Genomic DNA, 268009 nt, shown 5'->3' on the forward strand with positions numbered 1-268009 from the left:
ACCTCCGTCTTGTTTTTCATTATCAATTTCTCAGCTACTTTCAGCGTCAAATCAAGAAACGGCCAAATCAATTTCGGAGATCTCTTTTTTGGCGAAAAGATTTATAGAAGGCCCGGAACGCCCTCAAACATATGCGCACGAACATTTCTATGCGTTGAATTGATAAAAGTTCCATCACGAAAAACTGTTTCGCCAATTTTGTTCATTTCCGTATTTTCGTAATTGTGTTGCTGTGTGAAAATGTGTGCTTTTCATGATGTTTTGGGTGAGGTTTTTCGAAATTGATGGTATGAAAATGGGAGCAATCAAGTGATTGAACACGTCATACTTTTTTTCCTCTGAAGATTCCGTGCGTAACTGCTTTTACAAGCACTCGTACAAGTATTCATTTAAAATCCCATTACAAATTATGCGCAAACACCGTCGGTTGGATCCATTAAACACCAAAGGTATTCTGTTTCACGCAAAAATTGAATGTTATGTTTGAACATGAGAATGATTACGAACATCGTTTGTTGGTCAGAATGGGTGAAATTTAGCAAAATGACCAGAAAAGTTGGATAACCGACATCTAAGGATTCGATTGCGAGCCTTTTGGGTGCACTTTGTGCGCATTTTCACATGAAATTGGTGTCAGAAGTGGGATTCTTCTGTTCTTCTCAATGTGTTTGCGTTGCGCAAGTGATAAACAAATTCAAGCATCGCCAAATGATCAATGGAAAACAGATCCACAACAACGTGAACTCTTGTAAAATCATAAAACCATGCTAATTTCCTCAGCTTGGACAAAAAGGGGGGAAGAAATAAGTTTGCTGCGAGAAAAAGAAGTGCAAAAATTGAAACCAGAGGAAATGTGTTTTTATGATGCACAGGAATTCTCCACATCTCCAGGTAAGTCTTCTTGGCTAATTTCGCTTATTGGAGCCAATAAAACATATGTAGCGATCTCCAGCACCACTCACTGTGTCTCTCGCGATATGAAAATATATTGTGTGTATAGTTTTAAATATCCACACAGAGCGAAATTAATTTTTCTTCACAACTTGATGTCTTAATAAGTTGAACTGACATCTAAATTATATTAAATTGCGCTTAACATCGAAATATGCCCACGGCGGAAAGCTGAGCAGGTTTTGTGAATTCATAAAAAATTGCCTTTGCGTCTCCCGCTCTTCGTCTTCCTCCGCGCCAAAGACCGCGCCGCCGCATCTTGTAATATCTTCGCTGCTTAACATTTTCTCTGCCTTCTCTTTTTCGGAACTACCAAAATATTAATTCTTCGGGGCCTCACCTTCTAGCGAGTGATTAATTTTAAATCACTTTAATTACATTTTCGATTTGGAGCCTCTGTGGAAATAATTTTTCAAAATTGGTAATTGAAGTTGCGGATGATCATCAGTGCTTGACTTGAGCATTCTCAACCAGCTGCAATTACAGCATGTTTAGGGACAATTAGTATGCAGGCTACTTAAGTCGACGACAGTGAAGGGGAGCGAAATAGTACAAAATCACACCGTGTCATAACACTTGACATTGTGAATATTTCTGGCTTTCTAATGCTATATTTTTGACTATTTCCTCTTATCAAGTCAATTTCTAGCATTTCCAGGATGGAAACAAAGATTTTATCGCCATAACTTAATAAGCAAATTTTAAAAAGTAAAACTCTGCACATTTCCTTTCTCTAATCCTGTTCTGCAAAGGGTTAAAGTTTCCCAACTTCTCACTTCAAGAGGTCCAATGACCGAAATTGTCTAAATCTTTTGTGTGTCTTTCAGTCTCTACATCCTAATATCAGAGCGTAAACCACAGACTTTCATTATTAGGCACTAAAAGAGGAGAATACCGCAATTAATAAGGAATAACTTGATAGGATAATTAAATCCTAATGATTTATTTTCTTCATTGAAAAAAAAAGATACGATTTCACTCAATTGGTTTCTTTTAATATCTCTTAACGCCATTAAATTGAGCATCGAGACTCTCACTTTGCTATAAATAGATATGGTTTAATCAACTCTTAGAGATATATTGTTGTGTTACTTTTCCAGCCATTCCAAAGATTACTCATTTTTCTCGGAGTGACTGTCAGTGAAATCATTAATTTCCCAGGTCAGAGATCAAGAAGTCACCAGGAAATTGGTTTCGATCCTTGTGTTGTATTTCAATTTTAGATTAAAACTCCGTCACCCTCCCATCTGCAATGCCCATTCGCTCGTATCTTCAATTCTAATCGACTTTAATTAGTTTTCTTCACCCCAACCAGTAATTGTTGCTAATGCAAAAATTGAATAATGAAATTCTTGTTTTCATTATCTCCTCTCATTCATTATTTTGTTATTCATTTAAGTAATGGCGTTTTTGTGAAATAATCTGTTTCATTATTGTGTATATTGATTGTTGTGCGGCTGGTGAGGAGAGAAAACAAGACAATAGAGCCGCAGATGGATTGGCTGTGCGGCACTATTTATATTGTGCGGAAAAAAGGGAGAGGAAGATGTATCGAAAAGGATGGATCACGATCACGAGTGGCGGAGAAAAAACAGTCATGATTGGAGGAATAATGTGAATATAATAATATTTGTGGAAAACATTTTGAGATTTTCTCAACACAACTTTTTTTTTTATCTATTGCTTTTTCATTATTGCCACTATCAATGATATTTAACAATAATGGTGCGTTATTGTTATTTTCCCGCGTCACGAATATAAACAGTGAGAAGGCAATGGCGCGAGAGTGAGAGATTATAAAGCGAGAGAGATTTAAAAGGCATCAACAAACAGCCTGAATATTTGTACACACAAAAGTCCAAATTATGGCAGCCAAGTGTTATTCGATGCAAAGAATAATCTCTTAACTGTTCTGCCTATAGAAGTGGAAGAGATGAAAGAGGCCCGAAAGCCACAAAGGAGTTATATATGTACAAGAAGACGATTATATTCTCAACTTCATATCTTCACAAGATAAATGAATGTCGAAACAATTTGTTGGACATAAAGTCATAAATCATTTGAAAATCGAACGAAATTGAACAACTTAATTTACTCGAGGCGCGCTCGTATTGAAGTGAATTTGTCGACAGGATGACTCAAAAGTTGGGCCCCACTTTTTCGATTTCTTGTCCTTCCAGGAGGCACAACAACATATTGATTTAATAATTCTGCGTCTGTGACAAATGGCCCTTAATGATTTTGTTGTCTGTGAAATGTCTGTCATCTTGTCTAGTCGCGAGTTTGTTTTGGAATATTATCGCCGCTAATTGACTCGCTCATCTCTAATAGTTTTAATTCAAATTGACGCATTTCATTTCCGTCACGAGATGATAAATAAGAAAACTTTTATACGAATTTAGCGACCTGCAAAGTAAATGTAATATAACTTTATTTATTGCATAAATTTCTTCCGAGAAATTTTCTTATAAACAAATAATCTAGAGACAGACCATGGACATGTCCCATGTCTCACCGACTGACTCTTGAAAAAAATGTTATGACATGTTCGAGGCAAATGTGCGCCAAACAAGTAATTAATTCACACCGATTAGCAGCTTCTAATGGTTGACTTAATCGTGTGTTTCTCAGAAAGTCTTAATGAATGTCAAAGGACAGTCGTTGGATCAACAACTGTCTGTCAGTGGACAACTTAAAGAATGTCTCTTAACAGTTAGCATGACATTTGCTTGATAGAAATCATTTCATTCCCCACTTAGGATTTACCTCCATTATATTCACACATGTTTCTCACGAAGAGTGTCATTGGATTTTCCTAGGACATTTCCTATCCAATCATGAAAGTATATTTTATTTGTGGGAAAATCACAGAAATTAAGCTCACTTTCCGCCCGGCAATTCACGGTGAACGTGTATGGTGAAGGGGTAGTAATTAGTTTTTGAAAAATCAATTACAGCACCTGCGTTGTGCGCCCCAAATTAGGCAGTTCACATGACAAATATGGGCTGTAATTACAGGGACACCCTATATTCGGCGGGATTTGTAAATTCAATCTCTCTCTCACCTCACACCCTTGCCGGTGTTGCATTATAAATTTATTTTTCACATAAAAGCCAAGCCAGAGATATTGGCGGTCGCGTGAGAGAGCGAGTGCAACTGAGTGGCTGTGGAGAGATGTTTGAAAAGGTGTTAGTAAATTGGATATTAAATTGGATTATGCATTGAAATTAACACTATGTAGAAATTAATTATTCATCGTTTATTTATTTGCTTCTCTCCGCTTCTTTCATTTACACATTTTCCATTTTTTAACACACACACACACACCATCGCACCTCCTTTTTGCCACCTCTCCTCCTTACCTGGGTGTGCATGCACGGGGATACTTTGCTCTTTTCTCTGCGCGATGGTAATTATATTTGAATGTGTCTGCCAGGGAGGAAAAATCGAAACTGCCGTGTAGGCTTCTAAAGAGGCGGAATTGGTGGCATGAGAGAATGAATGCCGCGGAGCTCTGGGCTTTTGATGGCGCGTGAAAGAGCAAGATTGAAAAGTGAGGACTCAATTTAGAAAATGTGGATTTCAATTATTTCGTATTAATAAATTTACAACGTGCATTAACGATGCCGTGGCGTGGCTGTGCTGCACATTTTCAATTTATGCGTGCAGCTCCAGTTTAGAATTAATCACAGCGATTTAGTTCTGCTTGAACTTACCAGCACTTTTTCTCCTCCACCTCAATATATATACCTTCTCTTGTACCATTTAACACTGCGGTGCCTTTTGTGGGCACTCCACGGTGTTTTCGTCTCTCAATCTGATCTCCTTTACATCTCAACATGCTATCGAAATAATGTGTGAAGAAATATATCAATGATGGGGCGCGAACAGTGTTGAGGTGGTAAAGAAAAAAAAAGAAAGAGAAAACGAGGGACAAAAAGCCGGGGTGATGAGGCATTTATGAGAATTTAACACCTCTTCGAGAAACTGCTGGAGAGAAATTTTTCTATTATCCATCGCTGGCCAGGGGCTCAGCCATCGCCTTTAATCAAGATGTTTGGCACAGAGAGAATTTCTCCTTGTGGCCCAACACGCTCCTTAATCATTCCCGAAGCACCGCGGCCAAAGGAATCCAAATCAATGACTCAACGACAACGCCGATGGGTTAGTAGCCCCATAAAGATTCTCATAATCGTGTGGAATTCCTTCGATTTTGACTCAATAAAGTGAATTTAGTGTGGCAATTAATTTCTGAATAAATATGTATATTATTTATAATATTCTCTTCTTCTCTCTCACTTTTTCACCTCTCATTCTGTTCCTTTTTTTTGGCAATTTACATATAAATATGTGTTCCTTCCATTGTGTCACAAATGATGTTCTTAACACAATCTTCATCATATTTATCTGCTTATATCGTCTTCTGTGGTGTGTCTCAGCTTCTTACAACTCTCTTATCCTCTGTTCTTCCTCACAAAATTATCTTATTGACTTTATGATATGACATTTTTCACATTTTTCTTCATCTGACCTCTTCGTGTAGGCTTTTTTCATTCTCTTCCCTTTTCATCTATATCGAAAATATATGTGGAGAATGTAAATTATTTATTAATGAAGTCAAAAAATTTATTCAAGGCTCTAAATTTATTAGGATGAAATCAATTGGTGGTTTTCTTCGCCTCTGGACAGGCATTTTATCATGTTATTACGTTGTTAGGAATGGAAATGAATAGGAATTCCAATAACATGGTTCAGATCAGTGAAATAGGCACAGATATTGAATGAAAATATGTAATTTTACCCATGATTCTAACCAAAAATGATGAATTTGAAGTTCCGTTTGAATTGTTGACAAAAAATGGCATTATTCCGCTGATCTGTAATGAATAAATTTGTCCGAAATTGGAAAAATTGAGAGAAACTCTCATTTTCCTCTAGAGTTTTTTCTCATCAAGAGAGGATAATAAATATTGGAAATAGAACAATATTTTATTCCCACTGCAATTACACTGGGTGGCACTGCACATGTTAAAACAGAAAAAAAGGATTCAATATCGTGCTTCGGTGATTGAGCAAAAATATAGAACCAGGAAAGTAATTTGCAGAGCCGCGAAGCTTTTTCATAGACCGCAGTCACATTTTTCTCTCAATTTTCTCTCTCTCTTCCGTATTTCAGACACAAACTGCCTCTTTTTTCTCGGTAATTTTGGAAAAAATATTCTATGTACAGTTCACTCTTTGATATACTTTTTCCATTCGCTATTTACATATAAATGTCTTTTCAAATTTATCTACTTTGCCAATGCGGTCTTAATACTTTTACCACCTACATGTGTTCTTCTAATTCTATGTTTTTATCCCTTTTATACACACACTGGTTGCATAATTTCGTTCTGTTGCAAGTACAAAGTAACAATTTGTAGAATGTCTTTTTCCAAAAAACAAATAAAAATACAATATATATAAATTAGGAAATTGAATTTATCAGCAGCGCACAATTTTCACGAAGAATGTCTCTAATATTGCACATTTCCGCCTTATTCATATCGCCAAAAATACAATTTTTCACCTTCTGTATGTCCAAATAAACATGACGAAACTGTTTTTTTTCTTTGCACTCTCCTGAAAAAGAATGCCGGCGGATAAGAGTTCTTAAATAAATGCAGTGCAAGTCACTGGAAATATATTGCGTTTGAAATTGAAAATAAAATTCAAAATCATCTCTTCTTAAAACCCTATGTATTGCTATACAGTTAATTTATACATTAACCCTCTAAGAATATTCCATTTTATCTCACTAACATGATGCCTTACTAGTCATGCTGTATGATAGTGATAATTGATATTTTCACTAAAATAGTCTATTATGCATTATTTAATAACACATACAATTTCAGCGTTGATGTGATTGGAAGAATCATTCGTTCGGTATTCATATATTTTCTCATTATGCGTTTCTTCTTCTATTTACCAAGTCGTTGTCTTCAGTTCTCATGGTACTATTTGACTAATAAATGGTTTTGCCGCGAATTGAGCAAACAGTTCACTGGGCTTCTACTGTGATCACCTTTTTCTTTCTGACGATGGCAAGAATTGTACGTCATCCTAAAGTCAAGCTGTACATCTGAGAGATGTTCTATGGCACGGAATTCTGCGACTGAGTGTCACCTTAATTATGATACACCTTGTTATCATTTTAGGATGAATAAATAATAGAACATTATCAGAATGCATACGTATTTTTAGGACTTTACACAATTACGAGGAATATCTCAAAATAAATTGAGGTATACGCTGTAAAATGCTCAATGATAAGTGTGTTTGTCATGCGCCTGGGCGGAGCGTCTAAGTGGGCGGAGCCAACATTGTCACGTCGTTGGAGAACATCACCTAATCGCGCCCCTCTTCTGTCAGCGAAACACCGATCATTAAGCATTACAGTGCAATTTTGATTTCCTCTCGACGTTCATGGCAATCATTCCCCGTACTATTATATTTCATTATCATTCAATTTATGGTCATATATTAATTATAAAATATATATATAAACGTTCATCACTATGTAGCGCACGAAATGAGGAATTGTCTATGCGATCTCTTGCAGTCAAAGGGGAGATAGTTAAGTGGAAAACGACTGGTGGAATGTTGGGTGTCCGCAGACTTACGGGTCTCATGTGTTGTTGTAGAGTAGGGACTCTATACTAAAGGGATTGGGCCGGATGGTCAGCTTAGGCGTGGACTCGTCACCATCGTCGCCAAGGCATTCCTCACTACTCGGGCGTCGCGTGATGGAACAATCTTCGGGCTCATCGCTGGAATCGCCGCCGCCAACAACGTCAATCGGTGTGTCATCGTCATCGATCTCCGAGTCCGAGTTCACTCGGTGCTGTGACAAGTACTCAGCCTTCAGGGTCTCCAGGTCCACCGTGATGCCCTTGGAGCGCAGCTTCCGCGCCTGGCGCTCCAGCGCTTTGGCCAACTTCTTTCGCCGTCGCGCTCTGTTTGCGGGGGCAGATTTGAGGGATCTGGTCAGTTGGCCAGGGTGAAAATCTCTCATCTATCAACTGTCAAAGCTACGTACCTCTCTTTGGCGCGCAGCTCACTCGGTGGGATGGGCTCGCCGGAGCAGGATTGCGGGTGGGCGTTGTGCGCAGGCCTCCCAGGACCCTTCTTCGTGTGCTCCTTTTTCCGCCACTTGGCCCGTCTGTTCTGGAACCACACCTGCAGACAGACATTGCGATCAGGCAGTATTCTAAGCGCCTTCCAACAGTTATTCTAACTCTTTCAAAACGCTCAAAAGAAGTGTTTTTACTAGTTTCATAGCAATTTCGAGCTACAAAATGGCTCAGAATTTTACTAAATCCGCATAACTAAGCAGAAGAATTTGAAGCTTGTCGTCGTGAAAGGGTTAAGCTTTGAATTATGCGAAATCTTGTTCCTCCTCGAGCCAAAAAGCGTACGGTTCATATTAATTCAGTAGAAATTATTGAAATTTTATATTCCTGTGCCCACAACTCTTGTTAACATTACTGCACTTCCGCAAATTAATTCACGCCAGAGGTCAATAAAGGGGCGATAAAGGGCATTATTTATTGTCATGTACTGCCCGCAGTGTCGCATGGAGAATTTATCATTGGCGGCACAGTGGCGAGTGATTGATTCGCGATACTCACAGCCACGCGGCTCTCCTTGAGGTCCAGCCTCATCGCCAGGGCCTCGCGCATGAAGACGTCGGGATAGTGACTGGCCGAGAAGGCGCGCTCCAGCTCTTCCAGCTGCCAAGAGTTGAAGTTGGTTCTCGAGCGTCGCCTCTTGGACGCACTGCTCTCATCGTCACCGTCCACGGCGGAGCCTGCAAAGATTAGGAAATGTCGTGGTTATTTATTGGTGGCGGAATTTGGAGATAATGTAATTAATCGCGCTCTAATGGCGCGCTGTCAGCACAACATAATCATCTCAGCATATGGAGGAGAGATAATTGAAGTGTTTTGCGATAAGTTTTTCCTCATTTTCTCTGTCATTGTAATGCTATTGAATGGTTTGGCGTGCACATAAAAAGTGCACCCATGTATAATGTAGTAATGATTTGTGACTGAGTGTTTATTGAGGCACTCACCAATTATCTGCTTACATACAAATTGTTTTAAAAGCACGCGTACATTATGTATGCTTGCGCGTCTCGTTTCAATGAATATTTGATAAATTTCTGTTAATTAACGATAAAATTGATTGGGTTGACAATTTGTGATAATGTGCCAATCGATTATTGGGATGAAATATACTGGGCTTTTTTTCCAACCATTTCAAAAGGGCCTCAAACACTTTTGTCCACGCCATATCAAGGAGAGTGTCAGTTATTTAATTTATGGCTCCATTAGGAGAACTCGATGTTTCAATTTTTCCCAATTTGTTTGTCAGTGATTATTGTCGGGAAAATAACGCTGCGGGATGTCAAGTGCTGTTGTGCCGATCAAAAGGCAAATTGGCCCCTTTCCTCTCTCTCTCTCGCCCCTGCCAATGGGGCAGATTTCACCCTCAAGCCGTGTAATCTCCATTGTAATGTTTGCTTACTTAACGAACATTTGAACCACTCAGACATGCGGAGTGTCTCAGGAGGGTCGCGCTGATGTGACACCAAATCCCTCTCGCAGGCTCTCACTTAAGTTTGCCCATCCATCGCGCGGTGGTGAGTTAATCCGCCAGAAATGCGCAAATATCGTATTAAGAGCCAAACACTAGACACGTGCCCTTAATCGAACTGGTAAATAACCCAATTGTCACGTGGCTGGCAAGTGGCATCTTCACCCTGTCTTCCCCGCATCGCACATGGGCAAGGACGAGGCGAAGTGAGGCAGAGATTAGTTTTGCATTAACTGGAAAATAAAAAGGTCTAATTTGCAGATAATAAAATCTGATAAAAGGAGGCGTAACGTTTGCATTGGGAAACTCATTCTTCCATTTGCACACCGCCAGTCAGTGGCGAGCGAGGGGGAATTAGTGTAAAATTAGCATAATCCCTGAGATATGGTGGCTTCGTAGTTGTGTGAAAATACTGTTTTGTCATTCCAAAACCCGTGAAATTGTATTCAGAATCATTGGTTGCGATAAGAAATTTACTGGCTTTTTCAATTTGACATGATTTGTGTGCCATCCTTGACTGTGACGAATTACTTCAATACGTTTTTTTTTTTGCATTGTTTGCACATGAAGAAGACACAAATGAACGATAACTTTATATATTAATTGTATATAGAACACTTTTGTGACACTTTAAATATCATATCCTGAAGATTTTGACCATTGTGACGATTTAAATGCAAATTTCAGATCAATTTGGTGTCAGAATTATTGTCCTCTTATACTGCGAAGCAGCTAATCAACTCATTAGAAACGTGATAACATTATAAATTGGAACAGATTTGCCATCAAGATGGTAGAAGATCTTTTTTTAATTTATCTACGAATATTATTCGACTATTGAATTCGCATTTTTATTTAAATTGTCTTCTAAACCCTATTAAGAACTTTCTCATAAAGATATTTCAATCCACACTAAGAAACACTTCTTTGTTAACATAGTATCACAAAGATATGTCAGCTAAATATTTCCCAGGATTTTCCTCTGATATTATTTAATTAGCGAATAATTATTCTTGAAGTAGTGTCACTGCGAAATTTCTTCAAGGTTTGCAAATTACGCTTTTTATCTTAAGTGAAATTAAGTGACATTTCTTGAAGAATAAAAATTGCCCTCTAGTTTGAACATTGCAGACATGCAAAAAATATGCTGATGGTGTGAATGTAATCATCGTTTCGCATTGAAATAGCATAGCTTCGAGCCGTCGGTAACATCTGACTTTAAGATAAATGAAACACTTAAAATATATTCATACAATGCATGGCTTTTGTACTTCTTGAAAATATTCCCAGTGAAATTAAGCATAGTTAATGCTTTCTTCACGTGTGCTGGTATTCTCTTCTCAGAGCGATTGAGGCACTTTAGTGGCAAATACATTCGTGTCCTCCACCCGCAAAAAAAGGCCATGGGATCCATTTCAGGAGGGCGAATGTGTGGCAAATGAAGACGAAAAAGTAATAATGGCGCAGGGCAGGTGTTGCTGAATTTTGCGCTATAAAGAAATTAAATAGTCATTAAATACCAAATAAAGTTGCAGAGGCCAGAAAAAGGCTAAAGTGTGTGCACAGTGTGGTAATTGGCTGTGTGAGAAGGAATTCCTTTTCATTCTAATCACAAATAATTAAGTGTTCGTTTTCCTCTTTCGCACTTTCCCGCGCAGTTAATGTGCATGCAAAAGTGAGTGGATGACAGCCAGTGAATTGATTATTAATCTCTTAATAATATTCCATCCTGAGCCTCTCATTCCGCACTGTGTGAACTTTCTGGTGCGGCCTCCGAGCATCACCATATTTGCTCTTTGGGTGGTGATTTTGGGTAAACTTTCTCCTGTTAACAAGCCTTGTAAATAAATGTTTGGGCCTGTGTTCTCCCCGAAGACAACAGTATGGACACCCATTAAATTGAGTAAATTAATTGTGATATATTTTGGCAAATGTTGCGTGGCATTGTCTCTGAATCATCGTGGGAGATGGCAAACAGTCACCCTTTCGCCCGTGTCTGTGCAGAATCTTAATTTACCCGAATTTAAATAATTAATTTCCACCAAGAGATGGAATCAGGACCGGGCGCTTCAACATTGTGTGACATGTGATTATAACTCCTCTCCTCTATATTGCGGCCCGCACTCGAGGTGTGGGTTTACGCATGGGAGAAGAGGGCGAGATTCCACGCACTTGAGCGATAGGGTAGGAAATCAAAGTTGAAATGCCTCCCCCAGCCGGCGGTGGTTTTGTACCAAACAGCGCGGTTACAGCCAGCAATTCCCGTCATCCTCGACGGCGGCAGCTCTCACCGTCTCCGGGGACCCATAAATCTCCACAAAGAAGCAAACTGGGGTTTGATTCGCTCGCATTCAACTGACTCCCGAATAAATGGCCATCCACTCTGTCACAATATGAATTTATGCCCACCCATATGTTTATTTGTGATACAAGTGCGCTCTGAGGATTCATCATTCTTCACTCGCACTTGCCAAATTGTGCTGCATTGCCAATTGTCGCTGGTGGAAAAGTGACCAGCATAATAGAATTACACATGTTACTGTCAATATTCCAGGGCGATTGCAGCACGCAATGCTGAGATTGAGATGTCCATCACTTCTTCAAGAGCCTTTTTTGGCACAACATTGCAAAATTCACGAATAACAGCTCCAGAGAAATATTGCGATTTAATTAGAAATTCTGCAATAATTCACCCCAGAATTGATTGACTTGAATTATAGCTAGTTTCAAGCCTTATAAGATATTTATCCTAGTGAGAAATATGCTATTATTCCCAATTTTTGCACACTTGCAGAAGAAGGAAGTGTTTATCTACATTATCTTATCAATTCACGGTAGTTTTTAATTGCTTAATTGAATAAAATTCCCACCTTTCATTGCGCTTTGTAGCTAAATTATGACAATTTCAACCACTCAATCTACTATCTTTCTCACATCTATTTTTATCAATGATAAAAAGGACAAATTTAAACTTGTGTGCACTACAATTGAGTAGTCTTTGGAGACACATTTCCTTCGTTGTTCTATTTTTATTAGCATAAGTGTAATTTTTCAACAAATCGACGTTGACAAATCAATTATGTAAATTTATTTGCAATGTAAATTTAATCATTTTGAATTGAATGACAAATTGGGCTCATTTAGCTACTTAGAAAATGTCTTCTAATGTCAATTTGCTGCTATAAGAAATGTGACAAATCAATTTCAAAATGTCTGTAAATTCTGACAAAAGACTTTTATGCAAAATTGCTTAATATGTGGAACATCATGTAATGTGACACACGAAACATTTCGTGCTACTGTGACAATTTTCTTTACCTCCAGCTGGGCATTTTCAGGGCAAAATGATTGCCGAGAGCAATAAGAGCTCTCAACAATCACTTTAATTCTGTAATAAATCAAATGAATTTGGCCCCACTTTTGGCCGAATTGTGTGTGATAAGTAAATAAAATATTTGTCCACTCAGTTGAGAATTGTTAAGTTAATTTGGCTCAGGCGCAGAGAGACACTATTGATTTTTCAATTGTCCCCTTCTGGGCTATCTCGCCATTTGGTCCCCTGAAAGGAGGGCCAAATTGCATGTTTTGAGCATATGATTTTTGTGTTAACCTGTATTCATCGAAGCCCTTCACTTTAGCCCTACTTGTCCACAAATCCCAAAAGCCACATGAAAAATGTATTGAGGGAAAGTCCTTCTGTACTACCATGAAATTCCTCTTCAGTGTGACTATAATTTACTTGCAAACAGAACTTTCCAGCACATTGTCTATCATCACTACTGGGTTGGAAGTTTGTGCATACATATATTGATCAATGTAATAGTGTCAAAGCATATCTTGTCGGGATTGAAATTCACTCCAAGAGCAAAAATGTGAGAAGAAAGACGAGGAAAGGCGCAAGATAAAAACGATATGTTTACACAAAATTCTCTCCGGAGACTAACAGACACACAAGAGTGTAAGTTTTCTGTGTGTTTTCTGTGTTCTTTTCATCCGTGAAAAAGGCACAGTGCTTAACACATGGTAATTTTATTCCCAAGTTACACCATGAATCGGAGAAAAGATTGAGATGCAGACGACTTTCAATGTGCCATTCGGCACATTTATGACTGTCGAAGTTAAGGAAAATCTGCAGCCAAGGGGAGGTTAATAGATCTCAATCTGTACACCACTCTTTATCATTTCAATCTCAATTTCTATGCAGAAACCTAATCTAATAATTAATCAAGCTGTGTCTATTGAGAAATTGAGTCTATAAAAATTTACGTTTCTTGGTGATCAAATAGTATTTTTGAGGTTATGTTTAATTTCAGCACAAATTAATGTGTATTTTTTCTTCAGTTTCCAAAATCGCGATTTTTACAGAGTGAAAATAAACAATTTTGATCGATAGGTGAAAATAATGTCGACTTTAGAGCAGAAATTAATGTTTCTTGTGACTAAATATGTGTAAATTTATTTACATAACCTAGAAAACAAACTAAAAAAGCATTGTAATTACGCTAGCTATCAATAAAAATAGATATTGATTTTCTTTCTGAAGTCCAGAGATTATTTACACTCTTCCATGAAGCGTTGTACACCATTTCTAACCATAATTCCTTCCCCTTGTCTCGAGCACACATATTCAATAAGACCAACACTTGTAAATTATGTTCTAAGTGGTTGAGTGAATGTTTATCAAAGCGTCTCTGCAGAGAGAACACAGATTCCTCTTCCTCGAGCAGTTCGACTCGGCAATTCAGTGAGCCAAACACATCACAGTGTATTGTTGGGAATCTCTGGGTAATTTTTGACCGCGGGAAGAGCATAATAATAGTGCTGATCTCCCCTGGCATTAGCATTGCAAATAGAAATATCAATTCACAAATTGGTCTTGCCATACATTAAGTACAATTTGCAGACGGAGGACGATATTGGCGCGGTGTGCAGAGCCAAGGAGGCACCAAAATGATTCACTTCACACGATGTAACAAGCGCAAATTGATACTGTACGGAATTGTTTTCCTCGTCGTTTACGCGATCTTTTCATCAAGCTACAACGAGCATCGCTCCGAGACGACCATCGCCAATGCGAAGCCCGAGAAAGTTTGGGAATTTGTGGCCGATTTCAGCAAAATGAAGTTGCTCAATCCAACCATGTGAGTATAAACATGACTTTTCCGCCCCGCGCATTGTTCAATTTTGTACAACTACTAGGCGCTCGCCATACACATTATTATCTAAAACAATATAAGGAGATCTTATGCGAAAGGAAACTGGCAAATCACTATGATTAACTATATGGCCCGATAGGAGACTCTCACATATGCGTAATTCTCAGAAAATTGTTTATGAATGAGTGCGGAGAAAAAAGAACACAGGCAAAGGCAACACAAGCAAAGTGTTAGACAGTTACAGAATGTACTCAAGCGATTTACCAGACGACCAATCTCAATTAAAGCGTTTAAGGTGGTACGTGAAGTGAATTTAATTAATTTTTATGCTAATACACTGATTGCACGGGTATCCTAATGAGAACAAGTCTCTAAACATCACATTTGAGAATTAGCAATATGCAATTTCTATTGAGAGACATGAATTAGGAAGTTTTTTTTCTTATGGAACAGTTTAAAATTGAAAAAAAATTGAAGCGTGAGATCAACTGATGTAAGTGGCAGTTACATTTTGAATCAGAACATGTAAACAAGCTTTTTGCAATGCATGAAAATCCGCAAAAATTATGTGAAAATTGAAAATTGCGAACAAACATGTTGCACAAATTGAGGAGGGAAACTTTTATTGCTCCAAAAACGACTACATTCATGTAAATTCTGCTTTCCACTGTTCTTCTTGTTCAAATTTATGTAACTGCGGCTTATTGAAGGCGATCGCTAATGTGTTTTTAACACTTGTCTTGTTCTATTTGCTGAGAAATTCCCTTAGACTGATATAACAACATGCAGAAATTCATTTATATTCTAGGTTTAGAGATTAGAAAATGCTTGTTCAGCCCAAATTTATGAAAGTAAATGAAATTTCACGATCTCTTCATGTCTCACAGATGCATAAATCTTTAAAATATATCACAACATTTTGTTCTGTTCATAAAATTTGCCCTTAAATTCTTCGTGAACTGTGCTGAAACTTGTCTCTTGTTCCCTCTTTGCAGTCTCTAAGTGAAAATCTATGAATAAATGTAAATTTATGGCCTTCCTGGGCGACTCTTTCCGCACAGATTGGACTTCTACATCACCTCTGACACTGGCAATGCGGATCACTGGCGATATTCCGTGACGTACACGGAGAAATTGGCTCACTGGCCGCACTGGCTGAACAGCGCCGAGGCCGAAGTCAGCGTCCGGCGGCTGAGTGTGGACTCCAGCCACAGGACGTGCTTCTTCTACGGACTCTACTGCCGTAAGTGAAGTCGCAAGTGACTTGCGTTGCCAGCAATTAATTGTAATCTAATTTGTGTGCGCCGCTTCCGTGCCGACTTCGCCGGGCCACGCCAATTATCCCAGTGAGGGCGGAGGGTGGCTTCGCGTTTGCGGCCAGCCCCGGCGGCGGAACTCACGTGGTGGAGACCGTGCGGTATCAGTGCCCACCGTTCCTGGGCAGATTCTGCCGTGCCGAGGTGCAATTTCAGCGCAACGCCATTATGAACAACTTATCTTATCAATTCAATCGTCATTTATTGTAAAAGTAAAATGTGGAAATAGCTGAATTTCAATTACATTTAATTTCAAACTGGCGGAGCCATGCTCACACACACACGAGCATTTTGTGTGTGGAATCAAAACAAATTGTTTTAAATGAGGCTCAGCAGTCGAAAAAGGCGAAAGAACGCGAGAGGGAATGAGTTAATTAAAATAATTCGTGATTACAGCATTTTCTTTATTGTGGACTATGACAGCAATTGTGTTATGCTATAATATTGCTAATTTAATTTGTTAATGAGATAAAATTTTCCATTAAAACACTTTGCCGACAAGAGAAATTCTAGTTGGAGACTCGAAGCCGCCTCTCTCATGAGGTCATTTGTTATGCTAATTAAGAGGCATACAAGCTGAAGAGATGGAAAAAGGAACGACAGACAAATATGATAAATGCGTTTTATTGAACTCTTTCCACCCCGCAAATGCGTATTAGAAGCGGGAATCAATCAACAATTCTGACTACTTTATCATATTAATATTGGTCGGTGCCTTTTTGATTTATGCGAATGAGACTTCTTTTTTTCCGTTCACTAGACGTCGAGAGAGAGAGGAATGAACAAAATCCTATTGAAAAAATGCCAATTAATTTTCTCTGCGAGCAATTTTACAATATATTTCTCGTGAGCTTTTATTTGTGGCACACAACGTCCCTATTTGGCATGCATATAATCTACTGGGTTTAAGTGAGGGGCGTTCTAAGAAACAATATGCTCTTTTTATGCTAATTTTTATGCATGACGTTTTATTCGCTGAATATTGGGTCAGCATACATGACTTTTTGATGCCTCACTGCAAGCCAATTGGAAAGCACTACAGGCGATGATTCAAATTATTCCATATTTTTTCTCCCCCAAACATGTTTAAATGGAACCATTTTGTAGGATGGAAAAGCAATTTATGGTTTGTAATGCATTGTAAAAGTGAAACAATAAAATTGAAAGATTCATGAAATAATTTGTGTTTTGGTTATTTACAGACTCAATTTTAAAGTGCAAGCAGAAAAATAGCAATAATAGAAAAAAATATGCCAAGTTTAACACTAATCTGTCTAATTTTAAAACAATTTAGTTCGATTTTCATATATCTTATACTAAATTTATATATAACATTGATGGAAAATGAAACCAAAATACACCACAAAATTCCTAAAGTTTTGCCTCTTTTATGTAGGAATCGTTTGCATAAAAAAGTCTAGAGAAGTTTTTGCAAAATTGTCTTAATACATTTCACTATTATTAGTGAGTGACTAATTATATTTTACGACAAATCATAGAAGGTTATATACTTTAAATAGCTGTTGACAACAATTGTATCAGTCCAATCATTATGAAATCCAGTAAAGTTTAACGTGTTTAATATTGTAATTTTGTCATTTCACAGCAAATCCCGGACACAGTTTTCCCCACTTTCCTTTCATGGCATTTCTCTCTAGCAATTATACTATGTTCTCGTAAGCATTTACATTAGACAAATTACGTGAAATTCCACTTTAAGAGTTTGTCTTCTCAATCGATTGTTCCTCCTCAATTGTTGCGTAGAGAGATTGAGGATTTTTCCGCACAAAGTGACTAATATGAGAGGCTCGTTATTCTTCAATCAAGGCAGCAAACGAACACCGCGCCGAATGGCATAAGCACAAGGAATGGAGCTAAGCATATTTACACTGAGGCGGAGCAATGCTATCACGCGATTTTCCCTTTCCATCCACCAACACACACAGATTTCCTGCAGCCTTTGCTCGGCCTTTTCGCCGTGCAGAGAATGGGAAGCGGGAGATCATTTACCTGTAGGTGTTGGAGTCGTCAGCTCGGGCATTTTATTAAATACAATTAGATCACAACATGAAAACAGGGAGGTGCTTAATTATTTTCTTTTTCGGAGTCTAATCGACAATGACGCCTTTCGGACTCCAAGCTGTGCATTATGTGGGCTCTCGTCAGTGTTTTATTTCACGGCGCAGTGTGCAGAATTGGCGTCCAAATTGCTAATATATGCATAAGAATATCGGCACGGCGGAATGTATTAAAGAATTCATGCGCCTCGGCTACCCCCAAAGTGTCGAGTAAACACAAAACTTTGTTAAAAGATACACTCATCGAAAGTTATTACACCCACGGGAATGCAGCACAAGATGCCATCACTTCCCGATTCATCGTCGCGTGAGCCGGGAAGCAGGGCGAAAAGAAGACGAGTGAATCCCTCCAGCATCCCTCATCCGGAGTCACACCCAGAAGCCACTTAAGCGTCGGGAGGTGATGAAAAAATTCGGCAACATTTGAGGAAAACACATTCCCCTCGTGCATCCCTCAATGGGCACAGGGAACAAAAGGAATTGGAATAAACGAGGGGAAAATCCGTATAACATAGTTATTTACCACAAATGTTACAAATCTGATTTAAAATGAAATAATAATGTGTGTAATAAAATGAAAATGATGAGGTTCAATACCCTCCTCATTGACTGCCAGTGTTGCGAGATGAGGGAATTACTCGAGGGGTGGCTAGTAATCAATTCTTTCCCGCTGCTCACTTCTCTGGCCTTTCCCCAATACCGAGCAGCACCTTAAGCAATTTTCCGCCCCAAATACTGTGCAGGAACATAAGGAATAATTTTGCCACAAGTCCCAACGAACCAGGAGACCCTCGGGAAATTCCGTGATAACTCCAATGAGGATGAACCATTTGCGCCACCACAAAGTGAATCTTTTCCATTACGTATTTTTGCAGTTTCACCACAAATTGTTTTTTGCAATATTTCTCAAATTATGCATAACCAATATACGTATATGACATACTCTTGCTCTCAATTGAAAAAAGGCAGGATTAGAACATTCTAGAATATAATTCATAACCCTTTAACAATATCCGAAAGAATTGAAACAAATAATTTCTAAATTTAAATATTTCCCCTTCAAAAATACAATAGTTTAGCTAAATACTAAGGGACAAACGTGTCCAATTCGGCCATAAAGGGTTAAAAAGTGTTATATTTTGGAAAATTATCCAAAGTTTTTTCTTTATTTATTACAAATATGGTAGAATAAGACTCAATTTTTGCTGTTTGTTTGTTCCTTTTTGGGTGCTTTGCTTTTAAATATTTCAATTCTTCGTTCAAACAAACATCAAGAACTGTAGGAAAAAACAGATTTCGTATCAAACTTTTCACAGAAAACACACAGAAATCAAATCTTATCCAGATATACAAAGATAAACTTGTGAATGAGACTTTTTTCAAATTTTTATGAAAGAAACATTTCTTAGATTATCCTGTTGATGGTATTTCTTCTGAAATATTGGAACACCAACCAAACTACTTATTGACTGTGACTTTAGGCAGGAAGGAAGCGTGGAACTTACCCTTGTCTTCATTGGAATCCTCGCTGGGCGGCCCGGGCATTGTGCGCGTCAGCGTCAGGCCGCTGGGATGGTTGATGCCATTCATGGTGGCCAGGCCGCCGCCGCCGCCTCCGCTGCCCAGGGTGGCGGCCAGGCCTGCGGCCGATGGTCCGCTGCTGCCCGAGCCGCCGCCGCCCGAGGTGGGTCCGAAGCGCGGCCGGTTGAGGAAGGGGCCGCCGAACATGCTGGGCACGCCGAATTGCAGGAACGGCGCCCACGGCGGAACCCTGGCACGCGGCGCCAGCTGGGCCGCCGCGGCCGCGTACAACTGCAGCGCCGACGGCTGCAGCCCTCCTGCGCCCCCTTGCAGGCTCGGCAGCAAGTTCTGATGCTCCAACACCATCTTCGCTTGGGAGAGTCTCACCCAGTCCAGTTGTGCATGCAACGATTGCGACTATCACTAAAGCATGGGTGCGAGTCTGTCACCTCACATTATCCCCTATGTCGCACTGGCAATGTCCTGAAATTATCACTGGCTCTGTAGGCAATCTCGCAACTCAACAGGAAGAATCATAATTTTCTGGAGAACATGGAGAATGCCCCTCTTATCCCAAACGCAAAATGTGTAAATCCTTCAAATTGTCGCCTAATGGGAAAATATAAAACAGAAATATGTGAAAGCCCGGGCCAAGGAAAATGGGGGAAAATCCATTGAGACGCACATACATAGCAAGCATACATGTTGGCATTATATTTCCTCTTTTTTATAAGACTTTTATATGAAACAAAATGTCTTTCTTTGCTGTCGACACAAGTCGATAATCCTACGGAGTAATCTAGGCTTTAGGTCAAAAAGTGGCCCGTAATCGCTGTCCAGGGAATACACATTCTCTGGCCATTTCTTATCGTCGATTGTTGGGAAATTATTTGTTGTCTCGGGGAAAAAGCGACAGGCCAAGTTGAGCATCAAGGAGATGACTGAAGCGTGTGTTTTTGCCGCAGTTCAGAAATGGGATCATCGGGCACTGTCAGTGATTATGTATGTTTATGAAATTTAATTTAATATTCCGTTCTATTAATTAATTTATACTTTGCTAGTTTTAGTAAACACCACCAACGGAAGATTAGATTCGTGTGTGATTACTGGCGAAACTGGATTTAGTGCTTGCGCATTAATTAAATCAACACTGGCTTTATCCCACTAAAAAAGAGTGTAAAGTCGAGTTTCTCAAAAGGTTACTCGCAGATAATTTATGACCAAAATCTTGTCAGTGATTTCGTGTTTGAGCAGGAAATGCCTGCGCTGTGAACACAATGAGGCCTTAATCAGTCCAAACTGAAGCAAGGCATGTAAAATTGATAATTGGAGAGACACAATTCCATTAATCCTCCAATTAAATGTCATACATTCAATAAAAGGAAAAATTCTCTGCACGAGAATAAAAAGATTCTCGAGCCAATGGCAATGATATTACACTAAATACTTTGTTTTTCAATTTGCATTTCCAATTAGCAAGTATGTTTATCTAATTAAAACATCTCAAGTTTATAGATTATTCCGATATTTCAGTGATTTTCTGTCTAGAAAATTTTATAAAAACGCTTTTCGCAACGACTTTGAGTCAAATTCTTTAACTCTTCGTGAAAAATTCCATCAAAGTATTCATTGTTATTTTCTTTTAAATACAGGAAATGAAAAATTATAATTTTTCTCGTCGCTATGGGGTTAATTTTATATCTCTTACGCACTTTTATTTTTAAAAATAGGTTTTTTTCCTATTTTTAATCATTCTTCCATTATTTCTGTGATTTAACATATATTTACCAATATTTTCGATAGAGAAAAATTCATTTTTCTTGTCTTAACCATCAAATCTTGATAGAATTTTCAGTTAAAATATTTTTGGGTAATTTTTATAGAAAAAAAACATTAAATTTCATCCGAATTGATTTCAAATATAACTAAATTACCCAAATTTGTTTAATTGAGAATCGAATATTTTTCTTTCTGCAAATGAATTTTTATCAACGCAAAAATTTGTGAATATTTTCCGATGAAATTTTGTGAGAATTTTCTCCTGATCATTTTTAAATGTGCGGCCAAAATCAGCATGATTCCTGCCTGAATGCCGTGAGATTCCAATGTCCGTCGGACTGTTTTATGTTTCACGGCCAGCAAATATAGAATATTAATCATACCAAATGGAATCTGAATATTTTCCGTTGTATTCCACATATTTCTTCATTAATTTTGATAGCGACAAACACTTTTCAAAATTTATCTCTCTCTTAATTAGCGATATTTGAATTAATATCAATAGAATTGACTGCGAGAAAATTAAATTCGTGGTGAATAAGCGAATGTCGAGATGAATAATTCAAATGGATCGCACAAAATTCTACATAGAATTTCCGTGGGTGGAAAAGTCGAGCCGGCGGAAAGGCATTTCTTCGCCCCCTTCTTTTGACTTTACACATCACATCTCAGCCATTCTCAACATCCTCCAGAAAATTTATAATTCAGCACGCCATGTTTTATTAATTAATCATTTTTCGGTGAAATGATTAATTATGTCTTATCGCACTTCTTTCCATCCACTTACATTTTTCTCTCCCCTACAAATTTTCTTTTTTTTTTTAATCTAATATCCTCTCTTCTCACGCCTTCTTTCGCAGGTATATTTTTATATCCATTGTTGGCGAACGATGATATTTCACTGTGTCACTGAATGAGCGCGAGAAGAAGTCAATTTGTACGCACTTTTCTGAGGATGCGAACTTTCTCGCCAATGTTCATAAATCGCCACTAATTGCAGTGAATCATCGGCAAATTGCACATGAGAAAATCGCGACACACGACATTTAAATGCATTTTATCGCGCGCAAAAGTCCGAGTGTGAATAAATAATTGTGCATTGCTGGCGTGTCAATTGATTCTTCTTCCATTTAATTAATATTAATTTGCCACTAATCTATGATTGTTGATTGAAATCGCGCTATGGGAAAATTACAGAGTGTGTGCAAATGCTGGAAATATGCGCGACTGCGGCACTATGTATGTATATAGCACGCTCAGTTGGTGAAAAGATCGCGGCGGCGGTTACGAGAATCACATTGAATATTCACAGAGAACTGAAACGAACTGTTATATTCAATCTGCCTGAAAATATCGCTTGCCGGCTGTTAATCGTTCGGTGTGGCGAAAGGGGCCGGGGCGGCGCGCGGGGCGCAATTATCAATAAAATAGAGGCGTGCCCTCCGCAGAGTCCGGAGACCACTGACTGCCAGTACGAAATGGCTGCGTTGTGTGAGTTCGGCATCGGCGCAGATTGGGCCTGGTGCCGCCTCTCGCGGGCTGCGATTGGTGGCGACTCGCTTCTCACTTGCCGGCAACACGACCATTGATTAAATTTGATTAAAAATCAATCTCCCCAGACCTGCGATTGAATTAAAGCTGTTTGCAATAGTTATAATATTACATGGTTAAGAAGAAACCTCTAATGCGTTGTTCGCTTCTCTCCCTCTCGCTCGCGCGCCGCCACGTATGATAAGGATAACCGCAGGCCGCGGAAGAGTGCGCTCTCGGGCCGCGTCTCGCACGCAGCCCAAATCGACATTATCCAATTTCTGATGATGATTCCGAATTAATTCCACCTCATATTGTGATTCTCTCATTATTGATTTATCCGCGATTGGCGCGCGAGAGGAGGCGAAGTGGGAAATAAAAGAAAAGTGACCATAAAGCATTGCCATATTCGCTTTCTGTGCGCTAACGATGTGAAATTTTATCAAATACCATCACACACACACTCTTCCTCCATCTCTTCCCAATCTATTTTTTACGCCCCGCGTGATACGCCTTGCGGATCAAAAGGCCACTCAAATTAGTTTCATATTTTAATGCCAATAAAAACCGATGCCCAATTTTAATTCGCACAAAAAAAAACTTTGATGTCCAATTTTATTAACTCACGCCTAAGTAGCACTGCGACAGGTGTCTTGTAAACCAAGAAAATATGATAGTTTATTGGGCAAGCCAACAGGGTGACTGCTGTGTGCATACAAGCTGAACTGTTTTTATGAAAATTGGTTCTTTTGGAAACAAAAATCCCAACAAGAGAGAAAATTCTTGTAATTTATGTCTAGAAATTCCATAGCTGAATCTGCCCGTTGCCGATGGTGTAAAATTTTCTCCAATAAACAGTGGTGCCAATAAAAATAACACTTCCCAACGCATTATACCTATTAACATTAAATTGGAAGTACTCTTATTTCGAATTATATTCTTACTTATGCTTTAAAATATATAATTATTTTGAAGTTCTTTTTTGAAATATTTATATAAGAAGTGTTTTATGTTTGGAGATAGGGCAGCATTGTGCAACGGGGCAGCATTGTTTAGACGATTAATCTCATATATTAAATAATTTTAAGCGGCTGTTTGTGGCTAGTGATGATAGAACACCCTAAAATCTAACTTTTAGTAAAAAAAACAATACTTGAAACTAGCGTTCTTACTAGATAAACATTAAATACAATGGTGCCCCGGTGCGCAATGCTGCCCCACCGCCTTCTATGATAGTGACTAGTTAGAGCGTCTAAAAACTTATAAGACTTAGATTTGGCGTTAAACCACGAGTTAAATCGGAGATCAGCGACATAATGGAATCTGTAGCTCAATATAGATCAGATTCAGCTTCACTATTCTAGTTTTTGCACATTTTTTAGTTGTTTCAATTACGAATAATGCAAGTATTATACAAAAATGGGTTTTCCTCTTTTATCATTGTCTCTAATATGCAAAAGACCTCAGATTTACCGTTAAGCGCAATGTCACGAGATCTTGAACGCAGTGAAGATGAAAAGCACTTAATTAAAACCTCCTGCCATAATTTATTTTTTCTGTAATAAAGCACCCAAGCATAAGAATTTCGTTTTCTTCTTTATGGACTTGTTTCCCTCTCGACATCCCCAATTTGTGTGGGTGTTTGCGGCGCACAAAATGACTCGCAGGGCAAAATTAAAAGAGAAGTGCGCGTGAGGCGGCAGAACCCCGTTAATAGTCTCCGCCAACCCACCCAAAAACAGCCCGAGCAGTAAAGCTGGTGGTGCGACCCCACCGAAAATTCACCCTGCAATACAATTTCGGGTGATTTCTGGAAAATATCTTTCTATTATGGGGCGAAATCATGGCCCCTTCATGTCCCATATTGATTTTTGAAGATGATGGAAAAGTTGTTCAATTTGCGCGCCCACAACACTGGGAAATTTTTTCCTCACACACAGATTTCTCTCTCTCTCTCCACCCGCCCGCCAAAAGCCGCCCCCGTGATTGCCTCTCGCGCCCTCCCTTTCGCACATTTCATTACACTCGGTGGGCAATATCGTCCCTCTTTGTTGTGACTGTGCGAGTGGAGGGAAAAGTGGAAAATCCCTCGCGCAAGTTTTATTGTGAGATACTTAAAGAAATATTTTGCTGAATCGTCTGTGACACCTCCCTCATGGAAAATGTTGTGGTATCAGCCCGGATGGAAAATACAGGGACAGTTCGTATCATGAATACAAATGAATTGTAAATGTATTTATTTATGGAAAGCCATGTAAGTGCGATTTGCAAGCTCAGCACAAAGTATTCCGGCAGCATCAGTGCGGTGTGTGGAAAAAGGGAAACGAGAGGGACCTCAATTGGGGCTTTTTCTGCAGCCAAGGATCGCATTTTTGATGTGGCGGTGAAAAGTTGCCAATTACATTTGAGTGAAACTTCGGGACGCGCCATAGAAGAGCAAAAAAAAAGGGAATGGAAATCTTACTTAATATCTCTTCATTTCGCACGTACTTGGCAAATTTTATACTAGAGCCTTGCGCTGCAATTTCAAACTTTATATATTTGATAGGAAGTCGAGCATTTTGCGGTGAAAGTTTGGGGCTTTTTTACTGCGTCGCATTGTCAAGACTTTGCCATCTTCTCTGAGATACTATGGCAAACGTTGTTAATATGCAATCGCAGTACATGAAAAATAGGAGAGAGTGGGGCAGATTTCACCAGCAAAATTCTCTTCTCGTCAGGCAGGGAAAATAAACTACACAATCATAAACGTTTCTGAGACAAAATTAAATCATATCTAAAGCTTTACGGCCTTAATTCCTTTTCACACCCCGCCCTCCCCTGACTTGACTTGTCTTTCCGCACATTCTTTCGAAACCCACCCAAATATGCCACTTAATCCCATTCACAGCATTATTCTTGATCTCAGACGCCGAAAACCATCAACTCGATATCCCACATTTGATTGAGTTGATTCAAAAAGTTAATGATAATCTTCATAAATTCTATTCACCCCCCAGAAAACCCCTTAATGTTGCGCTATTTTTTCCTGCCTCTTGTATTTATCAATGCCCGCAACCCTCTTAATATTAATAAATCTCCCGGCTGGCAATACGCAATCTTCGCACCGAAATCAGCGAAACAAATTAGGGCAAAACACAATTGTCACGGCACATTGAGATTTAATAGAAAAATCTGTCACAATTTATACAATCTATTCACGAGGCGCACCAACGAAATTTCAACCCCCTTCGAAAATTGCTCTAGTGGACGAAATAATATTCACAATCGAGATACTGTGCGCTATAGTCAAGTCATATGTCTCCATATATTTGTGTGCTAAGCTCATAAAGCAATACATTGGAGAGATTTATCTATTATTATTAATGGATTATCTGATTTTGAAGAAATTGGAATATGCTGCCAATGCGAGGGTGTCTCGAATTTATGAAGGGGGTTTCGCTCATCAGGCCAAAGAGGGGTCGATCCTGAGGAATGACACTGTGACATGTCGATGGAAGATTTGCTTCAGCCGCGCAAATTTGGCCAAAATTCAAAAATAAGCGATTTTTCAATTTTTTCTTAGCAAAAATATGAACAGATTGTTTCAATAATTGCAGAACATTTCACTGCGGTCATGCATAATTGAATTGCCACAGCGAAAGATGCGGAAAAATGGGGTGAAATTCTATACAGATTCAAGTGGAAAATTGTAATAAATCCAATATAATTTATTGCCTTTTGTCTCCTAAACATGTGGAAATATCACAACCCTTCATTTCCATAATCAATAATCAAGTGTTTTCGGTGATTTTCTGATCTTCCATGGAATACTTTGAATTACTTTTCAGTATATTAGAAGAATTTTAACACGGAAAAACTACTGAACTTCAAATTTTAGATTAAAGTTCAATGTTTTTAAAGTTTACAAGGGCCGAAAATTAGATGCGCAATCGGATTTGCCATATGAAATCCCAGAAAAATACGGCACAAAAGAATAATATGAGTCTCTTTAATGTGATTTGGGAGTTTTCTAAGCTAATTATTATGATGCACTTGAGTTTAATTAATTTACAAAGTTTCACTCTCTAGAATTATGCCATTATAGAGTTCATAAATAAAGTAATAATGAGCATATTTAAGGGGTTGTTGCAGACATCTTCGTGCATTTACGACGTGTTAAATGAAAATGAGCTGAAGAATGCCTTTTGACATGACATACAAGCAAGTGAGACGCAAAAAAGCGAGAAGCAGCGAATATTTTGCATGGCGCAAAGTGCGATTGTGTGGACTACATAAGCAGAAGATCCACCTGGAATTGAAAGTGTTCCGAGTGGTATTTAATAACGCCAAGGAATGGTGAAACACGTTAAGCAGCCGTAATCCCATCTCATTTGCCGGGGTGTGTGATGAAATTTCTCTGAAGACTCCTACATTTGCCCAATCGATGGCGCAAGACATAAATGAGGCCCCGGCGGAGGCACACATCTCAGGGTCCTGGCAATTTCTTCCCCCATTCTGTCAGCAATGTATCTTGCTTAGACTTGCGGGGTTGAAATACAAAATATGGCGAAAGGTCTCCCTCTCTCCCCGCCTACCACTGTGCCATCGCACAGAAGGAGCCAATTTATCTTCCTCCTCTTCCTTAAATATCAGTGCGGATTCCCGCAAACATCCCCGTAATTACATTGACTCTTTCATTCGTTTAAAAATGTCAGTATAACACACTGTGACTCGCTCCGCATGCACATTCACGGCATGGCGAGCACTGCGATGGGGATTACTGGAATGACGAGGAAGGGAGCGATGCTGTATCTCTCCACCAGTCTCACGGACGCAGAAAATGGGCTGCGCGCAGTGGCGTAGCAGAAGACTTTCCCGAAATTACCTCCCAATTTCTCAATTCGCAATTCGTTTGTCTGTCAAGAGGAAAATTCATTTCGATAATCATAAAAAATATCAAAATTTTAGGCAAATAATTATTCTACGTCTGTCTGTGGATATTCGTATGACAATCCTTTATGTTCCATCAAACTTTCGTACATTTGTCCGCATAACAAAGCGGTCACAGAGCAGCCAAATTGACTGTCATTTGTTTGTCTTACGACAAAAGACGACTAAATTTCCCTTGAATAAAACATATGTACACAGTAGTGCCAAGTACAATGGAATGTCTGCTAAATTTCCATTAGTATGTCATAAGTTTTGTCCACTAAATTTCACATGACTCGTATTGTGTAAAAGTACTGCACAATAAACTACTTTCCGTCTATCTCATTCTTCTGTATTTCGTAATTCTATGACAGTATTATAGACAGTTCGAAGAATTATCCTATAAAATTCAGACAGATATTTAAAAACCACTAGTTTAGCGATGGAAATAATTACTAAAGCTTACAGAAAAGTGTCTGAAAAGATCGTGAAATAATTTTTGACACAAAAATGATAAAATTGAGTGATACAAAAATAAAAAATCTAAGATAAAAAGTTTTGATTTGCAGCCTTCACTGCGCTACTGAGTGTAAGCTTTCGTGGTTTGAAGAGTGCAACTCTACATATCAGTCTGCTGAGGCGAGGACCCTGCCTAGGCCATGAGCCAAACGCATTGGACAGAGACAAGCATAGACTCGTCAAACATTCTTATATGATTCTTTTTTTTTGGCTCTCAAATTCCATCATCATTGCCAGAAATCGGACTGTTGGCGCGACAGAGACGTCGTCTGTGCGCCACTTCGCTCTGTCCTGCGCTGCGTCTTGTGGCTGTCTCGCTCGCGCCGCCACTTGGAGCGCCGCCAGTGTGCTCAGGGGCTCCTGAGGAACTCCATCCACTTGAGGGTGCGACGAGGGGCGCGCGTATGAGCCATTTAGGGTGCCATGGCAACCACCAGAGATAAGGCATTTTATTGGAGAATATTCAATTTTGGGGTGACAATGTATAGTGTGGGGGTGCCTCGATGCTGAACGATGCTTCCATTAGATTTATTTCCAGCATTTCTCCCCGAGAACAGGCTGCCAGGGGGTGGCGGCGGGCGCCCCGTTTTTAAAAGAACCAGCAGCCGTGCAGCGCAGATAGCAGGACGGGTGTTTCGTTGCCATTGATTATGGCGCAATCATATAACAATAACAAATTGCCCAAAATTGGAAATTATACTGTATTTTCCCCCCACTCTGGCGATGGAGAGTGTAGAAAATGCCCTCAAATGGCATCGCATTAATTCCACCCTCAGCGAAAATACTGCACTTTGCCAGCAGAAAATATTCCATTTTCGCCGAATTTCACACCCCAAAACATTTAAACCCCACCGCAAGAGTCGTGATTCTTCCGCTTCAGCGGGAGAGAGAGAAAATTATATGCTAAAAATGGTACAAATCTGCTTGATGGATGGGAAAGTACGAGCGATGGGAATTGATTGCATATTTTTGATCTTTGATGCTCTCTCTTCCATCACTCCGTGCCTCTCCTTTCCACTCAACTGAGAAATTACCCCAAGTTCGCACGACTCCCCGAGGACTCGCCCCAAATCTCGCAGGCTTCACTCCCAAGGCAAAAGGATTGAAATGTGACGCAAAAGCTAAGACACGTGGTGTGAATAGGTCAATTGCTGAGATATGCCAGCATGTCAAATGTCTTCGGAACTTCTTTTCCAAAATGCGTGATAGAAATCATAAATGATTGTAAATTTGCAGTCAACAAGGATAAAGACACGCTCTTAGCGTTTTCGACTTGGTTTTCTGCAATATTTATTGGATTTATGTACAGTAGAGTCAGGAAAAATAGATCTCATGCAGAAATTCTTATTTAAATTCCATTTGTTCGGATTAAATTGAAGATTTTAAGATTGAGAAAAAACAGAAATAAGACGTGTACAACGGAGAAAAATAAACTCAATGAATGCGATTTTTAATCTTCCGCCAAAATTAATTATCTCTTCTGAGATTAAACGCTTTAATATACAAAAAAAAAATTAAAACTACAAATCTTTTAACCGATTTTAGACACTTTAATTATTATTTCTTCTAGAAATTATCATTCCTTTAAGAATAGGTGGATCTATTTTCCTGACAGCGACAGTATCATTACATGTATTTATAAAGTCAGTGTTAAATTGTGTTTGATTTAAGGGAAATATTTAGGTCTTTTCCACGCATTTAACACCCACTTTCACCACCCACGGAATACAGCGAGTGCCAGAGTGAAGAGCGCCGAGGAAATGTAATAGTTTTCCGCACCCTCGAGAAAAGCGATTAAGATGATTGATTGATTGGTCTCTCTTTTGTCTGAGAGGCCTTTTTTCCTAGCAGTGCAGTTTGTCTTGTCATCATCAATTCCTCGCGCGTAGAATGGGGCGAAACCATCGAGAATTGATACAATTCGGGGATGCATTGGTGTAAATTTATTCAAAGTGAAGCTAATAATCCCGGAAATTACTTAATTTCCGACCAACAAATCGATCAATTGAATTCACACACGCGCGCCAAATACTCTAGTCACTCTTCTTGTCCCGCCGCTCCTCCTCGTACTCGTCCATGTGCTCAGACGTGTCCACGCGGTTCTTGTCCACCGGATAGAGCCAGCGCTGGTACAGGTAGATGACGAAGATGACGTCGTCGCGGAAGCACGCCAGCCGATGGGCCGTTGGCATCGTGATGATGAAGGCGAAGATGTCGTTGATGAACGTGTTGAAGGCCTTGTACATGAACGAGCGCCACGGTAGCGTGGCCACGGACTTGAGCTTGTAGTTGATGAAGAGCTGCGGCAACATGAAGAGGAAGCCGAACGCGTACACGCCGTTCACCATGGAATTGATGGCCCACGAGTACCAGCTCTTGTGCGACTGATAGAGCAGCGAGTACAGCGCCCCGGCCGCGCACAGCGGATAGAGGAGGTAGCTCAGGTAGCGCATCGCCTGCTTGTCGAAGTCCTTCGTCAGCCTCTCCACGCGCTTCTCCGTCTCCTGGCGCACCGTGAAGCCGCGCCGCAGGCTGAACTCCACGCGCAGGATCTTCTTGCACTTCCACAGCTCGATCAGCGTGCCCACGGCCACGGGGATCAGCACGATCATGGACGTCTTCTCGTCCAGCAGGTGCAGCAGGATGATCACCTGGCTGAAGCCGCGCCACAGCACCGTGCGCACCGATAAGCCGGCGTAGTTGCGCTTGCGCCGCCAGAAGTTCACGTCATTCTTGAAGGCCAGGAAGTCGAAGAGCAAGTGAATGCTGCCCACGAACACCGTGCCGCACAGGATGTACACGTTTGTGTCCGAGAAGATGCCCTTCACCTCGTCAATGTCCTTCTTGCTGAAGCCCAGCGCCTCCAGCGAGCGCATGGCGTGATTCACGTGCGCAATCAGCCGGAACTTGCCGATTCCCAGCGGCGCATACATGATCTCCAGCTCGAACGCCTCCATTCCGCGCTTGATCTGCAGCAAATCGTCAAATCTGTCCCTCAGCGTATCGCTCTGGAACACAGGCAGGTACTCGTTGTGCCTGGTGACGCGCACCAGGCCAGACATCTCGGCTGGAATGTCGTGCTGCGACAGACTGATGTTGTCCGCCAGAATGCCAAAGTGCACACGCGTCCGCAGATGGCTCACCGGTCGCTGCTGCGGCGGCTTCTTCTCCGCCTCCTGGCCGTCGTCCGTGATGAGGTTGAACGTCGAGTGCTTCGGCACCACGTGCTCCGTGAGCGCGATTCTGTGGATCACAGCCAGATCGTCGCGGCGCCGATTCCACACGATCGGATCGCCGTCGTCCACGGCCAACACCACATGCATGAACAGTGTCCCGTTCCTGCGCGTCTTCGCCGGGATAGCAATGTTCAGATTCCTGGAAAGAAGTGGTGAAAAGTGGGCTTTTAAACTATCACAGCGGCGATAATTTTTATGCCGCTTTTAAGTACAGAAGAAGAATAACATCACTGGACGTGAAATTCATGAAACTGTATTAATATTTGTAATTCTAAAGAGAATGAGAAGCAATTTTCGACACAGCGAAGAACCTAAACTGTAAAGCAATATCAAGAGAGTGAGATGGAAATCCAAGCTGAACACATCTCAGCTTGCGCCATCATTTTCGCCACGAAACCGTGAAGAACTCACCGTGAGAAAGACTCCTTGAAGTCGAAGGGCTTCACTGTGGCCACTTCTGTGATCTCAGTGGTGATGGGGTTCTTAGTCGTGGAGGTGAACAGGGCCATCTGCAGCTTGGGCAGCTCCTCCTTGGCCAGGATGGACGTGAAGCAGGGCGGGCGTGTGCAAACAGGTGCCGAGAAGATCTGCGCCAGCACCCAAATGGAGTGCGCGATGTAGCACATGAACACGACGCCCAGGATTGTCGTCAGCGACGGGAATTTCGGCATGATTGCTCTCTTTCACAGTTTAACAGCCTCTGGCACACGCACTATGGCATTTTCTGGACGGACGGCGTGAATTATCGCAGCTTTGCCTCTGCCACACTCGAGAGATGCCTGGAAACAGCCGGAAAAACAATGTGTGATGACGTTTCGTGGCGTTGGAACTTCCAGCCAGTCGCCTTCCAAGCGGTTCTCAAGCCCTGGAAGTTCATGGCGCTCAAATTTAACCACCGCCTCAGCATGAGAAATCCTCACTTGGTGCCCGAAAGTGAGTGAAAATGGATCTCTTCTCGCAGAAGAACATCATTGTTGAGTATTGGCAGTACTTCTTGCCGCTCTTCACGCTCGGATTGAGTCTCTTCCTGCTGAATTTCACGCGGAAGCCCAAGCAGCCACACCAGGAGCCCGTGGAGCGAGATCTCGACCCATCCGAGACGGAGTCCAGGAAGAAGGTCACCGAGGATGATGTTAATTGTGAGGAGTGACTGGATTAATTGGGGATTTCAATTGGTTTCAATTAACACAACTTTGCCGGCAGATGAGGCAGACGTTCTTACGCCGGCGCTCGAGGGCGTGGGTCATCGGCCCTACAAGGGCATTAGCGTGACCTTTCCCGGAGGAATTGACAAGTTCTACGAGATGGTCAACGACCGCCGCAGCATCAGGAAGTACAGCAAGCGTCCAGTCGATTGGCGCCTCGTGGAGAGATGCATTCACGCCGCAGGTGAGTTTCTAGGGCCGATATTCTTCCCTCGTCTCGCTAGATGTCTAGTAAACTTCGCGATAAGCACGTGGAAAGCCCCACTCGATGCCGCCCCCACAATTACCAAATCTGCTGGTGGTCTGCGTAATCCTTATCGCGCGCCATTGTCTCGCGCCGCCGCGATAACATCGCCGTTCTTGACTCTGCCGCCTCTATTTTTAGGCACTGGGCCAAGTGGCGCTCACACGGAGCCGTGGACGTTCTGCGTGGTGTCGGACGCCGACACGAAGGAGCAAATCCGGGAGATCATTGAGCAGGAGGAGTACACGAACTACGCGCAACGCATGTCGCGCCAGTGGACGACGGATCTGCAGCCGCTGAGGACGAATCACATCAAGGAGTACCTCACGGACGCGCCGCACCTCGTGCTGGTGTTCAAGCAGGGCTACAGCTTCCGCGAGGACGGCAGGAAGAAGCAGCACTACTACAACGAGATCTCCGTCGCCATCTCCGTGGGCATTCTCCTGTGCGCCTTCCAGAGCGCCGGACTCAACTCCCTCGTCACGACGCCACTCAACTGCGGCCCGGCGCTCAGATCCCTGCTCAACCGACCTGCACAGGAGAAGCTGCTCGTCCTGCTGCCCGTGGGCTACGCAGCGGACGACTGCGAGGTGCCGGACATCCACAGGAAGCCAGTGGACGAGATTCTGGTCAAGTACTGACATACACTTTATCGCTCAAGCGCTTCGGCCAAGGAGAAGAGGTCACAATAAACACTTTCCCAGTGAAATCTCTATTTCTTTCTTCTGCGCTCATCTCACATATCGATAAGAGTTCCGCGGGCTTTTTTGCTCTGACTCGGGCCAGCTTCGCTCTCCGCCTTCTGTGTGCTCTCCACCAACTTGCCCGACTTCCTATGCAGCTGCTTCTCAATGATCCTCGCATTGTTCGCGTAACTGTCCGCGATTTCGCGCTGAAAAGACACAAATCAGTTGCATCAGCAAATGCCGTATTATCTTGCCTCATAGATCCAAACACTGGATTAATTTACTCCATGATAATTGATGTTTTCAGCGCGACAACACATTTATGATCGTGTTTTTTTCTTAGAAATCTCTCGACTTTAGCTATCAAAATTAGATAATTCTACAAGATGCTTTGACTGCTAGCAAATTAGCGAGATAAGCACGACGGCAACGACCAAACTAGAACAACCAATTTTAACCGTCATAATTATGCTTCTAAGATTTCAAATTCACATTGAAACAGGACTTTAAAACGCCCCCTTAGGCGCTAAATTCCATTGTAATTTGTCCGGAAATTTCCCAAAGCAACTTGATCTCAATTAGCTGACAACTCACCGCCTCGATTTCGTCCTCCTCCTCGTCAATTGTGGACACCGTGACCGAGCTGAACTTGCCCATGTTCTTCGTGTGCTTCGTGACCATGATCTTCCGCGGCGCCGACTGCGCCACTTGCTGGAACACGTCGATGGTCGGCACGTTATCTGTGGCCACTCGCGAGGACACCAGAGCGCCCCTGAAGATGAACGTGACGTTGCTGCCGTTGCTGTGCCGATAGTAGAGCGGCAGGGAGCAGCGCTTGCACTTCATCCTGTACTGTCGCTCAATCCCTTTCGGCCGCCGAATGTAGGTCGTCTCGTCCGGAACGCTGGTGATCTTGTGCGCGTGATGCGAGCCATCGATGACTCTGGCGCCGTCCGCCTGGCGCAAGGGCAGCTTCTCGATCTGGCAATCTGGGAATTAGACAGATTTCATCAAGAGATCGTCGCCTATGCGAAGGGAAAACTCACCCAATATCAAGGACATCATTCCACACAAGCAGTAATAGATGTTCAGTGGCTTCGTCTCATTGTACTCCTCCTGATCCTTCGAATCCGAGCACACAATACTCCGCGAGACGACTTTGGGCATTTTTAATCCCGTTTTCAATCGTATAAACAACACTCCTCGCAAAATCTCGTTTTGTTTACATTTTGGCACGTCAAAAGCAACTGAACCGATTGGAAAGCACTGGAAGGCGCCGCTGGAAGGGACATTTAAAAATGCCGGTCTCATTCAACGGCTTTCAATTGCTGAATTTAATTTATTATGTAGAAAAAACTACGCTACTTATAATTTCAGTTATGCGCTACGCTCTAAAAATTGTAAATATATTATGTTTGAGCGCCTCAGCAGAGACGCCAATTCCAGAGAAGTTTCCAGGCTAAACTGTTTCGCATTGAAACACACTAAAAGTACGCGCGATCTCAGATTTTCCCCTCGTATTCAAGTATCTTCTTGTGGTAGAACAGCAAATATCTGCAAGAGGGAGAGAGAGAGAGAGGGCGTTTTAGGGGCGCAACATTGAGCTGGCGGCCTGAGTCTCACCCTTCACTGTCCAGGACCTGCTTCAGCGTGGCCGTGGTGATGATGTGGTCGTCACACTTGACCCACACGTCCTTCTGGTGGCGCACATAGGCGATGTAGTGGCCGGTTTCCATCGTGCCGGTGTGGTTGATCACAGCATAGAGTGAGTACCGGAAGTCCGTGAGGCCGTCAGTCTTGTGGGACATGAAGGGCGTCATGTCCAGCTCGGCCGGGAATGAGATGAACGTGGAGATCTTCTTGTCAATGAGGTCCGAGTGCTCGAAGCGCTTGAGGTGGAAGCTCGCCACGATTGGCAGCGTGCGCATGGAGAACTGCTTCGTGGACTCTTGGTGGCTCTTGCACGACGAGCACTCGATCTTGGCGCTGGGCCCCAGGTGCTCCGCCCGCGTGAAGCGCTCCAGGCAGTCGAGGAGGGACTTGGGCGGGCCGCAGCCCTGGTGCGTCTCGCCCAGGTCCAGCGAGATGTCCCAGAAAGGATCGATGGTGGTGCTCACGCCCTTGCACAGCTGGCACACCACGTCACTCTGCAGGCGGCCCGTGAAGATCTGGTCGATGATGCAGTTGCAGCGCATCGAGCCGTCGCCATCGGAGGCGCCCTTGCGCGGCGCCGCCAGCACGACGCCTTTATCACAGTCCACGGAGTTCTTGCAGTGGCGATGCATGATGTTGAGCGTGGCCATGAGGAACTCGTGGGCGTCCTGCTGCTCGTAGCCGGCCAGGTGGTGGGCGTGCGTCCAGATGAGATGCAGCAGCCGGTGGAGCGACAGTGGCGCGCGCGCACCCGAGTAGAACTCCTGGAACAGACGCGATACCTCGCACACCAGACACTTCATGCTCGACTCGATGCTGCACTCGTGCTTCTCCGACAGGAAGTAGTCTCTGCAAGGAAATTGCAATTAAATTTCCCCGCTCGAACTTCCTTATTCAATTTCCCGCACAAGTCAATGCAGTCTTGGAATCTAATTAGCCATGGAAGAATGTCCTTCTTGACTGCACACTTCAGCAGACGATTGTTTAGGGGAAAGTGGAGTAATTCATGCTACAAATTGAGGATTTTCCAAAATGATGACAAAACTTTTTTTTGATGAAACTTTACAAATTATCAAATATCTCTTTCAGTGTTTCCAGTGTGCAAAAAAAGCGATTGTTTCCATATTTCATTCATAAGAACGTGGAAAACATGACACTGTCTTACGAAATTGCATAGGAACACCATAAGACGCTCTGAATTTTGCGTCTTTGTCGCAAAAAAAAGTTTCGCAGCGAAGGAAAAATCCTTACATCCCCGCCCACTAAAATGCTCCGCCCACTCGCTGTCAAAGCGTCAACAGACCTTAGCAGAGGCGTGTGGATGAGCGCCTGCACGATGCAGTTCATGAAGCACGTCTTGCCGAGGTTCAGCAGGCCTCGAAGCCCAATGCTGCTCAGCGGTGTCACCATTCGCCTCTTTGGGTGGCTCCTCAGCAGCTCCACCTCGACTCTGGAGGGCATCCAGGGGCGCCAGGAGATGCTCTTGTTCAGGCTGCGCGCCTCGCGCATCAGGTGCTGCCTGGCGATATCCTGGCACTCGCGATCGTAGATGAAGTCCCTGCACATGTGGCAGTAGATCATACTGTGGCTGAGCTCCAGGCCGATGCAGTGCTTGGACGTCGTCATGTGGTCCAGAAAGTGTGGCCCGCGGCAGGCGAAGAAGATGCAGTGCAGGCACGCGTACAGCTGCGGACCCGATCCACCGCACACGTAACAAAGGCACGACAGAGCCTGCAAGGGATGCTGTGTGAGTGCGTGCGCTCTCGCGGCCACGAGGGAGTTTATTTACCTTTCTGCGGCGAGCCTCCTTGGACACACACGCGCTGAAGTAGGCATTGACAAAGCGAAAGGAGTCGCGGTTGAATTCCTTGAAATACGCCGCCAAGTGCTGACATCCTCCTTCGCTCATCCTTGTCACGTGTCTCTCACCGCGTGACCCAGTCCTGGGCTGCCTCTGTGCCAAATAAACGAACGAAAAAGGGTGATTTTCCCTGGTCAGCACCGCAGAAGAAATCACTTTCTTTACATATACAAACACATGTTCTTGGCCGACTGACTGACAGCCGCGTGACATCCGGGAAAGATGACAGGGGGAAATTCCCAAAACTCCCCTCACTCTGGAATGCGCATTCCAGTGGTTTAAAATCCAACGGAAACTTGTCCATTAACGCTTTCATCCGTTTTGGCGGGGAATTGCATGTTTCACGCCTGCACATTTCCCCTTCGATTCACCTTATATTAGCTCGGAATGAGAAAAGAAAAATACTAAAACACTTTCTGAAACTGTATTTGTCCTTGAATCATATTTGGCCAGAAGAAAAAGAGTTTCCCGGATATTCCGGGCATTTCCCAAGTGTATCCTGATGTTTCATGCTTGTTTGGAAACATAAAATTTGAATTTAATGGTTTTTAGGAGCCGAGACAAACGGCATTTAAGCTTCGTTATTTCCGTCGTTTTTATGCAAATTGAATGGTTAAGAAAACACATCTTAAACAGTTGTAAAAGCAATTTTTTGGTTTCCTATCTTCACAAATCATACTTTTTTTTTTACTAATTTTCCTCTATTTTCTTGCACTCTTGCCGCGAATGAGTCGTTTTGCCCAGTCCCAGTCTCTCCTTGACTGTCTGAATCGTTGCCTCTGCCAGCTCAGTGGCCACTTGAGCTCCTTCGTCCAGCACTTGACACAGATAGTCGGGATGGCGCCGGAAGTCCTCAATCCTCAGCCGGATGGGCGTCAAGTGTTCCACCACAGCTTCCGCCACTCTGGCCTTGTACTTTCCCGTGTCCACATCCGTGTTCATCTCGCAGATTTCTTCGGGCGACCACTGACTCATCAGCGAGTGAATTGTGATCAGATTCGAGACGCCCGGACGGTTTTCCGGATCGAACGTCACGGCGGACGTGAAGTCTGTCACGGCCTTCTTCACCTTCTCCACCACAGCGTCCGGCGAGTCGGTGAGGAGGATTGTCGCCTTGGGATCCGCATCTGATTTCGACATCTTCCTCGTCGGCTCACGCAGACTCTTGATCCTGTTGCTCAAGTCGTCCGCCACCAGAGCGTGACAGTGCGGAAATGTGGCGCCAAACTTGGTGTTGAACGTCTTAGCGAGGTGCTGAGCCAGCTGTAGGTGCTGCACTTGATCCTCCCCGACAGGAACATGAGTCGCCCTGCACGAGAAGAAGGAATGGAGTGATGAGCAAGCTTACAAACGACGCATGTTGATTTTCTAAATTTGGACCCTTAAATTTAAGGTTCGGCAGAACCCTTAGTCCTTAAGTTGCGGTTCGTTGCAAAGGTCTTAGTGCCAGTTATGGTATAGTAAAATTTGGAGCCGATTCATGCTATAAGAGCTGAGAAAAGGAGGAAAATTTCGTTCTAGGAATGTTCAAAATGGCGGACAAGGATTTCTTGTATTTCGACGACTTTTAGCTTTTACCGTTTAGACGCTACGAATCTATTTACGATGGAGAAACAGTCAATCACGAATAAATGCTAAATTTCGTCATATTTGTCCTCCCCGATTCCTTCTCCTTGATTTTCTGCACTTCAGAGCAGATCATCGAGCATGTGTCGCACGCTGGCCAAGACTGCATATGCTTGAGATGCAGAGGCCGTATTGGAGACAAATTCCACGGTTATTGGAACGATTGGAACAATTGAAGGGGAAGAAGGGATTTCTTCGTGTGTCTTACTTATAGAGTAGAATATCTGCTGCCTGAAGCACCGGATAGACAAACAATCCCAGCGGGATTTCCTTGACCTTCGCCGATTTCTCCTTGAACTGCGGCAAATGCCCAAGGCGAGCCATTGTCGTGTGACAGCCCAAAATCCATCCCAATTCCGCGTGCTGCTTCACGTCCGACTGGAGGAATAGCGTGGATTTCTTCGGGTCAATGCCGCAAGCCAATAGAGATGCCGTCACGCCCAGGATGTTCTCCCTCAAGCCGGCAGGATCCTGAGGCAGCGTGATTGAGTGCAGATCCACAATGCAGTACGTGACGTCTTCGCCGGCATTTTGCAGATTCACCCACTGAGAAATCGCCCCCAGGTAGTTCCCAATGTGAAGTCCACCCGTCGGTTGGATACCGGAGAAGATTTTCCTGGGCCAGGTGGGCTGAAAATACCAAATAACCGGATGAATTCCTCGGGAAAAACATTAGCGCGCGCTTCTCTGCAAACCTTCTTGGCGCTGCAGAAAAGACGAGAATTCAGTGATTTAACACATTTCACAGGCTGAAGTACTCTAATGGCTATCATGCTTCCTAAATACACGGAAAAACTAGAATTTCCCGTCGCAATTCTGCACAAATAAGGCAGCAAATTGCATATGAGCTTCAAAACAATGCTCCCTAACCCAACTTTTACTCTGACACACACAAAACACGCGGCGAATTGCGGCGAAAAGCGCGTGCTTCGGCATTCCTTCTGCAAAATCACAGCTATTGTATTCAAAATCAACTCAATAATTTCTTATTTAGGACTACAAAAGGGTTCAATAAATATTCAAATAGTTCATTTAGAAGCTTTTACTAGAAAAAAAAATTAGTTGTCAAGATTGGCTATAAACTCAAATTACTGATTCAATAGCAAAATCACCTAGAAAATTTTCGGAAAAATAATTTCAAGGCCTAAATTATCATTCTTGAGATTGAGATTATGAGAAAATGATAATATCTAATATCGATACTCCAGATCGAGACGTTTCCAAAATGGTGTTAAACTTATCTGTCGAAGCCATAGAATCAGAGTTATAACAATTTGAATTTCAAAAGTTGAATTTTATATTGCATTTGAAAATTTTCATGCTTTCTTTCCATCTTACTAAATCCAGTTGGCCATGGAAGTGAAAAATTGTTAATCCCAACTGGATACCATAAGTAAGAACGCGCGAAACGTGTGCTTATCCACATTTTTTCTTATCAAAATTGTATGTTTTACCAATTCTACATTCAAATTAACTTGAATTATCATCAGTTTCGAAATATTTTATTTAGAAAATTAGAATAAATGGTCAACGTACATTTAATTCAAGAGATTTTGCTTTATACGAATTCATAGAGATTACAAATTTTCGAATAATGATTACAGATTATGGATTAATGAGTAGATTTCGTGGAAAATGGGGAAAATGCCGTTCTTAAGTTGTTTGATAAAGACGAAAACGGGACTTTGTGGACACTTTGGATGAATTTGCCATTCTCTGGATTATAAGTGGCTCCAAAATGGATTTTCTTCAGTTGTTGCTGTACACTTCGACTGTTTGGACGGCGATTCAACTGCTCAACATGAAAGTTCTTCCACTGCTTCTGTGTCTGACTACAGTGATCTGTGTTTCCGTGGCGTTTTCCAGCGGCCGATCTCGGACGCCTCAGTGCGGCTATGATGTAGGTTCAGTTGGAGAATTTAGAGTCTTGGTTGATCTTGACTGAATTGTGCGTGCTTTGCAGAGCTGTCCCAAGCTCGATCCCTCGAGAATCAACGTTCACATCGTGCCGCACACGCACGACGACGTGGGATGGCTCAAGACTGTGGATCAGTACTACTATGGGAGTCGCAGCAACATCCAGAAGGCCGGCGTGCAGTACATCCTGGACACTGTTGTGCAAGCTCTGCTCGCTGATCCCGAACGTCGCTTCATTTACGTGGAGTCGGCGTTCTTTTTCAAGTGGTGGCGCGAGCAGACGTCGGATCTGCGAGATAAGGTGAAGCAACTGGTGGAAGAGGGTCGCCTGGAGTTCATTGGGGGCGCTTGGAGTATGAATGATGAGGCTATTGTCCACTACCAATCCGTCATAGATCAGTTCACATATGGATTGAAGTAAGAACCTGCACTTTTACACTTTGCTGTTGAGATTTCAGCAGTTTGTAGATGATTTCTATCTTCGCAGACGATTGAATGACACCTTTGGACAATGTGCACGTCCACGCGTCGGCTGGCAAATTGATCCTTTTGGCCATACTCGAGAAATGGCATCGCTTTTCGCTCAAATGGGCTTTGATGGGATGTTCTTCGGGCGTCTGGATTATCAAGGTAAATTGCAAATTACCATTAATAAGACTCATGTAATTTTTACAATACAGCCAATGTCTGACTATGTGTCTCCTCCGTGTGCAGACAAGACACAGAGACTGCAGAAGAAGGAGGCGGAGATGATTTGGAGAGGAAGTGCAAATTTAGGAGCGGCTTCTGATCTCTTCACTGGCGTTTTGTACAATAATTATGGCCCACCGCCTGGCTTTTGCTTTGACATTCTGTGCTCAGATGAACCAATGATAGATGATCCTGACAGTCAGGACTACAATATCGATAGAAGAGTAAGTTTATCGTGCACAGCAAGTGAGTTTCTAGATCACTAATCATCGTTACATTCAGCTGGATTCATTCTTCAAATACGTTTCACAACAATCCCGGAGTTATCGTACAAGAAACATCATTATCACGAGCGGAGGGGATTTCACTTACATGGACGCCAATGTGTACTTTAAGAATCTAGACAAACTCATCAGGTAACTAAGTTTCATGCCAAACTCACAGATTCACGACAGTCTTGATCCTGCGATCATGTGGCTTGCAAATATGGCGAAATCTGACCGTCCGTCCGTCCGTCTGTCGCTTGTAAATGGACTTGTAGCGCGGTTTTCTTTTAAAACCGGAGTTATGGTGGTTTGAAATTATTCTATTAAAACAGGGTTTGCCGGGTTGATCAGATTTTTAGTTGTCACCAATAAGCGTTTGCTTATCACGTCCTTTTCATTTCAAACTACGTTCCAAACCGTCTATTCTTGGTATATTCTAGATACGCTAATGAAGCGCAGAAGAATGGATCGGATTTCAATTTGGTTTACTCAACTCCAAGTTGCTATCTTAAATCCCTTCACGATGCTCAGATAACTTGGCCTACGAAGACTGATGACTTCATTCCTTATGCTTCTGATCTTCACTCCTTCTGGACTGGATATTACACATCCAAGCCAGCCTTGAAGCGTCTAGAGAGAATTGGAAATAACTTTCTTCAGATTTGCAAGCAATTGACGACATTTGCAGCGGAGAAATCTGAGAAATCCTTAAAATCACACTTGGACTACTTCAGTGAAGTCATGGGCATCTTGCAGCATCACGATGCTGTCACAGGAACATCCAAGGAGCACGTTACTAAGGACTATACAGTCAAGATTTCCTCAGCTTTGAACAAATGTTCTGATTCAGCGAAAATCGTCCTGAATCAGCTATCGAAAGGAGATACGTTTGACTTTGATAGCTGTCTTCTGCTCAATGTTTCGCACTGTGAAATCTCCGAAACCAAGCAGAAGTTCATGGTGACAGTTTACAACGCTTTGGCGCAATCAACGAGTCACTACGTCAGAATTCCTGTTAATGAAAACTATTCTTACGAAGTAATTGATCACAGATCAGTTACAATTTCACATCAAATTGTTTCTGTGCCGCCGCAAGTCACGGCTTTGCATCCTGAGCAAGGAAGTGGCTGTGAATTGGTGTTCTTGGCAACAGAAATCCCGCCAGTGGGCTACAAATCCTTCTTTATCGTTCGCACTCCTTCGCATGAAGAATCTAGTGATTCTCCGAAGATTGCATTTGATCAGATAAGTTCAGATGGACTTCAGGAGTCGCCTAAAGACAGTGATGTGGTTACAATTGGGAATAAGTACTTAAGTGTTGTGTTTGACGCAGAAGGACTCGTAAGCAGCATTTCCTTGGCAGACGGATCTAAGCACAAACTGAGTCAGAACTTCTTCTACTACGAAGGAGCCGACAGAGGCAATGGGATGGCGGGTAATCGTAACTCAGGAGCCTATGTCTTCAAACCGAAGAGTTCTGAGCGTCTCGTAGCGAAGCAGGTGAGCGTTAAGGTGATCAAAGGTCCGCTAGTTGAGGAGGTGCATCAGATCTTTAACGACTGGGTTAGTCAGATTGTTAGGGTCTATCGAGACTACAACCACGTAGAATTTGAATGGTTGATCAACACAATTCCGGTTAAAGATAGAATTGGGAAGGAGATTGTCTCGCGTTTTGTGTCTGACATTGCGAGCTCTAGGACATTCTATACGGACTCCAATGGCCGCGAAATGATACGTCGCGTGAGAAATCAAAGGGAAACGTGGAATTTGCTGCTTCAAGAGAAGATATCTGGAAACTACTATCCTGTAACAACGAATATTGCAATTGAGGATCTAGAGAAGAGACTTTCCGTCCTCACGGATCGCGCTCAGGGTGGCAGTAGTCTTCAAGATGGCGCAGTTGAGTTAATGGTGCATCGTCGGTTGCTTCATGATGACGCTTTTGGCGTAGGTGAACCTCTCAATGATCCTAATCCCATCAGAGGAAAGCACTTCCTGCTCTTCGGGAAACTGGACAGTGTTCCGACTATGGCGGCACGAGAGCGCTTTCTGCAGGCTGAGAAGCTCCTCTCGCCCTGGCTCTTCTTCAGTGACGCATCCTCCTATGAGTACGAAGACTGGCGTAAGATCTCCAGCCATCTCTGGTCCGGCATGACTCTGTCTCTGCCTCAAAATGTGAAGCTCCTGACTCTTGAGCCCTGGGATGAGCAAAGCTTCCTCGTGCGCTTCGAACACATCCTTGAGCACACAGACGATCCGGAATATTCCAAGAGTGTCACCTTCAACTTCAAGGACGTCTTTGGATTGAACTTCGATATCAACAATATTGAGGAAATGACACTGGCTGGTAATCAACGTCTTCAGGAGAATATCGAAAGTCGATTCACGTTCAAGCCTGATCAAGAGTCTGACAATGCTTCTGTCTTTGGGAAGAAGAAGCGTCAAACAGCGGCCGAGGAGCTCCAATTTAATCCGGCTCAAAGGCTTCCAGATGACATCACAAAGTGGAACATCACTTTAGAACCCATGCAGATCCGCACTTTTATCCTACATGTAAATCCCTCTATTAGGAACTCGGTTAATAATAAGTAAATTTGCGTTGATGAAGCGTATCTTCTATTACATATATCTCATATAAAAATGGTCAATAAAGAATTTGGCAGTCGCTAATAAATTACGTGTCTTTTATATGACCTATGTTTGACTTAAACGGAATTTAATTTATTGTTTTATCACTGAGAATCAACGGGAAACTAACTAAGAACTTTTTTAATAGAACTTTTCGACATAGAAGAATCGATCATATTATATCCCCCTTGGATGTAGAGGTATTCAACGGTTTTTCTTAGCACATATCTCAGTTTTCTTTATTTTCTCGATTGTCTTATTTTGCGTTCTTGATCTTCCTGATCATCTCATGATTTTGCATAATCCATAAAAATAAGATTCTATTGAAGAAAAAATCACTCTTAAGTTAATGATTGCATAAATTTGTACATATTGATTTTATTGCTGAACATTCATAAATATTTCGCTTGTAAAGTTTGCAAAATATATGCAATTTCTGCGGAAAATTCACCATGAAACATGATGATGAAGAAGAACAAATTTCACGCACAGGTCAAGAGAGAATATTCTTGCGCACACGATGTTCGTCTTTTTCTGCCTGCAAGCTGCATTCCAATGGGATCTTTCTCTGACATTTGCTCGCCTGACTCACTACCTGTTCGCGCTGTGGCTGAATTACCTCAATGGCCATCACACAAACACACGCGCAGGCAAGAAAACCACGAAGAGTGGCGATGAAAAAGCGCACAGGAACGGAGTTGGGAACGTCTTAAGTCGTGCAATTGTTGATTCTTGGCCTCTTCGCGATGATTAGATGTAGGAAAACCAGTTCTTGCAGTGTTGAGTTGATTCTTTTTGAGGAAAAAGACTGAATTTTCGACCAAACAGCTTTTTATTAAATTCCCAAAACAATACTCTCAATTACAGGTCCTTTTTTCATTGGGTTTCATGGACTTTTTTGGTGATCTTTGAGTGATTTCTTGTGGTTTTTCATGTGGGCAGAACTGCCTAAAATGCACTGATGGAGTCACAGTCGAGAGACCTCGACCAGAATCCCATTCGCTTCTCTCTCTCTCTCTCTCGGCGACTTGCACGACAGAGAGTTCCGTTTCCATGAGTTTGAGAATGTGTTGTTTTCGTATGCCTTTCAATTGAACACACCTTTTCTTGTGTATTTGCAACGGAAAGAAATTTCAGCTGAAATATGTACACCGCAATTTCCATGTTGAATTCATAAGATTTTCAGTACTTTCTGTATATATTCAGGAGTTTTTGAAATAATTCAAATTCAGGCGCAAGATTTGTGTCCTCTTAGTTATTATTTAGTGATTATAGTCACTTAATTTTATTTATTACACGGGATTTTCGTTTATTACACCGTCAAATTGTGACTGGGTCTTAAGACAAGACACGTGACGTTGCGAAATATCAGTCTTTTCGATTCTTGATGTAAATATCTATGAGAAGAAAGGAGGAAGAGGGACAATATAAGGACTTAAGAGAGTAATTAGTTGAGCATAACCTAAAAAATATCCTTATGTGCGCCATCTTGACGCCATGAAATATTTAAAAATAATAAAAACTAAGAAATATTGTAATTTAAAATCAGGTTGATTGGCCGAAATTCATGAAATTCTTTGTAAATTCTGAATGAAAACCCATTTAAGAAGTGAATATTGCAACTATTTCATTGCTTCCAACTCTTAAATCTTCTGTACACCATCGCCAACTGCATTGTCTCCCCCTTGAGTGTTTGCTGCCTCAACATTTTCCCACACAGTCACTCACAGTCGCGGTGTGTCTGAGCTGAGAGTGAGACAGAAATCCCCAAGTCAGTTCATTGAGTGTCTGCTGCGGTGGGTCACGTTGCTTCGCCGTCGCTCTCTCGACATTTGCCTGCGCTGCTCTTCTAAATATTCCCCAACACAGTATTTCTGTACTTCCTCGACAACGCTGCAGCTCTTCAGCAGGTGGTGTGACGGTCTCAGGAGGACTTTTCGTCTGTTCTCAATCGTGAGATGTTGGATTCTGGATTCAGTGTTGGATGTTTGTGATTTTCTTTTTTTTTTGTGGTGAAATAATCCAGCGAAAATAGCGAATTGTGTTACGTGTTGAAGTTGGTTTTCTGCTTGGCGGAGAGAGAGTGCACAAAAAGAAGTTTTAGTGCCGCAAGTGAGAGAGAGAGAGAGAGAAGAAAACAGAGACATAACGAGTTAGAGTTGAACTTTTATATAGAGTCGAGAGTGTTTTTCTCCGGTGGCCAACAAATCAGTGGATTGAGGATTGGAAATAGCGAGCAAAGAGAGTTCCGAAGGTGAATTTCAGGTGATTTCCATGCACTTTCTATGCCACAAACTCTAAGATTTTTATCACACAATTGTGTGTGAGTGCATTTTATTGTGTAAATAATAGGTGGAAAAATGGGATAAAGAGAGAAAATGTGAATTTGTATTCTTTTTTCACTATAACAAAACGTGTGGGTAAAGAAAGTTTCGCTTCTATGATTGACTAAAGTGACCCACATTCTATAATATTTCCAAGAATTTCCTTCCAAACACCAAAACTGACAATTTTCATTGGCACTTTTCAATAATTTCCCCAGCGACTCATAAAACTCCTTCACGATTGTCCTCATGTGTCGAACTACTATTAACAGCTATTTTTAGTCCTCTTGAATATCTCTAACATAGAGAGAAATTAATTTTATTTCTCAAGCACGTGACAAAATCGTCACAGTTTCACAACACAAGAGACTCAAAAGAGCGTAATTTTGTCTCAGCTCTCTTCTTCCAAGTGTGCAAAGCCAAGGGGGAAATAGTATTCGTGAAGTCTCGTTAAAATTGTGATGATTTGACGCCTTTTTTTCAACAGTTTCCAGTTAATATTTTTAAATTGTTATTCCGATGTTATTCCGAAGACAAATTTGATCTTAAATAACATAACATAACCTAGAAAAATAACAATAAGAAAATATCGACCATAATATTTCCCCCTCGTAGAAAGATATAATGAAAAAATATATATCGACATGGAAAAAGTAACAAATTAATTAGAGAAAAACTCTTCAATGAACCGCAAATTATTTCTTTCCTTCTTCCTCATGTGCAACACTTAAATGTTTTCCCAATATGCTTCAACAACTACTCTTCCTCACATTAATTGTACAACACAATGAGTTATTTTTTTGGCATTATATTATGCCAAAAAAACATCATAAAATAAAAATGATTCAAGGGAAGCACATTGAAGGTGATTTATTTGACTCCTTCGTGCGAAATTTGAGTGTTTGACTTCCAAGAAAAATATCCTCAAGTGACAAAACAGACGGTGAGAAAGGAATTTACAAGTTGCTCGAGTGTAAACAGGAAAATCCGGCAGATGTTTGACGTTGTGTGGGACAAAAGAGAAATTCTATCAACACATATTATGTGTCAAAGTGTACAAAACAATATCATATGTCTCTTGACCCAAAGGGAAGATAGAATGCCTTAAATTTGTACACCACTTGAAAATTATTAGATCAAGTTTTAGACTGTTTTCATCACTTTAATACTCTTTTTTTTTTGGGTATTTTTTCCGGTTTGTAAGTAAAAGAAAGACCCAGAAAAGGAATACTGTAAGTTTTCCAACACTTCCGCTTCTTATAATACTTTCGTTGAGCTGTACACCACTTCTGACTGTATTATCGTCCCCTCGTCTTGACCTGAACTGTGTTTGAGAGCTTAAATATCAAATACGTGATGGAAGTTATGTTTGGAAAATGAGACGATAAACTAAACTTCCGCTGGAAATTCCATAACAAATTGATGGTTTTTCTACTGACATTCAAGAACGCACCATCTTCATTTCCTTTTTCTATTGGATGAACTTGTGAAGGATTTTCCGACTGTCCAACAGATTCTCAACTTGTTATTACACTTTATTCCATCATTTTTACCAACAAAAACACATAATTTTATAGACATATTTGTGAACGCGTGTTTGTGGATAAGAATCTCTACAATCGTCTGCATGGGAAAAACGTCATTATCCTAGGTTAGGGAAGTTTGAGGACAAATGTGGGGAGCTTTTGAGGGTGGCAACCCAGTTGTGAAGCGAATCGGCGCCTCATGAATAAACTCATCCACCGCTATCGATTGTCCACATCTCGCCATACTAATTTATATTCACTCTCAATTGGTCTTCGCAGTTGGACATATTCCAGGGGATGAAAGCTTTATCTGAACTTTCCTTGTGAGACTTGCGAGACAGTTATTTATGGGAGCGATTTTCCTGATTTATTCACTGCGAAGGCAAAATTTTTGTGGAGGGGAGAGAAAAAATGGCAAGAAATCGCATATTTTTCACTTTCACTCGAATGAAAGCAATCAGAGAGAAAAAAATCAATTGATTGTCACATCTAAAAGTTCATTGAATTCACTTTAACCCTTTCGTGATGAGAAATTTGTGAACACAAAATGTCGTAAAACGATTTTTCAGCAGAAAATTTGTTATGGTCATTTTTGAACTTAGAAAATGCAATTTTTTACTTTTTTGCACTTTTACAGTGACAAATGATATTAGATGCTGAAATTTTGGAAATGTATGTAAAATTTTACATTATTGGCTATATTTTTGGATGAAAAATTACCTTTTAAATTGAGAAATTTATTTCCTTTCATCTGCGATTGACAGTTATTATCAAAATTTTGAAAATTCATGTGAAATTTAACTGACGAGAGGGTTAAAGTTCTTGTGCAGAGACAGAGAAATAGGCGCACGGAGAGCCGCCAAGTGCTCCAATTCTCTTCATGGCTGCTTTTTCTACATCGCCGACACAATAATCAATAATCAGAGAATAGTTCTGAATGGAACACACAGCAAATGCGACATGTTTGATGGGAAAATATTGATCTATTTGCAATGAAAAGGAGGGTGATTGTAAACAGTCGTGAGGAAGTTATTGTTTAACCAGCCTGAAAGAGTCTCTATTTTCTCAATTATTACTCATGTAGCGTAAATTACTTCCATGTGAGAAATATTTTAAGAATTTCCACATCTTATTGAACCTCAAAAGATGGACTTTTTGCTGAGTAATTGGAAATGCGGGATTTCCCAGGCTTTTTGTGAAGAAAATACTGTTAACATTTGAAAATTGATTTCTTTTTCCTTAAAAGGTCGAAAATCGCATCACAAGGGAGAAATAATGTACTCAGAAGTGGTGTATGATTTAGCAGAAGTATTAGGAAATGTTTAGTGGTTCATTTCTTTAATTTTCTATTGTTTATTATTACCGATAGAAATGTATTTTTGTCCATAAATGAATTTTAATATATTTTTCTGAAGCTGAGTAACGAAAAATGGTGTAAAAGTGCAACATAATCTAATTTTTTCTTACCTGTGTTTACAAGTGTCTTCATACAAATGGCTGAAGTGTCAAGAAGTGGTGAAGAGATTCAACGTATATTATCTCCCCCTTGTCGCATCACTGAGATAAATTGAACAATGAAAGATGCGAAATTGTCCACAGAATTGTGAGTTGTGTGATATTTTCTCTCTTGCCGTGGAAATTGATATTATTATTATGATGAAGATTCGTTTTTTCCCTCTTCTTTTTCAATTTTCTGCTTCTTCAATTGCATGAAAAATTGGGTTATACTTTTGCAAAAGAGATTGTGTTTGTGTGCGACAAAGGAAAAGATGGGAAAAAGAAGTGGAGAGAAGTGAAAGAAGTGAATGTGTGGCAAAATCACCTTGACGAGTGTTTTAGTTTTTCATCACCACAACAACAATGATAAATTTTACAAAACTCACAATATGATTTTCGATTATTTGTGTGTTGGATTCTTGAGAAGAGAGAGAATAAGATGTCACGAAAGTGAAGATACACGGTATTAAGCACACAAGATGACTCATTTTCTGCTTGTCTTTCTCAATTTCCTCCACCTCAGACACAAGAAGGCTGTCTCAATCACACTGATGCTTGAGAAATATGTACAAATCGTAATTTCTGCAACGTCTGGGGAAAAGATGATGAAGAGTTTGATGGAAAATACAAAGTGAAAGACAAACACCAAAAGGAGGGAATTGCGCTTCAATGAACTTGATTATTTTATATGTGTATTATTGGCAGGAAAAATCACTTTCAGATTCAGCCAAGGGGGAGATAATATGGCTTAGATCGGACCAACATTTTACATTTTCTTACCATGATTTCTGAATAATACTGAGTGTTTTTGAGGGGTCCCAATTTAGAACGATCAAAATAAGAAAAAAAATTGAGGTTATGTTTGACTTTAACGCTATTTTTCCACACTCAGATTTCAAAATTACTATTTTCATTGCGAAAAAATGCACAATATTATTAATAAATGGAAATATTTCATTTTCAGTGCAAAAATTCCTATTTCAGGATGATATTTAGTGTCAAAAGAGTCACATAACCTCGAAAATCATATCAAAATGCAGACCAGAAGATAAATTGATGAGAAATTTGACTTGTTTCACTGCAATAAACACTTATTAAATAGCAAATTCTCAAACTACAAATTGGAAGTGCTTCTGGCCACAATATCTCCCTCTTGGAGTCAGCAAAAGAAATCTCTCTTAACTCCTCAAGCCACGCGGAAACCAATACAAGTCGTTATCGCGACAGAGGCGTGAAATTTTCATGGTGATTGACAATCATCGCTTCAATAACACCCACTTTTTATTATCACCAAAGCAAGAAGTTTTATCGCAAAACGCCCTCGATCACTCAGCACTTCTTGGTGCGTTTATGTAATTGGTTTGTTGTACGGTTTCGCTGTTAAAATCACTCGGGAAAGGCTAATGAGTAGCCAGTGAATTGCAGAAATCCGTGTTTAATTGTGAAAACCGATGTTGCATCAATTAAATGTAGCATGAATGGATGGAAATATTACAATACTTTCTGATACTTCTGCACAGTTTCTGTGCAGAATTTTTAACACTTGTGTTTTGAATTAATCACATAACCTAGAAAAGCAATAAAATTAATTTTTCTATGCAAAATAATTTAGAAAATGCCTAAATTTGTTAAAACAGAAGCTTTTGCTATGCAAATATTCGAAATATTTCGTCACTTCCAATTCCTAATCACTTCCGTGAAGTTGTACATCACTTCTGAGCGCAATATCTGCCCCTTGATAATTTTAATAACGTCTTGTTTAAAAGAAGAAAAAAAAACTCTGTGCGCAAAAACATCTCAGAATGCGAGCAAAAGATAAGCTAAATATCGTGCTTTCTCAAGAACTTGTCAACCGTAAATGTTTATTATAGATATTCTGTCAAGGGTAAAAATGTTGCGACGAAAGGCAATAAAATTTAATATTTTACTCTTTTTTTTCATTCTACATAGACTCGCTGTTCAGCCACTGTCTTCTCAGTTCTTGTGTCCTCAACTCAACAAAACCCCGCGCGCGCGATGTTTTGGAATTCCTCCACGTGCAGAGCTTTCCAGGGGAATGGGGTCGAAAAGGGTGGCGTGACTTTGTCAACAGACTGAACTCACTTAACCTTGTTCTCCCTTCGAAAGCATAATTGTGAAAGAGGCGACATTATTGAATTTCCCACGAAGCGTAAATATGGAAAATATCGGCTGCTCTTTTCCTCTCCCTCTAAGCAATGGCACAATTGAGAATGTCAGGTTATTATTTATGGGAAATTATGCAATTACCTTTTGTATCAATGACCTTAGAGAGACGCACAATTCTTGCATTTGCTGAGAAAACTTTGCTAATTTGCATACAAACGCGTTGCACGAAACTTTCGTCTCGTGGGAACATTTCTCACTTTATCTCTTGTTCACCTTCACATTCTCAGTCCTGCCATGGTTCTGAATCTCTCTCTCTCTCTCCCTCTCTCCATCAACTTCTTCCCAAGGGACAGATGTTCTGGTCAGAGACGGTGTACAACATTTCCGGAAGAGTTATGAAGTTGAAAGTGATACAATATCTTGAATGTTTTCATTGCAAAGGCTTATTTTTCAACAAATTTACGCATTTTGAAATTTTCTTTTGCTTAGAAATCTAAATTTTACTGCTTTTCTAGGTTATGTTATTAATTGAATAACCTTCAAAATCACAAAATTTATATTTAAACTGGAGATATTATCCTTAATCGTGACAGTGTTGAGCGATTTGTATTAAAAAATCTTTAAATTGATGAAATTTCAGTTGGAAAAAAGGTACAAAAGTCAATAATAACCTCAAAAATATTATTTCCAGCCAAAATTTTCCCGTTTTGTGCTTCAAAGTCTCCATTTTTGCGGCTATATTTATACATTTGAACTGAGAAAGGATTGAAATGTGCCAAATGTAATGAAATAATTTCCCCCTTTTCTCTCTCTTCCATTGCGCAATTGTGGAGCTTTTGGCTCTTCTGCGAAGACGCTGCAATTCCTCAAAGCTCTCTCTCTCTTTTCTTACAGTCAATTGTGTGTTTGTGTGTTTGTGCCACTTTAATAGCACTTAATAGTCATTATAAAATACGTGCTTTTCCCCCTTTTTGGTCATGAGGAATTTTTCTTTCTTTCGCATTGACTCCAATGGGCAAAATTGCGATATATCGAGTAATATTTCTTCAGCTGCAAATCACTTCACCCACTAATATATGGACTTTGTGTGTGTGTTTGAGGAGAAAGAAAAGGTTTTATTTCTTTAACGTGGAAGAATGCAGTTGATTTTTATGAGTGCCTCGGACAAGTTGCTGATCGAAGTGCTTCGGGATTCACAAGTGTTTTTTCCATATGGAGGAAAGTCTGCAGGATGTGACGGAGGGTTTTCGGCATGTGTGGTTTCGCGTGAAAGACTACCTGTTGCACCTGATAAGCGCCCCGAATTTCACTGTGTTGCGGTGGGTGGAGGAGGTGGAGCACAATGTGAAGATACTCGTGGAGATTGTGATAAATAAGCTCATTCTCGTGGGGGTTTTGTACATATTCTTGCATTTTAACTGTAAGATTGATACAATGAAGAGAGACAAGGGGGAGATAATACAGTGAGAAGTGGTGTACAGATGCAGAAGTACTTCAGAAGTGACAGTATTGGAAAAACCTACAATATTCCTTTCCTCACTACTTTTTTTACCGGACAAATTGTCCCATTTCTTTGGATTTCCTTCCATTTTCATGAAGAAACAATCATAACAATCTTTTTTCTAGGTTATGGTTGGAAAAGATGTCCAAAAATGGCGTTTTTAAGTTGATTCTTACAGAAATATCGGATGAAAACTTAAAAGATTCAATATAATTTGTGAAAAAGCGTGGAAACAGTCTAAAAATTTCAAAATCTAGAAGTTTTAAGGAAATTCGGAAGTGTTTGGAAGTGATGTACAGACTTAAGGTCTATTATCTCCCCCTTGTGAAGAGATTCTTTCCTAAGAACAAGAAGAAAAGCCACTTATTCACCTCTCTCTCTCTGTCGCTATGTGTATTTTCAGATAAGATCTCTGTGATGATGTCTCCATCGCCAAGTGTTGTGAAATCAACGAAGCATCAGAGACCAACGTTTCTAATCTCAGTCACTGGTGATGAGGTTGACTCCAGTCCCGTGTCATCGAGCTCCCCGAGCACAGGTACTAAGAATTCTCCTCTGTCTTTGGGTGGAATTTGGGCCAACAGTTAGAGATTCTGTGCGATCAAAGTGTTTTCAGTTTGCAAATTTCCTTCAACGCTCAAATACACTAGAGAAATAATTATATTACGTGCCTTTCGGGACGTAATAATTGTGCGTAACTCCTAATGATGATCCGCAGTAGATAAAAAGACTCAAATTATTATAGTTTCACCCTAATTATGTTGCTAATAACTTGGCTAAATTGACAGTAAGTCTACCTGAATTGTGGATATGAGTGAATTGTGAGTCTGTTACGTGAATTTGTTGAGTTTAAGGATGAAAATATCCAGAATAACTAAAAAAATAACCCCATAAATTCTTTTAAACATTGCATTCCAAAGAGTTGAACAATTTCTACAATGAGGTCGTTATGAGAAATGTTATGAGCAATCTTAAGAGATCTGGAAGATGTTTGTGAGCATAAAATCGCGGGTGGTTTTTAGAGGGGAAAATCAATAAATTTGGAACTGATCCTCTTTCTTGATCCCCTTCAGATGCCCCAAAGTCCCAATGCTCTTCACTGTCGGAGGGAGACGGCGAATCCTTTGAGTGCTATGGCGAGAATGAGATGATCGATGGCGGTGGAGTTGATCTTGAGCTAACACCTCACGTGTCTTCCAATCACGCTGGGTGAGTCTCGAGTCCTTCCGGCTTAACGATAGTCTTAAGCCATTTATCAATCATTAATTGCACTTGGCACGATTGGCGCGCGCACTAATCAATGATTTCTTCTGCTCTCCAGAGGCGAGGATCACGCCATCTCTCGACATTCTTGGGCTCGTTCGAGTCTCCGCAGAGCGCCTAAAAGGTATGCAAAATGCTCAGCAATGCGCGCGCTTTTTATCACTTTCCCAAGTGCGAAGAGAGAATGAAAGAAACTAATGTTGTTCATCCATTGATTGCAGCAATCAAGAAGCCAGCAACTCCTTTCGTCGCTGGGGATCAATGAGACAGTAAGACAATGTTAATGCCTTATGAACTTGCCTAACTGCACTTTCTTATCACAGCACAAAATCACCCCCTAAAACAACTTCTTTTGAACAAAATTTCCATCTGCTTTGCCATGAGAATTTATTTAGTGAGACAGAATAATCTGAATTATCAATTCATCATGCTTTTCCAGAGATTCCAACGAAATTATTTTAATCACTTCTCACCGTTTCTTTTCTTCTTCACTCTTTTTTTCGATCCAAGGGGCAAATATTTGCCTTAAAATCTTCGTGCAAGAAGAAATTCGGAAAATTTTCCTCAACTGTATTATAATTTTTGCATCTTAAAAATTTTTTCATCTAAAAAAGCTATTTTAATTAATTTCTAAGCTTTAAACTTTTGAATTTCTTAAGATTTCTTCACTCCATTGCCAAAATATCTCCCCCTTTGTGTGTTCATCATAAAATTTATGCAGATTTTAAACATTCCATGAGAAATTAGGCAGTGAGAAAGACTTTTCACACAGTCAGTCAAATTGCACTCTTATTGGGTTTCCATTTCACAGCCAGAGAGTCAAAATCAAGGTTTCGACCACGAAAGAAAACAATGGAATGACTTGAATTTTCACTCAACTTCTGCCATCTCATGGTTTTATTGACTGGGATATTCACTAATTAATAGTCTTTCACTCGCCATAATATGCCTATTACTACACAAAGTGCCACTTTGAGTCTCTTTTTGGTCGGTGGGAATTTTTCTCTGGGTGAAAAATTAAGTTTGGCAGAGTTTTCCGTGTCGATTTCTTGTCCGTCAGACGCGATTTGTGTAAGGAAATTATCTTCAACTGTTGTGTTTCGAAAAGGTTCGTTTCACTCTACACTACAAGTCTATATATTTCCACATTTTCACACTGTATTAAACATCGCGCCGCGTTGGCTTTTCTCGGACATTCTGCGAAGGAAAGGGAAAATGTGTGCAGTTTTCACTTCACTCTCACATTTTTGCCAGCGTTTTTTTGTGGAGAAAGATTCTTTGAGTGGAATTCTGTCTGACAAGACATTGATTAATGTTCATTCTTAGGCAGAATTCTTGCAATGCTTCTTGTGTTCTTGTGTTTAACACTTTATAAACTCTGCTTGGCTCTCTGATGAGCGCCAAGCGAAAGTGATTGAAATGAGTTGCAATTGCCCTAATTAATTCACCCAGTGAAATTAATGAGAAGAGACAAACAAGGTGATTTTCTTGAGCTCGTATGGAATTGACCAACTGAAGAAGGTGAACGTTGATCATCGCCTTTTAACCCATTCACGACACAAAGAAAGATTTAATATTGAGCATAAGAAATTGTTCACTTTCCGATTGAAATTACATTTTGAGGTTATAATGACCTTCCAAAACTGTTTCCTGCGTAAAATTCTATCAATCTGAAGTTTCTCAAACACAAATGCTCAATTCGGCCAAGACAAAAAGAAAAATTCTCAACTTAAACACAAATTTCATGATTTCGAGGGTTATTTGAACATCAGAATCTATTTTAAATCAATCACATAACCTAGGATATTAATAAAATTTGATTTTTTTTAGTAAAATAATTTTGAAAATGCTTCAACTTGTTGAAATCATAATATCTGTCTGGTCGCGAATGAGTTAACTTCGTTTCTCTCTCTCTCTCTCTCTCTCTTTTTCCCTCTCTTTTTCGCTCTCTGTTTCGCTCTCAGTTCTCCAAAAACAGGTATTCTCAGTCTGGCTTCGTGTCGGCCGACAGAGAGTGAGAGAGAGAAAGAGAGAGAACCTCGTGAGAGAGTGAGAAATGCCGCCGGAGATTCGCATAAAACACTCTCGAAGTCAGTCAGTTGTCGGGCAGCGTTGCGTTTCGTCGGATACGAAGCGAATATTGCATTTAACTGTGGGAAAAAGAGGCAAAAAAGGCTGCTGGATGTGTTAACTGTGTATAAACTAAAGGACAAACTGTCTGGAATTCCAAACAAAAAGTATTAATCTTGTGGGAGTTTCTCCGAAGGAAAAAAAATACCGAACAACAACAATTTAGTGAAAATCCTCCTGAAGGCAATTATTGAAGTAATTCATGTGAAAATTGTGAATTTCGCTTCTCTGATGTTTTTTTTCCAAACAACACTGAAGAGTTAACGAAAAAAAAAATTATTTTAAAAATTGTGGTTTTGGCGTTTGTGTGCAACGAAGAAGAGTGTTAAATGTGAAAGAAAAAAAAAACCGTGTTTGTATGTTTTTTGGACTAATTGAAGGCGTCCGGAAATCGTGTATTTTTGTGAAAACGCGTGCATTAGAGTACAAAATTCCCGAGGATTGTTATATTGTGTGTCTCTTTTTATCCAACTGGGCGACATAAATTGCAAAATTGTGCATTTGGTAATAATTAAGACAGAGAGAAAAACAAGCATGGCAAATAACTAAATACAATCTGGTTGAGATTCTGTGACTCTTTTGCCATGTTCCGATTCTCCAAATAATTCTCTGATGTAATTCGCAGTGCGTTTCCAGACAGTCATTCTCTCATATGTATATGTATATATATATATATATGAAATTGTGTGTGACAGAGAGTAGAGAAAAAAAGAGAAGAATTTGTGTGGTTGAAATCGCGATGAGACTAATTGTTGCATGACTGTGCTAATATCTCTTTTCCTCTGGCTGCATTTCCAACATTTAACCACTGGCATTTCCACGCAGAAAAGCTCTGCGTGCTCACGAGAAAAGGATTCACATTATTTCTTTTTGCGTGAATAGAATCGCAGGCCTAACATGGACAACTATAGCTTCATTAAGTATTACAATCAGAAGAATAAAACGTTTGTATTGCATTTTTTATTTCTTACCACAAACTTACTATTTTGCTCATTTTCATGCATGTTTGCTTTTTGTGTTTGTGGGTGATTTTTTTTTATTAAATGGGATTTTGCGATTGTGATTTTGAAAAGAGCAACAAACACCCTTTTTATCTCTCCAAATTGATTGGCTTGACAATCCATGAAGATCGTGGGATTTCTCTGCTTCACAGAATAAAATAAATTCTCTTTGACATTGACAGCAATTAGACTTCCTAAATAAGAGATCTCTTAAAAGATTCATTAGTCACTTCCTATAAATACAACTTCCCACAATTATTTCAGTAAAGACACTTGTCATTTTTCCCTCGTCAAATTTGCATGCGAGAGATGTCGATTGACTTTTTCTCTCATCGACCATGAAGAAAAAACTCACGTTGCTTCGCTTTAAAATGTCTGCCAGAGCATTTAGTTGACGGTGAGAGTTAATTAAATTAGAAATGTGCTATTTATGGCATTAGGAAGTGGCGAAAAACACGATGACATTGTGCAAAAAGCATCTTAATCTTCGAAGACGTCACAGAGATAGTGAAAAACTCGATTTAAGGCAAAACACAGAAGACTTCTAGATAAATCACTAGTAGTAGGGTATTGTTGGGAGGGTCTTGGTGCCAGCTATGCCATACTAAAATTTTGAGCAAATCCGCCTTATAGGGGTTGAGAAAATGAGTAAAATGTGTTCTTGTCATGTTCAAAATGGTGGGCGAAGCGGTGGGGATCTTTGTGCAAACCGCATGTTGATACGTCGATTTTCAAAAAAAAAAATCACCACATTTCGTAATATTTCGCCTCCCTCAACCCTTTTTCAGTCGATTTTGGGGCATTTTGTATTTTGGGCGTACAGTGGAAGTGCTCGGTTTTCTTTGACCGTTCTCTTGTGTGTGGAAAAAGTGGTAGAAATATTTCCATATGTTTCTTGTCATGTTTTCCCTCATCTGCACAACGTGTTAATTTATCATCCGCAGTGATTGTCGGATTGTTTGCATGATTGTAAAGTATGCAAAGGTTCGTTGCTGAAGTTGTAGTTGTTGTTGGGAATTGTGCAATTCAGTGGATGTTGCATTGTGGATGATGTGAGAGAATTGGACATTAATGGTGACTCTTTTGTGCAATAAAAGAGTGTAATTCCATCGCGTAAAAGCCGCCAAGTCGGCAAAATGAGTCATGCATCATGCAAAAATTCCTCAAATATTTAACAGTTCAAGATTGTGATACTGAATTATTCTGCAATTTTTCTCACATCATCACCGAATGGAAAGTTTTCTTGTATATTTTTTCAGCTAAGATATTTTTCTGCTTCTTTTCACTTTCTTGCAATGTATCAATTATATGCGATGATATGATTTTACCGTCAGACACAGAGATAATAAATCTATAGCGGAATTTTATTGGGAGAGTCACAAGGTTAAGAATGGTTCAATTAATTTAATTGTGGCACATTGAATCAGCATGAATTGTACATTGTTGTGTGATTGTTTAAACTCGCGCCATTCGGACAAAATCATCAACACTTCTTTTCCGTCGAGACAATGCTGAACAGCCTGATGACTTTTCCGCTGCCATGATCCGCGTGTGTGCTTCTGTGTACTTGAAAAATGCCATCTCAAGACTCAAGAGGCGTCTTTTATCAATGGCCGTGCTTGTGTCTTTGCTGGAATTTCAATTTGCAACTCCCATTGAAATTCCACCGTGCTTTTCGACACACCATCGGCCACACGGTGACCGTTAAGCCGTAAACCGGTGGTATTTCTTCGCTCTGGAATTTCTTCTTTACCTCCATGATCTTCGCGCCCACGACGTCTGTGCCAAGGGGGAGAAAATACAGTTAAAAAGTGTACAGAAAATTCAGCGCTATGCTTTACAATACATATTTCACACAATATTCATATTGAATTTAAAAAATATTTGTAAGTAAATGCTTGAAATCTTCAATGATTTGATAGTTAAAATCACTTTCTGGCACTTTTGCGCTCCTCCACTGACTTGTACACCACTTCCAATCAATTATCTCCCCCTTGGTGTGTTCTCAATTCTCGTGAGTCTCATTTTTTGAAGAGAACGCGCTTGTGACTCACTGCACAGCTCGCGAATGGGAAGATCCATTGTGTAATTTTGCTATTTGCTATCAGTCTTATCAGTGGGACAAAAATACTGAACAGGAGACGCGAGTGCTGAGAAGTAAATACTGGTTTTAGATTAATGTCGCCTGATTAGATTATTTTCATGCTCACCTGGAAAATGGACCTCAAATTTGGCATTCTTTTGGCACAAGTTGAAAGCTTGCAAATGAGTCTCGAGAGAGAGACTTAAAGTGTAAATAGGATTAAAATTCATGGGGTTTTTTTCCCTTCAATTGCTTCAGTGGTGAAAACAAACAAGATGACTTTGACTTACCATTTCAACTATATTATACTGGATAAACTGATTTCTTGTGTAGGAGTACAAAATTACAGTATATCTTTCCTTTAGCTGAATTGCCAAACTTTTCTTGTAATAACAGCAATTTTCTCTCCACGATCTTTGCTGAAGATTATCGACACGCACTCTCTCTTTTTCTCTGACATCATAGCGGCAGTGAAAAAAGTGTAAACCACAAATTAACGCGTGCTGGACAATTACAAGAACAAACACTTTGGCTCAAGAGCTTAAGAGCACTTCAAGTCATACATTGAAAATATATTCCATCCAGTTGTGAGAGGCTCTTTGCTTCGCCAATTCACTGATTTCGTCATCACACTTCCACACTGACAGTCTTTGGGCAAGTCTTTAGTCTTTCATTTGTTGAGATTTCCATGTTGAATGTCTTCAGTAGACGCCAAAATCAAATTTTCATTTATTTGTCGTCCGTCCGACCGTTTGTCGTCGTGTCTGAAGCGCCTAAACGGTAACAGATATGTAATCAGCACAAGATGACGCTATAAAATACAGCCTCGTGCTTATCCACAGTTTTTTTCTTCTTCTCTGGAAAAGGCATGAAAAATGAGTTCAATTTAAGTGTGAACTTGAAACCGCGATGATTTCTTCAGCTCTCTTGAGCGGAGCAAAATGATATTCACGCGAAATCCAATTTAGCTAATTCACATCAGATGAATGCTTTTCTTTTTGGGCGGTTATGAAAAATTGAAATTCACTTTCATTCAATGGTAAATTACACGCTGACGATTTGTAAACATCTCTTCACCGGTGGTGGAATTGCTCAATTGCTGAGTGATGCTTTCTAAAAAGTCAACCCTAAGAGCCAGTGAAATTGAGTTAATGCTTTTCTCTCTCACTTTTGCAGTTCTGGACGCCGGCAATTGGGGTCAAATGCCTTAGCCAGGTGAGTTTGTGAACTACTTTAGCCAGTCAGGAAAGGGCGAGTAAATGAGAACTGCTGACAAATACGCACATGTTGACCTCAAATAGGCAAGTGAGTGAGAGAAGAGACGCGAAGCCCACGCAAGGCTTCTCTCTCGCTCGCGTTCTTTTTTCCCCACTACGAGAACTCATGAAAATAGTGGCTGAAAAATGATTGTGTTTCCGTTTGTGCAATGAAACAACAGGTTGAAGAGCTGGAGGAATTTCTGTCGCGTCATTAGCATATTTTGCTTCTAGCGGATGTTAGACACCTTTTTATTATTACCTTATATGCCATGTCTATTGTGCAATTTTGCTAGAATTTCCCTTTCTCTGCTCAGCGCACCTCAGAGGTCAAAATGTGTGTGCGTGTTGCGTGTGTTTGTGTGCTCAGAATTGGCGCCAAAAAGTGTGTGTCTTTGCTGAGCAACTGATGAAACACGAGTGAAACCTAAAAGCTTTTGCTTCTTTGCAGCCACTTGTATCGCTCAGCGAGTTTCAACTCGTCCGGAAGAAGCTCCAACTGTGATACCGCAGAAGACATGTACAGTGATGTCAGTTTGGACGATGTTCAAGATTTAAATCACAAGGTGAGTTTTGGGGTTGTGTTTATGCGATAAGATAATACTGAATTAAATCTTATTATCATTTTCACGTTCAACAACTTTTTTTTGACTATGAAAAAGCATAAAATGCATAACTTTGAATTGGATAAAATATAATGTGAAAGATTAGTGAAAGGGCCTTTTTTCCGTGAGAAAAAGACCATAAACACCCACGTTTATTGTCTATTTTGCACATAATTTATGACTTTTCATTTCGTATGGAAGGAAAAGCTCAAGGGGGAGATAATATGCCTCAATTCTATCTATTTTATCTACTTTTCAGACTCTAATGTAACACCTTTGTTTCTGTGAATCGAATTGTGAGGTTAGGAATCTGCTTTATTAATCATTTTTGTGATTTTTCATGTTAAATTTCTAATACGACTTTGCAAATCTATGCTCAGTTCAACGCGGAAAATCATTTGAAACGCAGTAGGATTACTTCCTGACCTGTAGTTTTAACTTTCTGACTAAGATATCTTCCCCATTGAGAAAAGCTCCTCAACATATGCATTCGTCATCTTGCAGGAATGCCATCTGGCTTTTATCACACAGTTTCTTAATATCGTACAATGCCAAATTGAAGGCAGGAAGTGACTTATGAAAGACTCTCACTACATTTCTGCCATCAAATCTCTCTCTCTCTCTCTCTCTCTCTGTCCCTGAGATGTGTGTGGGTTGGCATAGGATGTGTGACATATTCTTACAATCGCGCTTGCATCACAAGAAATTGGAGCAAAGAATGGCGCTGGAAGTGCGTCGAAAATCTCTGTTGAACATGTCACTTGGCGTGGCCGGATGGCATCCAGGGCGCGCGCACATTGCCGATGCCCACACAATTGTGTGTCTTTGTGGGTGATTCGCGATGAAGAGAGTGTTTGTTGTTGGTTTGTTGCAATAAATGTCTGTGTGCAATGAGAAGATGAAGGGGAAAATTCATCGGCGAGTAAGAGCGTGATTATATATTTTCTCTCAAGTCAGACTGAATCGCTTATTGATGATGATGGAATTTTTAGAGTCATCAGACCATAACGCCATGTCTGTTCTTTTTTCTTTCATTTCCTCCCCGGGGGTGATTTTCACAGAAACTCTCTTTGCTCTCTTGCGATTTCACTGCCCGCTGATTCTTCTGGCGATCAGTCTCATGATCCACAGACGTCTTCTATTCTATTTCACTGATTTCTACTGCATTGCGCGCTCATTTCTTCAATGCAAAGACAGAGAGAGAGGGAATAAATTAGGCGTTGAGAAACGCCGAAGCTCAGACACAGTTAAGAATTTTCTCATTATTGCATTTGTGGAAGAATTACTTCTTGCCTTACAATTCACTCCAAGGGTGAGATAATATTGTGAGAAGTGGTGTACAGCTCAGCTGAAGTACTTGAGAAGTGAAAGTGTTCTTTAGTGCTTTTATTCACTGCCAAATTAACCTGATTCTTTAGATTCCTTTTCATTTTTACTTAGAATCAATAAAAATAATCCATTTTCTAGGTTATGTAACGAATTAAGGAGTGATTTACGGAATAATTCGCATTCTAGCAAATCAATTCTTATGCTCAAGTCCCTAGATCCGATAGATAGATCGTCAATCATGCAATAAACATTGCTTTTCTAAATATTTGATGTCCAAGAAACACTGCAAATTGTGCTTAGATCATAACCTCAAAAAGAATAATATAGAATTGAAAAAGATTATTTAACCAATTTTCTAAACGGTTTTGAGTCTGAATAGGCAATTTTAAGTTTATTAGCAAATCGTAACAGATGACTTTAAAGATCTATTAGAGCTATTTTTAGGTTATGTTTGGATTCAGGCAAAAATATCGGATGAAAACTTAAGAGCGTTACTATAATTTGTGTGGAAACATTCTCAGAATGTAAAGTGGTGTACAGATTCAGGGCATATTGTTCTCCCCTTGATTCGCTGTGCAAAATGCAGTTGAATTTGAGCAGAAGATTCATTTGTGTGATGGCTGAAGTTGCCGCCCTCCTTCATTGAGCATAAACACATGGAATTAATTGTATAAATTAATGCTAGACCGTCGAGAGATTATCTTCTCTCTCTGTAAATGATAAAAGAAGAAAGAAAAAGAAGTGTGAAGAGGATGAAAGAAGTGTCTGTATTAAAATATTTATATACACACCACTTTTGTATTGAAAGCTATTAACCAGATGACATCATTTTCTCACCAGAAGAGATTCTTCTGTGGCTCATGACAAAAATAGATTTTGACTTTTCACATTGTCATCTCCCGGAAAATGATTCTATTTAGCCAGAAAACTCGTGCGTGACCCAGAAATCTCAAAACCACGTCGAATGTCACTGTTTGATGCAGCACAACTTATCGTCACAGGTGCAGGGACACTTTGGTTGGCAATTGCACTTCTGACAGCAATTCTTCGTGCAACATTTGCACTCTTTCGCCACTCCTTTTGTGTCAGACTGCGATTCTGGTGCAAATGTGCAGCATTTGCACGCTGAAAAGGAGTGAAAATGGGCTTGAAAATCACATCGGAAAATCACTTTTTCTCACTCACTTGATTTGCAACCTTTGCAGGGCATTTTTGCGTCAACACTTCAACGATTGGCTTATTCGGCGCCCAATTTATACTCCAGCGAATCAATTGATATTGTGTCGTGTGCAAAATGAATTGAAAGCAATTCTACTCGGCTAGTGCCGTGTGTTTCGACTTCCGATCACATTATCTCCTCCTTGGTGTGGGTAAATTGAGAATGAAAGAACAATTTAACTGACAAATATTATATTTTCAAACACTTCCAATTCCAAATCACTTCATCCATCCCCTGGATTACTCTTTGGTGCAGCATCCCTTTTGGTCACAGGTGCAAGGACACTTTGTCTCGCAGTTGCATCCTTGGCAGCAGTTCTTCGTGCAGCACTTGCACTCTGAAATGGGAAAAGATGTGTTCACTACTGAAAGATCACTTTTTTCATCCAACTCACTTGGATCGCAACCTTTGCACGGCATTTTCACTTCTTTTCGACACTTCTTGGAACTGTAAACTTGCAGTGAACACTTTGTTCTGATGACTGATGCACTATTTCCCGCCCAATTTATACTTGTATTATCATTTAGATTGATATTGTGTCGTGTGCACAAATGGCTGTAGTGGAAAGCGATTCTTTTAGGCCAGAGTGTCGTGTGTTTCTCCACTCATCGAGCGGCAAACAGAGTAACTCTTTATCAATGTATAAAGCTGATAATGTCTAACGAATCATAATCATAATGTATACAAAACAATGATTAACCCTTCTTTTACGTTCTCTAGCAGGTTGAATAGCAATCAAGAATAGTAAGTTTGTTGGCAGAATATGATTCGTATTTAGATAATTTACCTTCGAATTCATGTTATTTCTTTACTTTTTTATTCCTAACCTGACATTGCACTGAAATTTTGAGATTCTCTTATACAAAACGCTCCCAATTGAATTCATTTCTCTTTCTGGTTCCCCTCGTCTATGTCTCGAACTCTGTATTTTTGTTAATGCATTAGTAATCTTGTCAGGAGTTGTTTTTATGCTGTTCGGTGAAAGATGCGGGACTTTCTGTCGTTTATCCCGCTGAGGCTGCTACGAAGTCGGCGGCAGCCGCCACTCCAGGCCGAATGTAGGTAGTTTCTCTGCACATTTATCGGCAACAAGCAAGCAATGAAAAACCTGCCTTGCCTCGATTAATCCACAAAAAGACGCCCACGAGGCACTCTGCAGTTGCTGGTGCAGCAGAGGAACACCATCGGCTGTTGCAAAACAAATCTCTCATTTGCACAGTTCAATTTTGTTTAATTAAAATCATGTTGCATCAATGAAATCTCAATATTTCCCCTCCATCATTTGCATCTCTAATTAGAGATCGGGCGATTGGCGATGAGGATTAATTGGGTGAAATGTGAAAATTTCCCAAGTGAAAGACTCTGAGACACAAATTCTCTCTCAACTTCTTTTCCATACTGAGTCAATTTTCATACAACATATTAAGATATTGCGATAATTAAGAGTTGCAGTTATATTGAAATATTTTGATGATGAAGACATTATTTTTAGTACAAAATTTCATTGTGTGTTTAATGAACTCATTTCTCTGAACTGAAAAACTTTGCACATTTTCCACCCACGAGGTGGATTTTCCTCCTCTTCTGCTGATGAATTTTGAGCTTGATTTTGAGTCAGAAAGTGGTGCTTTTTCTTCAAGAAAAGTCACACAAATAAACGTTCCGCACGGTTTTCACGCGATCGCCGCGCTTCGTGTGCCGAGAAATGTTAATTTTAGTATTAGTCTGCGAGTGTTTGTGTGTGAATGTTTGTGCTTTTTCACAACACAGTTTCACTGCGAACATCTCAAGCCAAGTTGGATTGGCGTTTGACGGGGGAAAGGCAGTTTTTTCACGACCGTCGCGCCGTTTGGATTGAATTTTATCACACAACAAAGTCGTTGAGAATTGCTCTGACAGAAAAACGGACACACAATTCTAAATAGATTATTATCAAATTGTCTTGAGTGGTAATTGAAGGTGAATTGTTCGAATCTTTTGAACACTGTGAAGAAAAAATCCATGTGAAATGTTTGTGTGTTTTTTGAAGAAGTGAAGAAGACTTAATTTTTATTTTCTGCTTAATGTAAATTCTATTCAAATTATTCCCCGTGACCTCTTGAAAAGAAGATCTCTTCCAATGCAATCAAATTGAGAAACATTTAGAGGAGAAGCTCAATGAATATTTGATCGGTGTTTTTATCCGTGGCATCAATTTTTCACACACACAAAATTGTTTAATCATTAAATATTTGCCTCAGAGCTGCGTTTGCCAACTTTAGGCGCACAAAAGCGCGCCTCGGGGACAGAAAATAGTTTGGGAGTGGTCGGTTTTTCATGCCAATTTACCATCTCATTGAAGTCAATTTGTCCAATCAAGTGCCATCCTCGCAAGCATTCAGTGGATTTCTCATCAATGTCGTGTTCCAGTCGATGATTAATTGAATTTTCTCGCAGTGCTTCTGAGTTCATTCTCTTGTCTATGCTGATTTTTTCCCTCTAAACGCCTCAGTTGAGCTGATAAGTTCTAATCATACGACATTGTGTGCCTCTTTAACACCACAACATTGCGCCGCTGAAGCGCCCAAGGGGGAGACACTGTGCTCAGAAGTGGTGTACAGTTTGGTGGAAGTGCTGAGAAATGGAAGTGATTCAATATTTCACTCATGAAATGTGTTTTTAGTAGTTTTGCCAGAGAAAATCGATCTTATAGTGTTTTTTTCACATTTTTTTTATAGGTTATGTGGCAAATTTAAGTGAAACAAAGTCAATAATTAACACCAGAAAGCAATAAGAGTGATTTTTTCACACGAATTAAGGTCTTCTACCTTGAAAATCATACACAATTGTATAAAATTGAGTAAAAAGTCAAACATAACCTCATAAAATATTCTTTTATACTTGAAAAACGTCATTTTCATGGGTATTTTCTCCCATTTCACGACTAAATACAAATGTTAAAAATCTAAATCTCTCATTGAGACTTAAATCCTTATAGATTAGATTACGATAAATTGGAAAGAAATGCGTAGAGAATTCAAGAAGTGTCACAAAGAGAGGAAAATGCATTTTTAACACACTTTTGCAGTGTTTGAAGTTATTAAAGATGACAAGAAGTGTTGTACAGATTTTTAGCATGTTTTCCACCCCTTGATTGTGTCTTTATCTGGACAGAATCGTGCAAGAATTGTTGGTGCACTTGAGATTTTGTGTGGTTTTTTTTTTCTTTTGGCCAAAAATACAATCCATTTGCGAGTGAAAAACTGTGAAAATACTTCTTGGAAAGTGTTCAAATTTTTTTTTATATAACACTTCATGCGTGCGATATTTCAATAAAACAGTCTCACATTTAGGCGTCTGCGCTGAAATATTTTCAGCGGCGCTTTTGTGATATATTTAACACTTTCTTCTTGGCATTTTCTTTTCTAAAAGTCAATCTTTTACTATCAAATTCCGCATTTCTTCAGCAACAGTAAAGCGTGCGATTTTTGTGTTGTGATTTATTTTTTATGATTATTGCAATGTTTCATAAGTTTTTCTTATGAAATGCAGTTAAAACAAATGTAGAATTGATAGTGTGCGTTGGTCTCTTATCATGTGTTTTATCACTTCTTCACACCATCAAAGGTGTGATTAAGTTTCGCGATAAATTCTCGGTCATGCTCGTGATTTGTTTCTACACCGCTTTTGATGCTCTTTGGCTTTGGTATTGAGTTATAAATTTTTGTGAGACAGAAAGAGACAAATTAAGCAAGTTTTATAGTTTTCGTTCTGCTTCCTCAAATTCTTGCACGTTCTAATAATTCTCAATTAAATTTTCCTCTCAAAAATTGATTCTTTCTCTCTTTCTCTCTCATCTTGATCAACACGAAAGGTTCTTAACGTGATCTTGAAACACTTTTTAGAGCACAATAAATGATCTTTGTCCTAAACAAGGGGCAGATATCGCAGTCGGAAGTGGTGTACAGCTTTTGTGGAAGTGTTTGGGAATTGGAAGTGGTAAAATATTTGGAATATTTGCATTGAACGAGCTTCAGTTACAACTAACAGAAGCCTTTTCTAATTTATTTTGCTTAGAAAAATCGGTGTTGAAGATTCTGCAGAGGAATTGTGGAAGTGTTGAGGAAGTGCTGTACAGATTTCCAGACATACTGTCTCCCCCTTGATCCTGAAATGTGATGAAATTCATCACGTCGAGGAGGAAATTGTGACTTTTCTCTCTTGACCCGCATTTGTTCATGGAGAGAAGAAAAACTGACCGTTTTCTCCTGTTTGGGATTTTCACTGCGGAAGTCACATAAATATGTTGACATATTATGTTGGGGGAAAAAAGCTGTCCAATAGAATTCTGATGCAGGTGCATTGTATTGTGGATTTATTATTGAGAAAATCTGTGTACAAGAGAGATGAAATTGACTATCTCGTGATCTTAAACACGATTGCAAACATTTCCTCAATGAGACTTTCTTTTCACCTCCGTGAAAACAAACACTGCAAAATATTCTCAATGGATTTTCCTCTCGTTTCTTCGCTTCTCTCTTCAGTCCAAGGGTGGAAAATTGTGCTTAAAAGTGGTGTAAAAAATCAATGAAGAGTATATTTAGTATATTTTTTTAGGTTATGATTGAAAAAGATACGGAAAACAATTATTTTTAACAAATTTCTCACTGAGAATTTACAAGTATGAAAAAAGTTGAAAAACGTCGACTCCTGTCGAAGTGTCTTTCATTTGTCCGTTAGTCAAATGAAGGAATTGTCAGGAAGTGGAAAATTTCATCGTTTTCCACACATTTTTGACTAATTTTGGACTTCCGAGAACACGATCAAAAGCAGTGTCGCAATCTTGAGGCGAGACGGAGAGGAAAACAGCATTTTCAAGTGAGCAACAAGTCTTTCAGGTTGTTGGCAGAAGCGCGACGACGGTGATGAATAAGAAGAAGAGAAGAAAAAAGTGAGAAGAGATTTGTGTGACTTGTGGGAAAAGTGTAAATTTTTCTCCTTCATCACTTTGTTGTGGGAAAAAAATGAGTGCTTTTTCAATGTGGATGTTATGAATTGGTCTCAAAGTAGTGAAAAATCACATAATTTATCCACTATTCTTTCTCTTTTCTGCCAATTGATGCACTTTTCTTCCCTTCTTTTTTGGGACGACAACCTGAAAGAAGATGAGATCTTTGCGGTGAAATTGTGCGCTGGAAAGATGGAAAATATGGGGAAAGAGATAAATGACTAATTGAAAGTCTATACTTTTGTCCCGATCTTTCTATATTAACTCTCTCTCTCCCTCTCTCTGTTTGTCTTGTTGTGGATAAATTGTGGCCAAAGTGAGAGAGAGAGAAAAACAATTAATTGCCACACATTTTGCCCACAAATGAAGCACTAAAGTGTGTCTTTTCTCTCAACGGTACAACTTCAACAATTCCTCATAACTCGTGATGTAAGTTAGAGAGACTATGATGGATGTTTGGCTTAGAGTGTAATAAAATAAACTGTTAGCAGAAGTTTTGTATCAGAAAATTCACTCAGTTTCTTTCCGCGCCACATTGAAGAAGTATTTATTGAAAAAGTTCATTGAATTTATAACTTGTTTTTCGGATGAAATGGAAATTGTTTCTGGTTGGAACTTTCTTGGCTGCACTTTTCGGGGGAGAAAGTCTTTCTTTCTCTCTTCTGTTGAGTCACGACTTCTTGATCTTGAAAATTGCCCAGCAATTTTCACCTTCTGCGGGTGTGAGAATTTAATGTTAAAACACCATCAGGGAAAATGTGTTTGCGTTTTATAAGTTACTTTTCATGACAATGCTTTTGTAAGAAATGGAAAGAAATCACTCAAATCCACTCTCACTTTGTCTTCATAAAGGTGACCAAAATGTCTTTTGTGAATGAATCTTTTCGCATAAATAATGCACAACACTAAATATGGTGAAATACTAAAACCTGTGACGTTTCTTCGCCTCACATCGACAAATACTTGACGAAAGATTGTAGTTTAAGTGGGAAAATGAGAGTAAAAATTGTAAAATTATGCTGTTAACACTTTCTCGATTGTGTGAAAAATCCACATTTGCTCTGCCCTTGTGAAAATTGTACTCTCAATTTCAATTCCACATTGATTTTGGCTCTGCACGATAGATTGTAATTGAGTTCCACCGTGAAAATTCACTGCCGCAAATGTAGAGAGACGCATCAAGGGGGAGATAATATGGGTTGCAAACAGTAAAACATTTTTAGTCTGCCAAAATAAGAAAAAATGTGGGCTTATCAGTCAAGAAGTGAGGTTAAAACACTTATTTTTGACAGTTTAAAAATATTGCTTGAAATAACTTTACTGGATATTTTCTTTGATCATAACCTCAAAAATGACATTAGAACCTTTCATATTCAACTGTTTCACCTTAGAAAACTTTTTAAATCCGTACTTTAACCTATAATTTAGTCATAAATAAGTCACATAACCTAGAAAATATACGTCAAGACGCAGTTCTGGTTAAGAAATGACTTCTAAGATTGAAATAATCAAAGAAATGAAATCAATATTGTAAATTCTTAAACACTTCCACTTCTTCTGTACTTCTCTTGAGTTGTACACCACTTCTCAGCATATTATCTCCCCCTTGGCATGGTGAGAAGAGAAAGAGAATGATTGGAAGGGGTTTTTTCTTGTACTCTTGGGAGAGAAAATAGCTAAATAAACAATCGGATCACATGAATGATCTCCGCGATTGATTGATCACGTTGAAAATTTGGCAATGAGAGTTGCAGATGATAAATACTTCTTCTTCTCCTCTTTATACCTCTCAAGTGATTGTGAATTGCTTTTCTTTTCGGGCGGGAAGACAGAAAGGCATCTGAGAAGTGAGAAGGAGCACGTGAAAGATTTCTAGCGAAAAGATAGTGCGATAAGATGAGGAGATTGACTGACTTGGAGGAGCCAACTTAAGTGCTGCGCGTGTGTTTTGGGTGGGGAAAGAGTTGAAAGATGACGACACCCGAATCCCGAAGTCAGCCAGACAGTTTGGATTTGGATTACGATCTGTGGCAGGGACAGTTTGAGTTTATCGGCCCCATAAATGGTGTAAATGGCAGGCGTGACAGTGTTGAGGATCTCGATTTGAGTTGTCATCAGCATCAGTACGACAAGAGTCGACCTGTGCTCGTCGATGAGGAGACCTTCCTCAGTCTGCACGGGACGGAATCGTCCGCGGACAGCGACGAGGAGGAGAGCAGGGTGAGATCTGGACCGCATTCGGGCTTCTTCATCGACGAGTGCGGTCGCGGCACGCCGGACACGCTGAAGGACGAGAGTTTCGAGGGTACAAAGGATATACCTAGTCAGATCAGTGATCTCGTGGAGATCAACAATGCCAAAAACAATCTCAAGAGCAGCAATTTGCGCCTCATTGCGGAGAATCAGAACTTCCTGCGCAATGGCACAGCCAAGATGAACGGCATCAAGGCCGAAGTGTGTGACAACCTCAACGAGCAAGTAGGTTTTATGATCCTTGACCAATTTGGCTCTTCCTCAGTGCGTGAGAAAAGTGGTTGACTCTTTATGGTCAACAGGAAATATTTTATTTCATTTGGCCCGAGAAAAGCATGCAAAAAAGCGGCATTTTTGGGCAAAAAACTGATCTGTCATTCTGTGTGACATTTTCGATCGAATTAAAGAATGATTATATAAAGTACATTCTGTGGGACATAAGGTGACGGTCATCAGAAAGTCCGCGTAATTGTCACACGACGTTCGCCACTGGGGTCTTTAGATACCATAAAAATACTTTAAAAAGACGGAAAAGGGTTGTTTTAAGTAAAGAAGAGTATAAATATTCTATTAAATATGCTCTCGATGAAAAATTTAATGATTTTAGTGCTATTTTCAGCATTTTTTCAAAATTATAATAGATTAAATCTTGATTAAATCATTTTAATGGCACACTAAGACTCACATTTTCGCAATTGTTGAACGTGATTTTGATAGGGATCTAATTGAAATTCATTTTGATTGAATTCTAAACAATAAAAATTCACGCTGTTTTTCTTCACATTCGCAGCTGGAATTGTTGCAGCGACAAGTGACGAATTTGGCGGACACGCAGAACAACGTGGAGGACATCACGACGCGCACGAAGACGGAGTATGCGGTCCTCCAGGCGCGCTATCACATGCTGGAGGAGCAGCTGCGCGAGTGTGAGATGCGCGCCGAGGAGAGGATCGCCGAGGAGCAGCGGCGCAATCGCGAGCTGCTGGCCAGAATGGAGCGCGAGGCGCAGCTGCAGTCGGAGAACTGTCAGATGAAGGTGCGCACGGTAGAGAAGGAGGCGTCGATGGTGCGCGAGGAGGCGCAGCGCCTGCGCCTGCAGTGCGACAAGCAGGCGGCCGACTTGCATGCCAACGAGGAGAGTTTGGAGATTGCGCGCGACAATTGCGCCGCCATGCAGCAGGACCTGATGGAGGTGCAGGCGCGCGAGAAGCGACTGCTGGCGGACAAAGTGGCCACGGAGGAGCTGATGCTGGAGATGAGCAAGGAGGTGGACAGGCTGCGCAGCGAACGTGGTCCAGCCATGCCGACCACGTCGCCGGAATCCATAAGACTAGAGGAGTTGCATCAGGAGCTTGATGAGTTGCGTCAGACCAACAAAAGTGAGTCACAACTGCGCTTGATGAAGGTTTTGATCCATTTTACGGTTAAAATATGGTCGTTTTGTGGAATTTACTCTTTTCTGACCATTCACAACTCAATTATGACCAAGATACAGAAATTCTAGCCTTCTGCCTCACCTAAATCAGGAATCTCTGCAATTTAGAATAAATCACACAGTAATTTTGCCCCAAAAGAGGGACAATTGCCCTTCTTTCCCCTACTCCGCGACGCCCTCTGTCCCTTATCGCATTCTTTCGTAAAGCCGAGATTTGGAGAATGGGATTTTCCCGGAGATTAGAGCCGGCAGAAGCGGCAGAGATTGTTGATAGCTTTGTGACTCGTGCAGATTGGCTTATCGCGCTAAATAACATTTCCAGCGGAGAGAGAGAAAAAAATCACGCCGGTTGCCAGGAATGTACTTTCTCGTGTTTACAACTGACTCCTAATCTCAATGCCTTGATTAATCAGGAAATGTCTTTCTGTCTCTCTGCAGATCTCTCGGAGGCCAATGAAGAGTTGCAGGCTTTGGTTCTCACGCGGGGCGTGGAAGAGGGCAGAAATCTCCTGAACGGCACATCGAACAGCCTCGCGCAGGAGCTTCACGACATGAGTCAGAGTCAGGTAAAGAGAGCACCAGATCAGACCAAGGCGGACTAGGCTATAAATGGTGTGCAGAAGTCTTAGGAAGCGAAAGTATTCAGAAATCTGTCATTTTTCCCCGTCTTGAAAGGTTATTTCTAACCAATAGACGCCATATTTTGCTTTTATGTACAATTCTTGGTTAGAAAACAGTCAACATAATGCTTTTTTTTTTAGAGGTTATGTGACTTGTTAAAATTTAAAAAAAGTGCTTAAATAATTGCCTAAAAAGCCAATTTAAGCAGTGAAGGGGAAAAAATTAGACTTTTTTTTACTTAGCAGTTAAAAAATATTGTAAATTGTTTAAAAATCGAACATAACCTCGAAAATATTGTTGAAATTTTAGAAAATCGTTTATTTTGGATGGTTTCTGAGAGAATTTCACCACCAAAAAGCAATTTTCAGCTAATTACATTGGAATTCTTCTAGTTTTCCTTAAAACATCTTGTATCCTTAAGAGTTGTCTGTCAATATTTTGAGGTTATGTGCAACAAATATCTGAACATTTGAATTCCTTTGTGAATTTCTCCTAAGATTCTCTCAAAAACATTCTAGAAGAACCTTTCTTTAACCCCCGGAAGAAGCGGTGAAGAAATGTTACGGATTTAATTGACTAGTGGTTGTCTTTGCAGGACGCAACAGATGCGGCTATGCTGACATCACTCACGCAGGTAAACCTCAAGTCTTTGCCTGCATGTCGCGAATTCTCTCCTGATTTTTTCTTTGCGCTTTCTCATCTTGTGAAATCCATTTTCTCTGATCAATTGTCTTTTGGCATTTTCGAGTGGTTTTTTCTTTGCTATTTGATTAATATTTAATTAAATTGCGTGAATAGGAATTTTTGTGTTTCTATCGAAAGAACTGATTTTGCTGATCAAATAAAGAAGATTTTATTTTTCGTGTGGCAGCAGTAGAAAAAGCATTAACGTGAGCATGCATCGATGCGATTGGCCTTTGAGAATGTTGAGCAATAACTCTTTTTCCTGGGGGTCTGAGGTGTGGTGACACGCAACAGCAAAGCCGCATCTGATTCACTTCACTGACTTCCTCTCTTCACTCACACTTCATTCACAAATCCTCTAACACACATTTTCCAACCAACTTTCCTACGCAAATCACACTCTAAAAGCTCTCTTTTTCTGGACGTTTCTCTGCAGCTTCAGACGGCGTATCAGGACAAGGAGGAGGAGAATGTGAGGCTGAAGCACTACATCGACACAATTCTGCTCAACATCGTCGAGAACTATCCCCAATTGCTGGAGGTGAAGAGCAATGCGATGTCGACTGTGCAGAAGCAGTGAGAAAAGTCACGAAAAATCCCATCTTATGTTTGTAATATCGATTTTGTGTACATTTTATTGAGGAGCGTCCAGGAAGACAATTATTGTCACAAAACCTATTTTTTTAACAAATCAATATTAAAACCTCTTTTATTAAAACAACAAACAATTGTATATAGGCTAAGATTCGTGATCGTATAGTTGATCAAGAATGGAGAAGAAAATAAAACTGTTGAGCAATAGTGAGTTATTGTGTAAAATTGTGATTAATGTGGCTAAATTAGGACGATAAATAGATAAACACTTGGTTAAACAAATAATAAAATAATATATTTACTAAAAAAAACATGCGTAGAACTTTTTGTAAATTATTATTCATGAAGGAGCAAAAGAAGAAAAATTGAGATAATAAAGTAATTTTTCTTGAGAAGCGTGATGTTATTTGCTGAATATTTCCTGCAATTTGTCCATCACAATCAAAAATGTCTTCATTCCTTCTGTGTGGCGCATTGTCGAGTGCAGAGTTGGTAAATCGAATTAATTCACACAATATCACATGGTGAGTGGTTGAAAAGATCAGAATTGCCTCTGAATAGCATGTGAATAAGATAGCTTATTAGTAATTTAGTGTTCATGGTGGCGACAAGGGGAAGATATTCTGGTTTTACTAACTAAATAACCTCAAAGATCAACAATTCTTGCCTCTAAACTACGTTAATTCACATGTACTGACAAACTTAGGCAATTAAAGTTCGTCATTTCAAGAATTCACCCAGAAAAAGCAACTAAATTTCATTCTAACCTCAAAAATACTAGTTTAGAGTCAAATAAAGTCCATGTTTTTGCTCTTTTGAGGTGCTAAGCTTAATATTTGACACCAGAAACACTTGTTTATTGGTGCTAAACTCATTTTCAAGCTCTTTAACTATATCTTCCTCATACATAACCTCACAATCTAACTTCAGTATCAAAAAACCATTACAGAAGAAGTTTCTAATCAAATATTTTGACCTCTGTTAGTAAAAGATTGAGAAAAAAATTTACGTAAATTCAGAGTCTTTCAACGCTTCTGTAAAAGGTCCCCTCAAAATAGGACGACTTTAATGCAATGTCGTTGCAGTGTCGTGGCAATTATATTTTCCCCTTTTGGATGACGGAAGCGCAAGATTTTTGTGAATGAATAGTGAATATATTGACGAAATTCCTGGCAATACAATGTTGTAATCGTGGCTGAACGCTTAATTAATGCTCTGGGACGGTCTGTTGACCTGAAAATCGTTGTCGTTTTCTTATAGAAAAATGACCTGATAACTTATCACAACAATTTACATACAATTTTTACATATGTAATTTCGCGATCACTCTCTCTCTTCACTTTTTCCCCCTTTTTTATCAGCATCGCGGTGATTTTTCCTGCACAAAATGCCTTCGCAGAGTGATATTCTTTATGAAGCACATTTTTATCCGTGATCTTTCAACTCTCTTCGCACACGATGAGCCGGCGAGCGCAATGGCGACGAGCCAAGGGAGAGTTTTGTGTGACGATCGAGTGGAAATGATCAGTTTTCGTCAGGCCGTCCAGCTGAGCTCGCCCGGCAGTTGCTTGTGTGATTCAACTCCCGCCCAAATTGACCTCCAACTTGGGTGTTATCAGTTGCAACCACATTCATGGACCTTGACCGTTTATCGCATTTCACTCGTCGTCGAAGATATTTTGCCCTTTGCGTGTTTTTCTCTTTGAATTTCGGGAATCATGAGGAACTCCTTGCGCGCCTTCGATATGCGGCAGAGGATTTTCCTGGTGAAGTGCTTCTATCAGGGCTTTGGTGACTATGACAGTGTCAAGAGGAGTTTCTCCAGTGTCTTCGACACGCCAAATCTCACTGATGACATCGTCAGCGAAATCATCCGTCTCTTTGAGCACACCGGCAGCGTCTTCCGCCTCTCTGACATTTCCGATGACTTCCTGGACCTGGAGAAGTGCGATGATCTCTCACTGGACACCGATCAAATCGATCTCATTTACTTCAAGTCCCTCCAGGACAACCAGACGCCACCCGAAGTGGAGGAAATTGAATTTGATGAGAATCTCTTCGACATCCCGAGCTCTGTTGTCTCCACTTGTGGCTCCGTTCTCAACTCGCCGGCGTACGATCATCAGTCATTTGTTAAGCTCTTCGAGCACCATCAGACTCCTGACTTCACGGATGTGATCAGGGAGGCGGTGGAGAAGAGCCTGGAGGATCTCGAGGATCCCACAAAGAGTCTCGAGGCTTCGCTCTCGCCTCTCGCCTCCCTGGACACACCCATGGCGTCACTTGAGGACACAATCAGGGAGCTGGAGGAGTCGCTGCGCAGCATCCAAACGGGCAACTCCTCGCCAGACATCCATCAACACTCTCCTGCCAAAGGACCACCGAAGAGGGGCCCACCGAAGAGAATCATCTGCGAGACGTGCGGAAAGGCATTTGCCAACAAGTCGCGCCTCGAGCAACACCAGAAGAGTCACTCGCAGGGAAAGCCTCACGTGTGTCCGCACTGCGGCAAGACATTCAAGTGGATCTTCGCCTACTCGCGCCACCTGAAGATCCACTTTGATGATGGCAAGAAATTGTTCAAGTGCGGCTCCTGCGGCAAATCCTACCGTTTCGAGAGATATCTCAAGGTGAGCATCAGTCGCACAGTGAACATGATTTGAAGAGAAGATTCTAGTTTAGGTTTTAAGTAAAACTCAAATGCTGAGAGTTCAGAGGCTTTGGTAGAAAAGTTTAATACTTTTTTGGGAATGTCTTCAACTGGACTATCAAAATTTTATCCAAATAATTTGATTTTCAAACAAAATTCTTGATTTTCAATTTTGTAAACATTATAATTTATCGTCTTAAGCAGTAATCGAACAAACTTCTCTTTTTTAAGTAGTATTAGAGTTTTGCTTAACCTTTCTAATAAGTTGAAGATTATTAAAATCGGTCGAAAAGAACAAAAAGAATAGGAAAAATGTGTTTTAGGAGTTTTGGGAGTCTTCAAAATGGAAGAATCTTCATCTGAGTTACAACCATACTTTATGCTTTTATTTATTGTAAATTTGCAGTTCCATGAGAAGAATGTGCACAAGAAGCAGGAGCGATTCCTGTGCAAGTGGTGTAATCGGGAGTTTGTCTCGCAGGCTGAATTGCTGGCGCATTGGAAGACTCACAGCGAGGGCGTCTTCTTCTCCGACACCAACACGAACATCTCGAAGATTGTCAGCGATCTGCAATGCTCTGAGTGTGGTAAGATCTTCTCCTCGCGGGACAGCCTGAAGAAGCACATGGTGCTGCACACGGGTAAGATGCCCTTCACCTGTGACATCTGCGGCAAGGGATTCACGTGGAAGGAGGGCGTGCGCCGCCACCTGTTCAAGCACCTCGGCATCACCGACGATCTCAGTCCGGTGTGCAATGTGTGCGGCAAGCGAATGTCCCGCGACACCGCGCTCAGAGCCCACATGAAGACGCACGAGAAGACTGAGAATGCGTTCAAGTGTCGCATCCTGGGTTGCTCCAAGACCTTCACCACGGCGCGACTCCTGAATCGCCATGTGAATGATCGCCACAGCAGTCGCAGATTCATCTGTGACTACTGTGACGTTGTGTATAAGGACAAATCTCAGCTGCAGGTGAGCGAAACAGCCCAGAAAGGAGGGAAAATAAGATGTAAATTCAATGTAAAATCCTTGCAGATTCATATCAGGAGGAATCATCTGAACGAAGAGGCGCCGTTCAAGTGTGCAATCTGTCAGCGGGATTTCTGGCTGAAGAGGGACTTCCGGATTCACATGGCGAAGCACCACAATGTAGAAGTACAGTGATATTGTATGGAATCGATGATTAAAAACCGCATATTTAGGAATAAGGCAAAAAACCATGATTTTATCCAAGTTTATCTGGCGCGCATTCGCTGTGCTAAAAATCTCCACTGCGTCTTGCAGCGCCTCTAGTGGCATTTTCGTCTCTCCAGATGCGTATTGTTTTTGTGTTAGTTTGTTGACATTCGCTTTGCCGTGCGCGTGAAAATTGTGGAAAAACTGTGATGAACAAGCCAAAAATCACATTTGGCAAGATCAGCTTCACCAAGGCGTCGAGTGAGGGTGGAAATTCCGGGGAAAATCCCCAGAATGAAGGTAGAAAAAGACAACAATAATTTCATGGCTTGAATTGGTTTGTTTACATTATTTTGGGGCGCTTTTCTCCCTCAGGTTTTGGTACATTTGGCAAGAATGCACCTGTAAATAAGCTGAATCAGGCCATCGAGGAGATTGCAGACGATCTAGAGAGTCAGCATGTGAAGGAAGTGATGGGAATATCGGGATTTGGCCGCAAGGCGAAGAACTTCGACATTGCTGAGCAGATTGCCAAGGCGAGACAGGTGCCCAAGAGGAATCCTGTGCAATCCCAGGAAGTGGCTGCGAAGGAGGAGGAGGGTGAGGATGAGGATGATGTGATTGGACCACTGCCGCCGCCGGATTTAGCCGCGGGAACCGCAAAGACGGCGCAAAAGGGCAGCGACAGTGAAGAGAGTGACGAGGAGGAGGAAGAGGAGGAGGATGAGGGTCTCCTGGGGCGTATTCCGGCTACACACGAAGTGGCCATGCAGCATGGCTCCAAGGCGGTGATCGCACTGTCCGCGGATCCGTCAGGCGCCCGCCTGGCGAGCGGTTCTGTCAACTACGACTTGTTCTTCTGGGACTTCGCCGGCATGGACACGAGCATGAGGGCCTTCCGGACGCTGCAGCCGTGTGAGAACTACCCCATCCGCAGCATTCAATACTCCGTGACGGGCGACAGGATCCTGGTGGTGTCGGGCAACTCGCAGGCGAAGATCCTGGACAGGGATGGCTTCGAGAAAATGGAGTGCGTGAAGGGCGATCAGTACATCACGGACATGGCCAGGACGAAGGGGCACACGGCGCAGCTCACGGCCGGCTGCTGGCATCCGGGCAGGCGCGAGGAGTTCCTCACCAGCGCCCTGGACGCCACGCTGCGTATCTGGGAGGCGTCCGGCGCCAAGCAGCAGAAGCAGCTGATCAAGACGCGCGCCCAGGGCGGCCTCAAGACGCTGCCGCACAGCTGCACGTACAACAGGGACGCCACGCTGATCGCGGCGGGATGCGCCGACGGCTCCATCCAGATGTGGGACACGCGCCGGATGTTCGTCAACACCACGCACTGCATCCGCGAGGCGCACGCCCGCGGCAGCGAGATCTCCTGCGTCACCTTTTCACACCTCGGCACGCAGCTGGCGTCCAGATCCTGCGACGGCACCATGAGACTCTGGGACATGCGCCAGCTCCGGAAGCCGCTCTTCACCTTCGACGCGCTCTACGCGCGCTACGACACCACGGACTGCGTCTTCAGCCCGGACGACGCCGTCCTGGTCACGGGAGAGTCGCTGGACAAGGGCAAGGACGCTGCCACGCTGCACTTCTTCGACACGCGCACCAGCGAACGCGTGCACGAGATTCCCGTGACGGATTCGCACGTGATCAAGGTGTTGTGGCACCCGAAGCTGAACCAGATCTTCGTGGGATGCGGCAATGGGACGATCAAGTGCTTCTACGACGAGAAGCGGAGCCTGCGCGGCGCCAAGCTGTGCGTGGTGAAGACGTACAGGAAGAAGAAGCACGTGGAGGTCGTGGGCACGACGCAGGTCATCACGCCGCACGCGCTGCCCATGTTCCGGCAGGAGAAGAGCCGCTCCAGCCGGAAGAAGATGGAGAAGGATCGCGCGGATCCCGTGAAGTCGCGCAAGCCCGATCTGCCGATCACGTCCGGCCAGGGCGGCAGAGTGGCGTCGTCTGGCGGCACGCTGAGCTCCTACGTGATCCGCAATCTGGGCCTGAGCAAGCGCGTGGACGACGATCAGGATCCGCGCGAGGCCATTCTCAAGTATGCCAAGGAGGCGGCTGAGAATCCGTACTGGATCGCGCCGGCGTACGCCAAGACGCAGCCGCGGCCCATCTTCGACGCCGAAGACGGTCCGGACGCGAAGAAGCCGAAGACAGAATAAAAAGAATGTGGCAAAAGAGAGATGCGAGATTTATTCATTTCCTGTCCTTGAACATGGCGTCCTGCAGGCGATAGCAGTCGCTCACGATCTTCCACTTGTCCGCCTGGGCGGTGATGATGAAGGTCTGCTGGAAGGGACGCGCCAGGCCGTCGTTGCTGAACTTCACGGAGCCGCTGACTTGGATGAGGAATGTGAGCTGCGTGGACACGGCGGCGTCGAGCACCGGCTGGGCGTCCAGTGTGTTCGTCTGGTGGTCAGACACGGGTAGTTCCTGGAAGAACTTCTGAATGTCATCCTTCCCCGTCACGCCATTGCCATTCCACACGAGAATCCCATTGTCCAGGTACAAGCGGAACATTTGCTGCAAACACAGGACAAATTAAATCAATCCCTGACAGTCCAGAATCCCCAGAATCTCTCCGGAGAGAGAGACTTACGTGACGTCTCTTGTCCATGCTTTCGTAGTAGAGTTTGGTGAACTCCTCGGCTGTCCTGCACGCCTGATCCATCTTATCCAGCAATGCCTGTAATGGAATATGTTAGTGGAGTCTCCGGGGCACACGATGCGCTAACTCACGTCATCCATTTTTGGGCGCTTCCAAGTGAAAATAGAGACTCAAATCGGCGATCAGAAAATGGTAAACAAAACAAGTTTTTGGAGGTTATGAGACGAAAATGGCCACAAGAGGTCTCTGGCGTCGCTCAAGGGGCGTTTATTGTGTCAGTTTTTTAGTGCGCGTGCACGCAGTGAATATTTTCTGCAGCTTTTCAGCGTCTTCTTTTGCTGCAATACTCAGAGGTAAATGCGTAAATCTTTGATAATTTGCATGCCAAGTGGTTATAGAATAGTTACAAGGTGAAATATAATTGATTTCGATGGATTTTCGAGCAAAAATCACTCAAGTTTCTCCAATCGTCCAACAACAACAATAACACAATGAGAATTTCTTTATGTTCCACCCCAAAAATTGCCTCAATCGGCACACAAATTGTGCTGATTTCCACGCAAGAGCCGGATTATCTCGCTGAAAAGCATGGGAATTCGGCGAGGTGGCTCGCAATGATAGGCGGAGACGAATGCAAATCTCACCTCAATAGTTCAAGGTTACGCCGAGACACAATGAAGAGGCGATAGACAATTTGCGCTTTGCGTAATTCATCAACTTCCTCCTTCAGCTGCTCAGCAATTTGCTCGCCCAGCGACTGATAACGCACCGGACAGAGCTGAAGAGAATCAAGAGAGCAATATTACTTGCGATAGCGAGACATGTTTTGCTTCGTGAGTCACAAACGATTCAGGAAGCTGGACAGGAGTTGTGAGTCTCCGAGGATACAATTCTTAGACGCCGCCCGCCGCACGATTCACACAATGCACAATCAGAGCCAAGAAGTCGAGACGGTTGTGGCTCAAGTGTGCAGGAGCAGCAGAAAGAAGAAGAGAAGGAAAAACAGTGAAAATGCTGATTTATTGCAAGAAAAACTGTCAATTTTTGAGCAACTGCAGTGAATTTTTATACTTTTTTAAACCTATTCTAGTTCTTGGGTGTTATAATGACGAAGTATATTATTGAAATGGCACAGTTTTACATGATGCGACATCTTTGCATTTAAGTGCTCATCAGTACTTTGACTCGTCACCGCAACGATCGCTACTGAATCAACCGAATTGCCGAGTTCTTAGCGAAATATAGCCAAACAATTAGTTTTTTAAATCTTAACGTTGAGATCGTAGCATTTCGTGTTTAACTAATTCGTAACTTTAATGAATCCTATAGAAGAAATACGAAATCTTTGAATACACACAATGAGTGATTCTTTTCGCTTTGCCTCGTGACGTTCGTCTAATCACAGTTGTTTGTTTGGACTTTTGCAGAGAGAGAGTGATAAGGAGTCATCCCGGCGACGAAGTTAGCCTTCAATCCACGTTCAGTCAACGTCGACATGTCAGAGAGCTTGTTGCACTTCTTGGGCGTCGCACTTGAGCTGTAGCAATTTGGATAAGTTTGTGTGATTGGGAGAGAGACTTTGAGGACAAGAGAGACAATTATGCTCCTGCTGCGCAAGCGGAAGTTTATCAAGAGGTGAAGACAAAAACAAAAATACGGCGCTTTTGGCCTTTCAAATCCAATGGTGAGGTGGTGTTTTTCTTGAGAGAAAACAGAGAGCCAATAGAGATAGTGTGAATCCTGTAGAGATCCTCACGCGCACACACAAAAAGACACACAGCAGAATTGTCCCCAATTACAGAGGACAATCAAAAGCCTTCCATTGAAGAGTTTCGAAAGAAAGAAAGACCAAAATGAGCAGTCTGACAATTCATCGAATCATTAATAATCTCTTTTCGTCGACGGTGCTTCCCGGATTGTTTGTCTTTGCTTGGCTGGCCGGTTTGTAAGTAGAAGATTTCCAATCAAAATTTACTCTCTTTTCTTTTTCCTCATGAAGCAGAAAATATCAACACACTAATCCTGTTGTTTTTTTACGGTGTGTGAGAGAAAGAGGGAATTTTTGTGCGCGCGTGCAAAGGTGCTGAAAAATGCCATCAGGCTTCCTTACTAATTTCTTTGTCGTCCTGTCCATTTCATGTGCATTCACCAGGTGAATATTCCAAACGCCAATATTAATTGTGTAATAAATTGTAATTTGTTGTCGAACGTGTAAGATTTTTCTTTTATTTCTTTGTCATCTGCACTTTTCGAGAAACAAGGGGAAGATAATATGCCTTAAAATCTGTACATCACTTTCTGACACTTCCACAAATTTGCGTATGAAACATTCTTAACACTTCCCAGAACATCAGCATTGCTTAAAACATGAGTTTTTCTTCTTTTCGGAACTTTATAGAATTTTCCAACGTGCATAAAGTATCATAACCTCAAATTTAGGAATCTTTGTCCCAAAAAACACCTTTTTTTTATACTTTTATGACCTTACAAATTCAGAGAGAAACAGTATTTTAGAAATATTTGAAGTTTCCAGTGGATATTTTGATGTAATCTAATTTTTAAATGCAAATTAAACTCAGTTTAGGCGCAAGAATGAACGATTTTTGAGGTTATATTATGGAAAAGTTTGTCTTAAATTCATAACATAACCTAGAAAATTGTGAAAAACACATTTTTTCTCCTATTATTGAGTAAATTCCTTTTTGAACGTGGATTAATATTTTCAATATTGAAATACTTCAACAGTGTTGTACACCACTTCTGACCATAATATCTCCCCCTTTATGAGAAACACTTTTTTGTGTTGTTTTGAATGTGTGTCGATTTGTTGTTGGCGTAAAAAGTTATTTGCGCAATAAGCACATATTATTACAATTATTTCGATACTTGTTTGTCACATTTTTATTCTCCTCCACCGCCAAACAAGCGATAAGGAAGTTGTTGCAAATGAGATTTTTGTGCATTTGTGAAGAGATTGTTTTTTGTTCAAAGAACATCAACTCAAATAATCACTCTAATCGCTCACTTTCTGAGGTCATTCGAATGATTATCAGTGGCGGTTTGGGGAAATTTTCACATATGATGTTCAAATAGAGGAGAATAGAGCTACTTTTGGTATGTAAAGATTCAATGTAGGGGAAAGTGGGGCAGCATCGCATGGAAAATCTACATATTTTCATTCTAACTTTGGAGAAAAAGTCATGAGTTTTAATGTCCCAATGGCATTTTCTGAAGCTTAATAGATGAGAGCATTTTTCAAGACAAAATCCTAAAGTTAGAACATAATTCTCAAAACAACACTGCCCAACTTAATGCTGTAACAATTGCTGTACAATAAAAAAAGTGGAAAAATGAGTTAAGATGAATTGTGTGAAATGCCAATTTTTCTTCAATCACTTTCAAACAACAAACATTTCAAATATTCATAATCAAACGGAGAATTCCGAAATGAGTCGTAATTGTTTGTAATTGAATTAATCAAGCTGACATTTTTCCTCATTCTTTCGAGGGCAATTTTTGAGGGGGAGAAGAAGAAAGAAATGGAAGTTGATCAAGTGAATGAATCACAGCATTTCTTTCAAGCAAAAAAAAAAACTTCTGACACACAACATAGATTATGCTCTTTCCCCCTCTTTCTCTCTCTGTTCCCTGATCGTGTGTGACAAAGAGACTCGTGAACATTTGAATTTGTCATCCATGAAATAGTGACCGCGCTCGCCCTCAAGTTTTTTTCGCACACTTGCCGTGCATTTATGGTTGTTATTTCGCAAAGAAAAGGGGTGAAAAGCAAGCAAAAACCGTCGCGATATTTTTGTGCAAAATTCAGTGAGGCCAAATATGAACTGTGAATAGCGAAAGGGGGAGATAATGTGGTGCGAAAGTGGTGTACATATTACATTTGCAATATTCACTACTTCTATTGGTTGTTTTATTATTATTTTTCTATGTTATGTGACTTATTTATGACTAAATTACAGCTTAAAGTGCGAATTAATTCACCACCAATAGAATTATAGGTTATCTAATTGAATAATCTACGATAATAACACACGGTCGAATGCAGAATAACAGGAAAAAAAAATCATGAATTGTTGTCCAAAGTCACAGTTGTGAGTTGGATTTTTGTCAGATTTCGGTTAGTTTTCAGTCAGATTTTGGTTAGTTTTCAGTCATATTTCAGTTATTTGATAAAATCTTCGCTGAAATATCGCTGATTTTGCTCTCGAATTGTGGAAGTGATGTACAAATTTCAGCCACATTGTCTCCGCCTTGGTAGAAATAGTTCTTGTGTCACTGTCCAAGGATGTCCGACTGAATCGATCAATTGTGTTGTGGACATTTTCCACTAGTTGCTCTCCTTTCGGGCTGATTTTTCATTCTGACCACAAAATCATCACTTATTCATTGTGCTCTGGGACATTTTCAACTCGTCGTCGCGCGCGTGTGTGTGTGTGTGTGTGTTGGTGTTTATCTTCGCGTCGCGAGTAGTTTTTCCTTGAGTGACTGAAACATAGCACGAAAAATACCTGAAGAGCGCGCGTGAAGAAGGACGAGAAGAAGTAAATCTATCATGCTTCTGGACACTTCAATTGTCTTTTGGTGTGTCATTCATAGTTGGAATTTCGTCTTGTTTGCTTGTATAGAGAAAATATATTAGTTTCGTTTTATAATATAAATTGATGCTTTTGAGAGGATTTCGTGAGAGGAAACGAGAGAAGATGTTTTATTCTCTGTAATTTCCATTGTTTCATATAATTTTCAATTAATGCCCATTTTTTTCTCTGTGTCTCTTGCAGCATTTCATTCATCACACTTAAAGTCTGTCTCGTGGGATTCGTGATTTTCTTTATCATTTTGCCGCTCATCTTTAGATTTTGCGTGCCTCTTCAGCGTGGAATTCTCTTCCTGACATTCAGTAAGTAAATATTCAGCAAATTGTTGCTGGTTTGTGTGATCAAGAAGCTCAGACTGCTTTCTTTGGTCACGCAGGAGAAATACAAAAAAAAATCAATGGAGGAAAATTAAATAAATGCAGGGAAAATTTCTGTCATTCATGAGCAATGCTTAAACCAAGAATTTCGAAGATTCAGTAAACGCCAAACTTCGCCTTGCAACGCCTTCTCGATCGTTTTTCATTCGTACTTCACACTAGCGCCGCCGTGTGGCCGCTAATATAAGCTATGAAGAGCGTAAAGTTGCAGAGCGAATTCGTAACTTTTACGGACTAAAATATGAAATCTGTAAAGTTGCAACGACTTTTCACTTCTGTTAATTCTTCTTTCAATTGCCTCTTGAAAATTTTCATGATTTTCCATTTCTATCGCTTCTTATAGTGGAAATTGAAAGCGTTTTCGCAAAGTATTCTTAATTCTTTATTTTTGATGAAATTACAGGGTTTTCTTTTAAAAAAAATGTTTAGTCCACAAAAGCTCAAATCCTTTCTAAACCTCTGAATATCTGCTCTACAAATGTCATTGAATGTCTCAATTGAGGGGGTTCAATTAATTTTTCACCGCTTCGTCAGGCAATCAACATGTGAATAATGTATCCTTTTTCTCGTCCCTTCCACAGTAACTTACCCACCAAATATTGACTTCAGTCGGCCGGAGAAGTCAGGCTTGTGCGCCGTGCGCAACTACTACGTGACCCACCGCGATGATGAGGAGAATGCGGACATTGAGCTGGGCGTGTGGCATCTGTTGCCGGGCTTCGTGGCGCGACGCTTCGCACGTCAGTTGAATGTTCCCGCCAAGGCGCTGCTCAATATCACGGACAGTGAGTCGGAGACTCTTTCGGCGCCCGTCGAGGAGGCGCTCAGTGCGCTGGCGGCGCGCTACGACGATCACATTGGCGACGAGGAGAAGCAGGCGTTCTTCGAGGAGGTGCTGGCCAAGGTTCCGTGCTCAGTTGTCCTGTATCTGCACGGCAACACGGCATCGCGCGCCGCGCCGCATCGCGTGGAACTCTTCCAGGTGAGGACAGATAATGTGTCATGCCTTAATGTGCTCAAGAATCGTTGCTTTTGAGCCTAATCTCTTGCTGTTTCTCTTCCAGGTGCTGCAGCGCATGGGATATCACGTGGTGGCGTTGGACTATCGCGGCTACGGCGATTCGGGGCGCGTGCAGCCGACGGAGGCGGGCGTAGTGCGTGACGCACTGGCGATCTTCGCGCACATCCGCGAGCGCACGGACAATCCGGTGTTCCTGTGGGGCCACTCGCTGGGCACGGGCGTGTCCACGCACATGCTGGCGCTCATGCACCGGACGCGTCTGCCCGCGCCGCCGGCCGTCGTGCTCGAGAGTCCGTTCAATAACATTCGCGAGGAGATTCGCGAGCATCCGTTCTCCAAGTTCTATCGCCACCTGCCCTGGTTCGACTTCACCATCTCGCAGCCGATGTACGTGAACAGCCTGCGCTTCGAGTCGGATGTGCACATTGGCGAGTTCCCGCAGCCCGTGCTCATTCTCCATGCCGAGGACGATCTCGTGGTGCCCTTCAAGCTCGGCTACAAGCTCTACCGGCGCGCCCTGGACGTGCGACGGAAGGCCTGGGGCCCCGTGGAGTTCCATCGCTTCGAGGGCTCCAGTCACTATGGCCACAAGTTCATCTGTCGCGCCCCAAATCTGCCCGACATTGTGCGCAAGTTCTTCGACACGTATCGCAATGAGAAGTTCTAGGCCACATCGTAGGTACTCCTCCTCAGTGTATAAAGTCAGTCTAATCGTTATTAAAGTGTGTATAATTCTAAATCAGCGTTTTTCTGTGGTGAGATTTACCCGAGGATTGCGTGGTTTGTGATTTGTTGGAGAATTGAACCTGTGACATCACGATCTGAAAACCGACGCTAATCCTCGGATTTACAAAAGAAATACAATTTATCTGAGACACTTCGTTTTTAGTACAGCCAAGACACCCACCGCGATCGCGGCGAATAAAAACTTCAGTGTGTCTATTGACAGGTGTCAAGCGAAAAGGCCGCGCAGTGTTTTGGTTTTTGCATACTCATGTTTAAATCCAGAAAAATGCAGTTTTCCCGCAACTGCATCACCATAAATCCACACAGCATGCAATCATAAAGTGTTCTGTGATCTTATTCAACGATGACATTGTGAATTTTCAGCAGAATTGCAGCGTTTTCCAACCTGTTCGTTCTCCATTCATTGGCTGCAACACCCACAATATTTCTTGCCCATGTGGCAGTGCTGCAATGTGAGACTCTCCCGGACGCCCAGCGCACATTAGCAGACTTCAGAGGCACAGGTACAGAGACCTTTGCCTCCACGGCGCTATCAGAATGAGCGTAATGCACGTCGTTATTGGGGATTTTCTTATCAGTCGTCAAATCGCGACGGTCGAGGCGGTCAGAAGCCGTCTTCAGTCGCCTCTCGGCCGGGAATCTGGGCAGTTGACAGTGATTGCGTGTGAGCAAGAGACCCCAAAGTTCCCCCGTCGAGACAGCCAAAGTCCTCAGGCTTTCTGGGATTTCCGATTGCGTAACCACTCTTTGAGTCTCTCTCTCTCTAATTACCTCTGCCAAGGTGGGTGTGTGTCTCTTATCGCCAATAGTGCTTGAAATACAGGCGAGATAAGATTTGTGAATAGTTAATTGAACTTTGACTCCTTCCACTGTTGAGAATTGCAGATTAACATTCTGGTCTTTCGCACTAATGCACGGATCTTACGTGATAACACTTGATTAGGACAATTTCCCAGTGAGCGACAAAGTGAAGCTTATCAATGAACACACGAATAACATTTGTTCGGGATTCGCTTCGAGAAATCGCGGCCAATTCTCTGTGTCAAGATCAATAACTGACCTCAGCATGACCTCGCGGTGTATCGAAAACAATGCCACAGAGGCCCAGAAAGCTCAGAGAGTCCAGAAATGTGTGATTGATGAGGAAGAGTGTTGTTTTGAAAGGAATTCTCAAGCCCTAATTTATGTCTTGCTTTTTTCTTGAAGACTTTACAACACTATCTGAACTACACTGAGAGAAAAGTCCAAGATTAATCAAAGATAAAATCAATTGTTGCTTCTTCAAGTACTTGAAAATAGTTTTTTTGGGGTATAAAAGCGATAAAGACAGTTAATTTCTTGATTTTAGTCTCAATTCGTCGTTCAAAGAGAAATTCTAGCATCAATTTTTCTGTACAAAAGCTTGTATTTTTGTGCCTAAAAGCTATGATTGGAAAATTCTTTGTTTGTTTTCAAGCTAAGCTTCTAATCAAGCTCACTTTGTTTGATGGCGATGACGAAAAACGCTTAAGGTCGAAAATCAGGCAAAATATTTGCTTTATTTATTTTTGGTATCTTTTCGGCAGAAAAAGGGCGGGGCTTGTGAGTGGGCGTGGCATAAGAAAATGCTACTAAACAGTGTGAAAAAGCAAAGTTTTACAGGATTCATTTGTCATTCTTAGTCATTTGAAAGGGCGAAACTTCTGCTTCTCTTCTCAGGTCAATCTAAATAGTTGTCAACACTGATTCAGCCTTAAAATGCACGTCGATCGCAGCAAATTGATTGGCGTAATCGATGAGGGGACGAATACTGCGCGTTTTATCGTAAGTTCATTCCTTCACCAAGTCAGTTGAGCGCAAGCGCTGATGTCGAATGTGCGCGCAATTGCAGATCTTCAAGGCGCCGCATCTGGAGGAGTTGTGCTCGCACTCCGTGGAGATAAACCAGATATCGCCGTGCGAAGGATGGGCGGAGCAGAATCCGGACGAGATTCTGCAGGCTGTGCTGCTGTGCGCCTCGGAGGCGTGCCTGAAGCTGGAGGCGATGCAGTACAGCGTCCGGGACATCGTGGCCGTGGGCGTCACGAACCAGCGCGAGACGACAGTGGTGTGGGACAGGCTGACGGGCAGGCCGTTGTACAACGCCATCGTGTGGAATGACATCAGGACGAATGTGACGGTGGATCGTGTGCTGGCGCGCTTCCCGGAGCAGAACAAGGATCACTTCCGGGAGCTCTCCGGACTGCCCATTTCCCCCTACTTCTCAGCGCTGAAGATCCGCTGGCTGAAGGACAACATCCGCGAGGTGTATCGCGCGTGTCGGCAGAAGCGCTGCCTGGCCGGCACAATTGACTCGTGGCTGATTTGGAATCTGACGGGCGGCGTGAATGGTGGCCTTCACGTCACGGACGTGACGAATGCGTCGCGCACGCTGCTGATGAACATCGAGACGCTGGAGTGGGACAAGCAGCTGCTGCGCACGTTCTCCATCCACCCGGACATGCTGCCGGACATTCGCAGCTCGTCGGAAGTGCTGGGCGTGATCAGTGACGGCGGCGTGCTGAACGGCATCAGCATCAGCGGCGTGCTGGGCAATCAGCAGGCGTCGCTCGTGGGCCAGATGTGCTTCAAGCAGGGCCAGGCGAAGAACACCTACCGCAGCGGCTGCTTTCTGCTCTGCAACACCGGCGAGAAAGTGAGTTTTCCGCACGAATTTCCTTCATGATAGATAAAGAATGACTAACACTTGAAATGGCGCCAAAATTGAAGTTAATTATTGAATTTCTTCACAGTTTGTCTCATTGAACTGTGAAAGTAGAAGAAAATTTTATCAAAATAGTCTCTAAGAGTTCAAATTTGACCATATTTGCTCCTTAAACAATTTTAGGACCTCAAAACTGCGATGATTTGCACAAAATATCTCTAAAATGCTATTTAACTTGTAAATTGACGTATTTTTCTAATCTTTGGCAGAAAACATTGATTTTTGCAAAGTTTCCTGATAAAATTCACCGCGAAAACCTGTTAAAAACAGTATTTTGATATCTAATTTAGCTGTAATTTCAAGCTTCAGTGACTGAAATTGGCCATCTTGAAAAATGGCGACTTTGCGAGGCACTCTTGGATTTATCATCAGCGATTCTCCACTTTCAGTTCGTCCACTCAACGAGCGGCCTCGTGACGACTGTGGCGTACAAATTCGGCCGCGATTCCGCGCCTGTGTACGCTCTGGAGGGATCCGTGGCGGTGGCGGGAACAGCGCTCAAGTGGCTGAAGAACAATCTGGGCATTCTGCGCGACACGCTGACGGAGTCCGAGCAGTTGGCGTCGAAGGTCTCCTCGACGGGCGACGTGTACTTCGTGCCCGCTTTCACCGGCCTGTACGCGCCTTACTGGCGCAAAGACGCCCGCGGGTGAGTCACGGCAATTCTCCCTGATTAACCCTTCCACGACCACAAGCTTCTGTGGGCGGAAGAATGTCGCGAAAGAGTCCAGCAATCGTAGATCTGTGGATTCTTCTGAAAGTTTGTGTTTCTAAGAGGGTTTCAGAGGGTAATTTTCTGGTCTTTTTGACGTTTAAGGCGCAAAAATGATCTCTCTTTGGGTTGTCGTGGAAGAGTTAAGCTATAACTTCAGTCGCTTTAGTGCAGTGAAACCAGTTTTGAAACTATCCGGCAATGAATCTCCCACCCAAATTAGACAGTCGAGACAGAGCGCTTCAATTAGACACTCAACGAGATAAGTGTGATCGTAAAAGTCTTTGCAGAGGTATTTCTCAGTGGCTATCAAGTCTCTTTATGGCCATATTGTGTCACTCAGCATTTAAACATCTTCACAATCGAGAGATTATTTATTGTCTAAGCTATTTTTTTCTTTCTTTGAAGTGTGTTGAAGAAGTGTTGCGAATGCCAAATAGTGTATTTTGACGAGTGAAACGTGTCTTCCAGTCACAAATTTTCCCCTTTGAAGGTGCAAAACACTGAAAATGCTGCAAAGCGTGGCATAATTTTCGAATTTTTACGTTCTGAAAACAATTCTCTGTGACGCAACGGTAATTGACGCGCGACAAAAGAACGCGCGCGAGATCATTTTACCCGAGGGAAATACAAAATGGCTGACATGTGTACACCTCAATTGCTTCTACACTCTTTAGTAAAGATTCTTCGGTAAAATGTGAGGTTATGAGTGAATCCAAAAATCCGGAAATATATCTCAAATAATTTTTTAAATAATTTGCTATACCTAAATAGGTATTATTCTGTATATTTTCTGCGATGAAATCAATCATAACCTTAAAGAATGTTAAGAGTGTTATTTTTAAATCGTCATTTTGATTTTAAAAAGTATTTTTAGTGTTTCAGGCACGGAAATTGATGTTCTTTTTAGGTTAATTCGGTTAATTGGTCACTGGAATCTATCATAAATTGTCGTATAACCTAGAAAAAGCACTAAAAAGGCTAAAAATCCTTTTTCTTATACAAATTGGTTCAAAAACACACATAAATTTGTTTAATTGAGAAGCTTTTGTGAACCAATAAACTTTGAAAAATTTACTGAAATTGGGAATATTTCACACTTTCACTTCCAAGTACTTTCACAGAAGTGTACATGACTTGCCACCCACTCGCTTCCCCTTGATTTCCACCTTGCGCAATCGAATTATTATTATTATCATTTGGCGAATAAGTGAAGAGTTGGTTTTGGGAGGTGAAAAGCATCCCGATAAGGATAGTCATTGCGAGATTTTAGTGTGTAAATATCGATCTCATTATCAAGGAAATTGGCGCTTTTTGCATGTCAAAGGAAAACATCATTTTGCCTTATCAACGGAAAACATCGCAATAACCAATTCAATGTGTTAAACATCCGCTTATCAGCACTTCTTCTCGTTAACTTTCTTTCCTGATCAATAAATAAATGCCTAATATCTCCGAAAAAGTGAAGAGCTGTAAATTTATTTGTTGATAAATTCCTTCTTATCACTCCGCATGTGCAGGAAAAGCCGAAACGACAATTAGAGAAGAACATCCAAAAGTCCCAAATGAGAGTGTCATTGAAGTGATATTATTTCCCTCCCCACAAATTGCTGTCTCGTGAGAAGCTCTGAAATTGAAACGATGTCGAAAAGCATCGCGCGCGACCTTTGCCCACATTTTCTCTCGTCTCTATCGTGACAATATGGAAATTTTTCACCACATTTTCCTTCACACATAAATGCAGAATAATCTGTGGCTTGACGGGATTCACGACAAAGAATCACATCATTCGGGCGGCTCTCGAGGCGATTTGCTATCAGACGCGCGACATTCTCGAGGCAATGAACAAGGATTGCGGCTTTGCGCCCAACAAACTTCACGTGGACGGACAGCTGACGAAGAACGACCTTCTGATGCAACTGCAAGCCGATCTCAGCGGCATTCCTGTCTGTGAGTATCTTGGCTTGATCTTGGCAGTGATTCACTTGACAAATAATACATAAGCTTTCGGCTGATTTCTCAAAACTAACGTCGACGTTTTTGTGCCCAAATATGCCCAAAAAGGTCAGAGGAGAGAAAAATTCTGGAAAAAGCTTGAAATTCTCCTTCATTTGAGGGAGAAAAATGTGTGTGACTCAGAACTGCTTCAATATTCTGTGAAATACTTAAAGAGAAAAAAAAACTGTGTTTAAATACAGAAATTAGAAGATTTTCTGAGAAAAATGCATTTAGTGGGTATTAAAGGTTCACTTTATGTTTTTTTTTCTCAAATCTCACCAGCATATTTTGAGCGTCTTTCGATGGTCGTTAAGTGTGAAAATCAATTTGCTCACGTTTTCTTTTTGTGCTTCTGCAGTGCGCTCGAAGGCGGCGGACACGACGGCTCTGGGCGTCGCCATGGCGGCTGGGCTGGCGGACGGCGTGAACGCGTGCGACTTCCGCGATGAATTCCGCGACAAGGTGCTGGTGCACGATACATTCCTGCCCACGACGATGCTGGAGGAGCGCAACGCGCGCTACGCCAAGTGGAAGATGGCGGTGGAGCGCAGCCTGGGCTGGGCGGTGACCAAGAAGAGCGGCGTCATGACGGACGAGCGCTATCGCCTGCTGTCGTCCATTCCGGCCAGTCTCTTCCTGCTCGGCTCCTTCGTGATGCTCGTGGCCTCCGTGGTGCGGCGCTGACGACACACACACACCCAAAAGACTTCTTTTTCCAGTACTTTCTGCGACTTTTATTTTACTATTATCCATTAATTATTGTTAATTACACTCAAACATACAAAATCACGTGGGTGAGAAAAGGTGAAAGAAAACACTACGTAGCGAAAGAGTTTCGATATGAATCAGAGATGAGCGACTAAAACATGATTTATGGCAAGATTGTGAGCAATAATTAAATGTCTTTCACGATAAAACTTGAAGGTAGATTGTAAGATTGTTTAAAGCTTAAGAAGGTAAAATAATGTACTTAAAAATTACATCAGGATAAATCATGGCATTGAAAGATGGATAAAAAAAGACTGAGATCTTAAGAGTTGTGTTTAATTAAAGTCTAATTAATTTCTTTGTTAATTTATAATTCAATTTATGAAAAGAGGAAATTCAATTCTTAATTTATAATTGTTGTTCTGAAGAACATTTCATTGTGATTTCAAATTGAGACTCAGCTTTGGATTAATTTTGGCAACAATTTTTGTATAATAAAATCTAACTTACAACTTAATGACTTTGAAGGCACATCTCTGTCAAAATATACATCGCACGTAGTGTGTGTGTCAAATGGAAAATGACAAAAAGAAGAAAAAACATCAAACTCATTCTGAAATCCTCTTTTCTGTGCATAAAATCACGACTAAAATATATTGCCAATTATACTGAGTATTTGTTTTAAAATTTTCCCTCCTTCAAATAAAAAAAACCCCAAAAATGTACAAATTTGGTGATAGAAATAAAAAAAAAGGAAAATGCGAGACAAAATTGTGTCAACAGAGAATGATTTCTTTCCGTGCGCGCGCGCGTCGATCAGTTGCGCCTGTTCGTGGCGATGATGGCGAAGCCGAGAGCCAGGAAGGAGAACACGAAGAAGCTGCCCTCGAGCAGCATCGCCTGGCGGCGCACGAACATCAGGGCGTTCTTGAGTGGCGCATTCGTCACGGGCGGAATCTTATACTGCAGCGGAATCTTCAGCGCCTTCAGCTGCTCCTGCAGCGGCGCATGATCGAGCGCCAGCGGCGGCAGGAACTCACGCACGCGCCGCCGCGTCCAATACGCCAGATTGTTGCGCTCCGCCCACGATGTGTAGTGATATTCATACAGCACGCCGCGCACGAACTTCGGCGACTGCCGCAAGTGGCTGCGGCCGCTCAGCAGATTCATCACGCTCGCCTCGTTGCTCAGCAGGCGCAGCGCCAGCGCTGGCAGCCACGGCACCTTCGCGGTGGAGAAAACAGATCGTGAGTCGCTTTCGCGTGTCTCATTTTTAAAGCCAGAGAAATCATAACAATTCCATACATTGGCACAAAAGTTCAATGGTTTTAGAGTCCTTAACGAGAAATCGGATTTAACTTAATTAGGTTTTAAAGTCAATTTGAATTCATGTTTTGGCTCATTTTCTAGGACAAATTTTGCGAATTTTTGCAACTTTCTGTTTTTCTTTCGTCCTTACCTTGTCGTACGTCTTGGCGGCGACGTCGTACATCTGAAAGTCAAGGCGCGGCAGATATGGACCCGCCATGGGCAGCGAGAAGTTGACGTTGCCGGGCTTGTATTGGAACTCATACTCCTGCCACGGACCCTCGATGTGGTCCGCGTGCTCCAGCACGACCTCGAGGCGCGCGGCGCGCATCTCGCGCAAGTGGCGGCCGTACTCGCTGACGAGGCCGAGATGGCGGAACTTGCCGTACATGTGGCCGATCTCCGTGTGGCTGATGTTGGCGTCGCGGTGCGCGCCGCGGTGCGGCACGGTGGACATGCCGATCAGTCCAATGCAGCAGACGAGGAAGAAGGACGTGGTGAGGATGGTGACGAACTTGCCGAGCAGCGAACTGGCGCGCCTGATCGACGGATGACTCATCATCTCATTCATGAACGTCACAATTACGCCGATCAGCGGCAACAGCGGCGAGATCTTCAGTGCGCTGGCGAAGAAGTGCTCGTAATCCGCCTTCTTGAACTCTGTGCAGGAAATCACAGCGAAAGGGAGGAAAAGTCAGTAGTCTTCAATTCCCTCACAGCGCCCAATACTCACTGAGCTTGAACGTGAACTGGCCGTTCCTGAAGCCAATGCCGTAGAGATGGCAGCCGGCGTAGGCGATGGCGCCGACGATGGCGATCTTCAGGAGCAGCGTGAGTCTCTCTTTGGCGCCAGAGTCGCGCCGCTTGAGGAAGTGCGTGTCGTCAAGCAGGGCGAAGAGCAGGATGACGATGAGGAAGTTGAGGAAGCCGTAGTTGCCGGTGACGATGATGTGGAACTGCAGGAACATGTGCCAGTAGAACGCCACGGTGCGCATGGTGAGCATGGGCGAGAGGAAGAGCCACGGCACCAGCAGTTCGCTGAGATTCGTGAACACCATGCCGAGCTGGTTGTAGTGCGGCGGCAGGTGGAAGGCGTACCAGGACAGCGGCGTGGGCAGCGGCAGCGTCTCGAAGTGGCGCTCCAGCCCCGTCAGGCTCCACCAGAACGGACACGCCGTGGCCAACTTCACGCCGCCGGACACGAACATGAAGCGGAACAGCAGCCAGCGCATCATCAGCAGCCCAATGCGATCCGTGGGCGTCTCGCGACGCGTGTCATTGATGGGCGCCAGCAGGAGGCACAGCGCACCGGCCTCCAGCAGCAGCGCGTCCGCCTGATTGCCGAACGCCTGTGTCACCTTCAGATCAGCAATTGAACGTATTAATTTCGGACTAAATTGACCACAACTCCGCTTCTAATTAATCGATTTCAATCGTTTTAGGCTCATTCGAAAGGTCTCGTGAAATGCAATCTTTCACCTGAACATCATAACTTGGTACAAATACCACTACTGGCGCTTCAGTCAAAAATAATTCCTCATCTACGAACGCCGCCATATTGCATTAATTTTAAACGCCTATTTCTCAGCTAATATGCTATGCATTTGAATATAATTTCAGTATGTTGTAGTCCCCGTCAGGACGTCTCTAAACATAGGTCATAACTTTTCATCACTGCAAAAGGACCTGAGTTATGGTTATTCAAAGTTTTGATTTTGAAATCACTCTAACTTTAGTTCCATTTGTCCGATTTTAATAATTTTAAAATGAACCTTTTTTGCTTGGACTGTTCTAGGAAATATTTAGCCAAGCAATGTCAAGTGATTCTACGCATAAAATCTAATTGGCTTGTCTTGCACCTGCGTGAGGGAGTAGTAGAGCGCCCAGAGGGCCGCGAAGGTGGACGTGAGACAGAAGCCCTGCGACACGAAGCCGCCGAAGCTGATCAGCACGCCGGCGATGGCCAGGAAGTCCACCATTGACGCCGTGTCGATGCCGAGATAGTAGGCGAAGTGCAGCATGGACGGGCGCTTCTGCAGCGCCGTCAGCTTGGCCGTGTGGCTCACGTGGATGCGCGCCGGCAGGATGCCATTGTCGCCAAAGAGGCCTGGAAATAGAAGAAGAGACGACGTAATTACTGGCGTCCTCGAATTGCTGAAATTCCATCTCGAGCGCGGCGAATCAAGTTGCACACGCATTGTTCTTGTCCACTATTTGCGCGCTATTTTTAGACACATTTTCTTCATTTTTCACACACTCTTTAAAGGGACAATTTCATAACGGTTTGGTGAGTGTTTGAAAAAGGGCCCATCCAGAATCCTCACAACAGCATGTTACACTTTGAACGGCTTCCAGGGCGGAAAGAGGCGGAGATAGAGAAAATGCGAATTTTCGGCATTTTCCCGCAGATGTGCCGGCAATTTTCATGAATTTTATGTGTGTTTAGACTGCTGTGCGACCAATGAGGCATGAAATATGCCATTTTTCTTGCGTTATCGACTATTTTTAGCGACAAAAATATATTGATTCTGTCATTCGCATGACAAAACACCCGGTCAATGATGATGTTAGAAGGTATTTTCCCCAATTTTCCAGCCATTTTACCTTCACTCTGATGGTAGAAGGAGAGGAAGGCAATCAGATAGATGGCACACATTCCGCGTAGGATGAAATTCCGCGTATTAAGGACGCTATTTCGCTTCTCCAGAAAGGACATCTTCTTTGCCGTTTGTCAAACGGGGCGCGTCTGCAGAAGAAAAACACTGTTTTTATCACACTTTCCCGAGTGATTTCAGTCACACTTCGGTGTTTGCGTAATACTGAGTGCACAGCGAGATGGATTATGAATTTATAATGGAAAAATCACGCATTTTCACACCGAAATCTTGAATAAACACCCGCACAGAGAAGAAACTCTCCTAAGTAAACATTTCAATTGTCTCTCTCTCCCTCTCTCGCCTTCTGCATGTCAATGGCGGTACGGCAGAGCGGAGCAGCGACGCCGCGAAGTAGGCAGAATGCAAAGAAGCGTTAACACTTCACGCGATACTTCTTGTGTGAATCTCGCGGGGAAATCAGAGCGAATATCACGAAAAATCTGACCATTTTGCATGCACAGTCCTTTATAACATATTACAAATCAATATAAAAATACTTTGAAAAAGGTGAAAAATCAGATGCAATTTGACCGATAATTTGACTACTGATTCAGCCCAAGATAGTTGGTTGTCTTTCCCGTTTTCCGAATCACCTCGAGCAGCTGCTCAGACGTCATATTAGACTTGACTAGGACAATCTTGCTCTCCAGATCAATATTCACATCCTCTATTTGTTGTTCTGCGGGGCGATAAGAAAAGAGAGCAGCGGCAAGTCAATTGAATAATTGCTGGGAAGTGAAAGGATTCCCGCGAGTCACTCACCGAGTTTCCCAAGAACGCGCTTCACCGCTCCAGAACAGCCCTCACAGGTCATCTCCACCTGGAATTTGTGCACCTGCACAATAAGTGAGAACAAACAGCGAAATTAGACAGATTTGAGGCTGTAAAGAGTGAATAAATTGACAAAATTACAGGAGTTGAAGACATTTGATGAGTTACAGTGAAAGCCACGAACACAAAACTACCTTCTAAGCGACAACAGCGCCATCGCATCTATGGTTTTGGTGACTTTTGCAGAGCGGTTCTTTTGAACACTTTTTCGCCACAATCTTTGGAGTTTTCATCGTGTTTTCATATAATTTATTAAAATTTACTCTGTTTTCACTTAAAGCTACTTCACTTTCTCTTCACTAACACAATTTCTTTTTTTAGCAATACGTCTAGAGATAGTTTCCTGTCTGTGTGATCTCAAAGCGTCTGTCTTAAATTCTTCGTCATTAGAAAATTACAAATAATACTATAATTGTTGAATTTGGGGACTCTTCGAGAGCCCCTCGAACACGCCTTGCGCAGTGCTAAAGGCTTCTCACAGATCCACGAGGGACTCATCGCTGGCGGTCGTGCACGTGATCCAAATGCCCGACCGATGCAAATCTCAGGGATTCTCCGCCTTGGCCACGCTCTGCGTCACCAAATGCTCCAGCATTTGCTCCACATCCGCCGCGGCGCTCGCCTGCTGCGTCGAGCTGATCGACCGCGCGATCACCTGCTTCTTCCTCTCCAGGCGCTCCTTCTCGCGCGCCGCGCGCAGCTTCTCGAACTCATCGTCAGCCTCCACTTGCCGTCCCGACGCCTCGCTCACGGCGCTCTCCTTGCTCTCGCTGCGCTGCTTGTCGCCCTCATCCAGACCCGGCGGCGACGGCGGCCGGTAAGTGTCCGTGGGCGCCGATGTGCTGAACAGCGCATCCAAGCCAGTCACTTCGTATCTGTGCGCGAGAAAAACACATTTTTGTAAACAGAAGTTTAATCCTTTGGGCGGGAAAGCGCTCAAGTCTTACCCGTGCGCCACTGCGGACTGTGTCCGCGTGTACGGCTGAATGCCCGTGCGCGGCACGTCCACGGGCGCACTGGGCGCCGGCGGACCCGTGGCGAAGAGGCTGGCCGCCGTGGGCCGCACCTCCGGCTGTCCCTTCATGGACGTGATCGTCTGCTGCTCGTCCACCTCCTCGATCACCTGATCGGCGATGCGCACGCTGCCGCCCGCCGGCGGCGCCACGATTCGCTGGCTGCCGGACAGGCTGGCGGCGCTGGGCGAGCTGGGAATGCGCCCCGACTCGACGCCAGGCCGCGCGCTGCCGTCCTCCTTGCTGAAGAAGCGCTTCAGCGCCGAGGCAACGGTGTTGACGCGCTTCATGCTTCCGCCCACCGAACTGTGCACGCTCGTCATGGAGCCGTGGCCCTGCTCCTGGCGCTTGCCGGCCGTGAAGTGGATGCCGCTGGCGTTGTCGTCGAAGATCTGCAGCGCCCAGAGAGAGAGAATGTGAGAAAGACACGCGAAAGAGCGAAATCACAGTGAGATCGCGAAGCGAGTTGGTTAATTTGAAAATGATTATTAAAAAAGGAGAGAAAAGGAATCTGATTGCCAGTCGAGAGAAAGGACAAAATTAATAATGATCAAGGGGGAGATATTCAACTAAAATCTGTCCACAATTTCTCCAATATTCTTTTGCACATTTATTCCCTATTTCAAAATGTATCTTTGACGCTTCCGATCGAAATTTCTGCAAGAATCAACTTAAAACCACTTTTTGGACATCTTTTGCAAACATAACCTAAAAAAAATCTTTAAGAAATCTTCAAAGAACTTGTTAAGAAGCTTAATAAGACAAAAATAGAAGATTTCATTATGTTTTAATTGACTGAAAAAGTCAAAATTGTTACTTTATAGTCTCAAAACAGCCAAAATATTTGTGAAAAGTCATTTTTAAGGTTATGTCAGCACAATTCGCATCAAATTTCAAATGAAGCGTCAAATCAAATTCGAAAATCAAAAGAAATTCTGAATAATTTGGTAATTTCTCAAGAATTGTAAAATTGTGAATATTTCTGCACTTTTTAGAGTCAGCCAGAAAATGCTTGGTTTTCAGTTTAAATTTAATGATAATTTCGTATGTTTCAATTGCATTTGACCTTAAAAATCAGAGATCTAAATCTATGGAATTCCAGAATCTGCATCAGACCTTCAATGGTAATTATTTTGTGGAAGTTGCAGAGTTTCTTATCAGTGATCTGAACTAATTCGAGACTCTCTCGCGACTGGCTTTCAGACAGGAGAGCGCTTATGGTTAGACGTTAGACACAATGAGACGATCGTGTCGACCTTCGGCCTAATGAAGGCGACACACAATGAGGACAGTCACCAGCGATGGAAGCATCGAACGAGACAGAGAGAGAGAGATTCAGATCTGGTGCTCCAGAAAAGCGCTCTGTGTTGAGTTTGGGCAAAAGCAATGGTTGAAAAGATGCGTCTAACCTCGCTGTCAACGTGATCAGGGAATCTGTAACTGACCGCCTGGGCGGCTGCTTTACCGACCATTTCGTCCACTTTCACCTTCGACGGCACCACGGGAATCACCTCGGCCGCCGCCTTGGGGATGGCCATGTTGGCCGTGGACGGCTGCGGATGCTCCTCGCGGAACTGCTCCGCACCCACGGTGTACGGTAGCTCGGCCGGGAACACCTCGTCCCAGTACTGGTCGCGGATCAGCTCCGGATGATCGTGGTGCATCTCGTCCACGATCATGTACGATACCTGCAGATTCCTGTCCACCAGCCAGTTCACCTCGAAGTCGTCATCGTCCTCGCCGAACGGATTGATCAGCGACTCCGCTACCTGAGCCACAAAAGCATTATCGCGCGATTATTCCGAAAATGTTTGTGTGTTAACCAATTAATAACACACTTCTGGCACGTTTTCTTCAGCAACATGTTTTAACTATAAGATTTGTTATATTAAAAATTAATTAACTGAATTTTTTAGTTAATTTTCTTGTCATTTTCAGCTTTAAATCACTTTTCTATGTATTTTTTTCGAAAAGAAACGAAAATAATCCTCGTCAAGGCACAGAAGATGCCTTTAAATCCTGCAGTCTTGGCTTACCTTGAGCCATCCCATGTAGAAGAAGAACTGCAGCGTGGAGAAGACGGGGAAGTAGAGGTCGATCTTGTTGAGATTGCCGTCCTCCACCTTCTTGTCCTCGTACCACTGGCTGGCCATGATGGACGCGATGAAGTAGGAGTACACGGCCAGCGTGACGACCTGCGTGTACACGAGTGGCACGCTGATGGTGTCGTAGGAGATCAGCATGCCGCACTGGCCGCGGAACTTGTTCAGCTCGTCAATCACCGTCTTCACGGCGAAATCATCGCGGATTCGGCCCTCCTTGCGCGCACGCGTGACAATGCTGGCCGCCCACACGATCGGCATCCAGTGCTTTGAGTGGCGCGGAAAGCGCGAGTTCAGATCCGCCATAATCACGCGCTCACTCTCCACCAGCAAGCCCGCCTCCACCAGGTGATCCAGCGTGGGGAAGCGCCGCTTCACGCGCGGCGAGATCATCGTCAGCACCATCGTGAGGCACAGACACACATAGCGCATCACAGTTCGTCGCATCACGCGTCCGCGCTCGTCCTGTGCCGCCGGAAATAAGGAATTGCCGAAGAATCAGTCAAATGTGGTTCTCAAGCTGTTTCATTTCGAATATTAAAGAATATCCAGGAATTGATGGAAATATAAGTGAAAATTCCATGGAATGAATTGTTAACTTGGGATGTGTGAAGCCAAAATTGAAGCATTTGCATTTAAAATATTTAGATTTTAAATTCATTTCCTTCATAAAAACCATATTGTGAGGTTTACATTTCAAGTGACCCTCATTCAATTGATCCTACAAAAAGTGGGACAATAAAACTCCTGACACGTGCAAAAAGCAGTCCAACCCACTTTTTCACATGGCATTTTTATGAGTTTTATCACGAAAAAATTATGCCTCAAATCATCCTTCAAATATTCTGCTCGGCAAAATCACTTCGCGATGTTGTGTTAATTCAAGTGACAATAATGCTCGCCATTCGCCCCAAAAACTATCGATTGCGTCTCTGTGGCGACGCGGCTTCGGCGGCGTGCGGCCAAACTCACCTGGCCGTGAATGTTGGCACTGACGAAGACGGCGATGGGATCTGGCCAGGGAATGCTGGTGTACTGACTCCACCAGCGCGTCATCACGATGGACACGTAGAAGCCCAGCACGAAGGACAGCGGAATGAGATTTGTGTAGGCCGAACAGTAGTTCACCAGAGACTCAAACACGCTGCACAACAAAGACAAAGACAGGCAGTAAAAGGGAAGTTAATTATGCAGTCAAAAGCTTTTCGGGGCGTGTATTTGGTTTCATTGCCCTTTTTGCCGCGTTCATTTTGCAAATTAACCCACAAATAGAGTGAATTTCCTGCGTAGAAAATATTAATTGACTTCAAGACACTTCAGGCACTTCAGCCGTGCTTCAGATTATACGTATTTCCTACATTTTCAACAGTTTTCAGCACTATTTTCCCAAAAAAAAACAATTTCATTAAATTACTAAACAAAAACACTTCAAATTGTAAGAGATTTCTAAAAAATTTGAGGTTATGAACATTAAAATAATAGACAGGAAGAATTTTTCCAAAAAGAAAAACAGTGTTATTGGGCAAATTATCTTCTCATTATTCCTTTTAATACCCTGAAAATCATAAACAACACTTTTATCACCAATTTCAAGCAGTTTTCAGCAATTTTTCAACCATAACCTCAAATCTCTTCCAAACAAAATTACCTAGAAAAGTGTCTAGGAATCTTTTTCAGAACTTAATATCTACAAAACTAGTAATACTGATTTGTTGTGACATCATAAAGAGCCGATAAAGTTGATTAATCAACATTGAAATAATATTTTTGAGGTTGTGTTTAACTTTAGTTCAGTTTTCTCTTATTACAGTTCCAGAATTTAGATTCAAAAAGTGCCAGTAGATTAAATTTACTCACATTTTCTGCGGTGCAGTGAGGATCAATCGGTAAATTATGCTAAGAGTGTAGTAAATTGAGAGAAATGCCACCAAATCCAGCCACACAAGTTTGTAGATGCTTCCGCGCCATCTGCAAAAGAAAGAGCAGAAAAAATGTCCGGCATTAAGTATGAAAATCTTATGCACGACGCTTGGCGCCTTAATTGATTCCTCTGCACAACGTCTCGAGGCGCACGAGAGGTGAATTATTTATTTGTAGGTCAGTCACCCGCAAAAGCGCGCACGTCACGAGACGCTTCTGGTGGGCGAAAAAGCGACACATATGATGGCAAAAGGGAGAGAAAAAACGAGGGAAATTGACGACAATTGGCGAAGCAATGCAAAATTTCTCAGTGATTCTTCACACATTCGCAATTTTAGCAATCAAATTTGCACACATGCATTGGACATGGCGTCACTCTCGCTTAGTACAGCTGAGAATAAACATGCTTCGCGTCACTGAGACTTGTTGGAGCCAGTAAACACTTCAAGTTGCACACCCTTGAAGAGTCTCTCAATATAGGAAATACATTTAAGAACCAATAAATTGATTATTGAATGGAAGAGAATAATTTCCAGTTGCAACTTTACTTTCATAACCATTTAAAATAAGCTGTCAAAATTATTTATTCGTAAAAAAGGCGTTGCAAGATTACGATTCATAACTTCTATGAGACCTGAAACGATTCAAATGTTGACGGCTGAAGCCAATTCATATATTTCGTCGCGTAAAGACAAGAAAACCGGGAAAATTCACATGAAAACAGAGGAATATGACAGATTATGATGTCTTTAGGTTGAGTAGAAAGGATTTATAGGATTTCTTTAGACATTTGTGCACATTTCAATACACCTGATTGAGGTTATGTATTTCCAGACATTCTATGACATTTTCCAGAGACACTCATTGATTACACAAAACATTTCAAGGTACATCAGAAACCGACTGAATTCGTGACAGCTGAAATTCGTATTAAAAAAACCCCGAACTTTGGTTTGCAACGCCATCTCGTTTGTATTTCATTCGTACTTTACCCTAGCGCCGCCAGGCGGCCGCTAATATAAGCTATGAAAGGCGTAAAGTTGCAACATTAAATTGATAGTTTTTACGAACTAAAATCCGTAATGTTGCAACGACGAATAAGTCAGTCTGATTGTATTAAAGGGTTAAAAGGGCGTGCAATTGCAAATGCAATTATTACGTGAAGAAGATTCAATGATCTGGAAAATTGTCTCGGGCGCAGAAGTGTAATTAAATGCGGCAATTTAATTCCTCCACAATATTGTGTCATTTTTTTTATCTTCACAGCTTTATCAACTCTTGGCGATTTTTTTATGAATCATTCTCGCCTCTCGCTCTACATGATATCGTCTTCAAATTGTGTGTATTCAATCATTGAATGAGAGGCGGCATCACTTTGACCTATTTTGCACTATAATTTCGATTAATCATTTCGCTATTCTTAGACACTTGAACAATATTGTATTGAATAGATAAACAATTTTTCTTTTTCCGACCACAATTTGCAAACTAGATGACTTTGCAAGGACATTCCGAAGCAAATTATCCCACTTTTTAAATTATCGCGGTCAAGCTTTAATATCCACAGAAGAGGAAACGCTCAAAGTGGATCGTAAAGAATGTCTTTAAATGAATTTATGACGTGTGCAAAAGGCATTTTCGTCACATTTCTCAAAAACTTTCCTTGACTCATTGACTGTTAAGTCAATGATTGTCTTGAAAACACCAAAATTCGCGGTAAATAGTAACATTCACCGTGCTAAATTGCGTGAGCAGAAGAGCAAATAGCATTTTGTCGCTGGGCTGAACGAACACATGCCAAAATATCTTCAACTGTTGCATAAAAGTCTTTGATTTCTTCACTCAACATCCGAGACATTCGTGACGATGACAATATTCTATTTAAATCATTTCAAATGAAAACATGTGGAAACAATTCATCATCGATTTTATGACGCATTGCAAGTGTAATTAAATTGCCAGTCAATTAACAAAATGCCTCAATCACAACTTTCCTCTCGTAACTCTGAGAAGAAAGAAGTGTTTTGTTCCTCGCAATAAATGCAGTCGATATTTGTGCATTTGTATTGTGACAAACAATTGTACAAAGTTGTGATGGAACAAAGGTTAAGCGGAAGCACAATTGAAGAAAGTCCATTGAATTCTATTCTATGCTGAGAAATGCGTTTGTCGCATTTCACTCTCGATGAGGAAAACTGTGTGTTTGTGTGTGTTTTACCAACAGTGGCACAATTTTATCATTAACGGCATTGAGCGACACAATAATGATAGGCCGGCTTTTGACACACTCTTCAATTCACAATCTCCATACGCATTCCATTCGCATTGCTGAATTGAGCGCCTAATTTGGATTGAGCGAGTTATTTTTATACATCTTCATGATTGATCTGATGCTAAATTATAGTTCCCTTTTTGCATCTCTCTCTCTCTCTCTGAAGCTCAAGGTGATAAAAATTACACGAGATTCAAGGCGAAATACATTGCAGTGTGTGCGTTTTGGAAGGAGTGGCGATTATCTTTCGCACGCGTGATTTTCTATTCAATGAAATTGCTGTACAAATGTTATTAGAATGCAGATGGCAAAATTGAGCGCTTTTGTATTGTAACAAAATTATCACTTTGCAATTTTCCAATTAAATTCTCAAATCCTTTGCAATTTACAGGATTATAAATAAAGGAGGGATTACAAGGAGGAGGATTAGTCAAATCTAGGTCAAGTCTAGTCAAATCTCGAATTCTCGACTTTACTGCCATCTAGCGGACGTAGTGCAAACTTTTGATGTTCATGAATGATGATTTCTGACGAACATTGAATTCCGAAATCAATTCCTTGACCTTCCCCAATGATTTCCCCATTGCACGAGGGCGACTGATTGCAGCATCTTGCCAGCGAATCTGCGCGAGATCCGGAGTGTGACAAGGTCATGTGACAATGGGGAAGTCTGTGGTGGATTGCTTGGGAAGCGGAGCAGAGTAGGCGACGAACTCACCTGAGCAGAAGCTTGAGAAAGCAGCCGAATCCTCGGCACGTCGCGACTTCGCCCGTGTACGTGATCGTCATTCTTTGGGCGCTTCTTCGGACGCTCTTTGTCTCACTGCACGCGACACAGAATGAAGATCTTGTTCGGGATGATCCTCTTAGGCGCTCGCGGACTCATGCTGAGCACATTTCAATGCCCCAGACAAGGGAAAATCCGGCGGAAAATCACAGTTTTCGCACAACATGAGCAGAAGACATGAAAATGTCTCCGAAAATTGTTTGTTGACTCTCAACAAATATCGAACGATATCACGGACTGGCAGTGGGTTTCCTTATCGCGCGCGCCCCACAGACCAATTACAACACAACAGAACTTCTCATGCGATTTAAGGCGCTGAAGAGTTAAACAATTCCTCCGATAAAAAGGCCACACAAAAGAACAATTTCACACTCTTGTTGAGTGATGAAATTTTTTTTTCACATCACAGAATGACTCACTCTTTCAGCACTCACTCACGCAAAACACTACTCACGCTGCTGTCACGAGGCTTTAGCACGACTCTGTCGCATCCCCTGAGCGGTGCGAAGGGGTGAACAGGCGCCGGATAGTGTTAGAACGCGGAGGAGATGCCGAAAACCACCCTTTCAGGTGGGAATTCTCGCGAAACTGACGCAGAGCCGCGGAATTGCTCTCGGCGAAGCCGTCCAGAGCCGCACTCAGAGCCGGCGCTTCGCACGCATTCGCGGCGCGCCGCAATGTAGGCAAATGGGTCACATTATCCATTCATAGCGAACTTTTACATGCATTTTACGCCGTTTATCAATAAAACTGTCAATAGATTTACTTGGAAACATCAGTGCGAAAATGTGTGTCGCATCATTTATGAATGATAAATTGCCGATTGAAAAGCAAAGATACTTCAATTAATGCTCAATACATGACCTATTTCTACAGACATCCTGACCTGCACTAACAATTATGTTAAAATATAATAAGAATTAATATTAAATTTACATTCGGTGACATCAATTGATATTTGGAACAATATTAATTGCAATGTGAATGAAGAATTCTTTTGGAATTATCTATTGAGAAAATGGACATCTGAAGTCGTAATAGTGATTCAAAAGTTAGATATATTTGCGGTTAGATTTGATCTTAATGCAATTTACAGTATTTCCCAGCCGGAACATCCATAATAGCTAATTTTTTTTCCATGTAAATGCTGATTTCTGTGAATGACTAGCAACCTTTCTGTCTTAGGCATAAGAATTTATGTGATAAACTGCGAATTAGCCTCGAAATCCACATAAAATTAGTAACACAACATAAAAATTAACTGATATAAATTTTCCCTAAGTTGAAATCAAAAGAACGAACAAAATTTATGATAATTTGTTAGTAATTAAGCACTAAAGAAATGAATATTGCAACTTTCGAATCCCAATTAACATGAATTACAATATTGCTCCTTTTTCACCTCAAAAAATGCTCGTAAATCGAGTCTCAGCTTCAGTCTTGCAAGAAACCTTTTAGTAAATATGCCAACTAAAATGTCTCTGCTCACTTCATTTTTTTACACGCAAGCTGTACTCGACAGATGGCGTGGCAGTGCAAAATGTCATGCATTTTGTGATTTCCAATGAGATTCCTCACAATTCTGCGTGAATTTGCTGAAAACCTCTCGTTTCACGTCAAAATTTGTATTTCACAAGATCAATTGAACGTCTTTGAGTACGTTTATAGTGATAAAATTGTGTAAAAGGTGAGTGGATAATGAGGAAATCATAGCTATTCACTCTGTCCCTTCAGCCATCCCTTGATTGTCGATTCCCGCAAAGCTCTCAAACCTGCGTCGGGGTGCTTTTTTGTACAGTTACATCTCCCCTTATCAGTTGCACACCTGAAGAGGGAGACGCAGCATTTGCCGGCATTGATTCCTTGGGATTCTCAAACCTTCAATGACGAATTGACCTTCGTCACTAAGATGCAGGTTTTTGTACTAAAAACAAAGGGTTTAGGCTTGGTTTTGGCACAAAACAGCGCTGAAAAGCAATCTTCATGATCCTCTTGAGAACCGTTAATATTTTTCTGGAGTAAAATTGAAAAAAAAATCTGGTTTTCTAGCTAAACCTGCGGCTAATCTCATTGTGGTTTAGAAAAATACTTATTTTATTATTTATTATGCATTTCTCCTAGCTGATCGAGAAGAAAAAAACAAATTTCAACTTCTAAAATGCGTTTACTGATAGTTAACTGTCGTGAGAGCTTCTCTTACTGATCGCAGTAACTCCAAGTCCTCGGTAGTATAGTGGTCAGTATCCCCGCCTGTCACGCGGGAGACCGGGGTTCGATTCCCCGCCGGGGAGGATTCTTTTTTTTTACAATCCCAAATCCAATCTACTAGCTAGAAATGTCCTATTTCCGGGTTAATTCCCTGTGCTCACACCTAAATAGCTAAAAAATCTAGGTTTTAGGTCAGAAAATATCATTTTATACACGAAAATGAATAATTTTTCTCCCAACTTGATTGTATTCATCATGGCTAGGCGATATTATCACGCATATCAAGGCAAAAAGTGCGCATACACCATTGCTAGTGCCTAGAATGTGATGGAAAAAAGTCTATTCCATGTCAATCAAGGTGGTCTTTGACAGTACTAAAAAAAAAGGTTATGAGCGCATGAGGAGTTTGTGAGGTAATCGCAAAATGGCCGCTTGGCGCTGCTCACACAAATGGCGCTCGTCCGTGCATCTTCGGCTCTCCTCGGCACCCGAAGTGCGTCACATCGTCACGAGAGTGACGCGAAGTACAGCCGACAGTTGACGTATTTGCCGATGCTCGCCTTCGTTTCGTCGCTATAACACTTTTTCACTGGCACCAATCGTGTGATTCGACTCTTTGCTCAAATGAGTTTGTAGTGTAAGTTGTGTGTAGTTGGGAAAAAGGCTGAATATTTGGAAAATATCAATTTTTTCCGGGTAAGAAACGGGGAAATACTGTCTATTGAGTGATCTTGAGTGCATGTGTTGACAGTTTTAGGCGGCTTTTGGGGGATTTGTGGGGTTTTTTTCGGGTATGAAAAGTTAGCAAACGCCAACTTGCCAGGGCAGAACTTCGGGAGTGGCGCGACTTGTGTTGGTAAATGTGGTTAGATGATGAGGAAAGTGCTGCAAACTCCTGAGTTCCTCCCATGATTATTGCAAGAGGGGTGAAAGACGATTTATTGTGTATTTTTATGCACATTTTAGAATTTAATTTACTCATTTAGGAGCCAAAATGTGAACTTTTTCCCACTTATCGGCCAAAGATTTTGTCATCTTTTTAGAAAATTCGCTGTATTTCCCTCGAAGCAAAATTCAATTACTGAATAACCTAATTATTTCTGTCTTCTTTGCAGAAATATGTTCTCCGCTGAGGATTTGATGATTCCCTTGGCCACGATGTTCGATTACGAAGGTATTTTGTTAACTTTTTCTTTCTGACTTGCGATGATCTTTCACACGCCGGTGTTTCCTTTTCTCAAGGCGCATCTTCTGACCTGAGGACGTCGTCGTCCCGGCGATCGTCGTCGGCACAGAAGGACTACAAATGGGTCCTTATGGAGGACTGCGAAGTTACGGGTAAGAATTGACGAAATCCCGCCAAAAATCACAAAAAAATGCATCGTAAGTGTTTTCGGGCATTTCAACACAGTGAATGTGTAATTAATAGGGACAAGCGTCGATGTGCAAAACAATAATTTGGAGAGAATCGCAAATTCAAATTCATTCAAATTTTTTCGATCATAATCTCAAAAATAACATTAAGACACTTCGAAAAATTGGCATTTTTGTTAAACCTGAAACTTTTTTGTTTATGATTAGGTATTTTTGACTTTCGCCCAATTTTTAGTGTTTCTGTGCCTGAAAATCCCGATTTCAATCTTTTTGTATCACAATTAACTTGATTTTGACGTGAAAATTACGTAAGAATGAGTTATTTTTCTAGATTATTTTCTTATGGTTTACAAAATTGAGGTAATGTTTTATTTTAGCGTTCTTTTCACAACTCAGCTTCGTAAATAACGATTTTTAGCTGTTTTAAAGCTGTTATTAAGTTTAAAAAAAAAGTCTTTAGTTCCTAGTTCTTGAATGAATGTTATTAATCCACCTTCACCTTCAGTGGATTTTAATGTTGACATAAGCATAATTATAAATACAGTTGTAGACATATATATTGAAACAGTCTACAAGTCACAAAACCTAGAAAATACACGTCAAAAGGCGTGCAGTTCTGGATAAGAAATGATATTTAACAGTGAAAGAATCAAGAACACTTTCACTTCTTTGCATTTCTGCTGAACTGTACACCACACTTCTGACCATATTGTCTCCCCCTTGGCAATGCTGATGCTTCTCTCTCTCCTGCTGCGCTTCGCAGACTTCGCCATCCAGTTCGACAAGGGCGTGAGCCGGAAGGAGAAGGACTTCTATCGCTCCAAGTATCCGCAGGTGGACAAGGTGATGGACAACCGCATCCACTGCACGTCCTGCGACACTCACTTGGGCACGGCGCCGATGGACGAGGTGACGATCCGGGAGCATCCGGTGCTGAAGGTGACGCAGTGCTCCAAGTGCTACGCCTTCTACACCAGCGGTGAGTTCGACAAGGGTGAGGACGGGAGTGAGCTGTACTGCCGCTGGTGCGGCCAGGGCGGCGAGGTGTTCTGCTGCGCCAAGTGTCCGTTCGTGTTCTGCAAGAAGTGCATCGTGCGCAATCTGTCCAAGAACACCATCAGGGACATCGTGAAGAATGAGAACTGGATGTGCTTCAGCTGCGAGCCGGAGATCACGTGGCCGCTCAGGGCGAAGCACTGGGCACTCAAGCACTTCATGGAGAAACAGAGGAAGGTAAATAGCCGTCTTTTTTTTCAAATTCCAAATTTTCAGCGTTGAAACTTAAAGGATTTTAATTGATTTTGGAATGAAAATACGATTTTGCTGCATTTTCATGTAATAAGGAACACGAGGAACACTTAAGAATGCAAAAGAAGAGGAATCTAGAAGAGTTCTCACGTAACCTTTTCAAACAAAACTTTTTCAAAACTACGAACGTACTTAATTCAAAGAATAAGACGTTACGGATGTAAATTTACGTGCGTAGTTTTTTATTTCGCGTTAAATATTACGTTTTAAACGTAGTTTAAATAAACGTAGGTGATTTTCAAAGTGTCACGGAAATCTACGTCGTAGATATTCGGCTTTTTCCATCTAAAATATGACGAAGAATACTAAAAAAAAATCTCGTTTTTTGTCTTTCAGTTGTTTTCTGCGCAACAATATATTAATTCTTTGCCATTTTTTCAGGTGATTCTCGCCAAGTATCAATCCGATGCTGACGTGAACTTCCTGCTGAGCCGGGATTTGACCACGTGCTGCCAGAAGGAGGTTCCGCTGACGCGCGAGGCGCGTAAGAGCAGCGGCGCGCTGGGAAAGTCATCGCCGGCGACAACGTCCAAAACCACCGTTCTGAAGGCGTCACAAGTGGTGCCGCCGCAGCCGCAGAGAGGTACGGTGAAGACGCGGAAGCGCGCCGAGACGCCTGAGCAGCCCAAAGATCCGCCCGCGAAGCGTCCGCGGATGTCTATGCGCGGCGAAGTGAAGCCGGACAAGCGAGACAACGAAGTTGTCTGCACGCCAGACATTCTCAGTATGTTCGAGGGCGGCCAGGCCGAGGCCAATCCGCCGCCGCTGACGCAGATCCGTCAGTATGGCGCCGCGGCGAATGGCACGTGTCCGCCGACGGCAAATAAGACAGCCGCTGCGGCACAGAAGAAGACTCAAACCATCACCATTGCCAATCAATCGCCGGCCACGCCGATCTATCACACGATAAACGGCTACAGGATTGATCTGAACTCCGCCGCGCGCCAAGAGACCATCCGGCTGCCAAATGGGAAGCTGATCCAGGTGAAGAAGCAATCCACGCCGCAAATGCAGCAATTCCAGCCGATGGCGCCGACGGCGGCGCCGGCGATGCGCGGACTGAGGCCACAGGCGCCGGGCCGAAACAACCTGACGTCGCGTCTGCCCACACGAGCGCCCAACCGAAAGCAGCCCGCCACGCTGCGGCCACAGTCGAGCGCCGCGCCGCCGACAGCCGCGAATCAAGTGCGTCCACTCGTGCTGAACGGCATGATGCAGCCGCAGTGCAACGTGCCGCCGCTCATCATATCGCAGCAGGTGGCCAATTCGCCCTACGGCAAGGCCAAGATGGAGCTGGACAGCAGGGTAAGCCAATCTCTTCACTATTCATTTATAGCAATTGCTAAAGGAGCAAAACATTTGCAATTGCAGATACGCAACGGACAGGAGATCTGCATGCACATCATTGGGAAGATGAACACGCTGGTGGCGTCGAATGCGTACAAATCGATGAAATCCATCAAGGATGTGAAGGAGATTCACATCCACTTGTCGTATCTGCTGACGTACGCCATCAATCGCTTCAAGACACTGCAGGAGAAGTCGATGGAGAACATGAAGACGCTGGGCTTTGGCGGTGACGTGGCCAGCATCATGTCCGGCAAGATCACAGCGTCGACGCCCGAAGAGGGTGATGACAATGATGATGACATTGAGATTGTGGAGCCACAGACGACACTGATTGACTTGGCGTCTGACGAGGAGGACACCACGACGCAGGATGCGGAGACGCCAAAGGTCAAGGAGTCACAGATGTTCCTCGACAAGCTGAAGATGCAGCCAAAGATCTTGCTGAAGAAATTGCCGGGCAGCACAATTACCGAGTCTGTGCGCGACAAGGAAGGTGAGGAGATTGTCACGGACATTCTCAAGGGCATTCTGGAGGAGGTGCTGGATATTGTGGCACCCAGAGATGTGGCGAAGAGTGAGGAGAAGCCAACAGAAGGGATGGAAGTTGATGCGGCAGACTCAATTGCTCTGGATGACGATGATTCGGGGGATGTTGAGATTGTGGATAAAGTACAAAGTGAGGAGAAGGAGAAGACGCAAGAGGACGAGGAAGAGGAGGAAGTTGCGAAGGAGGAACAAGAGGAAATCGTGAAGGAAGACAAGGAAGAACCTCCAAAGGAGGACGAAGACGTCGAAATGCAGAGCAAAGAGTGTGATGAGACGTCAGTGGAGGAGAAAAATCAGACTGTTGAGGCGCCGGATGCAGAAATGAGTGATGTTAAGGACGATTCTAAGCACGAAGACGCCGTGGAATCGGATTACAAGACAGACGAAGCTGAGGACAATGAAGCGGAGAGTGATGACAAGGAGATGAAAGATGTGGAGGAAGAGCGAAAAGACTCGAATAAGGACGAAAAACCAGCAGCAGATGATCAATGCGAAGAAGCCATTGAGCCCAGGAATGGTGATGTCAAGAGTCCGGAAGCGTCTGTGCAGGAAGACAGTGAAACTGTCGAGGAGTCGAAGAGTGCTCAAGAGTCTCCGGCGTCGCCAGATGCAGCGACGCCGACGGCGGAAGAGCTGAAGAAGGGCGAATCTGAGTTCCGCGCTTTCGAGGATATCGACAGTCCGGATGAGTTTGATGACGCTCTCGACACACCGGCGGACGAAGATGATCTGCTGGATGATCTGGTGAAGCCCAATGATGTGCCCTTCTCCGATGATCTGGACTCGCTAGGCAAGTTCTTGGAGAATCAGGGCTGAAAGATCTTGTTGAATCGTTTCGTAGGACATTTCGTATGCACTTTCAATGAATTTTGACAAACATTAAGACGTTTTTCTTTGGAAATTCCTTTATTTTTTCAACATTGACTATCCTGAATTTTATTTTCTTTTTTTTTTTCATTCTCAAACTGAATTGGGGTTTCTGAAAAAAAATTTCAAATTGGTAAAATTTCTGATTTTTTCTCTCTCTCTCATAAATGCTTCATTTAAATATTAGAAAAATAGTTCTTTTTTGCCATAAATATATTAAACTTCTGAAATTTCGATTTATTTTTGTACAGGATATATAAGGTATTTTTTTCTTTACATTTATATAAGGCGTAAATCTAGTTTTCTTGAACACTGAATAAAATTTTTTCAATGTTTTCGTGTAGAAATTATACAAAAAAAACAATGTAATAAATTTTCTTTTAATGATTTAGAATTTAGAGCACATAAATAATTTTCAAAACTCTACTCGAGATAGATTTTTGCAGGATAAAAAAGCTACTGTGTATTATAATTCACGTCTTAAAAACAAAAACATATGAAATTAAAATAAACACTTAAAAAAATATAAAGAACAAAAAGGGTGTTTTTTGTCTTACAATAATTCCTCTTCTTTTTACCATTTCGATTGCTGGATAGTTTTCTATGATTTATTACATTTATTTTTGCATTTTCATGAGTTTTTCTCTCGTGACATATATTTTTCTTTTTTTTTACACATTTAAGGCAATGATTTCAGTTTTATTCCACACAATTCTGGTGATTTCGCAGCAGCAAGGAAAGTGTAATGTCCAAATTGTCAGCACCCATTTTAAGGCTAAAAGCTCATCGTACAATTGTTTTGTTTTAGCAAATCTGCAGTTCAGCGGCTAAAAGATCATGCTGAGATTGCAGAGTTCACTTGAGTAATAAATACTAACGTAAAAATATAAATATTGTGCCTTGACGCGACATTGTGACTGACGGCGCTTTAGTAGCGGAAGTGTCCTTTTCTGCCGCGTCCCTGATGATAGACTCTGAGTGGTGTGTAGTTGCCATTGGTGTTGGGCGATGTGTTTCCAGCTCCATTGGCGTCTGCAAGGAAGCGATTGAGAATGTCAGTGAGCACAGAAGACGAATACATTGCGAGTAATTAATTTGAGTCTGAAAGCCACGCCCCCACAAATGCCCCGCCCATTATGGTAATTAACAGGCAGTGGTGAGCAAACAATGACAAAAGCAGCAGCAGGAGAGCATCTGCGTGGCCTTACCTGTTGAAGGGGCGGTGTCTGGCGGAGGCTGCGACTTGGCGGCGCACCTGGGCGCCAGGAGGCAGTGATAGAGGCAGAAGTAGATGACGGCGATCACGGCGGCCGCGATGGCCATGGCGCGGTAGACGCACTGCAGGGAGGCCAGCGTGTTGCCGGACTTGACTAGACCCAGGAGGGCGCCCAGACTCTTGCCTAGACAGAAGTGCGCCATCACGGGCAGCGCCTGGGCCGTGGCGGTGAGACGACGCGGCATCAGGTGGCGCATGTACATGACAATGGTGGCCCAGGACAGGCCCAGCGTCACGGGCTCCATCGCCTCCATAAGCAGCGTCCACCAGGGCGTGTCCAGGATTGCCAGTCCCGTGTAGCGGAGAATGTAGACGCTGAAGGCGCCAATGAGGATGTTCGAGTGTCCGCAGAAGTCCACGATCTTCTCGGCATTCCACAGAATGGGAATGGCCGGCAGTGCGCCGACAGTGAGAGTGAGTCCCACCAGCAAATCAGAGCCAGTGACACCTTCGCCGGCGAGCTCGATGATGTGCCACGCTTGGTAGGAGTCAATGGCGCTCCAGAAGATGCCGAGAACGGTGACGACGAAGAGCAGAGCGCCAGTTTCTGGCGCATACTTCCGGATGGCGGACATGGGAATGGCCAGCATGCCGCTCTTGGTGTGCCACCACCACTCGGGCGGACTGAGAGGCATGGCGCTGGCCAGGAGCACCACCAACGCGCCCAGCACCATCAGCACGACGAACACGACGAACGGAACGAAGTAGACAGGAGTGCCTTCGGGATGGCCAATGGCGCCCATGATGGGAGCGAATATGGCCCAGCCCAGTGATCCCCACGCCATCTGTCGCCCAAAGTCACCGCGTCCCGATGAAGTCTCTCGCGTGGCGATCACAATGGCGGCGTTTAGCAGAGCAATGGCGGCCGTTGGGAAGATGTCAGCCACGCTGCGAATGATCAGGTACATCCAGAACGTCTCCTCAGGATTTCCAACCACCTGGAAAGGAGAGAAAGTCAGTTTAAATTAATCTTAATGCTTCAAATTTGCTTTGTTCTAAAGTTATAGAGAATCAAAGTTGTGGGACATAAAAAATCAAAACCTTAAACTGCCATAACTCTGGTTCTATTAATTCCATATCGAGCTATAATCTGATTTCAGAGACATCCTGACTTGGACTACAACACACTGAAATCTTATCAAAATGCTCCGTCTGGTTGCCGAGATACAGGCGTTCAAAGTTAATTCAATATGGCGGACTTTGGAATCGCAGCTCCAATACAAACAAATAACTTGCCTTTTTGCATTGGCTCTCCGCCAGGACGCTTCCGGGACTGTCATAGGGATCGTGAACCTCGCACTCCACCATTGGCTTGCACTTGGTTGTGTTCTTGTACAGCTTCATGTACGTCGCCTGGGCAGGTGGAATGTGGCAGCTGAAGCCGTCCAAGGGATACTTGCACCACTCTGCACTGTGCGTCTCGTTCTCCTGATTCGTGGCGCCTCTGAGTGTCGCCTGGATGCTAATGGACTTGGTATCTTCCGTGTACACATGGCAGATGGTGTCCTCCGTGGTCTCGCCGTCGGCAGTCTTGTGCAGACAGAGATGCGGAGGCTCCACAAACACCTGCTCCACGTGAACATTGCGCCTCAATCTCTCCGCCAGACTTCCCTCATAGTTTGCCCCGTCGTCGTAATTGTCGTAGTCCGCCTCGGAGGACAGGCTCTCGGTGAGTGCCTGAGGAGCTCCGTGGGTCCATGGATTGTAGAGCTTCTCGAACTGACTGGGCTTCTGGCACGTGTAGGAGCAGTTGGTCAGCACCAGTTTTCCCATCTTCGCCCTCTCCCAGTGATAGCAGGTTTTCTCCTCGGTGCAGCGCTCTTGGAAGATTTCCGCCCCATTTGAGTCGCATGCGAAGCTCACCAGAGGTCGTCGTGTTTCCCAGCGCTGACATGGCGGCACAGCGAGGAGAATGGCATAGAAAATGGCGGCGAAGATCATCGCTAAGGCTATCATGACTCTGAGATATCGCCCTGACAGTGATCCTTTGCGGCCTGCCATTCTGTCCGCCAGGATTCCGGCCACCAGAGGTCCCAGGAGAGACACCAGAGGCGCCACTATCGACACTATCCGAGACTCCTCATAGTTCAGTCCCGTGGCGATCATGTGGAGTGGCAAGAAGGGATATAGGCAGCCTAGGCCTGCAAAAGATGACATATTTAGTGCACAAATCGTTCTTGCTTGACTTGATTTTCACTCACCGCCGAAGAATATGAAGAGAACACATTTGAGAGACACTAAATTCCTATTGATTAAAGGCTTCTTATCTAACGACTCGGCAGTTTTGACGACCATCTTAGATGCGTTGTCCTTTGAGAACTCTTCTCAAATATAAGAAAACGAATAGTGCGTTGTGTCAACCAATGAAGTGTGCCACTTTTTCGCCTATTTCCATACTATCTCACCTGAAAGGAAAAGCCAAGGAAAAACATGTTAACTTTACTCACAGTTCAGCCCGCAGAAAAAACCTACATTAACAATGCCAACGTGGGTGCGTTTGTTTAGTGTCAATTTTCAGAAGAGAAAAAGCTAATGGAATTACAACTGTCTCGACGCATATCAATTCTCGGTCGTCAATAGGAAATGGGAAAGGGGGAGGAGGAGGTCGGGGAAAAGCACACGAGTGACCTCATCGCGGACTTTCCCACATCAAGCGACACTACATTGTAGCCTTGAGCATATCTGTAAAGGGGTGCAGCCTGAGCCAATAATAAAATGTAGGTCAACAGTGAGAAATGTGCGCAAAAGTTGCAAATTTTGTCCTTTTATCACATCAAATAAATTAGTGCCGGAGATTTTCAGGTAAATATCGAGCGTAATCGAGAAACTATGGGTAGTAAATCGCAAATCATTCGACAATTATCGATTTCAGGAAGCGTTTCAATACTTGTAATTTTAATTTCACACCATTTTTGCTCGCTTTCACATTTAGTTTCTAGGTTATGTGTACTAATTTAAAGCTAAATAATGCCTAACAATTGAGATTCATGCACTGAAACTGATTTTTCCGTTAATTATTGGTGTAAAATGTGTTTTTTTCTATTCTAATTCGAAGAGCTAAATAGTAAAAAGCAATAAAAAGTCAAACATAACCCCAATTTTACACTTTACATCAGCATTGATTTTGAGTATCATTATCTCCCCCTTGAACTACGCCACTGTCAGTCTTGACTATATTCAGGCGAATGTGGAGCATATTTAAAGTTATTGACGGTTTATAATCAATTTTCAGTCAATAAAAAGTATAATGAGAATTTCTTTATTGACTTTCTGGGGAATTTCTTATGGAATTGCTAATGAAAACTGAGATGTGATGACGAAATACTCTATCTTTATTGACAGTTGAGGACCATCTTTAATCTCCACTTCCTCCCACAAAGCCAGCCAAGCAATATAATATGCTGTATTGTATTTGATGATAAGGAAATTCCCAATTTCTCCCATTCAAACACACACATTCTGGTCTTTAAAGATGATTTTCCGTGGTTTGCTTCGAAGACACTTTCAATGCACTCAAAGTGAGCGCAAATCGCATTTTGTAATTGAGAAGTGATTGATCGACCAACGCACTTTACGCCTTTTCACTTAGGCGAAGAAGTCTCATTTATTCAGGGACTTTCACAGTCTCAACATGTGCGCGCGATCTATTCAAAGCTAATCCATATTCAAGCATCTCTTCTCGCTGGTGGAATTCAATTGACCGCGCGCGCGATTTGGCTGACGAATGAAATGAAAAAGAGTTGACGAAGAGCAAAAACCAATGCTGACATCATCCATTTCCAAACCACCCAAAAGCCATATTTCATACGCACTCTGAGTGTGTGTTAGATGATATTCTTTAAATTGATTCGCGCGTGTGGAAAAAATTCCCATCCTGTATATATTATGAGTTTGCAGATGGGCGATTTTATCACGCTAATTATAGAGGAGAAGACTTCCCAATTGTGAAGGCGTCTTCTTTTCCACCCGAAAGTCACCGATGACAGCATATTTTCTCTGTCTCATCGGCAAAAATTGGTATTTACAACGGCAAAGGCGAGATGCTGAGTGTGAAATTATTCTTCAAAAGACGATATTTGTGGCCCTTTTCATTACATCGCAATCTTTCGTCACTTGTGCTCAAAACCGCGTGTGCGTCAATGTCGGGGATAATTTCTGGGCGTCGAAAGAATCCATGATTTACCCCAAGGGGCAGATATTATGGTCGAAAGTTGCAAAATACTTCTATTATTAAACTTTTGGGACGAAAAAACCTGGTTTAGATTGTTGTAAGTCAGAATGGAGTGTGAGAAACAGTTGAAGGAGTCTAAAAAATAACTTTCAAGACGTTCAGAAGTGTCTAAAGTGGTAAAAATTCAACAAATTGACTAAATAAGAAGTGTCAAAAAGTAGTGTATAGATTTAGGACATTTATCTCCCCCTTGGATTGTCCATATAGTTCAATTCAAGGAGACATTCTTGAGATCCGTCAGCGAAATGTGCCGGAAAATTTTTTTGGATATTTGAACTGATGCCAAGGCGAAGTTATTGAGTTCGTCGACATAGAATAAGTTAAAAAGTCAAAAGACTCTCAAATTGAGCAAGAAATTGTGCATAGTTTTTTTTCTATTAAAGTTAATCGAGCCAAGGAGGAGATAATATGATAAGAAGTTGTTTATAAGTTCAGCAGAAGTAGAAAGAAGTGTTGAAAGATTGGCAATATTTGACTTTTTAACGCAGTTCTTTAGACTCTTTTTCGATAGTTTCCTGGAGAAAATTAAATCTAATATTTATGTTAGGTTATGTTGACTATTTGATGTGAAACTATTCTGACTGAAAAGACTTTTTATATCGAAATCAGCATAATTTTCCCTGCAAATAGGCAGAATTATGCATTTACACTGCGATTGTGACAAATTTGCAGTGAAAAGCAGCTTAGAAGTCAAACATAACCTCAAAAACTATGTTTTCATGTTAAAATATTGTTGTGTTCATGAATTTTTCATCGCTTTCCGTTTTAAAGGATCACTTTTGGAGTCTTTTACCGGAGAAATGCTTCATATTGTCACCAAATATCATGTCCATCCTGATAATCTCTTTAGCGAATGATGGAAATGGCAAATGACGCTAAACTCTTATTGATGTGACACATTTTCGCTCCTCTCGATCACCAATTATACTTCTTTTTATACTTTATATCTGTTTATAGACATATTTCCCGCTCAATCTGCCGTCAAGTCCTAAAATACACCTAATTTCCTCGCTGTGTCTCTTCGTGGACAGAATATTTGCATAAGATGTGAATAAATTAGTTGTGATATCACCAAACAATTAACGAAACTATGGAAAATATGAGAGAATGAGCAATTTCATTTGCATCTCACATTGCTTTTTGCCTGCTGAAAAAAAGACCGACACTTGCCAAGGTCGCGCTTTGAGAATTTTTCCGCCAAATTTCTGGCCTTTTTGTGCTTCTTCAGCCTGACATTGAACTTCTCTCGCGCAACTTGGAGAGAATTTCTGAAGTTGGTGAAGCTGGAAATTTAATTTTATCACAAGAGTAGCATTTGCAATCAAGATTAGATTGAATATAATTGAATTTGCCAATAATTCAGGATTTATCCTTCATGCTGCAATTCAGTTGCGTGCAATTGATTGCATCGTCCAGGGGAAAAAGCATCCTAAAATATAATCTAATAGCGAAGCGCCGTGTTGAATGTTAAATGCCTAACGACAGACATAAATGTCAGTTTTAAATCGAGACTCATGAAAATTAATTCCACGGAGAATTTACAGTTTTTTCTTTGGGTGAAAAGCGAAAGCCTCCGAATGGATTAATTCCTCTTAAGCTTGTGCGTCTGCAACAATGGACAAATTCTATTTTTACACGTAAATCACCGTCAATTAATAAACGCACACACACACACTTCATTAGACGCTGATCACTTTCCGCTTCCGTGGATAACAACGTGAGAATTTTTATTCAATCTCCTCTCCTCGTCTTCCATGGTGAGAAAGACTGTCGCTGGTCAAGGGGTTTCTCACACTGATTAGTGAGTGACAAGGGGAAGATAATATTGCTAAAATCTGGACTTTCTGACACTTTCCAGCACTTCAGACTTCGAGGATAGTTTGTAACAAGACAAAAATCAACTAAAAACTGGAATTTAACCAAAAACTAACTAAAATCTAACTACAAATTAAAAACCCACTCAGATTTTCTGTTTTCAGTTTAGGTTAAAAAATTTCTACTTGAAAATGCTATTTAGTCTCATATCAGTCACATAACCCAGAAAAATATGTCAAAATTAGGATACGGATAGAAATTAACTTCTGTGAGTAAAATAATCAAATCTGTAAACCAAATATTACAAATGAAACGACATGCTCAATTCTTCTGCGTCCGTCGCCATCTTACGGTTGACTCTAGCTTCCAGGTCAAAATGAATTTCATGATAAATGAACGAAAATACAACTTAAAGTATCAAAATCTTAACAAAGAAGATTGCTCAGAACTAAAGTGAAGAAATTGTCGATTTATCTCAGCAATTTTTCTCAAGTAAACTGTGAGTGGTGAAAGTCATTTACCCCTTTTCTTGTTTACTAACACCCAACGACTTCCCATTGTTGGCTTCCATTTGGACAAAGAATGGTGTCTTCGCCACGGCAAATTGTCCATGATGACACTTTTCCTTTTTAACATCGATCCATGATTGCACGAGTGTAATTTCCAACCCACGCCTATCAATTCAAAGCGCCTCCTTCAGTTATCTTCAACAATTGAGTGCAAAATAAGGCCTTGATTGAGAGTCTCTCGTCGTCTTCTTCACTTATTTCTCTTCACTTGTGCGACGCGCAACAAGTAAAGAAAAATTTTAACAGTTAACTCTGCAACAATGCACAAGATCGAAAAAGTTGAACAAAATATTGATCAGCTCAATCAGAACTCGTTTCATTCTTGTTGCCTTTTGTGAGATGGGAGAGAAAAAAACATCTTTCTTCTCCGTGAAAAGTTGCACACGTTGATTTCATGAAACTGTAATTAATAATGCTCCTTCACAATATCGCATTCAGGTGCGTGCTTCATCGACGATGAATGCTTCAAGTCAGAGCATTTGCGCCACAGAATCCGTGCTTTAATAGTAACAGTTGGATAGAAAAATAAACAAACATCTCATGGAGGCAAAGAACCTCGTTGTTTGTTGTTGGAACACAGTGGCAAAAAAGACACGCTCTTCCCGGTGGAATTGTGCTAAAACAGCAACTTTTTGCACATTTAATTAACTTGAAAGAAAATGATGCACCCAAGGGGCAGATATTGCGGTCGGAAGTGGTGTACAGCTTTTGTGGAAGTGTTTGGGAATTGCCATCAGATAATAACCTCACAAATTTGTTATGAATTGTTAAATTGTTCCCAAATCAAAATTCTGAGATAGAAAAATTATTTCTCTGAATCTGAAAATCCACAAAAAAATTTAGATTCGATGATAAGAGAGTACTGTTTGAATATATAAAGAATTTAGACACAATATCTCCCCCTTGGTCACTTTGTGGGTGCTCGAAAGGCCTTTTTGTAAGCAAAGTCAAAACACATTATCTGCTACAAAAAAACATTGAAATTTCATTTACTCTCGCGTTAGTGACTTCATCTAAAAATATTGCAGCATCAGTTATAAATAGCATCATGTCGGCGAGTGTCATATTTTATTAATAAAAATAAACTTCATTGTATTCATTAATGCGATGATTTCATACAGCCTCAATGCAAATTTAACCTTTGCTTCTGCAATATGCAATCAGCCTGATAAATGTAATTCCTCTCGTGATTAACAGAGACATTTTCCCAGTAGGCGAAATGCAGGGAAGATTATTAATGTGAATTATTAGGATAAATTCAATTCACGTGCGCCCAGATTTACTGACGGCTCTTCCACATGATGAATGCTCATGCCGAGGGGAAGTTTAAAGTCAATTTTGAGATAATTAAAATATGCTAAATCCCTGGAACACCCACTATTTTGCCCCAGAGGACAGAGTTTCTCCCCAAAATAATCACTTTTAAGGGGATATTTCCCGTTTGGAAATTGCGATAGGAGGCAATTTACCACATATAAACGCAATATAATCGATTTTCACCCACCCACTAGGAAAATAATACAACCAAACGCACAAAGCAAGGGCTGTCCACTACGAATATCAGAGAATATGCTAGAGAACACCTGTGAAATAGAGAGAGATTGAAAGTTTAATCGTGAAATGGAGAATACCAACAGCACTGAACTTTGCATTCATATCTTATTAGATAAGATAGTACACAACGGGATGAAGAGATAGCAGAAACTGGCAAAAAAGTAGATTTCATCTCATGTGAAAACTCGGAGAGCAGCTGAATCTGTCACTTGGCAACCCCTTTTGGCTTGAGGGTTGATGGCTAAAGAGCCCTCGTGTGGGTTGATGCCACCCGAGAGCAATTTCACAAATATAAACTCGCATCTGATGGAGTCTTAAGGCGGTTTCTTGAGTTTTATTTACACACACCACGCACTGTGTGTGCACGACATAAATTTCCATAGTGACTAAATGCGTGACTTTGGCGTATTTCTCATCAGCACCGATAGAGAGACCACTGAGGAGTAGCCCATGGTTTTTTTGGGGCTCCAGAGTACGTGGTTTTTATTTCCCGTAATTAATTTACTTAACACGCACCTCTTGGCACAATCTCTTTCGCCCCGAAAATAGAGACTCGCATGGCGAATCAACACTGCCATTGACACCCGGGAAAATTGCCCTGGACATCAACACACAGTCAGCTCTTGACCCCTCGGTTCAGGGGCGACGGAAGAGTGCTTGAAAAATTAATTTACACCATACACAAGATATGATATAGAAATTCCTGTCCTATGAATATTAATATGCTTTAATTGACTGGCTTCGCCGCTCTGCGACGGACCCGAAATCAGTTAACCCTTCTTTGGGATGGACATTAAGTGAGTGTGAGAAAGATCCATCAGTTGACATTGAAATATGAGTCAAGCTGTGTAATTTCATCACTCAGCCACTATGATTAACATTAGATAAAGTTTTTTGTCTATTCTTACATTCAATTGCGAATGAATACAAGTTGACGGATTTAGTTATACAGCTGAATTTCTATACGATGATTTGTTTTCTATCAATAATGAGCAATAATTACAATAACTTCCTCTGTACGGAATGTATATGAATTACCATAAATCAGAAGTGGGATTTCGATTTCTAATTTTTTCGACATTTTCCGTTGTACGATTGACCTGAACTTTAGCACACTCTAATATTTCACAGTATATGTGTTTATCCTGTTGAAACTTTTATGAAATTTTTATTAAATTTCATAGAAATTTTTAAAAATTGCATGTTCGGAAACCTGAAGTATCAAATATTTGTAAAATATCTTACGGAAAATGGCTCTTTAATTGCACAAATTAATTTCAATTTCAAAAAGATGTTGAAATTTTGGAAATGTTTGTGAAATATTACAATTTTTTTCCATATTGTTCGTGAAAAAAAAATGCATTTCTAGTCCATGTATCTGTTAATATTAATATTTTAATTTGCCGTCATTTATTCACTGTCTTTTTTTCAGTACTTAATCCTCAACAATCTCTTAACTTGATTACCCAGATTACGAGATTATTGCGGTATTTAATGACTTCTGATATGAGATGCATTTTATGAGCATAATCTTAATTTTTATGATTCTTTCTTCATTATGAATAAGTCTTGTAATTTTGATTTGTACAATTAATTCTCATTTAAATACAAGACATGAAGGGGGATTATATTCCCAAGCAACTACATTTATTTGAATGTAGATTTAGTGGAGAAAAAGCCGCGCCATCGTGAAAGAACAGCCAGAATTACAGAATCACCCGCACAATTCTTCATTAATTCCTCTCTTTCTGTCTTCCAATGTTGTGGTGTGATCTCAATGGAAGTCATCGAGGAATTCTCTTATGATCATCACACAATCATCGGCGGGAATCATCTTGTCTTGGGGTAAAGCGGAAAGAAATGTTGGCCTCTCTTTGATGCGGCATATAAACATTTTATTGTGCGGAGAGATGCGGAGATGCTAAGAAAATGTCTAAAGCATAAATAAAATTGACAGAACTGGGGCAAAGTGAATTTTATTTTATGCTACACACATTTTCCCATTCTATTCTCTCTCACTGGCTGTTTTTCAACTGATAATTTTTCAATATTCTGCCTTCTCGGCACGCACAAACACACACTGGATGGATTGCAATAAATTCATTGAAACTCTGGCGTGTTTACGCTGTGGAAATTGTTGTTTGATTGTGAAATTTGAAACATAATATATGCACAGAATAATAAAATCTTATCGTCAACACATTCGCCTTCAAATCAATTCCTTCTCAAAACTCTAAACGCCTCTCTTGATCGAGAGAAAGAGAAGCTGTGGTAATAAAGTTTCAGTGGGAAATATCAAATCTTCGACGGTTTTATTATATTTGAGAATTTACTAGTGGTTTTCGCGAATAATTCCGCGAATCTCGAGGTCTTTTCATCTCTTCGTCTTGAATGGTGATTTTTTTGGGGGAGAAAACATGAAATATCGCTGTAATAAAAAGTTAATAGAGTCAAAGAACTGGTTGTAATAAAAAAATTTTTCTCTCCTCGTGATAAATTTTAGTTCTAAGTGCAGACATTGAAGAGAACTTCCGAAAGTCAAGAAAATATTCCTCCCAAATTTATGATTGGGAGAAACACTCATTAAAATCAAGCATGACTTTTATGCTTACGATGCATGAGAATGTAAATTGGCATCGAATGATTTTCGATGCAGTCAATTTCCAGTTAAACTTCACTTAAATTCTTACTCTAAACACATCAATCAATTCAATCTTCACGTGATCGCAATAATTCAACACATAATTGGGGCATTAAGATTTTCCTGGCTTTCTCAGAATCACTCTCGCTACACTCAGAGAAATAATACATTCTTGAAACAGCAATTTTCAAGTCTTTTTCGGCTTATTAAATTATTTTTTACTGAAATTGACTGAATTCTCGCCCGATTTTTCTGTCAGTATAAAGATATATTCCCTCCAAAGGGAGGAAAAGAGTGTTGAATTCGTCGCAACCATAATGAAGTCATTCTCGTCTTCCTGACGGACTTCTTTTTTGCACATTCAATCTCGCGGAGAATCTTAGTCTCTTCCCACTCGTGCGTATGAAAATAGAAGCATTGAGAAGCTTAATATATTCTCCTCCATATGGTTAAGTAATAAAAGCTGAAATACTTTATGTGATGATATTAACTTTGCCGCTATATCGATGGCAAGAGAGCGCATTATGTTTTCGGACGCGGCATTTGAGAAGGAAGCACGTTCGCTTTGCAGTCGCTATTTAGTATTCATATTTCGATCATATTTTCAATAACTCACTCGCATGTTTCACATAAACTGATGCCGAGATATGGCAATGAAGAAGAGAATCAACAATAGGGCAATTGAGGAGTTTTTTTTCCTATCTAGAGAACAGGAAAGTCTGTCGCCACATTTCCATCAATTCAATGTGCTTTATTTTCTTCTTATTCTTTCTGGTCAGAAAAGTAATTAAAAATCACTATTTTAAGACGACATAATCATCGTGAAATTCGCCATTTCACACTCTTCAACGTGTTGAACAAACAACGTCGAAAGTGTGTTGATAAATTGCGGACTTTGTTGATCTGAAAAGTCAAAAGACACGCTTGACGTCACCGAAATCTCAACAGGTGGAACGAAACGTCAAATTCTCTCTCTTTCTTTTCACCTTTTAGCGAAAATTCCGTGAATACTATTGCATGAAATTTGCAAATAACACAATTATAATAGAAAGAAAAAAAATCCTAGACGAACCAACACATCTTCTCCAGAGGTTTTCGTGAAAGAAAACTGTATGAGAGACGTGCAAATTGGAGGTAAAAATGCTCAATGAAACTGAAAGAATGAAAAAAAATGTGAAGAAGAGCGGAACACACGTTGAATAATTTGTATAATTATGTTCTCTCGCTGGCATTATGAAGTCATACAAGAGCCGTGAAAAGGCTAGAGAAGTTCGTGAGTTAATTAAATTCTTCTAGCTTGATGCTCTGCGTCTTTTCCTTAGAAAACTCACGCAGAGTCACATTGTCAATCGGTTTATCTGCATTGGCGGAACAGGCGAATCGCGGCGGAGGAGGAATGCTCAACAAGTGTTAATAAATTATGCATGAGAAGTTTGCTTCTCTTCAATTACAACTTACTTTTCTTCAAAGTTCAGCCCAAGGAGAAGATAATTTGACTAAAATCTGTACACCACTTCTTGACACTTTCACAATTTGTATGAGAAATCCTTAAAAGTCAATAGAAATCTAATTGTCAATTTCGTAACTCTGATTTTTCAAACTGTTTTAAGGAATTCTTATTCAATATTTGCTAATTTTCTGCTTTTACATACATTTTTCTTGATCACAATCTTGATTTAAGATCCAATATTTATTAGAGATATCGAATAGAATTTTTCTGACTAAAAATTGTTACTGTTTAGTGAGAAAGTGAGGTTATGTTTGATTTTAGGATCGTTTCTTAATACGCTAGCTTTCAAAACCACGAATTTTTGAGTAAAACTACGCAATTCTACTAAAAAAGTGAAAATACTTTCAGTTTCGACGCCAGAATTTCTACTTTAAGATGTTTTTAGTTTTAAATTAGTCACATAACCTAGAAAAAATATGTCAAAATAAAGATTTGGATAGGAATTAATTCCTGAGAGAAGAGAATCGAAGTTGCGAACTAAATATTCCGCAAAATTTTATCATTTCCATTGCTTCAAATCTTTACTGATCTGTACACCACTTCTGTCCACATTATCTCCTCCTTGGTTCAGCCGTGATGGGGGAATTTTTTTTCGACTATTGCGGGTGTTTTGCAATGAGTCAATGATGGTGTTAAATATAGAAATGGAGATTTTTTCTAATATCAAATATCAGTAGATTAATATTTGCTCTCCACGAAGGCGATTTCAAGGCCCAACAACCTTGAGCAATTGGACTGTAAAGTGCTCTTCGAGCGGAAACTCCGCAGCTTCGCTTTCGACAATGCGTAACAGTCAAATTGTCTGCCGTTGCTTCGCCATATTAATCTTCCATGGAGAGATTAACGATGATTCTGTCTCATTGTGACATTTCATCGAATATATTTTCTTTTCTCTAGCCAGTCAAAGAAATATCCTCAAATCAAGGTTGAATCATCGTGTCACAAAGCACAAAAAGAATACAGAAAACATGATGAAATATAAAACAGATGCGTGAAAATCCCTAAAGAAATTATTTAGGGTGACTTATCAACTTTTGTATAACAAATCAATAACAGTTGCCAAAATGTAAATTCAACATTATATTATCTTTTGGGCGAACTGAGAAAATCGAACACATGAGAAATAGTAAAATAATAACAGAAAATTTATTTTGGCAACATTTCAAAATTTTACTCTAATAAACGCTCCCTCGTCGTGTGTCGATCTGTTTGGGAGCTATTTTCGCTGCCGCTCAATTGGGTGGCAGCGAAGAAGAGAAAAAGAAGGAGAAATAGTTCTCAAATAGTGGATATTTTTGGAGTGGCAAAACCCGATAAATTTTATAATGTATTTATAAAAATGCGTGGAAAGATGTTCGCACGCACACAGCAAAAAAACAACGAGATAAAAAGTGAGTAAGAAAAAGAAAGGAAAGTTCCGTGTCCTCAGCAAAATCAACTTAATCACCGCCAGAGTGGAATTGCTTATCGGCAATTTCATGAATTCAATTTTTTATGAAGTTTTTTCTTCTCCTCCTTGTTTGGCTTTTCTCGGTCACTTTCTGAAAATGCACTCAAAACATTTTTTGTCACACAGAAAAGAGCGCGAATGTGAGTGAAATCAAAGACGTAGCCAATACATTTACACCATATAAGTAATGCAAGTGAAAGAAGTTCAGAAAGAATCATGCTGATTTATGCTCAGTTTTTTCTGGAATTCTGGTGCTGATGATGAAGAGATTCTGCTCATCAGCAACGGTCTTGTTCTGGGCCTCAAACACATGCATATTTATTTACAGCTTGTCAGCGTCACTGTAATTACTCACTTTTAATATCCAATTTTTCATATAAATGTTACAACGCACTGAGAGTCACTGATTAATTATCAGTTGAGAAGCATTAATTCTTATGCAGCAGCTTTTGCACTCGTTGAGAATCGATTCTGTTCATTCACGATCATACAAATTCAATTAGTAACACTAAATATGTGAATTTTAAAAGCTTTTTGACCGAATAACAACTTTAAAGGGAAATTTTTGACTCCCTTCATAAGTTGTGAAAGCAAAAACATCAACCATAATTGAAAAATAATAAAAAAAAATCCATATCTTTAATTTGGCATATTTTTCATTTGAGAAATATTTCCAGAAAACCGTGGAGCTGAATTAATTTCCATCAGGATTCCTACTCTCGCGGGGATGCATTTTGCCCTTTTCCCGCGCACACAAGACGAGGAAATGTTCTTCGTACACTGTTTCTGAAGTAGCGATAAATCTTCGATTGAACTTCTGTGACCGGCCACAGATTGGCTAATTTGAATAAATGAAACTGTGTCATGACGCGAGAGAAGTCAACAACTGTATGCAAAAGATCTGCAAATACAATTGAATCCACTTCAAGAAGTTTATTGAATTATTCAATCGTATGCTTTTCCCATTTTGTTTTTCTCCCTCCTCGGATTCATTTGAATTGTTCTTGCAGATGGCACAAAAATGGGTGGGATTTCTCGGTGCGTCGCGAAGAATCTGCATTAATATTACGCTCAGACCGGATTCTTCAAGGCTTCTTTAAATGTTTATATATGTGGAAAAATTGGTGACTTTTCCCATTTAGCAGAAGAGATTGTGCAAGAGTTCAAGACTTCCAAGCCATATAATGTTAATTTGTTTATTCTAATGAGAGATTTCGACATTAAACGCCCAATTCTTATTCAAAAATCCATTCACTCACTAAATCGCGTAATCGCACACAAACACACACGCACACAAATATTGCCCGAAGAAGTGAAACTTACGGCAAAAAATGTGATCCGAAAATAGTCTTTTTGGTGACTAAAGAGACTGTTGATACTTAATATATATCCAATGACTTGTTAAACTGCCTCAATAAATTCCACTGGAGATGCACAAAAATCACTTTTGGAGCACCTGTTGATGTCCCTCACTTTTCAGCTATTTACACGTGAAATCTCTAGGCACACTTGTCACCTGAACAACTGTCCTCGCGACCGCACAGAACGGCGATTAATGCCACCGATTAATTGATCGGACAAGAGTCTGAGGCTACCGTGAGACCGACAGCTGACCGCGATAACGCCAACCACTCACCGCGAACTCTGAAGACTGACTGAGCGCAGAAACACTCAAGGAGTCTCTCGAAGCGCTCTGGCGCACAGTGACGAACTGGGCTTGCGGTTGTCCGAGAAGTTCGCCTGGTTTTTTTGATACTCCTACAAGAATTGACTTAAAATCGCTCTTTCTCGGCGTCTTTTCCGACCATAATTTCAAAATATCACAAAGAGATCTCCAAAGACTCCGTTTGGAAGGTTTCTAGAGCATAAAATCCACCTTTATAATTACGATTCAGAGTCAAAATAGTTCAAAAGGCTTCCGAAATAAACATTTTCCGGGTTCACATTTTTCTTTTTGAGGTTATGTTGGACCAAAACGCAATTTGCAGTGTTTCTCGATATAAAAGAGTCAAAATACTGGAATTTATTGCATGAAAATGCTTCATTCTGCCAATGACTGACGATCACTCAATGCAAATGATTCATTAAATCTGTCTTTGATCCTTTACATAACCTAGATAAGCATTATTTTAATTGTTTTAACGATTTTTGCGTAAAAAATCAACAGTGATCCAAAGAAAAGGGATAATTTGGCAGTAAGAGAAGCACTAAGGAAAGGAATATTGTTCTTACTTTCGGTCTATCGTTTTGCTTTGGAGGCTGATAACATTCGCTAAGACGGCGATGGACGTTGAATGTCAGTGAATATAAATATAAACAAATGTAAATGGAATTCTATATATAATATATCCCTTTGGAATACATTTCTTTCAAGAATGACGCCGTTATTGGCAGGAAAATGTCGTCTCCATATTTAACGGTTGCGTAAGCCATAATAAGTGAATATAAATATTTCATGCGAAACCTTCACGCACACACACTTCTTGGCGAACTCATAATCTTTCGCACATGTCTTTTGATGCCCATCGCGGCGTCAGCTGAAAGAGTAAACACTTCCACGTTCGACTGCACTGAGAACATTTCAGTGAGGAGCAATTGTTGGCCGCAAACGGGTTCCTCACTGTCTTTCAATACCATAAAAGGGTGAATCCGCTCTTTTGATTTATTGCTGTGCCCAATGAGAATTGCATTGGAAGCCATGCAGAAATTCTGACTCGTTTGATCTGGCCTTTCTTTCACGTTGTCGCACTTTAACGAATTATCTCGCCCAAGAAGGGTGGGATTGTCTTAAGCTGAAGTCATTTGTCACATTAACGAGGGATCATATACGAATATAAGGGGCTCTTTATGTCCCCAAAATTACTTTCGCCATATAGATTTCATGATATTTGGATGTTTATAACCTCAAACTTCTAGAGCTTTATCTGGATTATTTGTTGCCTCATTCCTCTAAAACTCTGGGATGGGAAATGCCTAGAATTTCGGGACATGAGAATTCCGAAATAAAATACAAGGTTAATTGTTTCGTGCGCTGAAACACACGCGAGAGGCATTTTGCGCGACTCTGTGCCAAATGAAATTAGACTATGTCTTCTCTTCCCCATTGACACAATTATTTTGCATCACTCAAGGTGGAGATAATAAGCCTTAAATCTGTACACCACTTCTTGACACTTTTTCAGCCAATATGCCGAATTTTAAACACTTCTGAACGTCTTTAAATGTATTTTTAGACCCCTTCAATTGTTTTGTCTTTAGAAAATGCTTAGAAAACTTCTGATCAAGTCAAGGATCATGTTGTGAGGGTTTGAATCCGGCTCCAAAATTCTTCTTAAACTACTTTTAATTATTTCAAATCTGGAAATGAGTAAATATGTCGAATATTACAATATTACAAGTGGAGGTTGAATTTGCCCCTTCTGAAAAATCCTTCTATTTGTTGAAACTGAAGCTCGTTCAATGCAAATATTCGAAATATTTCAACTCATTCAATTTTTAACACTTCCTTTGAAGCTGTACACCACTTCTGACCATAATTTCTGCCCCTTGGCATCACTGTGACTCACTCGAGCTCCTTTGCGGCGATTCTCGAATTGCACACAGTGATTGACAATCCGGAAATACAGAGAAAAAAGTCCGCTGTGAATCGGAAAAGAATCAAAATAGAGAGAGAAAGAGTGATGAAAGGCGTTGGGCTCACATATGGTTTGATCTCAGTGGAATTCAGCTAAGCCAAGCCATAAGTTGATGTGTAACTTTATTTTGGGACATCATAAATAGCGTGGCACAGAGCAAGTGATTAAGCGCTATGACTTATGACACAGAGTTTCACTCCGCGACCACCACAGATAAATTAATAACCCGCCCAAATACTGATTGAGGTTATGTGTTGACTCTGCTAAGTCTGGCGCGAGCACGCTGAGGAGCCCCATAATATGATTTAGATGTTGGTGATTAGGATGTTTCTCCCATATTCATATTTATGGGCAGTGCATGGGTGCGGTTGTGAGTGAAATATGAGGAAATTGTTTCAGTTTCTCTCTGGTTGGGGGCGAAGAAGAAATGCACTTTTGCTGCTTCACCATGAAATTTGAGCATTAAAATAACATACATAACTTTTTATTGCTCTCACCCTCAAAGAAACTGAACGATTTTCCGGGTTTTCCTCAGCACGTGACCCATTTGGATTGTGTTTCCCCAGGTCCTTAACCTCAAAAAATACATATCTTGATGCGTAAAACGCCCTCTCGTGGACACACTGTGTATTATGAAAAGGCATTCGTTCGCCATGTTGGCTTTCAGGCGTCAAAGCACACGTGAAAAGTGAGTTTATTTCGCTGAAATGCCAAAAGCATTGGGGAAAAACGTGTCATTTATCATCATAAAGACACCACGCGGTGACCTCATGAGGTCACAGCAGCTGCAAAAATTATCATGATGTAATTTGTCGAGCCTTTTTATAATCACTCCATGTTTGTTTCAAATAGGAAAATGCATGACATAAATTCAATTAGGGTGACATTCCTGCTGTTCGTGACGCGAAGACTCTGGGCGACAATGAAATAAATTCTCGCCGTCTATTTGTGTTGATTGTAATTTTCTTCAGAGTCACACAAATAAAAGGGACACTATTTTTTTTCCATCGCGTCACAAACTCTTTCACTTTACATGGCATTTGCATTTTGATAGCAATCTAAATTGCAGGTAGGAGGACTTCTGAAAGAGTGTTCGAGAGTTGAAATTTTTCTTTTTTACTATTGTGTAGTTGAGGTTAAGGGGGAGATAATTGGTTGAAATCTGTACATCACTTCGCAATTCATCTACAAAATTCCAGACACTTCCATTTCTTATGTTATAATGACTTTTTTTACGCTTCCATTCAATATTTCTGTGAAAATTCACACTTCAAGTTACTCTGCTTGGGATCTATTTCGACATAACTTGAAAATATTATGTAATAATTAAATGAAAGTTTTCAAATTTAAGCATATGACAAAAACAACTTTATAGATTTAATAATAAACTCGCAATTGTTGATTTCCGGATATCTAAATGGACATTTTCCCAGTTCAAAATGTTATTTTTGAGGTTATGTTGAATTTAATAACAAATTCTGGTGTTTCTTAACCTCCAAAGTCTTGAATAGTGATTTTTATTGCATACAAATGCCAATAAAGTCCGGAAAACAAGGAGAAAAGTCATATTCTGAAGGAGTGGTGTACACACTTCAGCTGTATAATCTCCCCCTTGGAGAAAAGGAGACGAATTATAATGTGTTTCTGCATTTTCTTGATGACGAACGTTGTGAGGTGTTTTATTGTTAATGCGTTTCAACCCCATTTCGAGCGACCTCGCGTCATTTATAAGTTATGCAGCTGACCGTAAAACTGATGGTGGAAAATATAATTGATGGGGAAAAGAAATGATAATTCTGTAAAAATTTATTTGCTGAGCGACAAAAAGTAACTCTGAATTTGCCATGTTTTTCACCCGTTTTGTCTCAAACTCAAAGCAGAAACAGTTAAAGATTGTTTGTTTATACACCAACAATTCTTCAATTTCCGATGCACAGCAAGTCTTGTTATTCCCATTCAACAAATTGCTTCCTTAACGATGCCAGAACAGCTGGTCAGAAGGTTGTTGCAGTGTGTAAAGTTTACATTACGGAAAAACCCTTGAGATTGCACTGAGAATCCAATATTACAACTTCTCCGACCCAATTTCGTCTTTCCAAATGCTACAAATGTCCAAGGGGAAAATAATGTTGCTAAAATCTGTACATGACCGGACAGCCCCCGCCTTGTATAAAATTATATAATTTTCTTTATTGTGATCTGTATAGCAAGATAAATTCTCTTGTGTGATCTATCGATCCTCCACTTTTTCTGGTTTCCTGAGGGCTTCGAGCTCATGATCTAGGGATTCCCTGGAGGCGAGCTTCACCATTGACATTTCATGGAGTTCAACTGCAGCTGGCGCAGGATGATCCAGCTCTGGAGGCACGAGGCGATTGCTGAAGAGGCACAACCATATCATGGCCACAGCCATCATGACTGTCGTCACGCCGAAAGTCCAAAATGTTCCCAATCGCGTGTAGATGTAACCCACGAAGACCGGTCCCAGGACTCTGGACAGACACCCAGAGCCCGTCATCAGGCCCATCCAGGTGCCTTGTGGGCGTGGCCCGAGGATCTTCGAGAAGATCGTCTGAATGAGCGTCACACCGATTGGATAGCCGATGGACGTGGTGATGTAGCCGAGAAGGAACTGCATGATGGTCATCGCGGGTGTGGTGCGACACCACTCCTGGGTCGATGGACAGCCCAGAATCTCCGTGTCGGACACAGTGCCGTTCCCCATCTCGGCAATGATCGGCGGCGCACTGCCCCAGGGAATGTAGAGTGCCCTGCCGAGGACCATGAAGAAGAATCCGCCCCACAGCAGAACTTTGCGCTCATCGAAGCGCTTACACAGTGGATTGATGGCAACGAACGTCACGCACGCAATCACGGCGCCCACGGACATAAGGATGCCCATGTAGGAGAGGGCCTCCATCTTGGACCACGCGAACTGATCCATGGTCAGTGAAGTCCCGAGTCTGGAAGATATGTGAAAACCACACGATAAGTTTTTTCCGCGCACATCAGGGAATTCTTAAGTTAAGAGATTACGTTTCTAGCAGGACAAAATTGAAGACCAGAATGAAGAAGGCAACAATGAGTGTCCAGGCTGAGAAGTAGTCAGGCTTGATGGACTTCCAGGTCTCTCTCTCGTCACCCTTGCCCTGCAATATCATCACTTCTTTGGCAGCAATGCGTCTCTCCTGGATGGACAAAAAAAAGACGGATCATTCAACACTAGAGGGATGACAGCATTGTTTGCTTCTCTTTTTAATAACCTTGAAGAAGGTCGGCAGGAACATGCAGAAGTTCCCGATGCCGAGCAGGACATTAATCCAGCCGGCGGCTGTGTACATGTTGAGATGGAAGACACCTGGGATGATTAGGCCGTGCTCGCCGAGCTGCGTGACTGCCGCCTGGATGGCAGGACCCACCACGAAGCCCAGCACCTGTGCCAGAGACACCATGGCCACGGCTCCGGTGCGCTCCTTGAGTCGTGTCGCGGCGGAGAGGTAAGATCGGCACACGGCGATGTTGGAGGAGCTGACGCCGACGAAGAAGCGCGAGAAGAGCATCCAGTACTTGTGATGTGAGGGAAGAATTTCAATGGAAGAGTACACGGCGCTGGCAGTAGTGAAGATGGCCAGGGAAATGAGCAATGGTACGCGAATGGAGGAGAGTTTGTTGCTCCACCACCCAAAGAGTGGACTGAAGAGCATCTGGCCGAAGGGATTGGCGCCCACAATGTAGCCCATGAAGTCTTTGCCAGCCTGAGGATCCAGCTGCAGAAGAGAATCAAACTTTAGTTGCACTTTCATGGGGCAATTTGATTAGAAAATGCACCTTATTGAGATATGGCCAGATGCCCGTGAGGATGATACTGAAGCCCAGGGACATGAGGAACATGGTGAAGTAGATGACTCTGACTGAATACCAGCGCTGTCGATACTCCTCCGCAGACTCTAGTGTCTCGTCATGCTCAGGGGCGGATGAGGAGGTGTCTGACCTTTTGAACACTCTCCGAAGCCACTCCATTTTGCCCATCTGTGAGCGTCTCTAATCAACAGGTAGACCACACTTCCGCTCAACGACCTCCAAAGTGAGGCAGGTCAGTCTTCGGCGGAGTGTTCCCGCCAAAACATCCACATTCACTTCTTCACTTTCTCCCCAGAAATACATAAGACAGAGAGAGGGAAGAGATAGAGTCTATAGACGACACATCCTCGCGGAAGTCAGGCAATAATATGCGTCAAACAGATGGAAAACTATAAAAAAGTCTCTGTGAGGAAAATCCTTAGCTATTCTGGCGAGCACTATCAATTATTATTATCAGCTGTACTATGTGAGAATGACTCGAATTAGATAAGAAATCCCACTGAGAATTCCTCTTGATAGACATTTCTCTCTCTGTGCTGATGTGATTGTGAACAGTGTATAAATATACTCTCGTGGTGACGAGAGTGCTTGCGTTAATCCAAGGGGTCACCAAATCCCTATTACTCAATGAACACACACGAAAAAAAAAGGCATTTTAATAGTTGTGAGCGCAAAAATACGTCACTGAAATTTAATGTTTCAACATGGGAAGTGTTAAAGAATTGAAAGTCACTGAGAGTTCCGCAGTTTTCAGGTCAATTTTTATATAGTCGGGAAAAGGTGGGATAAAAGTATACCAAGGAATATTAATTACTCTATATCAGTTATATTGAAAATTCTACTTTTGGCAAAAATTGTAGGCAATTCAGTTGAGAAAAATCAATATTTTCTTTTTGTGAAATTATGCAAACAATAGGGAAATAGGTAGAATTGTCCGGGACAAACACTTTTATTTTCTTCACGCAATGGCAATTAAACTATGGCCCGAGGGGCACCTTGAAAAAGCGACAATCACTCGGCGCGCACTGTTGCACAGACTGGCAGAAGTGTGCCGCCTCTCGGCAAATGAGAGCCCCTCAGTTTCTCTCATACCTTTGTTCCCATGCCATTTTCGCGCGATTTTTCCTCAGCGTGTGTCACGGGCAACCATGACACCACCATAATCATTCAATGATAAAGACGAGATAATTTATGGCTTCTCATTATGTATTAAGTTGTGTGGTTGAGACATTTTCCCAACCATTCCCAAGGTGGCCACATGAGCAGCGCGCGCGAGAGCGAAGAAACAGACACAATGCTGCACAGAGACTGCTTCACAAGGTTGTTCACCTCTGGACTAATGTACACTTTATTTTTGAAATAAAAGAGTCACAGTCACCGTTTTATACCCGACTGCAACTCTCCTGTCCTCGCAATCACAATTGTGCCGTGATGATAAACTATCCGCCGCGCGCGCGGTGGGCGGCGTAAGATCACAGAGACCGGCGAGGCCCGAAAATCATCTGATTCGCGGGTGTGACGATGTCACTTTCTCTCCGGAAGAGAGATGCAGAAAGTGCGCAAGGCCCCATTCAATCGACACGAACTCGCGGGGCACAGCATTGAAATCAACTGATCGCCCTCAGTCGACTCTCAGTCGCTGACACCGAAGTGCGCCTCGCGCCGCCCCACCGTCAGCGTGATCATTTCCATTCACTCGTGCCGCGGCGCTCTTTCTTCACACCGAATACGGCACTGTGCGATGATAAATGACACGCTTTTCCAGTCATTTATACTGGGAAAGACAAGAAAGAAAAAGAGAAACGAAGTGTAGCATCAAATGCCAAGACGAAAAGTGGTTTCCATTCTTTGAATATTCTTATATATACCATATTCCATTCCTGGAATATTCTTTCGAAAGAATTACAAAATATCCCCAAATCGAACTTGAATTTATCAAAATCGTCTTAGACAGAAAGACTTTTGCACAAATTCCAGCGCAAATCTTCCACATAAGAGAATTTAGCACAAGATCTTGAAGTGTCGCGGGTTCGATTCTCCTTCAGTTGTGATTTTTTCACTGCTCTTTTTCACTTTTATATCCTTTTTCGTGTATTTTTCTTCACTAAATATAATGTTTTCTTCAGGAATTATCTCTAATATCTCAATCTGACGCGCAGAATTGCTTTTCCTCTCAGAATGAGAGAAAGTTTTTTTTCCATTTTTCCATTCTTAAGCTTCTAACTTCTCCACATATTCATCACATATTCTGCGTATTGCAAATGATTTTCACTTATTTTTAAATCAATTCTTAGATATTCTATAATATTCCGGCAGGAATGATTTGTCCATTACTCACTTGAGCAATCCTCGTAAAAAAGTGAAAATACTTTCAGTTTAGGCGTCAGAATTTCTACTTTAAGATGTTTTTAGTCTTAAATCAGTCACATAACCTAGAAAAAATATGTCAAAATTAAGATTTGGATAGGAATAAATTCCTGAGAGAAGAAAATCGAAGCTGCGAACTAAATATTCCGCAAAATTTAATCATTTCCACTGCTTTAAACCTCTTCTGATCTTCACACCACATTTGTCCGCATTATCTCCCCCTTGCAAATGTCTGTTTAGCGTTTTGTGCGGTTTGATTTGGTGTGGAAATTCCAAAATATCTGTGCGTGGCGAATGGAAATGGGGAAAATTGGTCATTTGGGATGCGTGTTTGGAAGGCATTTTCCTCTTTCTAAATTTATTTATCAGATTGTCTGTTCCATATCAACATATTATATAGCTTATGGCTTTTGATGACACACACACGAGCCATCATCATTAATTACGCTGCCACGCACATAAGAATCGCTGTTGTGGAGAAATTAATTGTGTCATGTTTGCGATTCACCCTTAAGAAGGATGGTTTGAGTAATTGAATTGTTGATTAAACAAGCGCATAGAATTGACTTTTCACTCAAACAGAAAAGGAGTTCATTGAATACGAAGAGAGATCTATTTTGGTCCTCTGCAACTTGTTAACACCGTCAGTTGTGCTTTTGGAGGGTGTGTGAAGAAAGAGTGCTTGAGAAGTTGAAATCTCTCTCATTATTCTTCCCATTTCCGCATATAAATTTAATAAAGCGTCGCGTCAGAAAGTTAAAAAAAAATACACTCGCGGAATTTGAGCCTCAAGAATGTTGTTCCTCAATTTACATAGGATTTTACAAAATTACACGGTTCATCGCTGATTGTGACATTATTAAGTTCGCGCGGGGTAGAAAAATTGAGGGCGCAGAAATGGAGCAAAAGAAGTGTCACAAATCAAGAGGTTCAATCAATAAATTGGCGCCACTTAGTCCGAATGGAAATATAGTGTGGAATCCTTTCGCAGCGGAGAGACAAAAGGGATGAATTTAGCACAGCAGGGAAGGTTAGACAGTGCGTTGTTGTGAAGGACATGAAAGACACTCGTTACTGTTTGCACATATGAAACAAACGAGTGTCATAAACTGCGACAATTTTAAGCTCTTCTGTTAAACATTAAAGTCTGAAGGACTTTGCTTGAATTTAATTTCAAGTGTGCTAATTCAAAATTGACCATGATTTTTCAGAATAATCAGCAGAAAATTTCACATAAAACAGTTAAAACAAATTGAAATTTGAGAATCTGATTTGTGGCGGTTTGAAATTTCGGTATTAAAATAGAGTTGGTCAAATTTCTAGTTGTTTGCCTCGCCCATAAGCTTGCTTTGGCGTATGCTTATCATGTCCTTTTGACCAAAAACTCAAATGATAATGCGTCTGTATCCTTTGTGACGGAATGAAGCAGCAGACAAATATCTGGACCATTCATTCCTGCCATGCTATTGATATGATTCGTCTCTGTTTACGCCGGCGAGAGAGTGTGGAAAGGCCTATAATTAGAAAGTCGGCAAACAAAGTGATAGAATTGGGAGAGGAATAATTGGCTTGCGCTGATGGATTCTGAGGCTGTTTGCTGCCGCGAGAGCCTCTGGAAGTTGCGTGAGGGCAAAATACTTGCCTCAAATAAAAATTCTCTTTTTGCCAGATTTTGTTATATTTAACTTTCCTGGGAACATTTTAGTTTGTTTTCAGTATTCATTAACACTCTTTTCGTCACTTTAAGGATTTTAAGATAGATTCCGTTCGAGTTTTCATACATTTTCCATGATGTTTCATCTCGCATTCATCCGTGTTTCGGCCATTTCCGAGACACAAACCGCCGTTCGGAGTGAAATTTCGGCGCACGGCAAAACGTCAACAGAGTGTGACATTTGGAAAAAGTGGAAAATTCTCGCCTTCTGCGTGATTTTCCCCAGACAGAACCGCACAAGCATGTTAACCAGTGATCTCGCGCTCTATTCCATCCTTGGGGTGATTCTCCTCGAGAATTCTGTTGAGATTTACCTCAATTGGCGCCAGGTTTGTTTATCTCTTCGCCTGCTTCGCCGCCCGGAAAACGGCTGACGCAATTTGTCTGTCTGCAGATTCGCGTGTACAAGACTGCCAGGAAGATTCCGCGGGAGCTGGACGATGTCATCACGGAGGAGACATTCCACAAGGCGCGCGTGTATGGCCTGGACAAGGAGGAGTTCAATGTGATCCAGTCAATTGTCATGCAACTCTTCATCGTTCCACTTGAGCTCTATCTCGGCTTCTTCGCCTACGTCTGGGCGCTCTCGGAGGACTTCACGAGCCGCCTGCTGGACAGCACCAGTGAGATCTACGTGAGCTGCATGTTCGTGCTGGTGCTGACCGTCATCAGCACCGTGAAGGCGCTGCCCTTCAAGGTGTATCGCACGTTTGTGCTGGAGGAGCGCCACGGCTTCAACAAGCAGACGCCGGGCTTCTTCGTCAAGGACCAGGTGAAGAGCTTCGTGGTGGCCAGCGTGATCTCGCTGCCCATCGTGGCGGCCGTCGTGGCCATCGTGCAGAGCGGGGGCGACTACTTCTTCGTCTGGCTCTGGCTCTTCACCAGCGCCGTCACGCTGCTCCTCATGACACTCTATCCCAGCCTCATAGCGCCCCTCTTCGACAAGTACCGCCCACTGGACGAAGGCCCGCTGCGCAAGAGCATCGAGGAGCTGGCGGCGTCGCTCAAGTTCCCACTCAAGCAGCTCTACGTCGTCGAAGGCTCGAAGCGCAGCGCACACAGCAACGCCTACTTCTACGGCCTGTGGGGCTCCAAGCGCATCGTGCTGTTCGACACGCTGCTGCTCAACAAGGGCGCCGCCACGGACGAGGGCCTCGCGGAGGAGGAGAAGGGCCGCGGCTGTGAGGACAGCGAAGTCCTGGCCGTGCTGGGACACGAGCTCGGCCACTGGAAGCTTGGCCACATCACCAAGAACCTCGTCATCATGCAGGTGGGATAATTGTCCGTCAGTCACAAGTTGACTAGAGATTTTCATGCAAAAGTGAGAAGTTGCCGTGTCGCTAGTGTTTGGCGACGCCACTTCTAACCCTCCACCATTTTTTCCGCCATTTTGAAAACCAAAAATACACCTTTTCCTCCTTTACTCAAGCTCTATCGCCTGGATTAGCCCCAAATTTCAATATGTTCTAACTGACATCAAGATCTTTCCGCCGAAACGATGTTGCCACTCTTTAACCGTGTTGAATCGTTGCAGGTTCACCTGTTCTTGCTGTTCAGCGCCTTCGCCTGGCTCTTCCGCACGCCCGTGCTGTACCAGGCGCTGGGATTTCCCGTGGGCGTGCAGCCCGTGCTGATCGGGCTGCTGGTGGTGTTCACGTACGTCCTGGCGCCCTACAACGCCGTCATCAACTTCGCCATGACCACGCTGTCGCGCCGCTTTGAGTATCAAGCGGACGCTTTTGCGCAGAAGCTCGGCTTCGCCACGGAACTCGGCAAGGCGCTGGTGAAGCTTAACGTGGACAACCTTGGCTTTCCCGTCTACGACTGGCTCTACTCCGCATGGAATCACTCGCACCCAACGCTGCTGCAGCGCCTGGATGCGCTCAAGAAGAAGACCAAGTGAGATTGAACGTAAAAGCATTTAATAAAGCGCCTGTCAGTCGTCCGTGTTGAATTTGCGCAGCACGTTGAGCAGGAAGTGGAATCTCGTGGTGATTTGCTCGCGCGTCCGCTCAGTCATCAGCTCCACGAGGCGCTCAATCACCTCCTCCTCCGAGTCCAGCTCACCGTTGATCACCTCCAGGATCACCTTGTCCTGGTCGCGTGTCCACGTCACGTCCTCTTCACTCGTCTCCACCTGCAAAAGCCAAGGTGACACTCAGCATTTCTCCCTTCTTCTTCTTATCTATGGGCAAAGATTTCCGCACGTGCCCAAGAATCTCACGACCTTTCAGCGCACGATTCCTCAAATTCACGCGAATTGCAAGAGCATTTGTGGTTTCTGGGTAAGTTTTCTGATGGAAAAGATGATTAACAACGACAACGGCTAAAATTGTTCTTATCAAAACACGTTGAAAACTCAAAAGTCATGCTGAAAAAGCACTGAAAGTCGCCAGAAAACTGTTGAAAATCATGGAAAAAGTCCAAAACCTACTCTTGAATTGCATTAAATCAAGTTCTGTGAACTGACCTTCTCCGGAATGACTTCCTCTTTCTCCTCCTCCTCCTCTTCCTCCTCATCTTCCGGCGGCTTCTTCTGTCGTACTCTTCGCGGCTTCGGCGGCTTCTCCTCGGCCGTGAGGAACATCTTCAGTCGCCTGGCCATTTCCACCGCCGAATCCGTCTCCACTTTGGCGCCGCCCTTCGTCGCACTCCTCTTTGGTGACGTGGGATTCTTCTTGCTGCCGCCCGCCTTCTTCGGCGACGCCTTGCCCTCCTCGGCCGACTCCTGGCACGCCAGCACCATCTCGCTGGTGATGGCGTGCGGATTCAGGCGATACGCGTGCATCTTCAGCGTCGGATAGTCGCACAGCTTCGCCGGCTGCTCGGCGACGTGATCGTCCGCGGCGGCAGCATCTGCTGGGCCGGCGTCCGGCGGCTCCGATTGCAGCAGTCGCAGGCCCTCCTGGATCTTCTGGTCCCACGCCTGTGATTGAAAATTCAAAGAATTACGCTAATTTGGTAGCGAGAAAGCCAGAAACTCACCTGCTTGATCTCGTGGACGCACTTGGCGTCGCTCCTCGCGCGACTGGCCTTGTCCTGGCGACTCTCCGCCGCCTCCTGACTGGCAGCGAGGAAGGACAGCTCGGCCGGCAGCAGGACGCGATTGCCGTAGTAAATGCGGCCCTGCATGTACTTGATGGAGCACGGCGCGTTGTCGAAGGGATCCGCCAGTCGATCTGTCTGGATCTCCTCCGTGAGACTCCTCTTGGCCACCTCCTCCTCCGGCACGTGCTTGCGCAGCGAGACCACCTCGAACTCATCGCCATCGCTGGCCGGCGGACGCTCGTTGGGGAAGAGTTGCAGGAACCAGTCGGTGAGCAGTTGATTGCCCTTGAGGAGCGGCAGGAAGCGCGCCTTGATCTTGTCCATGGTCAGACCTTCCTCGCGCGACAACTCATTGAGACACGCGTAGATCTTCTTGAGCTGATGCGGCTGCTTGGCGAAGTACGTGTTGATGCGCATGAGGAGCGTCTGCATGTTGGTGAGCATGAAGTGCTCGAAGAACTTCCCCAGCTGCGCCGCATGGCCGGGCAGCAGGAGTGTGAGAAACAACTCCGCCAGCTCCGGATGATCGGGCAGAAAGAGATCCTCCAGGCGATAGTACAGATCCGCCACTTCATCTCTGCCCGGCTTGAAGGTGTTGAGAATGACCAGGAAGCGCTCGAATTTGTCAAACTGCTTGGCCGCCTTGAATGTGCACTCCACCTTCTCGAAGAAGTTCCACGAGTACACGGAATCCTTCTGCATCACATCCTCACTGCGCTCTGGCAGCAGCAGCAGCCGATTGCTGTCGTGCAGCCGATGCTTGTGCCTCTTCGGCTTCTCCTGCTCCTCGTCCACCACCTTCTTGGCCTCCTCCTCGCGCGCCCTCTTGTCCGCCTGCATGGCCTTGCGCAGCACGCGCACAAACAAATCGAACTCCCAGAAGAAATTAAAGATCTTCGACAGAATGGCGCAACTTCGGAAGTCCCGCAATCTCTCTTCCGGACTACAATTGTACTCCCTGAGGATTCTCTCCAGCTTCTTCTTCAGTCTCACCACGCCACTGCCCAGGAGATCCCCCAGAATCTCCTTCTCCTCCTGCACCTCCTCCTCTTCTGCCCCCGACGAATCCCACGAGATGCGACTCAAGCTTCCCGGATTGCTCTTCAACTCCCGCACTTTCTGCTTCACCTTCGCCCTCTTTCGCTTCTGGGTCAGCACTTCACGCTCCTTCTGTGCCTTCTGCTTCCTCTGCAAAAACAGATTTTCACACCGATAAACTTCTCTGAATGTTTTGCCCGAAAATGTAAACAAAAAGTCGAGTTGTCAACTTTCCCGATATAATCACAACTTTGCGATATATCGTTGGAAAATCGAAATCCCGCCACGAAATGTTGGGTTATGTGGGAAAAATAAAAACCTCACCTTCTTCTCCGCCAGGAAAAAGGCTTCCCAGTTCTTGGGCAGACTACTGGTGGGCAGATCAGCCGGAACCTGGTTGGGATTGATGCTCTCTATCACATGACACACAGGCAGAAGGCGATTATTCTCGAAGTAGAACTGCAAAGAGTTTGAAATCTCATCTTCCTCTTCAGTATTCAGAAATTGAGGTGCTTCTCACCCTGATCGGATTCATGGTTTTTGAGCGCTTCTCCCTATCCAGATACTTGTAGATCTGCCTCGGATTTCGCCAGTCGCAAATGTAGCGGCAGATCTTCTCGCACACGCGCATCCGGCTCGGCTCGATGTACTTCCGCTGCTGGCGCGCCTGTTCGCGCAGATCCTGCAGCACCGTGTCGTAGAAGTGGATGATGACGCTGCCCTCGTTGCGGTGGAAGTTGTAGGGGAACGGCATGATGCGGAAGGGAATGTTGGGCAGGAGTTTTGGATAGAGAAACACCGTGGAATTGATCATGAGATTCACAATGCGACTGTTGAACATCTTCATGCTCCACTGCTTCACATTCTTCCGCTCCTCCTCCAGTCGCACAGTCTCCTGCAACTCCCTCATCAGCTGCGCATTCTCCTCACTCACCACATCCATTTCCCGCTGCCACGAGTCGCACAGCTCAATGGCGCCATGCAGATTGATGGCATTGAAGGCGGAGTTGCGATTGCTCCGGGCGCTCTCGAGGAGCTCTGCCAGCATCCGGCGAGGCTTCTCAGCGTCACGCCACAGCTTGGGATGCGAGTATGTCTGCACAAAGTGCTGCACATTGAGCTGCACATGCATGCGCAGCTGCTGCGCGAGAATCTGCCGCTGGAAGTCCGTGAAGCCCACCTGACCAGGCTCGAACGCCTCCACGGGCTGCATGCGTGACATCTGGCGGAACTTCAGCTCCATCACCTTGTAGAAGATCTCCTTGGGCGTGTCCGCGGCGGTGAAGTTCATCACCTCCGTCGAGCTGTCGGACAGCAGCTCCATGTCCAGCGAATTCTCCAGCACGGCGGACATGTCGAGCGCCTCCTGGAACGGCGGCGCCGGCGGCTGATAGTGATAGACGAGCGGCGTGGAGTGCGTCGGCATTTCGTACACCAGCGGCTCCGGCGTGTCGTCCAGCCGAGGGTTCTTCTGGTACTTCGTGGGCGTGGGCTTTGTGCGAGCGCCGCACGCCTCCTCCTCGCCAGTCGGCGGCTGCTGCACTTCTGCGCCGATGATCTCGGCGTCATCATTGATGCCGTCAAAGAGCTCCGCCATTAGATCACTCAGCTCCTTGCGACTCACCTTCACCTCGCGCAGCTCCTCCTTGTCCAGCGGAATCTGATCTGCCGCCACGTACTCCGGATCCGCCTCCTCGTCCTCCTCGTGCGTCTCCGGCGTGGGCAGCGGCCGTCGGAAGGCGTTCAGGAACTCCTGCCACACGTTGTCCATGTCGCAATCGATGTCGTACATGTCCGTGGTGATGTCTGGCGGCACGAAGGTCTCCTCGATGTCCTCGATGGCGGTCTTCGTGAGTGACACCTTCGATCTTGTGCCCAACGCCGGCGGCCGGAAGCCGTCCGGCGGCTTCTTACTGGGCGACGGCGTGGCGCACGTCTGCGGCACTTTGAACAGCCCATCGTGCGTGTATTGCACGCTGTTCTCCTCCTCCTGCAGTGCCACAGGATCCGCCGGAGTGGCCGGCTGCGAGTCCACGTCGGAGATTGACGTGTTTGTCTCGTCGTCCGACAGGAAATCCTCCACGGACGGCTTGTACTCCTCATCGTCGGCATCCTCCTCGTCCAGCTCCTTCGTCAGCAGCATCGCCGTCTCTGACTCATCGTCCGGAGGCTTCAGCGTCAGCGGAATGATGGACGGCAGCTGCTTGTTCAGCTCCTTCGCCTTCAATCGCGTCAACTTTGGCATGAGATCCACAGCCTCTCGCTCAATTTCCACCTCCTCCTCGTCCGCCTCCTCCTCCTTCAGACGCACTATCGCCAGGACGTGATCATTGGACACAACAGTCTGCAAAGGAGGAACATGAGAAAAAGGCCACCAAAGTGAGGTTATTTCGCACCTTTATAATCTTCCTGATCTCGTCTGGAGAGAGATTTTTCACCTCTGACACTTCTGGGTCATCACTTGTAGTCTGCTGGACCGGTTGCTTGCGCTCTGGAGTGAGTTTCCTGGCCAGAAACACACACATAAACACAGGTGAGATTCAAGATGGGGAAGAGAAAGTGAATCTTCAGTGTCTCACCTTTTCAATCGTCGCTTCTTTACCGGAAGACTCGTGCAAATGGTGAGTTTGCTCTCAGAATCACTGGACAAGGCGTTCTGCTCCTCATTGGCACCACTTTCACTCTGATTTGAGACATTTTTCTCCACTTTCTCAGCCACAATTTCTTCCCGCACAAAATCACTCGCCATTGTTGACGACAAAATACTGAACAGCTGATCCACTGACGCACAGAGTTATTCGAAAAAATAGTACGATTCGTTCGGCTCAGGCAGGATTTCACTGGCATTTTCACGAAATTTGATTTTCCTCATTTGTTCAGAAGGTTCAGAACCATAAGGGAATTATCTTTATCAATTCCTAATTTCTTATTCTGTTCGGGAAATTGAGTTTTCTGGTATTTTCAGTCGATTTGTGTTTCGATGAGCAGCAAATTTGAATGCAACAGCTTTTCGACTAGTCAAGACACAAACCGCAATCCGCGGCTTGTTTTTCGACTAACTTCAGTTTAGTGTTTAGTGTTTACATTTCACTCTGGACAGGATGAAATTCCGGGATTTTATCCTGGAAAGAGCCAGGAAATTGGGTAAATTATCATTGCAGTCTGTAAAGAAGACTACAAAGTGTCTTTTAAATCAGTTATTTGCTCAACACTAACGATTTCTCCACGGATTGTTTGCAGATGAAACACAAAACATAACCTTAAATGGTGACAAAAAGTCCCCGGAAAATACTTCCTGCCATGAGAATGTGGAAAAATCTACGAGGAATTATCGGGTGATTCCTAAATTTTATCACTCAACCCCACGTCCAGTGGAGAGTTTAATGTACAAACTGAGGGAACACGTGAGAACGGTGTTTCTGAAGAAGAGAAGCGAGGAATTGCTCAATAACAATGATCTCAAGACATTCTGGATGATTCTGGAGAATCAATTCTCCCGGAGGAGTCACAGTGGAGAGTTGTACATCACATTCAATGACTACATCAATCTCAGTCGCACACTGAAGCCAATCTACAGGCGAATGTTGACTGTTCTGGCCTTTGCCCGGCTGCAATCCATCTCGAGTCTGCCGGGAAAGATCAGCGTGATCTCCCTGTTCAATTACGTGATGCGGAAAGTGTGGATTCAGCAGACGCGAATCTCTCTGTCACTGTACGATCAGAATGGGTTGGGATATTTGAGAGAATCCGACCTGGAGAGCTACATTCTCGAGCTCATCCCAACATTGCTGCAGCTGAAGGGACTAGAGAAGACATTCTACAGCTTCTACGTGTGCACGGCGGTGAGGAAGTTTTTCTTCTTCCTCGATCCAGCGCGAACGGGGAAGATTCGGGTGCGTGACATACTTTCGCACACATTCCTGGACGAACTGATGGAGTTGCGCGATGACGAGAGTCCCAAGGATTCGCAAGAGCTCAACTGGTTCTCGGCGCCGTCGGCATTGAGTGTTTATGGACACTACTTGAATCTCGACAAGGATCACAATGGCATGTTGAGCAAGTCAGAGCTGATGGGCTACGGCTCGGGCACGCTGACGTCTGTGTTCCTGGACAGACTGTTCAGCGAGTGTCTGACGTACGAGGGTGAGATGGATTACAAGACTTACCTGGACTTTGTCCTCGCCATGGAGAATCGCACGGAGATTCAGAGTCAGCAGTACATTTTCCGCCTCCTGGATCTCCATCAGCGCGGCTATCTCACGCCGGCGGATCTCAAGTACTTCTTCAAGGGCATTGAGGAGCAGATGGCGGCGCATTGCGTGCAGACAGTTCACTTTGATGACCTCAAGGATGAGATCTTCGACATGGTGAAGCCCGAAGATCCTTGCAAGATCACCTTTGCAGACATTGCAAGATGGTAAATCACAGATTTCCGCTGTGGGAAACACCTACTAATCGCCTTTTTGTGTCTCCTTTCAGCGGTCAAGGACCCACAATGATGTCCATCTTGATAGAATTCCACAAGTTCTGGAACTACGAGAATCGCGAAGGCGTTGGAATTGAGATTGCCGGCGATGATAAGTATTTGCAGTGATGCCGAGAGGTGCAAAAAAAGAGATTGTCAGAAGTGGGATTCGAACCCACGCCCACAGAAGTGGACTGCGACCTGAACGCAGCGCCTTAGACCACTCGGCCATCCTGACTTGAAGCCCGGCTGCGCATATGCCGTCCTGGCAATTGATGCATTTGCGAGTTGGGAGAAAACATACGCGCGGTTTCAGGGTTGTGCGTGATTGTGAGCCTATTTGTGCCTATAATTTTAACAATAAAAACAGCGTCCAATTCATGACGTGAAGAAGAAATGGCGCAAATGACGTGTTTTGATGATGAAAATCCAGCCGAAATGTGGTTTGCGCTTGCGATTCAACAGGTGTGTGATTGGTGTCTTGGCTGAGGGGAAAATGCGTCTCCGGTTGGATAGTCGGCAACTTTTGTCACACTCAGCTTCAAGTCAGGATGGCCGAGTGGTCTAAGGCGCTGCGTTCAGGTCGCAGTCCACTTCTGTGGGCGTGGGTTCGAATCCCACTTCTGACAATCTCTTTTTTTTGCCTCTCAACTTCTTTTTTCACACAGAAAAAACACAATTTCTTTTGTAAATCATAGCCTCTGTCATTATTATTATCTTCTGTAATACCCTTGAGTTACATCTTAGCCTTCACGACGGCTTTGCCCACATTCTTGCCCGCCATCATGTCGATGAAGGCGCGCGGAAGGTTCTCGAAGCCCTCGGTGAAGGTCTCGTGGCTCTTCACCTTGCCCTCCTTCATCCACTGTTTCATCGCCGAGATGCCTTCCATCCAGCGATGCAGCCAGCGCGTCACGATGAATCCCTCCATCTTCAGCTGCTTGAACACAAGCTCCGGCTGCACGTGAGGCACTTTCGGCCAGCTCTTCGGATCGTCGTTGTAGGAACTGATGGAGCCACACACGGAGATCCTGCCGAATTGATTCATCTGCCGGATCACGGCGGAGCTAATCTCGCCACCGACGTTGTCAAAGTAGCAATCGACGCCCTTCGGCGCGGCTTCCTTCAGCGCCCCGCGCACATCTTGCGCCTTGTAGTCGATCGCCGAGTCGAAGCCCAAATCCTTCGTCAGCCAGGCACACTTCTCCGGCCCACCGGCGATGCCCACCACGCGACATCCCTTGATCTTGGCTATCTGGCCCACGAGAGAGCCAACGGCGCCCGCGGCTCCGGACACAACGACTGTCTCACCGGCTTGCGGCTTGCAGAGCTCCAGCAGGCCGAAGTAGGCGGTGTTCCCGGGCATCCCGAGACTCCCCAGAGCCAGGGAAGGGGACAGGTTGCCCATATCGCCCAAGAGGCGCACCTGAGCCTCGACTGGAGCCGTCTCCGGATTGATTACAGTGTGCGTGCGCCAGCCAAAGTAGGCAAACATCCAGGAGTTTGCCGGGAATTTGGCGTTCTTGCTCTCAATGATCCTGGCCACTTGACCACCAATCATGGTGACGCCCAGCGGATGACTCTCCATGTAGACTCTCATGTAGGGATCAACGCTCCAGAATTGCGCCTCGCAGAGGATTTCTGCATAGATGCACGGAAAAAATGATTAACCGAAATTCAAGAGGAAGATTTCAGAAATAATTGCAGAGAATCATCAGGAAATACTCCCCAGAAAGTGAGGTGTAAAGAAGCCTTCCGGATGACTAATTGTTTTGGGGTTAGAGGGAGTCTCTAATCTTATCTCCACAAATACTTGACTGAACTGGAGATCCTCTAGATTTCACTGGAGTACTTTTCCTCACCATTTTCCTCAAGTGTCTTCAGCTCCTCCTGCACCAGCTTGAAGTCCGACACCTTGGGCTCTCCCTCGAATCGCCGGGAATACTTGAAGACACTGGCTTTCATCTCTAGGGCGGTTTCAGGTGACGCTGCCGATGAGACACTGTACACGGACCTGGCGAGACTTTTCACGCGCAGCAGCGGCCTGAGCAGCCAAGTCATCACTCTCGCACTGATTAGATTGAAATATGACCCTTGCTTTGGTGGATTTATCAGCTTTAGGCGGATTTTATCAATTGCTCTCCGCCCGGCAAAGCGCGTCTCTCGACCGGCCGTCAGCGATGCGTGCGCCGCTAAGGCGATTTCGCGGCTCCCACGAGAATCACACGCTGATGGCGCTGCCAGCGCTGAGAGGGCGATCTTGACAGTGACAAATCGCGTAGAGTGGAAAAAAGAGCAAAATAGTGGTGGAAAAGGTCATTTTCCAGCGCATTTTCGCGGAGAAAGAGTGAAGAGACACGATAAACGTGCACTTAGAGACCTGTGGCAGTGTCACGAGTAGTGATCACGCGTGAAAGTGTGGTGAATCTGTGCGAAAGTGAGTGCGTGAAAGATGCAATCTTCGATGGCAGCTCGAGTGGCGATCGCCAAATTTCCGTGAAGGAATCCGCCCCCGCTTATCAACGCGCGCCCCCCGCGTCGCGCACAGTCAACACACGGACCTGCGTGAGCTGATAAGGCAATTTTTCTGTGTGGCGCACTTTCCTGTCATCCCGATAGTGGGTGGTTTTTCATCATTCTCTCTCTCTCACGTTCCCCCGCGAGCGCCCGTGAGCCAGCGAAGAATCTCTCTCGCACACACGCTCCTTCTCCTCCCGCAATTGTCGTCATTCAGGCATCTGCCATCTCGCTTCGGCTCACGGGCCCCCCATCGCAATCACACAAATCAAAATGACACAAAAATTCGCGAGAAAATCCACGAAATTCTTCAGTTAACAGGCGACAAAAAAACTCATCCTCAGCACTTTATTTCACTCTGCTTTTGCCAAACACACACGCGAGACTTTTTTTCCACATTCAGCGCCTATTTCAAATGGTATTTTTAGGCAAAAGTCTGTTGACAAACATCTGGGGGAGGAATCTCAAACACACACGGCAAATTGCCTGCTCAACCAATTGATTTGGCCAGACTCAGCGGAAGCCCTCTGAAATCACACCCGGAAGAGCCAGAGGAGCGCCAAGGAAGAGAGAGTGAGAGACGAGAAAGAGCGGGAAAAGGTGAGATAACAAATAGTTTGTCCACTCTTATCAGTTCATTGATATCAACATGCCGCTATCATTGCCCCACTGACAGCCAAGGCTAAAAATATCTGAACAAGTTTGGGGAAAGTGTGAAAAATATGCTCAATTTCTGTATGGCTTTGCTATGGAGAAATATGGCGACGAAACGAATAAATGTTTGAATTCTTTTTGGCCTGAGCGAATCATCGAAGCTAAAATAAAGCTGGTATTTTAGCTAAAAAGCGCTAAGATGATGTTCAGTAATAAAAAAGATCACAGCGATCGCAGCGGACGATGGAGAAAACTCAAACTCAAATTTCTGAGCGGTTTCTCTGTCTGTTTTCCGCTTTACATTCTGCTGAATTTATTGCATTTTACTGATCTGTGTGTGTTTATGGCCTAAAAGGCCTGAAGAGCATATGCACACCTCTCAGTTTTGAGAACATTATTGAGTAGGCATAGTTTTATATGATGCGACATCTGTGTAATAAAGTGCAGCATCTGTACTTTGACTAATCGGCGCTGCGATCGCCATAGTTCTCCCACTAAATATGGCTGAAATCTCAGCATTTTGTGTAGCATCAAGTATGGCGTGGTAACGGAAATTAAAGAATTCTGTTCTTCATGCCAGGCTCTCAGCCGGTGAAATTGACGCGGGAGGATCACTAAAATCGCGTTGTGGGTCCGGAAAATGGCACAGGATGGAGAATAGCGGACGAAAGGACGGCTCCACGTGCGCCAGCAGCATTCGCACCAAGCAACTCTTCCACGAGATGAAGCAGAAGTTCCCCACGGCGTCCGACGATGTGGTCAACGACTGCGTGCTGCGTCACACGGATCGCGCCACGTGCGTGGCACTGTTGCAACGCCACGTGGACGCTGCGCAGGCTCAGCTGGCGCCAGGTCACATATCGCGTCCCTCCCGGACGCCAAGTTCACCCACCATTCACGTCACGGAGCGCTCGTTCGTGGAGCCGACGCCGGAAGGGCGAGCGGAGAGTGGAACGCTGTCCAGGCAGACGTCGCGCTTCTCCACAGAGATCACAATTCCGCCGCGGGAGCCGCGAGAAGTGTTCGAGGCGGAGCAAACGACGACACCCAAGGCGCCGCGTCGCTTCACATCAGTCAAGTTCAATCTCAAAGACTTCAGCAGGGATGCGGAAGCGAATGAGGGACGCGTGGAGTTGGTGCAGGCCACGAACTTCACGTACTCCAGCAGTTCGCTGGACAACAATGAGCAGGGCTACCAGAGTCGGCTGCATATCAATGTGGGCCGCAATGGGGGCGTCATCAGTGCTGTGAGAACGCGACCGAGTCACGGCGGCGCTTCACTGGCGCTGCCAGAACCACCTTCACCACCAGTTGTCTATCAACCCACGCACAGTCCTGTTCCTGGTGAGTTGATGAGAGCTTCTGCAAGCCCACAGCATGTTAATCTCTGCCTCTTTGATGTGTTTTTGGTGTGTTTTCTCAGAGGACAAGAGCGTCAACAATCAGCTGCGCATCAAGAATTCCCTCCAGAATGAGTTTGTGAACGACCAGAAGCGCCTCTCGAGCATGCAGCGAAGTCTGGAGACGCTGCGAGAGCCCTTCTCAGCAGAGAATTCCCAGCGAGTGCTGCACGAAATCACTCAGCTCCGCACCGACTGCGAAAGAATGGCCAGAGCGGTGGAGAAGTTCGGCCCATACGGTGAGTTGATGTTCATGCGACGGAATTATGCTAAAAGTGTCCTATTTTATAGAAGCCCTAAAGTGAATTTTGGCACTAAATTGAACTCATCTGCGCAACAATTAGTTGCAAAGTGCAATTTTGGGTGTCTTTTTAGTCTGATTCAATGAATTCTATCAATTTAATTTCAAAGATCAAATATTTTCTCAACTAATGCAACGACATTTGTCAGGGAATAATGATAACTGATGTGAAAAGCAATATTTTCCGTATTTCTTTTAATATTACTTCCATCTCGTAGAGTCCATGAGATGATTTCATGTCTGTTCCTTCGTGATGTTTTGCAGTTCTTGGCGAGACGAATGAGGCATTTTACGACAACATCTACACTGGACAGAAGCTGCCGGCGCAGGTGAGACGGAGTCGCTCCACGCGCATCAGCCAGTCCACCAGCCAGGCGGTCATCAATCACCACATTCAGGTGCTGTCGGGGCGGGCGAACGGCGTGGGCGCCGAGCCCTGGACATGCTGCATGTGCACCTTCGCCAATCATCCGCTGCTGGACAACTGCGAGCAGTGCGACATGCCCAGATTCGCCTCGCCGCCGCCCACCAGCGCCACGCACGTCTTCCATATGGCCGGCTTCAACAGTTACCACGAAAGCGTGAACGGCAGCCTGCTGTAGTGCGGCCGCCAATATTGTGATTACAACCAATCTTCTGTCTGTCTGACAATTTCCTGCAATAAAGTTGAGAGTGAGAAGAAGAGACGCTGCTTTTGGCTTCATTCAGTGACAACACCTTTATTCAGTGTGAAAAAATGAGGGTTTTGGGAAACATTACATAGAAAAAATCAATCAATCAAGGAACTTCCAGAGATTCTTAAGCTCAATTTTATCATAATTTTCATTCAACAATCACGGAGAATTCCAAGAGAGTCTCACAAAGAGTGATGTTCATTTCTTTTATCTTCACTTAATTCTGGTTTTGGTCAGTGAGGGAAATCAAACTCCATTTAAATATATTTCATTAGAACTTTGTGGATAATTTCCGTACAAATATATAATTAGAAGCAAAAAAATAACCACAGATTATTATAATCATTTACAATATGTGGAAATTTGGCCAAATATTCACAACTTGGTAAGAAAAATTTAATGACCTTTTTGCTCAAATTAAATCTCTCTTTATCAAAATATATTTGAAATTCACACTTCAATTGCCACACTCTGTGGATTACAAATTTCTCTCTGGATTACAAAAATTAATAAAATAAAATCTTCGGCAAACTAAACTTCCATTTTATGACTAAATTACAATAAAAGCTATTTTGGCTTAATTGCTAAATTCCGTCATCATCAATCGCACTCTAGAAAAGTTATTAGAAAAATAGTACAATTATGTGAAGACTTGTCTTCCGAATTTCCACCATCTGAAGACACAACAGGAGGATTTTGATCGTCAACTCACAGAATTGAGGTCCATCTCTTCAATCCTTTCAATTTGTCGCTGTTCATTGTGATCGTTTCGCTGTTGCTGCTTCAAGACATGCGCGCAAGTCATGTGGAAAGAAAAAGGAGATTATTCGATGCCGAGAAGCTGCCGTGTCAGATCAGCATTACCATCTGCTGCTGCCTCTTCATCGAGTGTCACCGGATAAGAGAGAATCTCGGAAGAGTCACCAAACAATCCATCCAGTGGATTCACATCCATCGCATATCCTTCGCCATTCAGCATCTCTTGCAGACTGTTCAAATCCTGCTGCACATGCTCAAGATGTGTGTCAAATTGCTCCCTGAACATAAAAGACGCGCTTTGTCATAATATTTTCCCCAGGAGAAAAATCAGACAAACGTGGGCATCGAAAGTCAATTCACAATTCCTACACAGAAGAATAAACAAGAAATTCCATCTCAACTTACGGCGTGCTGAGATTGAAGATGTCCTCGGGCAGACTATTCCTCGTGTTGATCTTCGCCAGAGCCAAATTCTTGCCCGCCACCCACTGTCCAGGTGCCTGAGCGCCACTCGATGTGCCCTCGACGAAGGGATTCTCCAGCAAGTCATCCGGAATGCTGTCCTGCAGGAAGTCCTCTTGCTTGCCATACCACGTCACCGTCTTGTCCTGCTTCGGACTCTCCACCACTGGCGTGTTCAGCAGACTGAGATCCACATCGAAGGATTGCGTGGACAAGTCCGGCAGTTGAGCATTGATGGACAATTTGGGCTTCTTCGGCGACGCATGAACAGGCAAAAGCTTCAGATTGTCGTCATTCTCTGTGTCTGTCACTCTATTGTTCTCCTCCAGCAGCCGCTCCTCAATCACTCGACCCACATCGAACGCCTCCGCGGAATCCTGACCAAACTCTCCAACATCATCATCCTCGTCAATGTCCTCCGGAACATCCACATCATCATCAGCAGAAGCAGCAGCAGCAGCGGCGACGTTGTCCGTGAGAATGTTATCAATGCTGTCCTCGTCAAAGTACTCCTGAATCACCGGCCCAGACTTCTCCGGGCGATTCTCCGTCTCCGACGATTGCGGCTGATCGCTGATCATCAGCTGATAGCGCCTCTTTACGCCATTCATATTCTTCAAGCCACTCCTCGAGGGCTGCACAATTGTCACGAGGAATTGAATGAGCTGCAAAAGAAGAATTCGTTAGACAATCCTCTCTTCCAAGGGGAAGATAGTATGCTTTAAATCTGTACAACACTTCAAAAAGTGCCAAAAATTCTCAAATTATAATGAAATCTCTTAAGTTTCTATCTTAAATTTCTTCTCTTTCTTCTACTTCCCTTGGTCTCTTCTAAACCTTCCGAATGACACTGACCTTATTGACAATCTGCTGCTGCTTGATGTGCTTCTGCCTCAGCACCACCAATTCCCGCCAAAGCGCCTCATTCTCTTGCTTCATCGTTGAGAATCTCGAGTCCAGAGAGTCCTGCTTTCCCCTGATCGCCTTCACCTCCGTCAACACCCTGTTAATGGACTCTGGCGGTGTCTTTTTGGCATCCACCGTAGCTCCTTTGGCCGTGGCAATCTTCCTCTTGATATTGTTCAACAGCGGATATTCGCCACGCCTGAAGTCCGGATGTGAGAACTCCATTTCATCCTTGAAGCGCAGCCCACCATTCTCAATGGAGGCCACTTTGTGGAAACCATCTGCAGAAGGGCCAGAGAGAAAAGTCAATGTTTTCCAAAACTCTCTCTGAGAATCGATAAAACTTACACATGTTGAGTTGACGAATAAAACTAGCCATATTGTTGTGTTTGTAGTTGAGTGGCAAGAGTTCACTTGAGAACTTGGATTGATTTTTTATCACAAAGCTCACGCCATCCTGAGAAAAATCCAAACAGAGAAAGAATTGTTAAGGAGAAAAAATGGAGATGTTTATCAAATTGAGCTTCAAAAACTTTAGATAACATTAAACCACAATTCCCCAGAATGATCTTCTCAACAAGACCATCACAACACGCGCATCCGGATGCACAATAACCACTTCCTGACCAGAAAACACTTTTTCTTCACTGCCTTTTTACGCATGTGAAGAAAATTGAGAAAATCTTAGGTTATGATTTCTCACTGAAGGTAAAGATTTTCCATGAAGATTCTGCCCTTTTATGGCCAATCAACAATGTGGCTTGTCACATTAGTCAGCTGAGCCCACGATCAGGTGATTCACGGTGCCACCCACGGTCCTCCCCGGCTTGGGGGGCGATCGTTAAGAGAAGGGCAGAGCGCCGTGAGAGGAAAGGAATGGAAAAAAACCTTGAACTCCCTATTTAATTGCGTAGCGCACTTGACCATGACAATTGTGACGAAATTACACTTTTGAATGATGCAATACATCTCCGGCAATGTTTTTCCATTGCCGGAGATGCAAGTGGGGCTCTATAAGTGATATATTTAGTGATTTACACACCGGCCTCCATGATATCAAGTCATTTGTAGTGGGATCTTCAACCAGGCGCCACAATTTGACGAGAAAAGCCGGAATTCCCGACTGTGTATCACCCACAGCCAACATGATTACTCTTCCTCACACTCTCTTCTTCACTTTTCACACTATTTCAGGCACCAAACACTTGTTTTTCCACGAGAAAATCACACAAATTGCTGAATTTTTCACAAACTTCGCAAATATGGTCGTGCTCGCGATGAAGTACTAGATTTTCTGGCAGATGTCACTGGATGGCGTGTGACTCATCCGGAGTGAAGTTGGTCACGAGCGCGCGCTGAGATTCCGGGTGTGGAAGTGAAAACAGAGTGGAAAATCATCTTCAGACTCCCGGAAAGAGGGACAAAATGGTCAAACTGCGCTTACTGAGATCTTGGCAGGACTTTGCCGCAACGACTTTCCTGGCCGCCGCCATTCCCATCACGTTCTGGTTCGAGATATTCGTGGTGATACCCGAAGTGTTCCCCTGGGGCTCCTTCCTGAACAGCCTCCACTTCCTAGTTGGGATATTCCTGCTGTACAACATCGTGGGCAACTGGTTGGCCGTGATGCTGACAGACACGAGCCTCCGCGGTGAAATTATCCAACCGCCACAGGATCCCGAAGAGGCCAAGGAGAAGAATTGGAAGCTGTGCAGCGTCTGCGAAGCCTGGGCACCGCCCAGAAGTTGGCACTGCAAGACCTGCAACGTCTGCATCCTCAAGCGGTGAGATAGTCTCTAATGCAAGTGCACAATATGAGTGAAATTGACTGTTTTCCGCGGCTTCTAGGGATCATCACTGCCTCCTGACCAGTTGCTGCATTGGTCATCGCAATCATCGGTACTTTATGATGCTCCTGGTGCACCTATTCGTGGCCACGGCGTACTCCGCCATCTACAACACGTACTTCATCTGGTTTCTTCACGGGCCGGAATTCAAAACGTGGCTGTCTTTCGTCCAGATCATTTTTCCTCTCGCTTGGCTGCTCGTGGACACCAACACCACGCAATACTACCTCGTGATCTACATCATAGGGTTCGTGGGGTCCCTATTCGTGGGTGTGCTGCTGTTCTACCACACGCGGATCGTGCTGGAGGGCGCAATTGTGGCGGAGCACGAGAAGAAGATCCGTTGCTATGATTTGGGCAGGAAGAGCAACGTCGAGAACGTCCTGGGGGAAAAATGGAGACTCGTGTGGCTGTCGCCCTCCATCAAAAGCCCCATTAGGCACGACGGTGTGCATTGGGAGAAGATGAACACGGCCAAAGACAAGTGATCAGAGCTTTTGATGACTTCTTTACCAAGTATTTTTGTCGTTTTTTTTTAGTGCAATTTGACTGTTCAGGGACGATTTTAGTGTGATCTCACGAATATATGAGTGTGTCTAATGCAAAATCGCGGTCATTGGGGCCAATTCAGCAATCTGGGCATTGTGATTGATGATCTCCTGCGTCAGGGAGTGATCCAGAACACCAATCTTCAGGTCCATCTGCAGGATTTCCTCGCGAATCTTCACGATTGCCTTCTTGATGGCAATCAAAGGACTGCCATCGGTGGTCATGGACGTGCCTCTCTGCTCCATCTGCATCTTCACAGTCTCAATCTCGCCCAGAATGCCCGCCAGCTCTCTCTCTTTGGTGCTCTTCTCGGCATCAATCGCAGCGATTGCCGATGAGAGTTGCTTCAGCTCAACGGAAAGTGTTCTGTATTGGGCAATCAGAGGCTGAAGCTCGGCATTCAAGTGCTTCTCCCGACTCTCGATCTTCTCCATCACATGTCCAATGCCCGTTTGCAGCTTCTTCAGCTGGGAATCCGTGTCACTCGAAGCCTGGCGGAGAAAATGTCTTCGGAATCTTTGATCTTCTTTCATTTTGCACTCCAATTTACCTGATCTATGGTGCTCCTGAAGGTCTTCATTTGCTCAAGATGCGCCCTCCAATCCCTGGGATCACTCTTCACCACGATCTTCAGCTGAGGCATGACTCTCTCCAATTCCAGACTGCAAGAAACACACCCTTAAAACCCCTCCTGGACAGACACTGACGGCCAGTAAACTCACCGCCAACTTTCGGTGGCCGCAATGCTGTCCTGCCGGTAGTTTTTCAGGTGGAATCCCTGCTCTTGCTGTCTATTCTTCTGGCCACTTCCGCTCAGATTGAGATTCAGGAGGGAATTCTCCTCATCACTGTCATCAGACGCGGCCATCAGGGCGTTCTGCTCTTCCTCCACCTTCTCAAGGATGATCTCCGAGTCATTCTCTATCATCTCAGTCACTGTGTCCTCTTCCTGGACAGTCTCTGGACGCTTCAAGTTGACTTTAGCCACCTTCAGTGCCTGCGTCGCCAGGGAATCCAGGATGTACACACAAATCGCTCCCGCGCCCTGGATCAGTTTGTTCGACGGGAAGTCCGTTGAGATATCCTGAGCAAAAGTCCTTAATTTAGTCCCCGGAATCGCCTGTAATCACTTCCTTCTCACCATTTCCTGCAGAATCCTGATAATCTTCGCAATTGTCGCACTGGGATCGTCAAATTCCTGTGGCTGATCAAACTGATGGCCCAGTTTTCTCATCAGCCACGCACAGATGCTGGTGAACATGAAGAACTGCTCACCGGGATTCGTGGACTTGGCAAAGTACATCCGATTGGGCGGCTTGAGCTTCAACTCCTTCACCAGAAGACGATCGCAGTTCAGCAGCTTCAATTTGTCCATCAAATCCTCCACTTGGAACGTCCCCACCTGACCACTGCCCGTCTGTTCTCGCTCCAGGACACCCGAGAAGTCACTCTGGCTCATTTTCACGCTGGAAAGTAATCGATGACACGCGAAAGAAGCGCGGTTTGTTTGGCTCCATGGAAATTCAACACTAGCGCCACCGCAATAATGGCGCCAAAATCCGTTTTTTACTCATTTTCCATAAAATATAATATATTTCCACTATTTAGCAATCGAGATATATTCTGGTAAGATAATCCGTCCATAATCCTTCCCTAATTTGCCCATAAAGCCCACAATTCTTGAAGAAAATCCTACATTTGTCTCTATTTTCATAAAACGGAGTTTTTATCGCTGAATTGCCACACATTTTGGCCGTCTTTCTCACTTTCCACCACTTTTCCCTCCTTGGCCAGCTTCTTGAGATGGTGATTGACATTGTAAGCTGCCGCTGGCCACATTTCCGTCGGCGTATCCTTGTAAATGTTCTTCACAATGTCCAATTCCGTGAAGAGGTGCGTTTTCTTCGTCTTCAGCAGTTCACAAATCGCCTCCTCGCGCTTCTTCCTGTGCATAATGTAGTACTTTATCCTGTCGTTGGGATTCTCAATGATACTGCCATGCGCTGGATAGATAACCGTCGGCTCCAGCTGCAGAATCTTCTCCAAACTCTTCATGTAGTCATAAAGATCTTCAAACACCGTCGTGGCATCGCCTAGGATGCAATCGCCACTGAACAGAGCGCCGGATTCTTCATGTGACACCACCACGTGATCCGTCGTGTGGCCAGGAGTATGGATCACCTCAATTGTCGCTCCCTCAACGGCGAATCGCTGACCATCGCGCAGTGGAAGAAGCTTCAGTGAAGCCGGAAGGTTTTGATAAGAATCCTCAGCGTCCGTGCGAGGGAATTTCCACACCTTACAATCTTTGGCCTCGCTAATCTCCAGAACGTCCTTCACGCCGCCCAGATGATCATTGTGCCAGTGCGTGATGAGGATATTCTCTATGGCCACATTTTCCTCTTTCAGCACCTTCCGCAGGTTCTCAATGAATTTCGGCTTGTCAGGCTCGCCGGCGTCAAGGAGGAGTCTCCTGAAAGTGATCTCTTGCTAATTTATGATGCGAATGGACCAGGAAATAGACTTACTTCCTTCCTGATCCTATCAAGTACGTGTTGGTTCCTTGCAGAGTCATTTTCCCAGGATTACAGCCCAAAATCCTGATGATACTCTGTGAGATTTTAGTCACGGCGGGAATGACAGGAAGATGAGTGGCTGCACTCATTGCCATCGCAGTGGATTCTGTACTTTTGACCAAAGATCTCCTTATCTCCCTGGTATCAAAGATAGCGCCTCGGAAAAATGGCTGAAATCGATATAAAATCAAAGTAATATTTAGTAATTACTTTATAAAAATACTCATGAACAGTTGGGAAGTAATTCTCATCACTGCAGCCATTGAGACTCACCTGCTTTCCTGGAGAAATGAGAGGAAATCTTGAGGATGACTCTCTCAAGTGGCGACTTGTCAGTGACAGCTTCAGCGCCACGAGCGGCCAGCACTGTAGTTAGCAGATCCGGGAAGAAAGGTTGGAAAAAGCGTGAAGAACTCCAAGGAAAACATGTCCAATCCACCTGTTGTCTATCTCACTCGCAAAGAGAAGTTCTCAGCCTGTCATCGACTCCACAGTCGCCATCTCAGCGCAGAGGAGAACGTCCGAGTGTACGGAAAGTGCAATAATCCCAATGGACACGGACACAATTACACTGTGGAGGTCACAGTTTGCGGTCCTCTGACCCATGCCACCGGGATGGTGATGAATATCAGTGATCTGAAGGCGCACATGGATGTGGTGATAATGCAGAGGCTGGACCACAAGAATCTCGACAAGGATCTCGATGCATTCAAGGACATTCCCAGCACCACGGAAAACGTGGCGGTGTTCATCTGGAAGGGACTGAAGGAAGTCCTGCCGGAGCCGAATTTGCTGCACGAGGTGCGAATTGAGGAGACAGACAAGAACTCTGTGATCTATCGTGGTGAATAAAGTGACACAAGTATATATTTTACACAGCTGTTCCTCTCTCCAGATTCTTCTTGATCTCCACTGTGTGTTCGCCATAAAATCTCTCCAGCTTCGCATTGAATCTCGCGTTCTTCTCATTGATGTAGTCAATGTCGGCGTCGTCATTGTGAGTCCTCCGCCTGGAGAAGTTCTTCTTCTTGTCAATCTGCTTCTGCAGATGCTCAACCATGTTGTCAATCGCCGCCGGAGAGTCTCTGGGATGCAAATGCCTCAGCGGATTGCTCTCGTCCTCCTCGGCCTCCCTCTTGCGCGCCTCGTAGTTCTCCCGGATACACGGCGGCAGGATGTTGATGCTTCGCTCGTACTGACGAGCTGTCTGGGCTTCGTAGCTGGAGAAACTTCCGTCACCCTTGCGCTTCTTCTTCAGCGCAATTTCCGCCTCACTCACTGACACACCCAGCATTTTCACGCGCTCAAAGTCCTTTCCCTCGCTGGCCGCCTTCTCCTTGGCCGCCTCCTCGGCCAGCAGCCACTCCGTCTTGCGCTTCCGCGCCTCCCAGTTGGCCGGAAGCTTCTTCTGGTTGTTCTCAGCAATCACTTCCTTCTGGTTACTCACGCGCGCCTGATTTCGTGCGTCGTGCAACTTCTTCAGACGCTCCATGCGCTCCTTAAGCTTCGCAGCAGAACTTTGGCCAGGTTTTTCCATGATTTTACAGGATTTTCAAGGTTTTTGGGGGTTTTTCCAGACTGTTTGCTTTTTCTGCTGTCACTTTGGTAAATATTTTTGTTCCGAAACTGCATAATTTGTCGCTAGAGGCGCTCATGCAATATGGAGAATTTTGAAGCGCTGTTTGAATTTTTGAATCTCCCCTGATGAGAAAAATATTCCCTGATAAAAAATTAAATGAAAGAATTTCGTGATATATTGACTAATTATTCACTGAGGAATAATCAATTAGCTATAAAGGTATCTTTGAGATCGAGAAATTGTGTAATTAGAATGCACAGGAGTGAAAATAGTAAATATTCGTTAACAAATAATGAGGCGTAAAAATAACTCCACACGTGAAGATAATTTTCTGCATTAATAATAGCTCAAGTTCAGTGGGAGTTGTTCGTAAAATCAATTATTAAACCCCAATGGACAGTATAAAAGACCCTACGAGAGATCTTCCCTTCAATCTGTCTCTCAAAATCGGATTAATGATGAATCAAGTTCAGTTAGAGCGCGAATATCGGCGTTATTACGCTTTTCTCAAGTCAATAATCTCAGCCATGAGGCTGGAATTCATTCCTGTTCCCTGGTTTCCAGTGAGAATTGCTCGAATGAGTATTTTTCCCGTGATCAGTTCCCTGAACTTTGTGGCTTTGCTTTGGTTGCTGGTGATTAGCTTCAAGGAAGGTGACATGGTGACTTTCTCGTACGGCGCAATCTGGATTTCAGCCACTCTGCAGTCTGTTGTGAAGGCTCTCACGGCCATTTACTACAAGGATACGTACATGGAGTGCTTCGAGGCGACGCAGACTTTAGTCAGGAGACGCTTTGATGAATCTGTGGAGGAGAATGTGAAGATAATCTTGAAGAATTCCATCAAACTCACCAAAATGATCGTCTCAGCTCAAGGATTTCTTTTTCACACCACAGCTTTCATGCTTGCTGTAAGTTTTGGGTGAAATAGCAGTTAAAAAGGGCTAAAAAAAGTGTCATTTCTTATCTCTCCAGTTCTACGCCATCAGCACTCAGCGGATTTACCCTCTGATGTATCACATTCCCTTCCTCTCGCCAACTGTCAATCACATTTTCCAGTGGTTTGGCGTCCTTCTTGACCTCTACACTGTCCTCGGCGGTGATTTCCTCTTCATCACGATGGCTCTGCACTTTCGTGGCGAATTGGCCATCATCAGTGAGATCCTCAGCCACCTGGCAAGCTCACAACTCCTGCGCACAGTTCATCAGATGCACAGAGACGCACTGCGGAAACTCCGGGCATTCCAGAAGATCTACTACTACCTCACCTTCCTCCAGATGATCTCCAGTTTCTTCCTCATCTGCCTCACCACCTTCATGATCCGCTTTCACGACATCCAAATGTGGGCTTACGCTGTGCTCGTTTGCGCTCTCATGCAGATCTTCTTCCTCTGCCTGATCGGAGACATTCTGTTCGAAAGGGCGAGTCTCATCAGCACAGCTCTGTATTTGACCAAATGGTACGAAATGGATCTTGTGGATCAGCAGAGAATCCTCATCATGATCGCCATGGCGCAGAAACCGTACGGAATCAAAGCTGCAGGACTTGTGGACATTTCGTTTTTCACATTCATCGAGGTTAAGTGATTTTTTCTCAACAAATTCTCAAATAATGTACTGAAGAATGTGTTTTTCTTTGCAGATCATCAAACTTTCAGTGTCTTATTGCGCCATTCTCTTCACATTAGTCTAAAGAACACATTGAAGATGTACATTCGTTCTGTAATTCTCTCTTTATTTCTGAGAAATGTAATAAAATCAAAATTACAAGTTATGTAGTGAATAAATGATTATGAGATTCAACGAATTCAATTGACTTTCTTAAGGTTTCGTCATTGATAAAATATTAATGAAACATTCAATGAAGCTTCTTGCATCGCTTTTGTAGTGAAATTGGTGAAATTTTCACAGTGATTTGACAGATTTGACAATAAAGAATATTTTTCAAGTTTCTGTCTGGATCTTTTTTAATAGATTTTAGTATTAATTATGAGATTTCTTTATAAATTGTGAGCAATAGAATTGAACTTATGCGGAAAAAACACAAGATTCTGAGTAGAGTGAACAAATATTCATTGAAAAGATGAGAAAATTTCTCATAAAATACCGACATTTTTCACTTCCTCTCGAACTCTATTTATTAATCATGCAAGAAAGTCAATGAATAAAATTCCGCCTAGCGTGATAATCGATTTAAAGGAAAAATGGGCGTTTAGGGCGTGTTTGGGTGGATTTTCATCAACATTTATTACCTTTATAAAAACCTCTTCAGCACAATCTTTCCCGATTTCCCTCAGAAATCTCCTCAATCGCGGTCAGAATGACTCTCGTTCAGGAATACACGCGCTACTATCGCTTCTTGACGTTCATCATCAACTTCATCCGTCTGGACTTCATTCCCATCAACTGCTTCATCTTTCGCCACATCCGGATGTCCTTCTTCCCCTTCCTGGCCGCCTTTCACTTCGTCGCCACGACGGAGCTGCTGTTCCACGTGATGTCCGAGGGTGACATGGTGACATTCTCCTTCGGCACAATCTGGTTCTCCGGCAGTCTTCAGGCGTTCATCAAGACTCTGACTGGGATTTACTACAAAGATCAGTTCCTGATCTTCTTCTCGGCCATCGATGAGATCGTGAAGACGCAATTTGAGAAGGTTGTCGATGAGATTGTCAAGAGGATTCTCAAGGAAACCATTGTCCTGACGAAAATCTGTCACATCTCCATCACTTTCATTTTCAACGCCACGGTGTTTCTTCTTGTGGTGAGTCTTGAAAGGGTGGTTCGATTGCTGAGCGTCTCAAGACAATCTTTCTCTCTCTCTCTTTGGCAGTATCACGGCATGAGTTCACCCAAAGGACAGCCTTTAGGCTATTATTTGCCCTTCTTCGACTGGTGGGGAAACTTCTCCTTCCAACTCTACGGTGCCTGGCTCATTCTCTACGCCGTACTGGCCGGAGACTTTGTCTTTATAGCCTTGGCACTCTTCTTCAGAGGCGAACTCATCATCATTTCAGAGATTATTCTCTGCTTCGATGACAGCGACTTCGCACGAAGTCACAAACATCTCCTGAGGATGATCTACAAGATGCACTTGCGCGTCTTGCTGAAATTGGGCACTTTCCAGAATGTCTACTACTTTCTCACCTTCCTCCAGTTCATCTCCAGCTTCTTCCTCATCTGTCTCACCACCTTTATGATCCGCTTTCACGATCTGCAGGCCTGGGCGTATGCTGTGCTCCTCTGTGGTCTCATGCAAACATTTTTCCTCTGCCTAATCGGTGACATTCTGTTCGAGAGGGCGAGTCTCATCAGCACAGCTCTGTATTTGACCAAATGGTACGAAATGGATCTTGTGGATCAGCAGAGAATCCTCATCATGATCGCCATGGCGCAGAAACCGTACGGAATCAAAGCTGCAGGACTTGTCGATGTTTCCTTCTACACTTTTATTGAGGTACAGAGGAAGAATATTGAATTTTCCTCTTGATTAATGATCTTTTTTCTCGGCAGATTATCAAACTTTCAGTGTCTTACTGTGCAATTCTCTTCACTGTCGCTTAAAAGGCACGTCTTTCATCCAAATAATGGCGTGAAGATTCACCACCAGAAGCTTCTCATGTTGATCTCTCAATAAATTAACAAATAGCAAAGCGATAAGCTTCTTTATTTCATAATGAATGTTTGTTCGAAAGGATGAGAAAATCCGATTTTGTCATCTTATCAAAAGCTCCACTCGCTATCACAGCAATATGATTGTCAGATAAGTGCAATTCAACAACTTGAGAACATGTTGCAAAGTCTCTTCTGCCAATTCTCCTAATCTTATTGTGAGAGAGCGAAATGTATTCCAGCTTCAAGGCGTCGTTGTGAGCTTTGAAGGTGTTGACGGTGGTTAAGAAGTAAATTTAGAATGAGAAAAGCAGGAAAAATCACTGTGAAGAGCAACATTTTCTAAGAACACACTCGAAGATCACTGAATGTCAGTGTGTTTGAGTGAATTTCTTCGAGAAAATATCACCATAATCTCATGAAAGTGAGTTAGAGTGCTGTAATAAGTGTCAATTCCACGATGTGGTGAAACTATAGTTACTTGGGGGGAATTTTGCATGAATTGTTTATCAATGTTGGAATAAATGCGCATTTTGTAGAACATTAAACTGTTTCAATGCACTCAGTTGTTATCATTTTGCCAATGGAAAGGAACGATGAAGAAGAATTAAAACAGAATTCATCACAGAATTGAAATAATCCAACATGAAAGACAATTTTTAAGGATTCATAGAGCATATTTAATTGAATTGTTCCACAGTAGAAAGTGTTGTTCATCCTTAACTTATTACATCCTAAAAATCCTACTCTTTCTGATGAGGAGAATTTGTGTCATCTCAAAAATTCCTGCATCGCGCCTTCACTCTCGCCTTGCCATCTTCAGGAAGAAAAATTAAGGCACATCTAAAGTAGCAACAAATGAGAGTGTCTTCGTCAGCGATTCTGCACGCAAATGCAATTGGACTTAAATTGGAATAATTGTGTGTTTTTGTGTATATTTAGAGGTACTTAAGTTCTATGCTGTTAAATAAATCATGCACGTTAAATGAAGAGTTTACAATCTTTCCACTCTTCGTGTAGAAAAGTCGTCTCATATTTAACTTATTGCTAAACCTTTTTCTCAATTTTTTTTTCATACAAAAATGTCCATATAATCTTTTCACTGTTCATGCACACAAAGTCTCAAAGAAACATTCCTGATACACTTTTTTTTTAACACTTGTGGTTCCTCAATTCAATTGCTGATTTGTTTGAAATTTGAGCTGGACTGATTGATCAAAGCGATTTTGCGATATCGACTGTGACTGCTTCGCCGCTTGGAGCGAAGCCCTCGACTTCCTCACCCAATTGTCCACTGCATGACGCTCGTGTCGTGTCCGCCGGTCGAAATCAGCCGCGCATCCTCTTGCAGGAACTCCACCGCCGTCACGTGACTGCTGTGGCCGCATCCAACGTGCGCCAGTGACTGGAATCGAGAGAAACAACAGTGAGAAGACAATTCCCAAACGCCACAATTGCTCGGCATACCTTTGGCTGACATGCTGGAAAGCTGTAGAGCTTCACTTTGCCCCAATCATCGCCAGTGGCGACGAGTTTGGCATCATGACTACGAGCTGTCGTGTTCACATCTGTTCCATCAGCATTCTCCGGCCAGATTCCCACCGTCTGGAAAGAGAGTGTGCACGAATGCGTTGCCCACGCGACGTCACGAAGACTGGATGGATTTGTGATTTGTCGACAAGTTGTTGGATTCCCTGAAAAATTACTCGCTATTGAAAATCACCTTTAACAGTGATAAAAAAAAATGACTTACAGAAGAGAACTTCATAGTCTCCCGAGTTGGTTCTCATGATCTTGCTATCCTCTGACCAATCCAGATGCGTCACGAAGCTCGAGTGACCCTGAAGAGACATAATTTTTGTCACATCCATTTTATCGTTATATAAATTGATTTTCCCCAATACTAACCACACATTTCCCAATTTTGGCATATCGACGACCATTTCCATTCACTTGATACACGTAGATTCCATTATCTCTGGAGCCAAGCGCCAGGAATGCGCCGTCCGGCGAGAATCGCACAGTTTGGATGGCCTCCTGTCCATCCACATGCTCATCCAGTTGCTCTCTCGTCGTGGCATCGAATGTCAACCACCTCCCGGACACGCCACCGACGCAAATTGTGTCTCCTGACGGACTGAAGCAGCACGATTGCACCTGCTCGCCAATGTCCTTGCTCCAGACCACAGAATGCGACAGTGAGTCCCACATTTGCAGCAAACGATCGCGTCCACCAGTGACAAAGTGTGGCAGGGAAGGATGCGTGGCCAAGCCCCACAATTCATCCGTGTGTCCCATGACAACGGGCGAGAAGCCCAACTCCAGTGATCCCGTCAGGATGCAATTCCTCGTCGTTCCGACCAGCAGCTGCGTCCCTCTGCCCTCAGACACCACGCGCACGCCGCCAAAGTGCGCCTCAATGGCCGCCTGGGCACCCAGAGGATTCACATCGGGATCAAAGAGCATCAGACGTCCATCCTTGCCACCGCCAGAGATGATGCCGCCGTCTTTCAGGGCGCACAGCGAAAACACCGAACCATCGTGAACGCGTCTGCAATTTGGGAGAAAAAATCGGTCGTTGCAACATTACGGATTTCATATTTCAGTTTCGTAAAAACTACCAATTTGGTGTTGCAATTTTACACTTTTCATAGCTTAAATTAGCGGCCGCCTAGCGACGCTAGTGTAAAGTAGAAGAGCGTTGCAAGGCATAGAGTTGAGATTTTATTTGATATGAATTTCAGGTGTCAAAAAATCATTGCATTATTCCAATTTACGCCCAATTTCATGCCATTTTCCTCCACGTGGAAGTTAGGAAAGGTTCTTTACTGTAAGTCAAGGATGTTTTCAACATGAAGAATGAGTTCAACAGGCCAAAATTGTGAATCGTATTGATAAGACATCTGTATCCGCGACTTTTTCTGACATTGAGCGTCAGGCGACAAAATATATGAATTAACTTCAGACGTAAATGTTTGAAACGTTTCAGGCCTCATAAAAGATATAAATTCCTCACTTTCGGAAATCTTGCAACGCCTTTTTACAAATTCATATTTCTCATGGCTTATTTAAAATGTTATGAACGGAAAGTTGCAACGACGCCTTTCTTCATCTCTGGAGAGCACGCAATTGATGATTACCTGATAAATTTGGCAATAGTGTTGGTCCCGCGGCCCCAGACAATCACATTCCCATTGGAGTCACCCGTGACGGTGTCGCCGTTGGTCGTGAAGGCCATGCACGTGACATACTTGGGCTTGTCGCGCCCCTCAAACACACCCATTCGCTTGTACAGCGCCCCACCCTGATCCAGTGTCCAGAAGCAGATGTGATTCTTCCCAATGGTTACGATCTGATTGCGATCCAGCGGATGGAATTCCGCCCCCACAATCGTGTCCACTGAGCACTTGGTCTCCGTCACGCGGTGTCCTCGCTCCCCGCGCTGCCACTCCCACACGCTGATCGTGCGATCCGGCGCGTCGTCCACCGCCACCAGAAATGCCCCGGCGTCCGCCCGGGAGAACGACAGACAATTCACGGAGCCCGCGAACTCACCGACACCAATCACGGCCACCGTTGCCAGCGACACGGAGTTCCACACGCGAATGTGCGGCATTCCGTCGCGGCGCTCGTGGCCGGCGCACTGGCCAGTGGCCACCAGGAGCTTGTTCGGATGCACCGTGAGACTGCGCACGTCGTCCGTGTGACCCAAGTAGTGCCTCTGCGTCTGTTCGTCTACATTGTACAGAACAACAGCGGCCGCCACGAAGTACGCCATCTCGCCAGTGGGCATTTGGTGCAGATTGGCACGACAGTCACGCCCGCGGTATCCGTACACCCAATCGAGGCGCAGCTTCCGAGACGGCGCCGGATTGACCTGCAGAGAATTGACGAAATAATGCATGAGAGAGACTTGCAAAACGCAAACAACCCTTCTGAAGATGAGTAGTTTATTCCACCATCGCTAGAGGCACTAGTAGAACTCAAATTGAAAATAAAACAAAGGAAAATTGATTTAGAAAAATTTCAAAAGAAAGAAATTTCTGCTTCTTGAACAAATAAAGCTCCGCCCATTTCAATGCCACGCCCACTTTCAACGACATTCAGAGTTCCAATCAATCTTTGCCTCTCTATAACGCTCTTAAGCACCTCAGCATTCTCTGACTTACCTTCGAGATATCGTAAGAATCACGCACTTCGGTTGGTGCATGGAAAATGACAGGCCTGCCGCGAAGGAAGAGCTTGACAGTTCCATCCTCCTCGTTGTAGCTTGTCGTGTGTGTGCTACAGAAAGCCAAACATCCCAAAAATTAAACAGTCATAAGTTAAAAGCACTGAAAGATAAACGGTGTTAAAAGGAAATTCATGCGCTCAAGAAAAATAGATACAAAAGATAAAGTGATCGTTTCGTTTGCTCATTTTCCCAGCTGATTCTATTTTTTGCACGTGACGTTTTGGCACAGAAAATGATTCACAAATCACAGCAAAAGCGCCGGAGAACATTCCTATTTTTCCTCTCTTTCACCATCATCTTCTCTCTTATTCCAATGACAATTCATTTGTGGCGGCCGCGACACAGTCGATGAATTTTACTGTGCTTATTCACCCTTTTTCACATCTTCGCCATACGTTTTTATTGGGCAATTCTTCTTCAAAATGTACCATCTTTGCACCCAAAAAGCCACCAACCTTGCCATAATCTCACTTCGCTAACTGTTCACTGAGAAATTCCCAACACTTTGATTCTCTTCTCTCTTTCTTTGGTGCAAAATTTGCCACTCTTTTCTTCCTCTCTTCTCTTTCTCTGCACAACTTCTGACCCACTTTTTCGCCAATTCTTATCTTTGCAACTCCTGATGGGAGTTTTGTTATTCTTTTCTTTTTTTTTGGCAAAAATCAACGCTTGTAAGATTCTTTTTCAGCGGTAAATTTCCACTTTGCAGAAGCAATTTGTCACGAGTTTTACTTCCACTCCAACCGAGTCACAACAATTGACTGACTCTCTTCGCACATCGAGCATGAATTTCTCAAGTTCAAGTGCTCCACAATTGTGAGTTGGGGGGGGGGGGGGGGGAATTGGATAAAATTACCCCTGAATTACTGCCATTGCATCAATTGAGCATTAAAAAAATCAATTTTTACTTGTGTAACTCTAAAATAACTCACAGAGAAACTGTATTTTAGTAATATTTGAAGTTTCCAGCAGATATTTTGATGTGATTCAATTATAAATCGCTCTTTTGGCCGAACTTTAAAAAATAACCTAAAAAATACTTTGAAATATCGAAATGAAGTAAATATAAATTACACCAGTTTAAGTGCAAAAATAAATGATTTTTTAGGTTATTTAGTAGCAAAATTTGTTTTAAAATCATAACATAACCTAGAAAATTGTTAAAAATTGTTGTTATTCCTATTGAAAGTGACTTTTGAACACACTTTATTGCAAATATTGAAACACTTTCAGTTTCAAATACTTCTTATAGGCTGTACACCACTTATGACCCTAATATCTCCCCCTTGTTACACAAAAAAGTGATGTTAGGCAATGAATCAAAAGACAAAAACACCACTAATTGACGAGTATTAGTAAATAATCCACCCAATGATCGCTGTTTTGTTTTTTTCCACAACACTGTTGCCATTGAATTCACGTGAATTGCCGAAAATGCGTGGGTGTTCTTCAATGGATTGACTTCTTGATCATCTTCTGTTCATCTCAATTTATGGACTTTCAATTGACATCAATTTACGGAGATGAGAAAATTTATTTTATTAACATATTTGACATTGAATAGACACTTTTTTCCACTTCTCATCCGGAAATTTGTAATTAATGGCAATTATTATCGCATTATTTCATCAAAATTCAGGAAAAAAAACATGTGAAATTGCTATCAAAGAACGCCTGTGTGTGTGTCTTTGCTTCAGCAAATGCACAATCTCTTAACCACTTTAAGAGAGATGTTTAAACCTCTCTTATATTGACAAGAAAAAGCCGACAAAACGCGGACTAAAGAGGCCAATTTGTAGAAAAATCATGTTTGTCTTTCATCCCAAAAGCGGACAAATATCAAGAGCAAGAAAAAATCGACATGATGATGAATATTTGCACGCGGGATTTCGCATTATATTGAGTGATCTTTTGATGAATGCGCCAATTACACTCCGGGGAAGGTGAACTTTTTTCTCCTCCTCAACTCTTCTCACCTTGAACCTCTTTTGCGCAATGGCGAGAGAGACAAAAAAAAAGTCACTCATCCTGGAGATTTTTCATCAATTTTCGAACTTTCCAATAAATCACAGAAGCAGAAGCAGAAAAAGAGCCAAATATGTTCACGAAAAAGCCAGAAATATTGCAAATATCATGCCAGAAATGCAAATTAAAAGCCTCGAGAGAAATAAATAAATAAAATTAAAAAAAAAAACATACCCATGCTTGAAAACATGCCCGACTGGAGATTTCGAGGCCAAATTGAGAAGCGACTTGGTCGCCAATCTGTTGCACACAATTCATCCGGACACAACATCGAGAAACAACAATGCAAAAGAATAATATTATAGATAAAATTATAAAGAGACACTCTTGAGATGAAATCTCAAGACAGAGAAAGAGAGATAAAAAAAACGACACAGACGAACATCACAGAAATTGACTTTCGCCAATTCTCTCTCTCTCTCACTCAACATTGAGTGATTTATTGGCCAGCCGAGGAGCAACAAATCAAAAACTATCGAGAGACATGTTGAATGATTAATTAAGAGAGATACAATTGGAGGCGATTCTCTATCTTGACTTGTTGCTTCAGCGGCGGCTCGTGATGTGCGACGCCAATCCACTGACCTGGCCTGCAGCGGCGACTGTGTGTTGAAGTCTCCGGTGGAGTTCCATCGCTTGCCCAGTCCCGTGTGCGACTGCAGGAGTCCCTGCGCCGTGTTCGGCCGGGGCGACGGCGACGGCGCCGGCGACACGGACGTGCTGCTTGGCGTTCCGTCCGAGTGCAACGATCCGTTCGACTGGTGGCTGGATTTGGTGCGCGTGTGATGCAGCGTGGCGCTGCGACGCGCCTCTGCGGTGCTTCCGGAGCGCGGCAGTGGCTTTCGCAGCTTCCAGTCCGCCGTCGCCGGCGGCTGGCTGTACGGCGTGGGGCTGGCGCGAGCTGAGAACGTGCCGCCACCATTCCTGGCCGGCGTGCTGGGCGCACTGCGGCCACTCACGGTGGACGGACTGCGCTCCAGCTGTCCCTCGAGCTGATTCACACGTCGCAGGACGTCCGCCAGCGTGGAGCGCAGACACACAATCTCATCCTGTTGCGTGAGGACACGCTTCTCCAGATCGTGCACTCGACCCACGAGGCTGCTCTTCTCCGACTCCAGCATCTCATCTGCCAAAAGAGGAGAATGCGATTAAATATGAGTGTCTCTAAGAGGTCGATAAGCACTTCAACAGACGCTCATCTTCAGAATAAAAGCGATTTAATATGAATTCAACCTCATTACTTAGTGGAAAACATTGTGATTTTCATCATATTTACTCATTTCCAGGTTTGAAGTATTTTTTAACCAGAATTCATAACCTCACAATTTGGTTAGAATACTTTTAAAGCATTTTCTTGGGACAAAATTAGAAAATCAAGACGGAAATTCCTTCATATACAAATCCTGAGACATTAAAATCATTTTTTACGGTTTGAAATATAAGCATTTTGAAGAGCTTAGAATCTGTAGAAGAGTCAGAAAGTGAGTTATTTTCCTCTTGATTCTCATAATTATGAAAAAATCCTGAGAATAAATTTATTGTCATAGTTTAAGACACTAAAAATGATCGAGATTCATTAGTTAAGCGCCCCTGAACATCCAGATTCTGCGGCTGAGGAAGGAAATTCAATCTGCTGGTGCGAAGGAAGAGTCCAAATCAATGAAAAGTCCACTCTTGTGTCTGTGTTTGTCGTGGGAAAGCAACAGATTTCCAGCGAAAATGGGAAACTTCAACCCTCGCCCTCAGCATACAGATATGAAGGACAATTATCCTTACTCCACGCATTCAGGACTCCCGTCATTGTGTCGTCATTGTCCCCATTGCTCAGCCACCCGCCGCAATTCTCCTCAGTCGCCGCTCCGCTCGCCATTCTCACCCTTTTTCTCTTGCACACCTTGAACTTGCTCCGAATTTCGGCCTTCGTACGCAACTCTTGGGCCCGCTTTTCACCTCAATTCGCGTGTCCTTGAGCCAGAAAAAGCGACTAATTGAAAGTCATTCGAGTCACCGGACGGAATCATTGATATTCAACGTGAAATTCGTGCTGTTTTTCTTTTTTTTCCCCACTGAAAAATAGTTTCACTGTTGTCGCCAATGGCAAAACTCATCATAATTTTCCACTCGACTTAGCATCGCTGCTCATCGTTTCTCTTCAGATTTTTACACACACTTATTATTGGTGGGCAATTTGATATCATCCACAGAGCCTTAAAGAATCTCATGAGTTGCCGCTGAAGTCCTTTTTCTCCCACATCACAGTTGAGACAGAGTTTTTTTCTTCCCAGAAAATCACACAATAAGACATTCAACTTAAGCAAAAGCTCACTTTTACAGCGAAAAGTCACGTAAAAATTTGTACTTTCACAGACGGAGGGTGTGAAAATGTGGAAAAATTGTTCTTCGTCCTCTTTTTCACATTGAAAATACATCTATAATTTAAAAAAAAAATTGACTACAGAAGCACTTTCTGTCAACAGTGTTTCCATCCAACTGGAGTATTTTCATTTGTCACGACAGAAAAAGCCTGAATGGAAGCCGGGAAGGGCAACAGGATGACTCAAAATGATCACAACGCACTCTCTTTCCCACCCACAAACATCACAAGCACTTCACTGAAAATAAATCTCCAGAAACACTCTGTTGTCCGTGCATTTTCCACCTCTTCGCATAACTCCTTTGCGCATGTCGCTGGATTTCCATCAATGTTTTTTCCCCAAAACACACACACAAACACACACTAGAGATGGAATTTCCTTTCACCATGTCCTTTTCATTTGCACTTCATATGATGATGAAAAAAAAGCTCCTATTTTTAGCCAAACAAGATGTAATGTCTAGACTTCTTCACGATCATCCCCATTAATATTTCCATCTTCATCATATTTCCAACTCCGCGCTTTTCCTCACTTCACACTGAATTTATTCCTCACAAGAAGAGTGTCTCTCGATGAAGAAAATCAGCAGGCGAAAGTGGGAGAGAATTTATGATGAATCCCATCAGAAAAGGGGAGATTCAGTGCTGAAGCAATACTTCAGATATTGATTGAGTGAGAATTTTAAAGTGAATCATAAGCAAGGGGTCAATAACACTGGCTGTTGCAACATTACATTCATAACTATATTTTGAATAAGCTGTCAAAAATATGAATTCGTAAAAAAGGCGAAAAAGGCGTAAGAAAATTCACATGAAAATCAAGGAAATAGACAATAATGATGTTTTTAGATTGATTAACAAAGATTTGTTGGATTTTTCTGGTCATTTGTGAACATTTCAATGCACCAGATTGAGGTTATGTGTTTCCGGTCACAATCACATCTGAAACATACCCAATGTTAAGGAAAATCTCAATCTTTGAGATTCTCTTTGGAGGAATATTACGATTTCAACGTAGAGGAAAATGAGCAGAAACTGGGCGCAAGTTAGATTATTCTGCCCTAAAAACACCGCCAATATAAGCTATGAAAAGTGTAAAGCTGCATAGCAAATTCGTAACTTTTACGAAGTGAAATACGACTTCTGTATAGTTGCAACGACTTGTCAATCGAAAATTTGGATTGATCACAAATTGATAAGGTGGATTTTAGGTTATTCTACTACAAAATATGCTCATAAACAATTAACCCAATTCCTTAGACATTCGCGGCATCCGCAAAAGGAGTTAATTTTGACCCAAAGACGCAACAGAAAGAACTACAAAAGGAAAGATTACGGCCAATTAATTCACAAACCGACTAAAATATTCCACCAAAATCACACCGCTATTGAATGCGCACATTGATATTTGAAGAATGCGCACTCACCTAAATTTCAAATGACTTTTTTTTCACCACTCTTATCCACTTCTCACTCTCCCGAGGACGCGACTGAGCAACAAATTTGCACTTACCTCATCGGGTATTTGTATGACAATAGAGGTGAATATGTTAAAAAAAACCCGACAGATTCTATGCAAATTTAATGAGTAAATAATTTGTGAGTGGAAACAAGGCACACTTGCTGAGGTAGAAATTAATTGCTGTTCCGTTTCAACAGTGGGTGGATTTGTGGCGCTCTTCGTCTCCCTATTTTTCAATTTTTCTCTCTCTTTTTCTGTCTCTCAAAACACACTATTTTGCTACTCACATAAAAGAAAAGAAGCAGTTCCCTCCCAGTGTACACAAAATGCTAAATCTCGAAAGTTGAGCTTGATTTAGTTAATTTTTGTGCTGTTATTTGCTCAAATTTTAGCCATTCGGTTGATTCAATAGCGAACGTAGCGGCGACCAGTCAAAGTACAGATGCGCACTTGAATGCACAGATGTCGCATCATGTAAAACTGTGCCATTTCAATAATATACTTCGTTCTATATCAGAAAAAAGCTCAATTGATGTATTTTCAACACTATTGAGTTTCCTTCATCGTCCGCTGCGATCGCTTTATCGATTCCATTTCAATACTTCGGCTTCGCACTTTTTGTACGAGCGCTGCTCAAATTTTAGCTCAGTAATCTTAACACTTTTTAGCTGAATTAACTGCTTTTTTTTAGCTATTTTTATTCGCTGGGCTATTAATACATTGAAGCCATTCATATTGAATTCATTGATGCCCCGCGCGTTGTGGCTTTATTGGCATTACACAATGAAAAAAGATGATTTAATTAATAGATGATTCGCTTTATGTCTTCCTCTGCAAAGTGGTTTCGATTTCGAGCTCATAATATTAAGTCACTTACAAAAAAAAATTCACCCACGAAGGCAACATTTTTCTCTCTCTTTCTCTGTCTCACTTTCGTGCCACTGATCCGTGAAGTTTTCAAACGAAATAAAACCACTCTTTCTCCGGATTTTCTCATGTGTTTTCCGGTAGAAAGTTTCCATCTTTAAAACCCAAATTGTGTCCCTCTAAATATGCACAGATTGCAATTGAGTGAAATTTTTCTTCGTAAATTACCCACTTAAGTACCCAAATTGATTTGGGGGGGAAATTAACTCTAAAATGAGGGAGATTTTGTAAGTTTTTTTTTGACTCACCAGCAAAATTCTCTCGTATTTCCGTAGATTTTTCACTCCCATTTATCCTGAGTGCGAGTGGTGGCTTAAGTGAATTCTGTGCCTTTGCATCACCGTCATTTTCACTCAATCGAAATCCATTCATCATCGTTAATCCTTCAACTTCACTTTAGCCCTTTTTACCAAAACACTTCTTGTCTTCCTTCTACAAGAAATTCATCAAAGTTGTCATCTGAAACGATAGAAAGAGGGACCAAATGAACAGAAATTAGCGATAGTGACAGTTTTGCTCACTGACATCATCGATAAGCGAGCTTTTATTGCTCAGGTATGAAATCAATATTATCATAAGCTGCAAAAAGGGTGAAAAGTACTCTTATTGTGTGCCAAATTACAGCCTAATTTGAGATCAACTGCAAAACTCTCTAAAGACTTCACAAACGCCATACTTTTGTGAGTTTATATTTTCATTAATTCCCCGTTGGCTTTGGACAAGTGTCTCGTGTGACTGAAGACGATCTCACAAAGCAAATAAACACACACACACAGCCACATAAACACACTGAGAACTCACTGGAATTGACACAAAATTTACAAACAATTGAAACCAAGAAGAGAAACATTGTCACACTTTTTTCCTTGCGCCATAGAAGATGTGAATTCTTAATTAACGACTCTTCCCGCATCGCTCGCACACCTCAGAATAAACACACACACTCACACGCCACTCTCGAACTGATAGAAATAGAATGGATAGTAAGAAAAGGGAAAATTTGCAATTTAGAGTTATCCGAGAACGAACAATCTTCCGGTTGACCTGCAAAAAGTGCGTGAAAATACAATGTTTTTATCATTGTTCACCAGGCAAAGTTGGAGAAGAGCGCAAAAAACATTAATTATCTTATCAGTTTGTCAATGATTGCAATGAATTTCACTATCTCACGTCTGTGTTCCAACCATTTGAGGTCGCTGAGGTGCGCAGAGAAGTATGGAAATGCTAGTTAGAGCGCATTATAAGTGATAAATCGTAAAGTAGTTGAAATAGCTTAATAATCTTGAAATAATTATGTTCTTCATGCAATTATAAAGTCCCGCCCACTCAAATGCTCCGCCCATCTAATGCTGTTCTCACAATAATAAACAGAAATTTTTTACATTGAACAAAGATTTCAAGATCAGAAGTAAATATTCAGACTATTCAGAAAGTAGAAAATCTCCCAAGTACTATTCTATATTTCATAAGTGGGATTGTGTTCGGAAACATAATTCTAAGTAGAGAAAGACAACAGAGATGATTCTTACTAGGGAAAAACAATAAGATATAATGAAAGTTTATTGACCCTCATTTTGCTCTCACAGAAAACTCTCCCCTTTTTGTACTTCCAACCACAATTAGTCAAATATGAAGTATAACACGCAAAAATCTCCATTTCTAATGAGAATTACAATTGAAAGTAACAATTGCAAAAGTCACAAGATATATCTTGACGGGAGTGACACATTTTACACAGACACACGGAAAAAAAGAAACACTGACGAAGAAGAGACATACAAAATATATAATTTCATTCATGCCAGCAAAATGGCAATAAACAAGCGGAAAATGCACTTCATCCAAACACACACAGACACACGAAGAGATGAATGCGAAGTCAGAGATTGTTGTAACTGCAAAATGAGAGAATACAAAAAAAATATGATGAAAGATCGTGGAGAATGTGAGAAATTCACATGGAATTTTTCACAATTCTCCTCACTTTGCTCCATTTTCCTTTGCGACTTCTCTCACCGTTGTGTTGGCTCCTCGTGAAGTTGAGTCAAAAATTGAGAGGGAATGAACCGGAAACGATCACTTTGGAATGTGTCACGCAAAGGGGGCAAAGTCAGATGAAAGAGAGCCACTTAATTTCATCAAGATGAACGCCGCGCGCGCCTTCGTGATCCCGCAGACAAAAGATCAACAGACATACACTTTTGGAGGCGTTCCTTCGCCATCTCACTGACAATTTAATCATGCTGGCCTTTTGTACTTGGAAAGTCAACGAGTGAAATGGCCAATTTCAGCCTCATCTCGCGTTGCGATACAGTTTTTCATTCTAATAACCCAACATACTAAATTGAGCATTTTCGTCCAATTCTGAACGAAAAAGTGCAAAATTCAACATTCAATCTCACCTTTTTGATCTCCCCAAATGAGAATCAATTAAATCTTCATTTTGAGAACAAAGTGCGCCTGTTCTCTTTCTCTCTCTTTTGCCATACAATCTCAATCTACGTGTCAGTCAATTCATCCCGTAAATGGTATTGTTTTGAGACTTGATCTCATGTGAAAATTCCACGTCGAATTTGGCATTGAAAGACATTCGCGCACGAGAGAGAGAAAAAAAGTCTGATCATCAGCAAAACTGAATTTGTATATTAGTGAAATCTTTAGTCATACATAGGGGAGAGCGGGGCAGAAGGGGACAGGAGTAAATTCTGACAAAGAATGAAACCATCGTGCAATTGAAGGTCTCTAAAGGCTACATTATGTAAGTCGAATTCCTTAAATCAACCGGCAAAACACCAATCCCTGCTAAATTGGTATCCCTGGAGAACTTGTGGCGGGAATGCCACTGTCATGGCGGCCTTCTCCTTTTGATCTTTCACTCTTAAAATAACTGAAAAATTGTAGCCCGAATGTAAATCGTTGGAATTTCCTGGAAAGCTCATAACCAAGTAATTCAGCCAAGACAAATGGCCCCGCTCGTCGCTACACATTGGAAGCTTTGTGGGTGGAAAGCAGGCATTCCACAGAGAAATCTGAGACTTAAGGGAGACCTCAAAAGTGTCAGAGATTGATGAATGTCTCGCACCTCATATTTTATTAAAATAGAAAGTTCAAAGACAGCAACAAGTGAGTGTAAAAGTTTTGAGGCATAGAAAAAAAAGGCCAAAGCAGACTTTTAATTACATCACACAATCTCAAGAACTAGAGAACACGATCAACAAGTTCATCGAAAATGGCAACATAACCCAATGTGGACAGTTAAACATGTCCAAATCATTGCAGTGTATCGATTTCTTTGCTATCTTCTCTCTCTCTCTCTCTTCTCCCTAATCATGCTGAGAGACTTTGAAAGCAGACACTTTTTTTTTCACCGGTTCTTGCATGCAAAATGTCGAAGGTGAATGAACTCAAAGAGTAACCCAAGAGACGCTGAGGGAAAAACCAACGACAACCGATGATGATGATGAGCATAAAAGAGCGGAAGAGAAAGAAGTTGAAATGTAAGAAGCAATTTTACTATTAAAAATAGCTTTTGGAGAGAGAAAAAAAGAAAAAAATTCACTCAAAATTGTGTTGTATTTTCTTCAAATTGCTGACGCAAAAGAGATTCTTTCACTTTATTTCGCCATAAACCACCAATATTTTTTGCATACAATTATTAACCTTCCGTCAAAATGAATGGTCAAATTGAGAACACGAAGTAGATCAATTTTCAAGCTTTGTGGAAAGATCAAATGTCTCAAGAGTGAGGCTAGAAATAGATTGATCTCTGTCTCCCTCTCTTGCCAGTTGGCATTCTCTTTTCTGGATTGCCATGGAGAAATTTTCATCATTTAGAGAGAGAGAGAGACTTTCATTGAAGCATTCTCTGTGGCAAAAATCTCGCGCGTAAATCAAGTTCATGGCAAAAATTGCCATTTTGCACGACTTTCAATTGCTTCACAGTGTGCATTCTTTACATTCTTCCTCCTCTTCTCACGCTGTTCTTTTCTCAAGCTTTGCGCGGCTTTAGACTGAAAGTCCAGTGTTTTCACGATTGGAATTCCCTCTTATCAGTTCAACTCTCCTGAAGATAGTGCGGGAATTTTGCGTGGGTGTAGAATTCATTTGAAAAACTCCCCAAATAAAGCTGACAAATAAACTTTTCTCCAGAAAACAGTGAACTCAACGCGTTGCTAATTGATTTGAGGAAAAAAACCAAGCTCGACTTCATGAGCTAAACAACGTGTTGAACTTACTTTTAATTCATAATGGTGAAAACACAGCATTTGTAATTTGTAATTTGTCCGCGATCATCTCTTTCTTCCCCTCGCGTTTCGTGTATTTTCTTTCCTACTCTGTCAGCGTCCGACTCTGACATGTCGAGACAGCCACTGTGCGAGTAGGAAGGAAAATACACAAAACGCGTGGGGAAGAAAGAGATGATCGTGGACAAATTACAAATTACAAATGCTGTGTTTTCACCATAAGAAAGGGTTCGTTGGAAAGGTCTTATTCTCAGCTACAACATATTGAAATTTGAAGAAAATGCATCGTTCCGTTTTCGAGTTATGGTTATGGGTATTTAAAGTTTCAAATTTTGATCCCTTATATCCAGGATTTGGAAGGACTTAGAGCCTTAAGTGTGGTAACGTTGGAAAGGTCTTGACGACAGCTATAACACGTTGATATTTGAGATCAATTCATGCAATAGGGACTAAACAAATGAGGAAATTGTATTTTATGAGTCTTCAAAATGGCGGTTGAAAAACCGCATGTCGATACAGAGCTGCGTCTTGGGGTCTTAGCTCTAAAATACCGGTCAAGATACAGCAGAAGTTATCTGAAAGCCACTCAAAAGCGTCACACAATCGCACCCAAAAACGCCAAAACAACAATCATCATTTCGTGAGGAAAAGTCTTTGAAGGCTGTCGCGATAGTCAGAAAACAATTCAATACAATCAACAGCGTGATCGACAATCTTTCATGAGAAATATGTTTGATCAATTGCAAGTGATTTTCTATTATAACATTTTGAAGAGTGTGTGACACAAATTTCCCAACGTCATTTTCACGTGATGCCAAAACATTTCCTCGCGCACAGAGACAAGGCATAAAAATGGCAGAGGCACGTGGATTGGGTTTATAAGTAAAAATACACACAAATTCACACACAAAACTCTCCATAGGCAAATATAATGTGTGAATAAGTGCCATGTTTTCACTGTAAATCCAGAGACGCGAAGCGAACATAATCGTTTTCCTCAGCGATAACGAGGTAAAATTGATGTGATTGCGAAGCTTGTTCGTCCCTCAAATTCATTCATCGACGCACATAAATCATCTTATAAACACAACTCGTCTTCGTGCGGAAGAATTCCGCTGGAAAGTGGCTCAAAATTTCAATACTATACAATATAATATTCTTAGCCGTTTGCCTAACGGACTGTTGTCCACTGAGAAATTATAATCCCACCTCATAAATACAAAGATTTTAAGAGGCAAGAAATGATCAAGACTAACTAATTTCTCTCTATAAAATATGCGCTGAAACTGTGAATAGTGAATTTGATATTTTCATAAGGAATTCAACGCACTTTTCCAAGTCATTAAAGACATTTTACAGCCACGTGCAAAAATATTAAAAATAATATAAGAAGAAGGGCTGGAAAAGTGAAGAATTTTTGAGATTTTCATACATAAATCATGCGGCAATACATAAAAATCATATGCTGTGCAATGAAAGTAATTACAAATACAATCAAACACCGCTTAAAGACCTCTGTTGAAGCTTCAAATGGTATATTGACTGACATTAAGTGTGAAAAGTATTGGTTTTTGTGAAGGTTTATTTGTAAAGCAAATTATTGTGAGAAAAATCGTATTTTTGCCTTTCGATTTCACTTCAAAACCCTTCAAAATATGACTAACTTCGCAATGTTCTCATGCTATCAAGAGGGGCGGAGCAATTTCATGGGCGTGGCAAATTCATCAAATCTGCTAAGAATTCTCTCCTGTCTGTAATCGCTCTAAAAAAGGTTTCTTTAATGTACTTTGCTTCGACAACGCTTTTGCCTTGAAATTTAATTGTGTTTCAACTAAAATACAGCATTTTTTGGCATTCATTTTCAACCTGAGAATTTATGCCAATAAATACTTTCCTTCTCACTCTGTGTATATTTTTGTCAAACCTGCACTGCGCATTTTCGAGTCTGCCTGTGTTTTTTTTTTATTTAGCAGCCAAAGCAGGTGTTTCTGCGGGACGGAAAATCAAACAAAGAGCGAAAAGGTTCCGGATGAACGATCGTGAGGTAAAATTGAACAGGGACTGAATTGAGATCCGGCTGAAAGTCTCTCAATTTCCGCCCAACACAGAGTTCATCTTCTGCACGGCTCCAGAATGTTGAGACCATCTGTTGTCCAAGCGAGAGCAAATTGAGGGGAATTTTTCGATCTCCTCAACAGTTCTTGGGTTTAAGGCAACACAATTTGTTCTGTTTTCCTCTCTCTTCGCTAAATGTGCTAAATTCTTTACAAACTCACAAATTGATGGTATCAATAGAAAAACATTCTTGCCTAGAAATCACGCGCGATTTTCCTGCGTTGCACTTTAAAGTGAATTTCATTTTCCCTGCATTGCAATTATTTATTATTCTCTCAAGTGTGAGAATTATTATAAAAATTGCGATACTTTGACTCCAAAAAATTGTTGGCAAAAATTCGTCACAGTGACTTAATTTCTGATTTAAGTCATCGCTTCGCTGCGAAAAAGTTCAAAAAGTGTCAAATTACATCACCTCACATAATGTTTTATTAAATCTTTCCATGCGCGCACATGAGAAAACATGTTAAATTCACATGATTTTCTGTGGCATCGCCAAAATATACATCTTCACATGTCGCAGATGAGACTTCCTAATTCCAACCAAAAACCTCGCGTAGAAATTCTATTATATAATTTTTGTATTTATAAGAAGAAAACTTGTTTTTTCTCCCCTGAAGCGGATAACCTTCGCGATTCTGCGGCGCTTTCTCACCAAAACACACGCTCAATTTATGCACAGAAGACGATCGTATTGAAATGCCGGAGAAAATCTCCTCTCCTCGGCCATAGAATTCTAATGTCACTCAGCAGAGTTCCCGGAAGAAGTCACCGCGATGCGGGCTTTTTTCTCCTTTGTCCGCACGCCAGAGGGTTAATTTATTCTGGGCAGCCACTTGAGGGAGACCAAGTGGAAAAATGTGCCACAAGAATGATCTCTCCAGCCAATTTGTTTCAACAACATTCTCTCCATTTTATGGGTCTCTTTTTGCCCCTCTTCGCTATCGAATGGCGGCTGAGGGAGAAATTTTGCGGAAAATCTCAACGACAAAACACTAAACATGATTTATTAAGGGGTTTTCAGGGAAAACAAGAAGTTTTTCCGGCAGTGATCAGAAGATATGCTCAGAAATGAATTAATTTAGGGGTTGTTGCAAGATTACGATTCATAATTTCTACGAGATCTTAAACGTTTCAAGATAAGCCATAAAATTCATGTGAAAATCTAAATCTTGTGACTTTCGTTCAAAAGAGTTTAATTGTCGTAAGAATTGTCCATTTAATGACCGTAGATTATCAAACGACACGCGATATTAAACTTTCTGTCGTCATTTTATGAAGTTGAGAATATATTTTTACGTTTGTAATTTCACGAACTTGAAAACATCACGAACTTTTCTCAAATATTCTCAATATTTTCAACAAAACATAACAATTTTGGATTTTAACACACTTAAAGAATGTTGATATTTTCATTTTATCAAGTAAATAAAACAGACAGTCTTATGAACTTCTATTATTTGTCATAAGACAAAATGATAACTGATAATCTGAGTCATCTAAGCTTAAAGCTAAACCTCAAATCTGTACCAAGCATAAAACCCTTTAAAAAACGCACACTTTTCAACTTAATTTTCAATGAATTTCTAATACGAAAAGAAACCGCAATTTATCATTGAAACGCACTCATAAAATAAAGTCTTTTCAGCCGACTTTCCAGGCTCTTTCGCAAGAATTCACTTCCAAATCTCAAAGAGTCTCATTCTCAGGTGTTCACGCAGGCATTTCTTGCGGTCACAGCGTCTCAACCACTCTATTTACCTTCTTCCACAGTGTTTCCGAGTCCTTCCGGTGTCTTCGCGTCCCTTCGTTTATCCGTGTGTTTATCCTTGTGTGTGGAAAAGGTGTGAAAAGTGTTGGCAAAGAGGCTAAAAATCCGTCAGTGAAACCAGTTATTCTTATCCCGAAACACCGTTACACGGCGTGAGACAACATTCCATTGCGAATCCCCTCAAATGCACGCAGACTCTCACTCGCGGGGGTGCTGGGGGATGCACCGTTGACAGGCGGAGGGCGGAGCACAGACAGAGAACACTCAAACGAAGGCACAACCACTCGCGACGACGGCCGAGCGACTACTGAAGACGCGACGGCCGACGAGCAGTGGCGCCCTCGCGCACATCGGGCAACACCAAATAAAAACAAAGCTGTCAAGGGAGACGAGCTGCGATCCGGGAGTTTTTCAGGAGCTACTTTGCCAGCCAGGAGAAGGTCAGGGTGTGCTGAGTGTTGTGCCATCGGGAGTCTGGGTGTGTCCCGCGTGTGACGAGTACCAAAGAGGCGCTTTGCGTGGGCAGCAATGGAGGCGTCCTGCGGCAGTGATGATTCCAGAGAGATTGTCGTCCAAGCGTCCATCTTCGTGGATGCTGGAGAGTCAGGGGATGACCTGGAGGAGGAGATTCCGGCCGTGATGTTCAGCTGTCAGTACTGCGAGAAGTACTTCAAGACGATGGAAGCGTACGAGATTCACTCGCAAATGCATGTGGACAGGAATCTGATGAAGTGTGAGTACTGCGAGAATTGGTATCACACGGAGGATCAGCTGGAGATTCACCTGCGCGATCATCTGGACATGAAGCCCTTCTTCTGTCGCGTCTGCGGTGACAGATTCACCAATGAACACTCACTGGAGCACCATTTGCAGCTCCACGGCGGAATTAAGCTATTCCGGTGCATCTTCTGCTTTGAGATGTTCAGCGTGCTGGAACTCCTCAACACACATCTCGTGCTGCACGCGCCGCCCAATGTGTACAAGTTTCAGGAGGGCGCCGGACAAGCTGTGAACACCGTGAAAGTCAGCGAAGCACCGCGAGAGTGTCAGAAGATTCCCCCAGTTCTGCCGGTGGTCGTGGAGGAGCAGCGTCCAGTGTCACCGGACGGCACTACGAAGCGTCTCATGGCGAAATTACCCAAACTGGCGCCCAAATCCAGCTCCAGGAAGTCCTCCAAGGCTTCCGGAATCACTCGAGCAGCTAAGAGTCCGCCAAAAAGCACAATCTCCCCCACGAAGGATCCCCCAGAGGCGCCCCGGATGGACAAGAGCTCTCCCACCACCTCCGCTCGGGATCTTCGCATGGCCAGGAAGCTGTCAGACGCGCCGCCAGGATGTCAGTGCAAGAATTGCGGCGTATCCTTCGCTTCGGGGCGCAAACTAAGGGTTCACATGCGTCAGAGGCGGCGCAATAAGAGCGTCTGTCGCGCCAAGAGGTGAGACAAAGCTGCCAGGGACGCGTGAGTCCCTGACCAGTGACTGAAGCTCTCGATTTCCGGTGAAATGTCCGTGTTTTTCTCTCTCTGTAGACAACAGAGTACTTTCTGTCAGATTGCAAATAAATGTGAGAATGTCAGCTTAGAGTGTGTAAGAATCACTGCTTCTACCTCCGATTGTCCTCTGTTCCGCAGGATTTCCTGCTTGTGATCAAATCAACCGTTGGGCGGCGTTTAAATTCCCCAGCGTTGACACGTGCGCCGCGTGGCGGAAAAGAGGAGAAACGTTGTGCAAAGCTGTCAAAAAGCGATGTTTGCAATTCTTGCGGGTCTGTGTGCCGCGGGAGCGTCGGTTTTTGGCAAATTGTCCAGCACAGTGGAAACCCAGGTGCGTGTCACGATGTGTAGTGAATACATGAACACACTGACAATCAATTTGCAGGTCTTCCTAGGTTGGACAGTCGTGGCTTGTTGCTTGATTCTGATGATTGTGCTGAACGCTCTCGTGTGGACATTCTTCGTGAAGGCTCTTCACGCGGGCGGCGGAAGCGTCGTGGCCACCAGCGTGAGCTCAGGCACCAACTACTTCGCCTCAGTGAGTAATCCTGGTGTCAGAATCTGTGAGTATCTCTCTAATTCCAGTGATATTCATCAGGCTCTGCTGGGCTGGATGATCTTCGGGGAAAGCACGACGCTTCTCTGGTGGTTTGGCACATCTCTCATCCTCACCGGGATCATACTCATCTCCCTCCCCGCCAGGGACAAACAAGATTAACAGTCAAGTCAATGTATTTCACCCAAATCTCTCTACATACTGCAATATCTGGACTCTGGTGAGTTGGTAATTATCCAGTTAAGGTAGTACGTCATCCTGGTGTTGACGGAGGGGCGATTCGCCAGTGCGCACTGATCGCCAAAGCTGACAATGCCCACGTCGTACAGGCGTCCATTGTCTCCAGTGTACAGCAGTCCCTCGCCTGAGTCGCGCTGGCACGTGTCGGTGTTTCCCTGGCCGTATGTGCACACTTGGCGCGCGTCCGTGATCGTGGTGCCCAAGGCACTCTGGCACGCTGACTGCGTGATCACAGACAGACGCGTCTTCTGCTGCACATTCGTGCCGGGGCCGCCGAAGTCGAGATCTCCCCAGCCAGTCACTTCCACTGTCGCGCCGGCGAACTGGTTGGCAGTGTTGGTGGCGTACTTCCATGGCAGGCACACGATGCCCACACCCGGATTCATCTGGATCTCAGTCCTTGTTTTGATCAGGGCAATGTCGTTCTGGCCATTGGGATTCGTGTTGCAGTTGGTGTAGCACACGAAGGACTCGGAAGAGTACAGGGCAGTGTAGGGAGTGTCACTGCCAGTGCTGGTGTCGTATTCACCCACGAGGACGCCCACATTGCTTGGCGTCTGGCCACCGAGACAGTGCTGTGCCGTCACGACTCGCCAGTTGGAGACTGAAGGAAAAGAGAGAGAGAGAATGTGTAAATGCCAGGAATTCGAAGTGTGTGAAAATCAGGATGTGCTCACTGATTGTGGCTCCGCAGAAAATCTGTTTTGTCGTGAGATCCACAAGAGCGGCTGCCATTGGGAACTCATTAATACCAGCATTCACGCCGCCAACAATGCGAGTCTGCAATGGAAAGACGTGTGATAATTTCACCAAAAATGTTAATCAATTCCCAGTCAAACACAGGAATGTTAAACTTCAAAAATGTAAGAATTTAACATTCGTGGTTCTATCGTCCATCTTTATTTATACAGAGACAGAGCACAAAATAATTCCAGTGAAGCGTATGTTTCAGCTGGAACACTCAACAGCAACCCATTTTGACTGCTATAATTTACCATTAAAAGGTCTAATTTTACACTCTTCTGTGTTCGAACATTTGTAATCGTGGGTGGGATTCAAACACAAGACTGTCGCATCGAGAGTCCAGTGCGTTGGCTACAGAAGTCCCATCATTCATGTTTATGCTTGAAAATTAGAGCCACAATTGCAGATTTATCAATCTTTGCAAATTATTCTGCAGCTTCCGATCTGTCGCTATGCTTTTACATACAGCTAAGATTGAACAGCTTGAAGGTAAAAAAAAAACTAAAATAACATATTTTTAACATTTTCTGTTTGACTGAGAATCGCTCCAAAATATAGACGAATAGGAAAGAAAGCACAAACACTTCAAATAGTTGGCTAGAAACTCTAAGAAACGCTTCTAAGAAGCGCTGATCTACACTCTTGGGATGAAAAAGGGTTAAAACTGTGGAGAATATCGTACAACTTACACTCTTCCTTCGTCCGCAATTGCAAGGCTCGAAGACAGCTTGAATGGTGCAGGAGAAACTTCCGCCGGCCGAGTAGGACTGCGAGAACAGCCTGATGCTCATCTGATTGTAGGTGGAATACTCCGTAAAACTGCCCTGTCCGCAGTACTTGTAGCCGTCGGCGAAGTCCGTCCTGCCTGTGCGCGATACGGAGAGGTAATCCTGCGGACAGCCCGAATTTCCGTTGGGAACATTGATTAAGCACGTCAGCTTGATGCGATAGTCCTGATTGGCGGTGGCATACCAGTTGCACTGTGCTCCTCCACTGTAGGTTCCAGATTGGTTGATCGAGAACGTAGTTGGCGTTGTACCAACGTTCTGAGCATAGTTGCAGGCCTGTCCCAATGCGGAAGGCAGAACAAGGCCGCAAATAAGTGCTAAAACACAAAAGGGGGAAAAAAGCTAAGAATTCGAGCATGTTCACTCTTTCTCTCTAAAAAGTGTTCTTCTCACCGATAATCCACATTTTCTCAAATAACACACAATCACTTTTCCTCCACGAAAACCTCAACTGAAGTCACTGGCATTCGCTAGCGCCCCTTTATATTGGCTGTCGTTTCGCCCCCTCAAAGAAGTGTTTGAGCAAATGGGAACAATGTTCCTCTGTATCTCTGTTGTAGTACCACGAAATTTATAATATTTTAATTTCTTATCACATTTATCAATTTGGCTTTTATTGGTGTCGTTACACCACAATTTTCATGTGTCAACTTGTGTCTTTTCTGGCTGTTTTTCATGCTCTCTTTTCCACATAAATGAAGGATTTCTTTGCTTGAATACAGAGTTTTTTCCACACACACGAAGAAAAGAAAAAATATTTCCACGAGGCCTAAATTGACAAACTTTTACTTGTTCTATATTGATATGTATTTTCCTCGTGTTCTTCACAAACCTGTGATAAAGTGTTGTTTTTCCAAATGGAAAAACAACCGATTTAAGGGAAAATATTTATTCAATTGCTAAAGAAGCCGACAAAAATGTGAATTTCTTCACAAATTTTTTCCTCATTTGAATTGGCAATTGATGATTTCGTCACTGTCATCTCTGTGTTTTATCAGTTGATAAAAGTGATAATGTGATGTGCGAATGAATTTGTCAAGGTAGGAGAGAATCGCTTAATACAAGCAACTTTCATTCAATGCAAACTCCAACTTTATGGCTCTCTTTCTATTGGCATTTATTATACCTTATCACACAATGTTTTCCCTTTTAAAGTGTAATTTGGGCGTCACGAGAATGTTTAGAAAGAGATTACACACTGATAAACAGGTCTAGGTGAGCAATTTCCCAAGATCAACAGCATTTTGAGTGTTTTCTTTCGAAGGTCATGAGATGAGACGCGATTTTTTCGGTGAAGAATGGTGGGATAACGGGTGAAATTCGAAAATTCGAAATTATGCGCCCTTTTCGAAGAGGATGAGGGGAGAAATTTTCTTGAAATTCACTTCATTTGTGAAACATGATTGCGGAAATATTACCATTTCCCACATATTATCATGCCCAATGGCAATTTGTGTTACTTTATTATCTGTGATAATGACCTTAGTCATTAGCCAGCATTACGCGCACATATGATGGAAATTTCTTTAGACAATACAGAAATCAGATTCGGGTGCATTCTCAAGGATCCACTGCAGATTTGGCGCCACTCTGACATTGACACCTGGCCAACCGAGAGCGCAATCCACGCCGTAATCCACAAGGGCCACTGTGTAGAGGCGATTGTTGTCCGGCGCTGTCCAGAAGACGCTGCCACCGGAATCCCCGTCGCAAGTGCCTTTGCGTGGTGTCTGGGTGCACATGTTGTTCGACGTGAGGTTGTTGTAGAGTTTCTGGCAATATTCGGGATAAATGACGTCCAGCGTGACAACCTGGAGGACTTCACTTGGTTGACCGTTGTCCTGTGTGAAGCCCCAGCCGGCGACTTCGACTTTCTGGTTCATGTACTCATTGGGATCCTCCTTGTAGTCCCTCCAGGGCAGACATGTGATCCCCACGCCGTAGTTGATGAATATTTCCATGGTCGTTTTCACCATGGCGACGTCATCCCACTTCGTAATGCGATCTTCACAGCCATTAACGCACGCGTATTCGGATATTGTGTATATCTTGGCGTAGACTGACTCACTGTTGCTCGCCACATAGTGCTCCCCTACAACCATATCGAAAGAGTCTGTGGTTCTGTTCGCCACGCAGTGACGAACGGTGAGAGCGCGGGACCGTGAGACTAGGAAAGATGATTGGGGAAATCAGCGTGTGGGAGTTAAGATTCTGCAGAAGATGAGGAAGAAACTCACTGATCACTGCGCCGCAGTAAGGCTTGCTGTCTCCTCTCTCCACTAAAGCCGCCACCATGGGAAACTCATTGGCTCCCGTCTCAGAACCGCCAACAATGCGTGCCTAAAGTGTGCCCAATTATATTCAGAGATCTCGCAATCATTCCTGAATCCACAATCTTACCGGACGATTTCTCCTGCCGCAATTGCAAGGATCCGGAACTGACTTGATGAAGCAACTCATGAGTCCGCCTGTGGAATTCTTGGAGGAATACAGCTTCATCGTCATGCGATTGCCTTTGGAGTGTTCCACAAAGGACTGCTGACCGCAGTACTTCCGTCCATCGGAGAAATCCGTCTGTCCCGTGGGCGAGACCACGTAGTAGTCAATGGGACACACTGGCATCAGTCCACCAGCAATGATGACGTTGCACGTGAGCTGAATAATGTTGCCAGTGTTGGCCCTTGCGATCCACGTGCACGATTGCCCGGCATTGTAGCTGATGTAGGGCGTATTTGGCATGCCAAGTGGCCTGGAAGTGGCCGGAACAGTCCAGTCATAGTAGCAATTCTGCCCAAGCACGGGCAACATGAGGAAAATACCGAAAACACCTAAAATATTCCACATATTGTCACTTTATCTGATCATTCACTACTCGTCTCCCAACGAATAGAAGCCTTTTTATATTATCTACTCGTGATCGTGCTGGATAAAGAGAAATTGGGGACAATATTGTGACATACTGCAATACTTTCGCTTCAAATTTGCGATATTTTAGCAGTTGGTTTAGCTTTATTTAGGGTAAAGCCAGGCTCAAGTCGCTGAATATGGCGGAACGTATCGTGAATGTTTTGTGAAACTAACTTTTAATTATATGATTTATTTTGTAGGTCAATTCATGCCTTTTTTCATTCAGAAACATGCGAAAATTGTATAAAATGAAAATTTCAAAAACCCTGAAAATTTGGAAACTTTCATATCACCTAAATTCCCGCCATTCCTCCGAAGGGTTCACATAACCTCAGTTTCTGGCTTTGTTGACAAAACAAACAGTTGCGCACGTGGAGTGTTTTTAGATAAAATTGATAAGAAAGTAGTGATATAGTGAGGGAAAGATCATGTAAATATATCGATGGATATTCCTAGATTCCTTCTAATGCTGAAATCTTGCAGATGGACTCGCAATCTTGCCAATATGACGCCACTCTCGGGGGCCACGTTGAGCTCCCGGAGACAGAGAAGGTGTTTGAGTATGCAGAGAAGAGGCTATCGGAAGTGGCGACACTTATCAGGACCATCAAGCATCCCACCAAGAGCAAACTCATCTTCCAGACGATGCCGCGGCACATGCGGAGACGCACGGCGTCGCAGAATCCCAAGAGATTGCCGGTGCGCTTCCGGCAGGGCCACTTGTCGCAGCTGCGGAAGAGTGGCACGCCCACAGAGAAGAAGCGACCGTGCAGGAAGTACAGACGACGCGTGGGCAATCTGCGAATGGAGTACGCCAGGAGGCAGAAGAAATGTCGTTGGCTGGAGACGCACATTTGGCACGCCAAGAGATTTCACATGGTGCAAAAGTGGGGCTTCAAGATCCCCTGGGCGCCTTGCGACAAGAGCTACAGAGCCTGCTATCGTGCCACAGCGAGGCACTGTCTCATCCAGGACATTTCCTATCTCAGCTGCCTGGAGATCCGCGGGAGATTGGAAGATTTGTCGATGCAGCTGAAGAGGATCTGCAATCCCACTGAACTCTCCTTCACGGCCAAGTGTTATGTGTCTGGCCAGAGGGAGGGAATCGTGAGCATCTTTGAGCGGGACAAGTTTCCTTTGGGTGCCATTGGTCAAGTGAGCTTCTTTTGGAAGCCTCCTGACCAGAAAGCTTCGCGTGTTCTCTGGATATTCATCCATCCGTCTCACCTTAAGGATACTGTGTGCCAATTGGAAGAGCTCTTCGTGCCAGGAAGCGTCCAGATTCGGGATTTGGGCCAGAAAATCAATAGATTTCGCTTAACTGGACCTCTTTCTCACTCTGTTCTCACTCACGCGCTGCACTGCAAGGAGAATCCTCAAATAGACTCCACGGAATTCAACCGAGAAGCTCATGGCGTCCAAATGCAGTATTGGACGAGGATTGCTGATCTCTCGTCGCCCGCTGAGTTGCCGCCAGGCATGATTTTGGGGCTTGTTGTGGAAGATCCGCGACTGAATCGACCGGAGAAGCGATCGAAGGCCATTCCGGATGTCACGAGTGTGCAAGAAGTGAGAATCCCGCCAATGATCAACTCGAGTCCGCTGTGGGATGAGACTTTGAGGGACAAACTGCCGGCGGGCATCATGAATAGTGAGAAGTACAGCGAGAGGAGAAGAATTGAAGGCTTGGCGCCTGGCCAGAGGTGTTCCTTCGAGGAAGATCTGCAGGCAGTGCCAGTGCTGCTCGTCCAGAGGCCGGGATCTCTGCAGGGCTTCGCGAGTGGCTGGGATGTGATTGTGACTGAAGGATATGGAGTGCTCACGTGGATTTCATTGATAATGTGGGGCGCTCGAGCTGGAGGATGGCGAGAAAGTGTCTCCACATTGAGAGAATTGGGAAGAGATGCCTTTGCTCCTGACACTCCGGCCGGACGGAGAGAAGCCACTGAACAGGCGGAGGAATTGAGGACAAAGTACTTCCGGAAGCCCGCCAAGAAGCGAGTAAACTACACAAAACTCTCCATTGTGAGTCCCTTTGAGTGTCCGTGGCAGCAGTTGATTGACGAGTGGTCAGGAAAATCCGCAGAATTGTACGTTTTGCGCGATCGCAGAATTCTTGAGCAATGTCAGAAGGTAATGAGACATCAATTGCCCATGGAAGCTGTGCATCTGGATGAGAGTGTCCTGATTCCTGTGTGTATTCGGATGGTTTCCCGCGGAAATCCTGGGAATTGCGCACTCATTGCACTGCCAACGGCACAGGAACTGGAGAAGATTCACTCAGGTGAGTGTGGAGCTCTTCACACCGAACCGCTGGCGAAGGATCCACAGCAGAAGGCCAGGAATAAGCTGCGCAAGAATCACAAGCGCTTCCTGAAGCGCCAGCGAAGACTGAGGCTGCGACTGAAGCAGAAACTGCAGGAAAAGTCAGTGGAGAAGGTGAAGATCCCAAAGGAGAGATCACAGATTGTTGTCTCAGCGTGCTATGAGTTTAAGCGGAAGATGGAGGATTTGTGGCTGCCTCAGCATCCCACCAGCGTCAAGGATCAGTGCTCCAGGACGGTGATTGGGTATGTAACACAGTCTGACTTTTCCTTCATCGATTCCACAGTTTCCGCCATTGGTTACATCACCCTCAATGGCTTGCGGGCAGTGATTGGGAGTGGCCAAAAGTGGGGAAGGAGTGCAGTTCTGGTCAGAAGCACTGCGAGCAGGCAATATCGCGGCGCAAGCATTTCTGTCAGATGCCAATAGAAAGTGTCTTTCTTACCATTTTGTAGGACTTGTAATACTTTTCATAACATTTGCAACTATACATAAAATATACAAAGAGTTTATAAACATCTCAATAGTAGTGCTAATGTTTTTTTTTCACGCATAGTAAACAGGACAATTGCTTCCAAAGACACAATAATATGCGGTTGATTAAAGTGGTAGTAAAATAGTTTGTTTTCTTTTTAATCCCAATTCGCGCGCTTCATGGGCAATTCATCAGCCTTGCTTGCTGTCTTTATTATCGTTGAGAAGGCGCACGACAAAGATGAAAGCCGTGAAGATTCTTTTATTTACTGAAGCTTCTTCGCCACTGAGTTGTAGCTCGGCGGCTGTTCCTGCAAATGGAGGAGTTTCAGGGATTAGGCTTCAGCGGGTAAACTCGCTCATTTCTCCGTGACTCACATAGTAAGCTGGCGGCGGCGGCACGTATGCCGTCTGCGGCTGATTGGGATCGTAGTAGGCGCTCTGGGCGGCTTCGGCCTCCTTTGAATCTGCAAAGACATGGCGTTGCGGTTAAACTCATCTTCAAATCCACTTCACGAGAATCTACTCTGTGGCGGCTGCTGTGGTGCCGCGAAGCCCATGGCGCCGGGGGCGGATGGGTAGCCGCTGGGGGCCGATGGATAGCCGCCTGGCGCTGGATATCCGGGTGCTGAAGGTCCCGTCTGCCATCCCATTCCCTGCGGCGGCTGGAAGCCTCCGGCGGCCTGGCCAGGATAGCCGGGCGGGGCGCCGGGGTAGCCTGAATAGCCGCCAGCCGGTCCTGGGTATCCGTTGCTCTGCTGCTGCGGCTGATAGCCGAAACCGCCAGCTGCGCCGGGACCGCCGGACGGCGGCGCGATGCCTGGATAAGGAGGCGGATTGGGCGACATGAAGACACTGTCCTGCGGCGGCTGGTTGGGGAACGCCGCCGCCTGCGGCACCCAGCCGTAGTACCCAGTCGGATTGGGCCTGTAGGCCGGCGGCGGCGCCGCGTACCAATCGTCCGAGGGCGCTTCATAAGGCGGCGGCGCGTCGTGGTGATAGTGGCGCCTGGCCATCTGCACGGCGCGCAGCATGGCCTGCGCGAAGTCAATGGCGCCGCCCGCCTTAAAGAGCAGCTTGAACTTCGCCTCGCCCACGAAATTCCCATTCTCCTGGGCGCGCACCTTGCCCTTGATGTAGTTGGCGCCGAAAACGGGCTGTTCCACTTCCACCTGCGAAAGCGCAATGTCATTTGTGGGCTCAGAAAGGTGATTAGAGAGAATTCTGAGAAGGAATTGCAGCGCGCAGTGACGTCCTTAACACTAGACAGACTCTCAGTGGAATTATACTATCGACGCTCTACTATTGCGCTCATATTGTACAATTCATGAAGAAGCTTAATCTTTAAGCTACACTAAAAAAACATAAATTCTCAAAGCTTTTCTGCCATTTTTATGGCAATTATAGCATGAATTTTTACATTTTTTTTACTATAATCCGTATATAAAATATTTTTTATAGTCTTTTTATAGGTTTGCGTGCCGGACTTTAGGAATAATTACAATATTGTTGGAAATCATTAACTTTTACTGACATATCTATAAAATTGTGGTCTTTAGCCATTGGCACAAAGGATATTTCCATGCGCCATATTTATTGACTGCTTGTGTGTTTTAATGACGCAAGTATTTGTGCCATAATTTATGGCAAGTCCAGTTTTTGGAAAGATAATAACTTTTCTTTTGAAATATGGCAATAATCTCCTATCAAATTGTGAAATATTGTAATGCAATTGAGAATGTATCACGGATATTCCCATAATTATGGCAAAAATAGCCATGTTTTTTTCCCAGTGTACATCCTAAGTTTCGTACGAGAAACTTTAGATTTTGAGGACAATTCTAGGCTATTATCCAAATAGAAACGATCGCAGATTCTTTCTGCTCAAAATTGTGTAAGATTGTGGATAAACACAAGGATGATAAGCACATGTCAACGACTTTCTAAGAGATTTAAGCTAGAATGATAAGATCCGACGTGCAATTGTGCTTTTCGAGCTTCTGTGCGAGATCTCCAGAGAATCTTCTAGACGTTCTTGAGACGTTCTCGAATTGACTGACGAATCGATAACGTCAGAAGCACAACTGAAATACAGGCGAAGAAAACTCACGTCGTTGAGCGCGACGAAGGGGAAACTGAAGGATTGCAGCGGATCCGCGGCCTTGCCGTTGTTGAAGATCAACCTGTGCGTGGTGAGATAGCAGCGGCCGACTTTGGTGCCCTTGAACATGGGTCCGCTCTGGCCCGAAAACTCCATCGACACGCTGTCGCTGAAGAGGAGAATGCTGGAAGAGAGAGAGAGAGAGAGATTCTGGGTGTTTTCCACTGGGTCAGCAGCAGCAGCGAAAGTGTGGCAGATGGATGGACAAGAGAGTCATGCAACTCTCCCTCGATTGCCACAATCACTTCAACACTGATGCATTCCGAGCGTTGTGCAATTCCACAACTCTTTTTGCCATCGGATCTTTGGAGCTTTGCTTGTGACACAATGGCAGGAGAGCTGCGCAATTTTATCGCCGTCCACTCTCTGTTGGCTGCCGATGACGCCACAACACTCACCATTCGCCAGCGTGAATGAGGACGCCGTTGTTGGCGTGCGCCGTGTTCACGGACATCGTGTCTGCTTGTGGAATGGCCCTTTCACTCACGAGAGATGCCTGGAATGTCCGCCAGTGACTCACACACAACTCTCACTCGATGGACAGCGAAGCCAAGAGAGATCCAATCACTCCCAACTGTACTGTCGCACTGTCAATCTCCACGGCACGAAGTCGCCGAGTGTTCGCGGCGCTTCGCTGAGGAAAGTCTCGACGTCGAAGGCACGAAAGGTGGTCAATTTCCGTCGCTCTGCTTCTGAAAATGACTACGAAAGCCTTCAAAATGCAACTGATTTTGTTCAATTTGCCAATATAGAATGCGAATTTCAGATTAGATAAATGAATTTGCAGATCAACTTGCGAATTAGTTAAGAGAGTTAAGAGTTTAGAGTAGTATCGGTTATCCGGTTCACAAGGCATTCGAATTTGTGCATATTTCAGATTGTGCTTTTGCTCAAGGGGGAAATAATATAATCGGAAGTGGTGTACATCTCAGCAGAAGTATAAGGAAGTGGAAAGTGTAGAAGAAATTGTAATAATTCGAACAATTATTTTAAATTTCTATTGTTTATTTTACTTTTATAAATTATACAAAATCAACTCTATAATACAGGCCTGCATTTTGATCATCTTGACATAGTTTTCTAGGTTATGTGACTGGGTTTTATGACAAAATAACCCCTCAAAATGGATATATTTGCACTGAAAATAAAATTATTCCGCACAAATCGCAATTATGGCAGATGAATGGTAAGAAAACAGACCTCATCGCTTAAATTTGAATAACTAAAATCAAATAATTATTATTTTATTATCTTAAATAATAGTATTTTAATACTTTCTGTAAGAATTTAAGTATATTTAAATATTTGATTATTTTCGCTACATATCGCCGCAAGAGGGCAGCAAAGTTGGCGTGAGGGACGCTAATAATATCGTATAATTTCCTCACTCTTCACAAAAATCACAAAATAATTAAATAATCGCAAAGTTTTTAATCACAAATTCTCTAAAATGTCCCTCTAAAGCAAATCCGAAAACAATTAATTTTTCTGGAACTGATTTATGATGAAATATCTCAATTCATCATTGCCAACAAATGAGTGTATTTGGTGTGGAATTCGATGCGCAACAGAATATATTCATAATCAGTGAAATGCAGTAATTTTGCAAAATATTCTCATTTATGATTCATAACTTTTGGAAAACTCCTGATTCTCCCACGAGGTATAACTTTATCCTCATCGCATATTTTACTGCAAATTCCAGGAAGCACAGCTTCTCAATATCATCAAAAATATATAGAAATATAGAGAAGAGTTCAGAGCACAGAATTGAATGTGATTTAACACTATTTCAATGGCTGAATAGAATGCCAACATGAACGCATTCCTGTGATATGAAAGTGCTTTCAATCATATTAGCAATGAAATAAAGAGCGCACAGCGAATCCTTGTCAAAAGGACACAAAGCGCGCTTCCTAGAATTCCTTTCATCTGCACTCCATGAGATTTTTCATATTAATTCCATTCCTGGGTTATTATTACGCTTTCTCGGACTGCATTTTCCTCCCCTGTAAATCCACTGAGGGTCGTGAAAATTGCTGCTCATCATTATTTCATCAAGTTTCCAACCGCAGATTTTCAATGTCACATTCTTCCTCTCTAATACATAATCCATCGAGTGCGACTGCCTCACTAGTTGTCCTGCGTGTATTGGCCAAGGTGCATCCCATTCACAAGCGCGGACTCGCGGATACCACAGTGTCTGCCAAGATTGCCTCCCGGTGACGTAGGCGCGCACTTCAGATGGAGTGTGATCACAACAAAAGCTCCATCTCGCTCCGGAAATCGATGAAAGCGCGCCGCCGCACTGGATTTTCCACCAACAGACCCGGAAAAGCCGAGAGGACGGCACAGTTCGCGGGTGGAATGCGTCGAGTGTGTCTATAAATACCTTTTTTTGTTGATCGCGCCCAGATTCATCTCCTGACTCCTGAGCCTGTCCAGCGGACCCGAGTGTCGTGCAGATTGCAGCCCGTGCGCGGGTCGAGTGGCGCCGAGTGTGCTATGCAGGACATCTACAGCCCGGGCGAGATGTGAAAAAAGTCCCCCCACAGACAAGAAATCAGTGGCAGGAGAGAGAAAGCACAATTAGAGGATAATCCAGGTGAGTTGTGTGTGCAGACGCGCGAGCGGCGCTTGTTGTTGGGCTAAAGGCGCGCCAACGATCCGCAGCTCGCAAGGATGGAGAGGGAGAGTGCCCATCCCGACGACGGGGACTCCGCCGGGGATGTGAGGAACACGTATGAGCCCCTGGGCGGCTCCAGGCGCCGCTACGAGCCATCTGAGAGTCCCGACACGGACACAGGACCGCCCAAGGACCGCAAACGCATCGCCTACATGGCGCTGCTCACCGCCGGAGTCGGCTTCGTCCTGCCGTACAACAGCTTCATCATCGCCGCTGACTACTGGCAGGTGCGCTTCCCCGGGCGCTCCGTGGCCCTGGACATGAGCATGACGTACATCCTGGTCGCCTTCGCCACGGTGCTGCTGAACAACGTCTTTCTCTCGCTCGTGCCGTTCAAGATTCGTGTGCAATTTGGTGAGTCTCTTTGGCCGCCGTCCAACCGATTCACACTCCGCAACTCCCTCGGCGACTCCTTTTCATGCGTGACACTCTCTTACTGGCCGCAGGACGCCAAGGCAGAGTCATTTGCATCTCGGTGTACATTTGCTGGTGCTTCTTGACTGTATTTATTCATCCAATTCTCCTGCACGAAATACCTTTTGAACCTTTGATAAGCACGAGTTGAGACTTATTAAATTTCCATTGAGAATCTCTCAAAATCCCTCTTAATCCCAGCAGAATGCATTTTCAACATGAATTTACACCCATAGTATGTTTTGGGGTGAATAAGTTTCACCACCGACGGACAGAGCTTCAGTCAAGTCCAATTATTGCTCATCCCTTAAGTGCGCATCAACTCGTTAAGGCATTAATTATGCTTTAGAATCTCTCTGAAAGAGATTAAAATATGTGGTCGAATTTTTTACATGCAATTTATCACTAATTTCACATCCAAATCAAACTGAACGGTAGAAAAGCTAAGCAATTTTACAGGGAACGCTTAAATTACAAATTAATTAATTGATTTTAGCAGGGAAAATTCAATATAAAATAACACACAAATGGATTAATTTCCACTCAAACATGGAATGTTAAATATGTGTTATCAAAGTTTAAAATAATCTTTGGTATTCTGAGTGTGTTAAAAAATTCACCACAAATGTTTGGAGCAATTCACACAAGAAATTTAGAAATGTGTTATAATGGTTTAACACACGCTTTTGCTGTTAACTGTTTTACTGCAATTTCAATAATATAGACAAAATTCACTACTTCGCTTTTCTTACACAATGTGTTAAAAAACTTAAAACTCTCTATTACTGTTTAAGCCATTTTAGCGAGAGTAACAAGGTCGGTTTTTCCTTTTTTGTTTGGAATGTTAAACTTTTACATGTTTAAAGTTTTTACATTTGCATGTTTAACTGGGAGTTGATCCAGAAAACTCATCTCATGTGTTAAAAGTCTCTTACATTTACACAACTTTCTACTCGAAATTGGAGCATCACTTCAATTGAATAAACCTCCCTTGTTTGCACCCCAAACTCTAACAATACAATGTGCAACTCTGGGTGCTGCTCATCAGCAAATGTGAGGTATTGAAATTCAAGCTTTGTTCTGCACTTCACATTTGTGAAAATAGGGAAAAACGGGGGGGGGGGGAGAGTAAAAATGGGGCTGGAGAGTTTCGGGGAAAATCAATTTAGTGCACCTTCGCCGCACAATGGATGCACAGTGTCAGTTAATTAATTCAAAAACATCCCTGCGATGTTATTCAATTTGCGGAGATTCCATGGCGGGCGGACTTAAATTGAATTTGGCGCGCTAATGGATTGCTAATTGGCAGGTGGAGAGAGAATTGAATTTGGACTCTCTTTCCAGGCTACGCGATCTCCTTCACGACGCTCGTGTTCGTGGCACTGTGCGAGGTGGCGTGGCACATGTTCGCCGCCACGACGGCGTACTCCGTGACGCTGGCCGCCGTGTCGCTGGTGGCCATCGGCTGCACGGTGCAGCAGTCCAGCTTCTACGGCTTCGCCAGCATGCTGCCCAAGGAGTACACGCAGGCCGTGATGGCGGGTGAGAGCGTGGCGGGATTCCTGGTGTCCGCGAATCGCGTGATGACAAAGCTGCTGATCGAGAACAACCGCGTGTCCACCATGATCTTCTTCCTCACGTCCAGCGCCTACATTGGCATCAGCTACGTCCTGCACACGGTCACCGTGCACTCGCCCTTCGTGCGCTACCACGTGAAGGCCTGCGCCAAGATCGTGCTGCAGCCGTACGAGGGCCGCCAGTCGGACTCCATCGACGGCGGCGAGTCGGCCAAGTACGGCGTGCTCACGCTGGACCCCAGCTCGCCCACGCAGCCCGCGCCGGCGCTCAGCTTCAGCAATCCCGTGTACGAGCTGTCCAATCCCACGGCGGGCGAGAACAGCCTGGACGCCGCCCTGTCGGATGGCTCGCCGGCGCCGGCGGAGCCCAGCGTCGCCTTCAAGGTGGAGCACGTGCTGACGCCGGGCGCGTGCAGCCGCGGCCGCCTCGGGGACTTCCGCAGCGGCCTGGAGGCGCGCTGGCGCGTGGCGCACGCCATCTACCCGTACATGGTGTGCATCGCGCTGGCCTACTGCGTCACGCTCTCGCTGTATCCGGGCATTGAGTCGGAGATCATCTCGTGCTCGCTGGGTTCGTGGATGCCCGTCCTGCTCATGTTCACCTTCAACTCCGCCGATGTGCTGGGCAAGATGCTCGCGGCCTTCCCGTACGCCTGGTCGCGCCGCCAGCTGACGCTGATGTCCGGCCTGCGGACGCTCCTCGTGCCACTGCTGCTGCTCTGCTGCACGCCGCGCGAGCGCCCCGTGGTGAGTGGCGAGACGCCGGCGTTCTTCTTCACGGCCGCCCTCGGGCTGTCCAACGGCCTGGCCGGCAGTCTGCCCATGATGCTGGCGCCGGCCAAGGTGCCGGCCACTCTCAAGGAGGTCACCGGCAACATCATGACGCTGTCGTATCAGGTGGGACTCACGGCGGGCTCCCTGCTCGGCTACATGTTCGACTCGATCTTGGGGCCGCAGCTACCCAATCCCTGTCCCGTCTATCCCTACATTCCGTCGGCGCCTGTGATAAACACCACCATGGCCACCACGACAACGCTCCTCACCACCACGGCGGCCGCGCTCAACACCACGCAGCGGATGCTGTCCACGGCGGCGGCCAACGCCACCACGATGGCCAGCGACCTGCCCGACGACATGCCGCATATCTTCTCGATCGCTTCCACCACTTTCTACAACTCCACGCTGCTTCTCAACAACACTTCCTACGAATTCAGCGACCTTACCAACTGAGCCCCTCTCTCTCTCTCACGTACTCCTTAAGCCGCGCCGCCGACATGCCCCCCGGGCTGCAGGCCGGCGACGCTCTCTATTACTAAAATACCCTCTCTAAGTACTCTGTGAAGAGCATTGCTATACATATTGTAATGATATTTATACACGTATGAATAGTGTTAAGAGATGATATTAGACGCATTCAATGCATTTTGGACGAAATATCGTGTATGGAAGACGCTCTGGAGGTGGAAACTATCAATTATCTCTTAAATGTAGCTATAATACTCCATAAAATTGATCATATAAAATATAATGGAAGTATTTTGGAGACTCACTCGGCATTTTTAATTAAGGTTTTCCCCTTGTAAAATTGCCCAGTAACGGTTGAATTTCCTTCAAAACTCCCGCCATCACATATCCCACATTGAGTCCGAAAAACATTCGAAATTCGAAAAACGGGCGCGTGGGACAAATGTGACAAATGTCACTGTGTGGAGTTCAAAATAAACTTGGTGTGTTGTGGCTTTTTCCCTTTGTAGAAAATCGCATTTTCAGCCGTCTTTCAGATGATTTAGCGTCATGTCCGTGCCGTACTTAACCCGCCTGGTGGTGAACTTCTGGCGGGACAGCGCCACATGCCTGCTGAGCGTTGGCGTTGTCCTGTTCGCTGGTCTCTGCATCATTGGCAGGTGCGTAGCAAATCGCCCAAATTGACGGACTCAAATTCAATTAGCAACGCCCTGACCTCTCTGCAGCCTCACCCTGGGTCTCTTCGTGGTCGTGCTGTACATCTGCGGAGCGATCGTGGGCGCAGTATTACTAAGCAATAGAGAAACCATCGCCAAATACTTAGACAAGACCAAAGACTTCCTCGGCTTCCAGGATTACGTGAGTGTTTTTGTGGGGTTTGTGGCGCTTCTGACCTTGTGTTTGGGGACCTTTTCAGACCACCGGCGACACGGAGGAGTGCCACCTGTGCGGCCAGCGGCAGTGCGAGCGCCACAAGAGCCATCAGTGGCGACCGCGCGAGCCCTGGCGCGGCTGGAGTGTGGATGAGCAGCTGGACAAGGCCGTGGATCGCTTCTACACGCGCATCCTGACGAGCTTCGTAGAGAGTTGGTTCTTCCTCGTGTCGCGCAATGAGAACTTCGTGCATCTGCTGAAGGAGAATCTGCGCGAAGCGACTTGCAGACTTGTCCTGAAAGTCCGGCAAATTGACGCACCTCTGCTGATCACAGAGAAACTCCTGCCCTGTGTGTTCGCCCACCACGAGACTGTGGCCAAGATGCTGGCCGATGGAGTGTCTGTGGACAAGCTGTCGGCCTCATTTGTCCATCAGGAGTTCACAGTTCATCCGGCGGCGCTGAATCGTCGCGCAGAGCTCGAATATCTTCGCGGCGTGGCGAGATGTCTCATGCCACGACTCCTGAATACAGATCAGCTGGACAGCAAAGTCATGTGCACGCTTCTGCGTGAATTGACGACTTGCTGGGTGCTTTTGCCACTGCTGGACGTCATTTCTGATCCCAATCTTATCAATCTCCTCATCGTTGTGGCCACAAATCCGCGTCAGACCGCAATGAACTTCCGGGAGAGCCGGAAAGTGACATTCCTGGAAGCCTTCACGAAGCGCCGAGACACTCTGTCACCACCTCGAGAGCCCACCAAAGCCAATTCAACGCAAACCTGGGCGTCGTGTGACGATCTCCTCGCCGACCAGACGAAACTCTACTCTTTCATGCAGTTCCTGAAGCGCGAGGGCGCCGTGGACATGCTGCGCTTTCACCTGGACGTGGACAATCTCAATCGCGAACTCCTGGATCCGCGTGTCACCACGGATCCCGCCAAAGTGTCGGCGCTGCAGCAGCAATCGGAGAAGCTGCTCGACACGTACCAGACGCAGATGCAGAAGGAATTCGGCGCTGGCGATGTGCAGACGCTCACGGAGGCGCACGAGGAGGTGCGCGCGAATCTGCAGGGACGCTGGCGGAAGGCTTTCCGGCGCACGCCAGAGTACTTCCGTCTCGTTTATGGCGACAGGGACGTTCACGCCCTCGAGACGAATCGCGGCCAGGATCAGAGCGGCGCCACAGTTTCGCGGCTGTCGAAGCTGAAAGGTGTGATTCGGGGAGCCGTTGACGGAGCTCCTCTGGAGGCGACAGAAATGCCCACCGTCTGGGATGCCTTCAGTGAGTCTCAGGTGAGTGAATTCTCTTCTCCTCTGGGAAATTGTGATCATCACGCCTTGTCGCTCTGCAGACTTCCGCACCCAATCCGACGATCTACAGTTCGGTGACGCAGAAGCTGCGGAAGGAGCGCGGCCAGAATCTGGACAGCTTCATGGTGAGCTTCATGCAGTCCATCGAGCAGAGCACCGACGTTGGCGAGGAGGTGATTGAGATGCTGGAGGAGGGCGAGCGACGGAAGCCCAATCCGCCGGGGCGAAATCTGGTGTTCGGAGACTTGTTTCGCGTGCACAAGGATGCGCATCTGCTGCACAACTCCTCGCTGGCGCTGCCTTACACCGTCAAGGGACCGTCGCAGTGTCTCGTGTACATTTGTGAGTAGGAATTTGCACAGCTCAGGAGCAGTCTGAGAACAAATCGTGGGTGATTTCTGTATTGCAGTGACTCGAATACTTGCTGCACCAACTGTGATAGTGAAACTCACGCTGGCTCTCATTCGTCTCTCGCGCACCACCGTGGATTCCATCATCTGTCGCGGCCTGGCCAAGCTGCTCAGGATTGGACTGCACGAGCCACGCCTCGCCTTCCTTCTGGCGCTACTCGAGGAGCAGATCTTCGAGGAGAAGCCACCGAAGCGCGAGGAGAGCGAAGCGGCGGAGCTGAAGAAGCGCCAAGAGTTGGCCAGGCGACGCATCACGATGGTGTCCAGGCGGCTGGGCAACGTTGTGGACACTCTGCAGTCGCCGGCGCTGAACAAGCACCTGATCTACTGCCTCTTCGACACGATCCTGGCGGAAATGTTCCCGGAGATGGACAATAGTGCACGTGAATAGGAGAAATTTGACTCTAGCTTTCGTTGTTATTTATTTTGTAACATAATTTGTACAGTTCGTTTTGTGAAGCATATTAGGTGAAAAATTTGTTAATGAAATGGGACTCAAATCTACGCCGATGCATTTCCTTTCTTTTCGCTGGGCAAATAAGGGCTGCCAATCAAGTGTAATCTCTGGAAGAGCCGCGGGAATCCGTTACGGCGCCCGCATTTGGCCGCGAAGGTTGTGAGTATAAAGCCAGCCAGCAAAAGTCGCTGCCAAGCTGAGAGTGTCTTCAGTGTTTGGCTGTTATGCGTCTGGTTATTGTGCTCTTCGGGATTGTCGGGGCTTTTCCAGCCCCGGACAATCTGCACCACTTCATGAACGCCAACGAATTGGGGTGAGTTTTTCAGGAAATGTTTACAGAAATTGCTCTAATAGTTTGTGTGTGTTTCTCAGGTACTATTTTGAGACAGACACAGTGAATTCTGTGCCTGAGTATGAGATTCAACCGCTGATTGTTGCTGAAAGAAGTGCTTTTGGTGATTCTGGAGAGCGAAATCTCCGTCTGAACTTCACAGCATTCAATCAACCTTTCGCATTGGATTTCTCACCAAATCGCTACTTGATTTCCCCTCAAATTCGCATCATTGAGCTCGGAGAGGTGGCAGAAACACTGGAGATTCCAGAAGAGGACAGAAATTGCCACTTTTTATCATCTTCCGGAGGAATTATCGCTGCTGTGAGTGTTTGTGAGGAGGAAGAAGACGCTCTGAGTGGAATAATTCTCATGGATGACGACACGCTGGAGATTCGTCCGCTCAATGATCGTTTGCAGCGACTACTCTCCGTCCAGGAAGCTCTGCTGGACACATCAGTCCGCCCAGGAACTCCTCATATCATCCGCAAAGCTTCTCGCTTGCCAGCATTCTCAACTTTCTCACAAGACTTCACTCTTCGCAGCGATCTGACATTTCCGGAGGATCAATCTTCCGGCCGGATGGGATTCCGTGATCTGAAGAGCATCGTGGAGTTGGGAGTGTTCTTCGATGAGCCTGCGTATCGGATTTTCGCGCCATTCTTCCAGTACGACGCCAAGAAGCTGCGGAACATGATCCTGGCGTACTTGAATGGCGTCCAGGCGCTCTATCATCATCCCTCCTTGACGGAGGAGGTGGACATTGTGGTGGTCTACATGGAGATCATGCGTCGACAGCCGCGAGATCTTCCGCATCACGATGGCGAGCGCAGTGCTCTGCTGGACTCCTTCTGTGCCTACCAGAAGCGCCTCAATTCTGCCTCTGACGCTGATCCGCAGCACTGGGACATGGCAGTGTACATCTCGGGGTTGGACTTCTTCGCCTGGGAGAGTGGGAAGCGCAACGGTGTGACAATGGGCCTGGCCACAGTGGGAGGAGTCTGTATTCCCGAGTATAATTGCGTCGTGGCGGAGTTTGGCGCCACGAACAGCCTGGGAAAGCCCTATCCGTCCACGGGCTTCACCTCAGTCTTCATCCTGGCGCACGAGATTGGCCACAATCTGGGGATGCATCATGATGGCACGGGGAACTCCTGTCCGAAGGATGGTTTCGTCATGTCGCCATCCAGAGGAACTGACGGTGAGACAACCTGGTCAGCGTGCAGTGCTGACGCCGTGCGCTCCCTGAGACGCTTCGCCACGTGTCTGAGAGACAAGCCGGACTCTGTGCCAGAGGAGAATGACGCCTGGATGTTCGGTGGTGTGCCTGGGCGCTCCTGGACTGCGCGGCAGCAGTGTCAGTTGCTCTTGCTGGACCAGGACGCTCTGGCCACAGAATCCGCCAGCATGTGTCGCAATCTGCACTGCCGGACGCCGCACAGGAGTGGATTCTACTTCGCCGGACCGGCGCTGGAAGGCACAGAGTGCGAGCGTGGAAAGTCCTGCCAGGGCGGCGAGTGTGTGCCTGCGAGGGCGTCTCTGCCGATCCGCGAGGGTGGCTGGAGTGCGTGGCAGCTGGAGAAGTGCTCCTCTGGGTGCATTGAGAAGTCGCGTGGGTTTCAGGCCGGGAAGCGACAGTGCACAAATCCTCCGCCTCTGAACACTGATCGTGGCTGCGACGGACACTCTTTCGCAGTGGATCTCTGCCCTGACGATCGTCTCTGCAGACGACGTCGCTCTGCTGTGGACTTCGCCACTGTCAAGTGCCGGGAGTTCAGTCGAAAGCTGCCCGAATTGGACAGGAAAGCGCCAGGAATGCAGGCTCCGCACGAGTCAAATCGCCTGTGGATGAGTTGTGCGATCTTCTGCAAGCGTCGCGACACGGGAGCCTATTATACACCTCGACTGGAGCTGAATGACTTGGGAATTGATCCCTACTTTCCGGACGGAACGTGGTGCCATCGTGAGGGTGGCGAAGAGTACTTTTGTCGGCAGCATCACTGCTTGCCCGAGAGTTTCCACCTCAAAAAGACTGATCCTTGGCTTCTGGGCGAAGACATTCCACTTCCGGGCAATGCCTGGCCAACTTCTGAGCCAATTGATGAGAATCTCCTCAAGTATCACTCCCTGGACGCTCAAGGACGTCCCTTACTGACACACTTAAGCGCTCAAGACGTTCCAGATTCGGCGCCCAATTGGACAGACGATAATGATTATCTGGATCTCAATTTAATTATCCCATAAGTTTTATTTTATCATCCTACAATTGTTTGGCTAAGAATCTAATCAGCAAGTCAGGCGCATTCACACTGAGTTCTTGATAGACTTAAACACTGCTTTTGTGACTTAAGAGTTAATTGGTGGGTATTTAGCGGGAAGGATTTAGTATAGAATGAAAGTTATCAGTTTACTGCGAATAATTTATATAATAATTGATAAAACTTTCAAAATACTATGAATATTTATACTTGGAATATGTAAATAAGTTCTTTGATATCTCAGGTCATTTTGGGGTCATTTTCATGGTCTTTTGTTGTGGAAATTTGAACTTTGCCCGTTTATTTGTCCCTTTCAAGCAGTTTTTCAGGTCTTGGATTACCTTGTTATTCTTCTTCACCTTAAATGGCATGCTTCTTCGAAGGATTCTCTTCGCTTATTTATTCACCTAAGCTTGCTGAGTCGCAATTTGAGAAAATTATCTACCTAAATCTAAAATAATCACATTGAATGCCTTAGCAACGCTATTGGGAGAATACTTCCGCTTAACTGACTTTGTTGATCATTTTGGTGAGTTCAGTGTACAGGATGCAGTTGCGATTGCGCGGCTTGCAGATCTCCCGGTGATCCAGGTGGACACCGCACACCTCGCCAATGCCCGGATCCGCCGAGTCCACACCCACAATTCGCAAGTACAGCACAGACATGAGCGTGAGCGCCGTCTCGATGAAGCTGAACACGCGAATCCGCAACTGACCGCCGCGATACAGCGCCAGGAAGCGTCTGTGCAACTCCAGGATGCTCTGGCAATCTGAGGATGTGAAAATGTCTTAGAGAATCCTCCGAAGAGGGAGCTGAAACACACTTACTCTTCTGAATCTCCAGCAGCTCCACGGATTGCCGGAGGAGAGGCAGATTGAAGTCTGCCAGGGAGCTTCCGCGATGTGGCACAGAGTAGAATAGGATTCCTCGACTAGATTGCCACAGAGGTGCTCTGTCAACACGCCCACTCTCCCACGCTGAAAGAAAGAGAGAGAGTTGTGGATTTAGAGACAATCTCCGGCCAGAAACACGCGAACTCACCATCCACGATGATCTGCTTGATGAAGATGCCTCCCTTGGAATGTCCCACCCACACTATCGGATGCCCCACGCCCACACCATGTTGAATCAGCTGCTCCGTCATCTCCCTGGAGCGCTCCACGAGGGACGTTCTGTTGCGCTTCCGCACCCACAGCGGTCGCCAGAGGTAGGGATCTGTGGTGTAGTTCAGCGCGATCACTCTCACGCCTGGACAGCTCACGGGCAGCCAGTCGCGAGGCCAGCACGTGCTGTACGGCTCACCAGACGCATCCTCAAGCTTTCCAGGCGGCGTTCCTGGACTCTCTCGCACGTCCTCCTCGGAGTAGCGCGTCCGGAAGGTGGGGAAGGACACACGCCTGTCCTCCCAGTCGCTCTCGCCGCCGAGACACTGCGCGAAGTTCGCCTCGAAGCACACCTGGCGCAGGAGGTTCTCGAACTCCTCGTCATTGAGCAGGGGATTTGAGTAGTGCCGCGCCCTCTTGGCCACGTGCGGCGGCGGTGGAATCTGGTGACTGTGTCGGGGGCGCTTTGGCGGCCTAATGGGCGGTCGCGGCGGACGCTGGACTGTCTGCTGGATCTTCTGACGCTTCCCGTGCACATCCCACTGGCCCTGCTTCCACGTGTTCACCAGCGATCCGTGCAGTCCGTGGATGAAGATTACGTCCGCGCGGATGGGCACATCAGCCGGAGGCTCAGCCAAGACGTTCAGCGTCACGCACTTCTCGGGCTCCTCGAGCAGCAGCGCCGGCAGGCGTCCGGGAAGCGTGGCGCCACGCCTGAGCTTCATCATTTTCAGCAGGGGATCGATCTTGTGCACCACCTGGACGGAGGAGAGGCTCATGGACACGGTGTTGGCGGAGAAGGCGAGGAGATTCGTGAGCAGACTGCGACTGGAGCGCAGATTTCGCAGAGAGCGCAGCACGCGAATCCCTCGGATTCCGTGCCAGCCCTTCACCACGCCGTTGAGAATGGGCACGAGGAGTCTCATGAGGACGCCCAGAGCCACTCGCATCCGATTGCTGTGCGAGCTGGAAGAAGTGCGTTCAGAAGTGTCTTAATTATTAAAGACTGCGCTGAGAGGCTATGGAAGTCTCTTGATATACTGCAAAGAGTGGGGCAGCTGTGAACGTGTTCAGTGTTTCGTTCAAAACTGCCCCACTCTCCCCTAAAGTCACATTACAATTCAGGCACAATTAAGATGGGATTCTTCTCTGGCGATTCATTGCGAGAGAAATGAGAGTAAACAATTCCCTGGCCACAGATTCTAAGTCCACGACTGAGTGTCGCAGTGTTGTCTCGATAAATCACCTGCATTCCTGACCTTTCCCAAGAGTCTCGCGTTGCGTTCACAAATACTCACTCAATCGACACAGCCAGGAAATCATTTCTGCGCGGCACGAGAGCCACATTCTCCTCGATGTCGTCCTGCGAGGACTCGGGATTGGAATTCTCTGAGACATTCTCCAGCCTCATGATTTGCTGCGAAGCACGCGCGTCTCGATGCATGATTTCCTCAAATATGCCACCGTGTGAGAATCTCCACTGATTTCATCTGTGAAGAAGAGGGAGAAAAGGCGGTGAATAGGATTGAAAATGTTCTATATATATACTTCTGCGGGATTCTCCCAACATGAAACATGAGGTCGTAGTGCCAATTTTCACTCCCATTTGCCTGTGTCTCATTTTTATCCGTCGTTTTGTTGGTTTCTTTTTCGTCTCTTCTTTTTTCACGACTGTGTAAATATATCGCCCAGTTATTTCAGAGTGTCGACAAACTGAAGGTTTTACGAAATTCTCATGCAAGCAAGGGGAAGATATTGTGGTCGGAAGTGGTGTACAGCTCAGCTGAAGTACTTGGGAAGTGGAAGTGCATGAATTTGCAATTTACTAAGGCAATATATAAAGAAATCTGATAAGGATTACAAGTTTTCAATATTGAACTGCGGTTATTATGCTAAGACTGATTATAACCTCTAAATACTGCTTCAGAATACAAAATTACCTAATTTAAGAGCTTTTTTATGGATTTTCTACTTTAAAATAAATTTATATTCCCCAAATTCTCCTTTAAAACATTTCGAATAAGATTCTTTCAAGGATACTTCTAAATATCTTTAGATAATTTTGAGTTTATGTGTCAAAATTCATCTGAAAGAGCGTTTGAAAAATAAAAATCACATCAAAATTTTGGTTAGAAACTTGACATATATTTTTAAAAACTGTTTCTCCGCAAGTTTTCAGGCTCATAAAAATAAAAATTGCGTCTTTTTAGGACAAAGAGTCCTAAATTTGTGGCTATAATGCGAAAAAGAAGAAGAATATAAGTTCTGAAAGTGTCTGTGCAGAAATTGTGAAAGTGTCAGGAAGTGATGTACACCGTTTAGTCGTATTATCTCCCCCTTGCGCTTAAGTGCGCTACTGAATCCAATTAATGCCCTCTTGATTAAGAATTCTGGTTTAATGGGAGAATATATATAGAGAATATTATGTGAAATTAAGAACAGCTATTTTATTAATTATATTGTCTGCGCAATTATAAAATATAAAACTCTTGATGGGAAAATTGTGGAAATTGTCTGAAGCAAAAGCCAGCTGAAAATTATTCTCATTACCATAGTTTTTCTATTCATTTCTTTGCTGTCGAGCATGAATGAGTGAATGAAACACTCGATTTTTCAATTATTCACACCAAAGCAGCGAAATCAGTTTAATTGGAAAACAAGCACGAAAGTGAATTCACAGTTCGCGCCCGAAGAAATGGGCAACGCGGGCATGTTGAGCTGTTATGATGGTGGGGAAAAACTCAATTGAGAATGTGCCTCAATAGACTCGTCTTTGAAATTGTCTTGCAAGCACTATTTCTGTGCCTTTCTTGCCTTCGTCAAAGTCAAAACAATTAATAAATTGTGTGTTGCTGTGAAGGAAAATAAATACACAAGCATGAAATGCATTTCACGTCAATATATATTGCAATCATGCAAATTCCCAACAATAATCACACTTTTTCCGCATGAGACACGAGGCAAAAGGAGTGACTCTGCGGGGCTTTGCTGGGGCGCAAAGAGGCCCCACAAGAGTTGAGTAACAATGAACGATAAGATACTCCGTTATCGTGTGTGAGGGAAGAAGAAAGAAAACTATCTTGAGACAACAACGAGTTAAATATAACACATATTTCTCGGCGGCGCACGTGGCGAGAACGTGCTCAGAGTGAATCTCCTCCTCCCATTGGGCTTCACAGAGAGCTTCAGCGACTCTATTTCCTCATCTTCCACTACTCTGAGAGGAATCCGTCAATCAGAGACTCTTCGGTTCGCCCGGTTTGCCCTGGAGATAGACTTTGACCTCAGATAATTAGCTTGGTTAGTTTCTTTTTGGCGTACTTGCCGATAAGGAGCCTCTCTTGAGTCTCGGCAGGTATTTAAGTGGAAATTCCTGCGAAAGTGTAATGAAACAAGAGATTTTCAATCTCAATTTAATCTATAGCAAATTCAACTGTGATAAGAGACGAAATCTCCTTGACCGTAAATACCAACACATTCGCATGCTTGCGCCTCTTATCTTCGATTACTTGGCAATTTCAGACAAAGCGTTTTTAAAATAATTAGTATCTTTTTTTCTGTTTAGTGAAGTCGACACAATAATATGGCAACGTTGAGAAAGAGCTCTTGTGTAAAATATAATATCACTTCCTGGCTATTCTTGCGCGAGAAGTTATATTGGAGTGAAACAAAGGAAAGTATATATGGCCAGACTGAGTACACCACTTTCTGACACTTCCACAATTTCTGTGCGGAATCACAGACACTTCCACTGCTTAAATACTTCAGCTGAGCTGTACACCACTTCTGACCACATTATCTTCCCCTTGGAGTGAAATAATGTGGAAATAGACAAACCCTGAACTTTAACTTTCACGGTTCAGTGACTTTGAGTTGGAAAGAATAATTCTGCGTTCTGTGATTAAAATAAGATTTCACATTGGAATTGATAAGTTGCAGATGAGAGAAAATATACATAGAACTTTCGTGTATGTGCAGAAAATTGGGTCAGAGAGATGAAAAGTGAAAATCAAACAGCCTCTATGTACAGAGCATTTGAATTGATATCACCATGGCAATATTATTGCAATTGAAGTTGTGAGCGAAGCACAAATCTAATATACTCACTTTTTATTTATGTCACACCAATGCTTCAAGGTAAACCACTGTGGGCCAGCATTATTAGAAGTTCACATTATATTATACATAAACACAGGTACACAGTTTCACTTCTTCCTCTTCTGACACGGATTTATCGTACACAACAAGTTGTCAGCTGGCAATTTTCTTGGCCGTCTTTCACCGAAGCCCTTCGTCTTTGTCTCACTGGCGCACAAAGGAACACGGCGGCGACACAGTCTGTAGGGAAAATGTGGCCAAATCAATTGGGAAAGTGTGTTAGTCACTTTTGCATAACACTATGCAGTTGGAAGAGCTTCTGTCGCCTCTTCTCAGCTGCACAAATCACATGTGAAGCACCAAATGGCTCGACTCACACTGCCAGAGACACTTGGGACTCCTTCTGGCCACTCGAGAGTCACCCACCAGCGTCAGAACTGCGTCCACAACTGGCAGTCTCCGCGGAAAATACAAATAGCGCCAAACCATGCGCGCGCTGCACACCAACAGCGTGGCAAAGGCGCGGGAAATGTGTGAGTCCGCCAAGATGTTAGACACGACCAGGGTCGCATTCAGGGCGGAATTACGCCAGCGCGAGTGCATAAATTGGACGAGAAAGAAACACTCTTGAATAAGTGTTACGTTTTGGGCCAATAAAGTGCTTTTTTGGGGCAATTAAAATGCATGGAAAACAATTAATTATTCTCAATGAAATGCAGAATAGCATTGTTTACTACCTGGATTTCGTCACACTGACTAATGGACATTTTTCACATTTTCAATCAATTGAGAGAAGGTGAGAGATTCTTCCACAGCTTCTGTGGAGAATCTTTAGCACAAAAGATGATCAAATTGATTTTCCACGTCCGACCATAAAATCTGCCCCTTGAATTTTACTTACGTGGTTCTATAAATGTTTCCTTCACTGTCCAGTGAGAGTGGAGAATCTCGCATTTTTCTCTCGAGCATGCGTAGAATGTGAAGGAATGTCAGCAGTTGCAGCATAAGCTTGAACATCAACAGCATAGTTTTGTCAAATCTCCGCATAAAATACTGTTTTTATCTATGAAAATCTACTAAAAATTACCACGAAAAACAACAGGGAGAAGCTAGAAAACATCCTGCGTCTTTTGGGACTGAAGCAAACGAGTTTTCTCTTGAAGAACATCCGCCGTTTAAGGAATCTGTAACTGTATAATGTTATGAGAAAGTTCAGAGTATTTCTTAATAATCCTATGTACATTTCAGGATTACTATGATGAGATTCCAGGAAGATAACGTTGAGATCGGCTGCAAAAACAATTCTTTGTGAATAAGACAACTTAAGGAAAGACGTCCTCTAAAATCCATCTTAAGAGACGTCGAAGATATGTAAAGTTTGTAAGGAAATCACTGCGTTGAGGGCTTCTTTGGCTCTGTGCTTTGAAGTACAGACTCGTGATGAAAGCCACATGAGCATTCACGAGACAATTTGAGGAGCTTTCAATTGGTGGATTTCTGCTTGAGGTTCTTCAGCCAAGAGGACACTCAAGAAGCTCATTAGAATGTGTCACAATGATGGATCTCTGCACGAGTGCACAAAACTATAATCTCATACTCCTGTAGATCCTCAAGAGGCTCTCAAAGGTGTGTCAAATGCAACTACAAATCCTATGTTTTCTCCATCTCTTCAGTGGACAATTCAATCGTGGAATTATAACATTGAATTGACTCAATAGAGAGCTCTTTATGCACAAATGTTTCTATTTGACATCTTAGGCAGTTGCGATAATGGTACTGAGAGGAATTCTGCTTTATCCCAAAAGAAAGAAGGAGAAATTGGTCACTCTGTGTCTCATTGAGGACGCCCAAAGGACAGACGCGATGAATGACAGGGTAATTTATCAGTATTCGATGCGACATCTTATTCCATGTCTCTGTCGAAGAAGAAGCTGAGGTAGAAACACTGAGACAACGTCACGTAAGTTCTCAACTTCCTCCTTGCCATTCTGGATGGTGTTTTCCTTTTAGATTTCACCATTTGTCATGCATACGAGTCAGCAACAATTTTCCCATTTGCTCCAGTCGCAATTCCTCCCGCGAAAGCTGAAAGTGCAACAAAGCATTCTCAATGACTTCTCTCAGCATTTCCACCCTCACAGAGTCTCAGAAGAGAAAGGGGTGAGTCACTCGTGAAATGTTGAGTGAACTTCCGTCAAGACGCTGCTCTCGAGTGGCTCTGAAATGCATATTCTTACCAAGCAAATCGCTAAAGCGATCCCTTGAGCACTGTTGATTGAAAACAATGGCAGCGCAAGTGGGTCGTCTTGAGAGGTGGAGTCCGATTGAGGGAATTGCCAGGATGTCCTTTGTCACGCTTTTCCTCCGATACACTTCTGATTTCATCATTGATTTCAACGATTTCACCGTGCTTTCTTTAGTGCTATTTCGTCTGTGATTCAAGAATATTTGGGATTGATTCTGTGCCGTTCTTCTTTGATCAATCACGTCTTAATTCCTGAACAATAATTTGAGATATTTCTGGATGTCTAGTTATCAATTTTCTATCAATTAATCCACGTCTTCATCTATTATATGTATTGGAAAGTGTTTTATCGGAAATTTTAATTGATTTTGATGCGTACTCTTCTGGAAGTGGGACAATTTTCACCTCTTTCCAAGAGTCTTAAGCTTCAACTTTTAATTAAAACTAACACAGTAGAGAGACAGTGAGAGAGTGAATTAAAGTTTAATTCACTAGTCGCAAAATCTTGTCTTTCAGAGAGACAGAGAAGTTCTCAGAAAGACGCTCCGAAAACCGCACAGTTGTAAGTAAAATCAAAGTGCGGGACGTCTCAAGTTCACCAAAGCGAATAACTTTCTCCACTCCAACTTTGGCCTGTTTTTTTTCATCGCCATCATCTCCACTGACGCGAAAACCCTTTTTTCCGCCACGCGAATTGACACCGCGAAATTTGTGCCATTTCATGTTGCAAATCAACCAGTGCGGAGTTATTTGAAAAATGTGACGAATAACAAAATTCATGCGCCTTTTTCTGACAAATAAGGGTGTGACTGAGGGGGTGGGAAATTCGCTGCGGAATCATATCTAACTGTGGGTGTTCATTTCAAGTGATTAATTACCATCTCAGCATCTCAATAAAAAGGTGAATGTGACTTTCGAATAAATTCAACTCCACCAGATTCGCCATTTGCCAATAAACCACTCAAAATTCCTGCCATATTTCATAATTAATTCATGCCCAACCCCCTAACAGTGGTCGCATCTCATTCCCACCCTTTCGCAGCGGCCGCGAATTCCTTCGCGAAGGGAGAAAAGTCAGTCTGAGGCGTCTTTGGAATGTTTATGAGAAAAGTCGTTTGCGGAAAAATGCCAATCGTAAATTCAATCGTATCGCATGACAATTTTCTGCCTTCGCAAAAACTCTCATTTGCTGCAGAGCTTTTCGGGGTTGGTGTGGAGACGTGACAAATTCCGGATGTATCACTTTCCAACCCCATCTCATTGGCCACCCCCACGCCAAAACCTACATTTCTCCAACACGACAAGGCAAAACCACACACGAAACTTATAATTTATAGTCATCCACTCTAGAGATAGCTTTCAACCCCGAATTCTGCATTTCTCAATGCCTCTGACATGGGAAATGTGAGCGCATACCATTGGGAATGGGAAGATCACTCAAAAATCTCATGTTGCATGTGATTGAGCATCATTTTCCGAGGAAAAACAGCATGCAAAGAGTCACGCACCAGTTGAAAGAAGTGGAGAAAAGTTCAGGAACACTTCGAATGGGCGGGGCATTTGAGTGGGCGGGGCTTCTGTTAAAAATTCTGCAACATCTCTGCAAATTGCCTACAAACAAATCTCATTAACTTTTTTTGCCTTTTGCAACACAACTTCTAAGACTCTCGTATTCATGCAGTGTGTCAAAGTGAAAGACTTTTGAGGACGACCATGAAAGGGTGGAATCTAAGATGAAAGGAGAAGTTTATTTTGGCCAGAATATTCCCATGTGAATGTGCATAAATTTTGGCAAAATCGTCTATTTGCTTTCTCATCTAATTTCAAACTGAAAACCTATTAAATTGGGAATCCTCTTCTGAGGCATCTTCGTCAGTTTCTGAAAATGTCGACAGAGGTTGATTTGCATAATTTTGCATGCGTGTGAGATAGTTTTATCGCATGCTGGCGGCGAGGAAAGACACTCTGTCAGTGTGACAAATTTGTGCAAATAACCAGAAAATCACGAAGCCTCCAAAGAGTGGAATATACTTAGTAAATATCACGTAGTGAGCTTCTGATTAATCATATCAGACACTGCCATGCCTTTAGGGATGTCGCACGAGGGGAGAAAGCGTCTTGAAGGCCTTCTCGAGACTCCTTCAGCCATTCTTGGTGATTGTTGGCACATGTGATGCTAACAGGTGGCTGCAGAGATTGAATCCGAGTCATTTTGGACATCCTCGATGGGGAGAATTTTCTTAATTACTCCATCATCAACCCTCTATTAAATTAGTACACACAGAGGGACATTTAAGGACACCTCCTGTGTACCTAATTGTCGACAATCTCAATTTACACACCTCTGTCGAGAATGATTAGTGGGTCAAAATGGGCTATTATTATGCTCATTTATGGGTTACAAGCTGAATCTTGAATAACTCGTTTCACTGTAATTTCTCTTCAGTTCAATATTAGATTAAAGCATCAGAATTGATGTGTTAGAATGCAAATTGTTCATTAAATTTGTTTCTGATTTGTTACATAACCTAAGAAAATGATTTTTGTGATTGTTGTCAGTGCAAAAATGAAGAAAAATTCAAAGAATTGGGATTAGACAGTAAAAGAAGCGTTCCAGGAAAGGAAAATTGCAAGTTTCTGATCACTTCATCTTCTTAACTTCTTCAGTACATCTCTTCTGACTATATTATCTCCCCTTTGCTTGAGTCTTTGATACTTTTCTGGGAAAAAGTTGTTGTCAATTTCAGAGAATTTTAATAGAAGATGAAAATACTTATAACTTCTTCAATAGTGAATTGTTGCTTTTCAATCTGATATGGAGATTTTTGAAGATAAATTCTGAGTATTTCCAGAAAGAAATACAATTTTTGAATCAGACATTTTGCGAACTTTGTTGCTGAAACTTGTAGTTGGACTGAAAATGCTTCTTGAGCGGAAGGAGTAATACTTTGCCTGAACGACTTGTAAGAGTGTGAGATGTTTCCTTTTGCATGCAAAAGTCTTCTTTTAAAGGGCAATTAAAGTGAAAGAAAAATACGAATGCTTGTGAAGAGTTGTGGTCCAGAAATGGGTGGGAAAAGTTATGATGCGTCAAGGGTGAAATTTTATTTTTAACAATGGTTCTCGAAAAAAAGAAATGTGAAATACAATGCCAAGTCTTGGAAAGCCTCGCAAGATATTGCAAAGATGCCTCGGCTTAACGAGAAAGCCTGTGTAATATTTCAGTGAGTCGAATTTAAGGGGATTAATATTTAAAACGAGTGAAGAAACGAAGTGTCTTGAGGCATTTCGCAGAGAGGGTGAGAATGAATATAAAACCATATCCCATGTAGATGATCCACTCTTTTGCAGTTTTATGGGGCGAAACCGACATGAAAAAGCAAACAGGAAGTTTCTATCTTTCTTCACTTGCGCCAAACTCCTTCCACACTCCTGACATTTATCTTTCCTGGGCACAAAATCCACCCATCTAAAAGCCATCTTGCATGCGGACTCAATCCCTCCCGCCCCCCAAAAGACGTTGTAATGCTACACTTGTCCACTTTACTATCTTTCTTCGGTGTGTCGGTGAAGGAAAAATGTTGCTGAATGCAAACTGCGGTGAAGGAGAAGACGAAGAAGCTTCGGCGTGGAATTAATTTGAATAAATTAAGATTTCGAGGAGTTCAGGAACTTTTCCGCCAAACTTCGATCAACCAGACACTCTTTGCGAGAAAAGTCCAGGGGAAAATCACTAGTTGATTTTTTTTAGGGAATCTTAAAATGGTATCAACAAAATACTTCAATATCGATTCATTCTTTGTGAGTTAGAAATCAAATATTCAAAATTTGAATAAGAATAATCAAAAAATGCTTATTTTCGGGGAAAATATAGAAAAAAATCAACTTGTATTCAAAAATTTTCTGAATATTTGATTAAAATTTAAGCATTTGATAATTTTTTCCGCATATCGCCGCCAGAGGGCAGCAAATTCAGCGTGAGGGACGCTAAAATTATCGTATTTTCTGCATAATTTTCTCTCTCTTCTCACGAATTCTCATGCTTTAAGACTTCCTGGCGTAATCCTGATCAGAATGAGAAGAATTTTGACCGCAAAAGTAAAGGTTTTCGTGTAGAAAAAACCTGTTTTAACAATCAATAATAAGAAAGTTGATACTTTGAAGTCGCGAGTGATTTTCCCCTTTTGGGAAAAGTTTAGAAGTTTAACTGGGGTAAATTACGAAATTAAATTCAAATCAATAAGGTACATTTTTGCCTTATCACGCCATGCATACAAATATATCAATTTGAATTTTAATCATGGCACAAAAGTGTGATGCTGGCCAACTTGTGGCGATGTATTGATTGGTAAGAAAGTGGCACGGGTCAAGAAGGAATCGTGCCGAGTATCAATGGATAAAAGGGAAAATCCATGGAAAAAGCTCTATATCAATAATTCGGCACGAGAGACGAAGAGTTGAGGCTTTTCACCTTTTTTTCCTTCGCTTCACTCTCCACTTAAATTCTCCAATATCCAGTCAATTGCTCCAGCATCGCCAATGCGCCCTTCTGGCCGGGATTTAGTTACTTTATGAATTATGTTGCAAAGTTTGATGGCTGGGGGAGGGCAAAAGGTATTCTCAGCACCCCCGCAAGAAGAGTGTGCATGCGGAGAATGGACGGCAAAAGGAGGGATGATAAAATATTCAGCATGATTCGGGGCGTGTGGAAAAATGCCGGAGAAAAACTCCCATAAAGGCACTTCTGGCCACTCGCAGACACGCTCTGCCCTCGCGAGCCCTCAAGTCTTTCTTGCATAGTTTTTATCTCAAGAAGGCACGAGAGGTATTTTTCATCCTTTAACTCTTGCTCCGCCGCCTCTTCTTCTGTTCTCCAAGGCGCCAAACAATAGGATTAGCATGTGGCACCAAATGTGTTTTGAAATGCAAAAAAGGTCCTTTTTTCAACTTGCGTCTCGTCATAAATTCGTGAAGCGATATTGAAATATTCATGACTTTCTAAATCATACCACAGGGCCAAAGGTTCACCTCTGACGAGGGCAGAGATGAGCCAGGTAAATGAGCTTCAAACATTCAGTTTTGATGTTAAATAGACGATCAACAGTTCTGTAAAGATGTGAAAATTCGCTGATTTACTTAAGCCAAAGAAAAAGCCTAGAAGACGTCAAAGACAAAGGAATTTCCACACAAAACCTTCTGTTTTGCCAAGGGGGAGATAATGTGGTCAGAAATGGTGTACAGGATTAATAAGAAGTGGAAGTGTTGCAAATAATGCAATTTTTGGTTCACAATTTTGATTTTTTTACAGACAGAAAAAAGAGTTTAAAATTCAAAATCACAACATTGTTTTCATTTTAGTTATTTTCGGTTAATTTAAGTTTTGTTTTAAACAATCCAAGAAGTCTGAAGACCTGGAAAGTATTAAGAATGAGTCGAAAAGTGGTGTACAGATTTTAGCCATATTATGTTCCCCTTTGAATTCTGCAATAGTTTATATTCATTACTTTGCGTCTTCCAAGAAAATGAAGCTTTTCTATACTTCTTCTTATTCATATAAGATGCAGAGAAGAGGAAAACTGCAAATAATGTGAAGAGCTGTGCAAATCCTTTATTGTATTCTTCGATGAGAATTTCTCGAAGTCTTTTATTGTAATATTGCCTAAGAGGACAATTATGCGATTCTAATGATCAATTTCTTCTGCGATGCATCTTATAAACAAAGCCTTGTTCGAGTGCGTTTCCAATTTGACGCACTTATGTTGCAATTTCTTGCATAAAAGGGCATCCTTATGGTAGGAAAGCACGTGAGAAAGTCTCATAATTTCATGCTCCAGAGATTTGGGGCATATGTCGTGGGAATGTGCTGAAAGAGCTACGATGAGAGTTATTTTTCAGAATGATGCGTCGAGAAATTACCATGGCGAATGGACAATGGCGAATTGCAGTAAAATTGCGCAATACCGTTGGGAATTTCCACTCATTTTCCCATCTCTGGGAAATTGCATTAAATCTACCGGAAATTCTCATTAAGTTTTTGCACAGTAAAAACATCCTGTGTAAAAATGAAATGTTCAAATCCTAGAGAAGAAGTTTGTATATGCAAATTCTGTTGCTGTTCTGTAAAAGGAAAGGGAAAAATGTCAAAGTAAAGGAGTTGGAATGTATGAATATTCTCGAAGAATACAATCAATACATGATTTCCCAACTTGTACATCAATCGATTGCGACTGTAAAGATGAAAAGTTGCCTGTGGATGAAGCTTTTCATCTTTCTATACAATAATCCTCATTGCCTAAGGGATGCATGGATTTTGCATCCTTTTTCCCTACTTGAATTGTGGGAATTTTCTCTGTCGCATTCGATGCAATCCGAAAGGGAATGGAAAGCAATCAATTTGTCAATAATTCCTCAGCAAGAATCCTCTTGTGTTAATTCCTCCAGGATAAAATGCTCTCAATCGCAAATCCCTGGCTGAGATTTGTTCAGACTTTAGTGGGTAAATTGATGGATGTTCCAGACGCAATTTGAGGAGAAATGAAGATGATTTATCCCTTCTGAATTTCCCACACACACACATTTACTTAATATTCAATTCACGCTTTCAGAGATGGGAATGAAATCACAAGAATTACATCAATGAAGAGGAATTTTGATTTAAAATCACACTCGAGAGCGTTTTTAAATGCGGAATAAGGCAAATTCGAGAGTGAGAAGATGTCATGATATGATTTCATTTCAAGATATGCAAACCAATCACAGTGGTGAACTGAAGTGTTGTGCCGCGCAAATAAACCCTTTTTCGAATGGAAATAAAACTGTGCCCAATAGAAACACAATTCGCTGTCCTTCGTTTATTCTAAAGGATATTCCACAATCACTGAACTGCCTATATTTCGGGGTTTTACCTTCAAAATGGCAACTATTAAAACTGGGTGGGGAAAAGTTACCCATTTTATCATTTTTCAGAGAGGTTTTCATCAGAGGTTTTTTATACGGGCTTAAGAGGTCGGGAAAAGCAATGGACTTTCCTGAAGGAATTCATTTGAAAAATACGGCGGATTATCGTCAAAAGTCCACCGCGGAATAAGGGACAGATCCTTTAACAGATCGGTGGGAATCCCGCGGTATTTCAGCGTGGCTGTTTCTACTGTCGTTGCCTTTTTCGCTCCTTCACCTCCCAATATTATAAGTCAGATAAAAGAAAGCGTAACGTGAGGAACATACGAAAATCCAATTCGCCAGTATTTTAATATGATGACAAACCCAGTAAAAAAAGGAGTCGTGACAAAAGCACGAGTCCTTGACATTGACGGTGCATACAAAAGGAAAGGGAAAAGGGTGTCAGGAAAGAAAGGAGTGAAAAAGTACACGTGAAAGGATATTTATAGCCATATTGTTGAGTGTTTTTGTGTGAAATAAAGCATCTTGGGTAAATGAGAAAGCACTCTTTCGCGCCTGAAGAATGGTCAAATTGGAGGTATATTTATGGTGTGCGGAAAGTTTACCTCGTCTTTTATGACTCCCTATTTTACGATCGTTACATTGAAACGCACAGAGTCAAAAGGGGGAATTTATATTTGCGTCAATAGCTCATTTTATTTCCCGTGTTTTGCCTCACCTTCGCCACCTTTCTTCAATATTGCCATCATTGGCTTCATGACAAATGTGGCAGTGGAAATTTATGCATTTAATAAACCTGCGGCCAATTGACACTCCTCGAAATGGCGAATATTCTCGTCTTCACCCCCACAAGATTGTCCTACTTTCCAGTCTCTTGGCGAGTCTTTTTCCACCTCAATTCAGCTTTTTTTCCCGCCCCCCTAAAGGATCATGATAAACCTTCTAGGAATCGGTAAATACTCACTCAATGGCTGAAAAGCCTTTCATATTTTCCCTGATGCAATTTTTCATCGTTGCGAATAATGAATGGAAAGTATTTATGCGAAAGCTGAACTAATAACAAGTTTGAAAAACAGAATGACGTCAATCAGTAGGGGAGAGAGGGGCAATTTAGCACGAACTTTGGCATCGACTTTGCGCTGTAGTTTTATTCCTCGGCCTTTCATTGCCCGTCTCTCCCCTATACATTTCCTGTCGCAGGAATCCTGTGTAATCAAAAGGATATGTATATTTTAGTATGCTCTTTTGATGTGTGCGAGAAACATCGCAAAAGCCATCAAAGGAATATACATATGTAAATGAATTTCAAAATATGAATTCTGCAAGTATTATTTTCACTCTATGCAGAAATCCTGCAATTGCCATGGTTTTAGAGGAGGGAAAATTTATGGGAAATCCCTCTGAATATCATGCAAACGACACTGGCAAATATAATAACGTTGTCTTGCAGATATCCTGGCTGTTCTGTCACTGCGTTTGCTGAGCAGTGATTGGAAAAGTTTAGTCAATATCGTTATTTTCATCATTTGCTCATCATCTCAATCGATTTTCCACTGATGATTTCACTGTTTTTCTTCCACAAAAGCATCATGATTCTTCCCCGGAAAAGAGACAGCTTAAATGGCCAGGATTGTACGTGCGGAAGAAACATCAAATGCCATTAAGATTTCTTTTTTCTGGTCTCTCATCGTCTCCATTGAACGAGTTCACGGAGAAAATCATGTTGACAGAGAGAAGATGTATAAAGAAATTATCATCTCATGCGTGTTGAGATCTTCCCATCATTCTCTCTATCTTTGTTTCTGGCTCAAGTTCATCATTGGGCGAAACGAAGATGCGTTGAGTCATTGGCGTTTTTTCCTGGACATTTCACCAATTTTCACACAGAAACCCTCGCTTTTTTTACAGGCGCACTTCTTTATCTCTCGCCCTTCCACATCATCTCGCCAAAATTACCCCGAATTCAATTTCATTCTTCATCATCGTGCTTTGATCTCATGGGCGGCAAAAGGAAGGTTTTTTTTCTGGGTGGGTGAAAAAAAAAGGAGGAAAAGTGCGACGAAGGACAACGCGCACAATGTAATGAATTTTCATAATGGATTACGACCAAAAAACACACAGAGAGATAAAATGAGATATTCGTCATATCAAAAGATTTTCCAAAAATTAATTGGCGAGAAAATGAGGTGAATATTTACTTCCACCCCCCGGAAAAGTAACCCTCAAAACGCGCGTGACAAGCAATGTGGCGAAAATCTATTTACATGTTAATACTTGGGCAAATTGCTGGGATATCCTATGGAGGACTATGAAAAAAGCGTGTGTCTCGCATTAGCAATTTAAGAGGGACACTCTGGGATTCCTTGCTGTTTAACACCTTTCGCCACTCGAGTGCCAATGCCTCAGTGCGCCAGTCAAGGCGTCGAGCTAATGATATCATTTTCCTTTAATGATGATTGAAGCAGAATGCCTCCCACAGCGCGTCCCCGCCGAACGAGAACGGATGAGTCCTGTAATTAATAACCGAGAGGGTGGGAGACATCGCATCAAGGACTCGTAGTTTGTTAGTTTAATGTTTGCACACAATGTGCTCCGATGTAATTAAGAATTTCTTTGCTCCTTGGACAATTCCTTCTCGATTTACTCGCTGGAAGTCGTTCCTCTTCATCTTCTTGTCCGGAGCGAGAGGAAATTGGAGTGTCTTCTCGGCCAGCAGTATTTCTCAATTTTCCCCAAAACATTCAGCAGAATACAAACTATACAGATGGATCCAAATTCAATGATGGTTGAGACCTTTCTGTCTTCCAGACAGAGGTCTTGGACAACATTTCATTCCATTTTGGTGCTTGTTTTGTACATTACATTCTATCAAATTCGGTATTTTTACTCTAAATCATTATTTAAAGTATAGATGTTTATTTATTTTGTAAACCAAAAAAAACTAACTAACCAATAAAACTATGTAAAATCGATTTTTCATCGTTTTCTGTTCAGGCGGAGTAAGATTGTGGCTGAACCTAAAGATTAAGACACGTGACGTCGCAAAATATCGGTCTTATCGACTTTGGATACGAGAATTTGTGCGAAGAAGGGAAGAAAACGGGGAAAGAAAGGCAGACTTCTTACCCTTAGAGCCGATCAGGAGACATTTTTCCGCACTAAAAATTGCCCAAATCACCCAATGTCTTGACATGAAAGTGTCCATCGAGAGCGGACTCGACTTTTGAGGTCAGAAATTGCATAGGAATATTTTGCACAAGTGTTAAATAATGTTGGAAAGCGAGTAGTGCTCAAGTAATATTCGCACAATACAGTCAATTTAACAATTATTTATTCATTAATATGTTTCTTTATCACACATCATCAATACCTACTCATATAATTTACATAAACTCCTATGCTAAGCCTACATTCTCAATATCTAAGTCTACACTATAATATAACTCTATTTAGCACTAACATCTTGAATGCTTTTCTCCCTCGCGTCATCAAGCTCTCTGTATTTTTCTTAAGAAACGGAAGGAACTCAGATTTCTACATCGAAGAATATTGATAATGGGGCTTATATAATCAAGGAATTTGTGGTGAAATTGACATCTTCGTAATTGATTTTCCCCTCAGCGCGAATGACTGTAAAAATTAGTGAAATGTGAGAAAAGCTTCTTCGACAGTTTGATTGGAGAAAATCAACGCTGAAGATTGCTATTTGGGGCTCCTTAGCAGCATCTCTTCTCGCCACAAATTCCCATCTCAACATGGTTTTTCCTTCACATAGAATTATATAGTCTCTCATCCTATACAAAATAGCATTATAATACAAGTGGCTCTCCTTGCAAAATGGTGCTTAATGAAGTCTTGCGCTGCTTTAGTTGTGATCCAGACTTTATAGCTCACCTCAAGCTGTCGTTGGACAGTAAATTCGCTCTGTAAAAATTGCACCTCACTGAAAAGCATCTCACGTTGAATCTGAAAGTAAAGGAGAAATTGATAGTGCACTCGTGGAATCGTAAAAATTCATGGTTGTTTGCATGTTTGCGCGACATTGTAAGGCGGAAAAATCTCTGTTTTTATACGCAAAAAAACCAGAGCGCGCTTAAAAAGAGGAGGGGTACTAAAAACAAACGCCAAAGTTCAACAGGAAGTGTAGGAAGTTTATGATAAAGCAATAGAATTTTCTTCTTTCCTATGTGATTTGTTGAAATTCCCCAAACAAATATTGTTTGCCATCCTAATTGAATCACTTAACTTTTGTTGGCCAAGAGAGAATTGCTTCTCTAATTCGTAGAAATTGAATCATTTCGGACGTTGTCTGGTTGGTTAGCAAATGCCCACAATTCTCAGTATCATATTTACTCACTTTATTACGATGTGAAAAGCTCCAAAAGGGAGTGAAGAATGATTTTCATATTTCCCCAAACACACTGGCGACTCAAAATTCCATTTAATTTCATCATCATGAGCAAATGGTCAGCGAGATAAAAGCTTTATTTGCTGTGAAGCTCATCAAAGTGGATTTTGGATGGGAAACACGTGATACACTTTATCCACTTTCGGCTAAATGCCCAATTTGATTAAATATATATATTGTTTTGTTGTTTCTGCACATACAATTTGCAACAGCAAATCTACGAAGCGCATTTCAAATACAATTAAATTCATTCATTAAAACTGGTGAATTTGGGTTGAAAATAGAATTAGTCAGAATTTCTCTAGATTGCTATTCTCTTAACTTCCTACACTAAACCTCTTTGGCAAACACTCTTTTAATTGCAACCAACAAAAACGTTGATTTACGGATATTTCTAAAAGCTTTCCACCACTTCTTCTAAATTGTACACCATTTCTCACCGTATTATCTCCCCCTTGCTGAATTTATAAAAACAACTGTCGCGAAAGATATGCAGATATTCTCAAGGATTTTCCCTCAATACAAGGGTTGAAAATGAATTAAATCTCTTCAGTTCTCAATGGTTATTATCTTCCTATTGTGGTGAAGGAGACTTTATCAGTTTTTTCTTGTTGAGTTGAAGAGCAAATCGATTGCATTGACAGTGATTCACGGTATCAGTCTCTATTTTAATGCCATGCACTTTTATCTCATCTTCAGGAGTGATATTATGCTTACGTGTTGGCCATTGAGTATCTATCGTTGGAAAATCAATATTAAATACGTGACTGGCTTCCAGTAAACGCTCTCCAATCCTGGCAGTTCATTGTTGATTTTGGCTTCGAGGACTGACATTTTGTGTTCGTAATTGTCTCTAACACTCAAGCATATATTGAGACATAATTTCCTGCACATGATAGGCCAGTTTGGTGCGTGCTGCAGAGTCAATTAGATGGTTAGCAGATGCATTTGTGAGGTGTTTACCAATTAATTGACTTGCAACACGCCTGTCGCCAACATTACCAGGATTCTGCAGAAGATTTCCTCACGAAGTATCTTGTAATTTTCTCTCCATTCCTTTTCGCTCGCAGGCAGAGAAAAATTAAATTGCTTTCTACAATATTCATGACACATGAATATGCCTTTCTGTCCCACAACACAATTACAAATGACATGGCAGATTTATTTTGGTTGCGTATGATTGAAAATTGCAATATTTAAAAGTCTATTTGCAAAATCACGGGTGGAAATTTTGCTCATAAATTGAATCACATTCGGTAGAGAAAAAAACCCCACAAATTAATGTTTGTTCATTAATTTATGGAGCCTTTTTGCTGATATTCACCAGAGCATGCGAAATGGCAGAGACACCATTTGATGAAGGAATCCTTTGGCCAAATGATAGTTTTTCATCTCGTTTCATAATATTTAATCATGAGAAATTTCCTTGTTTTTCCAAAAAGCCAGCAAAATTTCCCACAAAACTCTACAATGAGAGGCAAAATGGGCGAAATACACATAGAATTATTAATGGAAATCATTATTCTTTCAGTGGTTTGAACAATAAACTTATAACATTTCGTAGAAATTGCTTTAACAATTAATATAAAAACCAAGGGGAAAATCACTCGCATTTTTAGAGCCTTTCTCTTCTATTAGCGTCCCTAACCCCAACTTCCCTGCCCTCTGGCGGCGATATGTGGAGAAAATCGTCAAATACTTGATTTTTAGTTTTTTTCTTGCAAATTTAACTTGGAAAATAATAATTTTTGTCTATTTAATTGAGGCCATTAAGACGCGTCAAATATCGACTATTCATTTACCCCTTGTATTAAACCTTTAATGGACTTTTCCACCATGAACACAATGCGGCGGAGCTTTTGCAGTTCTGCTGGAATTTTTGAGTTTGCACAGAATTTCTCTGCACAGCGGGAAATTCAACAATGAATTCATGGTGAATATGAGATGTTTGCGTGTGTTTGATCGATTTTGGCTCAACATATTTTGAGCGTTTGCCTCTGCTAAGAGATTAAGTAAATACGTGGTGAATGAGCCAATAAATTTTACAGCCAAATAGTTTGATGAGTATCCCTTTTGGGTTGTGTAACCTTTTTCTGGCCAAACTTATTTTCCGTAGTCTAGAAACCCTCGAGGGTTCAACGTGAGCCATTTCGATTATATGACTTCATATCGGTGGAAATGGTGCGACATTGTTACACCCAAAGACCGCTTTCACTATCGTCAATCACTTGCCTTGGCACTTTTGCAAATTCGTGGGCAGCTTTGGGAGAGCTTTCGCTTGGCTGAAAGCACAGCCTTGGATTGGCGCCGGTGGGCGGCTCCGGACGCCCACTTTTCACCATCCTCGACTTAATTAGTCAACAGGCCAGCAATGACATCTCATATTTACGCTGTTATCCTATCCAGTGGACAAACAAGCGAAAGTCATCTTCGCACCAGCGCTTTTTCAGCCGCTCTTCGCCGTTGAGCAGCGCTTAATCACGATCCATTTCAGTCAATGTCCATCACAACACTTCCGAGAGCGCCAAACATGTCAATATCCCGCTATTGTGATTTACTGTTGTGCATTGAGACAATAAGGACGACGCGAAACTCCTGTTTTCATCAATTCTGTCCGAAATCACTGCTGCGACCGCCGAATTGTTGTTCTCATGTTTGATATAATGAGCAATATATATTCAAGAGTTACATTTACATCTCTTTCGTTAATCCCAGTTCGAATCATACGATTTAACGGATTCAACTCATCTGAAAGCAATATTTTCAAAACTGTAATTTCATTTTACTTTTAAACATTAAAACATTGTTGTATTCGCTATATTTACTTATTTTCAGGCTTGAAAGAAATAAAATTAGTCCAAAAAATATTTGAAGTCGGATTCATAACCTCACAATTTGATAAAAAGCGCATTTTCTGGTGGGAAAACTGGAATAACAAGATGAAAAATGTTTATGAGCAAATACTGAGTTATTATAATACATATCAGTTCTTTCGATTTGAAATCAAAGCATTTGAAGAGTTTTTCAACATTTTGGGTATTGAAAATCTTCAGAGAGATTTCTGAACAGAATTTAGACACACTATCTCCCCCTTGGCATTCTCAATAACTCTTCAAAATGAGATCAAAATGTAAGAATGAAGCAATAAAGCGTGAGTTATTATTGTTCACAAACTATTACCATAATAATTCTTGTTCTTTAGTCACTTTATTCCCTTTATTCGAATTATATTGAAGTTATTGAATAGCAAAATTGCAATAATTCTTCCAACATTTCCTGTGTCTCAAAAGGATTCTCATTCTAACATGAATTGAAGGAAGTTATAAAGGATTTATTAACTTTCATACACAATTGCACCGTGGAAAATCCTTTTCCTTCTGAGGAATTTTTTAATTACTTCCGCAATTTTGCTTCTCAATCGAGAGAAAACTAATGAATTCTTTAATTGCGTCGAAGTGAAGTCAGAAAAGTCAGATGGAAAGTCTCTAATTAAATGTACATTTGTCTTGAGAACAATTCATTCTTGACAATTTCCATTTTTCTCGCTATTCGAAAAGCAATTTCACAAGCTGGAAGACAAATTCGTGGCAACACCTGAAGCAGAAGGAGAATCATTTGCCAGCGGGAAATGTCCACACACTTGGACGTTTTATATTTCCTCACTTTCACCTTTTCACCTTCCCTGACTTAATCCAATGATCCATTTTTGTCCGTCCGTTTGCCGGGATAGAAATCATGCTGAATGCGAAAGGTTAGATTGCACAGATCATACTTAATACCACGGAAAATCCTGCCTTTATCACATGGATTTTCCTGCGATTTCCCCACACATAATGTCTCATTGGCATTTGGAGTGATTTATCACGAGAAATCGCACAAAGTCGATTGAGAAAAGCTGGACCAGCAAAGTTTGTACACATTGCAAAGTGATTCAATGGAGGAAAATTCATTGCTCAAGCATTTCACGACAATTACTCTTTGATGGAGCCATTGTTAAGGTGGAAATTACATTTCCCATTTCATTCCCATCTCAATGCACAAATGGTTCGTTGGAAACAGCATAAAAACACCCTTACCCTCAAAATAAAGCATTGCCAACGACAATTTTCACCTAATAAGGCTTAAGGGATAATTGTTAATCAAGTCGCAATTTGTCCTCATGCTGCCAAGTGGTTTTTCCCCCCACACATCTCGGCAGGATTATACCTTCGGCATCATCGGTGGCAAGGAAGAGAGGAAAAGGACAAAATTCAATAATGAAAACGGTACAAATTGCTTCACGCACTTGTCGTGCAATTTGTACCATCTTGACAATGAGGAGGGATCAAATGTGTACGAGAAACAATATTTTTGCCATCAGCACCACCCCAAAATAATCCCTCAGCGCGTCTCTTCGGCCATTTCCACATCTGATGGGTCGCAAGGGGGAGCCAGTTGCCCTTAAATCTACACAACAACGGAGATTTCTTAACGTCTCAAGAGTGTTAAGTTCCTCAAATGCTAATATTTTGTAAGAACAGATGTTGAATGCTTCAATTGGTTGAAATCGAAGCATTTGCTAAATATTCTAACACTTCCTTTAAAGCTGTACACCACTTCCGACTGTATTATCTGCCCCTTGGATGGGAGCAGAAAATGAGGTCATTCGACTTGTCCAATCGCAACGCGTTTGCCAAAAGAATTTCCAACTGTGAGGATTGCAATAACAACAAATTATAACACAAATGCCAATGTTCTTTGTCATGAATCTGCACTGCAAGTCCACAGAAGAAGTACAATTGAAGTCAGAGAGAAAAAGAATAAATTCTCCCATTCACAGAGTTTGTTTTATTATTCCTTTTGCATGTGAACAGACGAGCACAAGGGAGGGAAAAAATGAATAGATATTTTTCATAAGAAAACGCTATCTGGAAAATTTCCTCGTGAGTCGCTCCGATTTATATATTTTTCTTGAAAAAAAAAAGAAAATTTACGAGTGTGCAGCATTGTAAGGTTTCTCCGGTGAATGAAAATGTTTGCACTTGTGTGAAATTTTTGCCACTGAATGCAGAACCACAATTTAGTCAGATATTTCAAAGGCACCTTTTCCCCATGAAAAAGACATGCAAAATCGCTCAAGGCATATTGTTAAGAGACTCCACATGAAATGTGTTTGTGATGATTTTACTATTCAACACGTTTTCCGTGCATGAACAGAAAATACACTCTTTGTGAGCAACTTGTGTGCCTCCAATATTTAAATAGGGGCATTTTAAGGAGGTTTCTTCACAGCCTACAACTCTATAGAAATCATCCAGTGTTAGTGGAGTGAATATATTTTAACCCTTTTAGCTCAGCAGAAGAACTTAAGCTAATTCTCTTGATTTTATGTCACAATTTAATGATGATGCTGATTAAAAGTGCTGAACAAAGCACTTTTTAAGCTAAATATTGAGCAGTACAGTTCAAGTAATTTTGAAAATGTGTACTAAATTTTCCACAAATGTTTGTCAATTTTTAAACGGGATTTCCGAAGACATTTGACATATTTTTGGGGGAATTTTTCAACTGGAAATTGTTAGGATTCTCGCTTAATAAATAGTGCAGAGTTTACAGACAATTGAGTGGATGTTTGCGGGCATGCGAAGAATAAATGACACAGTGCCAAAGAAATGGCGTATAAATCTCAGGCATTATCTCAACGAAATGACTTAACGACCCCCTTTTCAGCTCCGATGGGGGATATTTTAAAACTCAAATGACCGAGAACGTGGCGAGTCATAAAAGCAAAGTGGGTTGGTCAATCGTGCCGAGAGTCATTGCTCTCGGGCGACGCAAGTCCTGCGGATGCCTTTTTGGCAACATTGTTGACATTCTCGGTATAAATTGCTCCGGGCAGAGTTGACAAGTGGGTGGAGGATATGGCGCTTGTCACGAGGATTGAGAGAACATCAAATACTCATCGTAATTCCCGCTTTCCCGCCCTCTTTCCACCGTCTTTTCCCGCGCTGCGTCCATGATTTATGCACAAAAGTGAAGGAGGAGAACGTAAAACTATAATTTATGGAATTTATGACTCAATAATTCCATCGTCCAATAGTGCAATTTCAAACTTGGGGCGACACAAGGGGCAAATAACAAAGCGATTTTTGTGGAAACTTAATGTTCTCTAATGAAATAATCAATTATTTCATTAAAAATCACGAATAATCAATGAAATGATTGAATAATCACAAAGCTAGTGGTCTCAACTTGCGACTGATTCTCCCCTTGGGCAACGTTAATAAAGTGTTTACCCGCCGCAACAGTTATTTGCTGCAAAAGCTTTCCAAAGCTCCCCCTCGAGCTCAGTGTCTCTATTATTATCACATCTTCAGTATCTCGTAAATTTTTCAAATTGCAATCATTCCTGCTCAAGTGGCAATTTAACTGCCAAATGAAGAATTATGCTGCAATCCATTTTTCAACCCACAAACATCCCACCGAAGAGCTCCTTTTTTCGCCCTTCTTCCTAATCCCGAAGATTGATGAATTATGTTGCAAAAGCATATTGAAGGCAATCTTCATGGGGCGGCTCGATTAGGGACGTTAAGGCGGCAAAGGCAAAAAGGAGGAATTCCCCGGGGACAAATTGAAAGATTCTGGCATATTTTATGTGCCACAAACACACGAGGGTGGAATTTAATTTGGAGAAAATAATGAACTGATAAGATTGCTCAAAGCGCCAACTTTTTGCAAAGTTGAATTCTTCTCTGAATTATTAACTGCGCCCACGAGAAATCTTCTGAATTCTTCAGACATGCTCTCAATCGTGTGCATTTTATAGAGCGATTGAGATGTACATAATTGTATACACAGCACAATAAAAAAAAGGTGTATAAATACCTGTCGCTTAGGTAACACTTTGTGAGCAAAAGTGCTGAAGAAAACACTGTGAAATGTGTCTGTAAAAGTTGCTGAAGCTCTGAAGACAAGTGTTATTGCCTTGTAGCAAGTTTACCCATTTATTTTCATCCACCTACACCGCAATGGGGCGTAAAATGTGAAATAGAGTTGATGAAGAAGTGGGTGGAATGTCACATTCTTATAACTTCAATTACGCACAGTTATTTATCGTGCGCCTTCCGCCCATTTGAGGTGTGCAAGAAGAGAAATTAGCCTCCAACCCGTCATGTAAAAATTACCCCAGGTAAACACACACACACACACACACACACACAAGTGAGGGAAAAATGGGAAATGCTGTGAGTAATTAATGACATAAAACGGTGGGCTCTTGAGATAAAAACACCCCCAAGGAGTGAAATTACGCTAATTTGCAACCAATAAAAGTTGCACAACAACTCCATTGAGTGCACTTTGGGTGTGAGCTGAAGGTAAACTTTTATATTCCAAAGACGTCCCGTTGACACACATTACAGACGACAAATAAAATTTCCACACACACACACCCAGAAACTCTGTCATAGCTTGATTCTCTGTGAATTAAATTACGACAAACGAGATAAAAACTTTCCATTCTTTGAGGCCTTTTTTCCACGTGGTTGCCATGAGAGAAAGTTGAGTTTGGGGGAGGAAAATCGGGTGAAAATGTCACAAAGTTGCAAAACATTCGCAAATTATGTATGTAATTATTTTGAGTTTACTTCACGGTCTTTATATTGACTTCACTTCAACAGTGGTGGAAATATTTTCTGCGACATTTTATTCAATAATCAAAATAAAAAGCTAATTTTTGCATGTAAATTTGCAAAACAATCAGAAATGGAATATTTTCGGTCAAAATATAGAATCAAATCAAATTATATTTAAATATCTTTTGAATATTTTAATGAAATTTAAATATATTTAAGTATTTGATTGTTTTCTCCCCATATCGCCACCAGAGGGCAGCAAATTCAGCGTGAGGGACGCTAATATCGCATGATTCGCATAATTTTCTCAATCTTCTCGCGCATTCTCACACTTTATGACTTCCTGGCGTGATCCTGGTCAGGATAATGCCTCGTTTCATCATCAGCTGATCAATTGTTCAATTTTGAAATGCATGTAGAAGTTTCGATTGTATTTCTGATTATTTAGATGTGTTAAAACACCCTAAATTAGTTCATTGTTTAAATTGTGGTAAAGATTGGTTTGTCAAATGTAATCACAAATACTACATGCTTTTAAACTGCTGCCCTCTAGCGGCAATTTGTGGATAAAATTAACAGTCTTAAATCACGAGTGATTTTCCCCTTGAATTTTCTGTAAGACTTCTAAGACTCTCTGAATTGTGCTTCACAAAGTTTCTCAATTTTTTTGTGTTATTTTAAGCTTTGACACGATCTAGAATTTCTGTCAGTTTATAAAAGCACAAGCTTATGTCTATGTGAGCTTGATTTAACAATTTGTGACTTTTTTTCACAATTCACTCGAGCATTAATGTGAAAAGAAAATCTCCTTAAACACTCACACAAACGAACATGAGACGTTTTTAGGTAAGATTTCACTCAAGTAAATTTAATGTGAGCATGTTTTTATGGAGAATTAGCTATATATGTGCATCTCAGCACTTTCCACACAGATTGTCGGTGTGTGAGGATCGTAAAAATGAAGATTTTCATCTGTGCTCAGCGAATTGCAGGCGCACTTTTTGCCCAAGTTAACGACAAATGAATGGGGAAGTTCGGAGGGTGAAAATTTATTATGGGAAACCTCCATTCACTATCACGAGTCAATTGATAAAGTTTCCCAATTGCCAGTGGTATTTTGCTACCCAATTTTATTGGAGTTGAGAGGAAAGTTTGCCGCCACTTTTGCCACCACTTTCCGCCCCTCTCGCGCGTGTGTGTGGCTCAAGGGGGTGAATATTGCGCTCGTGAATAAATAGATAATATCCCAATGTCTGTGTGTACTTTTGCCGTGTTACATGGCAGAAGGATAATGTAATGGATATTGTATTATTAATCACTAATCAACAGCAGACCCATTGTGTCACAACTCCACTAAAATGTTTATATGCGTGGCGACAATGGTGGGGAGTCGAGGGGGTGGCAAAGAATGCCTCGAGGGTGGAAATGTGCTAATCTAAGTGAATGTCGTTATTCCAATAGATTTTCCCGCTTTTCTGCCACTCACAAATGAACCAACAAATGACGGCCCTCCATTCGTTCCTCCTCTACGTGTCTTCGCACACATATTTGGGGTTTTAGGGCTGAATTGTCGGGGCTAAAGTGCTGCAGGTCAAGGCTTGATATCTTCCAGAATCAATCTTCCGCCAGAGAATGATTAGTTTGCCCTTCTTTTCCTCTACGCCCCTTGTTTAGTCTGTCAACACAAACCCCATCTAAAGACTCTCTTTCTCTCTCTCCAGATCGACACGAGCTTCCGTCACGTGAACTTTTCTTCGAGGAGACAACATATTGCATGTCACTTTCAGCAATGCAATGATATAAATTCAGATGTCGAGAGATTGCAGTCAGAAAAGCCATAACACTCTGCAATTCGCCCTTGCTTCGATGAAATATGTAAGAATGATGGTGAAATTCGTGGTAACTCTTTAATCTCAAGAGCTTTAAGGTGAATTTCCCCCCAAAAAGAAGAAGTAAAAAAGTTGCGGTAAGGCAACACCCTAAGGTAAACCCAATCAATAAAATTGAATAAATATTTTATTCCTATTTTCCAATGTGACTTACGATTGGGAAGTGGAATGGAAATGCTTGTGCTGATATTTTGGCAATTGAGTTGTATGAAATGCCAAAGGGGAAGATAATAGGGCTAAAATCTTCTCCAGGACTTCATGGATTGCTCATAGAAAGGCTAAAATCAACGAATGACCCAAATCTAACCGAAAACTAACTCAAATCTAACTGACAACTTTAAAATAACATTTTCACACGGTTATGTTTGACTAAATAAAGCCTAAAACTGGCTAAATAAAGACTAAGATTAAAAAAAAATTTATTTCTGAGAGTAAAATAATCAATATAAAATCAAAGTTGTGAGCCAAATATTGCATTAATTGTAACACTTTCATTTCCTAAAACTCCTAATGATCTGTACACCACTTCTGACCACATTATCTCCCCCTTTTGTAATGCCAGAAGCCAAGAAAATCAACTAGAGAGCTTTCAAGGAATGTGATTTCATCAGTCATCGCATAAAACATTCACTGACCTCTCTCATCTCAAACAATTAATTGGCGAATCCTCTTCCGCAGGACCTTTATGATCTATCTCTTAAGGAGTTTTGTGCAAATATTTGGCAGGTAGCTTTAAAAGCTTCTCCCTTTTTATGCTAATGCCAACGCACTGGCGATGAAGACGGTGGAAAAGTCAGCAGGTAGATTTTGCAAGAAGCGATTCTACCATGAAGATTGTCTGGTGAATATTTTAACTTCCAAGTACTCATTATTCAGTTTATCTAATTTACTCAACAGAGTGTCTTAAGGAAGGCAATCCTGGGCGGGTATTAAATCACAGAATTTTAGGCAACACCACGCGTGCTTTGTAAAGAAGCTTTCGCCGACGAATCACAGATAGAAAGAGCTTTCCCAGCAGAACATCACATCGTGAGGAATTGCATGAAATCTTTCAGCATCACGCTGACATTTTTTCCACGTATCATCATTTCTGACGTTATATTGTGAAATTTAAGAGACATTTTCTTCTTTCTCCCCAATTTATCCGCCACACGAGCGTCTCTGTGTGTGTTTGTGTGATCTCAAATACTTTTCCATGAAAAGCTGTTTTCCTCCTTTCCACCATTTTCCTCCTACCTATACAACTTTTCGCCCAAAATAATCCCATTTCTCTCGTTTAATAATGATTTTTTTCACATCCGCCCCCGACGTGTAATGGCCAGAGGAAGGCCACCAGAGGATATCCTGTCCGAGAAATATCATTTTCCCTTGTGAAAAATCAATTTGAGAGCCACTCTGTGAGGGGCATTTTCGCAAATTCAATTGAGCAACTCTGTGGCTTCTGGAGGACTTGTCTTGCCATCACTCGGCGTTACCATATTTTCCTCGTTTCTCCGCTTGTAATTCAAGGAGACATTTTTGCGTGGAAACCACAAAAATGTGTATAATATCCACACAAACACACAGGCATATGGATGTGAGCCTCTGTTTACATGCCATCGGAATCATTTCACGACGGGGTGATTGAAACCATTCGACAGATTCATCCAATCATCGATACAACAAATCGTATTTTCTGCGAGCAACAGTTTGCAATTGTGCCATCATTTGAAGCCTCTCGATAAAACGACTTGTGCCATTAACTGACGTCAATTCAGTGTGTGTGGAAGGAAAAACTCAGACACAAATCTGAATTTTTTGGGAAGGGCATCGTTAGCACATTTGGTGGAGGAAAAAAGCGCACAAAACAGCGCCAAACCCCATCGACCGAATCTCTCCCCTTCACTCTCTCTCTCTCTCTAGTCTCTCTATCAAATGATCCATCGAATGGTGCCATTTGTCTTCTCACTTTGTGTGTGTATTTACATACTCCCCCCGCCCGAAAGTGCCACAAACCATACCTAAGACAGCCACCCCGAAAAACCCACCCTCTCAGGCACGGACGATAGAGTGAACAATCTCTAGAACACACAAAGTGTCTCTCCACTGTATTTATGGGGAAATTGTCTTTTCCCTGAGATTATGCCAAGAGAGGAAATATATTGTTATATCCCGGAGATCTTTATCTCTTATCAGGAAATCGAACTGAATATCATTCTGAAGTCTCACTCTCAATTGCCATACATTTTTTCCAAACATACGTGCTTGGAAATTGCAAGAGAAAGACAAAAATGGGAAAAATTTGTCTGTATGGAAAAGCCCACAAGACTTTTCACGACTAAAAACTAACTAAAAACTGACTAAAATCAACTAATATCTACCTAATTTTCATCCATTTGATGACTTTTTCTGCTTTTAATAGCAATAGTAATAATGAACACAAAATCACCGAAATTGAAGCCCTAAAGTCGAAATGTAGTGATAATAAAAATTAGCAACTGTTAAGCTCCGCCCCAGCAATCGCCGCGACTCTTTCAATGCCTTCCAAGAACTCCTGTCCAAAGTTCCTCGCAAAACATCCTGGTACACGTGAAGGGATTCATGTCTCGGAGAACTGTGCGAACAAAGCCACTCAGGTGAATATGGTTACCCATTGAAAAGCCCTGATAATCCATATCGCCGAGTGACGTCAGAACCGTGAACTCTCGAGGTTGCGACATTGGACGATAAAAAAGGTGTTGTGAGCAAACTTACCGCGTTGAGGTGTCACTCATGCATTGTTTGTCATGGGATTCTCCTCGAAGTGGGTCTCCAGGACGCCGCTGGGGAGGAGGAAAGTCTTATCGTGGTGCTTCACGGCGGCCGCGTACGGCGGCGGCGAGGACGACGTGGACGAGGAAGCTGCCGTGGTCGAGGAGGCGACGGTGCCTGTGGTTGACATATTGACGCAATCTCCGTCGTCACGTGGCGCCGTGTTGCTCTTCTGCGGCAGCAGACTCTCCGCCATGGCCTCGCTGTTGGCGCCATTGCACTGGGAGCTGCGCGCCTTGGGTCGGTTCCTGCCCTCCGCCATGCTGGCCGAGGGGGCGCTCGCGAGGGCGCTGTTGGGACCGAAGAAGCACGGCATGAGTTGCTTGAACTCCTTGCGGAAGTTCTCGTTGAGCCAGGCGTACAGGAAGGGATTGTAGCACGTGGAGGACATGGCGACGCAGTGCGAGATGAAGAAGATCAGCGTGGTGAATTGCCACTCCTCCTCCACCGAGTAGAAGTCGTGGAAGATGTTCACAAGGTTCAGCGGCAGCCAGGAGATGGCGAACACCGCCACCATGGCGATTAGCATCCGATTGGTGCGCTTCTTCCGGTCGCGATCCGCCTCCTCGCGCTTCGAGGTCTTGCTGCCGGGCTTCGACTTGGCGCGATCATTGAGCTTGATAGACACACAAATGTAGCAGTAAGTGATGATGACCAGCGGGAAGGCAAACTGCAGCAGTGACGTCAGGGCTCCGAACACCTTCCGCCACTGCTCCGAGGGCCAATCCTCCTCGCACAGCGCCACATCGGCGTTCTGGTCATCCTTGCCGGTGATGATCTGCATGAAGAGCCCGTACGGCATTGTACCCAGAATGGAGAACATCCAGATCGTCACGATGATCCAGATGCACACGGACAGTTTCATGCGCGGCTGGAAGGGATACATGATCACGAAGAAGCGATCTATCGCCACGGCCGTGAGCGTGAGCGTGGAAATGTACACGCTGCAGCCCTGCGCGAAGGGCACCAAGTGACACAGCGCCACGCCGAAAACCCAGCGGCGCAGGAAGGTGTAAAGTGGCGTGAAGGGCACGGCGAGGATGCAGAGCAAGATGTCCGACAGAGCGAGATTCGTGATGAAGAAATTCGTCACAGTCTGCATGGCTTTGTTCCTGAATACCACATAGCACACCTGAGGAGAGATTATAGAAACAGTTGACAGATGCAGTGTTTGAGGTAAATGTTATACAAGTGACAAGAGATGTGGTGAATGTAACATAAACCTCTGTGTATCACTGTCTCATTGCATAAAACCACGTGTGCATTTGAAATTTGACCTCTTCTCGTGCCTTTAACTATCATGACATGACGCTGTGCTACCATAAAACTCCCTCAAATATGTTTCCTGTCCAAGAACATATGAAAGTGGGCGGAGCAAACAAGTGGGCGGTTCCTCGCAAGTGTAGACATTTTTGTAATTTATCTGAGGCAAATTTCTTCTATTTCTCAATGATAAACAGACCCCAAAACAACTGTGAAAAGTTATATATTTGCTCAAAACTCGAACAGCGCTTGTGTTATTCACTCCCCAATGTTAATTATATTCTCCAACTTCTCAATGAAACATAAACTTTTGTGCAAGCGAACTCGAAGCGCCTTTACGCTTGTCTTGCGAAGCTCTGCGTTTAAGCTCATTAAAGGCAGTACAAGAAACAAGATTTAAACCGTGGAAATTGACTGCAATTCAGTGAAAAACCTAGAACATGTTTTCAGCTTGATAAAAGCTCTGCATCACGTTTCTTTCATTCTCTCTCTCTCCCTCACTCTCTCTCTCTATGAAATCTTAATGGTGAATGTTTTTTCTGCTAATCCCTTATCAATTTCGCTGAAAGACGGAAATTTTATGCTGATGCAAAGTGCATATATAATGAATATAATGAATTAAACAGGATATAATTAGTAACTTTTTGCCTTTGACATGAAGTTTCACAACAATAAAGACCAGAAATGTTTGGTGAAAAGAGCTTCGTGAGTCTGTGAAAATAGGGAAAATTCTCGTAAAATCCCTGGAAACATCATGTTCGTTTCAGTGAGCACTAAAATGTTAATGGACAGATAGATAGTCTGGGGCATAAAATAATTCTGTTTCTCTGTTTGTGCTGTAAAAATTTCACTTAATTACACTTGATAGTTAATGAGGTGAAATTGGGCGAGGGTTTATGGTTTGTTTTTCACTTTTCGCCACTTGTGCAGCTCACCAGGAGGTTTCCAACGACGCCCAGGATGAAGATGATGGTGTAGAGGAGGCAGAAGGTCGCCTGGACGAGTTCGTTGTTGATAATGTCGGTCTGGGTGGCATTGAGGGAGAAGGGCTCGGTGGTGTTGTCCGTCGCGAAGCCACTTGTTGGCGACGGCGGAGCGTCTCCCGCCCACGTGACGTTGTGGGTGTCATTTGCCAGTCGCCCAGCGTCCAGCGCGTACATACTGAACATGCTCAAGTCTCACTCCGCGCGTCCAGAAAATTTTCCAGCACACTTGCAATTCGCACACACAACACAATTCGCGTGACGTCTTCGCGCGGTCAAGCTCAGTTCAATCGTCTGTTTGCTTAGGTCATCATCGGGCGATCTGCACGCACAGATTGCCACGCACACGGCTGACTGGCCATCGCCAGCTGGCACTCAATTAACATCCCTCACGGCGCACAATCCGCGCGAAAAAGGATCATTTAATATATTTTAGCGAACAAATTATCGCACTCTGTTTTGTCACATCGCAGGGATTTATCACCATGACACCCAGTCATCAGGCTTATCTTCCACTGGCGATATCATCGCGATGATGGTCTTCTCATCTGTAAAAAAAGGAGGTGGAGTAGCAGTCAGATTAGAGGTCACAGGACAAACTCGTCACAGCTTTTATTGCATGGAAATGTAGTTTGGAATTTTTATGAAAATCGCATTTCTGTTGACTCTTCATCCTTTAGAGTCTTTTTGGAACACTGCGAAAGTGTAGAGAAAGAAATATTACAAACCAAGGAGGAGATAATACGCACTTCCTTAGCCTCTGTGCGAAATCTTCAACACTTCAGATACTTCTGAACGCCTTTCAGACCATAAAAAGAGATTTGATTTTTTCCCAGAATTTGTGATTTGTCGTCAATAAATCACATAACATAAAAGAGCAAAAAATGACTTTTTCTGAGTAAAATTATTCAGAAAGTGCCTCAATTTGTTGAAAAATTATCTTATTACAATAATATCTCCCCCTTGATACGAACAGTATTGAAATGATGGAGGATAAAACTTGTGCTTTGATCTATGATTTTCCAGGACGAACATTCCTGCCAACCAACGCGAGTGATTAAAGGGCCAAAATTGCGCAAATTAATGTCAATGGCGGCGCCTGGTTAATTATTCTCAATTTTTGGCCCTCGGCGATGTCAAGAGTCATTTCGACTGTTCCCCATTTGAGTGGAGTCAGCTAGAAATCATATTAATTGATCTCCTCTGCGAGGTTCTGCTTTTCAACCCCGTCATTTGACCAAGTGGGAGATAATGTGTTTTAGAACTGTACACCACTTCTAGAACACTTTCACAGTGAAAATTCCAAATCTCTCAAGTTTCCATCCAAACTTTCTATAAAAATCGACTAAAAACCGCTGTTTTTGGACATGTTTTCCAACCATAACCTCAAAAATAACACTAAAAGATCGTCAAAGACTCAAAAATCAAGAGAAATCCAAAGAATCGGAATGAAATAAAAGGAATATTGTAGGTTTTTCAACACTTCCACTTCTTAAGTACTTCTGTTGAATTGTACACCACTTCTGACCGTATTATCTCCCCCTTGCATTTCACCAATGTGACGAGAAGGACTTTTCAGAAACTTTTCATCGCGCACGTGAAAGTGTTGATGGATGGCGTTTAATTAGAGGCTGGAGGATTGCGCCTAACAGTGAAATATACTCTGTTTTTGCACACAAGACTCGTGGGCGGCCAAAGTGGGTGTGAGATAAGGAAGAGTTGCGGAGTCTATCAGTTTTATGCTAATGATAAGGTGGTGTGCGCCAGTATTTATGACGATAGCGATAGTGCGGGTTCATTGGGAACATCATCAAATGTAATTTATAGACATTTCTCTGATTTCCAATAAATCCCCCTAATTAGAACTGAAAATCACCCTCATGCCAGACGGTGCAGAAATAAAATTACAACAATTACAACACTTTATAGCGCATAAAGTTTGCTCGTTCGCCATCTTCGTGTGCCTGAGTTGAATTCATTTATATTGTGAAATTGCGAGGGAGATGATATTTCGCTCACCAGAGACGCAAAGGCAAAGAAAAAGAAGTCTTAATCCACAGCAATTAAGTGATTTGTTTTTAGTGGTGTCAATTAAATTGTGTATTCAACTTCCTTTCTTCAGGCGAGACTCTGGCTTCCGATGAGAAAATCGCCAATTATGTCAATAATCTCTTAGTGATTTTTTTTTCTCCTTCTGTACTCTTCGTGGAAAAGCTGAGGGAAAAAGGAGAAGAGAATAATTAATATTTGACCTCCTTTTCGCCTCTGTGCTGCGATACTCTTTCTCTGGCAGGATAAATTGAGGGATTAAGCGCACACACGGGCAACTTTGGGACGAATAGGAATTACCCAGAGCAAGGGGAAGATAATATGTCACAAATCTGTACACTTCCGCAATTCCTCTGCCGAAATCTTCAACACTTCACACACTTCTGAACGTATTTAAATGCATTTTTCCTTGGAAATGAGGAAATATAGTGAATCTCTGAATGTTTTTACTAGATAATGAGATTAAACTAAACAATGAAACATTATTCTAGACTGAAATTTGATATTTTGAGGTTATGATTGACTTTTAAGCTTTTTCTCAATCAGTATCTAGTTTTTCGATCAAAAATGCTCAATTCTGTGGAGGAAAAGAGAAATAATCCCAGCTTAAGCACAAATTTGATGATTTTGTTCTGCAAATATTTCTAAATATTCCACAAAGCTGTACACCACTTCTGACTGTAATATCTGTCCCTTGACCCTGAGAGCTTCGAGAAATGCCATCGAGAAAGGAGAGAAAAAGCTCATTGGCAAGTCGTGTGTGTAATTTCTCGTGATGGGCTTTGGGATTTAGTGACTGTCGCGACGACGAAGATGACAGACGCGCTGGCAAAATGGAGGAATTCTTCTGCACTTCACTTGACTGATGCCAAGAATATATTTCCTCTTAATCCCTATTGTCCTCCCACTCGAGGCATCGTGAGTTCACCTGCTGTGAGATGTTCAGGAGCCAAAACAAGTCTCATTTTAAGCTTCCTGAGTGGAAATGGAAAATACACGTTTGGAATTTACGAGGAAGTTTGTTTGTGACAGTCGCGAAGCGCCGTGGGAAGTCGAGACAATTTCTGACGAAATTAAAAGATTAAAATTTGAATTTTCTATTCTCGTGTATATTTTTAACATTTACACAGAAAACAACTCAATGGCAAAAGACATCAGTGAAATTCGGTGAAAATCAAGGATGAATTTGCTTTGCCCAAAAGGACAACAGATCAATTTCATTGCAATTTAAGCAAACGAATCTGAATTAATGTGAAGACGAAGGCATGAAAATCCCATTTAAATTGTTAATCAATTTGCTACCTTCGAGACATAAAAGATTCTGAGAAAAAACATCATTTTGATAGACAGTCGAAAGGTAAAATGGATGTGCATGACAAACAGAGAGTTTTGCTGTGAATTTAGAATGAAAAAAATGTTAAGTGAAAAATATCCGAAACAATTCAAGACAAAAAATTAAAGAGGATCGATTTAATCAACTTCTAAATTGTTTAAGAACAATTTCTGTCTTGATTTCCTAGTTTCGTCTCGAGAAAATATCTAGAAAAATTCTTACAGTTTAGAAACAATTTTGTTGATTTTTTGGGTTATTTAACATCCGAATCTATTTTAAATAAATCACATAACCTCAAAAAAGTGATCAAATTGATTTTTCTGAGCAAAATAATTTAGAAAATCTCTCAATTTGTTGTAATAGAAGCTTTTGCACTTTCTTTAAAAGCTGTATACCACTTCTGACCATAATATCTGCCCCTTGGTCACAATATAACATTGATTGTGTGACTCAAAAGCTAGATAAAAGAAAGTTTATTTTTGAATGAGCTGAAATTAAAGATCATTTTTTGCCACAAATTTGTCAATGAAACCAAAATTTAGCAGAGTAATTCGTGGAAGAATTCATAGAATCTATTTTTGACGCCACAAAGTAACTCTTTTTCCCTGGAAAATCATCAACTATGAATAGGAGTAAATTCGATTCTTCTTAATTCAATTTCTCAACACGTTTTTTTTTCTTCTCTGGCATTGCGTTTCTCCATGGCGTTCGAGTGGGAGTGAAAATGTAATTCAAATTGATATTTTTGGCACTTTTGACAGAAAACTGCGGTCAGCGCGAATAAAGGAAACGCACAACATTTTTTTCTCCGTTCTTTTTCTTTTATTGTTGAACACGAGAGGAAACCATAAATTTCCTCACACTGGATTTTCACATGTGGCGAACGGCTGACGATGTAATAAATGAATTTATATATCTCTTGAGGGGAAGAATTTGTACTTGAAACACAACAAGCATCTTTTATTTGATATGCAAATCTCGCAGAGAGGAAATGTGCAGTGTTTTTCCCCGCAATGATAGTTTGAGGGTGATAAAGTACAGTGAACGCCTTCTTATGTGGGCACTTTTTCTGCCACTCACCAGCTAATCTTTGGACATTCGTCACAGAGATTTCACTCGAAAGGAATTCTGCATATGTTTGTCAGTCTTTAATCATGTCAATTTGTCGTCTGTGCAATTAAAGTCTCATCTTCACAATCTATTCATCAGTTGGCGCTCAATTAATTAAAATTCTACTATTACACATTCCCAAAAAGGACGAAGGATGCTTTTGAAAAGAAGGAAAATTAATTTTGGATAGTAAAACAATGTAGTTTAATTAAGTGATTTCTGCACAGTGAAGTGATTGTAGTGCAGAAAATTCAATTAAACTGTCTTAAGAGCTCGAGGAAAGTCTGCAGGCGAGTCAAATTTATTGCTGGCGAATGAAGAGGTGAAAATTGTCACACAAACTCTCTGGTTCGGACTGGAAAATTGTGGCGGTAAATCGAAATCAGCAACACGGTTGCAAATAGGCAAAAGCCGCCCTTTACTCTTCCTCCCTCACCCCACAATTCAACGACACACACACAATTTATTTATTTGGCACATTTTCCGCCTCTAGTCTCGCGTTTGGATTCGTTGTGCGTGGAAATTGGCTTTCCATTGTCATAACTCAGCCACAGGATGGGATTTTCGCAAAGAGGCGGCAAATTGCAATTTAATTTCAATGGTGAAACACACAAAGAAGTTTTATTGACTTTTTTTTCATGCCACCAATTCATACAAGCAAATTGGGAGGATTTTTCTGCTCCTCCGCAACAAAAGGTTGCTAAATAAAAGGATCATACCGTATCGAATTACATGCTTTTCCCACTTTCTTTATAATCTGCACTGACACTGAAATCGGCGGAATTCACGGGTTTTTATTGATGACAACAACACCTTCCTATTGGGGCTGATGAGGTCACTGATAAGCGAAGCACAGAAGCGCTAAGATGTGCCTTGCACGGCGATCCAACATCGACTGATGGTTTTTCCTCCGCTGCGTCTGATTCCATCCCACAATTCTATCTGCTGGCGACGACTGAGCGGATTCCAACGGACTCCGCAAGCCATGACATCGCCTCGGCGCTCTCTGCTCTCAATTTCCCGCGAATTTCCCTCTGGAGAACATTCTCTCTCGCTCTCGCGGAAGCACGTGCCCGAGAATATCATAGACTCCGCCGAGGAATCAATCCAGGAACATGATTTTGCTCCCAATGCAGCCCCGCGAAAAGACTAATCGGCGACCTCAATAATGCAAACCGCAGCTGTTTTCCCTGATGCGGAAATGCATTATCAATTAGCCCAAGCGGATTACGTGCTATCGGGCAATTTCAATTTTATGTGCACAGCGAGATTATGCCAAAACAAACAATTTTAGCTGAAAAGCAGCCCACTTTTGCTCTTTTTCACACATTTACACACACCAAATGTCAACATCACGAGTGGGTTTTCCAGTCAAATTAGAGCCTCACTTATTATTTGGGAATATTTTCAAGAGACAAATTTTTGTACAATGGAAATGTGGTAGAAAATTCGTGTATTTGCACTATTTGCGACAAATCAAGGGGAAGAAAATATGCCTTAAATCTTCTGGCACAAAATTCTTAGTCTTTTTATACACAAATTCTCAAATAACAATAAATCTCTCAAGTATCCAAACTTAAGGTGAAAATTGTCTAGAAAGTGTTCTAAATAAATATTTATTTTAATTCAAAATCAATATTTTTGAAGTTTTGGTCGACTTTAGCCTAACTTTCAATGTTATTTTGCGTCAAAAGGTTCAGAAAAGCAATGAATATTGCGCGACCAGTGATTTTGTCAACTTGAGTATAAGATTTAATATGCTAGAACTCGAATTATTCACTAAACCTGTCCCTGATTCGTTACATAACCTAGAAAAAGGATTATTGTGATTGTTTTCATTGCAAAAATCAAGAGAAATCCAAAGAATCGGGATGAATTAAAAGGAATATTGTAGGTTTTTCACCATTTTCACTTCTTAAGTACTTCTGCTGAGCCTGTACACCACTTCAGACCGTATTATCTCCCTCTTGCTTCAAATCTCCACTGATGGTGGAGAAAAGAGTATTTTCGAACTCTCTTTTCACTCTTCTCAGTCATAAGATGCTTTCTGAAACTTGTTCTTTTAATTTAATGCTCTTGGAAGATGCTATTACATAACATATAGAGAAATTGATATGTTTGTTCACTGAATGTTCTAAAAATGTTCCTTTTGTGAGGTATTTCAAAGCCAAAATCTATATTCAAAGTAAATCCTTTTTTACAAACCAATTCAATTTAACTTTTCCAGGAATATTCATCAATCAAACTCGTAATTCATAACAGCCCAGAAAATGGAATGAACCAAATGGAAAATCCAATGGAAAATGCAGTGCATTCATAATTGAAAATTTTTCCTTGAACAAGGGCAAAAAGCAGTGCAAAAGCTTATTAATGACTGTGGGAAATATGACTTGTTGTTCAAACTATTCTCGGGATTTTATGTGCCTAAAATATGACACAAAGCCACGCTAAGCATTAATTAATAATTCCTGCACAATGGGAAAATTCTCATGAATTGACTAAATTGTTCAATTTCAAACTAGACATTCTATCAGAAGTCCCAGAACTGTTTTTCACTCTGACTATATTTTTGGAAATTTAATGCTTTTTTTCAATTATCACATTTGGCCTTTTTCCCGTCGTTTTTTTCCTCTCTGCACAGCGTGATTTAGCCAGTCTATTTATATATTTTATTCACTGTCTCAAAATTGCAAAGTGCGTCACTTGTGATTAATATGAAAACAAGAATATGTTGCTAAGTTGTTTTCTTCTCTGCAACATCCTCGGGATGGACTGGAAAATTTTTCTACACTCAGCGAGAGGACAAATGTTCCAACTTTTGCTCCAATTAATGTTGATTTTTCACCAAAAAAAGAAGAAGAAATCTCCTGTGGGGCTTAATTGAAAAAGTTTTATGCACAGACAAGGGTGAAATAAAACAAATGAGGCAGTTCTAATTCGTGTGAGAGACTTTTCCGCCTTCTCAATGAATATCAATGATTTTTTTAGGGGTTTGGAATTACAAAGTCCGCCCTTGGAATTTATATGCTAATCAATTTTTCATGTAAATTTCCGTTTGACACCACCCCGAAAAGCACAGTGGGAATGCAAATGCCGCAAGTTGAGATTTTTCCCCACCGATCAGGGGCAAAAAGGGTCACAGAGGGACAACATGAGGAGGACAAATATGAAAAATCTCGAGTGTGTGCGTCGCTCTTTTATTTTATTCAACCATTGAGCGCCAAAATTGAGAAAGAGCCCCAAGGGCGGAATGTATAGTCTAATTTTAATTCTCTCGAGGGTTTTTCCGTGTGATATAGAAAATGTAATTCAATCCCAGTGTATGACTTTTACTGTCCGTTGGGACAAGGAAGGGTTCAAAAGCAGGAGTCATTTTCACCATTGGCATCATCTGAAATTACGATACAGCAAGTCCTCGACTCTATCATGGATAAAATGCAGGAAAACCCCGTGGAAAAACATGTGATTGCATCGGACATTTGCACATTTAAATGTCATATTTCATACAACAACTCTTTATTACACGCTCAGAAAACTCCCTTTTGCGATCTCATAACGGATACACCAAGGGAAAGACAATATGACTAGAATCCGTACACCACTTCTACAATTTGTACAGAGAAACCTGAACACATCGTAGGACTTCAGACTTTATGAACTATTTTTAAACAATTCAGAGGATTCAAGATTCAATAGCACTGCTTTTTAGACTGTTTTATGTGGAATTTTTTATTCATATTTGATAATTTTCTGCTTTTATTAGTCAGTAAAAGAAGCACGCAGGAAAGAAAGATTGTGAGTTTTTAACATCTTAAGTACTCCTTACTGTTCTGTACACCACTTCTGACTGTATCATCTCCCCCTTGTGATACACTCCACATGTAATTTACCATCGGAGTATATAATTCCATTTATACTTCCCACTCGCGATGGAATTTTTCATAACTTTCTCTGAGTCATTTTCATATCAAATGAGATGAGTAAAAAAGTGGCTGACTTCCAAGTGCTGCGATAGCGCGAATGCGGAGTTTTTTCTTCTGTACAATTTGCTTTTTTTTACAACAGTAGAAAATGAGCAAGATTGACACTTTTCACATGGCGTATGATTATGATTACTATAAAAGATGGTGTCGCTGTCATGACTATTTCACTGGTCGTTGTAACCACAAGCATAAATGTCATATTTGATCACGTTACAATCTTATGACATATTAAAGTTTTATGATCTCTCACAGCATTGCAAATGTCGAGTGAATATGATAAATTCTTCTCCCTCCTCATGAGCATTTTTCCTCATACGCTTTCCCGGTGTTTCGCGATTGTGGCCATGATATATGTTGTGTGCGAGAGCTTTTAAACTACATCCAAGCTTTTCCACCAACTGCCGGCGGGAGTTGGTGGAAAATTAGCAAAAAGCCAACATGCAGCGGAGCTTCAGCCACATTTGTCACCGCATGCAGTGGAAGTTAAAACCCTTCCAGTGATATATCAATATGTGTTCACTTCTTCATCCACTCATAAACAATGTTTTGCCAGCGGTTGAGGTGGCAAATTGCAGGAAAATGAACAGCAAATTTCATCCCTTTTGTGCCGTTCCTGGAGACACAAGAAATCGATCAGATATTTTAATTAGAAGTAACGCAAATTGAAAGTGTTTTTTTAACCTGCAAAATAGTTTTAATTATCTTCAGGTGAATTGAAAACTATACAAAGTCAAAATTGGTGTTTTTCAGGAGAGCAAATTGAAAATTCTGCGTTAATTTTGCTTCGTAATTTAAAGTTTTTAAAGTCAGTTTTAACAGTTTTCGAAGAAATTTTATGCAAAAAATTTCTAAAAGCTCAACTTATCGTACTTCCACATGAACTTTTTTCAAAGTTCTCGGTTTAAAAAAAATTAAAAATCAATGAACATTGCAATGTTGCTTAAATGCACAAAGACTTGAGAAAAAGGAAGATCGCAGGCAAGAACTAGAAGGTGTTCTGCAGAAATCTGACCAAATTGCGAACAAACATGAAGTGCTTTAAGTTCCATCGCCAAAGATGACCTTTCGAGACAATGAGCTTTTGTCGCAAATGACTGAATAATCCAGTCAGAAGCGCCGGAGGACAGAGAACAAGACGTGGAAGCGCATTGAGGATTATGACCACAATTGGATTTGGGGATTTGTGCAATGAAATTTTATCACTATTGACGCTCACTTTGTCACATCCAAACGGCGTTTTGGTGAAAAGATGCAATCTTGTGCGCCATTTTGATGCTTATGTGACTTAACAGAATCAAAAGTCAATGAAATTCTCGGTCTATTTGAGCAAAAGCTGGAATGATGCGATAGAATGGAAATCCAATTAATATATTTGCCATCTAATGTAGCAGACTTGAGCAGCTTTGCCACTGTTTTCCCATGTTCGTCTTATGCAATGGCTGGAAAATACAATTACACTTGCACTTCATTTGGATGAGATTCAGAAATGGCGGGAAATTATGGCAAATTGTGGATGTTCTAATGAGTTATTGATGCAAATTCAAACGAAATAAACTTTATGTTGGTGTACTTAAAATATATTAAACAAATATCAATCGGCAGTCTTTAGTATGATTTCACTCTCAATTTTATGGCATTGTATTAATCACTCAAAAAATAAATACAGTCACGAACATGCACTGAACATTGACGAGAGATATATAAATATTTACACAGAATCTATTTTTGAGCGCTGCTGAGTGAAAAACTATTTCTCGCGTATCACAAAAATCCATCATGAATGGAATGATTTTTTTTTCAAAGGGCAGATGTTATGGTCGGAAGTGGTGTACAACTTTTAAAGGAAGTGTTTGGAACTGGAAGTGGTCAAATAAAAATGTCTCCTTGTTTAGTTATTTTCGCAGTTTGTGCTCTAAAATGACAAATTCAACCTCATTATGAAGTGGAAACATTGTGATTTTCGTCATATTTTCAGGTTTGCAGTATTTTTCGAATTCATAACCTCAAAATTAATCAGAAGACTAAACTAGAAAATCACATTTAGGATCTGAAATCTAAGTATTATAGAGCTTCAACTTCAACAGAAACTGTTGAAGTGTCAGAAAGTGGTGTACAGATTCAAAGCATATTATCTCCCCCTTGTTTTTTTTTTCCTCCACAAGATGAAATTAATTTTTCTCTTGCAACAATTCATCACTTTTGTAGCAATTTGTCAGCAATTTTTCTGAAAAAGGGAATTATTTCTCACGATATTTTCATTCTTCACTCTGAGAATGACAAATTCTTTTCACTTGATGCGCAACAAGTGAAAAGCTTTTCAATGCGAAGGAAAAGATGGTAAAAGCTGCTGAAAAAACATGAGTAAAAGGTTTGAAAATCCATTTACGAATTGTTGCCACAAATCCATCAGCAGATTTCCAACATTTGCCACACTGTTCCGGAGTCAATTGTAGGGCAGCGCGAGCATTCATCTTGTGGATGCTTCAATGAGGATTCGGGGAAGGTTAATATGAGGGTGTCTTGGAGGCGATAAATTAAATCCACGCAAGGTGGAAAAGTTAAGACACGCGATACACTCTTGATGGAAAGCCAACTTCCTCAGCTACACTTTTGCACTGTCGACGCAATCCATCAATGTCATGTTCTTCTGCTCCTGCCGCACTTCCTGCCCCGCGCGCGTCCTGCAGCAAAGCAAATCCTTTGCAATTTGTCTGGGGAAAGAGGCCCAATTGAGGAGGTGTTTTGCTGCAATTTCGGCCAACTTTTCAGAAGCTCAAGTGCACTCAACGATTGCGGCTTAACATCTGGGATTTTCCTTGGGAAATTCTCCGTAGAAAGACAGATTCGAGGAGTAACAAAAGGCTGAGAATTCTATTAGCCACATAAACCTCAATATGCTACTGATAAGCTGATTGTGGCTGAGAATAATTTCTACTCAAAGCTCTCCTGAATTCGAGACCATCGAGATTATATTCAATTTTGCTAAACCACAAATTTGACAAGCTCTAAATGCACTCAAACAAAGCTCGTCATATTCCATATTTCTGTTTCTGTCTTCGCAATACGCTTTTATAGACTCATTCAGACACTTTGCCGAATTGTGATCAGTAAAGTTATTGGAAATGTTGTCATTTTATTCCTCAGAATCACTTCTCTTCGCAATTGCTAAGATGTTATGAAGAAAGTAACACGAGAAATACACTTTGAGCTTCTGACAGTTTCACATTTTGGCTCCATTTGGCAGCCAAAGTGTCTCTTGTAAGAGGAATCTTCTTTGCCAAAATTTGTTGTAATATTCGCGTGGTAAGAATATATATTTCACCTTGATGATTTTCAAATTGAATTTCGAGCAAAAGTTTTATCAAAAGCATCCAGGAGAGATTACCAAAAGAAGTTCACATGATATGCCTTGGGGACACTCTTTCCTCGGGAGACACGTGAATTTTTACGACTTTGCTGATTCGCCATGAGAGAAATATGGAATGAAAATTCAATTTTCAGGTTTTCCCCACACTTTTGCGCCATTTGCGCGGCTTTGGTTGAATCTTTTGGCTTCACATTCGCCCAGGCTTAAAGCACTTCAACTTCGCTAAAAGTGATAAATGTCACACAGGTGTGGGAAATGTTGTAAGAAATTTGATGTATCATCCATTCAATGTCCCTTTTTCTTCTCTCTCTCCCTCTTTGACACTCTAACAGAGAAGAAACCATTGAGTGGCGCGAAACCTTTAATTTTCCCATAGAAAATATCAACTTTTGACATGAGAAAATTTGTATTCATTTGCGAAATTCGCCCCTTTTCTCAGCAAAAAGCGCCTGAAGATCGCAATCATGGCAAAATGACTTCTTAAAGACATTTTCGAGAGATTTAATCGGGAAATTTCCACCCCCTCGTCTGGAAAATTCACACACCCCGTGAGGAAGGAAAAGTATATGTTCTAAGGCATAAAGTGAAGCCAATGACATGAAATTTATGGCGAAAAACCATATGCTGAGCTTCCTAACTTCCACCCAAGACGCATGAGGATTTGTATCTCTGTCGCCGTGATGAATTATTTACGCATTTACCAGTGTTTTCCACGGAGTTGTCAAGCTTCGTGTGTGTGTGTAAAATTTCACTCAATATATAGCGAATAGTGAAAAAAGACACTTTCGCCGCAACTTTACCCTCACCTGAACATGTCGCACACGGAGAATTGATTGGCAGTGCGATTTATCCTCTTGTCAGTCACCTTATTTCCTCCCTCAGCATCCTGTTCGATCCTTCTCATCTCTCCCTGTGGCACGCAAAGCCCACGGCAGCACTTTTAAACTCAGCGCAATTGAGCTAGAACTCAGAGTGAGTGATGCATTTGCTCTTTTCCCTCTCATAATCGTGTGGAAAATATGCACATACATTATGCGTCAATTCTTCGCCGCAAGCATGAATTTGATGGAAACATTGCAAAGCTCTCTTAAAGTGAAGCCAAAGTGTTTCCGCGACAAAGTTAGGCTTTAATATAGCTGTAATGTTGATATTCTAGAGTGAAATGTTCAAACGACTTTCCTTCAACGTCAATTTCACGATTGGCAGCACAGAGTTGAGTTTGATGATCGAGAAACAAGAGTAATAAGTGGTTATATTTCTGACCATTTCAACTATATTATAAATTGTTCCTTTGATGAAAGCTCCGCCACAATTTGTCGTCATTTTTGCAACTTTCATTTTCCTTACCCACTCAAAATGTTGGAGGGAAAATGAAGATTGACACAAAACATCTAAATAGCGTCTCACACTAAAAGCCTTGTCTACATCATTTACACTTGCTCGACTTTCCACCTCCGGCTCACCTGTTCCTCTCACTGGCCAAACACGCGGCCAGGCGTTTTGGGGTGGGGGAGGAATATTTCTCGTGAATGGTGTAAGAAATCACCTGGATTTTCACAGTAAATTTTGCACAGAGTGAGATAAATTGGGAAAGTCCAGAGGCACAAGGAAAAAAAAATAAAATTCACCTGCCTGGAAGAAACATCAGAACCCATTAGAAGGGGTTGAAAATTTCTCAGACGCACTGCGTGGAGACACCAGGCGTCTCCATCGTGATTTATTGCGCTCGGCGGGGAAAAGTTCACCTTAATGGGGGGAAGATTGTGCGCCTTCTCCTCACCGTGAGAGACACAATTACCTTCTCCCACATCTCATAAATTTCCTCCGAAACTCACCACAAAGTTTGTATGGATTTTCCTGGAAAATTTAACTAAACTTCTGGGATTAAATTTCCCAGAAAAAGAGATGAAAATTCACTCATGGGCTAAAGGTGTGAAAAGAGCATTTATGTAACTTCATATTCATGGATTAAAGAGAGAATAAAATAAAATTCTGAAGAAAGTTCGTGCAGAAAAAATTCAAAGTCATTTCACAATTGAAATTCTGGCTTAGTTATTTTAAGAGATGCTCTCTTAACAGACATAATACGAAAATCCCACCAAGATTTCCTCAATTGCCTCTTGTTTCACATGGAAATTCGCTCTTGAGACTCAAGCTCTTGTCGGTGGTTTTTAGCGCAGAATGAACTGTGAGCATATCAATAAATCTCGAAATGTTTTCCTCTCTCTGCGATTCATTTGATTAAATGAGTGCCGATGAGAGACTGTTGGAGCAACATTTACGCATTTCGTGCTAGAGGGCGATTTGAGGAATGTGGCTGGGGAGCAACTTGTTGCCTCCAATCACGCATTCCCACTCTCAACATCTTTAATCACCTGACAAGAGGAGAAAGTCGGGGAATCGCCGAATTACTCTGCCATCCTTTTCTACCGTCTAATCTGCGCAAAGTCAGCAATTTCCCCACTGTTTTTCCCTCCACAAGAGAGAGAGAGAGAGAGAGAGGAGCGACTCTCATTTTCCATACACAGAATATCTCTATCAATGTAGTTTTCTTTAAGAACGCATGCAAAATGTAATAGTCGCCGATCAAAAGGGCGAACTTATCCTCTTTCCCAAAGACATCTTCTCTCGAGCATATGTGGCATAAAGAAGACGCATTAAGCCGGCGAGATGGAGCTCAGCGGCTCTCTGGGAGGCTGGCAAAGGGGCGTCGGAGTGGGTGGAATGGGTGGACGTCTCGCCGAGCGTCGCGGTGTCCACACTGCCAGCCGTGCCACACAGTGTTTGATCGGACCGCGTCTGAGACGCACGCAAAGTGATCCGAGGCGCTATCAAGATAAACAAGAGCATCTTCAGAGCAAGATCTGCCTATTAATAGCAAGTGCCACTGTTTGGCTCTCTCTCTCTCACTCCGGCACAAGGTGGAAAAATTCCCAAATGACTCGTGCGTTTTTCACAAATTGCCACAATCTCCATCCGCCAAGAGACAACACAGCGGCTTAGCCCAATTTCTGCGAAGTTCTCTTCTGTGTCCGTTTCAGCTATTTTTAATTCAATTTTCACTCGCGGAGACAGATTAATGTGCGAGAAGTGCGGCTAATTCCGCGTGTGATACAAAACAGACGTTTTTCTCAGTGTGAATTTGCACAGCATTTATGCTGGATTTTCCCTTAGACACCTGGAAGCTGTTGCTGACATTATTCCTCTGGTATGTGTGCTCTATAAATCTCTCTATAGCCAAAGATTTGCCCTCCAAATTAAGGTTATGGCCAAGGGTGAACTTTCGTTTTTCATTCAAACAGTTTCCTTTGATCTGAAGCGAAAATCAAGTGTTTTCTCGTGCTCAAGAGGAAAGTGAAGATTTTTGTGATTTATTAATCATACAATTATGACTAAATTGTGCAATCTAAAAAAGTCGAGGAAGATTCACTGCCTTCTACTCACAATTAGAGTTAAAAACAAATGAGAAAGTGAATTGGAAACTATTGAAAATTTACTCTCTTGCACGACATCTTCCAAGGAACAATTCACTGTTGCTTTCGAGGAATCTTAATTGTTTAAATCACATCGGTTTCCACTTCAAAATCATAAAAATTTGAATAAAAAATGATTATTTTCTCGTGTAAATTTGCAAAATGATTAAAAATAGAATATTATTGACAAAATATTTAAATAAATCTAATCTATATTTAATTAAAATTTAAATTTAAATAATAATCACAAAGTTAATGGTTTGAAATCGCCAAGAGACTTTTCCTTTGACATTTTCTTTAAAATCTTGAAATTCCAGAACGTGAAACGTCTTTTCTGATTTTCACACCCATTAATTACAATGTTTATTGAAGTGCTTCACAAGGTGCTTTTTTTCTTGTGGAATTTTAAGCAATGAGACTATCAAAATTTGTCTATAAATAGCAGATTCGTGCGTATTTAATTCATCATGATCGTTTGGAATCTGAGAAATTGAGGAGATATGTAAAACGTGGAATTGATTTGCTTACAGAAATTATGAATAATTGCTGTAAATTTATGGCAAAATTTCATTGAAATTCATTGGTGAAATTTGAATTGTGCCCAGCAAAGGATATTCATGAAAATAAAATTAAATTCAGCACAATATACGCAGATGAGAAATATGTAGTCTTGTCAGAAAACAAAGTTATATGTTTTCAATGCTCGCTTATCTACATATTTCCCACAACACTCCCTAAAATGCACTCAAACAACGGCGTTGGGAGTTCTGCATTAGGATCGTGGGTGTTTCTCTGGCTGTTTACGGACCCACAGACCACATGACATAGCTGCAGAGTGCCGGAAAAGTTGCGAGCTTTCCCACACACACAGCTTTTCCGCCACTGCTGATGGCGGAGTGAGTCTCGTCCCCAGAGGCTCGAGTGGGACGTTGGGTAATTTTGACGCCGGCAAATTATTTCGTTTGTATAATCCATCTTTTTGCCATTGTTTGCCACACGATGGAAGTTTTCCCGACCAGTGGGATGGACAGAAGGAAAAATTATTTATGATTGTGCTTTTGATGTCCATGCGGCGAAAACGCCAGAGAGGGAATGCCGCAATTAAATATAAAAATCCATCCGTGAAAATATCTTGAGAAGCCAAAGAATCCGTGGCCAAGGGGGAGATATTAAGGTCAGAAGTGATCAGAAGTGGAAGAATTTCCAATATTGTGCATTTAAAAGCCACTTTCAAAAGAAATCAACGCAATACTTAGAGAAAAAGAATTGTTCTTTACATATTTCTAGGTTATGTTATGAATTTAAGACAAACTTTGTGACTAAATAACTTTCAAAATAATCTATTCTTGTGCATTAGCTGATATAATTTGCAATTTACTGGCACAATAATAAAGAATTGTGATGAAAACTACAAGATTTCAATGCTAAACTGTGTTAATTATGCTTAAATTGACACATAACCTCAAAAATATTGTTTCAGGATACAAAATTACCTATTTTTAGAGCTGTTTGATTGATTTTCCACTCTAAAATAGAAAATTTTCCTCAGATTAGCCTTTAAAAGTTTCTGAATAAGTTTATTTAAAGGATTCTTCTGGATATTTTTTAGGTTATGTTCCAAAATGCATCCAAAACAGCGATCAGAAAATGAATCAAATCAAAATATGCACTGGAAACTTCAAAGATATCTTAAATACTGTTTCTCTGCTAAGTTTTCAAGGTTATAAAGGAAAAATTGTGTCTTTTTAAAACAAAGATTCTCAAATTTAAGATTATGATAATTTAGACGGTTGAAAAACATAAGAAAACGTAAGTTTTAAGCACTGCTGGAGTTCTGGAAGTGTCTGTGGTGTACACAATCTGACCATAATATCTCCCTCTTGTTCGTGGTGAAAAATGCGAAAAATTTCACGCACAAAGATATGTTGGGCAAGAGAAAAAAGTCCGAAATTTAGCAGAAATATTTATTTAAAAATTTCACCTACTCAACATCAGACTTTGGCTGGTTGCACTCTTTTTTTCGCCTTCTTCTCTGGGGCGTCTTTACTGATTTTCCACCAACGCCACACATTAATTAAACATGAGAGGGAGAAAATTGTGTGTTTATTATTGTGCTAAACACTGGCCTGATGATACGGAGTCGTTGATTTTATTCCCCAGTAATTCACATCTGGAGGTGAAAATACACGTAATTTCCCCCTGGAATTTCCCCCCCACGAAAAACAAGAATCATATTTCCGCTGAGAGAGCAATTTTATTGGCATATGAAGGACTCTCTTAAGCATAAACTGCGAGCTTCCGCAAGACATATTTTTATGTTGGAATAAATGTCTTTCATAATCTCACCGTATTTCAACTCAAAATCCTCTCACTGCGCTACATTTACTCTTCTATATGCGGGAAAAACCATTGAAAAACAGCACTCCAATTATGACATTCAGACGGATTCACGTCGCGTGAATTTGACATGCCGCAGCATTGAAAGGTGTGTGAATCTCCAGAACCGTGGATAATTTGTCTGGATCGAAGGCAAAGAGTTCGCAGAAGATGGAAAATGAAAATGGAATTTTCTGCAACCTCAAATCCATGCTGAAAGTCACACATTTGTGCATTGAACATGATTGAAATTGAGATGAAATTCATATAAAAGCTTTATATAGAAAATCGAAATATCGTATATTTTATAAAAGTCAATTCAGGAGAATCCAAGGGGGAGATAATATGTTCTTAATCTCTTCAAGTTTTAAGATTGTTTCGACAAAATATCCGTAAATTATACATAATATCCTAAGGTACCATGCGATATTTCTATTCGACATTAGATTAGTCAGTAAAGAAGCACGCAGGAAAGGAAAATTGTGAGTTTTTAACATCTTTAACATCTTAAGTACGTCTGCTGAGCTGTACACCACTTCTGACTGTACTATCTCCCCCTTGGGAGAAGCCAGACGAAGCAAAAAATCCCCATATTTGCCACCCCCCCCCCTTTGAGCTGCTCAAAATGTGATGCTATAAAAGGCCATTATCGATTCCATCAATTGATATTACAGCCAGATTAGGTCAATTACCTGTAGAAGCGCGCCCCAACGAAACCCATGACAAAAATTACTTGACAATAAATATCCTTGAGATTTTCGGAGCGCGATTTCTCAGAAGTTGAAAAAAACATAAAGAATACGTGTGGAGAATAATGCTGCAAGATCAACACAACACCGCACTAAATATTTATTTACTTGGGCGCTCTTGCGTGTGCTTCAAAACATTTTCAACCCCAAACCAACGGCAGACTCGTTCAATTTTCTCCCCCGTAATCCACAAATTGAAAATTCAATAGATGGAAAATGTGTGCCATGTTGCTTTGAACTTGTCTCGGGCGACAAAGTAATTTTCCTCATGATTTTCCCTCCATCGTCTTCTTGGTGAATTTAACAGGTTTATGATAAATCAATAAATTAAGCCGAGGCATGCCCGCGAAAGTGAACCCCAGAACACACGAGGGGTTATAATTAACCCCTCGTGAATGCAACAATGTTCAGGTAAATTTGCGCCCTCGTGAAAATTTTCGATGTGACGCATTACTCTCCCTCAATTTGTGGCTGTTTTCCCTGATAAATCCACATAGATTAGGTTATCACGTAGACAAACATCATTAATGAATTCTGTGACTTTGCTATTCACACGCGAAGATGCGCATATTCGACGCTGCACGTGATTCTCCCGCCAAAAATCAAGCCATTACTCCGCAACATTCCCAAACTGTCACGAGCACGGCGCTCGCAGCGGTATAAAAATACACGCGCGCGAATGTAATTTAAATCACTTCCGCCATTCGCGCTTCTTATCAGTGACTGTTTTGCTGCGATATAGTAAAAAATGCCTCTGCCAAATATAATCAGCTGTTGGTGTATGTTGAAAATTTTCACAAACACGCGCATTGGCGCTCCGCAAGCTTGTGGCAACACAATGGAACCACCAATTAATCTTATCATCATCATGTTTGGCCCCAAAATGAGGTGTTGAGCAGATAATGAAGTTATCATGATCAGGGGAGAGCGAGCATCCAAGCAAAATGTGTATTTAAAGCGATCTAACATCTTTCTTGACACACCCTTAAATAAACAGACAAAAACAGTGAGAAAAATCATGTTTTTTTAGCTAAATCTTGCTAAATTCAACGAGGCCTTATTTTTTCAATCATTCAACAGAGTTCAAGCACTCATATCATATGCATTTGTCGCAATGCGTTGCATTCAACGCAGTGATTAAAGTTTCATCAAAATCACACAATGTTGAGCGTTTAATATCAGAGTTGAAAAATGAAAATTCCATGGCAAAAAGTTACACATTGATGCTATTGTAATAGAATTCTGACTCTGTTTCACTTATTTGGGATGATTTTTTGCATGAAAAATGTCTCTGTTTCGCCCAAAAGGAAGAAAAAGAATCCAAGTTGATATGGCAACTCGATGAAAATCCCACTCTTGGGATGAAAATAGAATTTCATCTGAGTTCGGAGCATCGAATTTTACACTCAACACTCCGCAATTCATCTGCAGAACTTCAATAACCACACGAGAATAATTGAAGTTCTCTGGGTGCAGATTGCAGAGGAATTTCCATCGTGATTTGCTTGGTGATTTGTGTACCTGAAGCTTAAGTTAAAGGCGACATTTGCCAACCACTTGAGTATTGTTGTACATCATTAGACGCCCAGTTTGGTGAAGTAGAATTAATTCCACCCGACTGTTATTTACTCACGGGGTTTCTGGGGAGAAGTTCAACACTCCGGACATCGGAACATGACCAATTGTGTGTGCTCTGCTAACCTCTCGCCCACCAGATGCACTGTTGAGGACGAGGGCGAAGCTGGCAAGATCAACAAGCTCAAATAGTGACGATAATGGATGAGGAAATGTGATAGAGTAATATAAGATATTGTGTTATGTCCCTATTGATTCCATATTTGCTCACATCAACCGACAGACACGGAATATACTTGCGCTCAGCGCATTCCAGGGGTTGTTAAAGTAAGGGTGGCTGATATAAATGGTGAAATATTGACGATACACTTGGTATTTTATAGCGTGAGAAGAAGCGGAGAAGGACTTCGCAAAGTGCTGTGAATTTATTTCAACAACTTCCAAAATCAAATGATGAAAATGAAAGCCATTTATGAGCGCATTTTATACTCACTCGCAATATAAATCCGCTTTCGCACTCAATTCTGGTCCATTTCACCATAATGTAGAGGAAAAAAAAATGTGGATAAAGACACGCTTTGCGTGTGTTATCTGGACTGTCGAAAGACTTCAGACATTTTATCAAATGTCTGAATGTCTTTAATGTCCACAATTGCTGGGTCACAACATCAGAATTGTCCTGGGCGAGAGTGGGAAAATAAACAGTGGATTCTCTTAATTTAGGGACATTGTCAACAGACGTGCAGGGCAAGGAATTCCTCATCAAATTACGCAACTTTCGCATGAAAAGCACTTGTGCGAGTCGGATTTCGGTGAATATCTCAGATTCTTCCTCAATTATTCACGCTTCAGCGGCGATTGCCGTGACATTGAGCCTTCTTCCTCCCACTTTTCTCCATTTGGGCGGCGCACGGATAAGAAATCAATTAAGGATTTTCAACAATACATCTCACACCAAATTGAATTACATTCTCATTAATTAATAGTATTGAACATGGAATGAAATTTTCAATTTAGACGACTTTTGTTTGTATTTCACCGACGCGCACCAATTATTATTCCGACGGTGAAACTTTTTCGCCTCAGCACAACATAATTTCGTGGCTTTTGTATTTACGAATCGTTGGAATATTGAGAAGATTTCATTAATGTGTAAACCTTCGGCCTCAGGCAATCGGAATTATTCTCCCATCTTCTGTGCTTTTTTGGGGGATGTGCGACGATGAAATTGTGAGCTGAGCTTGTTTATGAGATATTCACTAATATTTCGGTAGCAAAATGACGCAGTGAATTTTGCAAATTCCTCATCAAACACGTCGCAAGGATTCATCATTTCTCCGTCAGCCCACATTTTCCTGCTGGCGCGGTTTAGTTTTCCACCAGCACAAACATTTAGCACGGCATTAAGTTCACTGTTTTGTCTTTCAGTTTCTCCGCCAAGAACTCGCGTTTGTCTTCAACTGCTAAACTTACTAAGCTGGATTGAATCTATAAACTCCCTTATCATTGTGTATAAAATCTCATTTTTGGCCTTTTTTTCCCCGATGCTTTCCAATATGGAAAAGTTTCCATTGAAGGACAATGGAAGAAAAAACCGGACGAAGCACGCGAAAAAGTTTTCAAACAGGCGCTGAAGAATCCCTCCAGGCTCCAATAAATATCATCATTTTGCACGATATTTAATTTCCTCGCATCGAAGAAGTTTGCCAGGCAGAAGAAAGTGAGCAAAACCGCCAGTGTTTCTAAGAAAAAGTAACGCCAAGCGACAGAAAATCGATCGAAGGCTACCTATTTTCTTCAATATGTCAGAATTATCTTCACGCAATGTAACATATGTAATCTTAACTGAAAATTTTAAGTATCTGTATTAATATTGTGACAATTTGCAACAGTTTTCACAAATGTATTGGGTTAAATTCAAACATTTTCTGCATTTGAGATCAACAGAGCGCATTTTATCGTGAATTATGAAAAAACTTACTAATTTCTTTTATATCTCAAAACACATCTTGAAATTCAAATTTACAGAAAAATTAGAATAATCAAATTCAGGGTCAAGTGCTATATTTCATGTACACGTAGAATTACTTCATTGCATGTCAGTAATTAGCGTAAGACTGTAAAGAAAGATTGATAAGAAGTCGTTCTGCTGTTCTTGTTTATTAAGGTTTAACAAGACACATTTTTCAAAAGGATTATTTCGCCTCATAATTTTAGATTTTTCTCTCCTAACTTTGCCATTTTATAGTCTATATTATAGTGAGCAATATTAACACTTTAATGCACGATTAAGTGTTTTAAGGTAAATTTGTGTAAATTTCGCAGCAATAATAATGCGAAATTTTCAATTTGCTCTCGTTTTAAGGGACGATTTTGGCTTTTCACAGTTTTCAAGCATGAAAATCAATTCCATGATGTAAAATCGACACATTCAGTCAACTGAAATTGCTAATAATTTGAAAATTACGGAAAACCCCGATAGAACTTCTCTTAAGCTGTGCAGAATTTGCCAGAAATCAAGGGAATAAAGCAATTTTATCGTATTGTAATTTAATTCAAATTAGCCAGCTTACATTAATTATTAATTTGTACTCTTTACACGATTATTCTGCTTTAATTCACTTGTGCATCAGTTTTGGTATGTTTGGCATGACAAATTTGAATTGCAGAAAAACTTGATGAACATAAATTAATCAAGAGGATTTATGATTCAAGTGAATTTTATGTAATTCCATAATCATCCATGGAAAACGACGAGTTGGTCAGTATTTATGGAAAATTTATTCAAAAATTCACCACGGGAAATTGATAGCTCTGCAGCGACGCAACAGAGAATTGAAAGCCAAAGAGCTTTTCTTGGGCACGTCTTGAGTGGCTTTTGGTGGTGAAATGCGGATAATACCGTTGAGAATGGAAGGGTGGAGAATATTGTGGCGTTTGAGTTGTGAATAATTGAAGACGAAATTCCGAAACTCCACAGCTTGGATAAATTGCTCACGAGGGTGATGGCTTTTGATTGTCGCTCGTCAATATGATGAAAGTTAAATGGATTAAATGATGTAGAAGAGTTTAGTGAAAATTATACATTGTCTCCATCCCCAAAAGCACCGGGAAAGTCAATGAAAAAGCGACTTTCTGGAGCCTCGTCAAAAATTCTAATTTCCATCCCACCTTCAAAAGACCCGCAACAAGAGACAAGAAGTTATTCTGGACTTTCGTTGGGAGGAAGAAATTAATTTGTCGTCTTGGAAGACGTGGAGAATTCACTCTGACGCTTCAACCCTTAATCGATTGAGGAGGTGATTGAGTTTCTGACTCAATGAACTCCATTCACATGTCATTATTTCATACATTGTGTGACACTTAAAATTACCCGGAGGTCAATAATTGTGATAGTTATCGAATTTATGGGGTGGTTTCACATTACAGCGTCGCGATGGCCATTGATTGTTCCAACCATTTCTGCTCTATTGCCACTGAAATATTAATGACACTCCGGAGGTGACATGACGCGTCGCGCTGAAATGTTCCCCATTGCAATGGATAGCGCAGTTCCAGTTTATTGATTCCACGATATTCAATTGTGATTGAGTGCACAGAGAATTCTCGCCGACATAGATGACAATGGCTTAATCGTCGTTGCAACTTTAATTGTGTAATATTTTAAATAAGCTGTCAAAAATATGAATTCGTCACAAGGTGTTGCAACATTACGATTCATAACTTTTACTTAACTTTTTAGCTATGACAACTTAAAGTTGCAACATCAATTTGTTAGCTTTTACGAATTGAAATACGAAATCTGTAATATTGCAACGACTCATTAATCTCTCTATAGAATGCACAGCAATTTATTGGGGAAATTCTATTACATTTATGTGAATGTTAATCGATTTGTGAGAATCTTTTGAGTCTCTTGCAAGCCATCTGAACAATGGCAAACCATTCATTGCAACCATTTATCTGATTAAGCCATTTGTCGGGATAGATTTCTGGTTAAGAAATAAAATGCGATAAGCGGACTTAGACCATATTAAAAAGTGAATTTAATTCACTTGTATAATCACCCCATTTTCCAGAGACACCCTCAAACTTTATCCCATGCAAAAGACCACTTAAGTCTAATGAAAGTGGCAAGAAAAAAACTTTCTCCATCATCATAATCTCTTTTTAAGGATTTCCTTAAGAAAACCCTTCCTTGCCAATTTCCACCCCATTCTGAAAGGGTGTTTAGAGGATATCTGCCCAGCGTGAAGTGCTTAACTTTTCACTGAGCTCGTGCACGCCTGCGGGAATTTGATGTCAGAAAGTTAATATACGGCAATGTTCCGACGATATGGAAACTCAAGGGTGAGATATTGGGGGTCAAAAGTGGTGTACAGCTCAGCAAGAAGTGCTTGAGGAGTGGCAGTATATATCGATTAAGATAATAAAATCATGAATTTCTCTAAATATTTAGCAATTTATCACGGATATCACAGTTTTCTTTGTGATTCCTTCTAAGATTCTCGTTAG

General features: G+C 42.5%; 45 protein-coding genes, 1 long non-coding RNA gene and 3 other non-coding genes across 71 annotated transcripts; 24 read left to right on the forward strand and 25 right to left on the reverse strand.

Annotated features, from left to right (window-relative positions):
* Positions 1-5251: 5251 nt before the first annotated feature.
* On the reverse strand, positions 5252-20029 carry LOC132255889 (homeobox protein unc-4-like). The gene is made up of 4 exons (XM_059752060.1): positions 19648-20029; positions 8626-8804; positions 8034-8173; positions 5252-7950 (listed from the first exon to the last, which is right to left on the reverse strand). The coding sequence occupies exons 1-4, from the start codon at positions 20027-20029 to the stop codon at positions 7623-7625; spliced, it is 1029 nt and encodes a 342-aa protein (XP_059608043.1). The 3' UTR covers positions 5252-7622.
* LOC132255735 (uncharacterized) lies at positions 14313-17227 on the forward strand. 2 transcript variants are annotated; one of them, XM_059751873.1, is made up of 4 exons: positions 14313-14377; positions 14496-14733; positions 15810-15991; positions 16096-17227. In XM_059751873.1, exons 2-4 carry the CDS (start codon positions 14543-14545, stop codon positions 16272-16274), a joined length of 552 nt encoding a protein of 183 aa, XP_059607856.1. In that variant the 5' UTR covers positions 14313-14377; positions 14496-14542; the 3' UTR covers positions 16275-17227. The 2 variants fall into 2 exon arrangements, with proteins under 2 accessions (XP_059607856.1, XP_059607855.1); XM_059751872.1 differs by having other exon boundaries at positions 14333-14733.
* Positions 20030-30330: 10301 nt separating the features above from the next.
* LOC132265665 (lipid scramblase CLPTM1L) lies at positions 30331-32441 on the reverse strand. Its single transcript, XM_059766417.1, has 2 exons — positions 32050-32441; positions 30331-31777 (listed from the first exon to the last, which is right to left on the reverse strand). The coding sequence occupies exons 1-2, from the start codon at positions 32307-32309 to the stop codon at positions 30436-30438; spliced, it is 1602 nt and encodes a 533-aa protein (XP_059622400.1). The 5' UTR covers positions 32310-32441; the 3' UTR covers positions 30331-30435.
* A 128-nt stretch (positions 32442-32569) lies between these two features.
* LOC132255683 (iodotyrosine deiodinase) lies at positions 32570-33737 on the forward strand. Its single transcript, XM_059751801.1, has 3 exons — positions 32570-32777; positions 32842-33027; positions 33229-33737. The coding sequence occupies exons 1-3, from the start codon at positions 32582-32584 to the stop codon at positions 33726-33728; spliced, it is 882 nt and encodes a 293-aa protein (XP_059607784.1). The 5' UTR covers positions 32570-32581; the 3' UTR covers positions 33729-33737.
* An 86-nt stretch (positions 33738-33823) lies between these two features.
* Positions 33824-35084, reverse strand: LOC132255685 (STING ER exit protein). The gene is made up of 3 exons (XM_059751802.1): positions 34820-35084; positions 34368-34762; positions 33824-33979 (listed from the first exon to the last, which is right to left on the reverse strand). Exons 1-3 carry the CDS (start codon positions 35082-35084, stop codon positions 33824-33826), a joined length of 816 nt encoding a protein of 271 aa, XP_059607785.1.
* Positions 35085-35098: 14 nt separating this feature from the next.
* Positions 35099-37471, reverse strand: LOC132255682 (ubiquitin carboxyl-terminal hydrolase nonstop). Its single transcript, XM_059751800.1, has 4 exons — positions 37216-37471; positions 36730-37157; positions 35397-36275; positions 35099-35327 (listed from the first exon to the last, which is right to left on the reverse strand). The coding sequence occupies exons 1-4, from the start codon at positions 37333-37335 to the stop codon at positions 35276-35278; spliced, it is 1479 nt and encodes a 492-aa protein (XP_059607783.1). The 5' UTR covers positions 37336-37471; the 3' UTR covers positions 35099-35275.
* A 252-nt stretch (positions 37472-37723) lies between these two features.
* Positions 37724-39793, reverse strand: LOC132266020 (tryptophan--tRNA ligase, mitochondrial). Its single transcript, XM_059766844.1, has 3 exons — positions 39609-39793; positions 39122-39543; positions 37724-38596 (listed from the first exon to the last, which is right to left on the reverse strand). Exons 1-3 carry the CDS (start codon positions 39684-39686, stop codon positions 37978-37980), a joined length of 1119 nt encoding a protein of 372 aa, XP_059622827.1. The 5' UTR covers positions 39687-39793; the 3' UTR covers positions 37724-37977.
* Positions 39794-40651: 858 nt separating this feature from the next.
* On the forward strand, positions 40652-44378 carry LOC132255890 (lysosomal alpha-mannosidase-like). The gene is made up of 6 exons (XM_059752062.1): positions 40652-40813; positions 40877-41247; positions 41318-41460; positions 41545-41744; positions 41803-41936; positions 42227-44378. Exons 1-6 carry the CDS (start codon positions 40652-40654, stop codon positions 44376-44378), a joined length of 3162 nt encoding a protein of 1053 aa, XP_059608045.1.
* A 1789-nt stretch (positions 44379-46167) lies between these two features.
* On the forward strand, positions 46168-75244 carry LOC132256591 (rab11 family-interacting protein 3). 9 transcript variants are annotated; one of them, XM_059753094.1, is made up of 10 exons: positions 46168-46679; positions 53793-53927; positions 54463-54598; positions 54711-54776; positions 54874-54921; positions 61043-61081; positions 61574-61688; positions 72306-72894; positions 73389-73516; positions 74692-75244. In XM_059753094.1, the coding sequence occupies exons 2-10, from the start codon at positions 53807-53809 to the stop codon at positions 74833-74835; spliced, it is 1386 nt and encodes a 461-aa protein (XP_059609077.1). In that variant the 5' UTR covers positions 46168-46679; positions 53793-53806; the 3' UTR covers positions 74836-75244. The 9 variants fall into 9 exon arrangements, with proteins under 9 accessions (XP_059609077.1, XP_059609070.1, XP_059609079.1 ...); XM_059753087.1 differs by lacking the exon at positions 46168-46679 and adding an exon at positions 74167-74205; XM_059753096.1 differs by lacking the exons at positions 46168-46679; positions 53793-53927; positions 54463-54598; positions 54711-54776; positions 54874-54921 and adding exons at positions 56771-57726; positions 74167-74205.
* Positions 64167-65227, reverse strand: LOC132256592 (uncharacterized). Of its 2 annotated transcripts, XR_009468223.1 has the most exons (3): positions 64670-64931; positions 64242-64612; positions 64167-64181 (listed from the first exon to the last, which is right to left on the reverse strand). It is a non-coding gene; the product is annotated as an uncharacterized LOC132256592 (long non-coding RNA). The 2 variants fall into 2 exon arrangements; XR_009468224.1 differs by lacking the exon at positions 64167-64181 and having other exon boundaries at positions 64450-64612; positions 64670-65227.
* Positions 75245-76396: 1152 nt separating the features above from the next.
* Positions 76397-78788, forward strand: LOC132265595 (zinc finger protein OZF-like). Its single transcript, XM_059766327.1, has 3 exons — positions 76397-77479; positions 77906-78472; positions 78536-78788. Exons 1-3 carry the CDS (start codon positions 76568-76570, stop codon positions 78662-78664), a joined length of 1608 nt encoding a protein of 535 aa, XP_059622310.1. The 5' UTR covers positions 76397-76567; the 3' UTR covers positions 78665-78788.
* A 9-nt stretch (positions 78789-78797) lies between these two features.
* Positions 78798-80880, forward strand: LOC132265594 (gastrulation defective protein 1 homolog). The gene is made up of 2 exons (XM_059766326.1): positions 78798-78976; positions 79052-80880. The coding sequence occupies exons 1-2, from the start codon at positions 78886-78888 to the stop codon at positions 80860-80862; spliced, it is 1902 nt and encodes a 633-aa protein (XP_059622309.1). The 5' UTR covers positions 78798-78885; the 3' UTR covers positions 80863-80880.
* LOC132265597 (NTF2-related export protein) lies at positions 80876-81560 on the reverse strand. Its single transcript, XM_059766330.1, has 3 exons — positions 81440-81560; positions 81300-81386; positions 80876-81223 (listed from the first exon to the last, which is right to left on the reverse strand). Exons 1-3 carry the CDS (start codon positions 81446-81448, stop codon positions 80897-80899), a joined length of 423 nt encoding a protein of 140 aa, XP_059622313.1. The 5' UTR covers positions 81449-81560; the 3' UTR covers positions 80876-80896.
* A 15-nt stretch (positions 81561-81575) lies between these two features.
* On the forward strand, positions 81576-88058 carry LOC132265596 (lysophosphatidylserine lipase ABHD12). 2 transcript variants are annotated; one of them, XM_059766329.1, is made up of 5 exons: positions 81576-81661; positions 82736-83460; positions 86105-86223; positions 86880-87280; positions 87363-88058. In XM_059766329.1, exons 2-5 carry the CDS (start codon positions 83399-83401, stop codon positions 87984-87986), a joined length of 1206 nt encoding a protein of 401 aa, XP_059622312.1. In that variant the 5' UTR covers positions 81576-81661; positions 82736-83398; the 3' UTR covers positions 87987-88058. The 2 variants fall into 2 exon arrangements, with proteins under 2 accessions (XP_059622312.1, XP_059622311.1); XM_059766328.1 differs by having other exon boundaries at positions 81578-81661; positions 82738-83253.
* A 212-nt stretch (positions 88059-88270) lies between these two features.
* LOC132266049 (glycerol kinase) lies at positions 88271-94900 on the forward strand. 2 transcript variants are annotated; one of them, XM_059766880.1, is made up of 6 exons: positions 88271-88569; positions 89765-89869; positions 89937-90740; positions 91199-91458; positions 93266-93471; positions 93878-94900. In XM_059766880.1, exons 2-6 carry the CDS (start codon positions 89804-89806, stop codon positions 94201-94203), a joined length of 1662 nt encoding a protein of 553 aa, XP_059622863.1. In that variant the 5' UTR covers positions 88271-88569; positions 89765-89803; the 3' UTR covers positions 94204-94900. The 2 variants fall into 2 exon arrangements, with proteins under 2 accessions (XP_059622863.1, XP_059622862.1); XM_059766879.1 differs by lacking the exon at positions 88271-88569 and adding an exon at positions 88631-88847.
* A 143-nt stretch (positions 94901-95043) lies between these two features.
* LOC132266048 (lipase maturation factor 2-like) lies at positions 95044-98466 on the reverse strand. The gene is made up of 5 exons (XM_059766878.1): positions 98140-98466; positions 97395-97642; positions 96269-96893; positions 95687-96195; positions 95044-95451 (listed from the first exon to the last, which is right to left on the reverse strand). Exons 1-5 carry the CDS (start codon positions 98249-98251, stop codon positions 95044-95046), a joined length of 1902 nt encoding a protein of 633 aa, XP_059622861.1. The 5' UTR covers positions 98252-98466.
* Positions 98467-98640: 174 nt separating this feature from the next.
* LOC132255577 (copper transport protein ATOX1) lies at positions 98641-99200 on the reverse strand. The gene is made up of 3 exons (XM_059751669.1): positions 99105-99200; positions 98955-99027; positions 98641-98871 (listed from the first exon to the last, which is right to left on the reverse strand). Exons 1-3 carry the CDS (start codon positions 99183-99185, stop codon positions 98735-98737), a joined length of 291 nt encoding a protein of 96 aa, XP_059607652.1. The 5' UTR covers positions 99186-99200; the 3' UTR covers positions 98641-98734.
* A 49-nt stretch (positions 99201-99249) lies between these two features.
* LOC132255575 (bestrophin-4-like) lies at positions 99250-107701 on the reverse strand. Of its 3 annotated transcripts, none has more exons than XM_059751667.1 (7): positions 107049-107701; positions 103996-104106; positions 103111-103282; positions 102073-102603; positions 101506-101805; positions 99971-100428; positions 99250-99898 (listed from the first exon to the last, which is right to left on the reverse strand). In XM_059751667.1, the coding sequence occupies exons 1-7, from the start codon at positions 107117-107119 to the stop codon at positions 99568-99570; spliced, it is 1974 nt and encodes a 657-aa protein (XP_059607650.1). In that variant the 5' UTR covers positions 107120-107701; the 3' UTR covers positions 99250-99567. The 3 variants fall into 3 exon arrangements, with proteins under 3 accessions (XP_059607650.1, XP_059607649.1, XP_059607651.1); XM_059751666.1 differs by having other exon boundaries at positions 101446-101805; XM_059751668.1 differs by lacking the exon at positions 101506-101805.
* Positions 107702-109336: 1635 nt separating this feature from the next.
* On the forward strand, positions 109337-109408 carry Trnad-guc (transfer RNA aspartic acid (anticodon GUC)). The gene has a single exon. It is a non-coding gene; the product is annotated as a tRNA-Asp (tRNA).
* Positions 109409-109913: 505 nt separating this feature from the next.
* LOC132266066 (uncharacterized) lies at positions 109914-115304 on the forward strand. Of its 2 annotated transcripts, XM_059766895.1 has the most exons (6): positions 109914-110021; positions 110441-110499; positions 110568-110663; positions 111463-111932; positions 112389-113312; positions 113379-115304. In XM_059766895.1, exons 2-6 carry the CDS (start codon positions 110445-110447, stop codon positions 114717-114719), a joined length of 2886 nt encoding a protein of 961 aa, XP_059622878.1. In that variant the 5' UTR covers positions 109914-110021; positions 110441-110444; the 3' UTR covers positions 114720-115304. The 2 variants fall into 2 exon arrangements, with proteins under 2 accessions (XP_059622878.1, XP_059622879.1); XM_059766896.1 differs by lacking the exons at positions 109914-110021; positions 110441-110499; positions 110568-110663 and adding an exon at positions 110687-110708.
* A 124-nt stretch (positions 115305-115428) lies between these two features.
* On the reverse strand, positions 115429-131467 carry LOC132266067 (uncharacterized). Its single transcript, XM_059766897.1, has 5 exons — positions 131140-131467; positions 118248-118451; positions 117283-118187; positions 115979-116984; positions 115429-115802 (listed from the first exon to the last, which is right to left on the reverse strand). Exons 2-5 carry the CDS (start codon positions 118339-118341, stop codon positions 115699-115701), a joined length of 2109 nt encoding a protein of 702 aa, XP_059622880.1. The 5' UTR covers positions 118342-118451; positions 131140-131467; the 3' UTR covers positions 115429-115698.
* Positions 131468-135265: 3798 nt separating this feature from the next.
* Positions 135266-138919, reverse strand: LOC132265637 (major facilitator superfamily domain-containing protein 8). Of its 2 annotated transcripts, none has more exons than XM_059766376.1 (5): positions 138691-138919; positions 137280-137701; positions 136715-137218; positions 136488-136639; positions 135266-136414 (listed from the first exon to the last, which is right to left on the reverse strand). In XM_059766376.1, exons 2-5 carry the CDS (start codon positions 137478-137480, stop codon positions 135682-135684), a joined length of 1590 nt encoding a protein of 529 aa, XP_059622359.1. In that variant the 5' UTR covers positions 137481-137701; positions 138691-138919; the 3' UTR covers positions 135266-135681. The 2 variants fall into 2 exon arrangements, with proteins under 2 accessions (XP_059622359.1, XP_059622358.1); XM_059766375.1 differs by having other exon boundaries at positions 138642-138919.
* A 2551-nt stretch (positions 138920-141470) lies between these two features.
* LOC132255514 (CAAX prenyl protease 1 homolog) lies at positions 141471-143374 on the forward strand. Its single transcript, XM_059751587.1, has 3 exons — positions 141471-141722; positions 141788-142663; positions 142928-143374. The coding sequence occupies exons 1-3, from the start codon at positions 141471-141473 to the stop codon at positions 143294-143296; spliced, it is 1497 nt and encodes a 498-aa protein (XP_059607570.1). The 3' UTR covers positions 143297-143374.
* Positions 143299-148247, reverse strand: LOC132255513 (uncharacterized). The gene is made up of 7 exons (XM_059751586.1): positions 148059-148247; positions 147876-147984; positions 146000-147823; positions 145804-145938; positions 144379-145629; positions 143864-144319; positions 143299-143530 (listed from the first exon to the last, which is right to left on the reverse strand). The coding sequence occupies exons 1-7, from the start codon at positions 148226-148228 to the stop codon at positions 143330-143332; spliced, it is 4146 nt and encodes a 1381-aa protein (XP_059607569.1). The 5' UTR covers positions 148229-148247; the 3' UTR covers positions 143299-143329.
* Positions 148248-148516: 269 nt separating this feature from the next.
* On the forward strand, positions 148517-150331 carry LOC132255828 (serine/threonine-protein phosphatase 2A regulatory subunit B'' subunit gamma-like). The gene is made up of 3 exons (XM_059751993.1): positions 148517-148623; positions 148720-149896; positions 149959-150331. The coding sequence occupies exons 1-3, from the start codon at positions 148581-148583 to the stop codon at positions 150071-150073; spliced, it is 1335 nt and encodes a 444-aa protein (XP_059607976.1). The 5' UTR covers positions 148517-148580; the 3' UTR covers positions 150074-150331.
* Trnal-cag (transfer RNA leucine (anticodon CAG)) lies at positions 150099-150182 on the reverse strand. Its single transcript has one exon. It is a non-coding gene; the product is annotated as a tRNA-Leu (tRNA).
* Positions 150332-150489: 158 nt separating the features above from the next.
* Positions 150490-150573, forward strand: Trnal-cag (transfer RNA leucine (anticodon CAG)). The gene has a single exon. It is a non-coding gene; the product is annotated as a tRNA-Leu (tRNA).
* Positions 150574-150624: 51 nt separating this feature from the next.
* Positions 150625-152120, reverse strand: LOC132255830 (prostaglandin reductase 1-like). Its single transcript, XM_059751999.1, has 2 exons — positions 151807-152120; positions 150625-151585 (listed from the first exon to the last, which is right to left on the reverse strand). Exons 1-2 carry the CDS (start codon positions 152003-152005, stop codon positions 150681-150683), a joined length of 1104 nt encoding a protein of 367 aa, XP_059607982.1. The 5' UTR covers positions 152006-152120; the 3' UTR covers positions 150625-150680.
* Positions 152121-152174: 54 nt separating this feature from the next.
* LOC132255829 (uncharacterized) lies at positions 152175-155458 on the forward strand. 3 transcript variants are annotated; one of them, XM_059751994.1, is made up of 5 exons: positions 152175-152562; positions 152890-153061; positions 153696-154459; positions 154539-154754; positions 155081-155458. In XM_059751994.1, the coding sequence occupies exons 3-5, from the start codon at positions 153766-153768 to the stop codon at positions 155416-155418; spliced, it is 1248 nt and encodes a 415-aa protein (XP_059607977.1). In that variant the 5' UTR covers positions 152175-152562; positions 152890-153061; positions 153696-153765; the 3' UTR covers positions 155419-155458. The 3 variants fall into 3 exon arrangements, with proteins under 3 accessions (XP_059607977.1, XP_059607978.1, XP_059607979.1); XM_059751995.1 differs by having other exon boundaries at positions 152175-152509; XM_059751996.1 differs by having other exon boundaries at positions 152175-152381.
* Positions 155459-156154: 696 nt separating this feature from the next.
* On the reverse strand, positions 156155-158932 carry LOC132255826 (heat shock factor protein). 3 transcript variants are annotated; one of them, XM_059751991.1, is made up of 6 exons: positions 158660-158931; positions 157966-158074; positions 157567-157898; positions 156655-157376; positions 156355-156545; positions 156155-156268 (listed from the first exon to the last, which is right to left on the reverse strand). In XM_059751991.1, the coding sequence occupies exons 1-6, from the start codon at positions 158762-158764 to the stop codon at positions 156246-156248; spliced, it is 1482 nt and encodes a 493-aa protein (XP_059607974.1). In that variant the 5' UTR covers positions 158765-158931; the 3' UTR covers positions 156155-156245. The 3 variants fall into 3 exon arrangements, with proteins under 3 accessions (XP_059607974.1, XP_059607973.1, XP_059607975.1); XM_059751990.1 differs by having other exon boundaries at positions 156157-156271; positions 158660-158932; XM_059751992.1 differs by having other exon boundaries at positions 156157-156271; positions 156355-156527.
* An 8-nt stretch (positions 158933-158940) lies between these two features.
* On the forward strand, positions 158941-159963 carry LOC132255832 (probable palmitoyltransferase ZDHHC24). The gene is made up of 2 exons (XM_059752001.1): positions 158941-159401; positions 159466-159963. Exons 1-2 carry the CDS (start codon positions 159043-159045, stop codon positions 159950-159952), a joined length of 846 nt encoding a protein of 281 aa, XP_059607984.1. The 5' UTR covers positions 158941-159042; the 3' UTR covers positions 159953-159963.
* Positions 159964-160019: 56 nt separating this feature from the next.
* LOC132255835 (intraflagellar transport protein 57 homolog) lies at positions 160020-161472 on the reverse strand. Its single transcript, XM_059752004.1, has 4 exons — positions 161155-161472; positions 160736-161097; positions 160564-160675; positions 160020-160504 (listed from the first exon to the last, which is right to left on the reverse strand). The coding sequence occupies exons 1-4, from the start codon at positions 161470-161472 to the stop codon at positions 160061-160063; spliced, it is 1236 nt and encodes a 411-aa protein (XP_059607987.1). The 3' UTR covers positions 160020-160060.
* Positions 161473-161585: 113 nt separating this feature from the next.
* LOC132255831 (beta-lactamase-like protein 2 homolog) lies at positions 161586-162960 on the reverse strand. Its single transcript, XM_059752000.1, has 3 exons — positions 162863-162960; positions 162542-162759; positions 161586-162486 (listed from the first exon to the last, which is right to left on the reverse strand). Exons 2-3 carry the CDS (start codon positions 162682-162684, stop codon positions 161724-161726), a joined length of 906 nt encoding a protein of 301 aa, XP_059607983.1. The 5' UTR covers positions 162685-162759; positions 162863-162960; the 3' UTR covers positions 161586-161723.
* A 21-nt stretch (positions 162961-162981) lies between these two features.
* LOC132255834 (6-pyruvoyl tetrahydrobiopterin synthase) lies at positions 162982-163441 on the forward strand. The gene has a single exon (XM_059752003.1). The coding sequence runs from the start codon at positions 163016-163018 to the stop codon at positions 163439-163441; it is 426 nt and encodes a 141-aa protein (XP_059607986.1). The 5' UTR covers positions 162982-163015.
* Positions 163427-164222, reverse strand: LOC132255833 (pre-mRNA-splicing factor Syf2). The gene has a single exon (XM_059752002.1). The coding sequence runs from the start codon at positions 164124-164126 to the stop codon at positions 163461-163463; it is 666 nt and encodes a 221-aa protein (XP_059607985.1). The 5' UTR covers positions 164127-164222; the 3' UTR covers positions 163427-163460.
* A 404-nt stretch (positions 164223-164626) lies between these two features.
* On the forward strand, positions 164627-165861 carry LOC132255891 (odorant receptor 4-like). Its single transcript, XM_059752063.1, has 3 exons — positions 164627-165079; positions 165144-165746; positions 165811-165861. Exons 1-3 carry the CDS (start codon positions 164627-164629, stop codon positions 165859-165861), a joined length of 1107 nt encoding a protein of 368 aa, XP_059608046.1.
* A 627-nt stretch (positions 165862-166488) lies between these two features.
* Positions 166489-167732, forward strand: LOC132255892 (odorant receptor 4-like). Its single transcript, XM_059752064.1, has 3 exons — positions 166489-166932; positions 167002-167625; positions 167682-167732. Exons 1-3 carry the CDS (start codon positions 166489-166491, stop codon positions 167730-167732), a joined length of 1119 nt encoding a protein of 372 aa, XP_059608047.1.
* A 704-nt stretch (positions 167733-168436) lies between these two features.
* LOC132255825 (echinoderm microtubule-associated protein-like 2) lies at positions 168437-187235 on the reverse strand. Its single transcript, XM_059751989.1, has 10 exons — positions 186923-187235; positions 179051-179261; positions 174625-175165; positions 174214-174279; positions 171950-172064; positions 170921-171657; positions 169689-170331; positions 169534-169621; positions 169248-169474; positions 168437-169185 (listed from the first exon to the last, which is right to left on the reverse strand). Exons 2-10 carry the CDS (start codon positions 179175-179177, stop codon positions 169060-169062), a joined length of 2670 nt encoding a protein of 889 aa, XP_059607972.1. The 5' UTR covers positions 179178-179261; positions 186923-187235; the 3' UTR covers positions 168437-169059.
* Positions 187236-187460: 225 nt separating this feature from the next.
* LOC132255893 (zinc finger protein 26-like) lies at positions 187461-188372 on the forward strand. The gene has a single exon (XM_059752065.1). The coding sequence runs from the start codon at positions 187461-187463 to the stop codon at positions 188370-188372; it is 912 nt and encodes a 303-aa protein (XP_059608048.1).
* A 306-nt stretch (positions 188373-188678) lies between these two features.
* On the forward strand, positions 188679-189143 carry LOC132255894 (transmembrane protein 42). The gene is made up of 2 exons (XM_059752066.1): positions 188679-188963; positions 189024-189143. Exons 1-2 carry the CDS (start codon positions 188679-188681, stop codon positions 189141-189143), a joined length of 405 nt encoding a protein of 134 aa, XP_059608049.1.
* On the forward strand, positions 189118-196429 carry LOC132266003 (ribonucleases P/MRP protein subunit POP1). 2 transcript variants are annotated; one of them, XM_059766825.1, is made up of 2 exons: positions 189118-189201; positions 194144-196429. In XM_059766825.1, exon 2 carries the CDS (start codon positions 194144-194146, stop codon positions 196412-196414), a length of 2271 nt encoding a protein of 756 aa, XP_059622808.1. In that variant the 5' UTR covers positions 189118-189201; the 3' UTR covers positions 196415-196429. The 2 variants fall into 2 exon arrangements, with proteins under 2 accessions (XP_059622808.1, XP_059622807.1); XM_059766824.1 differs by lacking the exon at positions 189118-189201 and adding an exon at positions 193962-194090.
* Positions 189176-191159, reverse strand: LOC132255895 (venom serine protease-like). Its single transcript, XM_059752067.1, has 4 exons — positions 191147-191159; positions 190655-191070; positions 189942-190001; positions 189176-189877 (listed from the first exon to the last, which is right to left on the reverse strand). Exons 1-4 carry the CDS (start codon positions 191157-191159, stop codon positions 189176-189178), a joined length of 1191 nt encoding a protein of 396 aa, XP_059608050.1.
* On the reverse strand, positions 192204-193597 carry LOC132255896 (venom serine protease 34-like). The gene is made up of 3 exons (XM_059752068.1): positions 193154-193597; positions 192991-193093; positions 192204-192920 (listed from the first exon to the last, which is right to left on the reverse strand). The coding sequence occupies exons 1-3, from the start codon at positions 193595-193597 to the stop codon at positions 192280-192282; spliced, it is 1188 nt and encodes a 395-aa protein (XP_059608051.1). The 3' UTR covers positions 192204-192279.
* On the reverse strand, positions 196423-199245 carry LOC132266004 (WW domain-binding protein 2). The gene is made up of 5 exons (XM_059766826.1): positions 199019-199245; positions 198570-198744; positions 196986-197631; positions 196838-196926; positions 196423-196770 (listed from the first exon to the last, which is right to left on the reverse strand). The coding sequence occupies exons 1-5, from the start codon at positions 199072-199074 to the stop codon at positions 196726-196728; spliced, it is 1011 nt and encodes a 336-aa protein (XP_059622809.1). The 5' UTR covers positions 199075-199245; the 3' UTR covers positions 196423-196725.
* Positions 199246-200353: 1108 nt separating this feature from the next.
* On the forward strand, positions 200354-204837 carry LOC132265715 (equilibrative nucleoside transporter 4). The gene is made up of 3 exons (XM_059766479.1): positions 200354-201225; positions 201294-201660; positions 203065-204837. The coding sequence occupies exons 2-3, from the start codon at positions 201303-201305 to the stop codon at positions 204525-204527; spliced, it is 1821 nt and encodes a 606-aa protein (XP_059622462.1). The 5' UTR covers positions 200354-201225; positions 201294-201302; the 3' UTR covers positions 204528-204837.
* Positions 204838-205004: 167 nt separating this feature from the next.
* LOC132255419 (sorting nexin-14-like) lies at positions 205005-207826 on the forward strand. The gene is made up of 5 exons (XM_059751439.1): positions 205005-205201; positions 205268-205400; positions 205459-206712; positions 206772-207072; positions 207140-207826. The coding sequence occupies exons 1-5, from the start codon at positions 205092-205094 to the stop codon at positions 207529-207531; spliced, it is 2190 nt and encodes a 729-aa protein (XP_059607422.1). The 5' UTR covers positions 205005-205091; the 3' UTR covers positions 207532-207826.
* Positions 207629-210172, forward strand: LOC132255898 (A disintegrin and metalloproteinase with thrombospondin motifs adt-1-like). Its single transcript, XM_059752069.1, has 2 exons — positions 207629-207697; positions 207773-210172. Exons 1-2 carry the CDS (start codon positions 207629-207631, stop codon positions 210170-210172), a joined length of 2469 nt encoding a protein of 822 aa, XP_059608052.1.
* LOC132255421 (uncharacterized) lies at positions 210151-216066 on the reverse strand. 2 transcript variants are annotated; one of them, XM_059751440.1, is made up of 5 exons: positions 215398-216066; positions 212589-212780; positions 211229-212256; positions 211015-211164; positions 210151-210956 (listed from the first exon to the last, which is right to left on the reverse strand). In XM_059751440.1, the coding sequence occupies exons 2-5, from the start codon at positions 212732-212734 to the stop codon at positions 210691-210693; spliced, it is 1590 nt and encodes a 529-aa protein (XP_059607423.1). In that variant the 5' UTR covers positions 212735-212780; positions 215398-216066; the 3' UTR covers positions 210151-210690. The 2 variants fall into 2 exon arrangements, with proteins under 2 accessions (XP_059607423.1, XP_059607424.1); XM_059751441.1 differs by lacking the exon at positions 215398-216066 and having other exon boundaries at positions 212537-212694.
* Positions 216067-227848: 11782 nt separating this feature from the next.
* On the reverse strand, positions 227849-243665 carry LOC132255899 (prolactin-releasing peptide receptor-like). Its single transcript, XM_059752070.1, has 3 exons — positions 243432-243665; positions 241177-242365; positions 227849-228499 (listed from the first exon to the last, which is right to left on the reverse strand). The coding sequence occupies exons 1-2, from the start codon at positions 243663-243665 to the stop codon at positions 241193-241195; spliced, it is 1407 nt and encodes a 468-aa protein (XP_059608053.1). The 3' UTR covers positions 227849-228499; positions 241177-241192.
* Positions 243666-268009: the final 24344 nt, after the last annotated feature.

This window comes from Phlebotomus argentipes, unplaced genomic scaffold (genome assembly GCF_947086385.1).
Source record: "Phlebotomus argentipes unplaced genomic scaffold, Phlebotomus argentipes genome assembly contig_5, whole genome shotgun sequence".
NCBI classification, from domain to species: domain Eukaryota; kingdom Metazoa; phylum Arthropoda; class Insecta; order Diptera; family Psychodidae; genus Phlebotomus; species Phlebotomus argentipes.

What these genes read in the sequence shown, in the direction of transcription:
- LOC132255735 (XM_059751873.1), top strand. Translation starts at nt 14,543, where the DNA reads ATGATTCACTTCACACGATGTAACAAGCGCAAATTGATACTGTACGGA. An exon ending in AAGTTGCTCAATCCAACCAT is followed by an intron (nt 14,734 to 15,809) that starts GTGAGTATAAAC and finishes CTTTCCGCACAG; the next exon opens with ATTGGACTTCTACATCACCT. An exon ending in CTTCTACGGACTCTACTGCC is followed by an intron (nt 15,992 to 16,095) that starts GTAAGTGAAGTC and finishes CAATTATCCCAG; the next exon opens with TGAGGGCGGAGGGTGGCTTC.
- LOC132255889 (XM_059752060.1), bottom strand. Translation starts at nt 20,029, where the DNA reads ATGGTGTTGGAGCATCAGAACTTGCTGCCGAGCCTGCAAGGGGGCGCA. An exon ending in GGATTCCAATGAAGACAAGG is followed by an intron (nt 8,805 to 19,647) that starts GTAAGTTCCACG and finishes TAATCTTTGCAG; the next exon opens with GCTCCGCCGTGGACGGTGAC. An exon ending in GAGCTGCGCGCCAAAGAGAG is followed by an intron (nt 7,951 to 8,033) that starts GTACGTAGCTTT and finishes CCCCGCAAACAG; the next exon opens with AGCGCGACGGCGAAAGAAGT.
- LOC132265665 (XM_059766417.1), bottom strand. Translation starts at nt 32,309, where the DNA reads ATGCCGAAATTCCCGTCGCTGACGACAATCCTGGGCGTCGTGTTCATG. An exon ending in TTCAAGGAGTCTTTCTCACG is followed by an intron (nt 31,778 to 32,049) that starts GTGAGTTCTTCA and finishes ACTTCTTTCCAG; the next exon opens with GAATCTGAACATTGCTATCC.
- LOC132255683 (XM_059751801.1), top strand. Translation starts at nt 32,582, where the DNA reads ATGGATCTCTTCTCGCAGAAGAACATCATTGTTGAGTATTGGCAGTAC. An exon ending in CACCGAGGATGATGTTAATT is followed by an intron (nt 32,778 to 32,841) that starts GTGAGGAGTGAC and finishes CTTTGCCGGCAG; the next exon opens with ATGAGGCAGACGTTCTTACG. An exon ending in GAGATGCATTCACGCCGCAG is followed by an intron (nt 33,028 to 33,228) that starts GTGAGTTTCTAG and finishes CTCTATTTTTAG; the next exon opens with GCACTGGGCCAAGTGGCGCT.
- LOC132255685 (XM_059751802.1), bottom strand. Translation starts at nt 35,084, where the DNA reads ATGAGACCGGCATTTTTAAATGTCCCTTCCAGCGGCGCCTTCCAGTGC. An exon ending in AATGATGTCCTTGATATTGG is followed by an intron (nt 34,763 to 34,819) that starts GTGAGTTTTCCC and finishes TCTAATTCCCAG; the next exon opens with ATTGCCAGATCGAGAAGCTG. An exon ending in AGGAGGACGAAATCGAGGCG is followed by an intron (nt 33,980 to 34,367) that starts GTGAGTTGTCAG and finishes GTGTCTTTTCAG; the next exon opens with CGCGAAATCGCGGACAGTTA.
- LOC132255682 (XM_059751800.1), bottom strand. Translation starts at nt 37,335, where the DNA reads ATGAGCGAAGGAGGATGTCAGCACTTGGCGGCGTATTTCAAGGAATTC. An exon ending in AGGAGGCTCGCCGCAGAAAG is followed by an intron (nt 37,158 to 37,215) that starts GTAAATAAACTC and finishes CATCCCTTGCAG; the next exon opens with GCTCTGTCGTGCCTTTGTTA. An exon ending in ATCCACACGCCTCTGCTAAG is followed by an intron (nt 36,276 to 36,729) that starts GTCTGTTGACGC and finishes ATTTCCTTGCAG; the next exon opens with AGACTACTTCCTGTCGGAGA.
- LOC132266020 (XM_059766844.1), bottom strand. Translation starts at nt 39,686, where the DNA reads ATGATAGCCATTAGAGTACTTCAGCCTGTGAAATGTGTTAAATCACTG. An exon ending in TTTTCTGCAGCGCCAAGAAG is followed by an intron (nt 39,544 to 39,608) that starts GTTTGCAGAGAA and finishes TGGTATTTTCAG; the next exon opens with CCCACCTGGCCCAGGAAAAT. An exon ending in GCAGATATTCTACTCTATAA is followed by an intron (nt 38,597 to 39,121) that starts GTAAGACACACG and finishes CTTCTCGTGCAG; the next exon opens with GGCGACTCATGTTCCTGTCG.
- LOC132255890 (XM_059752062.1), top strand. Translation starts at nt 40,652, where the DNA reads ATGGATTTTCTTCAGTTGTTGCTGTACACTTCGACTGTTTGGACGGCG. An exon ending in ACTACAATATCGATAGAAGA is followed by an intron (nt 41,745 to 41,802) that starts GTAAGTTTATCG and finishes CGTTACATTCAG; the next exon opens with CTGGATTCATTCTTCAAATA. An exon ending in AATCTAGACAAACTCATCAG is followed by an intron (nt 41,937 to 42,226) that starts GTAACTAAGTTT and finishes GGTATATTCTAG; the next exon opens with ATACGCTAATGAAGCGCAGA.
- LOC132256591 (XM_059753087.1), top strand. Translation starts at nt 53,807, where the DNA reads ATGATGTCTCCATCGCCAAGTGTTGTGAAATCAACGAAGCATCAGAGA. An exon ending in CTCCGCAGAGCGCCTAAAAG is followed by an intron (nt 54,777 to 54,873) that starts GTATGCAAAATG and finishes CATTGATTGCAG; the next exon opens with CAATCAAGAAGCCAGCAACT. An exon ending in TTCAAGATTTAAATCACAAG is followed by an intron (nt 61,689 to 72,305) that starts GTGAGTTTTGGG and finishes TCACATTCGCAG; the next exon opens with CTGGAATTGTTGCAGCGACA.
- LOC132265595 (XM_059766327.1), top strand. Translation starts at nt 76,568, where the DNA reads ATGAGGAACTCCTTGCGCGCCTTCGATATGCGGCAGAGGATTTTCCTG. An exon ending in GTTTCGAGAGATATCTCAAG is followed by an intron (nt 77,480 to 77,905) that starts GTGAGCATCAGT and finishes GTAAATTTGCAG; the next exon opens with TTCCATGAGAAGAATGTGCA. An exon ending in AGGACAAATCTCAGCTGCAG is followed by an intron (nt 78,473 to 78,535) that starts GTGAGCGAAACA and finishes AAATCCTTGCAG; the next exon opens with ATTCATATCAGGAGGAATCA.
- LOC132265594 (XM_059766326.1), top strand. Translation starts at nt 78,886, where the DNA reads ATGAACAAGCCAAAAATCACATTTGGCAAGATCAGCTTCACCAAGGCG. An exon ending in GGAAAATCCCCAGAATGAAG is followed by an intron (nt 78,977 to 79,051) that starts GTAGAAAAAGAC and finishes TTTCTCCCTCAG; the next exon opens with GTTTTGGTACATTTGGCAAG.
- LOC132265597 (XM_059766330.1), bottom strand. An exon ending in GCATGGACAAGAGACGTCAC is followed by an intron (nt 81,224 to 81,299) that starts GTAAGTCTCTCT and finishes CTGTGTTTGCAG; the next exon opens with CAAATGTTCCGCTTGTACCT.
- LOC132265596 (XM_059766328.1), top strand. Translation starts at nt 83,162, where the DNA reads ATGAGCAGTCTGACAATTCATCGAATCATTAATAATCTCTTTTCGTCG. An exon ending in TTTGCTTGGCTGGCCGGTTT is followed by an intron (nt 83,254 to 86,104) that starts GTAAGTAGAAGA and finishes TGTCTCTTGCAG; the next exon opens with CATTTCATTCATCACACTTA. An exon ending in ATCGCGTGGAACTCTTCCAG is followed by an intron (nt 87,281 to 87,362) that starts GTGAGGACAGAT and finishes TTTCTCTTCCAG; the next exon opens with GTGCTGCAGCGCATGGGATA.
- LOC132266049 (XM_059766880.1), top strand. Translation starts at nt 89,804, where the DNA reads ATGCACGTCGATCGCAGCAAATTGATTGGCGTAATCGATGAGGGGACG. An exon ending in TGGCGCAAAGACGCCCGCGG is followed by an intron (nt 91,459 to 93,265) that starts GTGAGTCACGGC and finishes ACATAAATGCAG; the next exon opens with AATAATCTGTGGCTTGACGG. An exon ending in TCTCAGCGGCATTCCTGTCT is followed by an intron (nt 93,472 to 93,877) that starts GTGAGTATCTTG and finishes GTGCTTCTGCAG; the next exon opens with TGCGCTCGAAGGCGGCGGAC.
- LOC132266048 (XM_059766878.1), bottom strand. Translation starts at nt 98,251, where the DNA reads ATGTCCTTTCTGGAGAAGCGAAATAGCGTCCTTAATACGCGGAATTTC. An exon ending in CTTCTACCATCAGAGTGAAG is followed by an intron (nt 97,643 to 98,139) that starts GTAAAATGGCTG and finishes TTCTATTTCCAG; the next exon opens with GCCTCTTTGGCGACAATGGC. An exon ending in CCGCCAAGACGTACGACAAG is followed by an intron (nt 95,452 to 95,686) that starts GTAAGGACGAAA and finishes TCCACCGCGAAG; the next exon opens with GTGCCGTGGCTGCCAGCGCT.
- LOC132255577 (XM_059751669.1), bottom strand. Translation starts at nt 99,185, where the DNA reads ATGCGATGGCGCTGTTGTCGCTTAGAAGGTAGTTTTGTGTTCGTGGCT. An exon ending in ATCAAATGTCTTCAACTCCT is followed by an intron (nt 99,028 to 99,104) that starts GTAATTTTGTCA and finishes CTTATTGTGCAG; the next exon opens with GTGCACAAATTCCAGGTGGA. An exon ending in GCGCGTTCTTGGGAAACTCG is followed by an intron (nt 98,872 to 98,954) that starts GTGAGTGACTCG and finishes ATCGCCCCGCAG; the next exon opens with AACAACAAATAGAGGATGTG.
- LOC132255575 (XM_059751666.1), bottom strand. Translation starts at nt 107,119, where the DNA reads ATGACGATCACGTACACGGGCGAAGTCGCGACGTGCCGAGGATTCGGC. An exon ending in TTTCTCAAGCTTCTGCTCAG is followed by an intron (nt 104,107 to 107,048) that starts GTGAGTTCGTCG and finishes TTTCTTTTGCAG; the next exon opens with ATGGCGCGGAAGCATCTACA. An exon ending in CTGATCACGTTGACAGCGAG is followed by an intron (nt 100,429 to 101,445) that starts GTTAGACGCATC and finishes TGGGCGCTGCAG; the next exon opens with ATCTTCGACGACAACGCCAG.
- LOC132266066 (XM_059766895.1), top strand. Translation starts at nt 110,445, where the DNA reads ATGTTCTCCGCTGAGGATTTGATGATTCCCTTGGCCACGATGTTCGAT. An exon ending in TCATGGAGAAACAGAGGAAG is followed by an intron (nt 111,933 to 112,388) that starts GTAAATAGCCGT and finishes CCATTTTTTCAG; the next exon opens with GTGATTCTCGCCAAGTATCA. An exon ending in AGATGGAGCTGGACAGCAGG is followed by an intron (nt 113,313 to 113,378) that starts GTAAGCCAATCT and finishes TTGCAATTGCAG; the next exon opens with ATACGCAACGGACAGGAGAT.
- LOC132266067 (XM_059766897.1), bottom strand. Translation starts at nt 118,341, where the DNA reads ATGGTCGTCAAAACTGCCGAGTCGTTAGATAAGAAGCCTTTAATCAAT. An exon ending in CGGAGAGCCAATGCAAAAAG is followed by an intron (nt 116,985 to 117,282) that starts GCAAGTTATTTG and finishes TCTCCTTTCCAG; the next exon opens with GTGGTTGGAAATCCTGAGGA. An exon ending in AGACACCGCCCCTTCAACAG is followed by an intron (nt 115,803 to 115,978) that starts GTAAGGCCACGC and finishes GCTTCCTTGCAG; the next exon opens with ACGCCAATGGAGCTGGAAAC.
- LOC132265637 (XM_059766376.1), bottom strand. Translation starts at nt 137,480, where the DNA reads ATGGGCAAAATGGAGTGGCTTCGGAGAGTGTTCAAAAGGTCAGACACC. An exon ending in TCCTGCCGACCTTCTTCAAG is followed by an intron (nt 136,640 to 136,714) that starts GTTATTAAAAAG and finishes TTGTCCATCCAG; the next exon opens with GAGAGACGCATTGCTGCCAA. An exon ending in AATTTTGTCCTGCTAGAAAC is followed by an intron (nt 136,415 to 136,487) that starts GTAATCTCTTAA and finishes CATATCTTCCAG; the next exon opens with ACTCGGGACTTCACTGACCA.
- LOC132255514 (XM_059751587.1), top strand. Translation starts at nt 141,471, where the DNA reads ATGTTTCATCTCGCATTCATCCGTGTTTCGGCCATTTCCGAGACACAA. An exon ending in TTTACCTCAATTGGCGCCAG is followed by an intron (nt 141,723 to 141,787) that starts GTTTGTTTATCT and finishes GTCTGTCTGCAG; the next exon opens with ATTCGCGTGTACAAGACTGC. An exon ending in AGAACCTCGTCATCATGCAG is followed by an intron (nt 142,664 to 142,927) that starts GTGGGATAATTG and finishes GAATCGTTGCAG; the next exon opens with GTTCACCTGTTCTTGCTGTT.
- LOC132255513 (XM_059751586.1), bottom strand. Translation starts at nt 148,228, where the DNA reads ATGGCGAGTGATTTTGTGCGGGAAGAAATTGTGGCTGAGAAAGTGGAG. An exon ending in AGATCAGGAAGATTATAAAG is followed by an intron (nt 147,824 to 147,875) that starts GTGCGAAATAAC and finishes CCTCCTTTGCAG; the next exon opens with ACTGTTGTGTCCAATGATCA. An exon ending in TTTTCCTGGCGGAGAAGAAG is followed by an intron (nt 145,630 to 145,803) that starts GTGAGGTTTTTA and finishes CTGTTTTTGCAG; the next exon opens with AGGAAGCAGAAGGCACAGAA.
- LOC132255828 (XM_059751993.1), top strand. Translation starts at nt 148,581, where the DNA reads ATGAAATTCCGGGATTTTATCCTGGAAAGAGCCAGGAAATTGG. An exon ending in GGAAAGAGCCAGGAAATTGG is followed by an intron (nt 148,624 to 148,719) that starts GTAAATTATCAT and finishes GATTGTTTGCAG; the next exon opens with ATGAAACACAAAACATAACC. An exon ending in TTTGCAGACATTGCAAGATG is followed by an intron (nt 149,897 to 149,958) that starts GTAAATCACAGA and finishes GTCTCCTTTCAG; the next exon opens with CGGTCAAGGACCCACAATGA.
- LOC132255830 (XM_059751999.1), bottom strand. Translation starts at nt 152,005, where the DNA reads ATGACTTGGCTGCTCAGGCCGCTGCTGCGCGTGAAAAGTCTCGCCAGG. An exon ending in GAAGACACTTGAGGAAAATG is followed by an intron (nt 151,586 to 151,806) that starts GTGAGGAAAAGT and finishes GCATCTATGCAG; the next exon opens with AAATCCTCTGCGAGGCGCAA.
- LOC132255829 (XM_059751994.1), top strand. Translation starts at nt 153,766, where the DNA reads ATGGAGAATAGCGGACGAAAGGACGGCTCCACGTGCGCCAGCAGCATT. An exon ending in CACGCACAGTCCTGTTCCTG is followed by an intron (nt 154,460 to 154,538) that starts GTGAGTTGATGA and finishes GTGTTTTCTCAG; the next exon opens with AGGACAAGAGCGTCAACAAT. An exon ending in GGAGAAGTTCGGCCCATACG is followed by an intron (nt 154,755 to 155,080) that starts GTGAGTTGATGT and finishes GATGTTTTGCAG; the next exon opens with TTCTTGGCGAGACGAATGAG.
- LOC132255826 (XM_059751990.1), bottom strand. Translation starts at nt 158,764, where the DNA reads ATGTTGGCTGTGGGTGATACACAGTCGGGAATTCCGGCTTTTCTCGTC. An exon ending in TATTCGTCAACTCAACATGT is followed by an intron (nt 157,899 to 157,965) that starts GTAAGTTTTATC and finishes GCCCTTCTGCAG; the next exon opens with ATGGTTTCCACAAAGTGGCC. An exon ending in AGCAGCAGATTGTCAATAAG is followed by an intron (nt 157,377 to 157,566) that starts GTCAGTGTCATT and finishes CTTCTTTTGCAG; the next exon opens with CTCATTCAATTCCTCGTGAC.
- LOC132255832 (XM_059752001.1), top strand. Translation starts at nt 159,043, where the DNA reads ATGGTCAAACTGCGCTTACTGAGATCTTGGCAGGACTTTGCCGCAACG. An exon ending in AACGTCTGCATCCTCAAGCG is followed by an intron (nt 159,402 to 159,465) that starts GTGAGATAGTCT and finishes CGCGGCTTCTAG; the next exon opens with GGATCATCACTGCCTCCTGA.
- LOC132255835 (XM_059752004.1), bottom strand. Translation starts at nt 161,472, where the DNA reads ATGAGCCAGAGTGACTTCTCGGGTGTCCTGGAGCGAGAACAGACGGGC. An exon ending in GCGGCCACCGAAAGTTGGCG is followed by an intron (nt 160,676 to 160,735) that starts GTGAGTTTACTG and finishes TGTTTCTTGCAG; the next exon opens with TCTGGAATTGGAGAGAGTCA. An exon ending in TCAGGAGCACCATAGATCAG is followed by an intron (nt 160,505 to 160,563) that starts GTAAATTGGAGT and finishes TTTCTCCGCCAG; the next exon opens with GCTTCGAGTGACACGGATTC.
- LOC132255831 (XM_059752000.1), bottom strand. Translation starts at nt 162,684, where the DNA reads ATGGCAATGAGTGCAGCCACTCATCTTCCTGTCATTCCCGCCGTGACT. An exon ending in TTGATAGGATCAGGAAGGAA is followed by an intron (nt 162,487 to 162,541) that starts GTAAGTCTATTT and finishes GATCACTTTCAG; the next exon opens with GAGACTCCTCCTTGACGCCG.
- LOC132255834 (XM_059752003.1), top strand. Translation starts at nt 163,016, where the DNA reads ATGTCCAATCCACCTGTTGTCTATCTCACTCGCAAAGAGAAGTTCTCA.
- LOC132255833 (XM_059752002.1), bottom strand. Translation starts at nt 164,126, where the DNA reads ATGGAAAAACCTGGCCAAAGTTCTGCTGCGAAGCTTAAGGAGCGCATG.
- LOC132255891 (XM_059752063.1), top strand. Translation starts at nt 164,627, where the DNA reads ATGAATCAAGTTCAGTTAGAGCGCGAATATCGGCGTTATTACGCTTTT. An exon ending in CCACAGCTTTCATGCTTGCT is followed by an intron (nt 165,080 to 165,143) that starts GTAAGTTTTGGG and finishes TTATCTCTCCAG; the next exon opens with TTCTACGCCATCAGCACTCA. An exon ending in CGTTTTTCACATTCATCGAG is followed by an intron (nt 165,747 to 165,810) that starts GTTAAGTGATTT and finishes TTTTCTTTGCAG; the next exon opens with ATCATCAAACTTTCAGTGTC.
- LOC132255892 (XM_059752064.1), top strand. Translation starts at nt 166,489, where the DNA reads ATGACTCTCGTTCAGGAATACACGCGCTACTATCGCTTCTTGACGTTC. An exon ending in CCACGGTGTTTCTTCTTGTG is followed by an intron (nt 166,933 to 167,001) that starts GTGAGTCTTGAA and finishes TCTCTTTGGCAG; the next exon opens with TATCACGGCATGAGTTCACC. An exon ending in CCTTCTACACTTTTATTGAG is followed by an intron (nt 167,626 to 167,681) that starts GTACAGAGGAAG and finishes TTTTCTCGGCAG; the next exon opens with ATTATCAAACTTTCAGTGTC.
- LOC132255825 (XM_059751989.1), bottom strand. Translation starts at nt 179,177, where the DNA reads ATGATGAATGGATTTCGATTGAGTGAAAATGACGGTGATGCAAAGGCA. An exon ending in CCAAAATTGGGAAATGTGTG is followed by an intron (nt 169,622 to 169,688) that starts GTTAGTATTGGG and finishes ATGTCTCTTCAG; the next exon opens with GGTCACTCGAGCTTCGTGAC. An exon ending in TTCCAGCATGTCAGCCAAAG is followed by an intron (nt 169,186 to 169,247) that starts GTATGCCGAGCA and finishes TCTCGATTCCAG; the next exon opens with TCACTGGCGCACGTTGGATG.
- LOC132255893 (XM_059752065.1), top strand. Translation starts at nt 187,461, where the DNA reads ATGGAGGCGTCCTGCGGCAGTGATGATTCCAGAGAGATTGTCGTCCAA.
- LOC132255894 (XM_059752066.1), top strand. Translation starts at nt 188,679, where the DNA reads ATGTTTGCAATTCTTGCGGGTCTGTGTGCCGCGGGAGCGTCGGTTTTT. An exon ending in GCACCAACTACTTCGCCTCA is followed by an intron (nt 188,964 to 189,023) that starts GTGAGTAATCCT and finishes GATATTCATCAG; the next exon opens with GCTCTGCTGGGCTGGATGAT.
- LOC132255895 (XM_059752067.1), bottom strand. An exon ending in ATTGCGGACGAAGGAAGAGT is followed by an intron (nt 190,002 to 190,654) that starts GTAAGTTGTACG and finishes TTTCCATTGCAG; the next exon opens with ACTCGCATTGTTGGCGGCGT. An exon ending in TCCCAATGGCAGCCGCTCTT is followed by an intron (nt 189,878 to 189,941) that starts GTGGATCTCACG and finishes TCCTGATTTTCA; the next exon opens with CACACTTCGAATTCCTGGCA.
- LOC132255896 (XM_059752068.1), bottom strand. Translation starts at nt 193,597, where the DNA reads ATGTGGAATATTTTAGGTGTTTTCGGTATTTTCCTCATGTTGCCCGTG. An exon ending in GCGGCAGGAGAAATCGTCCG is followed by an intron (nt 193,094 to 193,153) that starts GTAAGATTGTGG and finishes GGCACACTTTAG; the next exon opens with GCACGCATTGTTGGCGGTTC. An exon ending in TTACTGCGGCGCAGTGATCA is followed by an intron (nt 192,921 to 192,990) that starts GTGAGTTTCTTC and finishes CATCTTTCCTAG; the next exon opens with TCTCACGGTCCCGCGCTCTC.
- LOC132266003 (XM_059766825.1), top strand. Translation starts at nt 194,144, where the DNA reads ATGGACTCGCAATCTTGCCAATATGACGCCACTCTCGGGGGCCACGTT.
- LOC132266004 (XM_059766826.1), bottom strand. Translation starts at nt 199,074, where the DNA reads ATGTCCGTGAACACGGCGCACGCCAACAACGGCGTCCTCATTCACGCT. An exon ending in CTCATTCACGCTGGCGAATG is followed by an intron (nt 198,745 to 199,018) that starts GTGAGTGTTGTG and finishes TCTCTCTTCCAG; the next exon opens with CATTCTCCTCTTCAGCGACA. An exon ending in CCTTCGTCGCGCTCAACGAC is followed by an intron (nt 197,632 to 198,569) that starts GTGAGTTTTCTT and finishes GCGCTTTCGCAG; the next exon opens with GTGGAAGTGGAACAGCCCGT.
- LOC132265715 (XM_059766479.1), top strand. Translation starts at nt 201,303, where the DNA reads ATGGAGAGGGAGAGTGCCCATCCCGACGACGGGGACTCCGCCGGGGAT. An exon ending in CAAGATTCGTGTGCAATTTG is followed by an intron (nt 201,661 to 203,064) that starts GTGAGTCTCTTT and finishes CTCTCTTTCCAG; the next exon opens with GCTACGCGATCTCCTTCACG.
- LOC132255419 (XM_059751439.1), top strand. Translation starts at nt 205,092, where the DNA reads ATGTCCGTGCCGTACTTAACCCGCCTGGTGGTGAACTTCTGGCGGGAC. An exon ending in ATGCCTTCAGTGAGTCTCAG is followed by an intron (nt 206,713 to 206,771) that starts GTGAGTGAATTC and finishes GTCGCTCTGCAG; the next exon opens with ACTTCCGCACCCAATCCGAC. An exon ending in GCAGTGTCTCGTGTACATTT is followed by an intron (nt 207,073 to 207,139) that starts GTGAGTAGGAAT and finishes TCTGTATTGCAG; the next exon opens with TGACTCGAATACTTGCTGCA.
- LOC132255898 (XM_059752069.1), top strand. Translation starts at nt 207,629, where the DNA reads ATGGGACTCAAATCTACGCCGATGCATTTCCTTTCTTTTCGCTGGGCA. An exon ending in ATAAGGGCTGCCAATCAAGT is followed by an intron (nt 207,698 to 207,772) that starts GTAATCTCTGGA and finishes GTATAAAGCCAG; the next exon opens with CCAGCAAAAGTCGCTGCCAA.
- LOC132255421 (XM_059751440.1), bottom strand. Translation starts at nt 212,734, where the DNA reads ATGCATCGAGACGCGCGTGCTTCGCAGCAAATCATGAGGCTGGAGAAT. An exon ending in TTCCTGGCTGTGTCGATTGA is followed by an intron (nt 212,257 to 212,588) that starts GTGAGTATTTGT and finishes CACTTCTTCCAG; the next exon opens with CTCGCACAGCAATCGGATGC. An exon ending in GCTGCTGGAGATTCAGAAGA is followed by an intron (nt 210,957 to 211,014) that starts GTAAGTGTGTTT and finishes TCACATCCTCAG; the next exon opens with ATTGCCAGAGCATCCTGGAG.
- LOC132255899 (XM_059752070.1), bottom strand. Translation starts at nt 243,665, where the DNA reads ATGTTCAGTATGTACGCGCTGGACGCTGGGCGACTGGCAAATGACACC. An exon ending in GCGTCGTTGGAAACCTCCTG is followed by an intron (nt 242,366 to 243,431) that starts GTGAGCTGCACA and finishes ATCTCTCCTCAG; the next exon opens with GTGTGCTATGTGGTATTCAG.